The sequence below is a fragment of the Musca domestica genome, unplaced genomic scaffold (genome assembly GCF_030504385.1).
Source record: "Musca domestica strain aabys unplaced genomic scaffold, Musca_domestica.polishedcontigs.V.1.1 33, whole genome shotgun sequence".
Classification (NCBI taxonomy): Eukaryota; Metazoa; Arthropoda; class Insecta; order Diptera; family Muscidae; genus Musca; species Musca domestica.
In genome coordinates, this window is record NW_026712312.1 from 9,764,941 (window position 1) to 10,015,448 (window position 250,508).

The 250,508-nt window shown below is 34.2% G+C and overlaps 2 protein-coding genes and 2 long non-coding RNA genes across 4 annotated transcripts; 3 read left to right on the forward strand and 1 right to left on the reverse strand.

The window, feature by feature from the left end:
* Positions 1-25,815: 25,815 nt before the first annotated feature.
* On the forward strand, positions 25,816-26,304 carry LOC109614481 (uncharacterized). The gene is made up of 2 exons (XR_002195569.2): positions 25,816-25,983; positions 26,039-26,304. It is a non-coding gene; the product is annotated as an uncharacterized LOC109614481 (long non-coding RNA).
* Positions 25,942-26,612, reverse strand: LOC109614482 (uncharacterized). The gene is made up of 2 exons (XR_002195570.2): positions 26,328-26,612; positions 25,942-26,254 (listed from the first exon to the last, which is right to left on the reverse strand). It is a non-coding gene; the product is annotated as an uncharacterized LOC109614482 (long non-coding RNA).
* A 36,554-nt stretch (positions 26,613-63,166) lies between these two features.
* LOC101893062 (uncharacterized) lies at positions 63,167-212,315 on the forward strand. Its single transcript, XM_005176853.4, has 7 exons — positions 63,167-64,321; positions 145,656-145,741; positions 185,871-185,989; positions 191,663-191,754; positions 193,796-193,906; positions 210,422-210,691; positions 210,796-212,315. The coding sequence occupies exons 3-7, from the start codon at positions 185,905-185,907 to the stop codon at positions 211,237-211,239; spliced, it is 1,002 nt and encodes a 333-aa protein (XP_005176910.1). The 5' UTR covers positions 63,167-64,321; positions 145,656-145,741; positions 185,871-185,904; the 3' UTR covers positions 211,240-212,315.
* Positions 212,316-218,310: 5,995 nt separating this feature from the next.
* LOC101892543 (larval serum protein 2) lies at positions 218,311-220,511 on the forward strand. Its single transcript, XM_005176850.4, has one exon. It carries the CDS (start codon positions 218,333-218,335, stop codon positions 220,436-220,438), a length of 2,106 nt encoding a protein of 701 aa, XP_005176907.1. The 5' UTR covers positions 218,311-218,332; the 3' UTR covers positions 220,439-220,511.
* The last annotated feature ends 29,997 nt before the right edge of the window (positions 220,512-250,508 follow it).

Consider the following 250,508-nt stretch of genomic DNA (forward strand, 5'->3'; position numbering starts at 1 on the left):
GGTTTTTTAAAAATCTGGGTCCCAAAGATCTCCCGCCCTATTTTAAATAACCCAATTATGTAATAGGCGATTTCATAAGCATTCAAGTGATGCCTCTATTGTCCTTATCTGTTTAGTAGGTCCAGGTCTAACCCGGGTCTTTAACCCGGAATTTTTGGTCAAATATCCGGATATCGCAGAAAAAAAAGTTAAAAACCAGTAAGTTCGGCCGGGCAGAACTTTGAATACCCTCCACCATTTGGAACTAATTTGGAAAATTTCAAAAAATAAACTCCATTAAAAATTCTGTAAAAATCTTAAAAATGCCGAATATAGCCTTTATATTGGGGTCTATACGACGTGGACTTACATAGGCATTGTTTGTTGTAAGCCATTAGCATATTCAAATTCTAAACTTGAAATAAACATTGATAATGTAGCTAAAATCATCAAGATACCGAATATAGGGAGGTACCGTTATATGGGGGCTATACGAAGACGTGGTAAAATAAACATGTGTGCAAAATTCGTTTGAAAGATAGCGTGATTACAACAGACAGACGGACATCGCGAAATCGACTTCGCTGATAGCTGATCAATAATATATATACTTTGTTGGGTCTGACATGAGTATTTGGAGGAGTTACAGACGGAATGACAAAAAAAATTTTGGTAAAAATTCCTACCTCAGTAAAATTTTTAAAATCAGAGGAAGGCGGTCTGTCATATAATCGGCATCTATATTTTTAATAACAATTAATGAAAAAATATTTCAATGAATTACAAAAACTAAGATTAAAAATAAATAAGTTGCTCTAATCCCAACACCAAAAACAATATTTTTACCTCAACAATAAATATTTATTTTGGAAATATTTACAATAATAAAACCAAGATAAGCTTACTTCAATTGTGATACGTTAATGTGGCCTCCGTTACCCTAGACCCACAAGAAAATATATTAATCGCTTTAACTACTTTTCGAAGAAAACAAAAATCATTATACATACATACATATATACAACGTGATTTAAGTATGTCTCACAAAAGTGATACCTTTATATAAATCGAAACATGTATCTGTGAGTGTATCTTCACGTAACACATACGAATTCTGAGACATGCCAGAAGTATCCTTTTAGCTGTTGCCACATAAAACCTATAACTAAATCCAAATCCAGGACGTGTGTGTGCGTGCGAACTAATTGTAATAAAATTTCAATTAACAGAGGCCTAGACGAGGATTTCTTTTGGCCTCAAAACAAATCTTAAATACCAAAACAAAAAGAAACATTCAGTCCGACGTATAGTCTGTGCCAAAAGTGACCAAAATACAAATAAACTTGAGTGTATGTGCATGTATGTGTAATATGTCGGTCGTGTTCCTTGCAGTGGTATATGTTTAGGCAATCAGGCAAATATATCAGCTACATTAGCTGGTTTGGGGAAATAAATAAAATTAGGCTCGTAATTGAACAAATTTACCAGAATAATAAACATTTGTCAATCTGAGGCCATGCTGAATAGGAAATTAAAAACTACTACAAAATATTTTATTAGGTTATGTGACAGAATAAATAATAACCTGTAACTGGCATGTGGTAATTGTCACAGATATATGTACTGTTTAAACATCTTAAACAGACTAGTTCACAATTGAATATGAGCTTTCGGAAATATATCGATAATTTATAAACACGGGTCACGTGAGAGCTTAGTTATATTTTTTTGAATTTAGAATCACTTTGTTTTTATTTTTTAACCTATTTTTAATTAGTGTCTTCATTTCGAACATAAATATTTAATAAAAGAAAATAAATTACAGTTTTAACAAAGGCCTCCTTTATACATGCTTTAAGAATAAATGATGTTTGTTTAGCAGGGTATTGAATACTTCCTTCAATGCAAGCCGATGTGCATCGTATCGTATGCGTATTCAAAATAGTTTAGTGTTCGTTACTCGTGCTTTGTGTTGTTCGAACAAACAACTCTGCGTGTGTATGAAACATGATCGAAATAACGATCCAAATCAAGGCTAGGTAGAGTATCCCATAAGAAATCTGAGCGTTCGCCAACACAATTGTCAAAAATGCAATACAGCTTGAGAATAATATTATAAAAATAGTTTGTCATAACAATTTTTAACAATTTTTGAGAAACACTTATGTTGCACACACTTTTCTCAAGTCTGTCCTTTGTTGACAAATATTGTTTTGATTTTTTGTGAAAACTGTCAGTTACAATTTGTTTTCTTTTGGAAGAAACCAAAATCGCGGGAATTTAGGACCCATTTTCGGACCGAATTCTTAAGATAATGATGAATAATAAATCTGGGAATCTGTGGTATGTATTATTTCAATTGAATAGAAGTGTAGTATTTCTGGAGGAGATGCAGAAGCTCAAAAAAGGGAAAATAAAGCGTCTAGGTATCAAGCACTTTTGAGTATTTAATTTTGATTTCAGAAAAAGGTGTGGCAAAGATGGCCATGGACTATTTGTGCGTTTTGATTTGCTCATACAAAAAATATATATTTTCAGTTTAATTTTCAAAATGAATAGGAAAGGTTTCAAATATTCTCTTGTTATACACATATTTATAAAAAAATGGCTGATAAGTGGGGCCCACTTATTCATAATTTTTCCCTAAACCATTACCACAATAAACGTAGCTTCTATAATTTATTAAAACTTTGTGGAAACGTCAGCTTAAGTATTTTTGTACGTTATTCGTATTATCTCATCTAGGATTGGTGGCTCTTTCCCAAACCTAAGTATTCCCTGCCTAACCCCCTGGTAAAGATTACCATCTTTCTCCACCAATAAACAATCTTTGTTTTTATAAAAACCACTATAATGGGATTAAGCCTGACATTTTTGCAACAACAAAATACTACGGTATCCCAAACAAACATACCAACTTATGTAAATATAACACCTTTTTTCCTTTTTGTTTTGATTAAAATATAAATCTCTAACAAAAATTGAAGTAGTTATGAAAACAGACATAAAAATACAAAAGTATTTCTTACTGTGTATAGAGAGGCAAAGAAACACTTACAATACTTTTTATTTGATTTAATTTAGCCTTGATCTAATGAAATGATTTTCGATTCAAAGACATTATCCGATGACAGACTGCGACAATTTTCATTGGAAACTTTTGTCCATTTAATCTTAAAATGTCATTTTATTCCCAATTGAACAAAAAATGGATCTTAGACATAGAATAAAAAATAATGTGATTTCTAATGACAAAAAAAATGCGAATTTAACTAGATTTAAGCCAAAAATTATTCCTACAATAAAAGCCAAAATTACAACGTATCGTATGAACTGTATAGTTCGAACTCGCAGGAAAAATCTTCTTCGAACATTTTAAAAAAAATGTAAACATTATTTACTACCCTAGCCAAAATTATCAAAAATGTTACGATTGAGGAAAAACTAAAAATGAAAAGACCCAAAAACTACATGATCAGAAAATATTTAGGGATTGGAATGGCAAAAAACAGAAACAGTCCTGATTTTGCAGGGAATCGAAATTTAGCATGGGGCTAGAGTTTTGGATGTTATTGGATGGTTATCGGATAATATTTAGAGGACGAAATAGATCATAACTTTATGTAAAAAAATACGACTTGTCAGACTTAAAATTTTTTACATCGATGCTGATATCTAAGGCATCGCATATATAGCAAATAATATATAATCTCATGTATCAAAGAAGATTATATTAGTTAGACCATTTATAACTCAAGAACGACTGTAGAGATTTTCAAAATTATCAAAAATTCAAAATAGCTTATTGACAAAAAAAGGTAAAATCTAAAAAAAAAAATCGCATAAAAATATGCTATTAAAAAAGCGAATATTTATACTTTACAACACTATGTGTTTGGGGGTATTATAAGTTTGATTGGGCAAAAGTATGTAACACCTCGAAATATTGGTCACCGGCAGAGGAAACTGTATATGTACGTCCCTTCATCTGTCCGCCTGTCCATGTTACAGAAATTAATGTTAACATTTGTGCAGCACTGAATGGCATTATTTAAAAAAAATCGCCAAAAAAATTGGTTTTGACCTAAGGAGGTTTTCCGATGTATTGAAGTATTGTAGGGTATCACATGGTCGGCCCCGCACGACTATAGCCTTGGCTTACTTTTTTTCATTAAATTTTGTGTCATATGGTCGGCCTCGCACTGCTATAACCTTTCCCTTTTTTGTTCGTAGGGTAAGTGTACCAGTAGTCGGCACTTTTAGGATTTTCGCGTTTTTAATCGCTCACCATTCTGAGTGGAACTTTTCAATTATTACAAAGTTTATTTATTCAGATTCGAAATTTTGTATAGTTTTTCCAATAATAAATAAAGTTTTAATATTTTTTTATTAAATTTCATAAATTTGTAGTTTTATTAAAACAATGTTTTTTGCCAGTAGTCGGCACCATTTGCCAATTGTCGGTATGGCATGTTCCAACAGTCGGCATACCAATTTTTTGTAAGAATAATTAATAATAATAATAAATTAATTCATTAAAATATAATATTTTTCTTTAGTTAAACTGATTCGACGTCTGTATTGTACTTTTCTTAAGAATATGGATTGTTGAGGACCTTCACAGACAAAAATTTAATTTTTATTAGAATAAATCATCTTTTCTTAGCGAAATTGTACACAACGATAGCTGACAATATATCTGAAGTAAACAAAATACATTTAGTTATAAAAGTTTCATTTATTTGGGCTTAAAAATAAAAAGTGCCGACTACTGGGACATGCCGAACTTAGGCACACTTACCCTATATTAAAATATATGCCCTGCTTTTTCTATGTGAGAATTTATATATAAAATGTACAAAAATAAAAAAGTCTTAAAACAAAAATGTATATATTTTTTGTTTTTGCTTTGGCATAATTTAGGGAAAATATGAAAATTTTCGCTTTTTTGCCAAATCAAACACAAGTTACTGGTCCTTTGGTCTTTACGAACTGAGCATATCAAACGGTATCCTTTTAAACTAATAAACGTTGCTATCGTTCATTGACAATCTGGAGAGTGTGTTATATATGTCAAAATTGAAGCAACTACACTGAAACTAGTACAAAGTTTACCTACCTCCTATTGAAACACATAAAAAGAGCCCGCTACGATCTTCTTATTAAACTAAGTGGTAAACAAATGCAAAAAAGATGCAATTCTAAATATCGTTTCAAAACCTTTGATATTTCAAAACATTGTTGTGAGTTTTGCGAATGTTTACCATTTGGTACCCAAACAGGGACAAATGCTGAACAAATTTATTTCATTTACATGCAATGTAATAATTAGCGCTGTGCATTGATGACCTTAACCTATATGACGTTACCTTTGTCTTTGGCAAAATCTCTTTCAATTTCACGTTACGTACGTCCCACCTTTTACGGCTGCGAAACAATGGACCTAGTAACCCATTTTGAGACTCTGTAAATTCTTCGCAGCCAAAACAAAACCTTTTTTGTATGGATTTTAGTTGTTTTCATAACAACTTTTTTTGTTAGCAGCAGCTTTCGCGGTGATGTTGTTTTTGTTAAAAGCAATTTGCCATAATTGCTGTAATGCTGGTGATAATCAGGGCTGTCACTTATGTTATTCGCCTTGTTAAAACAAAAATACCCGCGCCCGCCCTTTTTGGATTATTCGTCGTAACATTTGTTCGTTCAGTTCTACGCTGGCGGTTCGCATACCGATGTTCACTTTCATGTACGAACATCTGTGCCCTGCACGAGTACCAAGAAATAATATTCCATGCAAGCATATTCGCAAAAATGAAGGACTGAATGACGTTCTTCAGGTCTTGTTGATGTTGTTCCTTTTGCTTTTGTGTGTGCTTTTTATTATTTTTCTGTTTCTCATAATACCGTTGTACACTTTAGCAATTTTGAGTACGTCCGGAGGGCGAAGATGGGCACATATAGTTGTAAGAAACCGTTTTTAGTACAGGGCAAAGATGAAAGCAGGCATTTTTGATGTTGGCATTGTTTTATGTTTTCTGGGTCAAAAAGTGGCACACAGCCATTAAGAGTTAGATTACCCAGCTTAACATTTAAAAATAACGCACAAGCACCACTCCACCCGCCCACCGAGATGCCATAAAAACAACACAACGTATGGGCACACACTCTCCTCTGCGGATGGATGTGAAAGAACAGGAGCACCCATTAACACTGACTCTATGAAAATGCTTAAGAATCAACCGTTCATACCCACATGGGGACACACACACACACATACATGGCTACATATGTACACGCGTCCACACACAATCATGTTCGGAATAATAAATACTTGGCAGGGTAAATGGGGGAAAACGTTAAACTTGAGTTTGTTTCTGGCTCCTGACGGTGACGGGGCTGTCTTTTGTTTATCCTCTGGTACTGCTACTGCTGTTGATGAAGATAATGATGATAGTGCTGCTCAGGTGAAGCTGATTCCTACGAAACGATAGTGAAAGGAAGGCATGAATGTAACGAAAGGAACAATCAGTAAAACAGTGCTGGTAAATTCAGCGAGAAACAAGTGCAACGAACTGAAAGTCAAACAAAAAAGTCTTTCCTTTGCCGTAGCAGAGAAACGCAATTTAACAGCACATGACAATTGTTATTGTATTCATTCACTCATTCATTCGCTCTTTCATTCATTTATTCAGTCGGAGGCGAAAGATCGGAGGGGACTTTTGGCTTATTTGGGAAATGCATTAAACACGTGATTCTCGAAATTCCAGCAAATTTGCCTAAATTATTTCGTAAAGATTAAATTAAAGTAATTTTAAAAATTGTAAGGCACATAATACCGAAGCGTTATTAACAAAAATCTCCGCCTTCAATTAAAACACATTACCTCGATAGATAAAACCATTGAATTTTCCTTAACAAACAGTAAGCATAGATAAAAAGTGATTTCATATTTTTTAACGGAAACCTTCCTATCGAAGACACTTTTCAGCATGGAAGGGGTTAGGAACCTCTACGACTGAATCGAAAAAAAAAATGAATATGAAAATCATATTGATTCAAATATGTGCACTGTTTTAAACTTTCTATTTATTTATTTAAGAAAATATTTAGCTTAAATATCAGGCGAGTCTTTGATTGATTTAAAACATTGTCATATGATCTATGTGTCTCTTGGCTGTTTTAGTTTTTATTTTAAATACTGCCTTTTTACATCTAATTCTACTTTAAGTCTTATTAGCGTACTTCCATCCCACACTTCCAACATGTTTTTGCAGGGGAATATTTTCTAACAGACAAAAGCATTTACCAACTTTAAAGTTAAAACCAATTTTTATTATGCATATGCCCTCAGCCGTATTGCTACAAAGGGGATATGTCATTTTATACGGCCCTAGGTCTCTTTGGGCCAAATCCGTTTCAGAACATTTGAAATCGATCTAGCAATGTCCGTCTGTCTAGCTGGTTAGATTTCGATTGTCTTCAAGTTCTGTCAACACAAGATCTGTTATAATGAGGGTAGAGATCGGATCATTCCTTCTGGTACCTACCCCACAAAGGGTAACAATTTTGATTATCCAAAGCGATAATAAAAACCGAATTAAGCATCCGGTCCTCTTCATATTTCACACATCCTATTATTTCTGCCAACACTAGACCTGCTGTGAAGATGGGATATATCGGCCCACTTCTTCTGGTACCTCATTTCAATATCCCTGAAGCTGATAAAACACAAAATCAATCAGACTTGGCAAATCTCAATATTTTTATCAACACAAGATCTGTAATAAAAATGGTAGAGATCGGACCATTTCTTCTGACAAAAAAAAAAAAAAAAAAAAAAAAAAAAAAAAAAAAAAAAACATCATAAAAACGGAAATAAGCACCCGGCTCTCTTCAAATTTCACACATGTCATTATTATTACAAACACTATATCTGCTGGGAAAATTGGATAGGGTTCAAAATTTTGAAAAACGAAACTCTCATAAAACGCGAAATAAACATCCGCAAAACGCTAAATTTGTTGTGAAGATGATAAATATCTGCCAACCCTCTGAAGTACGTCTACCAGAAGGGATCACAATTTCTATCTGTCATAATTGTGAAACAAGTCGGCGATTCTATACACCTTTCTATATGTAAATATTTCCCTTAGCCAGAAATCTGATATGAATATGTAATTAATTAGAATTTATGATTTCGCATAAAATTGGATGTAAATGTTTGATTTTCTTTAAATTTTGCACATACCAATATTTTTATCTGTATTAGATGAAGTAGAATATTTCGGTCCGCTATATCTGATACCTCACGCATATTTCCACATTTTCCAAACATTTTGACATATCTCATATAAAGTATAGGAAGTAGGCGATATAGTCCAAATATGGCACGTTTTAATATTTAAATCAGACTTAGGGCAGATTCGAATTGGACAATATTGGTCAACTGCTTCGGGATCTCCCCCATCAGATAGAATAATCATAGCTCAATGCTGGGTGTATACATCTGTCGGCAAAACCGACTAATGCTATTTATCTTGTTTCTATATGTTTTACTAGATTTCTACGCATGGGAAAAGTTAAAAATTAGCGCACTACGGCATTGTACTGAAGGTTTTGGAAATTTTACCTTAGGTGGGTGGTTGCGCTACTACATGCGAATTAGAATGCGACAAAGACACCCTTAGATTAAAATAGGTTTATATTAACTCTTACACTCTACTTCCACGAAATGCGGTCGATGGAAGCATGCATTCCGACAGTTCTTATTATTTAATTCATCAAAATTAGGGCTAAACTTATAATTTTGCATATTGACCATCAATTTATATATTGTTGTCATATTCAAATTTAAATTATTTACTTTATTACCATTATTTTATTACCACCAAATATTTTCAAAATTATTACATGTAAAAAATATTTGTTATAATCTGTGGAAGAAATTTAATCAAGTTGTCTGAATGGAACAAATTTGTTCGCTTGACTCAGCCCACTCATTTTTAAAAATCATAAATGGCATATCAAGCACTCATGCATTTAAACGACCTAATGTCTGTATTTAATATGACTATTTCATCGATTCTCCACCACTTCTCTATGTGCCTTCCAAATAAATCCAGGTGTGAAGATCACATTCCCATCGCAGAGAAAAAAATGGGAGGACAGAAGTTGTTGTTTGAGTTTATGATAAACTGTTAATTTGATTGCTTTTGCTATTGTTTCTACCAAGTTTTATGATCCTTTATAGTTTATGAGAGTTTTAATGGTCTTTGTTTGACCTTCCCCCTCAGCGGGTCCTTACCTTGGGTTTCGTCGTTTAATTGTTCGCCTGCCAGCCGAAGGACATAATTTATGATGAACTTTGTTTCAGACAAAAATAACAATTACTCATACGAATGTGTGGCCAAATGGTCCGTACGAAATAAAGACTAAATGTCTGAACGATGCTATTAATGGCATGCGAATAGACATGATTTTGCACCTAATGGCCCCTGAGAGGTAGGTTCACACTTCAAAGGGGGAATGTTGTATTGCGAGTGAGATAGTATTAATTTTATTTCAGATACTTATAATTTCTCTTCTTAGAGAAAGCTTTTAAAGCGTCATTAAAAGAATTCAAAGCAAATATTTAGTCAATCTGCTAAAAATAATTTAATCAATTTGTTTAAAGCAAAGCAAATATTTTGTATCAAACTATGTAACGAGTCTCCCTATATTTGGCTAATAACTCTTTTTTTCTATAAAAAATATTTTTTTTTAAATATTTAAACATAACATGTTAAATAATCAAGTCTAAACAAAAAAAACCTCATAATGAATTGTAATGATAACCTCCGTGGGTTTACACATTCACATGCATGCATGTTCGAATGAATGTTCATATAATTTCAAATCACAGCCCGGCAAACTAAGAGGAGGGAAGAGTGTGTGCGAGAGAGACGGCACATAAATTCATCGTTATGTCAAATGGCTTGTTATGCATGACAATGTACAACCACAAAAACCATTTGACAATGTCAATTAAGAAACCAAAAATGAGGTTTCTACTCATCATACATGACATTGAGGTTTTTGCAACAGAATGGAAATGATTCTTTTTTTGCGTTTCTGCTTCGTATCGGTTTTAGTTTCAATGCTTTTAGCATTTAGTTCCACCCCCCAAGTGGTGGAGAGAAGAAGGAAAATGAATGGATAGGAAAATGATATATTTGAAAAGAGATGAACTATTAGCTTAGCACTGATGGTGTTTTTGCCCAGACTTACGGTATTGCTTGAAGTCATACAATTCATGCTCAACATTTCCTAAATACTAAAGTAAGGCATTGAATTTACAGAGCAGTTTTCACATATAATATACAAAAAAAATATGATATTTATTTCATACTATTACTTGTCTGCGTGGATATATGCAATAATAAAAATAAAAATGAAATGTTTTACATAGAAATTAAACAAATAAAAAATAATTTTGAAACAATCTATCGAAAAATCACAATAACAAACCATTTTTTTTTTGATGGCTTGTCGAGACTTGTAATTTGAAACCCCAATCACAATGACGTCTTCTACAGACATTTGCTGCCGACATTGTTCAGTTGCATATGAAACGATTCAGGTTATTTTTCTGAATCTACGGTATCAGCAGACCTTGCACACACACACATGCATACATATGTTCATAAAACCAATGCTACATATGTATATCACAAATTGCTTCGCCTCTAGACGAAATCAAATTGCACATTTTTCTTGGGAAAATTCGTCTTTGGCGCCATGTGTTATTCGATTTTTAGCCTTTTTTGCTGGTGTTGTTGTCATTTTAAAAAATAAAATGGCTTTTAGTGGTTTTTCTTTGTTTTCTCATCGTTCGTTTTTTTCCGGAGTTAGTTCGAATTTGATTCTTTTATCTGCTCAGTTTTCGTTTTACGTGATTTCTGGGTGTGTTCTTTTTTCCTCGGTTCGATGTTTTAATATCCTTCAACTGTAAACGGCAGGTTGTTAAAGTGAATCCTACTCCTACGACGACTGCCACAAGGTTTGGTATAGTCGACAAAAAAACACGCGCTGAGACAGACTAAGAGAAAAACCGGATGGATTTCAGATGCGTTTTTGTAACGATTGATTGATTTGGCAGACTACCATCAAGGCTAGAGCTGCCATAGACACTAACTGGATGAGCAAATAACTTCCGGTTGGGAGTGGATTTTTCTCCAAGTCGTTATGTTTCAATCAATAAATGTTCCAAGAAGACAATGGAAAGAAGATGAACTTATATTGCATTCCAATGCGGCAATACTTTTTCAATGCACTGTGAGGGCGAAGAAGAGTTTGGAAAATGGCAAATATTTAATTTATTAATTGTAAATGTTGGCATAACTTTTCTGCAATGATTAAAAAACCTGATAATTATTAAGAATATTACAATAATTGATAGGGTAATTTAAATATGAGACATATACCTTTTATGTAACTGATTTACTACAAGTCAGGTCAAATTAGGTCAAAACATTTTTACGTATGACTGTATTAATCATGTGAGGTTATACACTAAGGTTATAACCTTTCATTCTCATAAATGCTTTTTTTGTAACGAGAATGAAAAAAAATTCGTTTAATAATGGCTTATATAACACTTATTCTATTTATAAACCAGGGAGAACGCAATTAGTTTTACAGGGTCGTTCTTTGAATATCCTCCATAATTTGCAAATTATCAAAAAAAAAAAAAATCATTTAAAAATAATGCGAAAATCATAAAATACTCCATAAAGGGAGTTACTGTTATATTGGGGCCCATACCGTATGCAAGCTACATATACAGGTGCTTAGACAATTTTCTACCACAGACTCTAGTATCCATTACGATCTTAAAATACCAAATTCGGATGGATAATGTAGCTAAAATCACAAAAGTACCGAATTAATGTAGGTACCGTTACATGGGAGCTATACGAAGACGTGGATCTGTGTAGACAATTTTGCGCCACAAGCAGTGAATGATGTCCCTAAAATAGAATATAGGGAGGTACCGTTTTGTAGGGTATATACGAAAACGTAGACCTACATGACCAATTTTCCGTCATAGGCTGTAGTACCCAATAGAAATTTAATATTCCAAATTTAAACCATTTTCGGTAAAAAGTTTGACACTAATCATCATAATAACGAATAATTGGAGGTACAGTTATATGGCGAACATAGCAAAATACAAGATTGTTTTTTATATAATGGGAACACACACACACACACACACCAATTTAATGCCAATTAGGTTTGAAATGGTGACTAAAACATCCAAAACCTTCGGCGGATATACCAAGATGTGGACATATATAGCCCAATTTCAATACGAAAATTCCTGCAGACCTAATACACATTTCAGTAGAATTGTGTCTACCTACTTCACATCATTCGGAATCTAGAGTGATTTCCACCGAACGACGGACAATGTTAATACACCCTCCATTCTATGGAGGAAGGTATAATAGAACCGCAACACTTAACAAAGTTTTTTTTATAAAAAAATTTCTCTTTTTTTTAAATTTTAATTCATAACGGAAAAGAGTGTCAAGTTTTAAAACTTTTACAAAAAGCCACACAACCACTTAACAAAATGTAAAATATATCAAATTAAGTTCAGAATCCTACTTTTGCGTTTTGTGGTGGTCACTTATCAGTTTAAAACGTAGAACATAAACGTAGAACAACAAATCTAAGTTTTTTTAAGATTTTGACCCTGCGGTAAGAAATATAGAAAATTTATTTTTGTCCATATTAATATGCTTCACTTTAATAAATTGACACAGGCTGGATATATATTTCTCTCGGCATATCAATAGTAATGTTTGTGTTTGTTTATTATGCAACTGAATTGGAATTATGTCAGATTTAATCGTGCATTTGCTTAGTTTCTTCGAATAAAAACCAGCTGAACGCCAATTGGTAGTAGCGCAAGCGAAAGTTTTGAATTAAAATTAGAACTTATTTCATTGGAGTGCGAAAAAATTATTTTTAATAATTAAAATTTATTTCTCAGACCGAAAGGGTACAACAAGGAAAAGAGCGGAAATTATAATAATTGTAACAAACAAATCCATGCGCATTCGTCGTCGAAATGTGAATTAAAATTCTGTTTAAACCGAAACCATAAATAAAATTTAATTCTCAACTTACACAATAAACTGGACAAGTTTTTCCCCCATAAAAATTTCATAACTATCTGCGGTTTCGGTCCGCAAAAACTATAGCAAACAACAACATCATAACACCACCAACACCAGCTAGCTAATACCACGAATATGCAGCATTTTTATGAATATGAATAGAATATTCACACACAGAGGGAGAGACAGAGAGATGCCGGAAACTTCAGAGTCGACACAACAAAATCCGGCACAACATGTCCTGACAATGGTTGTTGCACTCGCAGTAATAATTCAATTGTGTCAGTCATACCCTCTAACTAAGATTGATGGCGTTGGTGGCCGATTCCGCAATCAGCCACGCTAATGGCGAAACGACATCAATAGCAAATTTTTATTCTCTCTTTTTGTGCCTCATTTTTCGCCAGCATTTCAAAAGTCCTTGACAAAAATCCATGAAACGAAAGTTGCTACAAAGACCGAGCGATGTCAGTTGCATAATTGAATACGCGAATACATATAGATAGATTTGTTTAGTTTCATGTCAAATATCTACACAACAAAATATATTGACACAAAAATATGTTATGCATTGGATAAAAAAAAACTTATAAAAGTGAGGGAAGAAACAAATACGACATCGACCGATCATGAAATATTCTATACTAGTACTATTTGGAAATAAATTGTTATTATGGGTGCATCGTGTTAGATGGGATTAGGATATTTACATGGATGAGAAAATAAAAACATCATTAGAGCAACCATAAATAAAAAGCAGTAAGGAAAAGATAAAAGTCGGACGGGACGACTATATGATACCCTACACCACCATGTATATTTAGTAGAGCTCCCGTAACAAAAGAATTTATTTGAAGTAGATCGTACCACCTATAAACATTGGGCTTTTGACCAATTTAATATATGGCGGCATATCAAATTCTGAATCGATTTTAACTACATTTTATGAAGACATTTAAATCTTTTATATCAAATAACATTCCACAAAATGGGAAAAACTTCGACTAAGGCATTTTTGAGCTCTATAAGATATCTGGTGCCAAATATCATTGTTGTCGAATGCATATTACGAATGTGAGGAACTGAAACATAAAATTGGACGAAACATATATATGGTAGTTGTTGCTATATCTGAAACTATTTTCAACAAATTTGCTGTACTTGCTTCTAGACTGAACTCGGTCGGATGTACCAAAATTTAGGAATTTTTGACAGGCATTGGTCATTTGCAGAATTAACCTGAAATCGGTTGAATATATATATGCGAGCTTTATCTAAATCTGAACCAACATTGTTAAAATTTGGCAGATGTTTTTTCCGAGCTCTATAAGACATCTGGTACTAAATATCATTGTTGTCTAATGAATATTACGAATAAGAGGTACTTAAACAACGAATGGGATAAAACAAATAAATGGGAGCTGTTGCTATATCTGAAACGATTTTCACCAAATTTGATGCACCTGCTTCTAGACTGAATTCGGTCGGATGTGCCAAAATTCAGGTCATTTGGACTGATATTGGCCATTTGGTGCAAAATTAACCCGAAATTGGTTGAAGTTATATATGGGAGCTATATCAAAATCTGAACCGATCTTTAAAAAATCTGATGTCCTGTTATTCTTATGGAGTGCATATTATATATAATTACATAGGAACCGACTTTATCCAAGTTTGATGTACTTTCTTTTAGACAAAATACGGTGCGATGTACCAAAATTCAGGTCATTTGGACAGATATTGGCCATTTGGTGCACAATTAACCCGAAATCGGTTGAAGATAAGTGGGAGCTATATCTTAATCTGATCCGATTATCAGCAATTTCAATAAAGTTCGTCTTTGGGCCGAACGAATATTGTTTGGAAATTTCAGCTCATTCGGATAATAAATGTGACCTGCATTTTGTTCACAAGAATACATGGACAGACGGACTGACATGCATAAATCGGCCCAGAAATCGGCCCAGAAATAAATCGGACATGGCGAAAGTATTATTTCAGTAAAGACCTATCGATAAGGAACATGAACCTGCGTTTGTGGATAGAATTGTTCTTTGGGAAACGTATAACAATAACAACAAACAGTTTCGAAATACCGAAAGTAGGGAGATACGTATTGTGTCAATTGGATTACAAATGCGGCTTTAAATTTCTTTACAAACAGATGGACGAAAATTAATTTAAAGTAGATCATCAAAAGAACTTCCATCTGTCAGTCATTGCTGCTACAGGCAAATTGACAAGATCATCATAATCTTCTCCAATTTGTGGCACAACAGTAACAATGTAAAACAAGTAAAATTATTGTAACGCAACATCATTCATATGGCAAATAACGTATCATTTTAAAATACCTTACGGAATCAAAATACTAATTTACCTTGTCAGTGATGACATTCCAAAGTGACGTTGCTAGGAAAGTATTTTTAAATAGTAATTAGGAACTTGGATTGATTTCTTTATTTTTTCTCTTTCGGCATTTCATCACATGGAAAAGTCATTAAATTGACCTTCATGTTGTAAAGAAAAATTCATTTGTATCGCCGTTGCTTTGACATTTTATTTTTCTAATTTATGCTCAAAAGTTTTTATTTAAAATATTTTTTTTTTTTTTTTATATTCCTTTGCTTTGAAGCACTCGTTTAATTTTCTTTGGATAATTTCATCTTTATCGTTTTCCTTTGGACGTTTCGCCATAAATTATATTCAAAGCGGTAAAATGTTTTCAAGTTCCCGTTCTTAGTGAACACCAAACTGTGAGAGTTCGCTTCTCCTCGTCTTGTGAGTTGTTTTTGCCCTTCGAACTTTTTTTCTTTTGCCGAGGAAACCTGGCTGGTTTATGCGTTTTACTAACGTTTATTGTTTGGGGCATTTCTATTAGAAGAAATTGAAGGAAATGGAAAAGTTATCAAGAGGCCAAAAACTGAAATCTAATAATAAATGCTTTTTTGAAACTTGGCACTTGTTGACTTGATTTGCATTTAAGGCAGCTGTTTGGCCTTTCAACAAACATCCGGGCGCTTTGGAGTGGTTCTTTTTCAGTTTCCACTTTTCCACGTTGAAAAACAATGAATGGCAGAGTGTTTCCTCTGGTGTATGCATGGAGTACCGAAAAAACGCTCAAATGTATTTTGCAGGCTATTCTCTCAAGAGTGTCGACCAGTTGCGCAATCCGTGACAGGTGCTTTCCTTGAAGATAGCTAGCTGGGCTAGCAAATTTGTCCACCACCGATTTGTTATAAAAATTTAAAATAAAAACATGTATTTATTAAGTATTTAAATTGAGTAGGTGCAGTCGGTAGCTATAACTCATTATTTAAAAAAAAAAACAAGTTAATTAGAATCAGTCGGTTTGCCGGCAGATGTAGAGCATTTGCCTTACGTTATGATTATTCAACCTATTGACCTTTTATGGTGGAAATTCAGAAGAAATGGGCCAATTTCGTCCATTTCGAATCTGACCTACGTCTAATATAAATATCACAACCAGTCAGATTTGGACAATATCGACTACTTCCTTTACTCTATTTGAGATATGTGAGATATATTTTGAAAATGTTGAAATGTGTGTGAGGTAACAAATATGGTGGACCATAATATTTACTTTCCTCTAGTACTTATAAAAAATATTGAGATGAGTGAAATTTTAAGAGATTGAATACTTATTTTGAATTTTATGGGCGTTTTGTTACTCAAAATTTAGACTCCTTTCTGGTGGAGGTACTTGATAATATGGGCCGATATATCCCAACTTCATACAGCTCTTTTGTTGATAGAAATATTAGAATGTACGAATGAAAATGATCTGATGCTTATTTCACATTTTATAAGACTATAATTTTTTTCTTTGAAAATTTTGACATTTTATGGTGGAGCTACTAGAAGGGGTGGGCCGATTTTGCCCATCTCCGAACTCGCTCTAAGTTTGACAATAATATTATGTTATGACTATATGCACCAGCCAGCCAGACAGACGGCCGGCCACCCCTAGATCGACGGCAAGTGTCCTGAAGCAGATTTGGTCCAAAGATACCTAGGGTCGAAAACCGTTATTTCGAAGAGACACGTTTTGGCCGTATCAAATGATATATACCCTTTGTAGCCACATGACTTGGTATAAAAAATGGAACGCATCCGACGGCCTTAGTGGCAACTTTTCAGCCACAGCAGTGATACACAGACAGGTGATCATAACAACATCGACTCTTAAGTTAGCAAAATGGGTTTCAAAGAGATATGGAGTCTGAAACCGTTGAATTGTTGGAGAACATTTTATTCATATTAATTGGTGCATAATTTCTGTAGCCATAAGCCTTAGGATATAAAAACCTGCATCTTTTAATGCAGATATAGCTATATTTAATTCAATCATGCCTGACTTCCTACGACTAGTGAATTCCTTCAATACATAATTGAAAATTTGATTTAGTATACAGAAGCTCCCTAAACCAATTTGTTTCTTTCTCTGATTCTTTTGCTTCCAGCGATTCGTTCTCTGCTTTCCTAATCCCATTCCAATAGAAACCTTTTCCAATTTTTTTCCCTAACTACTTCGAATTAACAACTGCAACATAATTTTTTATATTTTTCCAATATGACATTCTACAACAATGTTTCTAAGTTTATTCCATTCTCTCGCTGCCATTGTTTAGTCTCAATGACTTGCTTTTACTACTTTCGAATGTATTTGAAAATCCATACAAAATCTTTGGCAAAGAACTGAAAACTAAATCAAGTATCTCGCTTTTTTACACCCAAATAGAAGTCAAATTGCCGTTTATACATTCAAACCCGGATGCAACTCGAACAAATTAGATTGAATGAATGTGATTTATGCCGCAATACATGGTAGTGGTTAGTTGCAGCAAATATACAATCATCTATTGTGTGAGTGAGTGTGTGTGTGTGAATGCTATTTGCGATAGAGGACCGGCAAATTGCCAAACAATATCCAATAATGGCAGTGACTGTGGAAAAGTAACAAACAAACATACACACACACACACACACCAACATTCATTTAAACACTTAAATCTGCATATGTGGCGTGAGATATTTTTTGTGAGAAGGTGTACTTTTATTTACATGTGTTTTTACTATCCATGATCGACTACGATAAACAGTATCCACATATTTTTTTTTTTTTTTTTTGAAAATTTAATGAATATAAAACACTAGCTAGCCCGGTTCGCGTTCCTGGCTCGCAGTTATGGTCTTTTAACAAAATAATTCACAGATCTGGCTCATATAAGTGAGATAATTTCTATTATAAAAAATAACTTGACTAAATAGAACAAATACCCATTGGAAAAATTTAAATATACCTTCACGTACCGGTCGATTTATAGCATTTATTGCCCTATCCAGATGAAATTTTGCACAAATCATTTGTTTGGCCCAAGACGAACTCTATTGAAATTGGAGGTAATCTGTCAAAATTTAGATATAGCCCCCATATATATCTTCGTCCGATTTGCCTCTTATTGTGCACCAAACATGTAATATCAGTCCGAATGGTATGGAATTTTGCACGTACGATCAGATTGGACCTGAAAATAAGTATGTCAAATTTGATCGAAATCCGTCCAGATATTGCTATAGCTATAGCTACCATATATATTGTTCATCCGATTTGTTATTTTTGTCCTCCGCAGCCGTAATATGCACTCTGTAACAACAATATTTGGGGAAATATATCAAATACAGCTCAGAAATACCTTTGCTAAATTTAATCGAGATCGGTTCGGATTTAGATATATATATCACATATATAACTTCATCCGATTTATTTTTATTGTGCACCAAAATGGACGAATTTTGGCACTTACGATCGAATTGAGTCTAGAAGCTAGTAAGCAAAATTTGGTGAAGATCGGTTCAGATATAGCTATAGCTCCCATATATACTGTTCATCCGATTTGTCACATTTGTTACCCACAGCCGTAATATGCACTCCGTAACAACGATATTCAGGGAAATATATTAAATACAGCTCTGAAATATCTTTGCGAAATTTTATCGAGATCAGTTCCGATTTGGATATAGTTCCATATATATATATTTATCCGATTTCAAATTAAGTGTGCACCAAATGGGCAATACAAGTCCGAATTTAAAAGATATAAATGCTTCGGCATATTTAGTTCTTTGAACTTTAAATTATAATTTACTCATAGCGTGTGTGATTGAATTCTCCCGTAAAAACTTTTAATTGTTATGCGCAGCTCTACTAAATTTGCAAAGTGGTGTAGGGTATCATAAAGTCGGCCGACTTTAAGACTTTCTTTGCTGGTTTTGTATATCCGCTTGTCCGCCTATTGGTAAACGTCACTATCGGTAGACCTGGGAGGTACTGTTATATGGGGACTATATCAAAGTATGTACAAAATATGTATATCAAAATATGTACAGGGTGAGATGAAAAAACTGCAACCAACTTCAGAATGCTGTCATTTCTAAGCCACTCGTCCGACAGCTGTTAAAATTATTCCAGTGATATATTGTTTACAAGCGCACAAAAGCATTGTGGTGAGAATTTTCCAGAAAAAAAGTTATTCGTGATGGAATTCAAGCGTGATAGTGTGATTTCTTTATATTTGGCTGGAAAACTACAAGTGGCTATCGTTAGAGCACCAGCATCCAGCATTTAAATGTGAGTAAATGTTTTGTGTCTCTTACCATCGCTCGTTACCGTGATACTGGTAGCGTAGTCCGACGTCAAGGAAGTGAACGCAAGAAAACAGCAACATCAGCAGAAATGGTCGAAACCCGCGTCACAGTGGCCGAAAAATGGTTCGTGAGCTGAACATATACCAATATTCCATTCGGCAAACATTAAAAAATGAGGTAAAGCCATTGAAATTCCAAAAAGTGCAAGAACTTACACCGCAGCGGAAAGAAAGAAAATAGACCCAAAAAAGAGCTAAAGAATTTCTTCGCTTGGCCGAATGTTGTGAACATCCGAATTTGGTGTTCTCCGATGAGAAAACATTCGTTGTCCAGCGGTTTGTAAACAAACAATATGTTCATGTTGAAAATATGCACCTTCGGTTGACCAACAGAACTCAAGCGCCGGCCATGGTGATGGTGTGGCCCTCCGCTCGTATTAATCGACCATGGCATCAGACTGAATGCCGAATATTATTGTGAAAATATTCTGGAGGTTGTATTAAAACCCTGGACACGCAAACATTTTGGCCGCAGACATTGGACATTCTAACAGGACTCATCACCATCGCACTCAGCACGCGCCACCCAATAATTGTTACAAAATTAGATTCCTCGCTTCATTTCCAGCGCACAATGGCCACCAAAATCTCCGGATACCAAATCCGTTGGACTATTGTATTTGGAGTATTTTGGAAAGCAAGGTTGGCACTAAAAAATACCAAAGTGTCGATCCCCTCAAGCGAGCGCTTTGCCGGGAATGGGCCAAAATACCGCAGAGCAACATTCGGGCAGCGTGTGATGGTTTCATTGGTAGTTTGAAAGCCATAATTTGTGCCAAAGGTGATCAATTCGAACAAATTTAAACTTATTCTAAAATGTGATGCTACATCCGAAATTTTTTGCTTTCATTCAATAAAATTTATAAAAAATGTAGAAATTATGATGTTTGAGTTTGTTGCAGTTTTTTTATCTCACCCTATATGGGTGCTACTTCGAAAATTTTCCAAAAATGTTCTGCGAACAAGGTTTCTATTCCTTTAGAAGCCAAGGTGGCAAATAAGGGCCAAGTCAATTGAAAACTGTTACCAAGACCCCGAAAATAGCTGAAATCATGGTATACCTTCGTAAGAGCGATATACCAAAACGTGGACCCGTATTTATATTTTTTCAAAAATACGTTTTCTGTTTGTTTACTTTTGTACAAATTATTCGACACATAACCCATATGACTGTATAAAATTTAAAAATGTAACGCAAATTTTTGGAAGTTTAGAAAAACAAATATTTCAGACCCTTTGTGTTGGGTTAGGGCTATATATAATGGGCTCTAAAAAGTTTGGCCTGGGAACCCAAAACCCTTTCGAGATTTGGATCTACTAACCGAGTACCATCCACATGGAATTTACCCCCAGATAGGGTGTTGCACAATGCCATTATTAGTGCGCACAGGCCCTCGTATAATGCTACCTGCGATTTAAATATCTTGAACGTATCAGACAATTTTTCGAAGGATATAAATTCTTTTCTCACTAAATTTTCAATCTACAATTTTGTAAAGTGCGCATATTGCAGTTCCTCATTATATTCGCCGTTTTACTGATTGCAGTCCCAATGAAATTGAATTTCGAGTTCTCATTGGGCGTATTACCGCCAAATGAAGGGATTAGATCCACGTTTTGATATGATCCTTATTCAGCTGTGTCGGCCATTTTTTGTTTGTTGGAAAAAATCTAATTTTCTTTAGCGTACAATAAGAAAAAAAAATGTTAAATTAAATAAAGCTTTCAAATTGTGTAAATTTCATAGAATATATAAATTTATGAAAAATTAAAAAATATACATCACAAAAAAATGTTAACTCAAATTTAGTTGGCGCATTTTTATACATTTTTTTGGATTTTATTCTTTTCTGCCAAGAGACAATTCCGAATATGTCTGAATCGTTAAAATCTTGAGTTATAAGCGTAGTAACTAACACAACTTTCTTTTATAGAATATATTTGGAATTTAAAAAGTCCGATTTTCTCACCTGGCATAATTTTCCTCTATCTGTTATATCAAATACATATATAAATGTATACAAAATCAAAATACAATAGTTCGAATAATTTCGTATAACTAATAGATCGAAGGCAACCAAGAATATTCGGTGTATCTCTGGCTCCCATTCACGGCTTCCATCCATTCAAAAAATCGTTTTTTCATACAATCTCCTTAACGGGTTTTTTGCTTCATTGGTGTTATTTGACACAAGCCTTGTAATATTAATGTTGAATGACCGACCTTTGCCTTTGTTATTTCCGATGAAATGTTTACCCACATTTCCAAGTCAGATTGTTTGTACATTTCATCGCTTTTCATAAGCCAAATCCAACAACATGTTTTTTTTTATTCGAAAACTTTTAACCATAACTCTGTCAATAATGATGTCTTAACAAAATCAACTTTTGATTCTGTTTAAAAGAGTTTTAAATGGTTTTTGTGCTTCTCCCCCCACCATTCTTCCGTCCCCACGCCCTCACATACACACCAGTCTTCTTTCGTCGTCTTCACCGAGCTCCTTATGCAATTTAACTTTTTGCTGTTTGCTATTGAAATTTCTTCTAAATCTCCATTAACTGCCGAATTTTGGGTTGATGATGCTGTTACCGTTGATGTTGCTATTTCCATTTACTTTCGTATTCATCCTTAGAGGAAGATTTGCCAAAGAAAAGTTTTTGGCGAAGGCTTTTTAATTGTAAGACAACAGTGGCGCAAGAGCGGTCGGGTGTGGAGGCAGAACTGAAGTCAGTTCCAAGGTAAACTTTAATATTCCAGTGTAAATAGATTTAATGCAACTAAATTGTTGTGCTAAAAGTTTAATTGAATCTTCTCTGTTTCAATGGTTGTTTTGTGTTCCACTCAAATGTTGAGAAAATTACAAAGTTTCACTTCTCATCCATTGTCCTCGGGATCATGGATGAAAAATAATTAACGGCGTAGTTTTTTTCCCTTTTTGCGAATTTCGCTATTTTTCGTTAATTTCAATTATGGATGGAACTTTGATTTTTTTGCTTCCGAGTACGAAATATGACATTAAGTGTTCAACCACATTGGGAAACAAACAGAACTACAAACTAAAACTCAAGTTTGAAACTACACTTAATTCCACACCCAGACACTTCATTTAAATCCATTCGCAAAATACGATCAATTTATTCGGATCGAAATAAGCAAAGTTGTTCTGCCGCCACCATATGTGTCACTCGCAATGACATTCCCAAGAATATTCCAAACATTACTTTTAGTTTAGTTTTACCATAAGCCAAAAATCCACATTGAATTCTTTGGGTTTTGTTCGAAAGGCTTTCTTTGCCGCTTTCCGTCGAGATGAGAGAACATCAAAAGTCACTTAACAACAACACCGAATGTCGTGCACACGGAAGATAAACAAATTGAAATTTATATAGGCAAAACCAACTCAAAGTCTAAAAATAATAAAGTCGACAGCACGAGTAGATGAAGAAGTGCAAGTTGAAGAGGAAGAAGAAGAGGAAGTTTTGAAAACTTTTCCTTAATTGGGGAAAATGTATTTTTGCTCGGCTTTAAATGACATGAGAATTTGAAAATTATTTCGCAAAATTTAACTACATTTTAACAAAAAATATTTGCGATTTTTGCTAGGCTGTTACCAAAGAAAAATTTGACTTACGATCAATGGAACGAAGTATATACTTTCGTTCTGAATAACAGAACTAAATATTTAGATAAACAATTAATATAATCTGGAAATTAAATTTTCTTAACTTTTTTTTATACCCTCCACCCTGGAAGATTATTTGTTATATCGATCCACGATATCGTATAACCCCCATACAACGGTACCCCCGATATTTGGTATTTTGATTATTTTAGCCATTTTTCAAGGGAATTGTCTTCAATTCTACTCAAGAAGTACTTTCTTAACACTTTACACCCTGTAAGATTATTATCCATATCATATAGTCCACATTCAACGGTACCCCACCCCCTATATTCGATATTTTGACGATTTTATGGACATTATTCACCGGAATTGTTTCAAACTTTGTATTTAAAATTCCTACTGTCTGTAACAGGTCCAGGTCTTCGTATAACCTCCATATATCAGGACCTCCGGATATTCGCTATTTGGATGATTTTAGCTACATTATTTACTGGAGTTTTTTATGACAAAAGTTGCCTATACAGGTCCACGTCTTCGTATAGAACCCAATATAATGGCTATATTCGGTATTCGGTATTTTTCAGATTTTAAGAGAATTTTTAATGGATTTTAATTTTTTTTTTTAATTTTCAAATTCGTCCCAAATGGTGGAGGTGGAGTATTAAAAGTTCGACTGGTCGAATTTGCTGCCTTTAAAGTCTATCTTTTTCTATCTATCTTTTTCAGATCTAATACAAAGCAATAAATTGTCGTTCTTTAAATTTCAATTGAAATTCGAGAATTCCATTTGTAATTCGAAACATTTCTACTTTGAAATTTTTATTTGGAATTCGAATCGAAAACGGTACGATAATTAAAATAGCGAAAAATAATTTAATGTCCTAAAATTGGTAAAACCATGGGCCATGCCATGTTAAAAACTAAATTTAAGTCAATTTATAGAATTGGATCAGAGCTTGTGTATGCCCATAATATGGAGACCTCTGCTCTGTTGGATCTTTTTCAATATGTCAACATATGCAAAGAAAGAAATTAGCTATCTATAACTATAAATATAAAATGTCATAACAATTCGTTCTCCGTTAAAAATTTGCGATGACAGAACTATCTTCGTATTATGGCGGAGAGCAAAAAATATATAAAATACATGCCCAGACGCTTGCAATAGTTTCCAAGCCTTTTACAGAATGGTTTTAAGACGGTAAATTAATATTTAAACTTAAATCTCGCATTCTTATTATCTTCACATTCTGTTTATAATTTGTTATTGGCATTGTTTCACTCGCACGTTGCTGTGCATATTTGTTCCATATTCAAAAAATTTCTTCCCGTTCTCATTTTCACAATCAATGTCACAACTACAAAGGCAAGCAAATTTGTTATAACTTACACATGCTTTCATCTGGATCTATGCCCTTTTTAAATACATGGCAATTATGAACTTTAATCGAAAAAGTTTCATTAAATTCCCTCTCTCTCACACACACTCTCCCTCTCTCTCGTTCTGTCATTCGTTTCCCCCATGTCATAGCTTATCACTGATATAGAGTATTACATTTGCAAAATGTCCATAATTAACATGTTTCATATTCATTCGCACATAAAACATAATGTGCATATGTATTCTAGTATACTGGCAGCATTTTGAATAGATTCGATATGGGGGTATTTCATCAACATAGGGGAAACAAATTTTCGCAAGAAACCATTCTTGTTGCATGAGGAGACTGCAATAAATCAAATCGGAGTTTCTTCTCTTCCGATCGATTTTAAAATTTGTCATATTTATTTTATCCACAGTGTGAGAGTTTTTTTGAATGCACGTCTCTTGGTCTGGATGTAGGATGAGCGAAATGCATGCAAATTACAGAGAGGATTTTGTTTTTGTGATAAATTTTAACGATAATGAAAAATCTCGACAAAAAATGCTAATTATAAGATTTATTTTGTACTAACAAACGGAAAAAATGGATTTTGCTGTATTTACCTCCACTCACATATTAAAGCTGTAAGTTAATTTAATGCTAATAAGCAACACACAATAAATGTGCAAGATAAAAAAGTGGTATTTACAGCCTGTTCCACGATCTCGAAAGAAAATTTGTGCGAACGAAGGCTACTCACTCACTTTCGTATAAGAATGCGTTCCACTAACTTTCGTTCTTTCTTTCGCATAGCCTTACGTGATTCAGTGTTGCTAAATATTTTTTTGTAAAAATTAATCGCGAAATAAAGCAAAAAAAGCGTCAAATGTCTAATTTAAACGCGAAAAAGCAGCAGTGGTGCTGTCTCAACTGACATTTCAGTTGTAAACAAACAAATTGTAAATAAACAAACAGAATAAAGATTGTGTTCAAACTATTTGTGCTCTTAGAAAATAAAAAAAAAGAATATTTCCGTAGCCCTATTTTTTATGGAGGAGGTTCGAAATGTGCCACGGAGGCATTTAAGAGATGCTTCGAATTTATTTGAAGTACCTAACAACCAGTAAGTATGATTGTATTTTTACATTTTTGAAATAATAAAAAATGATTTTTTCTAGGTTTGTGGCCAACTTTCGTGTGTCGAAGGAAGTTTTCGGGCTCTTTTGGATATGATGGAAGAGAAGTGGGTGCCCGGTTGCAGAACTACCCAAATCCGCCCGGATTTAAAACTTCTTCTGCTGCTTCCAAAAATTGGCATTCCTCTGGCGAACACAGGATTCTCCTCCATTTACTCAACTAGTGCCCGCAGCTGTGTAGTTGATGATTTTTTCGTGCTGGAATTGAGAAAATAAAAAAAATATATATTTGTTGTTCACATATTAAATTGCATTTATTATTTTTACTTACATTTTTGTTTCCATTTTCAATCAAGCAATGTTTATGTTAAAACAATTTTCCTTAATTGTTATCATTCGACAGCAAACACACAAGTGACTGATTTTGACATTTGTGTTCGCATGCGTACGAAAGAAAAAAGATAGTGGAACGCAAAATTACACTGAAATGCTTACGTTTTCGTTCGCTTTGATTTTCGTGCAAATTTTCGTTCTGATAGATTTTAGTGGAACGGAAATCAGCTGTTTGTCGTGTAAAAGTTGTGCGAACGTGTTCTTTCGATATCGTGGAACTGGCTGTTAAATAATTATTGTGGGAAGACAAATTGTTTTTTTTGTCTGTTCATTGACATAGCTAAAAAATATGCTCTAGTCCAATTGCATATTAAATATTTATTTTGATCTTTACTCATTCGATGCGGGATAATTAAATTGCAGTACGGCTTACATTATTCACAATGTGGAGAGGGTATTACAAATTTCTCAGATGAGAGTAGTTGTTAACGTAACTCAGACAACATGTTTCACAACAACTTCGTTAGTTCCAATTGGTTGGTTGCAATCGCCCTTAAAACTAGAGCTCGATATTCGTTATTTCGGAGGCTTTCATCTCATATTCGTTTTCATCAATATAAAATGATATGCTGACATTGTTCAACGGAATTATTTCATTCTCAAAAAAATATTTGGCTACTTAGGTCCACATTATATAAGCCCCCAATATAGCTATGCTGCGCGATACTCTGTAGCTGAGCAGATGGTTGGCATAAAAACAATATTGCAGTGTTCGCCATTGCTTTATATAATATCCTGGAAACGATATATAAGGCCTGTTTATATCGCTCATATATACCTCATCTCTGGAGAGATGTTACAGTGACTTATATACCTATAGCTGGAAACCCAAGTCACACAACACCGAATAACTAATGTCCAATTAGCCTATCATATTTTCTTTTAAATACGCGTGAAAGGCTTGTAGAACTGGATATATAAGATAATGGAGATGGACCACTCACTGGTGAGTGATTCGCAACACGCTTATATAAGAGGAAAGTCTTTTGAAACAGCTCATCATGAATAAATGGATTATACACGGAAGACTTTTCTTGAAATTGAAGGCTCCAACAATGTGGAACTGATATTCATACATGATACAAGCATAAAAGTCCATGATACCTTAATAAACTGGATTAGTGCATCAGAATCATCAACATTAATATTTTACGGGACTTCGGACGTTGTGATCTTAATTACGGGTAAGTTTCTATTCACTGTATCGGAGCTTTTGTACTTACAAAGCTGTCACGACCCCAAGGACAGGGTTGGTCCTGTCTACTCGTAAGCACAAGTCCACCAGTGCTGGATGGAGTATCCTTAGAACTCTCTTCGGAAGCCAAATATGGAGCAAACACTCCTGCAGGAATTGCATGTGAATGAACTGGTTACTTGATGTGGTGTGGCCCATGCTTTCTTAAGGTAACACGCATTAAATAGCGTGCGGCGAACAGCTTCAATTCTAATCACTGAAGCATCAAAAATTACGCTTCAGGTAGTCTTAAATGTAATTCTAAACATCGTTCCAGTCGAACTTAGTATATGTCAGAGTGGGACATGATGCGCACACAACACAACAGAGCCATGTTAGCGTATTGGGCTTTCTTAACCTTTAACTTCTGAGGTGGTGGTAAATTTTACCACCACGTTATAAAGTATGTCACCTCAGAATTTAAAGGTTAAATCAAAATTTAACTTCAACTCTCATGAAAGAAACAGCATTACATATCTTCAACCATGGGGTTCGACAAGAGCAGAACCAATCTGCCACTAATCGCTCTGCCGGTATACAAGGCCGGACCAAAGATGGAACAAGGCACGGGAGCCGGGGGTCTTGTGCGACTAGGAAAGGACTGCTCCTGCAATTTGGATGGAAAAAGCAGTATTTTTCAAGCAGAGATAATGAAAGCGGCAGAATATGGAGAATGAGATAAGCAGCTGTAAAAGCCATTGAAGATTCAATTCTGATGCAGTTCTGAGGTGTAGAACAGCCCAGGGAGATCCGGGCACTACTTTCCGGCTTTGTTGGGTACCTGGTCATTATATTATTAAAGGAAATGGGCTTGCAATTCACAAGCCTTGCTTATATTTAATCCCCCTTTTGTATACAGCATTAGAACTACTCTCTAAGGACAACGACAACGGCGCAAGGTCTCAAAACTCCACCTTGTCCTGCTCTATAAAAGTAAAAAGTACGAGCTACAGGGGAACATCCAACTCTTGATCTCAGTGGGCATTCAGACACTTTGTCATCTATGATCTCGAAAAAGTTTTTACTGGCTCCAGCGCCAGAGTTAAAACATAAATCATTTCGACGCTTTTCCTCCTTTCTTTGTATTTCTATCAACAAAGATCTATCGACCCCTACCCTTCTAAAATCTACTTTTCCTTCTTATACTCTACATCACATTGTGATCAGGGTATTATGCATTGGTTCATTTGTTTGTAATTTAGAGAAGAAATTAATTATGATCTGCATAGAATCACATTCCGAGTCGTTTGTTTTGGCCCAAGGACGAACCTTATTATACCCTACAACACTATGTGTTGGGGGTATTATAAGTTTGATTGGGCCAGAATTTATGTAACACCTCGAAATATTGGTTTCCCATATAGGAAAGTATATATGGATCTTCCTAGCTCGCTGAGCTGAGTCGATCTAGCTATGTATGTCCGTCCGTCCGTCTGTCCGTCTGTCCGTCTGTCCGTCTGTCCATGTTAATTTGTAATCACTCTACAGGTCGCAATTATGGCCCGATCTTCAAGAAATTTAAAATGTAGGTGGGGTTATTGTCAGAATAGAACCCTATTTCTTTTGGAGATGATCGCCAAATGTTTAGGGGTTGAAATGGACCAAATACTGAAAAAATTTCGGATTTTGCAGTAGCTGTACAGGTCGCAATTATAGACCAATCGACGCGGAATTTCGCATGTAGCTAGAGTTTAGGGCGGGGAAGAAGCCTACCAAATTGGGTGGTCATCGGATTATATTTAGCGGGTAAAATAGACCATATATTTTGTGTTGAAAAAATTCAAAATTTTTCATTAAACCGCGATTATTTTAAATCCCGGCGAAATCGCAAAGCCATGACAAGGTTACTTCTGACCTTTACATTGATGTTAACATCCAACAAATCGTATATATAGCAAAATATGTGCGATATATATGTCTATCAAAGAAGATATGCCTGAAAGATCTCTTATATGTCGAGAACGGCTGAACTGATTTCGACAGTTCTCATTAATTCAGAATGGCCTCTTGGCAGGAAAGAAACAACGTCTAAAAAAATCGCATAAAAATATCTCTCTAAAGATGAAAACATTGATTTTGTAAAATTTTCTCATATTTTTCAATTTTCTCATATTTTTTGGCATATTTTCATTTTGAATTAAACATTTGGTAATATTTCTACAGCTAACAAAACTAAGTAGCTAGGATATCAGGTTATCATATACAGATCGCATTTATGACCCGATCCTTACGAAATTTTGCATGGGGATAAGATGAGGGTCAGAATAGAAGCCTACTCTTTTTGGAGATGATCGCCATATATTTAGGGGTTGAAATGGACCAAAAAACTGCAAAATTGTCTGCAGGTCGTAATTATCGAATGAATGGGGGTTACCGGACATTGCAAAAGCCAAGCAGTTTTGGATGGCTATCCAAAAATATTCAATGTGTGAAATAGTTTGCCAACTTTTGTAGACAAAATACGAAAATGTCCATTACAGTAACTTCTTGGAGAATTCACAAATACAGGAAAGACGCACTTCTGACTATTTCGTTAACGCTTATTTAGTTGAAGAATATAGTCTAATATCTCATATAGATGCGTTTCAGTCAAAAACCAATAATAAATGTTAATCTTTTGCCACTTCTGAGAGATTATGGGTCTTTGGGAAATATTGGTTCCAGATCTAGGAAGTCCATTTACGTGCAACATCTACCATAAATTGGAAATGAGCAAATTAGCTCAAGTTGCTATTATTCGAAAATTAGAGAACGAAACCTGATGGTTTTCTTTTATTATTTGTCACAATATCTTGTGGAATTCATTCGAGTATCTCGCCTATATAAACTGTATGGTTTATTATAGTGTTGTAGGGTATTCAACGGTCGGCCCCGCTCGACTGTAGCCTTTGCTTACTTGTTTAAATTGGAGATAATAATTTAAATATTGCTCCCATATATATCCTCGTCCGGTTTGCCTTTTATTATGCACCACATGTATAATTTTAATCCGAAAAGAATGGAGGAAAGTTAAATTTGATGGACATCGGTTCAAATATAGCTTATATTAATCATCCGATTTGTCTTCCGCTGCCATAATATTCAATTCGTATCAACAATATTCGGGCAAATATATATCAAATAACTTTGACAAATTTTACCGAGATCGGCTTAGATATCGATACAACCCCCATATGTATCTTTATTCAATTTCAAGTTTATCGTGCTCCAAATGATTAATCAAAGCCCGAGTTGAATGGAACCTAGGTATTCCCTGCCTTACCCCCTGGTAAATATTACCATTTTTCTCCGCTAATAAACAAACGTTGCTTTTATAGAAATAACAATAATTTTTTTATAAATACAAAAGCAAAATCTGGAAAAAAAATATTAGCATTAAGAGCGAAGGAACTAACTCACGTAAAACCTCGACCTCATGTAAAATGAAAAGGAAAACATTTGAGAGACGATTGAACTTTGGTAGACAAATAATCTATCTATTGATTACTTTTCGGTGGCGCATTTTAAGCCACTGCATTATCTGTAAAAATATTTTATTTTCATGTTGAAAATAAATCATTCAAAACTTTAAAAATTCCTCATGTAATTTGAATCGAAAAAAATGTTTATGAACAATAGCCTTCATATGTGCAACAGATCGAGGAAAAGTGCCGGTGTATGCAACAGATTTCCTGCGCCCAGAATACTATTGATTTTTTTGTTTATTTATTATGGCGTAAATAAATAAGCGCACTGACATGTCTCCCTCTCTACAACATTTCGTTCTCATCTCTCATGTTCTCATCTATTTTTGTAGAGTATATTTTTGTTCTCGTATTTCAATCAAAAAGACAATTATATCATTATTTACTTTATTTACATTTCTCTTCGCCGCACAAAAACTCATCATAAAAACTGTTTCTATTCTGAGAAAGCTTAGTTGGTTTCCGTATTATTTTATCATCGTAAATTTTCATAAGTATTAATCCCCATCAACTCGAACGGCAACGGCAACATGCAAAAAAGAGGGAAAGCAAAAAAAAATCACAACTTTTCGATGAAAGCGCAACACCAACACGAACAGAAATGGGCTAAATCGACAAAGGACACAGCATTCTTTTACACGAATAAAAGGAAGTAGTCTTTTCGATGTTGACATTGAATCGCACACATACACGTGGCCTAGGGACAATCACTGGAAAAATAATTATTTTACTATACAAATTGTTAAAAGTTGCTTTATTTGATAGTGTGAGTTAAGCCATTTGGCACTGATGCCTGCGAAACCAGGATGTCGTTGTATTGGAGTGCTTAAATTCCGCCATATCTCAATTATGTCATATTTTCATTTACTCTCGTGGATATTGGGAAAAATAGAGAATAACGGGTGGCTTTGTTGTTGCTGTTGTTGTTTGCAATCGAGATGTGGGTGTATAATGAAACAACCACGAATGGTACAAGAGTGTCCGCAAATATGAATCGGTTGTGCCGATAGTGGATTGATTTAAATAAAACTTTTAAAATTTAAAAGAAATGTATTCCATATGTTCCAAAAAACCGTTCCAACTAATCTTTCAGGGTATTTTATGAAGAAAAAAAATCAAGTTAAAAAGTATATCTCGGTTTAGCCAACAGATCTATACCATCAGCCAATGTTCGATTATTAAAATACATTTTGGCTTGTGTTATGATTATTCAAATTGTTGACCTTCTATGCAGTAAGTTCTGAATTAATGAGCCAATATTGTTCATTTTGTATCAGACCTAAATACATATGATATAAATATTTCAACGTGCCAGGTTTGAACATTATTTACTATCAATTATAGTAGACCGAAGCATTCCATTTTTATGCTTTATGTAATACAGATAAATATATCTGAGTGAAAAAATACAAGTAAATCGAATCTTTGTATCCAATTTTATGTGAATTCATAAATTCCATATTCATCTCAGGTTTCTGGTTGAAAGCAATATTTAGATAAAAGTAATGAAAATTGCGGTCCTTTGTGGCACCAAAAAGGGTTCGCAGATACATGTCTTTTTTACAACAAATCTTTTGTTAACAAAAATTTTTGTATGTGTAAAAATTTCAAAATATTGAACACTATGTGGAGGAGGTACCAGAAGTAAACGTCCGATCTTTACCAAATTTATAATATATCTTGTGTTGATTGAAATATTGCGATGTACCAAATCTGAATGGAATCGGATGTTCATGTTGGCCCTTTGTGGATGAGGTACCAGAAGGAGAATTCCGATCTCTACCATCATTATAACACATCTTGTGTTGATGGAAATATTCCTCTCTTTGCATCTGACCTAGAACTTATGCCAATATGGATATGGAGCAAAATCGGATTATTATTTTTTAAATTTCGATCCATCTTAACACCAGACCTTGGGTCAATAAAACTATTGGGATGTGTGAAATTTGAAAACAATTCGTCACTTACATTACATTTTATAAGAGTTATAATTATTCAAAATTTCGACCCTTTGTGGGGGAGGTACCAGAAGGAATGGGCATTTTCACAACTGACCTAGTAGCATTGATGGAAATATTATGATTTGCAAAGTTGGAGCAAAACCGGATCATCCTTTCTTTTTATGTGCAATAAAATATTTTCTTTGAAAATTTCAGCATTTTGTGGGGGAGGTACCAGAAGGAGTGGACCGGTATTGCTATCTCCGAACTCGATCTAAGTTTGACAAAAATATTACGATGTACCACGTTTGGATCAAATCGGAAACTCTCTTCGAGAGTTGTCGTGCGCTCCAGCCAGCCAGACAGACGGACGGACATCTCTAGATCGACTCCAAATGTCCTGAAACGGATTTGGTCCAAAGAAACCTAGGGTCTAAGCCCGTTATTTGAATGAGGCACGTTTTAGCCATATCAAATGATATATACCCTCTCTAGCCATATGGCTGAGGATATAATTATCCCGTCCTTACAAAAAATGTGCAAATTTGGGGAAACTATACTACAATTATTTACCCTTGTATATTCTCTCATATTTTTTTCTGTGTATAAATATAAAGAAACCCTAAATCAGAAGTTTAATTCTTCGAATTATTTTTCCTTCTTAGTCAAGGTACCCATTTTATATTATTTCCTATAGTTTTATTCTTATCTGGGTCAAATGTCTTCGGAATGCTCCAATGTTAGTTAGATGCTACAGTAGTAGAGATTGCTACAGTAGTTACATGTTTTGAACCTTTCTAAATCTTGTTAAAATGCATTGCAGTAGAACGCATAGAGAACAGTTAACAGAACAATAAAAGACAATTACTAGAAATGTGCAGAGGAAAATAAAAAATCAAGTGTGTAGTGTTGACTTGAAGTGGCTCTTAAAAATGGTGTGATATGGAATATGTCTATAGAAATATTTAACAAGTCTGCTTATAGATGGACCTATACATACAATGTTTCGCCACGCGAAGTAGGACCCATTATGACCTACAAATACCAATTCTCATCAAAATACCGAATATCGGGAGGTAGCGTTATATGGGGATTATACCAAAACGTGGACCGATATATGTCATTTTCAATACCAACCATCCTAGACACAATACAAATTGTTCTGCTAAATTTTGACGCTCCACTTTAAATAATGTGGCCAGATGGATAGACAGACGGAAATCGTCAAATCAACTTAGAATTTTATGCTGATTATGAATATATATATATATATATATATATATATATATATATATATATATATATATATATATATATATAATATATATATATATATATATATATATATATATGTACATTATGGGGTCTACGACGTATATTTAGGGATGTTACAAACGGAATGACTAAGTGAACATAGCCTCCTTTCCAAGGTGGATGGTATAAAAATAAAAGGAATTAAGCCTGACAACTTTGCAACAACAAACTTGCCAACACTGTTCTATCAGTTTTAAGCCCTTTGCATAGGCGACCTTATATTGGTGCATTCCGATCTCAAATGTTAGTGGTTTTCATTTTCCTAGAAGACATAAAATACCGGTTTACATTTTTTTCTCTTGAAATATATTTAATTTGAGCTATGCTATGCTATGTTTGACGAGAAATGTGTGCCAACACAAAACACGCTCACGTAGAATGCATTCTGAATAAAAGAAATCATTTCCAGCAAACAGAGAATAGACTTTTTCACATTATATATTTTTTAAATAGAATATGTCGATCATTTTCCTCGTCTTCAAAAGCCTTTGTCAAGTGCAAAGGAAATAAAATGGAAGCCAGTGAGGTGAAAGTAGGAAACGGATGTAAAATTATCTCGAAATGTAAATACAATAACAAAAGATCTCATCGCCTGTGCAAGAATGTACATTTCGAATGCAAGCAAAATTATGTTTATACTCAATACGACAGATGTACATTTCAACAGTGACGTTCAATACTGATGTGTGGGAAAATGAAGAACATGTGTCCTGTCATACATTGGTAACCGGTCGGAAGAATTAATGGTAAATAAAACTTAAAAATGAAAGGAAATTAAAAAAAATAGGAGATGATTTAGTAGTTAGAAAATTCAATAATTGCTTTGAAAAAAATGGTATACTCTGAAACTGTCTTATCAGATTTATTCTACAGTGCATTTTTGAAGATTCATATAGACGAGAAAGTGTTTGTAGAAATATGAAATATTTAAACGTCAAGAGAAATCAAACGCATACACCATCGTGATGGATCCCATTGAGCGCAAATGAATAAGTTGTATACATTGCCATTTTTTTACATTGAGACATGACTAGGCAAATAAGAAAACTTGCTGCTTTTGAATATAGATTTGAATACGTATAGAATATTGACATTAAAATGAAATATGTAAGTAAATATTTTTTTGTAATTTAGAAAAACCAATACCATTGCAATTTTAAGTCTAACTATTGGTGGCTATTTTGAAAAGACCTTTATGAGTCTTAAAAAACTCCCACACGAGCATACAGTGAATTTCACATTTATTAATATAAAGATCAAGAATTTTGCCAACTATTAACTTACAATCCTATAAAGAGCAAGTGTCGTGACACTCGTCCATCTTTTGTTAGAGAGGCACTGAAGCACAAATGTTTGTTTACACATTTGTATAGCCCAATACTAATATCGGAGCCAAGTATAGTTTAAATATGACAATATCGCCCAATGCTCGTTTTTTTTTTTTTTTTGGAAATTTCATTACATTAGAACTACGATGTGGGGAGCAAACTCTTTGGATACTAAAATTCGAAAATAGTTTCAGTTTTTTATATATTTCCAAATGATCCAAACTCATCATAACCGGTCTTTTTTAATATTTTCGGTGCATTTTTAAACCAACTTCTTTGCAATTTGATATGTGAAGTCGAATATAAAAGTTCCTCTCGATACTTGATCTTATCCAACTTCAAACTGATCTCATTGGGATGGGACGTTTAACGACACTCAATTAGAAACCATTTATGCTCTGCCACCGCATATTTTAATGAGACTAAACATGTAATGTAAAATTTATTGCGAGCTGTAAACAAAATGGTTAATTTTTTTGCTATAAACCTCATATCAATATTCTACATCGGATTTAGTTTTAATTCAATATTTTAAATTCTTTGTAAATGCTAACATATCACATAAAAAGAGCATTATGTGTTTTGGCTTCGCTCGCAAGGGTTCACTCTTTTAGTAGGATTTTTAATGGGTTGGACAAATTTGGATAGAATATAAGATCATTGATAACAGAACGATAACAAGTTTTACATTGAACCTCCATTTATTTACATCCACTAAAATCCTAAAACTCATTTATTAATAATTTTTTAAACCTTTCCACGAAACATTCCATCGACAAGTTCTTTTTTAAAAGGCAAAGGTAAAGTCATATTATTTATTCAAGGAAGATCCTCATTCCTTGACCTCATTTTCTAATTGATTTTAATTCAATTTGAGCGCTTCTTGACTGCAAAATTGCAATGGCAGCAGGTAGGTCGTATACGTTTTTAAAACATTTCCAAAATGAATTACCAGTCATACGCTAGCTGGTACTCAACAACAATATGTGTATCTTTTTACTCGATATTGTGTAATAATTTTTAGAAAACTTTAGTGGGTGTTGCCTTTTACCAGTGTTGCCACATCATGAGTAAATACGCATATCGTGTGTAGTTTTTCGTTGCATGTGTGGCCCATTGCAATTATTGACATATTTAACGTTTAATAGCACTTTCTCAAATTTATTGCCTTCTCCAATGCTTCTGCAGGAAGAATATTCAGCAAATTAACTAATTGCAAAAATAGGAATTTTATCTATGAAAGAGGGCAAATATATTGAATATAGCGTGTATTCATGGGAATTATATTTTTATGTCCTCCATCACAGTATGTAAGATAACTACTTCTTTTAGTAGAATTATCACAAACTTGGTATTTGGAATTCAATTAACTTTACCACCAGATATTCGGTAGTTTGATGATTTGTGTTAAACTTTTTACGGGGAGTTGTTTCATATTTTTTTATTCGGAGTTCCCAATGGGTACTGCCTTTCATGACAGAAATTATCCTGCAAAGATCATTCCTTTATATACTGCCCATAAACGGTACCTCGCAGTACTATGTATTTGTTGATGTTAGCCACACAACTGTGTTTAAAACTTTGAATTAAGATTAACCAGAATCATTGCAAACGCTATCAATGCATCCAGAAACAGTCATATTTTGGTGCGGTTTATACGCTGGTAGCAACACTGGTCGTATTCCTTCAAAGATGCTATAAACGTAACTGGGGATGGTGAGCGCTACCGTGAGATGATATCCAATTTTTTCCCTCAAAAAATTCACTTTGTTAAAGTTCATGTCTATACAGACGTGCCCGCTTAAGTTGACGCATTGAAATACAACATTGAAACATTCATTTGTCAGATACCGGTCGAAAAGTGGGAGAAAGTCTACCAAAATTGGACCAAGCGGATGAACCATTTAAGTTGCTGTCGTGGTCACTATTGAAATTATATAGTCTTCGAATGTTATGGACCGTCCTAACTCATATAGAGATTTAATTATTTTTTTTAGAAATATTTTGTCAATGTTGGCAGAGAACTTCACACTCTGCAATTGTGTCTGAAAAAAGGCAAGTTTTGAAGTATTCAAGTCGATGTCTTCTTCATCTGAGAATATTCATGATATTGCATAACACCAACAATGAGAGAAATAGAATTGGAAAAATTAAATGGCTACAAGTGAAAATGTCTATTAAACTTCTTTGAAAAATGAGACCCTGCGATATAGGTATTACTGGTTCAATATCAGCTATATGGGTTAGGTAAATTTCTTACACAGTACACGATGGCCGCATCTAAAAAAATATAAAATTACTGTGATTCATCTCCTTTATAAAATAAAAAAAACATATATATATAAATGACCAGTTCCATTATGTGTATCCAGTTTCATTGTTCCCAAAATCCATAAAAAACAAATTGAATGCAAAAGCGATTTAATTTTTTTTTTGAGAATTATGCAAACTGCCCTAAATACAAGTCGAGACTTATTACCATTTTTTTTTTTTGCTATTCTTCGGCAAGTTGGTAATGACTTCATTCCACAAAAATAGTGTGAGACGATTTCCCCACCCTTGACAATGGAGGGTGTTGATAATTCGACGCGGTCGTAAATGACACACTTTGCCGTTTATAATGAGATTTCTATATTGTGTTGTTCCTCAAAACATAATGACAGCCTCAATAGGACATGACTTGTGTTCATAACAATTTATTTTTTAACAGGAGAATAACATGAAAGCGCAGAATGAACGACCATCGAACAGCGACTGATGTTGAAGCACAACCTGCTGCAGAGAGCAGAATGAGGATGATGAAGATAACACGATTGCTGTTGGGCCACAGCGATGTATTGAGGAGTGCTGGCAGCGGCATCAGCAGCAGTAGTGGCATTTCTATTAGAAGACTTTGTCATGGCAGTAATGACTCTGTTAAATTCTCATGGTAATGATGACAGTGATGGCGATGCCATGAATCTAAAGATTCCCGGCGTTCTTGTGTTGTGTTTTATTTCTTTGCTTTTTTCATTCCCAGCCATTTGCCCTTAGAAATGCATGAAAAAATGGGTGGATGGGTGGGTTTGTTATGCGAATGAGATGATTAAATAGGTGCAAATTTTATGTTTTCATGCAAATGAAACGCAAAACGAAAGCGGAACGCCAAATGAAAAGCTAAAAATATATTTCATCATAATGACCATTAGCAGGGGTCATTAACAAATAATAACAATTATAATACCTTGGGTGTTGAGGCATGAGCCGTTGATGCCTCCACTCCACTCCAGCGCAAGTATTTGTCTCCTCGCCCAATGTCTGTTGAGATCATTAGGAAAGTGTGACGATAATAATAAAGGACGACAGTTAATGATGTGTTTAATTAACGATTGTGTTAATGACCAACCGCCAACTAGCCAAAAATTTCTTTAAACAACGAAGACAACTTTTATCGTTTTGTTCTTCTTTTTTTCTATTTTTTTGGTGATGACTTTCACATGTTGTCTGTGTTTAGAATGAACACAAATCAAGAGCAAACATGAATTGCGGTAGTAGTTTGCAAGTCATTGTATAATGTTGATAATAATATGGAGATAATGATTAAAGTACTGGTCAAGTATTATTTTCATTACTTGGGAAAATAAAAAAGATAAGTGCTTTGAAAATTTTATGATGTCTTACATATATATGGGCAAAAATTGTTTAAGTCATTTAATTAGCATGTATTCTGGTTTTGTTCGCTATCTTGGTACTTGCTTCGATACAATTTACCTTAAGCTCTTACGTATTCACGAAATATATATGCAAGCCTTGCAGTTTAACTTCCAACACGAACTTAATTACATCCTCACCAGAAACAAATGTGATGTTATTGCTTCCCTTGCAACAAAAATAACAAACAACAAGAAAGGGAAACGGAGGCACACAAAACGAAATAAATGAAACCACTGAACGGAAATTATGAGCCAAACTTTCAAACCACAAAAAATCATCTTCCAATTGAATGTTTGTAAAATGCTGTGTGACCGGAAGCAATGACAGGATTACTTTGGACGAAGGTTAACACGAACGAATAATGTGATGAAATGTAGAAAACAAAAACATAATATTGTTCAACAAGGCGTATACACACACCGATATGTTTCTTGCAATTTCAACATGTTTTTTTCTGCCCCAAATTAAAACAAAAGTCAAGTTCCAGCCAGGAAAAAATTAAGGTCCAACAGAGGGTGCACTGATATTACACGTTTGGTGCACAATAAAAGGCAAATCGGACGAAGATATATATGGGAGCTTTATCTAATTTTTTACCGATCATCTCCAATTTCAATAGGGTTCGTCCTTGGGCCAAACAACTGTTTTTTGGAAAATTTCATCTCAATCGGATAATAAATGCGACCTGCATTTTGTTCACAAAAATACATGGACAGACGGACGGACGGACAGACGGACTGGCATGCATAAATCAACTCAGAAAGTGATTCTATGCAGATCATCAAAAGGAACTATGGGTCTATCTCGTTTCCTTTTGCCTGTTACAAACAAATGCACAAAGACATAATACCCTGACCACCTTGTGGTGTAGGGTATAAATACCATAAATAGTGAATGAATGCTAGGTCTGGCTTGTGATTGTTTTGAAATTTCCTTCTTTTTCTGCTGTAAACACAAATGATCGGTAAAAGCTATGAGAATGGACACCAGGTTGTCAGTAATACCAGAATTCAAAGTTATAAACTCTATGAATTCTAGACACGAATAAAGGTGCAAAATATGACACACAGAAAAATCTTTTATTATTCATTCTAAAAATAATATTGCGTTTCTAATGACATCTTAAAATTTCGTTATCTCCGTTACATGGACTAAAGTTTTGTCATAAACAAAACCTTATTTCTGGTCAATAAAAAAGTTAATCAACCTACGGTAAAGGAACACCAATGGAGGGACAGAGGGAAGACAAAGGAAACTTAAAGTTATTTGTCGCCACTATACCACAATACTGTTGTCTCTACTTTGGTACTTTTGTGGTAAAAGTCTTCAGGTTGGCTTTTTGCAGTTCCATTTTATTTTTTTTTTTTTTCGTTCCAAATAACTTAAAATTGTTATTGTTTTAGCAAGGATGTATTTCTGCATATGTGCTCCAGGTACAAAGAATGACAACACAAATGCAGGACAGACCAATGCTTGCATGCATGTTGGCGGGCATGCGGCGGGTGGCGTTAGGGGGAATGTGTTTTGGCAAATAGTCACAAAACAAAGGCAACGGAAAGATAGGGCAGAGAAGACAATCAAGCGAAGTCATCATTGTCATCATTGGGGTTTGGATGTGGTAAAATAGTACGTATGTATGTATGCAGGTGTGCATGTGTATTTGTAAATATGCAAGACATCTACGACAGAAACATACATATATTCGTGCTTGGCTATGCCATGTTTATGATTATATGTATATATGTATGTGAGTGTGTGTGTGTGTGTGCGAGAGTCTCTATAGTTGACTTGTCGTCGCAGCATCTGAGAAAAGTTCCAGGTATTTATGCTGCTGCACAAACTTTATGCGTTTTTCATGCCATGAAATCCTGTGTCATAAATTCCAACTTGCATCAGGCCATACCAAAAAACAAAAAAAAAAGTAACCAACACTGAAACTATGGCAGACAAAAAAGGTAACAACAGCTATAACGAAAAACAAAAAAATACATATTCTATTTAGTGTCTTCTATGTTCTCTAATAACGTTATTTTTTGTTTATGCCTTACATTCTGGTTAAGGTTTCGTTGGTAGTCGCCCAATTTGTACATTACATCCAATTTTGTGTCATATGCAGGAAAATACAAAAGAAAGAAACTGCAGATGTATATGGAAATCTACAATTCTTTTCAGGAAATATTAGTCCGAGGTCCACCTTTTGCTAAAACGGTCGTAATATATCCACAAGCTGAATATTAAGTTTTTTAAACCAATATCCACGAAACTTTTGTTAGTATGCGGTATATAGCTAGAGTGGTGAGGTTTGTTTCTAAGAGCTAAAAAAACACATGCCAAATTATGAAATAGCCACCCTTATTTTTTTCTTTGGTAGAGGCTGAATGTTGGAGGTCCAATATTCGACTAACTTTTCAAGCAGTTGAGGGCGTATTTTAACAATATTACATTGAATATTCATCTCCAAAATATCAATCGTTGCCAGTTTTTGAAATTTACTTTTATCTGGAGATATAGAATCAGAAACGGAGGGACCTCCCAAAAATTTAAATTTCATATGCAGAACCAAAGTTGTTCTGGATTTTCCGTCAAATATTGGAAAGGCTATTGATCTGACGAAATTGTCCAGATGTTGAAGATACTGACGATACGAGAGTCTTCGTGTTCCAATATTTTTTACAAAACCCATTATTATTCGAGAGACCACACAAATAAGAGAATTCTCACTATACATTGCAAGGCTTCTTGAGAGGCTCATTATCTTTATGCTGACGTATACACATTTTTAACGCACACTTTAAAAACCTCGGGCTTCGAAAATGCAATATAGAACATGTTGTCATAGTTGGCGATTAAAAAGTTTAAAGGTTTTTTAATAGAACAGTGTTGGCATGCTTGTTCGGGATACCGTAGTATTTTGTTGTTTCAAAATAGTCAGGCTTAATCCCACGTGGTTAAAAAATTTTTTTGTCATCAGAGTTTTTTTTTTTTTTTTTAAATAACTTCTGGGGAGAATATCCCAATCAAAAAACAAGGGAACTTATGAGGATTGGTGACTGTTTCCGAAACCTCCGTGTTTCTTGCCTTACCCCCTGGTAAATATTACCATATTTCTCATCTTATAAACAAATGTCGTTTTTATAAAAACAACAATAATGGGATGAAGACTGATTATATTGCAACAACTTTATTGTTAATAATATTTTTAGTCCTGGAATACCTCTGAGTACAATTGTAACTTCCACCAATAGCTGCTGTTATTTGTTATTTAAGTTCGATTAATGATAGTTTTAAATTCGCCAAATTACAACCCTTACCAGATTTTATATTGTCAAATCCAATATCTATTTTAATTATACTCCAGAGAGAAAATCTCCCTCAGAGAGGTTACCAGCAGTCTTTAACTAAACATGGCAATTTTATGTCATAGCTTATATTTATTTCTTTATTTTTGCCAAACGGATGCTAACACACACTCGCATACACACACATACGCACACTTCTCTTTGCCCATACTAAACGGATGTTCACTTATGACTAGCATTCTTCCAATTTGAAATATGTAACTTCTAGCAGCAGCAGAGCCAACCGAAGCAAAAGCTATTCGCATGAACACACCTACACACTTACTTACTGGCAAATGCACCCAGAAATGCAAAACAAAAATGTCATCAGCCATAAATATGGTGGTGACGACGATGACGACAACAACAACAACAGCATCAGCAGCAACTGGCCGGGCTACGCTCAACCGTACAAGGTCCTCAGTGCTGAGAATAGCGTGCGTATTTCGATGTGTCTCTCTGTGTGTGTATGTGTGCGTGCACACGTCCCCTCGTATTTACGTTTTACAGAATTTTCATTAAAGTGACATTTGAAAAGTTCTGTTGCCTTAACTGCTTCCGTGTTTCAGTGGCAGTGTCCGTCCTGCTGTTATTTTTCTGTTCACGCTGCCAACTAGCATAGCAAGGTTTTCTGGCTAAAAAATGAAACTACGAGAAAAAAGTTTCCTCTCTCTTTTTCCTGAGCAACTCTTGTTTTATGCCTTTTTTATGATTTCACTATGAGCCGCTTAAAACGAACTTATTTTAATGATTTAGTTGCAAAGTTTAGCATTCGCTAGAGACTATCAAAAGTAATGTTAACAGTTCTTTATCTCGGGAACTCAGCACAAAATTCGCACTTATAATTTTATATGAAAACATCATAAATTATGTTCAAAGTTGTAAAATACGAGTTGTGACGCAAGCAAAACAAGAGAGGCGCAACGTCTCGTGGCGGGCGGCCATCGAAATCGGAGGAGAGATTGGGATTGTCTCACAGAATTGGTTTCACATTGGGATATTAAATTGAAAGTTTTTATGGAGCATTTAAAGATTCGACGAAGATTTAAGGTGACGGTGGACGACAGATAACTTTTAAAATTATGTTTCTTCATCTTTGGATGGTTGCTTGGAATATTGGGAATGGTAGGTAGGTAGTTAGGCGGGCTATATATAAATTTAAGAAGACATAACCAAGCACTTGGATTTTTTCTGTAGAAAATCGTATTTAAAGACATATGAACTTAAAAAATAACTACATACTTATTTTAAAAATAATGAACGAATCATTGATTTTTACATTGTTAGATTATTATTAAATGCGGAAGAGTAGATCAAGAATTCTAAAAGATATGAATATTTTTTTTGACAGAGGATCATGGGGCGTTTTGACTAACTCGGTTACCTATATCTGTTGTGTTAATGACTAATACACTTTCACATTTAAGCCTTCTCAAATAATATATTATAACCAGCAAGATCCCGCTTCTTTGTCAGCGAAAAGTCCGCCTGAACATTTTTGATTAATTCCACCAGTTCATTATACCATACGGCTAGAGAGGGTATATATGATTTGATACGGCCAAAACGAGCTTCATCAAAATAACGATTTTAGTCCCTAGGTCTCTTTCCAAATGCGCTTCAGTACATTTGGTATCCGATTTGGCTAAACTTGGTACATCGTGGTATTATTAGCAAACTTAGATCGAGTTTGGAGACTGACAATCGGACCACTCCTTCTAGTACCTCCCCCACAAAATGTCAAAGAGAAAGGATAATCCAATATCGAATGTGGACAATATCGGCCCATACCATCATGTACCCCACAAAGGGTCAAAATTTTGAATAATTATAACTTTTATAAAATGTGATGTAAGAGTCGGATTGTCTTCAAATTACATACATCACAATATTTTTATTAACCTAAGGTCTGGTGTGAAGTTGGGATATATCGGTCTACTCCTTCTGGTACCTTCCCATAAAGGTCCGAAATGTTGAATATTCATGAAGCTCATAAAACCCAAAATTAATATCCGATTCCATTCAGACTTGGCACATCTCAATATCTCCATCAACACCAGATCTGTTATAAAGATGGTAGAGGTACCTCCCCCACATAAGCCTCAAGTTTTTGAAAAACAAAAAGCTCAAAGAATACGAAATAAGCATCACACTGTCTTCAAATTTCACAAATCCAAATATTTTTGCTAAGGCAAGATCTTTCAACCCCTTCTGGTACCTGGTACAAAGGGTCGCAATTTCCAATGCTTATATCTGTCATATTACATATTATTTACAACTTGCTAAATATAAATATTTCTTTAAACAAGGAATCTGATATGAATTTATCGAAATTTATGATTTCGCGTAAAATTAGATATAAATGTTCGATTTCCTTTAAATTTTGAGCATATTTTCACATTTTCCAAATACTTGCACATATCTCACATAAAGTTTAGAAAGTAGTCGATATGGTCCAAATATGACACATTGTAATATTTATATCAGACTAAGGAAAGATACGAATTGGTCAACATTGGCCAACTGCTTCGGAACCTCCAAAATAAAGGGTCAACAGTTTGAATAATCATAACTCAAGCCTGGGTGTATACATCTGTGGGCAAAATCGTCTGATACTATTTTAATTGTCTTGTTCACAGTTCCTCACTGAGCATTATACAAAGCTATTTCAACATCTTCACCAATATCTATTCACATAATACCGAATGGTACCATTTTAGAAATTTACTAACATTTTAGAATTTTTGTAACCTTAAAATTCGAATTTCGTACATCTATCCTGCACTCATTCAGTGACCCTCATTACAAATATCATAATTCTAGCTCATTCCGTTTTCCAACTCTTTATCCTACAACCAATAGTTTCCAAAATATAAAATTTCAAAATTCCAGCTCCATCCGTTAATACATATTTCCAAAACCATCTGCATATATCAAACTTACTTTCCAACGTTGATTTTTTTAGTTCAAAATATTTTCGTTCACGTAATACCAAATGGTACTTTTTTTTCGTAACCTTAAAGCTCGAATTTTCATTTTAGTGAGAATTCTCGAAAACGCAGCCCTATCACACGCCAAACCACCGAGACTGGCTGTCGTGGAAAATTTCAAGATTCTAGCTTCATCCGCTTCATCTGGTCGTTGATTCTACATCATTAAGTCAATCATTAATTACTCATTGCAACTCTTTTATATATGTAATATTTAGTAAAAGTTTTGTTTAACATGGATGGATACATCTTTGAGAGGTACTTTTATGCTGAAGTAACCTCTCGTAGAAGTGAGCAATAGACAATTCTAGTAGCACACGAATCAATCAAATACCATAATTTGAATACTTTGAAAATGAATGTTCCATCACATATTTCTTACACCGTCCTTTTCATTGCCCAAATATGAACTAATCAATTTCCTCAGACAATATCCTTAAGATGGCGATATTACACATGTTTTGCAAATAATATTACAAGGATATGTTCATTCATCCGTTCATACCCTTATGGACTATATTTTTATGAAATAAAAATTTAAGCTTCATGCTCACGTCATAGACGGCATCGATGTGTCTTCGACGCACTCTAACATTTGTATCTTGCGTTCCTTACGGCTGGGGCGATTGTTCCAGTCGAAGTGGAAAGGAGGAGCAAAACACACAAATGCCATGCCATAAATGTCTTTTAAAGGACACATCTAACGATAAACATTTGCTTTTAGTATGGCTCAATAACAAACAAACAAAATGGCAAATTTTATGGGACCAATGAAAGTAGGACAATTTTCATGATTTTATGTGACAGTAAATGAAACCATATTTCCAGTAGCGTTACTATTGCCAGCGTCTAGAAAACATATCAATGCATATAACATGCTAAAGCACTGAAGGAGCAGAATTTCAAGTGAAAGGAACTCTTTACAAGAATTTAAGAAAGAAAAAAAAATTGGCATAATTAACCAATCAAGTGTCCAAATAGAGCCATGGCTATTTTATTGTAATTAACAACTATTTAATTGGATTATAAGTAAATGGCAAAGGATGAGAAATGCCAGTTACGAATGCAAACATTAAACACAGCTATATATGAGAAACATATTTCGAAAAATATCTGGGATCAAATAAAGTATGAAATAATTTTTGATTTGTAGACATGATCCAAACCCGTTGGCTTTGTCATTCCGTTTGCAACACTTCGGAATATACATTTTTTCTTGATCAGCATAATATTCTATGTCGATTTAGCGATGTTCATCCCTATGTCCGTCTGTGGAAATCACTTTAACTTCCGAACGAAATGAAGTAAATTTATTAAACTTTACTCAGATTTGTGTTCGCTCTTCAGGACTTTTGGTATTGAAAATGGGCCATATAGGTCAACGTTTTGGTGTGACCCCCACATAACCCCCACTTTAGTCACAATTTGTTACCCAAATTTGCTGTAAATTGGCAGCATATGTTCTACATCCCTTGAGAGAAAATTGCTCAAACAGGTCTACGTCTTTGTATAGCCCCAATATAACTCTACTTCCCTATATTCGTTTTTTAGCGACATTATCCACCGGACTTGTTTCAAATTTGACAGAAAATTGCATATGCAGGTCGAGGTCTTCGTATAGCCCCCATATAATGCTACCCTCTATTTTCGGTATTTTGATGATTTTAGAGACATTTTTCATCGAAATTGTATTAAATTTTGTATTTGAAGTTTCTAATAGGTACTACTATAACCACGTAAGCCCTAATACAACGGTAGATATTTTTCAACCGATTTTTTTTTTTCTTTGAAAATTTGCATGTGCAAATGGTGGAGGGTATTAAAAGTTTAGCCCAACTCCTGATTTTTTTCATTTATATTCCTTTTTTATTAGTTACACTTTAACTAGATAAACATATATGGGGTTCTCAGTTCCTAACACATTTAAAATATTTTCTCTCATAATATTTATGTACATACTTCTAATTAGTAAAGATTTCGAAAATTGAAGTAACATCTTTTTCTGAATATTTTTACAAACAAACATTTACTTGTACGCACATCCAGCCATGTTGCTTTACATTTGCCAAATTTCTTTAAATTGACATATTTAGGGATGTCTTAATTTCATGGCCCAGTAAATTGCTGGACAATTATTTGACCAATGTGTAAGGCATAACAATTCTCTGCATTAATTAGCAGACAGAACCAGAAAAATATTTGCGGTTATTGGCTTTTACACATAATCAAACATTTACAATTCGATTTGAGATGACTTGCAATTGTCTTCGCACAATAATTTGCTTATAATAAAGTTATACAACAAACAACTGGTCCGGAAGACTTGGGCATAGCCGAGCATGAATGTCATTGTTCGCAAAATTGTTGCAAAGGATGATAACAAAGCCTGTTGTATTGGACACAACAATACAATAGGATTTAAGTCGATACAATCATCATCGTCATCAATTGCATTCGTTTGCCAGACCAAACAGAGGAGGGGGAAAGAGACGGCCAAAACACCTGATAAATGTCTGTTGCCCACAACTTCAGAAGTACATCGTTCGATGATATAAGAAACATTGCAGGAGCAATTGTGCAACCACAATTGATAATCAAATTCTGTGTGGTGAGAGGAGGACATCTAATGAAATAAGCCAATGGAATAATAATAATTTATAATTCAAAGATTGCATTGTGTAAGTTGCAAAATATTATTTCTTGTCCCAAAAATGTTTTTTTGATTGGAGTATTTGTGTTTGGATTTTGGAAAATATTTGTAAAAGCGAAGTATGATTTTCAATCGTAGATACGTCAACAGTAATTTCTCAACTATGCTATTTCTTAGTTGAACTGCCATTTATCCGATTTCGTCGATTCAGATATTCCACCATACATGCGAAGTTTGGTGAAAGATCTTCTATTAAATATAGAAAGGAAGGTCTGACTATATTATAGCCTACACCACTATGCGTTTTAAGTAGAGCTCACGTGACAAAAAAGTTTATATAATGGTCTTTATGTGTACAGCAATGCTATTTGATTGGATATGACTTCAATAAGGAATATATTAAAAAATATTTATTGGAGCAATATACCTACCGGACCGAGTCTCACCAAATGGTAAAATTCGGCTGAGCAATAACTGTAAAATCGGATGAAGAGGCATATCGGAGCTACATAAAAATCCGAACCGATCTCGATAAAATTTTGCAGAGGTATTTAGGAGCAGTATCTGATGCCTGGTATATTATGCATGTGAGGGACTTTAACATATAGCTAAATCTGAACCGATTTTCACCAAATATGAAGTACTTGATTCTAGGATGCATTCAGTCGGAATTACCGAAATTCAGGAAATGAGCCATTTTTTCCACAATAAACTTGATATCGGATAAAGATATATGCATGGAGATATATCCTAATCTAATCCGATCTCGATAAAATTTGACAGAGGTATTTTATAGATGCATAAATTATCTGTACCAAATATCATTCTTGTGGAGAGCTTATCACGTATGTGAGGGACTTAAAAACCCAAATCGAATGAAACAATAATAAAAGCTGTAGCTATATCTGAACCGATTTTCTCCAAATTTTATATTAGACTTATAAGCAAAGGCTATATTCGTGCGGGGCAAACCATGTGATACCCTACAACACTACAGCATGTTAGAAGCCCTCTTATGGCCAAATTCATTTTTGAAGATTTCGATTTTGAAATTATGTCATGGAGCCCTGCCCAGATATTACCATTAGCACTTTGACCAGGGATATTTGCCCAATATGCACTCCGTCGTGCCGTTAGTTGTTGTAGTCCATTTTACAGCTAAATATAATCCAATGGTCATCCAAAATGCTAGAATTCTTCCCTACGACATTTGGCAATATCAGCATAAAAAAACCAGAAGATCTCTTTTTGTGTATTTCGGATATCGCCTATAAATATTTCACACAAAAGTAATGGTCCATTCTACCCGCTCTCCTAAACTCTAACTACGAGATTTCGCGTCCTTTGGTTTCTATTTGTGACCTATATAAGGGCTGCCAAATCTGTAACATTTTCAGTTGTTAGTCCATTTCAACCCCTAAATGTATTGCGGACATCTTTAAAAACAATATGCCCTTCTGAACCTAACCCTACCCTTGTGAAAATTTTCGTGAGGATCGGACGATAATTGCAATCTGTATATAATATCCCCAACCTGTGTTGTAAGGTGAAAAAATATTCCAAAATATACACTTCAATATTATAAGTCTAATTGAAAAAATCGCATGCGATAAAAAATATGAAAAAAATAAAAAATGTCACAAAGTACTACAAAAACTATATAAACCTCATTAGTGGCATATTTTTTTTTTTTGTTATACAATAGGATGAGTTAAATATTTGAGGAGTTGTGACATTTTTTGACAAACCTATGTGCTATCTTTTTCCAGATCTACCAAGCCATTTATAACAACAAAATGCAAATGAGGTCAATGAACTTTCTAATTGATTAAGCCCCCCTACATTTTCTCCAGTGTCATATATCAATATTGTCATTTTAAAGTTTTTTTTTTTATCTTCGATCATGTTATCGTCATATCCGAATACATGCCCCCTCCCCCACTGCCGCACTTGTTATATGCCATGTATGACAACATTGTCTCCATGTTGGGGCTGACTGTGGGCGAGAGTGTGTCATGGAAATATTTAAGAAATTTACATATTTTATGTAAATATTTGATATTATTAGGCTTATACAGAGGAATTACTTTATACAGCTATTTAAAGAGCAAAGAGAAGAATGAAACTAAACGAGGCAAGAAATAACAAAAAAAGATCCCACAGCAAAGGCAAAAAATTTAGGTTATTTTTATGGCTTCAAATACAAAACTGAATTGCAAGTTGAGTAGGGGAGCAGGGAATCACGCTGTGTGAACTATATGCCATGATTGTATGCTATACCTTTTTAAGTGGGTACACACACACACTTCGTATGGTTAATGTCCAAATTTAGAGTATAGTTTCTATGGAAAAATGTCTTAAAATATATTTCCAGTGTAAAGTAAGCTATTAAAATCCATCTATATATTTGAGAGTAGAATGTCGTCATATTCCGTCTTTGTTGGTTCTTTGTTTTCATGCATTTGTTTTCTAAAAAACGACCTGGGCATAGTCCCAGAGCTCTGTGTACACTTTTGATTTAAATACCTACCACTGTACCTAGAACATACTTGCCTGTTTATAATAGAATTCTGCAATAAATTGCAAGTAAACCATTGGACAAATTTATGTTAAACAAGTGGTCACATTCGTCGTCATTCTATGGGGAGAGGACACTTTTGTTTAGTTTTTACATCTATTAACTTCCACAGCTATAAATGCCGTTAGAAATTTTGTAGAATATGAAGTTTTCAATGTGATAACATAATTTAGATGACAGTTTTGTTGTTGTAATAAATATGAGTCCGTTAAAAAGTAAAATCAACTAAATATACAGGGTGAGATGAAAAAACTGCTACCAACTTCACTCGTCCAACAGCTGTTAAAATTATTCCAGTGACAGCTCATAATATTGTTTACAAGCATACAAAAGCAATTTGGTGTGAATTTTCCGGGAAAAAAAATTATTCGTGATGGAGAGTACTCCAGTATTTAAATGTGAATAAATCTTCTGTGTCTTGTACCATCGCTCCTTACCGTGATACTGGTAGCTTAGCCCGACGTCCAGGAAGTGGACGGAAGAAAACAGCAACATCAGCAGAAATGGTTCGAAAAGTAAGGAAGTGACTTGATCAAAACTGGCATCACAGTGGCCGAAAAATGGCAAGTGAGCTGACAATATCGCAATATTCTATTCGGCAAATATTGAAAGATAAGCTAGGGGTAAAGCCATTGAAATTCCAAAAAGTGCAAGAACTTACACCGCAACAGAAAGAAACTAGACTCAAAAGAGCTAAAGAGTTGCTTCGGTTGGCTGAAAGTGGTGAACTGCCAAATTTGGTTTTCTCCTATGAGAAAACATTCGTTGTCCAGCAGTTTGCAAACAAAAAAAATGATCGGGTTTACTTGCCAAAGAGGTCAGCTGAAAGCAAGGTTGAGACAAAAAATACCAAAGTGTCGATCATCTCAAGCAAGCGCTTCGCCGGGAATGATCCAAAAAAAATACTAATCCCACCCCAATGCAAAAATTCTGTGAGGATCGGGTCATACTTGCAACCTGTAGCGTGATTTCAAATTAACTTGAGCCCCTGGACGGACGGACGCTCATTGCTGTATCGACTTAGCTCGGTGAAATAGGAATATCCATACATAAATTTCTATGTGCAGGACCAATATTTCGAGGTGTTACATAATGTAGGGTAATATTGGTTTTGGAATGGTATAATTTATATTCCCTCCGGTACTAATTGAAGAGTTTCATTGAGAACTTTGTAAAAATAAATTTTATAAAATTTCATTGAAAATTTAAACTAAAATCCTCAATCGTGAGTTTTTTTTTAGTGACATACAAAAAAGTGATTAATTTTTTACTTTTGTCTAAAGAAACTTCAAATACGTATATTGTTATAAAAACAGATTTAAGAATCTTTATAAAAAAAAACTTGGACTAATGTGATGAACTTTCTGCCAGAAGGATAACTACTCATTATGAGATTTGAGTATAAAATCCAATACAATTTAGAAATACGTATTATTATGGAAAACTGAGGTAGTCCATCTTCAAAACGCAGATAAAAAACAGTTCTGTGCGAGTTTTTGCTTCTAATCAAGTTTTTTGGGCGCAAGAATTGTTCGAACAAACAGACGGACATGGCCAAATCAACTAAGAATTTTACGTTCCGAAACATATGTCAGTACTTCTTCATATTTGATATTTTGATTATTCCAACAACATTTTCTGCGGAAATTGAGCCATAATCGATTCTAAATCGCTTTTCTTGTCTTAATAAAAGAAAAATGCAATATGCTTGGAGAAGTTATCAATTTTTCGGTCACGATGAGCCGATCTATTTGTTTACTTGTTTAGCGTTGATATATTTATTTATTTTCTTTGTCTTTTTCGAAAATTTATATTATTATACCTATATTGTATTTATATTGAAGCCAGAGATTCTGCAGCACATGAAATTTCAATCGAACTAGGCCCAGCAGGAATTCCATAGGATTCTGTAACTCGACTTGTATCTAACAAAAATTGTATATTGGAAATTGTTCATAGTTTTAGTTTTTATGGTGTGGGTGCTTCTAAAATATTTATCGATATTGAATTTCTCCGCATACCCGTTTACAATAATTATTTCTAAAATAAAAGTCATAATCTCCTACTGAAGTAACACAATATATTTTTTATACTACCAATTTTAATATCAATCATTTTGTTTAATATTCATTAAATTCGATAAACCTAACAAAATAATTGTATAAACAATGGAGTTAAATTTTTTTCTGTCTGGTTTACCATATTTTCAATAAATTCGATCAAAACATAGCAAAACTACTGACAAAATAATCACTCGCCAGAGAATCTAAATTAAAAAAAAGAGAAAAAAAGGGGAGAAAAAAATATCACACTTCCGTTGGTGGAATTGCTTTTCCACCAGAGCTCACTGCCGACCACCATCGGTGTGCACCAGCGTTGAATGGCAAAATAGTTGAGTGTTGGCGTTTCGTCTATATTTTTGTGAATAAATCCTTTTTAGTAGCAGAAAATACAATAATTCTCATAAATTTGTTAGTTTTCTAAGTGTTATTCGTTTTTTTTTTTTGTTTTTTACTTTTCGCAGAAAATAGTCAAAGTTTTTTCTTTTTGCATAACATGTGTAGATCTGCGAGCAAAATGTTGCGAGATTGCAGTTGTGCTATTTCAATTAAAATGAACTTTTTTTGCCACGAAGTGACCAAATTGGTTCCTATGTTGGCAGAAACATTATCAAATATTAATAAAAGTGAAAGATATAAAAAAACGATAAAGCGTTACGTGAATTGCTGAAGGGTTTTTATTAAGAATTTACAATATGTGGTCTGCGATGCAGTTATATTTGAAAAAGTATTCAAATGGAAATGTTCGTAATGACAGAATGAAAAAAGAAAGCAATGTTTAAAAAAAGAAATACTAAAAGGAAATGTTCACATATCGAGAATGCTGTGGGAGATCACGGCGTGGGGAAATTACACACATGTGTGTATGCGTGAAATAAGCCTACTAAGGATTTTATTAAAAAAAAGAGAGAAAACAAGAATCACAATTCAAGCATAATAATTTCTAAAGTTTAATGAGCTGTAAAGTAAAACACAATCTGCATAAATTTTGTCGGTTTTGGCCAATTTGCAAAATTTACTAAAAATATTTTTCCTTCGCATATGACGTCAATATTGTGCTAAACATTTTTATTTCATGACAAAGTGCCATTGTCATGTTGTTGTTAGTTTTGCTGTCTTCATATGACAATAAACAAATTATTTGGCTTTTGAAATGCGTGCAAACATCAATTTGACAAACAAAATAATGTTCATTGCTTGTTAACAAATTCAGCGCAGAGGGTGGTGGGGGTGGTGGAGGAACTCTTCGCTTATTTGTTTCATGCCTTCATCCCGCACAATAATAAATCAGCAAAAAATGCTTATGTTTGTAACCAACAACTCGCATCCACGAGCAATGTAAGCGTCTCGTGTATAAATTCGGTTTCCGTTCATTAAGTAAACCAATTTCATTAGCAATCGTTTCCACATCATTGATTTTTCATATCTTTATCCCGAAGGCCTTTATGGCCGACCCCACATACAATTTGAGACACTCAACGATATTAAGTCGAATTATCTGTGACTCATTTACAAATTTCCATTCTGTTAAGAAAACGCATTGGGTTTTCCCTGATTTTTTAAAGGAAAATATTCATGGTTAATATATTTTTTAAAAAATAAAATACCACTACCACGTCTGGCGTCTCATCTCATGTCATTTATACGCTTTGGCGCTACGCTCTTGACTTATCCAATGACATGGCAGATATGGACTTTTCACTAATAATAAGTGTACATATGTATGCATGTATGTATGTGTACTTTAAGCCAAATATGTGATGAGAAAACATTAGCACTCTTTGACATATGAGAAAATTATGCAACTTTCCGAGCATCTTGATGTGTGTGTGTGTGTGTAGATATGTTCATGTGTGCGTGAAAGATTGTATTGGGGATATGATATAACATCGGGAAATGGGAACATCGTGCAAACACGCGTGTTCTTGTCTCTCAATTTAAATCTGTGCAAAATGATAACTTCCGCATGTTAAACTGTTGAAAAATTAACTTGAACATACGCAATGGATACAAAAGCAATTACACTGTACACCATTTACATAGGGCTCGAAATTGGTCCTATGTTGTTTTTGACGTGAATCCAAAAAAAATGTCTTGTGTTTCTATTGAGCTTGCGATCATCCTTTGCGTAGGTTCTAAATATTCAAGATATCATAAAACTTTTCAAAAGAAGGAAGGAAATCAACATATTAATCAAATCGGTTATAGTTTTCAAGACACCTCTAGTTTTAACTATTCAGAACCCGTTATATGCAATAATATCTATGCTTGGACCGATGAAATCTATTACTAATTCCCAACATCCCAGAAAAAGTTTTTAAAGTTTTGTGCTAAATCTTCTGGGGACATATAGGCCAACATTAATATTTATAAGTTGATGGTATTACATATTTGATTGGGCCAAAAATTATGTAACACCTAGAAAGTGCTGAGTCGATCTAACTATATATGTCCGTCCATGTGTCGGACTGTCCATGTTAAATTGTATTCACGCTACAGGTCGCAATTATGGCCCGATACTCACAACATAGAAAATTTAGGTGGGGTTAGGGTCACAATAAAATCCTATTGTTTTTGGAGATGATCGCAAAATATATAGGGGTTGAAATGGACCAAAAACCAGCTGCTCTACATGTTGTAATTCTAGACCAATAGACGCGGAATTTAGCATGGGGGTAGAGTTTATTGCTGGGTAGAAGCCTACAATTTTTTTTAGTCATCGAAGAATATTGAAGGGAAAGGATTTTTGTCCATATTTTTTCCATATTTGACTTACAATTTTGAATTGTACATTTTCTAAATTGTTAACACCTAACAACACTATGTGTTGCATGAAATTGAAATTTTGCATTTTGGTTAGTTAAAATTTTTCTGACCTGCGGTCGGTTTACGGGTCACAATTAAAAACCAATCGACACAGAATTTAGTATGAGGAGACAGTTATGGACAGGTCAGAAGTTATTTTGGAAATTTAGTTTTTTGATGTGAAATTGTTTTGAATACCCATCAGCACGACAGAGAGGGATAAATATTGGACAAATTCCCCGGTCAATAGCCAAAGGTAATTTGTGCAGGACTGTCCGACATTATTTAAAAAAAAATGGTCTGAAATGGGTTTGGATCTAAGGAAGTGTTGTAGAGAATCACATGATCGGCCCCATCAGACTATAGCCTTTGCGTATTTGTTACAAGTGAAGTTGGTTGCAGCGTGCAGTTAAAGTATTAAAAATACAATGAAGTGGGTGGTATCTATAAATTTGGGCTATAGAGAAATGATGACCTTTACAGACAAAGTTCTGCCTAGGTGGTGTTGATTACAAACTACAAATATCAAATTTAATTACAATCCGTTAGAATTTGTGACTCAAAATACCGAATATTCGGAGATACCATTATGACGAGGCTATTGGAAAATGTGGACCCATGCGGATAATGTTATGCCATGGAACCTTTTACGAACTCTTAATATCGAAGAATACAGAAAATAGATCTGTTCGATTTATACTAGATCGGGAATACGCAAAGAGTCCTAGTTTTGTACGGGGTCTAGTCCCCACTGGGTTGTTTCGCGTGGAAACACTCGTGAGTTACTCCTATTTGAAAAATTACAGTCGAAGTCGAAAAGCTCGAAATCGAGTGAAAAAAATTATTTTGTTTCCTGGTTGTGTTTTTTTGTATGTATGTGGTGGAGAGTTGGGGTAGGGTGCCGTATGCAAAATCCAAGAAGAGGAAAACAGCAGAAACGATGGAACTGTGGATTTTGTGTGTGCAAAAGCAACAACACCAGAAACTAAGAGAGTTAAAAACAAGAGTAGAATATGCCCAATTTCGAGCGAATTTTACACCCACTCGAAAATGAGCAAGGCTTGATCGCTCTTATTGGAGTGACATCGAAAAATAGAGTATAGTAGACTTTTTTCTACTCCCTGATGTACTTCAACTTGAATTGAAGTAGAGAGAGAAACTCACTCTCCTCGCATTTCTGGAGTATGATTCTAAAAAAATATTCTACAGTGTAGCCTACATAACAACGGGTTTATTATGGCCCACATATCGCGATATTGTAAACATTCCTACACACATGCCTTGTCAAGCACACATATTTCTATGTTTGTGTGCCTATATGTGAAAGTGTGTGGAGTGAATTATGGCAATCATTTCTATGGCGCCACACAACAAATGACAATAAATAAACAAAATAGTTTCTTGTCATTGTTATAGGCATTTGTATGACAGAGAGATAGAGAGAAAGCAGAAGATGACACAAGGGGGGCCGAACAATCCAAGAATTAAGGAATTTCACCCTTTGCTATGTCGCTTTTATGGAATTGCTGTGATTAGATGTGAGTGTGTGTAAGGTTTTTTTCTCTATAATGTAATTCCAGTAACGAATTCCGTATACACTATTTGGAAAAATAAAAAACCTGAATCCCCCACACTTTCAGTTACCATGATATGATGTTTAAAATGGATAAAATAGTGATTTAAAACCTAGAACTCCCACAAAACTTGAAATAACAATATATTTTGAAAGTTTGACTCCAATATTCCCATTTTCGCGTTTAGGGGCAGAGGCTGCACTGGCGCATACAGCTAACTTCAAACGAATTTTCAAAAAATCATCAAAATTCCGAATATAGGGGGTTATATTCTAACATGGGGGTTATATGAACACGTGGACAATACCATCGACTTTGAATTCTATGCTGATCATGAATACATATATTTTATGGGGTCTACGATGCATATTTATAGGTTTACCAATGGAATAACAAATTTAAAATACGTGGGCAGCCGAATTGGTAATCGAATCGTAATTATAAATCGACCGAAAAAGAGATTCAATGTGATAGAAGTTGCGCTAGAGGTCTACTAATTATAGATATCTCTAAGATTGTCAATGGAAATAACACACAATCTGTGGAATTATTACTGAAGCAATCATTGGTTGAAAGGTTGAATGACGATAGAGGAACATTAATCCTTAACATTTATGAGAAAAGACATTTCAGGACTTCAATTCACAAACCTAGTTCGTCCACACTCTCACAAGTTACATACTTGTAGAATAGGCACATCTCGGCACGTGTAAAGGAATATTCACACATATTATCACGTTTTTCCAAGTCTTGACATCACGAACTTACTTCAACATTTTTCTGTCAATCGATGCTGATTTTTGTTACTCTCACTCGCTCGCTGTTCGCAACAAACATACATACGACCAGGAAGCCAAGTGTAATGGCAATGCACTCAGGCATGAGCCTTAAATTGTGTTGGTGTTCCTGGACACACATACCTATGCGAATATATTCCTGTGATTTTTGCAGCACTCTCTACTTCCTTGTGTTTGTTTCCTTTGGCGGCAGAGGTGTTAAATGTGTCACGTGCCAGAAAAGTAATTTCACTTTTATAAGCTCACATCTTGGTATGTGACAAAAGAGGACACACTTAAGTTTACACAAAGAAGTGGAACTGGAACTATAGCCCAAAAAGTGAAAAACAAGTTAGTAAATGATGAGCTATAGATGAGAGCCGTCACAAAAACAGTTTGATGGCCAGTCATAAACTTGAGTGTTTGTGCAAAATATCATGAAGAGATTTTAATTTATATGTCACACATCCTACTGTACAGATATATATATATATATATATATATATATATATATATATATATATATATATATATATTTAACACGGAATAACAAATTTGAAACCTGAACAGGACAGTTCAAACATTTGAGTTTCCACGATATTTTGTAATTTCTTCTACATTTCTTAAAGAAAGTTTGTCGTTGATATAAATCTTTATTTACTCAAGGAGTTTCATAACCCAGATACCGCATTTGTATATAGTATATTTTAAAAATATATAGTGTGCAATTTTATATTAAATTTCTTCACGAACTCAATAGTGGGCTTAACTCTTGTTTAGTAAAAATTCTTCAATTTTTTTAAATGTTTTCCAGTGATAGGTATTTTACCCTGATTTCGGAAAAATATTTTTTTCTTGGGGGTCGGACCCGGGACCCCAGATTCAAGACCCCGGACCCGGATATATTTCCCCGGATCCCGGACCAAATTTCCCGATATAGGCAATATAGGTTGGAAAGCTTATGAGAATACCTATCCAACAAGTGGTCACATAATTTTTAAGCGGTCGGAAGTTATAGTCAAATTATAGATTCTTTCAGGTTCAAAAATATCAAAACTTCATATTTATTTTTTGAAATATCTTTATAGGGGCGATAAATTGCTTAATTTAGGACAATGTTTAAAAATATATTTTTAAGCGCCCAAACTTTGACGATTGGATACATCAAATCATATTTGATTAAATACAGATAGTTTTCCCGAATGTCGCTTAATATCTAGGTAATATCTGAACTATGTCACTTTCATCCGATATTTTAAAAGAAGTTTTCTGCAAAATTACCTTTGAATTAAGGGGCTAGCATATTTTTGGGTAATTGGTAAAGATTTAATCAAAGAGTACGTAGGTAATGTGCGTCATAATATATTTTACCAAAATTTTTTTTATTATTTTTGCTTTTAAAGATCTAATAATTTTCCTTAATCTGCATTAAAAAAAAATATATATATTCTACACCACTCATTGTAATTGCCTTTCAAAGCACAGCTGCTTGCTAAACATTTATTTATTATAAAAAAATAATTAAATAGACATACATATATATATTCGCTTTGGTTAAACGTTCAATTTAATTCAAACCTAAAATTGCTATTCTCATATTTTGACTAGGAAAATCTCTTTTAATATAAACGCTAGATTCCATTACAAAGAGAGAAACTCATTTGCATTTATATGCAAATTGTTTTTCATATCCGGGTTTTCGGCTTTCTTTCATCCCTTAAGCTCAGCGCCAAGAACATGCTGCCCACTGCCTTTGTTTTGAAGCTGTAGCTGTTGTTGTTGTTGTTGCTTGCCTTGCAGACCAGACCCCGTCGCCTAAATGATTCATAGTCCAGTACTGTTTTGACCAAATAATTGTCCATAAATATATTCTAGTGGTTTTTGTGGGTGTATGAGCGTCTGCGTGTGTGTGTGTGTGTCCATGGTTGTGGATGATTAACGTCCGAAAACTAAAAACGCATTGGTGTGGGTTCTTAAAGCTATAACATTGAATTTTTAATTAAATAATAGACAATTTAAAAGCCGGATTTGATTGTAATAAAAATTGAATGAATTTAAATATTAAGAAGAGAAAAAAACGGAAAGTAGTCTGATCTTACATTGATATCAGCTGCTTCAAAAGAAAACGCTTTATTAGATTAGGAAGTAAGAAGCGGTAATAAGATGATATATCTTTGTTCTGAATTGCATGAATTACTATAAATGGATTAAGTCTAATTCCTGACATCATATCGCTCTTATGACGAACAAAGTTATAAATCCTCGTTTCCTGATCCTGGCTGAGAATTGTTATGCAATAACAATTCACACTCCTAGACCGAGAATATGTTGCTTTTAACTACTTACCTTATCGAATAACTTAACCAATAACTTAGAATCATTATTAAAGGCTGTAGCCGCAAATATCATTTTAGAAAGTAAAATTATTTACATCAGATCGGTTACCCCATTTTACATATGTTAGTATGTCTATATATTTTACTAGTCACAGCTCAGTTCGATTTATTTGACAAATTTGGCAGATTTTCAAGCTAAGGATGAAAGATATTAACATTTCCTTTGGTCTAATGATATTCGATCATCATTCGATCATTATCTGCAATTCCCAACTTACCGAAAGTTCCTTATATAAGTTGTAATCCCGTAAATTTGTGTTGTTTAAAAATATTCATATTTTGCAAATTTGCCTTATTTTATTTTTCTAATAAGCATACTGTGCCATTTTAGGTATAGCTTTCATATTATTCCACCAGCTAACACTAGTCATTTTTCACAATTTCCGACCAAATAATCTCTTATATTTAGCTTAAAGAAATATTTTCCGTCAATTATGCCAATTAGTGTATAATATAAAGTGTTAAGCTTTTGAGTATTTAAGCGTTTGGGGTTCTCAGATGATATAACTCAACTATTCAGCAGCAATTTACTTATTCCAATCCCGATTCCCAACCAAATGGACCACAATTCAGCATTTGGAATTCTTATCGAAGGAAAATTAAGATCCACGTTATTATATAGGATTTATGCAGCTATTTTGGTCAATTTAGGATTGAGACGCAACTACCATCGCATTATTTACTAATTTGATTTTTTTACTCTTTCAGTCCGAAATCAAAAAACAAAAAGATATTACAAAATACACAATTCTAATAGAAGTTAAACTGAAAAAATGCATGTGACAAACAAGTAAAAAATCACTTAAGGTCGATCGTGCCGAACTTTTAATACTCTCCATCATTTGGACGGAGTTTGAAAAATTTTAAAAAATTCCGCTTAAATTAAAACCGTTATATGGGGGGCTATACGAAGACGAGGGCAATTTGCTGTCATAGTTTGTAATTTTCCGTGAATAATGCCGCTAGAATCATGAAAACGCCAAATAAATGGAGGTATCGTTATGTAGGTGCTACACAATGGCGTGGACCTGCATACGAAATTTTTGTCATCGGCTGCAGTAACAATTACGAATTTAAGATACGAAATTTGAAACTATTCTTGCCTATAATGTCTTTTAAATCATAAAACTACCGAATATTGGAAGATAATACAATTCCGAAATTTAGTACAATTCCGAAAAATAATGACGCTAAAATCATAGAATGTCCAAATGTCTGGAGATACCGTTATATGAGGCGTATACGAAAAGATAGCGTGATGGCAGAGAGGGACAGATAGATAGACATCGCTAAATCGACTTAGAATTTTAAGCTGATCCGGAATATATTTTTCCTAAATACTAATTGTGAGCCAAATCATAATATCTACCCAAATAGAATAATTTTTGGATCAATCTTTGTATTTGTTGAATTGCAAGAGAGAAAATGCAGTCAACAGTCCTGGGGAAAAATAATAATAATAAAATTCCAATTAGCATTGCTGTACTTTTGCTAATAACTTTTTTAGCAAATAATTTGTGAAACATTAAAAAATTTAATTTGCTTTCTGAAGCTTTGTTTACATCGCATCGTGTATACTGTTGCGAGTTTTCACGTAAACAGTTCACTGAAACGATTCCATTCTACCTGTGTGCTTTTGCATTTGTTGTAGCTAAAATTAGCCAACCAAAACAATAAAATACAAAACACGAAACTCGGGACTTCCTCACTGGGTTTCGCCCAAACGAAAGTGCAACGTTAAATGTGGACAAGTGGAAGTATTTATGGGTCATACACCACCACTGCACACACACGCACGCACACATACATACACCGAATTCGATAAGCATCCATACGCATTGTTATAACAGAGCCCAGAGGACTAGAAATAAAGCCACGAACAGGCAAACAAGCGAACGACTAACAATGCCAAGCTCTCAATACAAAATAAATTGAGTTATACCCAGTGAGGGAAACACGACGGAACAATGGAAAACGATGTTTATCTTCGAAAAGAAAACGAAAGTGGAACAAAAAGGAACTGTGGAGAATGCTATCGAGTGGAGACAGGATAATTCGAAGTAGAAATATACAGTGTGAGAGAAAATTCGTGTGTTGGAAAACAGCTGATTGCGGCACAGCTAACGGTAAACGCTTGAAAATGAAACAAAACTTGAAAGAGAAACCATAAGAGTGTTTTCGAAGTAAATATTCAATGAGAGGCGGAAATGAAACATACGCAGTTTCAATACGTGAAGAGATGTATATTTCTCTCTGCCAGCGCCCATTTTTTATTGAGGAAACACAGCATCCGGCGTACAGATGTCGCTTCAACGACCATATAACACATCAAAGAACAAATTTTTTGGATGTTTACGTTATTGAGAGAGATAAAGAAAGAGAGAGAGAGAGTGAGCTGGAGCACGCAATATGTGATGGAATTTTTCAAACATCCTTTATTCGTCCATCCACTTTGTGAGTCAGTCAAAACATTGAAATGTGATTCTTGGTCTCCTCACTCGGACGGATTTTACGCAATTCGGTCGTTTCGCATTGCTCCTGGTGTCTCTGGCACTCGTTGTGTGGGCCACAGCTGAAAATGAAACACATTGAGCTCGTTTATTTTGTCAGATGTTAGTTTGAAAAGTACTTTCGTATGGATCGGTACAGTGAGGTAATTTTTTTCGTTACTAGCGCCAATGTTGAACATATAAAGCTTCACACACAAACACACACCCAGAGTTGAAGGAAAACAATCAAAACAACTGAAGATAATTTGCAAAAGTTGATATGTACAAGCAAAAAATAAAATCAAAAAATAATTCCAAAGTAAATCAAAGAAAAATAATTGTGAATAATAGTATTAAAAAAGGCTTATCGTTACATCCCGTATTATAAAGTTCGCGGTTTCGTTGTCTAATGTAAACAACGCCATAACCGTTTCCAACACAACTTTTTCTTTAGATCGAGTAATAAAATATCCTCTCGTTCGGTATTTGTGAAGTTCTGTGTCCAACTATGGTCGAATATTGTGCGTGTTCTTTGCTAAAAAGTGTTTAATCGAAAATATCCGGATTTAGCACGTTCCTTTCGTAAATTGTTGATGTACTGACAAGGGAGATGTCCGACATAACAATGAAACAATAGTACGGACACAGCCAAAATACCTCAAATCAAATGAACGTTTACATCGCTCCTCATATGTCTCGCCATTGGGGCATGGCATAGTAAGCGCCAATTTGTTGGTAAATATCAAACACCATCACACTGCCGTCAATAACTGCCACCTCTGCAAAAATTTTCCCCACCCCCAACCACCCATTCACGACAATGCTCGTGCGAAAATAAGTGTTACGTTGTAAAAAGCCAAAGAAAAACGTGCACACTAAGCAAAAATAAAATGTTAAGTAAAACAAAAGTACAGCGCGATTAACGAGAGTACAAAGTGAAACGAAATCAGAAGGCATCCCGAGCAAAACTAAGGAGGAGACGCATACAAAAAATTACGAAATAAAATTGTTATAGGTATTTTTCATAACGTGAATTGGATTAGTAATCATCTCTACGAGACGGAAATAGACACACACACATACGCGTAAACGTTAACGCGTAGGGACGAACAAGAATCAAGCCGACATAAGTGTGTTGGTAGGTGATAAAAAAAAAAATAAAAAACTCAACAACAACAACACAAAAGGAGGAACGGCAACTTAATCAACCAAAACGAAGCCGAGATACACGTTTTTGTTTGGCATTAACTTTGATAGCTGTTGCTGAATTCGGAGTTATCATCGCTGCCGAAGGAAGAAGGTAAACATATAGTATGAAATTATGAAAATACACACACACACATTCATATGCACATCCTTGATAATATCGTTTACTCGCTCAAACCCAACAACTGACATAACGCATAAAATATATATTATGGGTTGTTTGTTGGTAACTTAGTGGCATAAAGTTGATCCTTTATTGTACTTTGAATTCCCCCTCCATCCCCCCCAACACCAAGTTTGTCTTTGGAGAGCTCTTAACATTTTATTGACATTAACGTTATGAAATGGCAAACAAAATAAAAAACGTTTGCTCGTTTGCTTAGGCAAACACTTGTCTCATTCGAGTGTTGCTATTTTGAAAATTGAAAGATGAAAGAGTTAAGATTGGCGATAAAAATGTTTCATTCTTTGCGACTTCAATGGGACAAGGGGTTTCATTCGCATGCGAAATCAAATAAAGCACAATCGGTCACTGAAAATCATGCTGCTACCGCTTTGGTGCAGTGAAAATGTTTGCTAATTATTTCAACTAGCTACAGACACATCGCCATTGAAGAAATTAAATGCTTTGATGGACGTGGTAGCACTGCCCTCGTACTATGAAACACATTTAAAATATCCAATTAAGAAACAAAAATGAAAACAAAATTGGATAACAATATAATCAATAAAATAAACCCAACTCTTTTTTGTTGTTCTTTTTGGTAATTGGAAAGATCTATCAAAAGGCATATCATAAAATGTCTCGTTTGAAGTAATTCGAGATTGGTCTAAGCTCATTTTACTAAACAAAATGGCAGTGGAAGTCGAAAATGTTATTGACATTTTGTATACCAAAAGAAGTTTATCATAAACACTTCAATTCTGAGTCTCCAGTAGATCCAAACGAAGTTGGTGCCGAAATATATTTTATCTACTGTTTTCAATAGTCTCTTTGTGTAGGAAACATCTGCGCAAGTAGCTACATAGCTACGATTGAAAAAATATGGTTTTGGATCGTAAAATTTAGTATATGTATACAGATATACGATTTATGTTTAGATTCGCTGTAAAATAAAAGCTTGCTCGGTATAACAGAAAAAACCTGATCGATCGAGTTGTTTATTTAAACGTCATGGCTTCTAAGAGAATTCTTTATAAAAAAGTTGAAACTATTTTAAACGGCTGTAAATATTTAGTTTTGGACTTGGACTCGACGTTTTCTTTTTAAGAATAATAAATGTATGGGTTGTAGGTAAATAAATATTAGACTGTGAAAAATAGGGTTCTAAAAGAAAGTTGCTCTAAGAAGCGGATATTACCTTTTAAACGTCCAAATATATGGAAAAAAAAAATTCCAAAAATTGTTGTACATTTCAAAACCAAAAAAATTGCAATGATTTTTGGTACATAGATAAAAAATATGCTGATTTCAAGTATGTTCGCGTTATTAGGAGTTGTTACAACGCTTATTTTTCCTCTGTCTTCTACCATGAAATAATTGAGACATATGTTCGTTAGATGTTAACTAAATTACCGCTTAAATATCAAAATTTCGCGAGATATACAAAGAAATATGAAATTAACAAAGTTCCTTTCTTCTTGAAAACGAAAAAAATTAAAGTGAAATGCTTGAGTTCATCTTGTTTTTACAAAAGTTCATGCAATAATTGATATATATTTTGTGAAAAAACGATTTTATGACCACCGTAAAATTGGCACAATTTCCACAAAGTGAATTTACTTTTTATGCGCATTGAAATCCATTGATCACTATTAAGTAATACATGATTCTATGCCATTTCAGTGCAATATACCAAGAACCCTAGAAATGCTACCACGCTCAAATTTTAGAAAAAAATGCATTGTATCTCAATATGCGGTAGGGTTTTAAAACATTTAATAGAATTAACAATTAACGGCTCATGTAAATTTTGAATCCAAAAAAAACGTTTGCACGCAATTTTCATTTCGAGAGCAAATTTCCTATAACAATCATCTGCATGAATTATTTATTAAAATATGCGAAATCGCCAGTTAAATAATCATATAATAAGCATTTTAGCAATAAGCTTATTTTTTGGCTTCAAAATGTCTGTATCCGTTTTGGGCGGGAAGGATTATATATTAGTAACTTTATCTCCGAAATGTATTCTTGAATTTTGTCGTTGGTTATTTGGAAAATATAACATTTCGTCACATTTTACTTTTATATTTATACCCTCCACAATAGCATGGAAGGTATATTGGGCTTGTCATTTCGTTTGTAACACCTTAAAATATACATTTTAGATCCCACATGTTTGTGTTGGGTCTGCAGGACTTTTGGTATTGAAAATCAGCTACATATGTCAATATGGGTCTGTGTTTTGGTATGGTCCCCATATAACTGTACCGCCACATATTCGGTATTTTAGAGGCAATGTTTCCAATTTGAAGTAAATATCGTAATGGCTTTGACAAAAATAGTCCCCAATATAACAGCAACTCCCTATAATCGGTGTTCTTATGATTTTATAAATATTATCCAAGAATTTTTTTTTGGTTTTTAGAAAATTTGCCAATTCTTTCCAAATGGGGGGGGTTTGTATTCAAAATTCGGCCGAACTTACTGCTTTTCACTTGTTTACAATAATATGACCACATCTTTCTTCTTAGATATTTTTTATTTCAATACGAATATTCAGACGTATTGATTATAATATGATTTTGGATTAAAAATTTCAAAATAAGCACAAACATGGGTTCAAGTTATTTTAGTTATTTTTCCATTCAATGTGCTGTAATTGAACATTTAAAATTATAAAAGATAGTTGTGCAATTCTATAACTACACAACGAGAAAATATCAACTATTAGTGATGACCGCAAATTAAAAATTTAATATGAATCCGTATGTTTGCCGGTAGCATTAATTAATGTATACTTCTTTTGAGACATACCATAAAGATTGGACATACCATATATCTTATTTATACTTAATATAATGTAAGTACAACTATAACTAATTTACAAAAGAATTGAAATTTTTTTTCGATTTTTTTAGAGTAACAATTATTTAAATAAAATTTGCCCTTCAAAGGAATGGTCTGTCATATTCCAAATATTCGGATATGCGAAGTTTGAAGTTTAATACAAGATATGTATATTCCAAATTGTTATCCTTTTTGGGGGTGGTACTAGAACGATTGGGCCGATATTGTGCATCTTCACACCTGCCCTAGCACCCATGCATATTATAGAATATGCACAAAATCCGAAAACATTTTATTTTTCTATGAGGTAAATTATTTTCTTTGAAAATGTTGACCTTTTGTCAACATAGACCTACATGTCCATTGGAGTACACCGACAATAACATTACGATGTACAAGTTTGGACGAATTCCGATGCTCCCTTCGAAAGTTATCCTGCGTTCCATCTAGACATACGGATGGTCCGCTCTAGATCGACTACAAATGTCCAGAAACAGATTTGGCACAAAGAAACCTAGAGTCGAACCCCGATGATTCCATGAGGCCGTATCAAATGACATATGTCCTATTTAGCCATATGATTAAGTGTGCAAGATATGATTAGGATGTTTAGAAATTTTTAATACGTGGCATGATTTTCGAATGCTTCAGTATTTTTCCAGTAATAAATTGACATTATTCTTGAATAAGCATGACTGTTTTGAAAGAACTAAACATGTATCGAAATAAATTTAGTTGTTATTATTATTTTTCCCAACAATATCCACTTCGGATATAATTTCGCGCAATATACGTACATTATATTTGACACTAAGATCGAAAGTATATTTGTTCATATGAATAAATGTATAAAATGCATAAAATTAACTTTAAATTTATCCAAAGTTAATTTATATTTAAAAGGTGATATTTGTAGCGCTACCATTTTTAATAATTTCAAAATAATATATATTTGGAAATGTTATTCAGTTAAATGTGTTGCAAAACATTCGTACATAACTACATACGTACAGTATGTCGGTTACTTCTAATATTTGTATCAGCTCGATTTTGTATTTGTGCGAATCGAAAACATTTACATCTACATATGTATGTACATGTGCGACGCCCTCATAAATCATTGTCACTGGTGCTCCTGTCGATGTTATTCAATATCAATGGAAAGGACAAAGGAGAGTAACAACAAAAAACCCCAATATAACAATAACAAAAATACAACACACACACAAATAAATTGAAATAATATTACACGAGAACAACAGAACGTCTAATGACACATATGACACAGAAAGAAAAGAACACATGAAAAATAAAAGTAAAATGGAACATCAATACAACGTTATTTGGAATCCAAATGTCACAGGGAATCATCGATCTTTAATATGGCGACGACAAAATATGTAATTGAATATTTCAACGATAATATCTTTAGAATTGAAATCAATTTATTACGTTTTCTTTTTATCGTGCATTGTTCTTAATGAAATTGATCGAAGACAACGCCACTCAAAGGCGAAATGAAATTAAATGTGTTAATGAATGAACGTGGCGAACGATGTGCCAATTATTGAGGACTCTCTGTGAGTTTTTTGTATTTATTAATACAGTTGACTTGGGTGGCTAATGGTATGTTTTTTAAAAATCATACAACATTTGTTTGAGAAACAGAGAAAGTTTAGTTTTTAAATCCATAAGAAATTGTTAAGGTTGGACAAGGCCAATACAAGAAAATACAACAAAAAATAACTATTAGTTAGTAGTTATTTTCTGTGAAGTATGAATAAGTACTTAAACAACATTGTTTAGTGACCATAGTCAATAAAGAAGTTGTTTGCGTTAATTTTTCTTTCAAATGGTAATTTTTTCTTCGAATTTGGTCAATTGACCATAAGTGTTCCATTTACCATTTTAGACATTTTGAGTTATGAGAGATTTTAGTGTTTTTTTATGTTAGTTTTGCGTCATATGTTTTGAATATATATTAAATATTCTTTGTTTTTAAGTTCTGTTATGAATATTTTAATAACATAAGTACTACATAAATCATTTAAAAACCAGAAAGTTGATATAGAAATTTAAAACTTTATATATAAACTGGAACCAAATATTTGAATGTAGTGCACTATATTTTGCAATAGTTTCGTATGAGTAGATGTGGAAAAAATTTAATGAAGTCAATTTTTAAAAAGCCCTCCATATTTTTATATACTCAGTCATATTACCTACAGAGGGTAAATATCGTTTGATAGGCTAAATCGTGCCTCACCGAAATAACGGTCTTAGGTCTTTTTGGACCAAACCCATTTCAGGACATTTGGAGTCGATCTAGCGATCCAATCCTTCCGTCTGGTTGTTTCGCATGACAACTCTCGAGGGGAATATCTGATTTGCTCCAAACTTGATACATCGTAATATTATTATCAAACATAGATCGAGTTTGGAGATGGGCAATATCGGTCCACTCCTTCGGATACAAAAAAGGTCGAAATTTTCGAAAACAAAAAAAAAAAAAAAATATTTTACTGCACCGGAAGTGAAAAGAAAATTCAATTTTGCTCCAACTTTGCAAATCCTAATATTTGCATCAGTACTACGTAAAGTCCGAAAATGGACAATATCGGTTCACTTCATTAAGTACCTCTCCCACAAAGGGTAATTAAATTAATATTTCCATCAACAAAAGATCTGTTATAAAGATGGCAGAGATCGGACCATTCTTTTTGGTACCTCCCCAAATAAGGGTCAAAATTTTGAATATCCACGAAGCTAATAAAACGTGAAACTAGCATCCGATTCCTTTTGGCACATCTCAAATTTTCTACCATCATAAGATCTGTTAAACATATGTTAGAGATCGGAACATTCCTTCCGGTACCTTTCCACAAACTGTCAAAGTTTTGAATAACCAAAACGATTATAAAATCCGAAATAAACAACTTCATCTTCACTGTTGTGAAGATGGAATATATCGGTCCACTCCTTCTGGTACCTCCCTTACAAAGGGTCAACTTTTGGGCATCCATGGGCTCACTAAACACGAAATTAACATCCGATTCCAGCCAAACTTGGTACATCTCAATATTTCCATCCACACAAGATCTGTCATAAAGATGGTAGAGATCGGACAATTTCTTTATGGTACCTCCCACACATAGGGTTAAAGATTTTGAAAAACAAAACTCTCAAAGAAATTGAAATAAGCATCCAACTTTCTTTTAATTCATATACAAACATTTTTGCTCACACAAGATTTGTTGTGAAGATGATATATGTATATCTGCGAACCACTTGTGGTACCTCTCCCATAAAGGGTAATGACATGCGGTGATTCTTTACAACCTGAGATGAAAATGGAATTTATTATTTTGTTAAAATTGAATGTAAATTTTAGATTTGCTTGTAAATTTTTATATCTGGTAACTCACGTACATTTCAACATTTTCTCAAAATTATCACATATTTCATATAAAGTCAAGGAAGTAACCAATAGAGTCCAAACCTGTCACGTCGCAATATTTCTATCATACTTATTTAAGTCCGATACGAAATGGACATTATTGGCCCTTTCCTTGGCAACCTACTCCATAAAGGGTCTACAATTTGAATAATTATAACAGAAGTCAAAATATATTTAAATCATCGAACAATGGCTAAGGGTATACATCAATCGGCAAAACTCTTCTTCTACAGAAAATCAATAGAGCAGTGTTGGCTTGTTTGTTCGAGATACCATAGTATTTTGCTGGGGTATTCTCTTGAAATCTTGTGAAAATTCCATCCTTATTTTGAAAGAAATACATTTCATTTCTTCGACAAAATGCAATTATTGAAAAAAATTTGATTTCATAAATATCAAAAACTAGGCAGATTCCAAGTAATGCTATATTTCGATCGATATATTTCGATCTATATATTTCTTTATGGCATAGAGACTTTTAATTTGAAGCATTTAAATAAATTTACCCTGAAAGTCCAAAATTAGAAAAAAAACAAGTAAGCAAAGGCTACAGTCGAGCGGGGCCGACCGTTGAATACCCTACAACACTACAATAAACGATACAGTTTATATAGGCGAGATACTCGAAAGAATTCCACAAGATATTGTGACAAATAATAAAAGAAAACCATCAGGTTTCGTTCTCTAATTTTCGAATAAGAGCAACTTAAAATAATTTGCTCATTTCCAATTTATTTGTACATGTTGCACTTAAATGGTCTTCCTAGATCTGGAACCAATATTTCCCAAAGACCTATAATCTCTCAGAAGTGGCAAAAGATTAACATTTATTATTGGTTTTTGACTGAAACGCATCTATATGAGATACAGCCATTTGACTATATTCTTTAACTAAATCAGCGTTAACGAAATAGTCAGAAGTGCGTCTTTCCTGTATTTGTGAATTCTCCAAGAAGTCACCGTAATGGACATTTTCGTATTTTGTCGACAAAAGTTGGCAAACTATTTCACACATTGAATATTTTTGGATGGCCATCCAAAATTGCTTGGCTTTTGCAATGTCCCCCATTCAAATGTGCCTGAGGATTTGGCGATAATTACGACCTGCTGACAATTTTGCAGTTTTTTTGGTCCATTTCAACCCCTAAATATATGGCGATTATCCCAAAAAAGAGTAGGCTTCTATTCTGACCCTCATCTTATACCCATGCAAAATTTCGTAAGGATCGGGCCATAATGCGATCTGTATATGATATCCTGATATCCTAACTACTTAGTTTTGTTAGCTGTAGAAATATTACCAAATGTTTAATTCAAAATGAAAATATGCCAAAAATATGACAAAATTGAAAAAATATGAGAAAATTTACAAAATCAATATTTTCATCTTTAGAGAGATATTTTTATGCGATTTTTTAGGCGTTTTTTCTTTTCTGCCAAGAGGCCATTCTGAATTAATGAGAACTGTCGAAATCAGTTCAGCCGTTCTCGACATAAAATAGATCTTTCAAGCATATCTTCTTTGATAGACATATATATAGCACATATTTTGCTATATATTCGATTTGTTGGATCTTAACATCAATGTAAAGATCAAAAGTAACCTTGTCATGGCTTTGTGGTTTCGCCGCGATTTAAAATATTCGCGGTTTAATGAAAAATTTTGAATTTTTTCAACAAAAAATATATGGTCTATTTTAGCCGCTAATTATTATCCGATGACCATCCAAATTGGTAGGCTTCTTCCCCGCCCTAAACTCTAGCTACATGCGAAATTCCGCGTCAATTGGTCTATAATTGCGACCTGTATAGCTACTGCAAAATACGACATTTTTTCAGTATTTGGTCCATTTCAACCCCTAAACATTTGGCGATCATCTCCAAAAGAAATAGGGTTCTATTCTGACATTAACCCCACCTACATTTTAAATTTCGTGAAAATCGGGCCATAATTGCGACCTGTAGAGTGATTACAAATTAACATGGACAGACGGACAGACGGACGGACGGACATACATAGCTAGATCGACTCAGCTCGGCGAGCTAGGAAGATCCATATATACTTTCCTATATGGGAAACCAATATTTCGTGGTGTTACATAATTTTTGGCCCAATCAAACTTATAACAAAGACATAGAAGTGTAAAGATAGGACAAGACAGAGTCAAGATATGGTAACCCCGTGAAAATACCTCTGTTGTTACGATATCATAACAACATAATTACAAATGTTAACTGATTTAAACCGCCAAAGCAATGTGCAAATTTTCGGAAAGGTCCATGGAATAGAATTTTGAAACCAAAATTTTGGATTTTTCAAATTTTTATTTGATATCCGTTTCTGTAATAGTGGTTTTTATATTAACATGTCTCTGCCATGAGCTGTTACTCTATGTATTGTAGACACAAACTATTTGCTCAAAATGCATTTTGTCTAGTCTTTACCATTTTAGGTCTTTGCTTATAATACCCCCAACACATAGTGTTGTAGGGTATACAAAACAGAATTATGTTATGCAACTTTCAATAACTCTTCTGTCGACCTGCACATGAAAATGTTTTACTATCGTTGTACAAACATTCAGTCTTCCCAATTGTAGTAACTATAACTAAGAATTATTCAAAAGCAACAACTTCATTGCAACCATTTTGAAAATACAATGACTTTAAATGAAACATCTGAGAATTCCTGCTTATCCTAATAACGCTTTTGCGAAACATATTTTTTATTGAAACTAATTCATTTCAGAGGGTCATATATTTTTTAAAGAAGAATTAAGGAAATTCTTCCTTTTCCTCCCCCCACCCCTTGCGAACTGCTCCAACGATGCCCAACAAGGAATTTTTACGGTTGTCTCAGTGGCATTCATCTTCTCGGCTTATTGTATTTTGTGTTGGGAAAATCTTTTAAGGTGTATTTCGTTATTTATTCTGTTTTTATGAAATTTGTCACATTTTTTCTTTATTCCGGTTATTCGTTGCCATGCCTTTCGTGGCCATCTTACTTCACCTGAGTCTCGGAGGACAGTTTTTCGTCTTCCCTTTTCTGTATGAATGTCTGTCTGTTTGTCTGCCGGTCTACTTCTGTATCAACCTTGTTCTTGGGACCGATGTGCGCTCTCATCCGAACATTTGCAATTTTATGTTGTGCTTAACATCGAGCATGTTGGCTCGTAATTCACGCACTTGCCATGTGTGTTTACATTCGCAGCCAAGTGTGCACAAGTTTATGTGTACTTTTGAGCGTGGGATTGAACTCGTGGTTTTCTCTGGTATTTGGCGAAAATGGTAATTGTTCTTCGCTTAATGCCGTTGCGGTCTGTGAGGCATTAAATGCCATAAATTTTCCCAGCATATCTGCTAAACCGATCGTCCGACATGAGTCTTTTGATGCCTTAATTTTTGCCCCGGCTGCTGGTGTGGCTGCTGCTGCTGGCATTTTAGCCGTCTCTGTGGTTTCCGTTGTTGTGTTATTAACAAAATTCTTTGGCGAAATTAAAATATCTCATCTGTGGCGTTCAATTGGTTGTGCGTTTCTGTTCACTTTGCCTGCCAACATTTTGACATTTATAATTTTTCACTGAAAATTCTACGAAGAAGCCAACACAATTCCAATGACCATCGCGGCCGCCGCAATGTCTTTATTATCTTGAGAATTTCTTCGGTGATGGTTCGTAGGTATTGCCTGGCGTTTGCGTTTTTAAACGACAAAATATAATTAATGAAATTATTTGCAGCTTATAAAAGTGTACAAATTAATACGAAATGCCGCTTTGAGAGGAGGGAATGAAAAACAACTGACCGGACGTTGTGCGGTGAATTGTAAAAATTGACGATGATTCCGGTTTATACCTTGTAGCATAAAGTACACGAAGAAAATTGTCAAAATATGAAATGATTTTAATCTTGTAGATTAATTGCAAATTGTGGATACTCGAACAAAAATTCTAAATTTCAAAGCGAATTCTTCGAATCAGACATAATTTCTCATCCCGACTAAATGGAGTTGGAAATTTGTTATTTTTTAATAGTTTAAAGAGTTATCTTTAAAACATTTTATGAACTATTAGCAAATAAGCAATTCAAAAAAAAACTATTGATAAATACTTAGAAGGTTAATTATAACCTATATAAGACTAAATTTGATACCTCGTATCAAATGGAGATTTACAACTGAAATCAGTGGGAGTAATTGATGCCAAAATCACCAATGCAAAACTTGATTGAATTTTAAATATTACCAGCACTTTGAGTACAAATATAGAGGGTGAGATAAAAAAAAAACTGCAACAAAGTCAAACGCCATAATTTTTACTTTTTTTTTAAATTTTATAGAATGAAAGAAAATAATGTCGGAAATAGCATCAAATTTTAGAATAAGTTTAGATTTGTTCGAATTGGTCACCTTTGGCACGAATCATGGCCTTGAAACGGCCAATGAAACCGTCACACGCTGCGCGAATGTTGCTTTGCGGTATTTTGGCCCATTTCCGGCGAAGTACTTGCTTGAGGTGATCGATACTTTGGTATTTTTTAGTGCCAACTTTACTTTCCAAAATACTCCAGACACAATTGTCCAACAATCCGGAGGTTTTGGTGGCAATTGTGGGTGGCGCGTGCTGAGTGCGATGGTGCTGTTGGAATGTCCAAGGTCTGCGGCCAAAATGTTTGCATGCCCAAGGCTTAAATACACCCTCCAGAATATTTTCGCGATAATATTCGGTATTTATTCTGATGCCACGATCCATTAATACGAGCGGAGAGCGACCATCGGCTGTTATGGCGGCCAACACCATCAACATGGCCGCCGCTTGAGTTCTGGTGGTCAACGGAATATGCACATTTCCAGCTTACCTCTTTGGCAAGTAAACACGATCATTTTGTTGGTTTACAAACTGTTGGTCAACGAATGTTTTCTCATCGGAGAAAACCAAATTCGGCAGTTCACAAACCAAATTCGGCAGTTCACAAAGTTCGGCAAAGCGAAATAACTCGTTAGCTCTTTTGAGTCTTACGTCTATAGTCGTTGCTTACTTGTTATATGTATTTTTGTTTCAGCTGGGATGATAGACATTTCGCGAAATATTATCCAAATAGTGTAGCCCTTACTTCGACAATAAGAATTTTGAAAGATTTTGCCAAACTTTTTAGTAAATTTAAAGGTTTAGAATTTTTTTAATTTTTTTATTTTTTCTCTTAGGTCCTATATATTTACAACGCACGAACCGATTAACACACAGTTTTTTTTTTTTTTTTTTTTTTTTGAAATTCGACACGTTGATACGAAATCTTCTTGAAAAAAACTTTCTTTATAAAGATTGGATATAGATTTGGGGTAGACTCGGTACAAGAGTACAATGTAATAGACATTTTTTTAAGCTTATGGGCGAATTTAGACAGCTATAAAATCCAAAAAAATATTTGGTATTTAATAGGCAACGTCGTTGTTTAACACTTTAAGGAAATACATTTAACATATGGGTGTATAATTTGTTAATCTCCATATGAAATGTTTTTATAAATGAATTTTTTGAAGATATCAACAACATTTCGACATATAATTTTCAATAAAGTACTGACACCACTATGCATACCCAAGTACATTTTAAAATCAAAATTTTTAATTCAAATTGAATTTTAATGTTTTGTCACAATACAAGATTTTTTCCTGAAAACTAAAAAAAAAAACAAAAATAACATGGAACCAGATTTCTGTGCTGGTGAGGAATATAAACACATAATAATTTTATTTTCTACTCAATACACTTACGAAATGTGATTCCATCCAATTTGTTTACTATTATCAGTAAATAGAATCCCAACAAATCACAGGAACTAATAAAATTTTCTAATCATAATATTTTGTTAGAAAAGTTCGGATATATCGTCATTCTCTTATATATGTGACAGATACACATTTATTCATAGTTTTTCTGAAATATGTTTAATAATAAATTCGTTCAGGACAAATAGAGCATAACGATTCAAAATTATTAACAAATAATTCTAGTGATAAAAACTTAATTTCTAGTCGCACAAATCGATTCTGAATTGGAAAATGGGGATTATGTACAAAATAAGCACATTTTTTAACCTTTTACAAGCAACAACACATGCCTTTTGGCATTCAACCATATTCATGTTGACCCTACACGAAGTTAAAATGGTTATTTTTTCATTTTGTATTGGAATTGCCATCGTTACGATTGTTTTACCTGGATTATTAACTGGCCCATGGAAATTCATTCAGGGTCAAGAGCGATGCTGAATGTGTGTGCAAAACATTGAATCTTATAATACGAAACAACAATTTTATTAATAACTTTTTCCCCATCCTACAATATTCTACCTTGTTTTGGTTATTATATGAAATTATACTTGGCAACAACTTTATTTATTTCCCTTCTCACATATTGCTCTTTGGGGACCCGAAACGGGAACGAACGATTCTTGGTACAGAGAATTGGGTTTTAAGCAATAACATTATGGCAACATATTTTTCAAATTTGATTTATTCCGATTTGCTTAAGTGCCTGTTCTTGTTCTGTGCATTGGACGAGTGTATGTGTGTGTGTATGTATCAAGTGTTCTGTGTGTGTCCTCGGTAATTTCTATGTTTTCGAAGTTGTTGTGCGTGTAACATTTTTCCTGATTTAATATACACGCAGTCGAACAACCCAGAGCCACAAATTCATAACAATGTCAAGATTAGGGAGGGGTGGGGCGGTGAAGTGATGCTCTTGTCGTTGTTGTTGTTGTTTAGGACTCGCTCTTGAGCGTGGCGAATGTTGCATAGAATATTAAAGGAAACCAAATTCCTTTGGAGCAAAACAAAAACGCACACATTCAGTCCTCAAACCCTACAACAACAATACAAGCACATATTGCAGGAAACAAGTGACATACACACACACACACGCACAAACACACATACATGCACATGACAATTGTGTGAAATACGAGTGTACTTTCCTGCAAAAAACAATTTCAATTCGCAAGTGAACGGCGGCTGGGACGGCAACAGCGACGACAATGGCAATGACGACGACGACGAGTGTTGCATTCAGCCTTTTTTGCTCTTCTCCTGCCGCTGCTGCTGGTGGTTTTCTCCGCTCATTCTTTTCTTCATTTAATATTGTTTACACTGCCAGATGTTCAAATCGGATAAGTGGATGGGGGACTTTGTTAGAGTTGGGTGCTGGAAGATTTTTTCGCAGTACGATAAACATAGCTGCAGCGCGAGCACGATTAACACGCTTTAGCAATTACACGAATCTAAATTTAATTCGCACTGCTGCTGGCTGGTGTCGTTGTTTTTGTTGTCGCTATCGCTGTTTGCCATTTCTTCTAGAAGTGTACACATGCCATTCTTAATTATATTTGTAACGCAATGTTTTTGACGACAGTTTTAAGTGAAACGTTACTTTCGTTAAAAGCTGTATTGGTCGGATGCCTTTCTTATCTAAGGGCGAGGGGGGTGACAAATTTAAATGTTTTGCTTTATTATCGCAGTAACAGTTGACTGATTTTCACGGATGATGCAACACATACACGTTGACACACACACACACACACACATATATATATATATATATATATATATATATATATATATATATATATATATATATATATATATTTACATACATACATGTACACTTGCTGTGTATCGTTTTGCAAAGATGAACGAAACTTGTTCTTTCTATCAGTGAAAAGTGTTTGGGAATGCTAATGGACCATGTAGTTCCATATAGACAAGAACAACGGGCTAATCGGTGCACATCGCGACTCATGTAGTAGCAGTGTGTGTGTGTGTAAATTTTTAAATCTCCGACCCAGAACACCCAGAGGCACGTTAAGGATTGCCCATCATGTTTTGATAAGAAAATAATTCATTTTCACACACCCTGGATTCTAATTTTGCCCTCAGATAAGTTAGAAAGTTCAAGTGTCACTTTTACCTTATGCCGATGTTCGATAGTTGAGTACGACACACATTGTTTGTGCTAGTGGAGATAAGTGGCCATATTGCAAGTTTACATACGAATAAATGCATGTGCATTTATGTTCTTGACTGTGATTTCTGGCATGTATTAGGATACCTTAGGGACAGGCCAGAGACAAGCTAGTTTGAATGCGGTTTGTGCGTTAACAGATGTTACTATGAGTTACAGATTTTGATTGAGCATTTCTGCAAACAATTTGGAATCTCTAAATAATACGTCACAATATTTTATTTCATATAACTGCTGGCACATGTCTAAAGAGCTGATGTAATCACCCCATTTTTTCACAGATTTTTGAAAATATCGAACGTTATTAAAATAATAATAAAAAATGAATAAATTTTTCAAATTAACAAGTTGCGATACTATACATGTAATAATAAAACACTATTTTGAAATAACCTGTGATATTAATTGCATTTTTTAACTTGTTGCTTGAAAGTCATGTTAAATTTAGTTTCGCACAAACTACATATATAGGTATAGTTTTTTATGAAAACGTTCGACCTACATACGTAACAATTTTTGAATGAGTTATGAGTATCTTAGTACCACTTGAGCATTCTGCATTCTAACCATAGGCATGTGGAACACATAGGAGGCGGGGTCAAAACCAGTTATTATTTACTGCCACGGATGAAATTCAAGTTTCTAGACATTTAGGCACAATTCTTTGCTGCCAAAAAGCCATCAATATATTGGCGATATGCAAGCGGGACTTCTTGTAAAATCAGTCACGTTTACGCATAGCCCCCTATTATGGTGCCTCCCTGCATTCGGTATTTTGATGATTTTTAGAGACATTATTCACCGGAATTGTTTCAAATTTTGTATTTGCAGTTCGTAATGGGTACAACAGTCTATGACAGAAAATTAGCTATGCAGCTCCAATTCTTCGTATAGCCCCCATATTAGGGTACCTCCCAATATTCGGTATTTTGATGATTTTGCGACATTAGTCTGTGGGAATTATTTCAAGTTTCGTGTTCGAATAATATAATTGCCTATGACAAAAATTGTCTTTGCAGGTCCACGTCTTCGTCTAGACCCCAATATAACCGTGAATCCCTAAATTCGGTATTTTTAAGTCTTTAGAAAACTTTTAACGTTTTTTTAATGTTCAAATTCGTTCCAAATTGTGGAATGTATTTAAAATTCAGCCCGAACGAGCTTAACGTTTTTTTACTTGTTTTTCCTAATTTAAGGTGAACAAAATGTACCAGAGAGTCTCCGAGTGCAGTAGTTGTTACGAAACAACTGGACATCCTTTAACGGAACCTATCATTCTACTTAATTTTTGTATTAAAGAAACTGGTTACAGCCTTAAAAATATCTGCATTCTGCTGAATGAAGAACGTGTAGGAGGTATATATTATTTCTGAAAACAGAAAATCCCATCCCAAAATAAAACACGAAAAATGAACGAATGGAACGATATTTAATAAGTGAGACTCATACCAAAATTAATAATTGATATCATATCTTATGGTGGATTCCAAAAAAAAATATCTGCGTTTTGAAACTGTGTAATATCATACTTGTGTGCTTTCAAGGTCTAGTGATGTATATTATCTCTGGACCATAAATTACATTGTTTGTATGGCTCAGCAGATATATGTTATTCTTGTTTGAAAATGTAGCTGCAATTATCCCTCCAGAAATAAGTATGAAGGATCCACTTGTCCCTGCAAGGAAAGCCTTATGGAAACCGCACGTCTCGGAATTAGAGCTCCTCTGCTGAAGCTTCTTACAACACCTTGTTGCCTCACAACACTTTTTTTATAAATGTTCCTGTATCTAAGGCATGTCATAATGTGTGGTTTCAGCCCCTTGGACTTGCAGGAATATAATGCGCGATTAAAAATTTATTTTAGCTCTCTTCGCCATAGCTTACAAAATACTTTGCCTTTAAACGAATGATTAACTTCCAATCAATTTCTATGCACCTTTCATTAGTTCTGAAGTAGGATGCCGTACTTTTTAGGATGCTATTTATTCTTTAAGGACATAGACTGTTGACATAACGGACTGTCACTTCGCTATAAAAAATATTTACCGCTTATTTCAAGGACGAGTTTAAACTTCACCTCGATTCTCTAAAGTTTTTATAAATGCGCCTTTTGGCATCTATGTTTTTCCTAGTCCCCTATTTTTGTTTTTTCATTTCTGAAACCATGACTACGGATTATAAGATTATTCATATGTGAATGATAATAATATCATTGGGCGGTTTTCTTAAATTTAATTTTAAATTTCCAACACCTCTAATTTTCATACCAACATCCAGTGCCGGGCTGCGTGTCATTGAAGTGAAACGGCACGGGAAAACTGAGCAATGAATTTTTATTTGCCTTCTAAGAATTTTTGCCCTCCCAATGTTTATGTATAGTTCAATGCAGCAGCAGGTTAGTGTGTTCAACATTTGCACGTCTATGGGTAGCAAATGGGACGCCTGCTGTTAGTGTTTGTGTTGTTGTTGTTTGTATTCCCTTTTATTTTTTTCAGGAGCTCTTACGTTTGGCCACTGTTCACGTTTAACGTTTACAGTGTATTCCAAATGGCAAGCTCGTCCAAAAACGGGAAAAACGCAAAGGAAGCACACAAAAAACGGGGAAAACGGGGAAAAACTCTTTGCGACAAAAATCAAATTAGTGTCAAAACGTTGTGTTTACGTTTTTTCGAGTGCAGCTGAGCATAAAAAACGGAACACATTCTATAAACTTTCATAGCCAAATTATACTTATAGGAGGAGAATGAAACGAAAAAAAAAAAACCGATAGCATTCACCACATTTTGCGGGTTCCCTACCTGTGGAAGGAAGCAATAAGCATTAGTGGCTTGCAGTTGTTGGTATTCTTCGAAGAATGTTTAATACATTTATGGCAACCATCGAAAACATGCAAAGATGACATTCACGTCAGACATAAATACATAACTCGAAAGTGTTTTTTTTTGTTCTCCACCACATCAGGGGGGTTATTTCGAGAATTCCTTTTTTTCTCCGCGATTATCTTTGAAAGTGTGGTTTCTCCTCCTTTAATACCAATTTTTTGATGCATATAACATTGGAAGCTTACAAAGGTAATTACAGTTTATCTTTAATAAATTATACATCAGTTAAATAATTTATTTCCTTTATAAAATAAATCTTTGGATTGGGTGGGAACACTAGTTTCAGTTTCTGGGTGCAAGAATCTACCTTTCAAATACTACTAGATTTTCAAATCATAGTTTTCCCATTTATCTCTGCTTCGTGTCGTCCAATGCTCCGGGTAGGGTAACATCAACAGCCAAAAACAAAGAAAACTTCTGTTGTTAGAAATGAATAAATAACTGACGGATGACAAAGCCCGTCTTCGAGGCAAAAAGTGTTGAATGTTTTTGTCTTCTGAAGAGCAGAAACAGCAGACAATGACTTAAATGGAAATAAATGTTTAACGTTTATTTAATGGTGTTTTGAATATTTTGGTGCTGGAGTTTTTTTTTTTCCTGCATTGCTTTGGTTGATAGTTGAGACAGTGACGCCACAGAAAATGGTAATGGAAAATGAGTTGGATTAACAAATATTTATTAAACTTTTTTTGTGAGGATCAACTCTGTAAATTAATTTACATCACTTGTTGCCATTGTTTTCTAAACAGCCCTCGTTCGAAAGGAAAAAAGTCATTGACGGTGGCGAGAGTTCACAGCCCAAGGCATGTTGTTTGGTTATGTCGAAAAACTCAGGCAAAGTTGATGAAATTCAATTTCGGATAGGCGACTAATGTTTTGTTTGGTCTTGAACAAAAACTTTCGCATTGCGAAGCGAAGCGACTAAACTTTCGCACAGCCCGTTTATGCGAATGTCACTGCCTGGTTTTTGCCGAATTGAAATATTTGTTGTTATTTTTTGGCGAGGGGTTGAATTGGCCTTATAGACAATATTATGGACCTTTTGTGTAGGCATTAACAACGGAAAAAACAACAACCAAACAAAACAACATCAACAGCAGCAACAACAACAACAGAGGCATTGACTATAAAAAGCTGTCAGTTATTGTGTCAGTAAACACAAATTGAAATAAACTTTTTGTGACATAATGCTAAAATACCAAATGGAATTGTTGTTGTTTCTCTACGACAACATTCGAAAAAGTTTTGTGTTTAACCGTTTGAGTGTGTCTGTGTGTGTGTGAGTGGGTGTACGTACAAGAGTTTGTTGATACCATTCTACTAAAACCACTCGCTCCTCTCTCTCTCCCTCTGTCTATCTCTCACACAAACGTTGTTAAGCATACATACGCACACACATACACAAAAACGCATGCGACCATCATGACATGATGGCGGCATATAATGAATGACTGTTTGACTGACTGACAATGGATATTAGGCAAAATTACCATAACAATGTTAATAATGATCATTATGTTAAATGTGTCAACTTTGTGCCAGTTGTCGGTGTGTGTGTGCGTGTTAGTGAGTGGATAGATATGGATGTGTGTGTTTATTCTTCCTTTGTTTTGCCCGTCAAGTTATTGTTTCCGGTACAGTGGATTAGACGGTATTAGCGTTTTCAATAACAAACTCTTTAAAAAGTTTTGATGGTCAAGCTCATTATAGAAATCGATAAACAAAACTAGATATTTTTCATTATGAGATTGAGCTTTGAATATATTTATCAGATATGATATGAAGAAATGGAAAGCAATGTTATTTTCTTCCACGATTGTGTTTCAGTTGGCTGCAGTCATTCTACGATTTTCAAACGTATTAGAAAATCCTGAACTTTTGTGAAACAAAACTAATTACCTTCGAAACACTGTCTTCCAATGCCTCTCACATTGCCTGCAAATCTTTACTATTTCATGCCGCCATAGAGGGGTGTTGCCTCTGATTTAAGTGAATATTTACAATGACTGATGATGGCCGTTCAACATTTCAACAACGTTGCCATTAAGTAATTTTACTTGTTGGTATTTGCGACAAGTTTTCAATGGAGCGGAGAATTGACAACAACATTTATGTATTACCTTCGTGCTTAGCTAGAGTTAAACACTCAATCAATCTGTTGGCGGTTCACTTTTGCTTTGAAATACGACATGCCCATGTGGTGCTCCACCCACCTGCTTTTACCCATTTCCCCGCTAACATTCTTCAACAACAGCCATTAGAGCTAACATTCATTGATTTCTTTAGAAGAGAGTTGGCAACCTCAAAAAGTGTGCCCTTTGATGTAGCATCAATGCAAAATACTTCGTGCGCTAAGTTGTATTTCGAGCATGAATTATAGACTGAACTTTGCAACAGCAATCCTCTTTACTCTTAAAATGTTCCAATAACTTTTTTCTTTCTCTTTTAAGATTTCTACTTTCTTATTTGGGTTCGTAATGACATGGTGTGAATTTTTTATCGCCAAGATGTGCATGGGAAATAATGTATGATTAACAAATAGAAAAAAATACAAAGATTTTTTTGATGGTATTATATACTTGTTATATGAAGATAAAATACATTGCCCAAATAACGACTAATTCGCAAGATTTGCAAAATTAAATCATATTTGAACCGTAAATCCCAGGATGTTTAATATTTTAAGCCCGGGTGGAAGTTATTCTACTGTGTTGTCCCCTGTTAGGCACTGAAAATTGTATTCTTTCGAGGGAACCATATGGAGCACTGTTACATCTTTTTAACACAACACTGGTCATTAAAGTTAAGCTCACATAGGGGAAAAAGTACTTATGATAATTATAATTATTGGAGGATCTGAATGTGAAAAGAAATTCACTAATGCTATTTTTTTTTAATTTGTGTAAATTTTTATTTTCTTTTCACATAATTATGTATCTTATTATTTTCGTAGAAATTCGGCTTGGCTTCGTACAATCTAGCATCGATATGCAGGTTATTTTTGAGCCAGTAGTTTGTAAGACCTCAACACTTCGATCGTAGACCGACTATTAATATACCGTTCATCATATCTCAAAAAACTCAGTCATTAGACAACAAGTAAAAATCGACTAAGTTCAGGCGGGTCGAACTTTTTATACCCTCCACCAATTAACTTGAAAATAAACAAGTAAGGAAAGGCTATAGTCGTGCGGGACTGACCATGTGATACCCTACAACACTACAATATGTTAGAAGCCCCGTTATGTCCAAATCCATTTTGGAAGATTTCGCTTTTCAAATTATGTGACGGAGCACTGCCCAGATATTACCCTTAGCATTTTGATCAGGGACATTTGTCCAATATTTACGCACTCCGTCGTATTTTGCGATCATATCCAAAAGCAAGACGCTCCTCTGTATCTCCAAATTTAGACTCTTCTATACGATCTTCTTGTCTACGATATTTGGCTATATTCGTCAAAGAAATCAGCAAAAAAAGGCCGAAGTTCGCATTTTGTGTATTTCGGCTATCGCCTGTAAGTAATGTTGGTATTTTTCAGACAAAAGTAGTGGTCCATTCTACACGCTGTCCTAAACTCTCTTTATGACATTTATAACGTCTGCAAAATCAGGAGCATTTTTAGTTGTTGGTCCATTTCAACCCCTAAATATATTGCGGACATCTTTGAAAACAATAGGCCTAGCCCTTCTGAGCCTAACCCTACCCTTTTCGTGAGGATCGGACGATAATTGCAATCTGTATATAACCTGTGTTGTAAGGTGAAAAAATATTACAAAATGTACACCTTAATATTGTAAGTCAAATTGAAAAAATCGCATGCGATAAAAAAATATGGAAAAATAAAAAAATGTCACACAATACTAAAAAAATCTATATTAAGATCATTTTTGACTTATCTTTATGCGATTTTTTTAGATTTTATATTTTTATGTCAAGAGGGCATTCTGAATTGACAAAATTTGTGAAAATCGGTCCAGCCATTCTTGAGATATAAGCATTCCATCTAACATTCCTTACCTTTGTATATACACATTGTATATATTTCGCTTTACATATCCGATATATTTACTATCGGCATCTACGGTCAGAATTGACCTGTTCGTCTATTTATGATTTCGCCGGGACTAAAAATATTCGCGGTATAATGGAAATTTGACTTTTATTTATTACAAATATTATAGTCTTTTTCACCCACTAAATATTACCCGATGACCATCAAAATCGGAAGGTTTAGCCCCATGCTAATTTCCGCGTCGATTGGTCCATAATTGCGACCTGTACAGCAACTGTAAAATCAAGCAATTTTTCAGTTTTTGGTCCACTTCAACCCCTAAATATTATGCGATCATCTCCAAAAGAAATAGGGTTCTATTCTGACCTTACCCCCACCTCCATTGTAAATTTCGTGAAGATCGGGCCATAATTGCGACCTGTAGAGTGATTACAAATTAACATGGACAGACGGACAGACGGACGGACGGACATACATAGCTAGATCGACTCAACTCGGCGAGATAGGAAGATCCATATATACTTTCCTATGTGGGAAATCAATATTTCGAGGCGTTACATAATTGTTGGCCCAATCAAACCCCCAACACAAAGTGTTGTAGGGTATAAAAACGATCATAGAAAATACCGTTTTAACGATTATTAATTAATTTTTTCTCACAGGCTATCGTACCGATTTCGAACTTTAAATACGAAATTTTAAGCAATTCCTGTGAATATCGAAAAAATATAAAAAATGAGAATATCAGGAGAAATCGTTATATGAGTGCTATACGAAGAGGTGGACCTAAATATGCAACTTTTTGTCATATGCTGTAGCACCCACTACTAAATTTGAAGCAATTGCCGTCTATAATGTCTTTGAAATCATCAAATACCGAATATTGGGTGGTGCCGTTATATGAGGGCTATACGATTACGTGAACCAACACGGCCCATTTACGAACTTAACCTGCCCACTGGCAAAATACACATGTGTGCGAAATTTAAGCTTTCTGTCTCAATTCGTTCCCAAAATTGCGTGAGTACAACAGACGACCATGGACCAAGAATATATGTACTTTGTATTTTGAGTGGTTACAATCCGATTGACGAAGAATATATGGTATATTACCATTATTATATTACCAATTACACATAGTAGCTGCTTTAACCCCTAAGTTCTCAATCTCAAAAGTCTTTTATTTGCAAATAAAATTGAAGGCATAAATGTCAACCATCGAAGTCCGTATAATTTTAGTTTTGTATATATCTGCGCCAACAATGCAATCTGCGAAATTTGACGGTCGGTCAGAAAAAGTCGCTAATTGGCCTATTTTTCTATAGCTCGATAGTCACGAAGTTTTACACAAAGCGATCTGGGGTCAAAGTAGAGAAAATCCCAAATTGTTTGGGTGATGGAATGGACCAATCACACATTTGTTTCTTGGTTTTCCGCTCGCTCCAATGCTTACAATTGGTGTCTGACCTGTAGGATCGAGGTCAGAAAAGACGATAAAATATGACAACATTTTCCATACGACAGCGAATATTTTTTCATCATAAGAGTCAGGATTGAGTTACGTATATGTTTTTTCTATTGATATGTGTTTATATCTACATAATATGTATATAGTGGTGACATACATATATGTGTATAGTCAGAAACAGGATATATTGAGACTCTTGTATGTAGGCTCTAATTATAGAGTTGAAGAGTCTAATGCAATTATATCCTCCAGTGAATGTTTTTCCCCGAACCTATATTTAAAACTTTTTGGAGAATATTTTCGTATTTAATCATTCCCTTCATGAAATCACTGCTCAATCCTTAATTAACAAAATGTAAATATTATATATTTCGTTTTGCAACATAATCTACTCTCGTTGCTAAGTACAAAGCTGTTCTGGAAAATGACTTAAAACTAAATTAATTAACAGTAGCCACTCACAATTTTGCAGCGCACTCTAACTTTTTGCCCCTTTTTCGGTGGCATTCATAGGTAGCCCACAGAAGATAACAAATAAATAATAAATAAACAGAACAACAATGTATTGGTTGCTGTTGTTGTTGGTGTTATTGTTATTGTAAAACAACAATAACAACAACACAACTAAATGTTTTATTAATTAAAACTGGCCATTGTTGTCTTCGTGACACAATCACAGATTATCTTTGCAGTTTAATTTAATTTATTTGCTTCTATTTGCTCAGGTTTAATTCATTTTGTCAGCATTTGAATGCTGTTAGATCCATTCATTTCAGTTAGATAACACTTTTGAAATTATGAACAAATATTTGCACAATATGACGCACGATTGCCTGGGGCCATGTGGAAACAAACATAAATCTATTTATGATTTTTCTAATTTAATACGGCTGGTATAAACACGTTAGAATTGGAATGAGAATATCCTCACCTTTAGTTTACCATTCCAACTCTTTCGGCATTTTGTTGCCATGGTGTTTTTAGAGGGAATATGACTTTCAGCCATGGAAGGAATAAATATATATTTAACAAAATACATTGCGAGTTATAATTCGTTCTAATTCTATAACTCTAGAGGAAGAGGGAGGAAATTATCTTTAATCTTTAACATTTATTACAGGGGATTTAGAAAAATATCTTTTTTTTTTAGATTTGCAATCGATTTGCCTTTAACTGTCGAGGAAAATCTTAGGGACGTATTTTATGACGTGGTTGTAAATTTTACCTCTCCTAATTTTACGAAAAAATGTATTCAAAAAATATTTTTGCTCTTTAAGTAAAGATGTGTATTTTAGACTACAAAAAGTAAAGTAAGAACAGATTTCTATCATTTAATCTAAACAATGTACTTTTATACAACTAAATTTGAAGAGAGGGTAAAATTTACCAATAAATATAAAATAATATACTTTACAGTTGTGTTATTTTTGCTTTTATTGCAATATTCAAAAACATCAAAAATACAAAGCCAATATGCATATCACCACGCTGTCGTATACTTCATGATAGCCTTTTGATAAATAAATCATACGCCCAAATTTTTTTCCTCCACCTTGGAAAGGAGGGTACGTTAAATTTATCACTCCGTTTGTAACTTCTCGAAATACTCGTGATAGACCTTACAACGTATGCATATTATTTAACGATGTCCGTCTGTTGTAATCGTGCTATCTTTTGAAGGAAACGAGATAGAAGGCTACAATATTTCACACATGTGTATTTTTCGAATAGGAGTGTTTAGTTCGTAAATGGGCCATGTCGGTCCTCGTTTTTGTATAAAGACAGTATTCACGGGAATTTCTTCGATGTACGTGTTTGAAGTTCTTAATGGGTACTACAGCCTATGACGAACATTGCATATGCGATATATAACAACCTATGACAGGAAATTGTATAAGCAGCACCACGTATTCGTATAGCCCACATTAAACGATTTTTGTTAAGGCGGTATTTATACCCTACACTAGTGGTAAGGGTATTATGTATTTGTGCATTTTTTTGTAACACAGTTACTTCTGAGGATCTTCATAGAATCACTTTCTGTGTCGAATTATGCATGTCCGCCCGTCTGACCGACCGTCCATGTATTCTTGTGAACAAAATGCAGGTCGCATTTATTATCTCATTGAGATGAAATTTAATGAAACAATATTTGTTTGGCACAAGGACGAACCATATTCTAATTGGCAATAATCGGATCAGATTTAGGTATAGCTCCCATATATATCTCCAATCGATTACATGTTTATTGTGCACAAAAAGGCCAATATAAGTCCTGCATTTTGGCATATCTGACCGAAACCAGTCTAGAAGCAAGTACTTTAAATTTGGTGAAAAACGGTTCACAAGAAAGATATTTAGTACCGGACATCAGATACTGCTCGAAATTATTATTATTAGTATCAACATACCAACACCTTTTTTATTATCCTACCACTTTTATGCTTATGCTTTTATGCCAAAGACCAATGTCACATCTTCTTCTTCGGAAACACATATAATTTGAATTACCATTCAGCTGGGTTTAAATGCTGTCATTGCTTATGCTTGGGGGGATTATACGATCCAACATGAAGGGAAGCATTTGCCAAAAACCAAGTGGCGAACATCGTTCAGCTAAGTGAATTTATCATTTCCAATGTTGTCGTTTGGGTTCGCCAGTAACATGTGCTTAGGGTAAGTTTCTTTAATCCCAACAATAAAATTGAAAGCTTTTAGTGTTTAATAATAATGAGAAAAGTTTCTGTAAACATTTAACCCTAATTCGAAAACAATTTGGAATTAAAACTTCAAGTCGTGTGTGTGTTGAAAAGTCTCAACTGTGTACAGTAACAACGTACTGTTATATGTGCCATCGAAGTGACTGAATGACACATGACATTGACAAATATCGAAATACAAAGGAAGCTGAACAAATCTCAATCGAAAGACAAATGACATTTTGTTTGGCTGAAAAAAAAAACGTATTTTCGGTTCTCTTAAATTTTTCATTGCATGGGGAATTATTCAATTTAATAACTTGAAATTTAAAAAAAACTGATATTTGAAAACGCCAGGAACGGCGATAAATTCGTAGAATGTCATTGCACAGTCGAAATCAAATGTTTTGATTATTTTTTATCGGATTCCACTTAAGGAAAAACTTTTTGACCAAGAGCTTGACACACAAAAAAAACACATAAAGGTTAACACCTAAAGATAACCTTTTGTTCTACCAATTACCCCCGCTTCGGTTACATCACATAACAGGTGTTAACAACAGAGGTTTGTTGATGTTCATTTCTAGGTGTTGTTGTAACACAGCCTGCCAATCGAATACAGCAAAATTAACTTCTATCATGGGAATCAATAAATCTTTAACTAGTTATCATTTATTTATACAGCAAACAACAACAAAACATTCACCACCACCACAAGAACAACAACGAGAATGAGTTGGGTAAAACAAACCGAGGAGAAAATAAATCGAAATCCCTGAAGACTTTTTGGCTCCAGAGCAACCTTTTAGTCTGGCGACATTTTATATATTTTGCCTTTGGTGTCGTTTTACTTGCCGTAGGCAAATGCAGGGGGATGGCTTAAGAAGACGAAGAAGGACACCGGAGAAAAAAAGAAAATTCGCCCCGAAAAACAGGGTGTGATGGTAAAACCTTTGGTTTTACTGTTTTACACTCCACAGGATGTTTGATGTCGTGCGTATGTCATCAATCTTATTTAATAGTACTTTTATTCGAGCACACACATGCGTACATATGTATCCAGGGTATAGTATAGAATATGTATGTGTTCGTGTGGGCAGTTTTGGTACACAATATATATGTAATATACCAATATAAACAAAAGAATTATTTTTCGTGTCAGCTGCTGGAGACTTGATAGTTAGACCCAGCTTATTTGCTATGGTGTTTCTATAATATTTATATCATTACCCGCCATACTCAAGGTTGGAAAATAACTAAAATAAATCAAAAATTTGCTTAACAATTTAAGCATTCCTGAGACTTGATTTTCTGATGGTATTATTACGAGGTTATGTTAGAAGTCCCTTTATGTCCAAATCTATTTTGGAAGATTTCGCTTTTGAAATTAAGTCACGGAGCACTGACCAGGTATTACTTTTAGCATTTTGAACCGGGACATTTGCTCAATATTTACACACTTCTTGGTTTTGTTAGTTGTTGTGGTCAATTTTATAGCTAAATATAATCCAGTAGTCATCCAAAATGCTAAAATTCTTCCCTGTCCTTAACTTTCTTCTTAAACGGGTCGATTGGGTTCAATTGTGTGTTCAATATATAGCGGACGTATTTGTAAACTATCCCTTCTGAGCCTAACCCTACCCTTGTGAAAATGTTCGTGAGGATTGGTCGATAATTGCAATTGGGTTCAATTGTGTGTTCAATATATTGGGTTCAATTGTGTGTTCAATATATAGCGGGCGTATTTGTAAACAATAGTCCTATCCCTTCTGAGCCTAACCCTACCCTTGTGAAAATGTTCGTGAGGATCGGTCGATAATTGCAATATATATATATATATATATATATATATATATATATATATATATATATATATATATATATATATATATATATATATATATATATATATATATATATATATATATATATATATATATATATATACCCAACCTGTGTTGTAAAGTGAAAAAATATTACAAAACAAACACTTCAATATTATAAGTCAAATTGAAAATATCGCATGCGATAAAAAATATGAAAAAAAATAAAAAAAAAATGTCACAAAATATTACAAAATCTATATTAGCATCACTATTGGAATTTTTTTTTAGAATTTATACTTTTATGCCCAAAGGACATTCTAAATTGAACAAATTTGTCAAAATCGCTATTTGTGATTTCACCGAGATTAAAAATATTCGCGGTTTAATGGGAAATTTTACTTTTATTTATCACAAATGCTGTGGTATATTTCACCCACTAAATATAGCCCGATGACCATCAAATTTGGAAGGATTCTGCCCAGCCCTAAGCTCTAGCCCTATGCTAACTTCAGCTTCGATTGGTCTATAACTGCGACCTGTAGAGCAATTGCAAAAACAGGAAATTTTTCAGTTTTTGGTCCATTTCAACCCCTAAATATTATGCGACCCTATTCCCACCTCCATTCTAAATTTCGTGAATGTCGGACCATAATTGCGACCTGTAGAGTGATTACAATTTAACATTGTCAGGCGGACGGACGAACATACATAGCTAGATCGACTCACCTATAATAGTATCTCCATTATTCGGTATTTTTTGTTATTGCGTCATTATTAATCGGATTTTTTTCGTATTTGAATATTGTAATAGTTTATGAAAAAACTTGACCCACGCATTCGTATAAACCCAATAAAATATGCTTTTTTACATGTTGCACAGTTTTTATTTTTGCATTTATTTAGAATTTGGACTGTGTGTGTTGTTTGTAACACCATACACCATGCAATTAATAATGATCAGGGTGGAGGGCATTGAAAGTTCGACCGTCGATCTTAACGTTTTTCGGTTCTCTGTACTATCCCCAATCTTCTTAAATTTATTGATAGAATGATATACCATCATAAACGTCATACAAACGCTTGATCCAATATCCTCTTTTAAGGCTTAAGTCGTCGGCTTATTCGCTCAAGCCATCTACTTCAAAAAACTCCAAAGAAAAAATAAAGTTGGCTTTAAGTTCGGCGGTGCAAACTTTTTATACCTTTCACCACTATGTTTATTAAAGAAAAATGAAAAGAGTAGAATATGTTATCTTAGAATATCAATCCCATTTAATTAAAATAAAAAATAATCCAAATAGCGAACCCACATTATAAATTAGTGGACCTGTACCAAATATTTTTTGCGGGATCGAACAGGCCTGTTGAGAACCCCAGTTTCAGGTATTTTGATTTGACATTGTGGCAGAAACCGTCAAAATACCGAAAATCGTTTTTTGGGAGTCTATACGAATTAGTGGACCGAAATCGGGAAATTTTTCCAAGTAGAGAACAGTTCTATCGAGAACCGCAATTATCAAGTTTCAGATAATTTGCTTGCAAATCGTGGTAGAAATAAACAAACGAAATACCGAATGCCTAGAGGTGCCGTTATGTAGGGGCTATACCTTAACGTATATCAACGTACATGGTATTTTCATATCGCGTCACTGAAGGTGATTTTATCGTCAAAATCAGCATTTTCATGTTGTATCTCGAATACCCAATTAACGAATTCCCATCGCAGTCAATGGTCATCTGGACAGCTGGTCAAATTTGTGTGCATGAAGGGGACACAAATTTTCTTAGCTCTATGTCGAATTGAGGTGAATGGTGTATGAGCGACATCATAACATACTGCTGATGATATTTTCGTTCCATCGAGCTGGCCAAATTCATTCTCTTTTAGAATTGTTGTACCCTTTCAAAAGAAAACATTATACCCTGTGGTAGAATTCTCGTCAATCACGCATATTTCACGCATAATTATACTCATTACTCGGCTATTGTGATCCTGCAATTTTTTCTCATGCAATTTTGTATCTACAGTCATAATTTATCAGTGAGCAACTTACAACCAAGTATGTAGATTGTACCATAATCTATTTCAACAATACATTTCCACCATTTGAAAAATATTTTACGAAATCTCATGCGTATGACTAAGACAAGCGTTTTACGTGGCACAAAATTTTGCATATGGTATTTGTACTATTAAATAAATACAATGGTTTTTGTTGTCCCCATTTCTGTTGTACTTTCTCGCCAGAGGTACGCTAAAATACTTAACAATATTGCTTCCTTCCTATTAATACAATAAACTTGCCATCCTGAGCCAAGGAGTAAAACAAAACTTTTGGAGAAATGTGACTTTCCCCCAAAAAAAGATAGACAAAGTTACGGCAAACTCCAAGAAACAAAAAAAAAACTATGCAGCACAGAACAGGACAGGATGGAACTACTAAGCTTCTTTATCGTGATGTTAATAAATTCCAAACAGTTATTAAATTGTCCATAATGACCTCCATTTGTTTGGCTTGTATATGTCATTCGTTCCTTTTGCCTGGAATCAGCCAAGAAAAAGTTTTCCAAAGTAAATTAAACCGAAACAATTTCAAGGAATTTAAGTCTAGTTATTTGGATATCGGTTGTCATTTGTACTTTGCTGTTTTCCTTCGGGCGATAAACGAGAGAATAACAATAAATATTCTTCGAAGTTTACGTGTTAAATTCTCAAATTTTGTTAATTTCTACATAAAGGTCACTCGCATAGAACAGCAGGGGGAACAATGGTGCAAGGGGAGAGAAAGGGGTTCTGGCAAATCGTCTTGGCAATTATTGACCTTGTTCTGATTAGAAAACGAAGAAATACAATATTTTATTTTGCTCACAACCACACATGCACCTTCACGCGCATACATGCATGTGTATGTGAAAAGTTTGGTATTCGGTGTCGTGCTGTTACGTGAATTTGTTGCTGAAGCTATGTTTTAGATTTCCTTCGTATAAACTTTACCACCATTTCCCAATTTCCAGCCAGGACAAGTGCTCGGTTCCTTAACTATTTTATATTCATGGTATCCTCCAGTTATGATTATGTTGTCGTGCTCTGCTCTGTCACATCTACAATGATTTTGCTCTATGGTATTGTTATCGTAACTATGACAGGAGAGATTCTTCTTTTTTTTCATTTTCATTTCCGTTTCCATTTTTATTTGTCTTATTGATTCATACATATACATGTATATGTGTGTGTATGTACGAAGCAAAATTCAGTAGTAGTTGTGCACATAGCTCGGAGTATGCATCGTTAGCTTTATTTTATAATCATCACACCTTTTGGGAAAAGTTACAAAATTTGATTGCTAAAAGAAATACCATGATGGAAACTTAAGACAGATTGGAAATGGGGAGAGATGTAAGTTTAAGTCAAAAAAATGGGGGAAATATAAATTTGCAGAATGTCGAAAAAAAACAACAATGAAAACATTTTATGGTGTAGAGAAGTATGTGTTGGTATTTAAATTGTTGAAAACGTATAGAATGGAAGCAAAAAAAAGCAAGATGGAGATGACGATTTTCAATATATTTATATACACAGAAACACGAATGAAAAGTATTTTTGAAAGATTTCAGGTGTGTTTCCAATATCTAATTTGCCCGGTAAAAGTATTCAGTTGTAGAACTGATTGGCAGGTAACGCTTATGAAATGAAACCTGGAATATTCTTAGGAAATCGATTTAAAATTTGGGAATGTTATTTTTTACAACCTGGTTTATCAATCATCCCGGGAACCATTTCAACCAATATTCAAATCTTGGACATTTTTCCCAAATTTTTGTGAAAAATACCAGAATGATTGGGATGTCGACGTTGATACACCTCTATACTAAACTTTCAATTAAAGATTTTAAACGGTTCTTTAGCTCAGGTCAAAATGTATATCAGTTTATTTTATTTATTTTTTATGTTGAGAAATATTATTAAATTATATATAGCCTCTGTAGTCATCAAGCTGAGGCTACAAAAAAAGCAGCGAGGTAGAGCCCGGAATTGTGTGAAAATTCAACATAATTTATTTTCACTGGCACATGTTGTGTTCACGAATTTGTCAGGTGCGAAAATGGACAATATCGGCCAACTCAATTAAGTAAATCCCCCTCAACGGGTCAAAATTTGGAATAGCCATGAGTTCGTCAAACGCGATACATCAGCCACTCCTTTTGCTACCTCCCCCATAAAGGGTCAAATTTTTGAATAACCTAACCGATCGTAAAAAGCCAATTTGATCATCATCTTCTTTTAAAATTTCACACATCCTAATATTCCTACTAAAATAATATATGTTGTGAAACCGGAATATATGGGACCCCTCCTTCTGCTACTTTCCCCACAGAGGGTCAACATTTTGAATAGATATTATTATTGTCTTCAAATTTCGCACTAAATTTAACTTGTTTGTTGGGTACTGGGGCAGCGCTCTAGTATATAATTGTCAAACTTGTTCAATATAGTTATACATTACACGAACACAATAGACTCGCGATGATAAAAGTTTGAATTAAAGTGAATAATCTATACATATATTTTAGAGATGTGTAGTGTTTTACGTATCAAACCATCTACCCATATTTTTGCATTTATCTTTAACCTTTTATTCTTTTCCACATTTTTCGTTTTGTCAACTAATCGAAATGAAATAAATTGATTTTATCACCAACGGAACGGGAGGAATTCCACAGATACAATTTGAAGCACATTCGAGCTTCAACGAGCATAACAACAATGTGATGGCAATACAACAACTGTTGACAACTTTGGGTTTAAGCCCCACAGAGCAACTGTTGTATGTGGCTGCCACACCAACAACAACGACGACAAATGCCAGATAAAGTAATAGAAAATGTTAAAGAAGAAACAGCAACCATCCGTTTTCATTATGTATGACAAGGAGTAATGGTTTGATACAAAATACTACAAAATTCCCTTTTTACGTCAAGTTTTCATTGCACACACACACACACACACACATCTACGATGAAAATGAAAATGCGGAACACACACGCTCACGCACACTCTCCAACAGACATCGGCAACACCCATTGAACGCTCAAACACTTTTCAACAACAGCCAGCAATGTAAAGCAAATGAAGAAGATAAAGGCAAAATAAAGATGCATTAGCAACTCAACTGCACACAACCATGTCAGTGTGTATGGCCCATAGAACCTTCAAAGTTCACTATCACAATTTCACATTCACATGCCCATCCACATGCATACATACGTAGATGGCAACAGTGCGGTGTGTATTTGAAAATGCAAGGCACAGAGCAACGCACTGTCATGTTATTGGGGCACAATGGGAATGGTTGCATATAAACGATAGTGATGGCGATGACGATGATGGCGGAGCTGTGGATGCCAGAGCTGGTGCTGATAATGATGTTGATGATATGCATGTACGAATAGTTAAAGATTCCTGCCGTTACCTCATCTTTCCTTATAATTTCACTCGGCTGGCCCAGGCACTGTTGAGCCCGAATATGCAGTTGGCCAAATATCCGTGCAGACATGTACCCATCTTGAAATGTTTGTTCAAGTGTTGTTGTTCTTGTCCGTGTTGTTGCTTTTGATGCTGCCTTTCAATTTAAGTGTTGTTGCACGATGGCAAGTCAATCGTTAGTCGGTATTCTTTGCAGTAGATATTGTATGATTCGATTGTAGTCATCGAATATGGGCAAAAGAATTCAAAATCCATTCCGTTGCAACACTATCCCATCAGTGTTGTTGGGGATTGGTATGAAAATGCGTCGGGTCATTCGAAGAAGATATAATATCTGAATTTTATAATATATTAGGATAAGTAGATGTGAAACGAATTTCAAAGCTACAAAATTATTAATACATGTTCTTTGAGCTGAATTTGCAACATTTTGAGATACTCATCTGGGAGCCACGGAGAATTAAAAAATCTGACTAGGTTTTAACAGTACAGTAGACGATATAGAAAAGAAAATAAAAAATATTTATTTTGGCCGGACCGCACTTTAAATACTCTACACCATTGGAAAAAGAAAACATTTTTAAATAAAAATATCTGGATTTAAACCTGTGAACTTTTAATGAAATATACCACTGTGTTGGAGACCTCGGTTGGAGAATGAACTTAAAGTTTTTAAAAACAATAGCAAAATTGGGTACCTATGGAGACAATTTTCTACTACAACGATTGTTATCTATTGCGAGTCTTATATATCACATTTAAAACCATTCCGTAAAAAATGTGGGATCATCAAAATACCGAATATCGGTGGGCACTGTGATATGGAAACCATGGACCATTATGGACAATGTTCAACAAATTTTATTTTACAAAAAAAAAAAAAAAAAAAAAAAAAAACCTACAGAAAACGTGGCTAAATTTTCAAAATACCGAATATCCGCAGGTATTGTATATGGGCGCTATGAAAAAACGTAGACCTATAAAAGCAATACTCTGCCACCAAAGCGAGAACCCATTATGAACTAAAAATTTAAATATTTAGACAAATCCGTAAAAAATATGATTAAATGTATTAAAATACCGAATATCGGGAAATACCGTTATATTGGGGCTATAAGAAAAACGTAAACTCCTCTCTATGATGTTCTGAAAGAGAAAAGAACGGAGAAGGAACTCATTACGTGCTACAAATACAAAATTTTACACAAATCCGTTACAAAAATGTGACTTAAATCGTCTAAATACCGAATATCCGTAAAAAACGAAGGCAGAACCCCACCGAAGGCAGAACCCCTTACAAGGTCTCAATACCAAATTTGGTACAATTCCCTAGAAATGTGTGACTAACCAACAAAATACCGAATATCCGAAAACAATGGCCAAGAGAGAACAGACGGACAGAGAGATGGCGTGCATCGTTTTTTTAATTTTTTAGACTCTTCGCCGAATACTTAGAGATGCTATAAACGGTGTAAAACGGATGGATGCCACTTATTTTCAAAATAAACAATCTAGTTCTTTGTATCTCGACGTCTGTTAATTCTATGTATTGAAATCTTATGGCCATAATTATTGTCTGATCGTTACCAAACTGGGTATTGAGATCGACGTCCAACCAGATAGGACACATATTGTTTGATGGTGAACAAATTCAAAATTCTTAACCAATTTAAACAAGGAAGACATTTGTGTGGAACAATTCCTTTTTTCCGATTTTTTCCATGTCTATACTCATGACATCGGACTTCTTCAGATTAGAGACCGATAACCCCATTTATACATGAATCTCACTGTTTTAATTGATGGTGTCCGATTACCATCAGCCTAATAATAACTTTTTGGTCACCGAATGTACTTCTATTCTATTCTGTGTCTTCATATACCTGAGAATCGGAATTCAGTTGTCAAAACGAAAATGCGAAATAGCACTAGGTGGCAAACTGGGTATTTTATAGATGGGCAGAATATTATTAACGTTTTATAGGCTGTAAAATCCTTAAAAATGGAACAATCCAATAGGGGTACATCTAAGCTTATTTACCCCGAAAAAAGAGTGAATCTAGAATAAATATCTTGTGGAAATTTGTAATCTATGAAGCTCTCATCGGGCACATAAAATACTTTAGCGGATTTGCAACTTATTATAAAGAAATGTTTAGACATGACCGAATTTAAAATCTGGTTTTTATCTTTAATATTAAATACAATCAATTCTAATACTGTTGTTTTTGTCATAAAATACGAAATGATTCACGCACTTAAAACTGAATATTCAAATGTTCCTAAGACCTCCTTGTACCAACCATAAACATCTACAAAACTACACTTGTTCATACCATTCCAATGCTGCGCTTATGGTTAAAGAGCGATGCAAAAATTCCATTTTTACAATGTAAACATTGCAAAACATCCTTAGCATGTGATGTCCTTAGAAGTTTTGAATCATCCATCGACAAACAGAACATATAACAAGTTAATTATTATTGTTGTTGTATGCAGTTTCTCAAGTAAATTTTTCCATTTTGTTTTCGCCAGAATTGTCTACTCATTCTTCATCATCATTGCCACCGTTTCTGCTTCTACTCAGTATTTTGTATATCCTTATCCCTTTCGCATTCACAACTTGCAGAAAACTGCCAACTGTATTTTCTCTCTTAAATTCCCAAGTCACGCAAAAGCAAATTTGCTCGCATTATTGCGAAATTCTAAAAATAGAACATTGATAAAACATGCTTACGTTTCTTTTTGCAGTGCCTTTCGCTTCTCTTGCCGGCGTTGCTGCTATTTCTCATTTTGTAGATGCGTTTTCAAATGCAGCTTTAATTTAATAGAATATAAATATAGTTTGTGCCATGCACATGGCGAAGCGGAGCGAAAGCAAAAAGCAACTGAAAATGGGCTAATTGACTTTAGTTTTACATTTGGCCTGGATGAAGAATTGAATGTTGCCGAGTGAAACGGTTTAACATTTGTGGGGTCAGGCAGTGAAATTTAGTGTGGCCAGTTGTATTTCCATTGGATATTGCTGGTAGAGAATTAAATAACCAGGCTGGAATAGTTGAATTATTAGACTTTTTTCAGCTTAGCAAAAAACTTTGACATAAAATGTAATAAACATTCGTCTACTGAATAATCTGCATTTTGTCACAAAGGTAACATTTTTAACAATTTTAATTAAATTTACAAAAATCAAGTTAAAAAGTATCAGTCGGTTTTGCTGACAGATGTATACGTTCAGGTTTATTCAAACCCTATGTGGAGAAAATACCGACGGAGTGGACCAATATTATCCAGTTCTCATCTGAACCAACTCTGATATTTATATTACAAGGTATCCGATTTGGACAATGTAAACTACTTCCTTTACTTTATATGTGATTTGTGATATTTTTGGAAAATTAAGAGTTCCACTTCATCTAATACTCATAAAAATATGTGCACAATTTTAAAGAAAATCCGACATCTATAACAATATTTTTGGGAATAATCTGGTGCTTCACACATTATGAGAGATAAAAGTATTCCAAACTGTGAACCTTTGTGTGAACCCGAAGGGGTAGGCCGATGTATCTAATTGTCAGATCGAAACCTGTGTTAGTAAAAATATTGGGATTCATGAAATGTTAAGAGAATCCCGATGTTTTTTTTTTCTCATATTATGAGAGTATTTCAAATGTTGACCCTTTTTGGGGGAGGTACATTGTGTAGAGGGCTAATATTATCCATTTTCGCACCTAACATAGCACTGGCAAAAATATAGGGAAACGTTTGTACAAAATCTAATGATCCCTTCTCTTTCTATGAGTTACATTATTTTCATTGACAATTTTGACCTTTTGTGGGGGAGTGGACCGATGTTGCCCATCTCCGAACTCGATCTATGTTTGACAATATTATAAGGATGTACCAAGTTTGGATGGACGGACGGATGCAAACCTCAAGATCGACTCCGAATGTTGTGAAACGAATTTGGTCCGAAACCGTTATTTCGATGGGGCACGTTTTGGCCGTATCAAATGATATATACCTTCTATTGCTATATGGTTGAAGGTACAATAAAGTACTCTCCTCCTACAAAGTAGTAAATTATATTATGACATATCAGTTCCGCATATAGACCTTCCTAGGCCTGGGGGAGATTCGTTATTAAAGTTTATACAATTTTTGTCATATTACAATGAAAGAGTATTCTATTTTTTATTTATTTTTTTATACCCTCAACCATACATAGTATGAAGGGGGTATATTAAGTTCGTCATTCCGTTTGTAACTCATAATCGAAATAATCACTTTAGACCCAGCAAAGTATATATATATATATATATATATATATATATATATATATATATATATATATATATATATATATATATATATATATATATATATATATATATATATATATATATATATATATATATATATATATATATATCCTTGATCAGCGTAAAATTCTAAGACGATTTTGCACATATCTCTCTTTTGTCTGCAGACAGGTCAAGTTCGAAGATGGGCTATATCGTTCCACGATATCGTATAGCCCCCATATAACGGTAACCTCCTATATTCGGTATTTTGAAGATGTTAGCCACATTTTTCAATGGAATTGTCTGAAAATTCACAAAAGTAGTTTCTTGTGAATACTTTACCCCCTGAAGGAAATAGAGAATATCGTATATCCCCCATACAAAGGTACCCCCTATATATTGAGTAGTTTGATTAGTTTAGTAGTTTTTGACTTTTTCCAATGGAATTATCTGAAAGTCCACACAAGGAGTTCCTTGTGAGTACTTTACACCCAGGCATAGGTTTGTCTTAATAGGTCCACAATATCATATATACCCCCATATATCGGCACCTTCCTATATTAAATATTGTAAAGATTTAAAAAAAAATTAATGGATTTTATTATTTTGAAAATTTTCTAATTCATTCCAAATGGTGGAGGGTATTCAAAGTTTTTGTTTTTTAAAATACATTCACATTGAAACTGATTCGGTTCGATTTGGTGGTAAAACTGTAAAATAAAGCATATGGATTTTAAATAAAAGGGGTGGCACATTAAAAAATAAAAAAATCATGTAGATATGATTGTACTTAAAATCAGATCTTTGTAAAATCGGAGTTGGGTAAAACATAGATTTTTATCACATTATTGTTTTTCATGTGTTCACTACTGTTTTTATTTTTCTATGATTACATTAACACAGCGCTGACCCAAAAAATAATTATAACCAGTTTTCCTCTTTTATACTCCACAAAGACTATTTCCTTTGGTCTGTGTATAATTCGGCAAAATAATAAAACAATTCCACCATACACTTTGTTACCCTAGCAGTACCCTTGGTTGGATGCTTCACTACTTCACTATGACCAGTGTATGCGCCGTCCAGCCGTCTCTGTTACTGTCTGCCTTACTGGTTTTACCGTTGACTGTGATAAATTATCGAGTTGCTACACTGCTGGCATACAAATGGACACCTTCTCTCGCATGCCCCTTATTGGCTTGAATTGCACACTCTCTGTCCGCCAACCCAGTTTCTCTTACCGCCCATCAACACTTTGTGCTTCTGCTTCGTTCTTTACCAACATTTCTTTGTTTGGCAATTTCTTTCAATTTTTCCTGCTAGTTTGGTTGTTTGTTTGCTTACGCTGGTCCATAGCCATTCGGTGCTGTCGCTGTAGCCTTGGCCAATTGCGAAATTAAAAATTCATGTCGAGTCCACATTGTGTTCTCGATTTTTCAGCGTTTTCTATATTTGCGGCCAATGCAGAGAATGCGTATGGAATCCACAATTATGTATAATCATCAAATACCAGCTAGAGCAGCAGCAGCAGCACTTTTTCCCAGCAGCATTGAAAACTACAAAAAAAGTAACACAAATTTCAGAAAATTCAAAATGCTAATGCAAAGTTTAGAAAGGGGTGAGTCAACCAGTGTCGGAAGGGAGAACAAAACAAATAAAAACAAAAAAATGTCATGGCTTTCCTTAATACCAAAGGCTTATGGAATGACCTTCTTTGCTATTGAAAAAAAAAAAACACACACACACATCCACACTGCCAGAGCTTCGAAAAAGTAGTTTTAACAGTCATTGAGGAAATTGGATCAAAGGATATGCCAAAAAATAAGCTCGACGAAATATGAAAAATGAAAATGAGTTTCACTTTTCGGGCTAAGCGAATAAAAGTATTAAATTTAAAAAAAGGTCAGGGGTTTGAATCAATGAATGCTGCGTTCGCACTTTTTGAGGTAAAACGGGAAACGGGAAAGTGGCCAGACGAAATTCGATTGAGGTCAACTAATTTTTCAATTGATCGAATCGAAGGATAAAGGATAATTCAAGTAACTGCTTATCACAAAGATTGCCTCATAAAGAGAAAACCAAGTATGGATTTAATCGGAACCGTTTAGGCGTTGTTTGAATCTCCGGTGTAGAATGAAAATATTGGCAGCTTATCCAGTCTGCTAACAAAAAAGAAGAAATGTGAAATATGACAAAGCAAGAATACATTGTAATTATTTATATTTTCAACACAATATTTAAATGCTGATAGTAATTTCGATTTACTAGCATTATACTGCTCAATTCCGGCATTTATAAAATGAGTAGCATCATACCTAAAACGTAATTACCTTTTGCAATGATGCACAAAATAGTGATCGAATTAATATCTCTATTTTTTCTCCCTTCAAATACAGGCTGAGGTAAAACAATCTGCAATAAAGTCAAACGCCATAATTTTTACATTTTTTATTTTTAAAATTCTTATTTCTAAATGAAAGAAAGCAAAAACTGTCGGAAATTGCATCAAATTTTAGAATAAGTTTTGATTTGTTCGAATTTGTCACCTTTGGCACGAATTATGGCCTTTAAAAGGCCAATGAAACCGTCACACGCTGCCAGAATGTTGCTTTGAGGTACTTTGGCCCATTCCCGGGGAAGAGCTTGCTTGAGGTGATCGACGCTTTGGTATTTTTTAGTGCCAACCTTGCTTTCCAAAATACTCTAGACACAGTAGTCCAACGGATTGAGAAGAGAGAAACCTCATTTTGTAACCATTCTTGGGTGGCGCGTGCTGAGTCCTGTTGGAATATCCAAGGTCTGCGGCCAAAATGTTTGCGTGCCCAAGGCTTTAATGCACCCTCCAAAATATTTTCGCTGACCTCTTTGGCAAGTAAACACGATAATTTTGTTTGTATGCTTACAAACTGCTGGATAACGAATGTTTTCTCATCGGAGAAAACCAAATTCGGCAATTCACAATTTTCTGCCAAGCGAAGCATTCGTGTGACGGTTTCGTTAACCCTTTTGAAGCCTATAATTCGTGTCAAAGGTGACCAACCCGAACAAATCTAAAGTTATTCTAAAATTTGATGCTATTTCCGACATTTTTTGCTCTTCTCTGCCGAAGTATAAAGTACCAACAAGGAACTCCTTGTGTGGATTTTCAGACAATTCCGTTAAAAAATGTGGGTAAAATCATCAAAATACCGAATATCGGGGGTACCGTTATATGGGGGCTATACGATATTGTGGACCTATATAGATAATTCTCTGCCGAGGTATAAAGTACCCATAAGGAACTCCTTGTGTGGATTTTTAGACAATTCCATTGAAAAATGTGGGTAAAATCATCAAAATACCGAATATCGGGGGGTACCGTTATATGGAGGATGTACGATATCGTGGACCTGTATAGAAAATTCTCTGTCAGGGGGTAAATTACTCGCAAGGAACTACTTGTGTGGATTTTAAGACAATTCCATTGAAAAATATTGCTAAAATCATCAAAATGCCGAATACCTGGGGGTACCGTTATATGGAGGCTATACGATATTGTGAACCTATATAGATAATTCTCTGCCGAGGTATAAAGTACCCATAAGGAACTCCTTGTGTGGATTTTTAGACAATTCCATTGAAAAATGTGGGTAAAATCATCAAAATACCGAATATCGGGGGTACCGTTACATGGGGGCTATACGATATTGTGGACCTATATAGATAATTCTCTGCCGAGGTATAAAGTACCCATAAGGAACTCCTTGTGTGGATTTTTAGACAATTCCATTGAAAAATGTGGGTAAAATCATCAAAATACCGAATACCGGGGGGTACCGTTATATGGGGGCTATACGATATTGTGGACCTATATAGATAATTCTCTGCCGAGGTATAAAGTACCCACAAGGAACTACTTGTGTGGATTTTCAGACAACTCCATTGAAAAATGTGGCTAACATCATCAAAATACCGAATATCGGGGGTACCGTTATATGGGGGCTATACGATATCGTGGACCGATATAGCCCATCTTCGAACTTGACCTGCCTGCAGACAAAAGAGAGATCTGTGCAAAGTTTTAGCTTCCTATCTTAATTCGTTTAGACTGTAGCGTGATTACAACAGACGGACAGACGGACGGACAGGGCTAAATCGTCTTAGAATTTTACGCTGATCAAGAATATATATACTTTGTTGGGTCTAAAATGATTATTTCGATGAATTACAAACGGAATGACGAACTTAATATACCCTCCATACCTTTTTTGGTGGAGGGTATAAAAATATGATGTTTGACTATGTTGCATTTTTTTTATCTCACCCTGTATATGTTTCATTTGATTTGGGGTTTTAAGTCCCTCACATGCGTAATATGAACTCCACAAGAATGATATTTGATACCAGATATCAGATACAGCTCAGAAATAAGAATTTAAAATGCTGTCAAGATCTGTTCATATATATCTTTATCCGATTACGGTATTATTGTGCAACTAATGGCTTATGTCAGCCCAAATGGACTGAATTTCGGCTCTTCCGGAGGAATTTAACCTAAATTAAAGTGCTACTAATTTTGGTGAAAATCGGTTAAGATATAGTTATATTTTTCATCCGATTTGGTCTTAAAATCACTCACATGCGTTATATGCCCTCTACAACAGTAATATTTGATACCGGACATCAGATGCAGCTCGAAAAATGTCTCTTTTATTTTACCTCTTTAATGTTGATATTTAAACGTGCAGCTTTGTATCTGCATTCTTTAAAATTCAAAAATTTCAGTCAACTATTTTCATTTGTTTTTTGTTTTAATTGAACAATTTTAGAATTGCCACTGCAACAATTTGCTATTATAGCGGTCATTATTTGTTGTGATGCCACAAATATTTTGGACAATAATTAAAGTTTTAGGTTTCCATTTCTACCGCTGCCATTGTGACAATTGTCTAAATAATTAAATACAATTACAACAATAATTGTTGGACAATTGCATTACGTTGAATTGAAAGGCAAACCAGCAACAAAACCGACACTGCAATCATTCAAATTGAACTGTCAATCATACGCCGCAGTGCACTGGCTCGACTGAAATCTCGGGCACTTTTATCAGTCATCTGGCACATTCTTTCGTTACAATTTGTTATGTACAATAATCAATGAAATATGACGGACCGACCGGCAGTGTATAACATCAGCTCTCCCATTTTTCAAGCTAAAGTCAAAATTTTAATTTTAGACATTGACTTGTAGAGCACAATTTTAGAATATTTGAAATGTGCAATTAAATCGCCAGATTACATCCACACAAAATCCATGAAAATATTTCATCTGAACTATGGCAGGGCCAAGAACTACAAACATATATTTAAATTGAAAACAAAAAATGTCAATCATCTGTTCAAAACGTGATGGACAATTGTTACATTTGCATGCGGCATTTGATAGGTTGCAACAATTTCATAGGTAAACCAAGCTCGAAATTTTATTTTCTTTTTTCAAATATTTACATTTATTTTGAAAAATTTCAACATAAAATGAAATGAGAGCAAACCATCAATCATCGAAAATTATTAAATTGTCTTGTCATTGCAAAAAAAAAAAACGAACTGGAAAACAACAAACAATTCATTTTTTTTTTTTAAGTTGGGCAATAACTTTGTAGTAAAACTGATATTGTTACAACAAATGCAAAATGAGGCGATTTTATTGATTTTTAATTATTTTATATTGACAATTTTACAAATTTCATATTTGCATGCAACAACCATGTGGTGCACACAAGAGCACAGATATTCGTGTGCGTTGTGTTTGATATAAAAAAATAAGGAACAAATTAATCCATATTCAAATTATTCTAAAGATATCTAGGAACTTTAGGAATCCATAAAAAGTAGAGAAATTTTGTATGAAAAGAATCTTTTGAATTTAATTAATTGTTTTATATTTAATTTATAATATTGTTTTTTTTTTTTTTTTTGTATTTGCACGCGCAATCCTGCCAAACGATGTCGAATTTTGATACAGAGGGGTATTTAATTGATAAAAAAACGTGGTAGTTCCGAATTGTAAATTTCTCTATAAAAATGAACAAAAAGCAGCTGAGTTCAGGCAGACCAAACCTTAATACCATCTACCAATTTGGAGACACTTGAAATACCGAATTCTCGGTGATACCGTTATACAGAGTGAGATAAAAAAGTGCAACAAAATCAAACGCCATAATTTTTACATTTTTTTTTTTAATTCTATTGAATGAAAGCAAAAAATGTCGGAAAGAGTATCAATTTTTAGAATAAGTTTATAGTTGTTCGAATTGATCACCTTTGGCACCAATTATGGTCTTCAAACGGCCAATGAAACCGCACGAATGTTTCTCTGTGGTACTTTGGCCCATTCCCAGCGAAGCGCTTGCTTAAGGTGGTCGAGACTTTGGTACTTTTAACTGCCAACCTTGCTTTCCAAAATACTCCGGAGATTATGATGGCCATTGTGCGCTGGAAATGAACCGAGGAACCTCATTTTGTAACCATTCTTGCGATGGTGCTGAGTCCTCTTGAAATGTCCAAGGTCTGTGGCCAACATGTTTGCGTACCCAAGGCATTAATACACCCTCCAGAATACTTTCGCGATAATATTCGGCATTTATTCTGATGCCACGGTCGACCATCGGCTATTAGGCGGCCCATACCATATATCAAGAACAACTTTTTTTCTGGAAAATTCTCACCAAAATGCTATTGTACGCTTGTAAACAATATAATTAGCTGTCTCTGGAATAATTTTAACAGCTGTAGGACGAGTGGCTTGGAAATGAGAGCAGTCTGAAGTTGGTTGCTGTTTTTTATCTCACCCTGTATGGGATCATTTTCTATATGATTATCTTTTGTCAACACCAAATAGTAACATTAAAATAATTCCGCTAAAATAATCTAAATACCCAATATAAGGAGGACGTATAGAAGTTAGAACCCATCACAAACTCCAAAAAATGTGAAAAATGTGGTTAAAATCGTGAAAATGCCGAATAAATGGGGACTTTACAAATATTGAATCATTACATGCAGTTCACTGCAAGGATGTTCCCTACATACTGGGAACACAAACTACCAATTTACAGTAAATTAGGTTTAGAAACCTGACTTAAGCGCCCGTAAAACCTAAAATCTGCCGGAACAGTTAAAAACATATGAGAATTAGGTTGGTACAATACCTGTTTGGATTTAGCTCCAATATATGTCATTATCCGATTTCAGGTTTATTGTGCTCCAAATGGCTGATATCAGCCCAAATGGAGTGGCACTTCATCAAATTTGGAGAAAATTGGTAAAGATACAGCTATAGCTTCCATAAATCCGATTTGGTGTTAAAGTCCCTCCCATGCGTAATATGCACTCCACAAAAATGATATTTGATACCATACATTAGATGCAGCTCGAAAATACCTCTTCATCCGATTTTAGGATATTGTCGAGAGTATATGTTATATAAGCCCAAATTGGATAGATTCTTTCATAATCAACCGTTGTTTTTATTTGGTGAAACTCAGTCCGGTATATCTATTGCTCCAATAACTCTTCTTTAATATAATTTTTATTGAAGTCATATCATGTACAATATAGCACTATTATTTGATACTAGACGTACAAACACCTCCGTTAAATTTGTTGTAAATCAATTCAGAGTTGTACACAGTTCCCAAATTGTGACTACTCTAAAGTCATGATAGGCATTTAAATGAGGTTCATAGTTGGTATGACCTACTGCACATAAATACACAATATTAACTTTTTTTGTTATAGAAGATCTACTAAATACGCATAATGGTGTAGAGTATCATATAGTCCAGCCCGCCCGACTTTGGAGTTGGTCGAAACTCACAAGCATTTCACTGATGACCAGAATCCATATAAGGGGTGAGAGAACTGCCCCCTGCGGTGTCCTTCTGCTGACAATTTTCCCAAGCTCGAATTGATTAGCCAATTCAATATGGATAGAAGAAATACCAGAATCATAGAGAGCATTGCGGATCGACTTCGGTTTGACATTGTTAAAAGTTAAAATTGTTAAATTGATAAAAACAGCCAATGTCTGGAATCTTACATATTTTTTTCAATATATCCGACAAGTACACAGCTGTCTTCACTGTCTGACCTTGAAAATTACGTCTTAACTTTAAAACTTAATGACAGACATGTGTTCATTGCCGTAAAAAATAAACCTTTTACCCATACAATTTCTGACATATACAAAATTTGGAATTTCTTTAATATAATTTGTAATAAAATTTGTTCACTTAGTTATAATATTCATTTGTTACATTAATTAATTAAAATAAATTAAATATCAATTTTGTAACATATTCTAGAGATAACATATTCTAATAATGGGTTTCTAATGTTTTACTCATTATTTAATAATTTTTCATTAAAAACTTTTATGTGCAATTAACAAATTAAAATTATTTTCATTTTAGGTAAGGGCCGATGACCGTTGATTGTAAAATTCAAAATTGTCGATCTGTGCTGGCAGCTATACACGTAACTGGGCAGTGTCATTGACATTTTTCATCTAACACCAGTGGCCGGCACTGCAACATGCTGACACACATTTGTATGTATATTTTTACAAATATTCGAAATTGTTGTCGGCAAAACGTCGATAAGTTGCAATTGTTTACAATACACTCCAAATAGCGCAAAGCCCAACAGCAACGAAACTTTAATTTCTGATGTAGAAACATAAAAATATTTTTAATTAATGTAGACAGATGAATTTTGTTAACCATGAACGAGAGAGCGTTATTCTAAAAAGAGTTGCTAAAATTTCAAATCGAATTAATGTTTCAATATAATGTTCCTCAGCTATTTCCATTCTGATGAATACTTACTTTGACAATTATCCCATTGCCGGTGAATCCGTGACATTAAAATTAAATATTTTTGTTTTAGGTTGCATTAAAGAAAGCTTTGCAAAAATTTGATGAGACATGACATTTGTTTAAAATTTTGCACTCTGAAAATATTAAAAAATTAAGTTGTTATTCTTGGGATACCATTACACATCCCACGCATACACACACGCACTTAATTTGCTTCTTCTTAGCATTAGCAAAAAACCCAGCTAAAAGCTTTTATTTTGCAATGTTCAAAGTTCATTCACATGCCATATTTGCATAAATTTATATATTTTTGTATGTGTGTGTGCATGTTTGTGTAGTGAGTGTATGTGTGTGTGTGTGAATTCTCACAATATTTGCTTAATTTTAAATGAAAAGCAATGTTTGTCTCGTTTCAAAGAAGAAATTCTCAAACAAAGTTCCAGAAATTCCAAGCCTGTCTTTTGGCATTGTTTTGCCAAAACAAATACGACCGAACGAAAGTTTTCGAACAATCAACGAAAACAATAGACAACAATAATTTGTAACCATTATGCGTTGCAAAACTCTCCTACAAATATTTGATAAACAAAGGCAATCCGTTGTCGGATTGGGACACTATAAACGCAGAGCAGATCCACAAGCCAAAACTGAAATGGAGCAAAGCAAACAGGCCCACGCTCCACAAAGTTGGTGTGTTCTCCCTTTAAAATTTGTGACCGACCCTTGCATTGTTTTTGTCCATTTGCTTGAAAATGTTTGGTTCATTTGTTGGTGTGTCGGTGTGGAAGCGTTCGTTTTGTTTAGTTTGTAGTTAGGAATATTTATTCGTTCATTGTGTGCGTGAGTGTGTGGAAAAGGATAAATTTTTGTCTATATTAGGTAAATATTTGATACAACTGATTCTCTGGGTCCCATGGCTGTAAATGTAAATAACAAAAATTTAAATACATAACACACACACAAACGCACTTGTAAAACATTCGCACGTATAAACCGTATCATTAAAAAGATAAAGTTTGCCCATTCACACAGCGGCTCCCACCTTGGAGTTGCTGTGGTTTCTGTCCGTGTGACAGGGGAAGTTGCTCATGAGAGTCCCAATGAGGGTTTGTTATTGCAGCGGGAATTATGTGGTGACTGCCCTTTGTTTTCTTCTCGGCAATAGTAATGTTGAATTTGCGTGTGTTCGTCCAAAGGACGACAGCATGCTTTGTAACAAAATTTCCAACTAAACAAAACAATTAGAGGTTTCGAAAAGGTTTAACTATCCTAACCTCAATTGGGATTTTATTTAAACAAAAGAATACAATGTCTGAGTGTGTAGAACATACCTATACCACATTATAATAGAATGATAGCAATGGACACTAACAGAGGTAATCCATTTTAAATCTCCCCCATAATAAAGGGGATCATCATATAAATCAGAATTTTAATGAATTGAGAAAATCCTTATTAAACTTATTTCACATATTCAAAGCAGTTATGTCCGGAAATTAACACTGAACATCATAAAGGAATATGGGTAGATCTTCAAATTATATGCGGGTATATGGTTATGTATTGAGAAATAAATGAACAAATAGAATGTAATTAATGCTAACTGTTGCTAGTGAGTAAAGAGTTTTGGGTATTAATATTTCATCTGTCCTGACAACGATGCAACTAATATTGTATTCCTAACTGCACACAAATAGCATCTTGCAAAGTCAGTTATGTGGCTTATATTGAAAATATTTAAGAGGGAAGTGTCTAAATCTAAAATAATAAGATATCGATATCAATACTAATACAAAATCCGGAATTAAATCTTATATTTGGACATACTTCTTAAGTATGACAGAATATTTAGAGAAGAATAACAATGTCATAAAACAGAGAACTTTTGTTAAAATGGCGGCTCAGATCCTTGAGTGCGCATTTGTGTATATTATTTCACGCAGGAGGTAATTTGTTATTTGCTCTAAATTTTGTACCAATAAAAAAGGACAAGGGTTTTCAATCCCCAAATTAATTGTCACACCTCCATAAATGTATGATTTTGTGTTTGGACAAGGCCATGTTTATAGAGGGCCATAATATGGAAATTAATCTGGAAATTCAAAACCATTTTGGAATTTTGCTTTTCTGACCTAATACTAACACTTCAACTTAGAATTCTTCTCACCCGATGTCGAATCAGTTTTTAACACGGACTTGGAAACCACAAAAAAATAAATAAAATAAAATTACAAGTAAAAAGCTGCCAAGTGCGGCCGGGCCGAATTTTTAATATACTCCACCATGTTGAAGGAACTTGAAAAATTTCCAAAAAAAAAAATCCGTCGAAAAGTACCGCTCGAAGGAAACATTTATATAGGGGATATACAATCAGCATCGTGGACCTATATATGCTATTCTCTTCCAGGGGATAAAGTTCCCAGAAGGAACTCTATGTGTAGAATTTGAGATAATTCCATTTAAAAATGTGGCTAAAATCATCAGAAATACGGAATAAATGAGGCATCGTTATGTGGGGGATACACGATATCCCAATATAGAGCATCTTCGAAATAAAGATTGATATGTGCAAAATTTTAGCTTCCTATCTTTATTTGTTTTGACTCTAGCGTGATTACAACAGACGGACGGAAGGAAAGGCTAAATCGTCTTTGAATTTAAAGCTGATCAAGAATATATATACTTTATTAGGTCTAAAATTATTATTTCGATGATTTACACACGGAATGACGAACTTATCATTATATCATATTTATTTAGGTCCGATACGAAATGGACAATATGTGCCAACTCCTTCGGAATCTACTCCATAGAAGCTCAACAATTTGAATAATAACAGAAGTCAAAATATATTTGAGAGTATAAATCGGTTGGCAAAACCGACTGATACTTTTTAACATGTGATAAATCGATTCTACCTAAATATATTATTTATTTTGAGGCTTATAATCAAATTTTGCTTGGAACATTTCTACTTTCAACATTTAAGGTTTTATGTTGCGTTCATGACTCAACTCGAAAAAAATTAGAGAAAATTCCATACAAATAGGAAATATTATTTAGATCTTTCTAAAGGTGAATGTCACTTTTCCAAAATGAGCTAGATACAATACAACGATACAATTGGCTTCTCTATTGAGATGTACCTTCATAATCTATAGATTTTTTTCATGTAATTTAGAAAAATTAAATTTAAGTGCACAGTGTTATTTTAAGGCCAACAGCCACCTCCCGATGACAAAAACTATTTATGACAAATGGGCTCCTGCTCAATTTTCTTGATATATAATATGTGAGAAATCTTAAAATTTAGAATAAGATTATAACACATATTGGGAATACTCGTCTACATTTACATTTTGTCAGAGAACTCAATTATTTTTAAGGTTTTGATGTGTGCTGGTCCACTTGCTTTATAATTTTAGTTTTTCTGGCTTTTGTAAAGGTTGGTATTTGACCTTGAAAAATCGTGATCCCATTTGGGAATATAGACGTTGCATCCAACTAGTTGTTCATTTCGCCAATTTGTTGTAGGGCATCACACATTCTACCTTCACATACACTCGAATATGTTGAAAGCAACGACAAAAGGCAATGAAAAACAGAAACACTAAATAAACATTCTAGGCAAGGCAACAAAAAAAACCAAGCAAATAAATTCACAATTTGCCTAAATTTGTTTAGTTCACTTTGTATTGCGTACTATTCCCCACACACACTCATACACACACAGAAAGGAAAAAAACAACAAACATACAAAGGAATTGCCTGACTCGAATCAAAGGCTCACTGTCTGTCTATCTGCTTGTTTGTGTGTGTGTGTCAGTTAGCATGTTATCGCAGGCTCTTGTTCTGTGTCAGGTTTGGAGGAGTGCAATCCCTCACCCCAGCCCAATGAGAAAACAAAATGGTTACAAAACTCCTCTGCCAACATTTCATTTCCAATTGGTTTCAATTTCAAGAGAATTGAAAATGTTGTTGTTATTTCAATAAAATTGTTTCTAACTTGTTTTTGCGCCTTTTTTGGGATTTAGTTGTTACAAAGGATTCAAATTGATACATTTTTCCAATGCGATGATCAATTTAGTTGTACTATTTTGATAGAATTTCGGATAAAGTGATTCGGTGTTGGATAATGAAATGAAAAAATGCAATACACGAGTGTATGCATGTATGTGTGTATGTAGGTGTGTATGTAGGTGTGTATGTTGACCGTGTAATGATTTAGAAATGTAGCCTAATGAGATGTTTTGATAGAAGATACTTGGATAAAAAGTCCAGAATATCATTTGTTAAATGTGTTCTGCAATTAACAAATTGTAACAATTACTGTAATGCCAGAATGCGTTGATTTAATGCAAAAGAAGATAAAAGTCGATTGAAACAAACTATTAGCATTCCTAAAATTGTGTTAAAAATGCTGGACAAGTGGCAACAAAGTGTAGCCAACACATAGAACATTTTAATTGTTTAATATTATTGAGTTGTTTTATAATCCGAATTTAATAATCCCACACAGCTACAGGGAAACATTTCACTGAATTGAGGACAAGCCTTTTAAAAATAGAAATTCTACGAAAATATACTTCCATTTAATTGAGCAACCAGCGTGGATTTAAGTTAAAATATTTTTAAAGTGAATTTAAACTTAGCAACTCATATTCAGAATCTTTAATACAAAATATTCAAAGAGACCCAAAGCTGTGGCCTCCCATTACAATGAATGTAATAAATGGCTCGAGTTACTACCCCCAAAATAAGAACAAATATTTTCGTTGCTCCTTTGAAGAAATAAATGAAACTAACTGAAAATCTACTGCTTCCATTAAATAAAAACGATATTTTGTTATTGTTGTTATTGTTGTCGTTTTATATTTCGGTCTTCTACTCATGTCGTCAGTCTGCCGGAAGATTTAAGCAAATATATTTTCCCTTTGACCACAAACAAACATTGATAGCGAGTGTTTTTTGTTTTTTCTTTTTTTCTCTCCCCCTCTCTCTTTCTCTCCCCATCCGCTGTCCATGATTAAATGGATGTATTTTGTTAAAAGTAGTCAGAAACACAGAAAAATAAACGAACTCGTTCAAACAAACGCTTATGAACATAAATGAGATTGTGTCCAATTCGTTGGAATGGTTTCCTCATATGAATCTATTTAGGGGATTTTCGATAAATGACTATTTTCGGTAATTTATTTAGATTGAATAACATTTTACTCACTTCTGAACACGTTCTCTGTTAACACGTAAATACGGTGTTAGCTTTGACAAGACCGAAATTTTGATTCTGGGAAGCTAAATGCAAAAAACAAAACAATAAAGTAAAGTCAAAAGTCGGGCCTGGCCGACCATACGATACCCTACACCACTATGTATAACTAGTAGAGCAGTTATAATTTGGTTTCAGAGGGAACTAATATATTGCAGGCATATCCAATTCTGAATCGATTTTCACCAAATTTGGCGGAGAAATGTTTATCTTAAAATTGCTATAAAGTGCAGGAAATCACTTCTAGAAGGATTATATTAAATATATATACATCGGAGCCGAGTTCCACGTACGTCCCGAAATTTGGGATTTGGGCTGATATTAGCCATTATTTGCCCAATAAAATTGAAATCAGATTAAAGATATATATTGGAGCTATATCCAAATCATAGCCGATCTCCAGAAAATTTGGTAGAGGTATTTCTGAACCGTATCTGATATTTGGTAACAAATATCACTCATGAGGGGTGCATATTACAAATGTGAGGGACTAAAACATCAAATCGGATGAAACATATATATTTTGGAGCTATAGCTATGTCTGAACCTATTTTCACCAAATTTGATGAACTTGCTTCTAGACTGAATTCTGTCGGATGTACCAAATTTCATGTCAATTGGACTGATATTGGTCATTTGGTGTACAATTTTCCCAAAATCAGTTGAAGTTATATATTTGAGGTATATAAAAATCTGAACCGATCTTGATAACATTTTACGGAGGTATTTCCGTTCTGTTTCTGATGTCTGGTATCAAATATGTGCATACTACGAATGTGAGGGACTTAAACACCAAATCGGATGAAACATATGTGTGGGAGCTATATCTAAATCTGAACCGATTTTCACTAAATTTGATGTACTTGTTTTCAAACTGAATTAAGTAGGACTTGCCAAAATTCAGGTCATTTAGACTTTTTAAAAAAAAAAATATGGTTAAAAACTCCCTTTTAACGGCATCGTAGCAAATCAAAATATTTTACAAAATTATTTGTCATAAAATTCTACTAGTGGCCCTAGAAAACATCCAAAGTCTTCTTAAACTTTTTTATATTAAAAACACATTTGGTGCTTAAAACCGTACTTTGTATGAGTTTCTGCAAAATTCTCCAAAAAAAGTCTTTTATTTTTGAATCAATGTTCCGAAAACAAATTCGTGAATGTTTAAAATTTATTTTTTTTTATCAATTTTTCGATTTAATGCCTGAAAGTTTCATAAAATTCCGTTTTGGATGAAAGGTGTTCAAGGAAGAAATATTTTTCACAAAATTTCACTACAAATCTTAAAATAAATCAAATATCTAGATATAATAGTTTTTATGAAAAATACATTCAGAATTTATGTTCGAGAAGTGAAAATTATAGCTTTTCTTTTCTGTACTGTTAATTTACAACGTCAAAATCTCACTTTAAACTTCCTATTCTGGAAATAGTGTCAATTATTCTAAATTAAATCTCATTATTAGCCTCTGAGCAGCAGAAATTCCTATACTTAACATGAATTATAAAAAATGACATCAATTTATGTTAATGAAAAACCTAGTTTATTTTTGAGAAATTTTGCACTTTTCTCAAATTCGCTGCAAATTTTCTTATTATTTCACAGCATAATAGCCAGTCTGTTTTAAAATAAATGTCAAGTGGACTTGACTTCTTAATTCTGAGTTCTTTGGCCCAATGATGTAAATTTTTTTGTAGTTTTGGTCGTATATAATCGTTCCCTTATATTTTGACTTATATTTCGCAATATTTAGGATAGAGCTTTCAAATTTGATAAAGATCTCTGAATGAAAATGAGTCATATTGGTCTAATTTTTAGAAAAGTAGTCTTGTAAATTTATCTCCACATTCAAGAATTTTTAAGTCCTCAACATTTTTTCAATTAAATTTATTTACAAAAAATACATTTAATTACAAATAATACCCTATTTACATCAAATACCAATGAGATAAAAAACTGCAACAAAGTCAAACTCCATAATATTTGCCGAATTGAATATTGCGATATATTCAGCTCACGAGCCATTTTTCGGCCACTGCGACGCCTGTTTCGATCAAGTAGCTTCTTTACTTTTCGATTCTATATACTATTTTCACCCAATATTGTATAAATTGTGATTTCATATTTTTAGAATCCAACATTTTTTTCTAGACCTCAAAAGTCGCTGCATCCTGAACTTCTGCACAAACTTCGTGGCAAATTATGGCCACTAATGATCGTTTAAAAACTTAATGCATTTACCAACTATTACCCACGCTATTGGCCTCAGACTTTGCTCTCGCATTTGCATTTCCCCGAGGCCAGCCGTACTCTCGACCACGCTTCACTGAATCACTATTGCCAGAAGGCTGTTGCCAGTGATTACTTACAATATTTCAATTCACTTTTCTCCAACATTATCATGCCCTTCCCCCTACCCATCCCCCCTATCGCTTGGTTTGTGGCCTTCTGAGTATGTATGGCGTTCTTAACTCTGGGGTTTAAGTGTCAGAAACAATTTCACCTCTGTGTGTTAAAGTTTACATCGATTTTCTTAAGATGCTGTTGCTACAACATGAGCATGGCATGTGAGCTGAACTGTACAGTTCGTCGGTTAACAAGCAGCGCTTGCGTTTGCGGCAGCAGAAAATAACATAACCGGAAGAGATGCACATTATTTCCATTTTTGCATTACTTTTTGGTAGAAACCAAACGAGTCAAGCAGGCGAAAAGCAATTAAAACTTTGAAACCCACAGATAGACAAAAGCTGTGCAACCTGCGAAGCAGATCGACGGACACACCGAGTTGTCCATTTCGAAGCAGAATCCTCCCTCCTCGCCTTCTTTTCGCAAAAGCGACGTCGGCAGCTGTTGCCTCGAATTTAGTTTTATGCTAACAAGTGAAACTTTGCCTTAACGATGTTCCTACCACAAGGACTTTGTCATCGCTTTCGTTCTTCGTTTCGTCGTCATCGCCTTCGCTGTGCTTCATTCCATGGTTTTGCTATTCATTATAGGTGTTTGCTGGCTGTCGTCCTTCGTCCTTTATTTTCTCTCGTTCCTTCTATAACTGTGGCATGCCACTAATAACTCTCCATCTAAGCCGGGATCTTAATGTAAAATGTGGCAAGGAAAAAAAACGCTCTAAACTAACGTTCTTTAAGGAAACAACTAAGCGATAATTGCTTACTGATGGTTCAGTTCACCTCAGGCTTTTATAGCCGGCGAACAGAGAAGGAAACAAAAAAAGAAGAAAATAAAATAAACGAAGTACATTGTCATGAATTTGTTTGTCTCTGAGAATAGTCGTTAACCATCCCAGGTGTATGAAATTCATTTGAATGGCATTTTTAAATATGTCTAAAATACCTTAGATTCTCCAGGTTTGAATAACGTCTAAAATATCGATGAAGATACATAGACACTTCTATTTTTTTTCATCTGCGAAGTTTAATTAAATGTCTCACACATCCATCTACGTCACTTTCGTAGAAAAAAGTGGGGCGTTTTTCACTTCAATTTAATTAATTCCACAATTTCTATATTTTGTAATTATAACTGAAGGCACTATTTGTTTTGTATTTTCTAGACTTTTTTTCTGTCATTACATTGACGATTCCCCATTTTCCTCATTTGAAGACATAATTAATGGTTGCTAGTGTTGTTGTTTTTATCCATTTGCGGCTGTAGCTACAACAACGAAGCAAAAGCCAAAGAAATGCAACACAGTTTAAGTATTTGCGGTACGTTGTCTTCAGTCGATTCATAGACACAATCTAATGACGTTGTTAACGACAATGACAGCCATAATAGCGGCAGCTGCCAATGGCAATTAAAAGCGTTTGTGAGGCGACGGCGGCAGCAACAACAGCAGCCGGGGCTCTACTTTGCTCGTCACCACATCCATACACACAGTGTGCTAGGCCCATTATCTTTGGTACGTCGTCATTTAGCACCACTAATGTCATACCTCAACCGCTACCATGACTTATTTACTGCCTCCGGCAAGTACCCACCAGAACTTCACCCTGCTGTGGCGAGTCATCTGCGTAGAGGCAAAATTCTTCATTACCTGGAGTATCCTTTTCATCACTCACTCTGCACGGCGCTGAGCGTCTTAGCGATGACGGTGGTGCGACAAGGATTTTGGGTTTTATGCATTTCCGTTTCCTTTGCACACGGAGCTGAGCAGAGCTGTGCGGTTTACATATTTTAGACCTCCATTCGCTCTGCTCCCTTTTTAAAGTTAATGAAGACATTCAGCTCTCGTTTGGTGCTGGGGAAAAAAGACAGGAAAAACTTTTCGCAATTCTCTCCCAGCCAGGAGGCAAGGAGAAACTTTAACAATTTACTTAGTGATTATGCGGCATACTAATTTCTGTGTCCCTAATCTTCACCAAACTTAATATAGCGGGAAACCTTGCAAGTTGCTGGCTTCGGTGGAGGTTGGCTGATAACATAATTTTGAGCATTGGGTAAACAGATGGCTGGCTAATGTTCCTAAAACGGCAAAATCCAAATGCATTTAATAATGTAAACTGATTATGTGGTAAATAATTTTCTAGTTTGTGATAGACAGTGTTGGGTAAAGTTCGGTGAAGACTTCAACGCCACAAAACTTACTATTCATCAACTGGAATGGAAATTAATTAGACATTTTTGTGATTACTCGAGAAAAATTGAATGGGAAGAAAGGATTTTGAAAGGAGTTTCCCTTGAATCAGAAATATTAGGAGAGGTTTATTACATATTAACGAATGAAGAGACGGTAAGTGCCGCCATCATTAAAAAACCTTTAAATTAAGACATATCGGATGGGAAATACAAAAATGCTTTTTTCTATATTGAAATACTAGTACCCTAATATCGTCCACACTCTTGCATTTTTGAAACAGCAAAAATTGGATCAATCGTTATATGACTACCGCACAATATCTGGTGATATCTAAGTATGAGCTATATTCCAAAATCTAGACTTATATCGTATTATTATATTTTTGGAAGTTCTATTATATGGGACAACATAAAAGTGTTTAAGGATATGCCCCTTTCGAAAATTAGCCATATTTTTTTTTAATAAAAATAAATATTTATATTCTCACGCGCCTTCCACAAATATTCAGATGTGTTTCGGACATAGTAATGGGTATTAAAATATTAACATAATTATCCTCTCCAATATGAGATGGAATGTGTGTTCTTTCATCATGAAATGAAACGTACGTTTTTTTTTTTCATTGTTTTCATAAAGCACCCTACCCACATATTCGGGAATGACTTCCCAAAAATTCTTTCTGGTCGAACAGATAATTTAAAAATTTTGAAATAAAATTGAAAGATAATGTTCAAATATTTACCATTTCGAAAGGAATCAAATTAACAGCAATTTAGCGATGCAGATTCTTTTGGCAGAGCATTTTCAATGCGGAACCATTACATAACTTACAACAGTGCATCCCTGTTTTGGGGATTTTGAAGTTTTAATTCAATATTAAACTAGTATAAAAACAAATAAAAGGGCAAAAAAGAAAAACTTTGAAAAATACTTTTAAAATCATAAAAATACCGAAAAAGGGAGTTACCGTTTTATTGGGGTCTAGACGAAGATGAGGACCTGCATAGGCAAAATTTGTCATAGGCCATTACAATATTCGAAACTTGAAAAATTCCAGTAAATAATGTATCAAAAATATCAAAATACCGAATATAAGGATGTACCATTATATGGGGGCTTTACGGATACCTGGAAAATCATCAAAATTACCGAATATAGGGTGGTACCGTTATATGGGGGCTATACGAAGACGTGGACCTATGTAGCTCATTTTCAAAACCAAAGGAGCAAACACATATCTGTGTAAAATTTTATTGATCTAATTCGTTTCGTTCGGAAGCTGAGTGATTTCCACAGACGGACGGACATCTGCAAATCGACAGAGAATTTTATGCTGATCAAGAATATATATACTCTGTAGCGTCCAAAATGTATATTTCGAGGTTTTAATAGCAGAATGACAAACTTAATATACCCTGCATACTATTGTGGAGGTTCTAATAATAGCGTCCACATCGATTTGAAACAATCTTGTCAATTTTTCCAATTTTTATACCCTCCACCATACTATGGAGGGTATATTAACATTGTCATTCCGTTTGCAACTCCTCGAAATACTCATGTCAGACCAAACAAAGTATGTATATTCTTGATCAGCGTAAAATTCTAGGTCGATTTAGCGATGTCCGTCTGTATGACTGTCCATCTGTCTGCCTGTTGTAATCACGCTATCATTCGAGCGAATTGAGAATGTAGGTCCACGTATTCATATAGCCCCCATAAAACGGTACCTCCCTATATTCGGTATTTTGATGATTTAAGCCACTTTTTCGCCCGAATTGTTTCAAGTTTCGAATTATAAGTTCCTAATGGGTATTTGCAGTTCGTAATGGATACTACAGTCTAAGACAGAAAATTGTCTGTGCAGGTCCACGTCTTCGTATAGCCCCCATATAACGGTACTTCCATATATTCGGTATTTTGGTGATTTTAGCATCATTGTTCACCGGAATTGTTTCAAATTACCTATTTAGAGTTCGTAATGGGAACTACAGCCTATGACAGAAAATTGTCTATGCTGGTCCAGATCTTCGCACAGCTCCGATATAACGGTACCTTCCTAATATACGATATTTTGATGATTTTAGCTACATTATTCACCATTTATTTCAAGTTTTGAATTTGAATATGGTAATGACTCATGACAAACAATGCCTATGTAGGCCCATGTCGTATATACACCAATATAACGGTTATATTCGGTATTTTTTAAATTTTAACCGGGTATTCAAAGTTCGGACGAACTTACTGCTTTTTAACTTGTTCTTAACTTTATTTGATACATCATCAATATAACTTTACCTTTTAATTTTCGGTATTGCATTCTAGCTGCACGACCTTTCCCGATTCTATCGTATATAATTTTATTTATTTTTCTATTGAAAGAGTTATCTCTGCAAAAATCTGTAAGCCAATTTTTTGGAGTTGACATTTAAAACGACTCATGAGCCTGTTTCCTTGACACAGCACAAACAAATATCCCTCTCTTTCTTACAAAGTCTTAATTTACATCTTCATTACATCGTGTAACTACCCCACCCCCACTGAGTACACGAAATATATATTTTTATTATATCATCTGGTATGGTTGTTTTCATAATTACTCCTCTCTTGAGGCAGTAATTACATAATTTCCTTATAAACCCCACGCGGGTGTCTTTGTGTGTGTGTGTGTGTGTGTGTGTGAGTTTAATACTTAATTTTGCAAAAAAAAACTCATACGACACGAAGGCCAGATTGGGTTTCATACTTGATTAAGGCAACAAAAATAAGTATCACATAATGGATCAATTACAACCTTGAATTCTTTCCAAATGAGGGTGGACTAACAAAAGAGTTCTCGTCCACAACGAGATTTTTTCTTGAAAAAAGTATACATTAATATTTATAATCACCTCAATTAATATTAGCATAAATGGAAGCGAACTTTGGATCAAGGTTGTTACCACAAATTGCATCATCATATGTGTCAGGGAAAGCAACAAAAAATAAACCTATTCCGAAACGAGTCCTTAATGGCTAAAATTGTGAATGGATTCAAGGGAAACATGTAAATAAATAATGACAAGAAAATGGGATGTTCTAGAATATTGCAATGCGCTTGATGCATTTTTGTGAACGCCCTTGCGCACAGAAGACAAGAAAAATTGCCACGAAAAATGCACAGAGAATAGCAAATGCACTCATCCTCTTTGCCAGGATATGAACATTGTTTTATTGGGGTACAGATGTAGCACCCACTTATTTATATTTTATCCATTAACGGTAGTTTGGGTGTAACAAGGAATTGTGGAAACATGTAGTTAGTCTTTCTCGTTTCGTATGGGGGATTTTTTCTCCATTAACATGGTATTGTTCAGTCGAAGGATCATTTTACACATATGTACGTATACACATATGTTGTAAACAATTTTCATTTTAGTTGACATGTAATTCAGTACTCAAGGTCAACAAAGACATTAAGAGGATAGAAGTTACACAATTGTTGTCATACATTCTAAAGTACCATTGATTTATTAGCAAATGTAATTTGTCGGAGGCCCTAACTCACATAACATAAGGAATATACACCGGCAGTCTTGTCAAATTTAAACAGTCTATGGCTATATGTCGAAAGAAAAACAATAAATATAAGGAATTTTTAACAAATTCTTAGTTTTCTTTTTTGAAATCGTTGTTTTTGTCCAAATGAAGGAGGTTAATAAAATTTTACTTATAGATGTGTAAGGTCTGCAGTACTTTTGGTATTGAAAATGGGCGATACCGTCCACGTTTTGAGGGTTCAGGGTAATTTTGTCTAAATTGGCAGCATGTGTTTCCATTTTGAAAGAAAAATCCTTGAATCTCTGTTTTGGTATGGTCCCCATATAACTGTACCTCCAGATATTAGGAATTCTGATGATTTGTGTCACACTTTTAACCGTTAAAGTTTTCAAATTTCGAATTTGAAGTTCCTAATGGGTATTACATCCTATTACAGAAAATTGTCCAAAGAGGTACACGTCGTCGTATAGCCCCCATATAATGAGACCTCCCTATATTCCGTATTTTGAGGATTTTAGCGACATTATCTACTGGAATTGTTTTAAATTTCATATTTGAATATTCAAATCGGTACTGCCGTCTGTGACCGAAACTCAACTTTGACAGAACCTTTTTCTGTGTAACAAAAAAAAAAAAAAAAAAAATAAACTAATATTTGTGAATTTGTGTGAAAATGTTTCATTTTTTATAGGGAGAAGGGGGAACTATTTTTATGGGTCCAAGAAGAATGAATTTTAACATCGTAGCATTTTTACCATTTTTAAGGACAAGCAATACGATAAAATATATTTCAAAATAAGAAAGCAAGGGCTAAATTTGTGTGATATAACCCTATTATAAATTAGAAAACCTCCTTAATTAAAACCCATTTTTGTCGATTTTTTTAATGCAATCCGGCAAAAGCATTACCTTCGTTTTTTGACCGGAAGCATTTGCCCTATATTTAAGCTATATGCCGTGCTGATAAAAAGTTGCCTTGACTTCTGCCTTGACCCTAACCTCATGCGAGATTGCGTGTCGATATCTTTATAATTGTGGCCTGTAGACCGACAGCAAAATCTTGCTAAATTCGGCGTCGATGGGTCAATAATTGCGACCCGTGGAGCAACTGGAATAGTATACTTTTTCGGCTTTTTGTCCAATTCAACCCCTAATTTTTTGTCCAAAAACAATAGGCTTCTATTCTGACCCTAACACCACCTCCATGGTCTCGAGGGGATCGATCTATAATTACGACCTGCAGCGTGATTACAAATTAACACGGACTGGTATGAAGATCCATTATACATTCCTATATGCAGGACCAATTTTTCCAGGTGTTACATAATTGTAAGCCCCAACGAACTTATAAACCCCCAGGGTATAAATATGATCATTGGGTCACAACAGAATTTAGACTAATTCTGTTTTAGACTACGCTTGGTACTATGGTAGAATCCGGAACAAAATATGTATATTTGCATTTACATATTTTACTAGAATCAATTTACTTCGTCCTCCAACCAAGTTCTCTTTCTTAGTTTTCTTTTACTTCTCTCTCTCTCTCTCTCTGCTCTAGTTCAACATTTACTTGAGCCGCAACAGTAATGCTTAAAAATGCACATCGACGAACGCCAGCATTGACTTGCAGTTGATGCAAAATCATGACTGACCTAAATTTTTGTCAAATTGGTGAGTGCTCCCGTTTCGCCTTTTGTCCAAAATTATTTTGCTGCTGTTCCGAACGCTGCGGTTGTTCATTCCGCATTTATTGCTCCCGAAGCCGTTCATAATTTTTTGTGGTGTGGTTATTATTCTTCTTTTGCCAAGGATACGTTGTTTGGGCATTAGTGCTTTTCAATTTCTCGCCACGTCTTTTTTTAAATTTATTCTGTGCAGTTTCTAAACTCTAGAAATAAGTTTTTTTGTCTCGAACATCACAGTGTTTACCGACAGACATTGAGAAATAATAAATTAATATAAATTCTTTAGATATTTAATTGTTTATGTTATTCGAAAACTACTAACTTGTTAAATTCGGTTTCAACTAAATTGAATTTCTGCGGCCTATCGAAGGACAGGATTGACATAAAATACAACTTGACTGGCACCCAAATTTGTTTTGTAGGAGAATATAAATAAACTTTTTAGAAAGAAGAAGGAGGAAGTTCTTGGAAGTACAATGTTATGGTATTCCTTTAAGGTCATTACAAAGACAAACACCAATGGGATTGAGCCCAACAATTTCGCAAAAACACCTTATGAAATTACTATTAGAATTACATTTGAAATAGTTCGAAATACAAAGAAATTCTCCAATATCAAAATAAATGCTACGGATTATAAATTGAATACCAAACTATTTGTAACTACATTTGAGAAAAGTGTACTCCTCACTTCATATCAATATTTTCCTCCCATGACCACTGTAACATCCTGCGAGCAGGCAATAATTGTGATTGTGTTTTTCTTTTAGCTGGATGGCACTGGCTTTGATGCTGGCAGTAAACAGCGAAACATGAATGGTGACTAATATTTTTTCTTTGCTGTTCTGTTTGTCTGCCGAAACGAAAACGAAAAATACGAGAGAAACACTGAGCGTAAAGGAAAAATAGTGGCAGTAAAATGGCTAAAATGTTGTTTGTATTGGATAAGCGTATATAGTTTCTCTACGTGAGTGTGTGTGAGTGTATATTTCCGTTTGGGTCTGGTTCTGCTATTTCCTTTATTGTTGTAAGAAGATATCTTCTAAATTGAATCATTCATTTCTGTGCTTCTTTTTTCTCTTTCTCTCTTACCGCATCTCTCGTTCGCGTTCATTCATCTTCCGCTTTTTTCGCAGCCAAATTACTTATGTTCCATGTATGTAGAGGAGGAAGACACACTAGTTTTTTATCCTCCATTGCCAACGTTGTCCTTCTTCCAAGCCACGGAATAGTTCTTTTGGACCGTTATATTCCCACTTTGCTAGCGCAGCCATTTTGGTCTGACAGGAGTCATGTCGCCTTTAGCTTTAAGTCATGATTTACGATCAAAGACAAGTGGTAATTTTAAATGTTTTTTTTCTCCTTGGCATTCCATATTTTTGTGTGGGGAATATTTCCAGTAGCTAGCTCATGGTTTTTTTTTCAGAATTTTTCGCATTCGCTGTGGTAGGTTTTATTTGGAAATCAGATTTTTTTGCTTTTATAATTTAAGCCAAAGAAAAGCGAAGACACCCAAATCAAAAACAAAATGTTGAACTTCAAACACAAGCAATCTAAGTAATCAGATTTAATTAAGTTTGTTTTTTGCGTCGCTTTGCCGCTTCAATTTTCAAGTAAATATTTTGTCTCTATTAACTGTCGCAGAGATAATCTGAAGGATGTTTATGATGGGACATATTATCAATGGAAAAGCCAAAAAATCACAAATTAGCTTTGGGAGGAAGAATATTGCGAAATGGAATGTAATTAGCCAGATTTTAAAGTGGGGAGACGCTGAAATAGAAATTATAATCGAAAAGACATTTCGATGATAATTTAATTTAAAAATTTAACATCACCAATGGCCGAAATGTTCCAATAATCGAAGTAAGACCTTCATAAAATCGAAATAAGTTGATATTATATTTTTAAACCAAACATAGGGAACTTAATATTTAAAAAACCAAATTTGTTACTTACACATTAGTTCGAAGTAGTGCAGGCTTGTCAAATTTAAAAAACGCCTCTCTGAAGCTAGAGTCCTGTAACTTTTAATTAGCTATATTTAAAACCTTTTCCTTGGGTCTCTGAAGAGGTCACACAGGAACCAGTTTTCTGTCAAAATACCATTATCTGATTAGATTTCATATTGGCAAATTAAGAATTCGGTCCGACTTTTTAATTAATTTTTGCATACAAAAAGTATGAATTTTAATAATATCGAGTTTTTTAAGATAATAAAAATATACACTACAATTAAAAGTTAAAAGGGCACCGCAAGAAAAAAAAACAAGTAAGCAAAGGCTATAGACGTGCGGGCCGACCATGTGATACCCTACAACACTACAATAGGTTAGAAGTCCCTTTATATCCAAATCCATTTTGGAAGATTTCGATTTTGAAATTGTGTCACGGAGCACTGCTTAGATATTACTATTAGCATTTTGACAAAGAACATTTGCACAATATTTACGCACTTCGTCGTACTGTTAGTTTTTGTGGTCCATTTTACAGCTAAATATAATCCAATGGTCATCCAAAATGCTAGAATTCATCCCTGTCCTCTCAGGCGTGTCGATTGGCTTCAAGGAAATTTTATTTATTTTTTTTTTTTATTTTTCTCTTTCTCTTTTTTCTGTTTTTGAAAAAATTATTATAAAAATTATTGCCATCTTTTTATGCGATTTTTTAGATTTTATTCTTTTATGCCAAGAGGGCATTCTGAATTGACAAAATTTGTCCAAATCCGTCCAGCCATTCTTGAGATTTAAGCATTCTAGCTAACATACCCTTCCTTTGAGTATACACATTTTATATATTTACTATCGGCATCTACGTAACGGTTAGAATTGACCTGTTTTTGATTTCGCCGGGATTAAAAATATTCGCGGTTTAATGGGAAATTTGACTTTTATTTAACACAAATGTTATGGTCTATTTCACCCACTAAATATTACCCGATAACCATCCAAATTGGAAGCTAACTTCCGCTTCGATTGGGTTATAATTGCGGCCTGTAGAGCAACTGCAAAATCAGGAAAATTTTTCAGTTGTTGGTCCATTTCAACCGATTATCTCGAAAAGCAATATGCTTCTATTCCGACCCTAGCCCCACCTCCTAAATTTCATAAATATTGAACCATAATTGCGACCTGTAGAGTGATTTCAAATTACCATGGACCGACGGACGGAAGATCCATACATACTTTCATATATGGGAAACCAATATTTCGAGGTGTTACATAATTTTTGGTCCAATTAAACTTATATTGCCCTCAACACATAGTGTTGTAGGGTATAACTATATGTAGGTGTTTTATATGGGCCGTCTTTAGAATTATTGTACCACTGAACCTAGTGGAAAGTAAAACATACCTAAAAATTAATGTTGCCAGCACTGCTGCTATCGTTAGGACTGAGCGACTACTTTATTTTGGTCGCTAATTTGCCGAAAATTTTCATTAATTACCGAAATTATAAGCATTTTAATTTACCGATTTTTGTCGGTAATTCAAAAACTGAGTTACAGAATCCCACTACAGCCAGCCCTACCCTGTTGCCTTGTAAATACACCTTGATAACAATGAACGATATGCATCAAATAATAATATCGCAAATCATATTCATGAAAATTCACATTAATTTATATTTTATTCAAAATTGCATTGCAACACCACAAACGAAATTAAAGAACGCCGAATTACAATCTGTTGGAGGGCTTTTAAGACACGCATTGCTTCTTCGTGACGTCGTCGTGACGCCTCTCAATTTTTAGCTTATTAAAATTTCATTTTCACTAATACCACCATTGGAAAATTGCCTTCGGAGAAACCATTTTGCTGCTGCCCAAGAATTGTCAAGCCCCATTCAGCGACATCTTATGCCATTACTTTCCATCTCATCCAGGCATTTAGTCATGCCTGATGACTTCAGGTGTCTCGGCACTCCGCCTATTCTTTTGACCATTTTAATGGAAACATCACGTTTTGTGTTTTTGCCTTTTTGTAGTTGGCCAAAAGCTTTCGAATGTCGTCTTTGACGTTTGCATGTTCGAAACAGAATGCTAAGAGGGGAAAAATAACTTATCAGGTATGTTTTGTTTGGCATTCGCATTTCAGTGGAACGGATTGCTTGTCACGTGTGAAGCCAAATCTTTTGTTCTATTTTTTTGACGACGGTGGAGGGATGTTTCATATCTAAGATTTGGCTTTAGAAAAATGTTTTTAGTCAGCATTTATGTAAGTAAACAATTTGTGAAGGGAGATATGCAAAGTAGAAGGGAAATGCGTGGTGGCTTAAAGAGGCTGTGTAAGATATTTTAATCTTAGAAACTTTAAATGGAATTTAAAGAGATTTAAATCGTGTCATACAATTTTGCACAAAAGTCGATCTTCATCTAATCCAAGAATTGTGATTAACCACCTACATTGCTAAAAAGAAGTTTTATAGGACATTAGAGATTAAACAGATTGTATTAGAGGTATGTGCAAAACTTTTATCCATGATCCTAATAATACTAATCAAAAAAAGTTTTTATTTTGATCAACTGATTTCATTTAAAGTGGATTACAAAGGCGTTCTGATTTTTTTAAAGAACAAACATATTCTGCTTAAATCACCTTTGTGACACTTTCAACCTTTATCATTAGCATAGCTGTAACATCATTTACAAACCAATAAACAACGTTGAGTTCCTTTTAAATCCATTTTCAAAATACCATAAGACGTTTTACAGGGATTTGGAATCTACAGCGAGTAACTAGTGCCAATTTTGAAACAATTCCGTTGAAAACTGTTGTTAAAGCCATAAAAATAGCGAATATCAGAAAGTACTGTGATATGGGGCCATATGAAAAAGTGAACAATGTTCTGCAAGCAGTAATAGATACAGATAAATACAGATTTATAAACAAATCCAAAATAATCCGAACAAAATATTCAAACATGTGGTTTAAATTGTCAAAATACCGAAAATGGAATATCCGGTACCATTTTATGGGGCTCATAGAAAAACCTACATCTATACAGGCAATGTCCCGTCGCAGGAAATAGACTGCGTTGCAAATCTTAAATGTTAAAAATCCGTTGAAAATTTTGCCTAAGTTATAAAATTAACGAATATAGAGAGGTACCGCTATATGGAGGCTATGGGATAACATGGACCTATGTGGAAAGTTATTTGCTACAGTGCTAGGTATAATTTAGGAACATCAAAAAATGCATATCAAACAATTTCCGTATCTGGCTGAAATTTTCGTATTCACGAATATTCGGGGGCTATACGAACTTAGCCTGCCTACTAGCAAAATACACATATGGAGACAATTGTAACTCACTTGGCGTCATTATTATAGACAGAAGGAAAAATGACAGATGTTGATAAGGAACAAATATAGTTTTTAGGGTCCAATATGATTATTCCGAGTATGTAGTATGGGTCAAGTGTGTTTTCATTTTTATACGCCGCTTTGGACCAAATCCGTTTCAGAATATTTGGAGTAAATCTAGGTATCTCCATCCGTCTGTCTTTATGACTAGTGCGCACGATAACTCTCGAAAAAATATCCGATTTGATCCGAACTTGGTGCATCTTAATATTTTTTTTCAAACCGAGATCGAGTTTGGAGATGGGCAATATCGATTCACTCCTTCTGGTACCTCCCCCACAATTTTCGGAATTTTCAAATAAAATATCTTGCTCCTTAGAAAGAGAAAGGATAATCCGATTTTGCCTCAACTTTGCAAGTCCCAATATGTTCATTTGTCCTAGATCAGGTGGACAATATCGGACCACTCCAGCAAGTACCTCCCCATAGAGGGAGTTATTTTATAAAGTAGATTACCTCTGTCCACTATATGTCGTACCTCACGCATATTTCAAATTTTCGGAAAATTATCAAATATCCTAAATAAAGTAAAGCCGATACAGTCCAAATCTGACGCGTTTTAATATGTATTTGAAACTCCCACTCCCTCGGAACCTCTTCAATTAAGGGTTAACAGTTTAAATATAACGCAAGTCGAAACATATTTTAATAGCCAAAGATTGGCTGAGGGTATGCAGCTGTCGGCATCACCGACTGATTCTATTTAACTTGTTTATGATATATTCTAGCACACATATTTAGGAGGGTCCTGGGAAACCCAATCTACAATATTTGGCCATTTTTAAAAAAGTTCGTTTTTTTTTTCAAAATTTGACCCCATTTATGTCATTTTTATACATCCATTACATTTTACAAGGCTTATTAGGATGTAACGTTTGCGTTTGTGAATCAATTTGATTTACTTTATCCTTTTAGGATACCAATGTCCATTCATCCTCTACTGACCACAATTATGTACGCCCTTGCTCTGTGGAATTTATTATTTTACATTTATAACATTTTTTTCTTTTGTGTTCCAACTGGTGAACAACCTCTCAAACTGATATGAACACACAATTTACATCACACACACACACGTACTCACACACACACACACACGGACGGACATGAAAAACTATGTGGAAATATGTAATTGGCAACATTTATTATAAAACCTCAAATGGGCGTTGACCCAATATTATAATAGTAATTGTTTAACATAATACTTGTTTATAATCGCCTTTTCCAGACTCATGTGTAAGTATGTGTGTGTGTGTGTTCATGTTTTGAAGAGGTAATACAAAACGTCGGGGCAAAATCTATAAATTTATGTGCATTTAAAACAATGCGGATATAAAGAAAACCACACGGATGCCCAACAAAAAGTCAAAGTCAGTCAGATAATGTAAATAAGTGTACAGATATAGCAAGTAAGTAAGGAAGAGATTTCATCCTACGCCTTTTAAACACATACTTCAAATGGGAACTTGCAAAAAACTGCATGTAAATACTGTTAGCAAGGAAGACCCACCGCTTTCTTAAACAATAATTATGCAGCGGAAACCAAACAGCACCTAGGACATTAAAATGGGAGGCTATAGCGGAAAAATTTACATACGTATGTAAAAGAAAAAAAAAACAGTAAGGAAAAGTCAAAAGTCAGGCGGGGCCGACAATATGATACCCTACAAACTATGCCTATTTTTTAGAGCTCCCACAACAAATGAATTTATTTGAAGTAGATCATACAACCTATCAACATTTGGCTTTAGAGCAGCTATAATTTGATTTCCGAAGGAACTTATATATGGAAATTCACTCCATTTAGGCTGATTATACCTATTATTTGCACAATAAACGTGAAATCGAATTTAGGATATATATGGGAGCTATACCCAAACCTTAGCCGATCCCGATAAAATTTGGCAAAACACATTTCCATGTTCTATAAGATAGTCAAATAATAGTACGAATATGTTGGACTGATATCGTCCATTTGGTGCAAAATTAACTCGAAATGGGTTGAAGATATATATATGGGAGCTATATCTAAATATGAACCCATTCTCACCAATTTCAATAGGACAGACCGACGGACAGACATGCATAATTGAGTCAGAAAGTGATTCTATGATGATCCTCAAAAGTAACTATGGGTCTATCTCGCTTCCTTTTCTATGTTACAAGCGAATGTACAAGGACATAATACCCACTATGTGGTGTTGAAATGTCTGCATCCTTGATTCATTAACATTTATGTTGTTTTTTATGACGATCAAGAATAAAAACGGGGGATAGTCTATCACACCAATTCCATAGCTTTTATGGATGTGAATGAGAATCGAATGAGAATGCTGAAAAATCAATCCAGAACTGACATATTCGGCAGCAAGACGAGGCTTGCTAATTTACGTAAACTTTTATCGTTCTTAAAACAAAAACCCTTTTTCTACATTTTCAGTAATCCAAGTTTTGTTTTGTAATTTTTTTGTGTAATAATCAAGGAGATTAAATGTCCGAGGAGAATTTTTTCAAATTAATCATATCTAAATACTGATAAATGAAATCGTACATCATGATCTAGGTACCTACCTTTTCTTTAAAAAAATTATATTTTTTAAAATTTTTGTTACTCGTATAAAAGATACTAAAAAATAAGTTATCTAGATTTTTACATAATTGGAAGTAGTTTGACGTACATCTGCCAGCGGCTATATACGCAGAATAGGGTTCTGTATTAACAAATTCTTATTCGATGTTGCCGGTTTTGGAAGTTGTAGCGTTCTTTGTTTTTAAACATACTAGGACATTTATTTTTATACCCTTAGCCATAGGCTACCGAGGGTATATAATTTGATAGGCTAAAATGTGCCTCATAAAAATAACGTTTTAGAACCTTGGTCTCTTGGGACCAAATTCATTTCAGGACATTGGGATTCGATCTAAGAGGTTTCCGTCCGTACGTCCGCTGTCTGTCTGTCTCTGTCTGCCTGGTGCGCACGATAAACTCTTGAAGGGAGTATCCGATTTGGGTCAAACTTGGTACATTGTAATGTTGTTGTCAAACCTAGATCGAGTTCGGCGATAGTCAACATCGACTCACTCCATTTGGTACCTCCTCCACAAAAGGTCAAAATTTTCAAAGAACATAATTTACCTCATAGAAAGAGATAATATCATTCCATTTTGCGCAAACTTTGCAATTCCCAATATTTTTGTTAGTGCTAGGTCAAGTGACAAAATTGACAATATAGGCTCACTCCATCAAGTTTCTCTGCAAAAAAGGGTCAACAATACGAATAATTAAAACTCTTATAAAATGTGGAATAAAAGTCCGATTGTTCAAAAATTTCGGCTCACTCCCTCTGGTACCTCCCCCAATACGGGTCAACATTTTGAATAGCAGTACAGCTCGTAAAACGCGAAATGATTATCAGATTCCATTTAGGCTTGAAATATCTATACATTTCTATCAACACAGGATATGTAGTGCAGATGACAGATATCGGCCCACTCCTTCTCGTGTCTCCCGCTATATATCTCATAATATGGATATGATTTACGACATGATTGTTATCGGTCCGCTAATATTGGTACCTGGTTTTTTCGAATGGGTAGAGAATAGCGTTATGAATAATTGGACATTAGTTTTATTTCATCACTATCGCTATTTTGCTGTCGAATACTTTATTTGATTTGAATTTGAAATAACAACGATTTTATGGTCCCAAAAAATATTTTTTTGTTAAAGAAAAATATCTGACAGTTTTATTTTGAACCACGGCGAACAGTTTGTCAGCTGCAGGAATGCCTTTGACGCTTAAATCGATAACATTTTTACTAAGTCGCCTTCCAGCTAGCCGGTTCATAGACCATGAGCTGAAGATTTGCCATTACACAAATCCACACATGTACATAAATATCAGTAAATTTATTATTATGTCACAAATGACAAATTAAAATAAACTGGATATTGAATGTGTAGTTCTAGTGTCATTCGACGCCATCTCTTCTTGTAAAGAAATTCATGAAGTAGTGTGTCACTAAACGTCACCGTTTAAATGCATATTTGCATTTCAAATATTTTGCAGTACATTGCCACAGCAGCCGTACAACTGGTGCCGGTTGCTGTGGTTTAAAATTCAAATTCAGTTTATAATAAGAGCCAGTTCACTCCTAGTCTCTTTGCTAGTCGAGGCAGGTCTCCTTGCTTTCTAGCTCTTGGTTTATCCGCTGTGCCGTTTTTAGATTCCGCTTCTGGTTTTATGCATTTACAACATGTTAGCTTCATTTTACTACGTTCACATAGTACACAGCATATGTGATTGCATGTGAGTTTGTGATTTATGCAATCGCAATATCAGAGTGTGTCGGCGTCCATACGGGACATTTGGGGAACCGTTTGTTATACATATGTATGTGTGCATGTAGGCGTGATTGTGTCTGAAGAAGTGCATGGCCATAACATATGCGAAATTATGAATTACATACAATATTAGGAGTTACTCCGAAGTTATTTCCATGTTCTCAACGTTCAGTGTCTGTGAGTTTGAGAGAGAGAGAAATAGAGGAAGAACCGTCTATGCTGAAACAAGTTGCCTCCGACTTAGACGATGTCAAATGTGTGGCGAAGATATTGTTCAGGGATGCGGAAATGCAAATTTGCTTGAATATGCTGGCGGCTATTTGCCAAAGAAGCCGCAGTTAGATTGCATTATAAATTTACGTTTTAATAAGTTTTCGGTAGAGACCATCGGTAGATGATAAGAACGATAGCAGAACATCCATACGTACATGCATACGAGTGTGTACATGTGTATGCCCAGCTGAAATCGGTTGAAATAAACTGCAACAACGTAGCTTTTTAAATCGTCATAAATACTGCATGTCGTAGTGGCCTGTGGGACAGTGAAACAATTTAAATTCTACCATTTGTTCATAGAAGAAGAAAGCTTAAAAAAAAACTCATATTTTTAGGGATTTGGCTTTAATAATTAAATATTTGCGAATTGAAAACCCATATACAGTAGTTGGATGGATTTATCCACACATCTGGGTGCGGAGTAGTCATGTTCAGTATATATCCGTTATTTTTTAAGCAGGTATTTGTAGAAAACTCTTTATATAAGGATTTTCAACAATGTTGTTGACCTTGTCGTGATATTTGACTGAAATTTGTAATTTTGAAACCATGAAGTTGCCCCGATTTTAAATATTTTGAAGACCCTACAGACATTTTTAGCTGAATGGAGTATATTCGATAGATAGATACAGTTTTTCTGTCAAAGCATTTGCACGTTTTTGTATGTAATTTTTTGTAATCTAAGCCAATTGTCCGACAGCTGTTCAAATTATTCTAGTGACAGCTCATTATACTGTTTACAAGCGTACGAAAGCATTTTGGTGAGAATTTTCCAGAAGAAAAGTTTTTCGTGATGGAATTAAAGCGTGATAGTGTGAGTTATTTATATTTGGCTAGAAAACAACAAGTAGCTATCGTTAGAGCCCTTCAGATTTAAATGTGAATAACTCTTTTGTGTCTCGTACCATCGCTCGTTACCGCGATACTGCTAGCGTCAAGCAAGTGGACGGAAGAAAACAGCAACATCAACAGAAATGGGCCGAAAAGTAAAGAAGCGTGGCTCGTGAGCTGAACATATCGCAATATTCCAGTGAAAATCCAAAAAGTGCACGAACTTACACCTCTACCGAAAGAAAATAGACTCAAAAGAAATAGAGAGTTGTTTCGCTTGGCCGAAAATGGTGAACTGCCGAATTTAGTTTTCTCCGACGGGAAAACATTCGTTGTCCAGCAATTTGTAAACATACAAAATGGTCCTGTTTACTTGCCAAAGAGCTCAACTGAAAATGTGCACATTCGGTTGACCACCAGAACTCAAGCGCAGGAATGGTGATGGTGTGGGCTACCATAACAGCCGATGGTCGCTCTCCGCTCGTATTAATCGACCGTGGCATCAGAAAACATGCCGAATATTATCTCGAAAATATTCTGGAGGGTGTAACTTTTATTTTGACACTTTTTTTCCAATATTTTTATATAATCGAAGATCGCGAAGAAAAAGTGGAACGCAGTAGATTTCTTACAATATTGAGTTCCCAATACAATTGCAATTGTTTTTCATCCAAAAACGGAAAAATGTCTTCTCCCAAAACTTGAAGCATGAACTTAAATTTCCACAGAATTTTAATTTTTTTTTTTTAAATTGTTTTGTTTATTATTCAAAAGTAATTAAAAATTACATTGCGAGACTACCAAAAGAAAAAAAATATATTTATGTGATTGCTATGCCCTACCTTAGTATTAATCTAAAACTCCAATTGAAAATAAATAAATAAGATTAAAATTGACCATATCACAAAAAGAAATATACGAGATGTATTTTAAAAAATCTCTGAATATTATGTTCTTTCAAATTTCAAACGCTAGTATTCAATGGCATTTTCTCTAAAATACAAATATGGAAAAATGCATAACTACTACCACTCCAAAAGGTCATATGTGGAATGATTGAGAATTTGAAAGTCCCACAAAATTGGCCTTATTTAATTTTCGTTTAATTTGTCATTTGTAATTGTTTTGCATTAATCTCGCTCCGCAGCATTTCTCATTACCAAGCCACACATGAATATTCTTTGAGGTTTCGTTTTGACATGGCCTCATAAGTGTAAAACTCTTGTAAATCTTTAACAATAATTTTTCATAATTAATTTAAATTTGCCCCATTACCAACCAAACTGACACCCATTCATTACAAGGCGGTTGTTTTTACGAACAAAGAATGACTCCAGTCTCCTTGCGGAAGTAGTGATTCGCAAACGAAATCGACGACAACAAAAACAAATGAAGATGAACGCAAACATGAAACAAAAAAAAACCGAACAGGAAAAAACACGCAGAAGGAAATAAAACAAATTATGAGATGTAATTAACAGCCATAAACAACAGACACGCCAAGTGTTTCAGCAACGAGAAGTGATTCCCCAACATCCTCATGCAGGAACGAACAAAAACAAGTGTACGAGGTATGGTTTGGGAAAAATAAGAAATTCTTTTGTAACTAGGAAATGGGAGGCGGAATGTTGGAATTCCGAGTGGAATAAAGTTCGTAGAACAAGTTCCAATAGGGTGAAGAGTTCTCAGGTCCGTTGTATGTGTAAAAATTGATTTTAGATTATTGTTATGAAGGTACTTATCCCTGCAAAAGTTTGGCAAATTCGCCGTGATCATTAAATCAGATTTCTTTCTTTCTTTTTGTTGTTTTACACTCAAATTTCTTAGATGAAGAAATATGTAAAGACGTGGTCTTAAAATGTATAAATGTTGAATGAACTATAAAATGCATTTGGAATTATTCTTTCCTAAGGTCTTCGAGTCGAAATACAATATATGATCAACATTTTTGAATACTACAACTTAATTTTGCTTTATATCATTTGTTATGGGCTATGAATTTTGGAATTATAAAATATAAAAAATGGAGTTCATGCGTATTTAGTGATAGTGTGTCAATCTAGTATGTACTTCACTTCGCCATTTCCTAGACGTATGAGTTATTTTATAAATTGCATATCACTCATACGCAGTAGATCTCAAAAGTTTGTTGTGGTGAATTGTTCACTATTGGGAAAAGGGATACTTAAATATATCTTTGATTTAATTAAATTTGTTTGCGTTAACACCGGACAACGCATTAATGTTTTCTTTTAATTTGATCTAATAACCCATTAAATAATACACAAATGTCTATATTAATTAAATTGAATTCTAATCTGCTTCAACTGCTTCACTTAGCAAAATATTTACTCAAAATAGATATTTTCACAATAAATAACAATTTTTTGAAACAAGAGTGCTTAACATAAATACCAACAGGTCATATTTTTTGTTAGATTAATAAATTGACTTCCTGAGAATTGCCCATAGCCCGGATGTAATATTAGTTGTGTCTTATGTCGAAAACAAAAGTTCAAAATGTTGCCACAGAAACCAACTTTTCATATTTCCCTACCTATTTCTTCTATACAACCCTCTTACAGTTACCGACAAACATGAAAGGAAAACAAATGTGTTATAAAAACAGAAAAAAAAACTTTATAACAAATTTGAAAATGATGCCAGTTCTGGGGAATATTCCCCACTAGAACGACATAGACAAGTGCAAAACCCTCCCAAATAAGATACAGGCTGATGATAAATAATTTGTTGTACAAGTATGTTTTATTACCATACACAAGTCGGTATTCTTGTGTGTACCTGGACAACAGGAAGCAGGACACAAATACACAGCAAATTCAGTCTTAAATAAATAAACACTTCACAGACTATGCGTTTCAATCTCATTCCTTACAAAGGCAACTTTCCCATTACACACACACTCACACTCAGAAAGTCGACGAAAAAAGAGCCCATCAGTTATACAGCAAATGATTTTCACATTTGTATGTTTTATTCAGAATTACACCGTTGGCATTCATGCTCGTCGGCCATCGCAGTTAGCCAACATTTGCAAATATGCTTCGTAATTGCAATTTGTCAGGTGATTAAAATCCCAATAATTGTTTTTGTGTCGGACGTGAAGCGTTCCGTCCGTTTGAACAATGTGTTGCCACTGGAATTGTTGCTGTCTGCCATAATGAGAGGTAATTACCAGAATTTCGGCCATTACTCGAACGACCAGTGTCCACTCATACACAAACACACTCGGTTGAATAAATATAAGTGCCAAATGTGCATCAAAATCACCTTCAGCCACTTTGGTAATATTGTTTTGAAAACAAAAGCATGCATTAAAGAGCATAAGCATTTGAGGAATTGTTTTGGATCCATTAAAATTTGATTGGGAGAATCTATGACAATATGACGACCGTAATTGTGTATGATTGGGACTAGTTACATATATTAGTAGGAGAATAAAAAGATTATCACAAAACTGACAAAGAAAGGATAACCCGTTTTGTTGAATTATATCTTAACATATAAAACGAATAAAGGGATGACAGATTTATCGACTGAAACTGGAATAGTGAAATACAACATGGGAGGGATGCTCAAAGAGGTTTCAAACTAGAAAAATACAAGAATTGCCAAAATGTACGAAACTTTATAACAGTGGTATAGAAAGATCGTTATGAACTAGAGACGTGAATGAAAAAATTGCGTGGCATACATACTTTGAAAATCTGAAAGTGTACGAATATACTGCTCAAAGTTTGGTAAGAATCGGGGAATTCGATTTTTGGTACAAAAAAGGAGAGATACAAAAATTACTTAATATTTATTGCTATGGCGAGCTAGAACTCTGAATTTTAATATATTAATATTTATATATATTTTTAATATAATTAAGAGGCAAAGTTCCTCAAAGTTATCAATTTCTATTTTTATTCCCTCCACCATACATAGTATGGATGGTATATTTAGTTTATCATTCTGTTTGTAACTCATCGACAAAATAATTATTAGACCCTACAAAGTATATATATTCTAGTTCAGCGTAAACTTCTAAGATACTATAGCCCTGTTCGTCCGTCTAACAGGGTAATCCCGCTAGCGTTGAAATTAATTAAGATAGGAAGATAACATTTTGTCTTTAGCCTGCAGGCAGGTCCGGTTCGAAGATGGGCTATATCGGTTTACGATATCGTATAGTCAACAGTACACACTATGCTATACACACAGTATAGTACACACTCAAATATTCAATAGTTTAGAAATACTGCACATGAAAGTAATTTCGGGTACCCCCTGAAACAGAATGGTATATATCCACGGTCCACGATATCGTATAGCCTATATATTCGGTATTTTGATGATTTACAGCCACATTTTTCAATGGATTGGTCTGGAATCCCTTAATGTCACGTTTTTAATAGGTACCTACAGCTCTGACAAAAAGTTGTATAAATAGGCCTACGATTGCATAAAGCCCCCATATAAAATTAACACCAGATATTCGATATTTTCATGATTTTGGTCAAATTTGCATTATGGAATTTATTGTAATTTTTTAAGTATAGGTAAATATATTATGTCAACTCTATGTTATGGTACCCTTCGATATTCCATATTTTGATAAATTTAGTCAGATATGGTATTCTGGTATCTTAATGGGTTTTTTCATTAGGCTTGGTAAACAACAATCATCTTGGAATAGTGAAATTTTCATTTTAAATGGATATCATACCAAAAATAGGTAAAGAGCAGCTAAATTCGAGCGGGCCGAACTTTTAATATCGTCCAACATTTGGAAGGAACTAGAAAGATTTCAAACAAAAAAAAAATCGTCGAATAATACGGCTCAAATGAAAACCGTTATATGGGGGGTCTACGAAGTCGTGGTCCTGCATAAGTAATTTTTTGTCATCGGCTGTAGTACCGTTTCCGAAGTTCAAATTCTATTTATTTTCATTTATTTTCATTTATTTATTTATATGTTGCAATGAAAAAGCCATTAGGCCAATAAGTATCACAACTATCAAAACTACAAAAGTGTACTCCAAAATAAAAAAAAACATCTTAAAAATATTACATAGTGTATCTTAAAGTAACCTAAGAAATCATATGTAAAATATGGACAAAAAGGCTCCCCAGCCAATGAAAATAAATTTAAGTCTATTGCTGGTAATAAAAAAAAACAATATTTAATCAAACGATACAGTATCGTCAATATCATTAAAAAAACAAATTGTTAACCTCCATTTGCCTCTACAAAGTTTTCAAACATGCGGCGAAAAACACCGCGGGAAAACGAGAATTGTCGTAGCTCAGCTGGAAGCTGATTCCAGATTCGTGCGGAACGAACTATGAAAGATCTTTCATATAGAGACGTAGAAAAATGAGGGAAAATTATTTGCGTATTCCTAGTAGACCGAGAGAACACTAGCCGATCTCGCTGAAAACCAGGAAGATTTAAACAGATACATTTATATAGAAATGAAACCACGCGTTGTTTAACAAAAGTAGAGAATGACACTCCTAAAAAGAGGACTGCATGCGCAGAAATATGGTCAAAACGACGCAAATTATAAACATATCTTACAATGATGTTAAAAAGTTTTTCTAATTTCATTAAATACTCATGTGTTGTACCAGAAATCACTTCAATACAGTAGGAAATTACCGAAAATAACATAGAATGAGCAAGATTTCTCTTTACAAATAAGGGCAAATAGAAATCAGTTGAGTGTAATTTTCGGAGCATATTTATAACTTTGGGGTACAGTGCATCAATATGCAAAGAAAAATCAAGCTTGGCATCAAGAACAACACCTAAACAATTTATGCGGTCAACAAAATCCACCGCTACACCATTAACCTGTATATTAATACCGCTATTCAGTCGGCAAGGTGAACCAAATGTCATTGCTTTTGTCTTAGAAACATTTACTACTAGATTATTATTTCTCAACCAACGTGAAATATTACCTAATGTTGTATTTATGGTATTCTCTAGTTGAAAGTCTGATTGACCTTTAAAAAATAAATGAATGTCGTCCGCATACATAAACGGATGACAGTCGCAATTAGTTAGAATGCTACTAATGTCATTGACATATAAAACAAAAAGAAGCGGACCTAAAATTGAACCTTGAGGTACCCCGCTGTAAATATTACGTAAGCTGGATGCCTCGCCATTATATGAAACATATTGAGAACGTCGAGATAAATATGAAGCAATTAATTTACAAGAATTACTGTCAAATGCATATAATGAGAACAGTTTCTCAATCAGCATTGAATGATCCACACAATCGAATGCTTTCGAAATATCCAGCGCAACAAGAACACCACTATCACGTCCATCAATTGTCTCTCTAATCAAGTCAGTTAAGTCTACTAAAAGTGAAGTAGTGCTGAGACCGCGCCTAAATCCATATTGATAATTAATCAAAAATTTATTGTCATCTATAAATGATTGAATCTGCAGCCTTATGAGATGTTCGGCAACTTTAGAAAGCGACGGTAGTATACTTATAGGTCTCAAATTCTCAATAGTGTTCCTTCCTTTATTTTTGGAAATAGGGAAAACCCTAGCAATTTTCCAGTCATTCGGGAAGGTCGATGTTGTAAACATTGTATTAAAAATATAGGTGAAATGTCTAGAAATATATGGATAGATTAATTTCAAAAATTTAATGGGTACTCCATCAACACCTACAGACTTCGATTTGACCTGCTGAAAGGCTTCAAATACATCTATCTCGAAAACACAATTAAAAGAAAATGTATGACATTGTCTATCAATATCTGGAAAATCAACAATAACATTGCCAACACCATTTTCTTGAGTAAAATATTCATTCAAAACATTAACATCAAAGTCAGTTGAGAGGTTGACGTCATTGTCAACGATACCACCGGCATGAAGTTGTCTCCAGAGATGAGTAGCATTTAGTCCATTGAAAATTTGTTCATAATATTTTTTACGTTCCTTTCTAAGAATAGACTTAGCTTTGTTTCTGAGGGTTCGATACACCGCCATATTTTGCAGCGTAGGAAATTTTAAATAATTTTTGTACGCCATATCACGCAAAGAGATCGCCAGTATTATAGATTTACATTTCAGCCACGGATCCAAGGAATGTACAACACGCTTTCTAACGATAGGAACATATGAAAAAAGATTAGCAATAAGCAACTGGAGACACGAAAGCTGTAAATTAATATCAGATGTACTATATAAACTACTAAAGTCAACATTGACGAGATAATCAAGCAGACCGTCCCAATTTATATCATTATAGTTCCGAAATTCAAAAAAATGTTCTGCTGATGTCAAATTTATATTAGTGATACCAAAAATTAAAGAATGGTGAGAAATAGAAGGACATTGGACTTGATCAGAGGAGATAAGAGAACAGAGGTGACTGCAGGCAAAAAAATCAATAAGAGAAACAGAATCAGTAGCAATATTAAAATGGGTAGGCAACGAGTTATGAGTAATTGATATACCAAGACGAAGACAAACATTCCTCATTTCAGACGATTTTGAAATGTCGAACAAGTTACAATTAAAGTCGCCAACAACAATTATAGATTCGTATCTGGACAAAATATCTTCATGTATCTCCTCAAAGTTATGAATATTACCATGTGGCAAATAAACAACACCAAAAAGGACTTTACTTAAACCAAAAATAAGTTCTATAAACAAAGACTCGCAAACTCCAGGATTTTCAGAGCGAAAAACCACCTTATACTTAATATTTTTTAAAATATAAATACCTACACCTCCTCCACGAGCGCTAGGTCGGTCATTGCGGACAAATGAGTAGCCCGGAATCGCAACAGTTTTCGACGAAACGTAAGGTTTCAACCAAGTCTCGGAAACAGCGAACAACCCAAAACCACTATCACAAATAAGATTTTTAAGCTCACAAAGGGTGGTATTATAAATGGACGGACGCAAACTATGACAATTTAGATGACCAATGGACATACAATTTGAATATTGACTCAATCTGTTTTTGAAAAAAGACGAATTACCAACAATAGGACCGAGGTTATTTGAAATCATTGGAAATAAAAATAAATATTATGCTGGGGAACTTAATTGAAACCGAAATTGAGATCAAAATGAGATTATATATTAAAATAATTATAAAACAAAAGAAAAATAGAAAGAAATCAAGGCAAAAAACATATTCAAAGAAAAAAAAAATAAGATAATGAAAACTAATTCAAAACAAGAATATTAATATAACATTTGACTCAGGAAGAATCCTTAAGAACTACTCATACATTAGTCTTATTTAAAACAAACTGCGTTAAAAAAATAGTTAAAATCATTAATATACCGAATATTTGGGGGTATTATTATATGTGGGCTATACGAAGACGTGGACCGACATGGCCCATTTACAAATTTTACATTCCCAAGGGCAAAACAGACATGTTTGCACATACATATAATGCAGTATTAACTTTAAAATTCCTAATTAAGCGTATAAGAGGTACAAAAAATGTATGAAATACATAATTTATTGGTTGTTGAAATTCGTCCCGTACGTTAAGGACATTTAACTCTTTATTTTCGGTGCCATAAGAAAAAATTGATTGCTTTTAAAAATAGTTAAATCTTAAATTTTTGATAATAAAATTTTAGGAAAATGCAGATGTGGAAAATTTAAATTTTAACACTACATGAAATGCAAGTTTTTCGGACGAAGTATATACCCCTTTGATATGGTTACTTTTGGTCTGAAAATTGATAAATAGTGCAAAAAAGTGCAGCATGAGCTCAATTGTGAGAAGTTACAATATGAATTTTTTTTTTTTTTTTTTTTTTTTTTTTTTTTTTTTTGTCTATATATATTTGTAAAGTAAAATACTTGCGAAATATTTCTTGTATTTTCTTACTTATTTGTGGATTCCAGACACAAACAATTTGACAGCAAGAAAATACTTGGACTAGAACGCCTTTGTGTGACCTCTTTAAACTGGCCTTGGTCCTTCAAGTAATTCAAGTTATTTGTCTTAGGATCTCATTAGTCTTAGACCTTTGTGTTTTCTTGTGGTCAAAACATTTTTTTTTCGGAGAAGCTCAGCAAAAACATAATACCCATGTTTCACAAACTTTACATTATAGAAACGTAACTATTTGTTATATAATCTTTTGGCAGCAAACAAGACACCACTGCCTATATACCTTGATGTTAACCCTACATTTGTCTATTACAGATAAAGCTCATGCTTTGATAGCTGAAAAGTAAGAAAAAAAAACATTTTCTTACCCACGATATTTCTTTCCGTTTTTCTTTATCTCCACTCGTTCTAATTAAGCATTTGTCCATCTGTTTATGCAGAACACTCCGACATACTTGCAAATTTACATATTAGCAATCAATTTCTTAAATCTACACTCCTCTTTTTGTTATTGTACAATTATTCTGGCTTTCATGTTTATTTTCATTATTAATTAGTTTGTCTATTGTGTTACAGATCTGGCTTTTCGTACTCTGCTGACGTTTTCACATCACCTGTCGGCAACATTTTAAATTAAATTAAAATCAATATCAAATATTGAGGTAAGTTTTAAGCAATCCATTTAATCGAATATGAAAAGCATATTTGCATATCGTTGTACCAACCGCATCAATATGTTCTTTTAGATTACTCTTTGCATTACTTACACATATGTATGTAACGAAGTGTGTGTCTATTATTAACCACTCGCCTTGGCCACATAAATGCATACATATGTGTATAAATACAAGAGGGTATGTGTGTTTGTACAAATGTTAAATTTGTCCCCAGCAAACATTTACATATGTTGCTTTTTATCTAAACATCGATCGAAATGTCCATTTGAGTCTGTGTTTCTGACACAATAAACCTAAAGATGGGATAGGAATTTCACTTATACTGATGTGAGTGTGTGTGTGTGTGTGTGTGTGTGTGTGTGTTTTCGGTATTTGATGATATGACAACAACCGATGTATATGTAAATACTGTCGCCTGTGTCGCCTAGAAAGCCACAGAAACATTACCCACATCAATAAATCAAAGTCAAAAGGGCACAAAACCAAATACCAACTTTTTGCCTATCCCTGTCCTTGCAATTCCTTGGCTCCCTTTTTACGATGCCATCACCGGCAGACAGGCAGACAGAAAGGCAGATACAGCGACAACATTAACGACAACACCTATCAGACGCACACGTACATACGCAGAGATACGAAAACAACTAACTACCGAGTATGCATGGATACAATGTCTTGCCTCTATGACTTCTTTAAATGAAACTTTTGTATCGTCTCTGTGAGTTTGTTATGCACAACACTCTCGAACTTCGCTCCAACCCGTGCCACTGAGTTTGCACTTCATACACCATTGCTTGCGAAGAGCCTGTTTACATACACACGTATGTGTATGTGTGTGTGTGTCGTAGTGTGATTGAAAGTGTGTTTACCGGTGCACACTAGGTCAAATGACCACTTTTTCTGGGCGAAAGTCGAATTTCGTAAGGGCGATTTTACACTGATCATTGATGCCACCATGTAGAGAATAGTCCAAAATAACATAAACTTCACTTTGTTTTTGTAAAATGTCAAACACCGTTTGACAGCAATCCATCAAAGTTACACATGTAACACGTTATTGAAAGACTGTTTGCGCAGCCTATTATTTTCTAAAGTTTCAAATGCTTGTTTTTCATCCAGTTGAAATAAATGACGGAAATTTTGAATTGGAAGACAAAATTATTAGTGAGTACTTATGTCCCAGGTATTAAAAAGTGTAGATATCGTTTATTTACAAAAATAAATGCTGACTTATTTACATAACCTCAAATTTGTTTTAGTGATTTTAAATTACGAGTTCATGTAAGCTTTACAAATTTCGGCGAATTTCGGCAGACAAAAAGTAAATAGAAATGATTCAATTAAGATGTAGTTAATTGATTCTACTTTACTATAAACCGCACCTTTTAGCGCTTTTCAAGAAAAATCGTTTTTTCTAGGTTACCATGCTATAACAAAATGAGAGTTGTTTGAAGTTTGACTGCATGAATGTTCGTAAAAGGACAAGCTTAGCAAGCTGTTGTCAACTTTGTCGTGAACAAAATTGGTGCTGACGATATTTCCGAAGATTCAATGAAATTCTGGAAAGAAAAAACGCGTTTGTTCTGCAAATCTTTAACATCAAAAAACGAAAAATATGGAAAAATATTGGGTAGAATGCTGACAAATTTAGATTGGAAAACTGTGTTTGGCTTACGGATAAAATTAATTTCGAAATTAAAAAGCAAACTGCAAAAGTCAATTCTTCGGCTGTTGGTCACCCAAAAGCTCAATTTTGCAACAAAAGTGAATATGGAAAAATAAAAGAAGCATTCGAGCTTTCAAACTCAATAAACAACGAAAGAAACTTACTAGTACGTGCAGCAGCAACATCGTTCTAAAAGAAAGTTTAGCATGCCCAACTAGGCCCTCAAAAATAAGAAAGATATGTGCTGAAACCAATACAAAGCCAATTTTATTTTCTGCAGATGAGACATTAGCTTTTTTTTTGGAAAATAATTTTACAAAGGACCAATATAATGCATTACGCCGCGAAAGTAGATTAAGAAACTGAAATTATAGTACTTTTCTCATTACTTACTCAAGATGGTGATTATGTGACTAATTTTAAGGAGGAGGGGGAGATGACTGCTGGTATTTTAAAATGCAGTTGTGGTAGAAAAAATCGGTTAATAACTAATGTCAAAAATCAAGCTGATTGCACAATGTATTCTAAAACCACTCGAGCACCTACATTTATCACTAGGACTATTTAAAAAATTGGCGGAAAAGTCTGGTTTATGTATGCTAAATCATGTATTTTTTGTTTAATTTACTTATTTTACACTTTCTTTAACGCTTGCATTCATTTTAGTTTGAAATAGTACAATATTTTAGTTGTAATTAATTTCGCACAGAAAAAGTGGTCATTTGACCTAGTGTGCGGTGGCGTGTTCATGTAAATAATGTTTGTGTTGCCTGCGTTCATTCGTTTGTTCCACATCATCGTTGTCTACTCTCACTGCCTCTCTCACTCCCATCTGTTGTTGTTGTTGCTGCATGTCTCTTAGCCGATGCTTCAACTTTTGTTGTAATAGTTTTGTTGGCTGGTGTGTTTGTGCTGTTGCATTAAAATCACTTGTGGCCCCATTTTCTCTTCGTCGCCACCCCCTCCCGCATAAGTGCTGGTACGCGTGGGTTCACATGAAAGTTTACGCTTTGATACTGTGTGTGCTGGTGTATCACAATCATTTCTGATATTCCATGCGGTACAATAACACACTTCAATAAAACGTGCCCGAGAGCTGACAATGGGGAATTCGAACGGACAATTGTTGGAGCTGCTACTGGCGCTTGTAGCTAGCTGTTGCTAGCATCTGATATTACTGTAGCCAGATAGGGAAAGCGAGCTGAGCAAAATAATTTGCAGCCTTGTTTGTTAGCCAATATTGATGTTGCCGTTGGTCTACTTTCGTTTCTTATCGAACGAAAATAGATTGTTTATGATTGACAGAACGGGCAAGCGTGTGAGCGTGCTGAGAGCAAATTAACTTGTGTCCACATGAAGGAAGCTTCAAACGTTTGGATGTTGCAGAAATTGGCTCGAATGAAAACTATTCGAAAATCTGCTTATGATTTTAGTGTAATGAGATTATATTGGGGTAATTAAATGCATTTTTGGAAATCACTTGTGTAAATATGGGTCGAATTGGAATTGACCAATTTTGGTGCACATAAAAGGCAATGTATTTGCTGTATTCTTTAGAGATATATATTTGGGTGCAAAAGACTGATCATAAACATAACCAAGTGGTAACCAGGAGCTCCAAGTACCGATTATATAGCGCCTATAGGAAAACCTGCATATGCATATATAAGCCCAAATAGAAAATTTATGTAAGGGTGAAACCGCGAAATTTCCGCCTAATAGGAATTACAGCGAAATTCAAGACGTAAAGCTTTATGGGCCTTTATAAAAAAATATCAAATACATGAAATCAGAAAAAAAATATATGGGAGCTATATAAAATCTTAGCCGATTTCTTTATAAACTGGTAACTTTTTTTTTGAGTTTTTGCTGCTCTCTTTGGCAGTCCATGTAAAAAAATTGCGAAATTCACTAATTGAAACTATTATTGGGAAATAAGATTTTGTTCGGTGTTAAATAACAATTACTATTCCTATTCAATCATGTTATTTACAGTAATAAAATTAATTAATAGTTCCATAAAGTGGATGTGCCTGATGCGGGATGGGAAAATAGCACTACCGCGTCGTTTTCTTATAATATTTATTTATTTATTTAGTCGTGCATACTAAAGTTGTGCCTATCTAGTCAGATCGAATGAACTAGTTCCTCATATGCATATCTCTGCGTATGAGTGATATAACATTTATGAAATAACTCATACGTTTAGGTACTGGTGTACCGAACTATGAACTAGATTAACACAACTCTGCATACAAACACTGAATTATATTCTATACATTTAAAAAACGGTTTCTTATGCATTCTATTAATATTCTTATTATTTAATAAGCTCAAATATATTTTATATAATGATCGAGAATGTTCTCCGACTTCTGACCATTGTTTCCATAAATTACCTAAAAAATATATCTTAAATGCGTTATATTTAAAACAAAATGTTTGTGTACGAAAGCCCTAAATGTTAAACAAAATAGTTGTTTGGCATGTGTAGAACACAGATACAGGCGCTCTCACATATATGGGCACAAAACCAACCAGATTTTCATCTAATCTAACCGTGATTGACAGTGAATGACCCAAAGACCTAAAATGACAAGAGCAGACACCACAGCCACAACAGAGACAAGAAGATGATGATAGAATTTTGCAAGGGTTTGTTGGTGGTGAGGGTTTCTGAGCTACGACATTATTTTTGTGAATTCAACCGCATAGTCAAAAATTAAATAAATATATAAAACTTCTATACATTCACGTACACAAACACACAAATTGTACATAAATATACATAAATAAAGAGTGCGGTCAAAAAAGTCTGCAGCAATTGTATGTTTGATGCCATAAATTAATTTCCCTGACTAAGGATTTGTCTCTAGCTTTTCAAATTGCAATTGCAAAGTCAAAAGAGCCAGACACAGTATTAAAAATACCTTACGATACACTAACAATCGATTAGTCAGCAACATTTTTGAAGTTTCAAAGAATATATTCTATAATTATTGATTAATACTTATTCGTTTCATGCAACAACATTCTCAACATACCTTTATCCTTTTTTAGTTATTTGGTAAAAATTGAATTAATAACTTGTCGTAAATTTGCCTATAAGCAATACAAAAATATATACGAATACATAGATTTCCTCACGTACATATAATTTCAGCATTACCTCCTATTTTCTTTTTTCAATTATTAAATTCCTATTATATGAATATTTTTCCAGTTTTTTTCCTAGACTATTTACCATAAGTCGAAGAAAGGCAAAATAAATTTATCGCAACGTAAAAGGTAAACTTGCTGCAAATCCATGTAAATAAGAGATAATAAAAATCAATGAAGTAGAAGTTTATTTACATTGTATTGACCCAGAACGCACAGCTCCAACCTCAAGTCTTGGGTGTTGCCAATGGTATGATTAGACCCCCACTCGGCTCAACAATCAAAATCTTGGTAAAAATATATAATACATATGTATACGTTCACATACACATCACCTGTACACATACACACAAGTGCGTCTACGTGCATTAGTGTTTGTAAACATTTATACACATAATTGAAAAAGGATCAAAAGTGATTTGTTCCTACGAACAACGATTGCAGAGAGGTGTTGACGAGGAAAATCCTTCCAACAAATACGAGTATTCCAACGTTATTTGTTGTTGGCCAGACATGTTTTACCTTTCATCCCTGGCTTTCGGCTGGTTGTGTCTGATTTATTTTTGCTATTTGAATTGATTCATGAAAAAGAATTTAAACTGGTTTCGCCCTTTCACTCCACCACTCGAATTTAATCAAGTGATTCAGACTCGACTAGGGACCAAAACAATTGTTGTACCTCTGTCGATGAGCATTGGTAGTGAATTTATTGAACACACTACACATTCTCGAAATGCTTTATTCGAAGGCATAAATGTCTGGCAACAAGTTCTGCTTTGATAAAGACACCCTTTGGCTGCCGAATTCCATGGCCATACATCGACATAAACCTTTTCTTATTTTCATAGGAAATCACAATCGACCTTGAAATGGGTCAAGTGAAATCTTCAAAGGAATATTTTGTTTTTGCTACTGAAATTTGATTTGAAAATCATTGATTTTCTTGGCAAACGTTTTGATTGGCAATTGAAAATTGTGATTTAACCCAAAGTAAATTAAAGGGCCAAAAACTTCATTTTTCATTCGCAATTTCTACATTTATATTTTTGAGTAAGGGGTTGATTCTTATGATGACATACGTCAGTTATTTTTTAGGTATTTCATAGATATTCGAAATAAATTCAAATAACATATTTATGTTGAACAAAGTTCGTACCTATACCTGTATATCATCTGTTCGATCATTCAAAAAGGAAAAAAAACACCCTTCTTCAAAAAATATTTATTTTATATATTTATGAAATTAAATATAAAAGCTATACACTCACAGTTATCCTAATACAAAAATGTATATTTACAGCTCTATTCTTAAACTCGCTATCGAATTTAGTACTTTTCGAATTTCTAAGAACTGTGAAGAATTCAGAAATTCAGCTCTATTTCTACACATGTATGAAATCTAGTAGCGTTTAGTACTTTTCGTATATGTTATATTACCGGTTCCTTTGGTGTCATTCAATAAATATGTTTCACAGACGTTACAATAGGAATTTCCAAACACGACTCCTTATCCAAACGCATCACCTTCGCAGTTGCCTTAATACCAAAATTCAAAATACCACTTCTATTGCCATGCTTAATTTAGTACCTTTTAGTACCATTCGTACACTTGTACACATTTCCACAAAAACCCTCTTTCTATACTGAATTGTAACATTTAATATTTTTCCATTCACTCAAGAACAATTTGTGCCTTAGTTCTCGCACTTAATACACATTTCCTCCTTTTACTAGCCCTACTTCTAAAACTTGGTTTTCATGTCAAATTTCTTATCTTGCCTTCATCCGAGTTTAGTGCATTTTAGTACTTATGCTAAAAACATTATTCGAAATTCTATAAAACCTTTGGGTTATCAATTATATACAATGTCAAAGACCCTCATTTCAACTTTTAGATTTCAGCTCTATACCTTCCCTAAATATCATATAGTTCTTTTTCTTCTTTTTGGAATGGTTTCCAAAATTCATCTCAAAATGTCAACCGCATGACACATAAAGTAACCCTAATACCAAATTTTACATATCCAACTATATCCCCTCCTTATATACCAAATTTAGAGATAGAGATCTTTTTTCCATAAACACCTTTAAATCCCAACCCTTCGCACCAACAGTAACCCAAATATCAACATTACAAAATTTAGTACCATTTAATACAGTTCGTACACATAGTACATATTTCAAAAACCAACCTCCCTATATTAACCCTAGTTTTTCAACTTAGTTCGCATACCAAATGTCTACATTATAGTTCCATCCGTTCACATAATACCAAATGGTACCAAATATAGTGCTTCTTAGTACTTTTAGGGCACATTTAGTTCGGATTAAAAATAACGCAAATGACGCCCAATCAGCAACCTTCATCCAAAATTAGAAATAATTTGTAATGAGCATGTGCAATTAATATTTAAACCAGTTAAAACAGCAAATACCAGTAAACTCGGTTAGAGTTATATTCTTAAAAATACCATTAAGTGGTCTTCAGCATCATAGACAATTACTTTGTCATATAATTGCTAAAAATTTCTCTGTTTAGATATTTGAAGCAACTCAGTCGTAAATGCGGTTAACCATCAAAAGATCGAGTATCAAGAGGTACATATGAGAGCTATTGAGAAACCTGGACCAACATAACTCATTTTTCATACCAATACCAAGTATTAATCTTACACAATGCAAATTATTATATCAACTTTCAAAGCTCTATATCACAAAATCTGTATCTTAATTTCAATAGACAAACATACGGAAACACATTCAATCGACTTGTCTTTATATATTGATCACGAATATCGACAAACATTTAGAGGTATCACAGACAGAAATCCACTACTTTCCCTGATGGAGGGTATAAAAAAACATTTTTTGAGGAAATGTTGACAGTGCCAGTCTTATGACTTTTGACTGAAAAAAATGTAATTTCCAATCCGAGTTGCTTTTTCCAATATGAATTTTGACAGGTCTTCTGACTTTTCGTGACCCCTTTTCACTTTGAAGCTGAATGGTAACACCACAGTTCATTTGTATTGATTCTATACGGATTTCACCAATTTTATATTGGCTTTAACCTAACAATAATCAAGACATAATCATGGCTTGACATTTATTCCCCTCTGGCTATTTTCGGTATGCAATTTTAGTTTTGGCCTTCTTGATTGATAGCACATGATATGTGCTTCCATGACATGAAATAAATAACCACATTGTAGTAGTATTAATAAACACAAGCTATTTACGAAACAAGTCCAATTTGAACTATATAACATGTACAAATTTAAAAAAGTAACCAAAATCACAACACACTTTTTAAATTTTATAACGACATAGCAAATACATCTATAATTCAAAAGAATTTGTTTTTCACAAAAAAAATATATATATATTTTTAGCACAAAACTACGAACTTACGAAGAATACAATTCCAGTGCTGTCTCAAGATGAAGAAAAAAATTAAATATTGTAAATAGCCATTGTTTGTGTAATACAAAGAGTGTTGTGTCTCTTTACAAAGACAAATGCATATTTTTATTTATCAAAGTGACAACAATAAATAAAATATTATCCTTGCAATGAAATGAAACAAAGTGTTGATAAAACCTTAGAAACACCTTCACCTACAAACACCTTGTCCAACAAAGCTATCCCAAGCAGATGAAACAAAGAGAGAAAAGGCCAAAAGAAATGCTGGTCTGCCAGCATCAGCATCTCAAAAAGAACAGCATGAAGTACTTTCGTATTTACCATTTACAAATATTTTGTGGCATTTTATGTTTATCTTTCAATCCTGTATCTCCGGCTTCGGCCTCGCTCGCTTTAAAGCCAAAAACAAACAAAAACAACAAAGCAAACAACTTAAACAAACACCAGTCCACCGCAGAGAGCAAAAAAGTCCTGAGAAATGTACTCCCTTTATTTCCATTTTTGTTTTATGGATTCTTTATGAATTCCGTTTTTACGAAATTTGACAGTTATTAGGTTGTCTAAATACATAGTAGATTTCGAATCTGACCACATTTGCCGCGACATGCCTATGCCACTTCGAAGCATCAAAAATGGAGCAGCGAATTTACTATTATTTACTTTTGTTCTTATTCCCGCAATTATGTTTAGTTTGATATTTGAACATCATTTGGCCTAAAATACGGCCACAAAAAGCCGGATTCCCTAATGGAACGACAACCGTAATGTCTCAATAATAAACATCAATGTTGAAAGTTTGTCTTTTTTTGAAAGCATGTGAGCGCTAGCGAGTTGCTGCGAAAAATACAGTGGAGCGAAGCATTCATGAAGCTGTCCTATAATAACTTAAAAAATATTAATTCATAAAATACGATTTCATTGAAGACTATCAGAAGCCCAACAAAAAATCCTTGCAAAATTAATACAAAAATTACTATTAAATATGGGTAGTAACTCGACGTTATAAAAATTATTATAAAATATAAAAAATTATTATTAAATATCAGTACTAACTGGGCGTAAAAGTATTAGAAAATCGTATTTGGGTTAAATTCTATTAAATGATTTGAATGTGAGAGAATTTAATCAGTGTTTATAAAATAAAAAGTCGGCCAGCTTGCTCTTGCTCTGGAATAAATTTCACAAAACGAACATGGCGTAAACAAAAGTGTTTTTTTTACTTATTTATGATATGATCAAAACGTAATAAAACAGAATTCAAACAATATAAATTTTATTTCCATTTGCTGTCTAAAGGAGCTTTAAACTAAGAACTGGAAAATTCTTGCCATAAATTCTAATCAAAAAATAATTTAAAGTTGCAATTGCGGATATTATTGTTCAACATTATTTGAATATTTCTCTAGACACTATTACATCGACGTACCTACATATATTTTTGGAACATAAAAATTATTACTTTATAAACCTACCAAAACTACGACACAAAGCGAAACACAACATTGACAGGAGGAATTAAAATGAATTTCTGACAACAACAATAAAACTAGCACGATGACGGAAATCCATAGTGAAGCAACAAAAACAAAAAAAGAAACAACACGAAGAAGCTAGGACGTTGCCCACAGTCGAATGACAATAAGTGTAGTCATTGTCGGGAAGACAGAATCAAATCATAGAGTACAACAAACCAACAACACCGCCATCAACGACAACAACACTAGGAGGACAATGATAACAATAAACATTTTTACTGTCCTAATAAAAACCAAACAAAGGACACTTCACTCGCATACTAAGCTGCCTCGGCTGACGGGGTGACTGTCTGCTGTTGGCCCTCTGATTGCCTCAATTCAACAGTCATCAATAAGATGGAGTACGGCTACGGCTAAAATGGCTGGCAACGAGAATCCCCTCGAAGGGCCATCGTTGCCAGCGACATCGCCAGCAGGGGTCAGGGTTTACTGACAACTCCCAGTGTTCCTGTTGTCGTTGTCCCTTATTGTGATTTGGCAATTTTCATTATTTTATTTGCCCATAAAGTCAAACATATTTTCCGGAGAAGACACAAAGACAACTGTCGTCCCGGAGAATAAGGAAACCGGCCATGGCAAGAAAATCAAGAGGGTGGTCGCTAAAAAGCCGTCCAAAGCAAATAAAACTAAGGCCTACTTATGTAGCATTTTAGCATGCAGGCCACAGGACATCTTAATATTACTTTTAGCATATTGTTAAACTGTCCTCAAACAAAAAAGCCTACCGGGGGCAAAGGAAAATAAAGGAATGTTTTAATAAGCATATGAGCCAAGTTGTCATGACATCCCAGCGCACAAAATTTAATAAGTTTCCAAAAACTATGACATGGGTTACGACTTATTTTTATGCGGAAAATGAAATGTGAAACGGAAATTTTGACGGCCAAATGGAAAATGGAGCTTCTATCTGACATCCTGGCTCTATGCCTCGCCTGAAGCGTCACAAGACTTCCATAAATATTTATCGTTTGAACAGGTTTAGTGATCTTAATGAGGTTGAGGCTTATTTTAAATATCAAATATTGTCGATTTATCTACCTGCTTAATTTTGCATATCCCCATGTGCGAAATAAAAACATTATGTAAACATTATGTAACACATCGCGCTTCCAGAACCGTCTGGAAACATGTATAACATTTTTGATTTTTTGAAAAATTGTTATTTTATACCCTTAGTTCCGTTTACAACTCCTCGAAATACTCATGTCGGTTACAACAATAAATATATATTCTTGATCAGCATACAATTCTAAGTCGATCTATTTTTCGAACGAACTGCGATAGAAGGCTAACATTTTGCACGGTATTTTAATGATTTCAGCAATATTTTTTACCGGAATTATTTCAAATTACGTATTTAAAGTTCCTAACAGCCTATGACAAAATCTCGTATACAAGTCCAAGTCTCCGTATAGCCCCCATATAACGATATCTCTCGATTTTCAGTATGCCGATTGATTTCAGCGACAATATTTCAATATTTGTTTAAAGTTTCATTTCAAGTTTTGTATTTAAAGTTCGTGATGGTTACTACGACCTACAACAAAAAGTCTCGTATGCAGGTTCTCATTCGTATAGCCCCTATATAACGATACCTCCCTTTATTCGATATTTTGATGATTTTTCACCAGAATTGTTCCAATTTTTGAAGTACCTAAATGGTTCTACAGATATTATTACGGTAGCGTAATCTAATACCTTCTATAGAAAACAGTTCTTAATGTCGACCACAATTGTTACTTCATATTTTTAGATACTGTTTTTAATATAGAATTTGGAGCTTAAAGGAATATAAAGTTTCATTGTTAAGAACAGCCAAAGGAATTTCGGTTTCTTCCCTACATCAGCATAAACTGGCCTACACTTTAATAATTCCGAATTCCCAAGAAATGACAATTCGTTGCTGAAACGAAAATCTTGATTAGTGGTATATACTTTTGTTTGGTTGACAATAACTTGATATTAATTTTACTTTGTTCATCAGTGTTAAACCGCCTTTTATTGACATTTCAAGGAGATGTGGTCATAAAATTTTCCCAAGAAACAGACATAGAAAAGAAAAAGTTAAATGGAAAACAAAGATTTTCTCTGAGGAAGAAGGCAGTCCATTTCCATTTCGTTTTTTTTTTTTTTCGTTACTACGTCTGACCTTGTCTTTTATTTACTTGTATTTGCATAGCGCATTTCATTATCGCCCACCACTGAGAAGTGCAGAAATTGACTATCAAATCACCGTTTTATGACCTCCAAGTTTATTGAGCGATGCGGAATGACTTTCACATCGCCATGGCTATTGTCGCTAAGTTGCCGCTCTTTTTTCTATTATTTTGTTGCTTACTTTAATGTACTCTGGTGCTGGCCCCATTGGAAGACCTCGGTTGGGGGAAGGAGATACATTTTATGTCAGTAATTATTTGTAAATTTGGTTTTTTCGTTTTGTGGGGCGTCACGAGTGTAGTTAAGGTCGCGAAATGTGGAGATTTGATTACCATCTGCCGGCTTTGATAATAGCAAAATGAAGTGATAATATTAAAATTTAAAATAAACAAAATGCTCCTTCGATGGTTTAAACAACAATATTTCATTCCTTTATCCGAATGCTAGGGTTCAGAACGTAACTTTGGAGAAGAAATCGTTTCTACATGCATTCCATGCACATACATATATTGTCTACCTTATGACTTTGCACCTAAATTTGTTAAATGCTATGAAATAACATTTTATTAAATAATATTTTTTTTTCATGTTTAATACAACAAGTTGCATAAAGAAACTAGAACTTGTTAAGTACAAAAATATGAAAGAAAATAAAATGAGGGCGAATATTTAGTGGTGGAAGCAGAACAAGTGTCTACTCATAGAAATAGGTTAGGCAGTGAAGTTATTAAAAATGCATAGCATTGAAAGCAGCAAATGGAAGTCATTAATGAATTAAAAAACATGGATGCATTCAGCATCTGACTAAAACGCCAGTGTTTAAGTGCAGGTAAAACTAATTAATTATTTACAATATTATTATTCTTAGAAGAATATTTCATTATTTTTGCAGAATAACTTCTAATTCAATAATAAATTAAAATAGAAGTTATTAACTGGCCGGAAAACTGAATCAGCATTATTGAATTGGCATCAGTAAATTGTATTTTATTATTTCACAAAAAAAAAGAAAACTTAATAAATGACATAACAACATATCGAGAATACGCCAACAGAGTGTTGAAATCCTTCAAAAATTATAGGTTAACACATATTAATTAACCATATAGGGGTGATTCTGAAGTCAACAACCAATTTCATTTATATTCAACTTTTTCAGTCTTATTTTTGGGGTTCCGAAAACCAAAAATACACTTTTGTTAGTCACTAACATAAAAGCTTTTGGAAAAATGCATTCGTTCTTCAAATTTACGGCAAATTAATGGTAAGAATGCGGTTACAAAAAGTGTTAAAAACTTGTTTTTAAATTCGAATTTTTGGTTCTAACAAGGTACTCAACACTACTGAGTACCATGTTAGAACCAAAACAAACCTTATTAGAACTAACTTAAATCATTAAACATGAAATTCCAGTCACTGGCTTATTGAGGATATATTAAATTTGTTATTTTGTCCGTAATAAGCATTTTAGACTCCACACTTATCCATGTCTCCCGTCTGTAGAATCACTCATCTTCTAAAAAGCATGACATAAATAGTCTGTAGAAATGAAAAGAGAAACCAACCGCTCGGTTCGGATTCAGCTTCAAATCTGATTTTATTGATAAATATTAAAATGTTCACCAAAATTATGTACAAAGTATTTGGTACAAAATTTATTGAAATGTATTCCAGGTCCGTAGAATTATTGGTATTGAACACATAGGTTCACGATAAGTCCACGTTTGCGTATGGCCTCCTCGTGATGGTACCACCCGTTATTCGGGATTAGACACATTTTTCAACGTAAGGGACAGTAGTATTTTTTTAAAAATTAACAATCCTTCGAAATCAAAAAAAAAATGCTAGAGCTACCAAAAATACGTTCAATTGCCTTTCATTTCGTACCAACGGCACAAATACCACCTACTTCAAGATGATACAATTGGAAAAAAGTTTAATGCAAATCACTGATATCCAGTAAACAAATCAATAAGCAAATAATCTGTAAGTTCGGCTCGGCCGAATACCCTCCACCATTTGGTACAAATTTGCAAATTTTCAAAAGAAAGAAAAAATCCGTTAAAAATTCTGCTAGAATCTTAAAAATATCGAATGTAGCAGTAAATTAGGTCCTATACGATGACTTGGACCTACATATGCAACTTTTGTCATAAGCTATTACAATTTTCAAATGCGAAACTTAAAAAAAATCTGTTTATAATATAGCTAAAATCATCAAAATACCGAATATAGGGAGGTACCGTCGGGGTTATAAAACATGGACCTGCACAGACAATTTTGTGTCATAGGCTGTAGTATCCACTGCGAACTTCAAATACGAAATTTGAAAAAAAAAATCTAGTGAAAAATGTCGCTAAAATCATCAAAATATCGCATATCGGTAGGTACCGTTATATGGGGGCTATAGGAAGACGTGGACCTGCACTGACAATTTTCTGTCGTAGGCTGTAGTATTCATTACGAACTTCAAATATTAAATTTGAAGCAAGACGTGGACCTACATCTCCCATTTTCAACACCAAAAGTCCTGTAGACATAAGTAAAAATTTTATCAACTTACTTCATTTCGTTCGGAAGCTGGAGTGATTTCTACAGACGGACAGACGGACGGACATTGCTAAATCGACATAGAATTTTATGCTGATCAAGAATATATGTACTTAGTGGGGTCTAAAATGCATACTTCGAGGTGTTACAAAAGGAATGACAAACTTAATATACCCTTCATGCTATGGTGGAGGGTATAAACAAATCGGGCGGGCCGACAATATGATACCCTACGACGCCATGCAAATTTAGTGGAGCAACCCGTAACAAATAAACAATTACATATGGAATTTGCTTTTGGACTGATTATCACTAGTTTCGATAGGGCCTGGCATGGCATCTACTTCAAACCTAAATTGTCAAATTGCAATTAATACAGTGGTTCTAAACTTCAATATACCTAAAGTAAGAAGGTAGGCAAGAATGATTTATGTATAAAGGCAACGATATGACCCGGTTTCAAAACCGAACAACCTGAACGGTTGTTCAATATAATTTAAGCTCTTGCATTGTAAAAACCGACCTATATTTTGTTCTACATCTAAGTAGAATCTTCCAGAAAACTTTTAAAATATTGGGATAGCAATAAAAAAAATATTATTCATATTACATGCCAAAAATATAGCACAGTTCGATCAATTCACAGTTTTTATCTAACAGGAAGAATAGATCGCGATCATATTGATGAGAGCTATAACGTATTCCTTTAAATAATGAGTTTGGTAATGACACGTGCATGTTCGTTTTAAGCTAATTTGGGTTTTCATTTTTGGAGAAAACAAACAAGGATAAATGCCAGGAGATTATGCACGAGCCGTTTATCATCATCAACCCCTCGTCCGCTTTCACGACCAGATATAGCAAAGCAAACATTTATGAATACAAATGAAAGTCGTATAATTTGTTGATGTGTTTCAGCAGAATTTTTAACAGGAATTCATTACGAATTATTTCGTGTGTTATGTAATTCCATATGTGTGCTCACTCGGCAGCAGCAGGAGCAACTCGAACACCGGAAACGATTTGCCCTATACCCCCGCAACGGAAAACACACACAAAATTGCCAAAATGATCGTTATGTGTCAAAGAAACAAACGACCCTTCATTAGCAAAAACTCAACATCGGAATCGTTGTGCCGCCATCAACAGTGAGCGGTGGCTGTAAACGAGCTACCTTAAATTTGCCATACGTCTGCACATTTGTGGGGGAGGGTTGAACGATTCCATCAGCACCGTGCCGCTGGAAATGAAGACAAGTAACAAGTCAAAGGACAAAGTTTGTTTTGTGTTCACTTTTTCCTCGTGTTTTGTTTGTTTGCATAAAAAATTCTTTTACTGGTACTTAAAAAAAATCACACTTGTTTGCATTTGTTTTATTTCAACTCCCAAAAGAAAATGTTTCCAAATTCCACAGACAGTGGAGGAATTGATTGAAAATGGTGAATCCTATAAACAACTTTGAAAGACCAAATGTCACATTAAGGTAAAATCTGTGTTATTTGACGACGTTTTCGAATTATCATAGCCCTGACGTTGTACTTCAGCATCTTCCGACCACTGATATTGCAAGAATACACCTGTTTCTCAACTAAACACCACTGTGCCTTAACCCCATGTACATCCATCTATATAAGTTTATATGTATGCATGTTGGTGTTCGCTTTGTTGAAATATGTTCTTTTAAAAGAATTTACCTTCACTTGTTTTTGTGGGACTAAAAGTGTAAGAATGCAAGTAATGTATCTACGGAATACACAATATATGTATGTAAATATAGCTGTCTGTCGGTGTGTGTGTGTGTGTCATTATAAAGTTAATCAAGTACTTTGAGAGAAAAAGAGGACAATTTCAGTGCAAACACATTTGCGAGTGTTTCCACAAGCTACACAAATACATACAAAACACACACACACCGACCGACACTACTACTCCAATTCACATACCAACAAGCGAAATAAATGGTAACTCATTTGAAAATGATTTTCAACATCATCAGTGAAAATGGTGGGGATCCGAAACAGAATAAAATAAAAAAAAAATGAAGGGGAAAAAACAAAAATATGTCGAGCAGTGAAAATCAGTGAACAAATGCAAAGAAAACAAACTTTTCCCCCTTAATCTGCTCAAAAAGAATTTTGTTGAAATTAAGTTCCTACAGCTAATGCTCAAAGGCAATTTGGCTTATTCAATGTACGAAGAGAAAGATTTGGAAGGAAACCCTTACGAATTAATGTCCTTGCTTTGAGTTGTGTGTATGCAAAGGCAAATATTGTACGCTTTGTGGGAAAAGATTCGGGAAGGAAACAATTAAGAAGTGCTTACATGTAGTGATTTAAAAGAAAGTTTTTTGTTCTGTTTTTACCATTTAGGTAGAACAGCAATGTGCAAAATGTGTCTCAAAAAATCTAAATTAACCCAAACCAAAGCTGTTTAGAACTGAGAAAAGAAATATTGATACTTTTTTATATTTTTTGCCAGATAAATTTATTTTATCAAACATCAAAGGGGGACATGTCCAACATACCTATGAATGTATTTGACGTACTAAGTGGGGTCCAATCAGGTTTTCCTTTTATTGTTCCAAATGATGTTCTCGTTAACACGATCCCGAAGCTATTTTTACAACATTTTTTCACTCTTAGTTAAATTTTTATATCGTATAGTCAATTTCTGTGATAGATCAGAAAATATCATAATATGATTTTTCGTCTTATTCCCTTACGCCTACTCTTCCTTATTCAGTTCGGCTCTTGTACAGATTTCTTTTTCTTTTTAAAATACTGAACATTGTCTTGATATCTATACCCTGCAACACTATGTGTTGGGGGTCTTATAAGTTTGATTGGGCAAAAAATTATGTTTCACCTCGAAATATTGGTTTCCCACATAGGAAAGTATATATAGATCTTCCTATCACGCCGAGCGGAGTCGATCTAGCTATGTATGTCCGTCCGTTCGTCTGTCGTCACCTTACAGGTCGCAATTATGGTCCGATCTTCACGAAATTTAGAATGGAGGTGGGGCTAGGGTCATATTTATATATAAAGGAAGGGGATGTTAGCTAGAATGCTTATATCTCAAGAAAGCATTCTTGGCATAAAAGGTTAAAGTCTAAAAAAAATCTCATAATAAGATGCCAGTAATGATGTTAGTACAGAAAAAATTTTCACAAGGGTAGGTTTAGGCCTATCTGTTTCAAAAATGTCCGCGATATATTTAGGGGTTGACATGGACCAACAACTAAAAAATGTTCCTGATTTTGCAGCAGTTATAAAGGTCACAAATAGAAACCAAATGACCCGAAATCTCGCATGAAGTAAGAGTTTAGGACAGCGAGTAGAATTTCCATGCTCTTATAAATAACTTATATACAAATCCGAAATACACAAAAGTCGAACTTTTGACTTTTTTATGCTGATTTCGTTGCCGAACATAGCCAAATATCGTAGACAAGCAAATCACATATATGAGTCTAAATTAGAAGATACAGAGGGTCACTTGCATTTGGAGATGGTCGCAAAATATTTAAAGGTTCACAAACAGGGGTTCCTGATCAAACAATTGACCCTAATCGACACGGAAATTTGCATAAGAAGAGAGTTAAGGACAGGGAAGAATTCTAGTATTTTGAATGACCATTGGATTATATTTAGCTGTAACTAACAGCACAACGGAGTCCGAAAGTAAAATATCTGGGTAGTGCTCTATGTCGTAATTTCGAAAGCGAAATCTTCCAAAATGTATTTTGTCATAAGGTGACTTCTACCATATTGTAGTATCCTTAGCTTAATTTTTATTATTTAATTCTACATATATAATAGAACTATCCATAACAAATAAACGCTTTTATCGTGAATTTATGAGAATTAAATAATGCCGACTATGATCGGTTTTTAATGAGTATAATATCCAAATCTGAACCGATTTCGGTAAAATTTGACAGAGTTATTTCTAAGCTGTATTTGATATTTTTTCCCAAATATCGTTGTTACCTAGTACACACTACGTCTGTGGAGGACAAAAAAAAAACAAATCGGATAAACAATATATATGGGAGCTATAGCTATATCTGAACCGGTTTTCACCAAATTTTACATAAATAAAAGGTAAAGCGGACGAAGATATATATGGCACCTATATAGATGATTGATTATCTCCATTTGTACAAAATGTCATCTAGTTCGGCAATAAATGCGTCCTGGACTTTGTTTAAAAAATATATGGACAGACGTACGGATGCACATACAGAATGTGATCATTGAAAGGAACCATGGGTCTATCTTGTATCCTTGCCTATATTACAAACAGATCCACAAAGACACAATACCCCGACCACATTGTGATGTAGGGTATGGAAAGTATTGACAGTTTATTTGCCAAAGTAGCAATATTGTAAAATAATTACATGCAGTAATTTAATACAAAATATTAACATTTATTTTCCTCCTTCAACATGTATGTGTAGGCCATAGTTGGGCTATCCGCCCAAGGGATGTTCTTCAATACTACTGAAACCCTTTGGACTGGACTTAACGAATCGCTCAAGATATTCAAATTTATAATTGAAAAACTTAAAATATCATTCTAAACTGAGGATCTGGTTCTTAAAGTAAATAATGTAAAATTACTCTCTTAAGTTCAGTTTTGTCGTTATTTCATTATTCCGTGCGAATATGACCCTAGCCACAAGACAATGCAAAATTCCACAACAATTGCATCATACATATACCTTTTGTCGTGCTTATGAGAATTTGAATAACATTTGAAAACTTAGATTCATGCTATATACATTAGATTTTACACAATAAATCAGCATCAATTTAAAGGTCAGATGTGCTCATTCATTTTCTCATGATTTCGCCAAGAAGGGACTTTTAAAAATATTCGCGGTTGAACGGACAATTTGGACCATCCAAAATGGCAGACTTTTGTTCTGTTCTAAACTCTAAATTTCACGTCCGCCCAACAGACAGACACACATAGCTATATCGATTCAGCTCGGCGAGATAGGAAGATAGATATCTATCGCTAAGCCCTTCGATTGGACTTCCTTTGCTATTCGATCACTGTCAAATTTTTATATCATAATTTAATTATTACCTTAAAAAAATACGTTCTAATCTAGTACATTATTTTTTATTCCACATCAATTTGCCAAATATAAAATTTCAAATGGAGTTCGTGTTTCACTACTACAGCATTCAAATATCAAAAAAAAAAAACTCATCGGTCTTTTAGAGACTAAAGCATACTCGAGTTGTTTTAGAAACGCATCTGTGTTAAATGCAATGCAGCCTTATTTCAGAAATATTTTAGGTCATGGTTGGTTTCAACATGAATCGATACATTTTTGGGGCAATTTTTCGTATGGGTCTTAACCCAGTTTAAACTATATTTTGCTCTTAAAAGCACCCTCTCCATCCACTCATTGCTGTGAGAAAGTGCCGAGTGGGAATGTGGACGGCATTCATAAATCATTGTTGGTGTTTGTTGTATTTGTATTTGGATGTAGAAATTAAATGTAATGGTCTTTATGAGCAGCACACACTTGTGTGGGTTTGTGCACTGGCTATTTGTGTGTGTGTGTGTGTAGATAGAGCTGTGTACTCTTCTCTATGGGACCAGTCAAGAGCTCCGTTTTCATTTTACCTTCTTTAGTATTTGCATTATATCATTCTTTTTTGCGCTTACGCTCTGCTTCTTCTGCATCTCTCTCAAACTATTCGGTCTATGGCAAACGAGTGGAAAATACTCATAAATATAAATGAAAACGTTTCACCGAATAGAATGACTGCCATACCTACATACATACATTGTTAGATGTATACACAACCACAAGCAGAAAACAGCATCAGCGTCCATGTCCGCTTCGTTACCGTACAACAGTACATTTGCATTCTCTGTCGTATGAATATATTTCGAAAGTAGCAGTTTTAATTCGTATTGCCTAGTCTGTTGTAGATTTTCCACTGATGTTGATTTTAAATGCATATCCATCCAATTCTGCTTGGACCTCTAGACGAAAAAAAATTTTCCAGTTTTTTTTATCAATTTCTAAAATTTTACATAAATTAAATACTTGCAGTATTGTTAAGATCGCATATATATATAAACATTCGTTTCCGAGAAGTATCAACGATTTTTGAATCAGGGAATTTTTATATCAATGAACTTGCTACAGCTATATCACTTGATAAAAGTTTAGGTATCATAGTTTATATAACTCCGCTGCCATTCAACAAATTGAGATTTAAAGGTTTAAAAAATGACTCAATTTTCTCAATTTCGTACCCCTTTAGCTTAAACCAACTTATTTCCTATTCCAAATGATTATCTCTTGGCTTTAAACACTCATTTACGAAACCCCTTTGTGTATATTCCATTTAAACTCCCCATTCGAATTATAATGATGGTTTTTTTATTTTTTGTTGCTGACACTTTGCATTCACAGCTTTTGGCCCAAAACCATGTTAGAAATTTGCACTTGTTTATAACTCATCAAAAATGCATTAATCACCATAAAAATCCACCCCAAAACACAAACTACCAGTGCAGTCAACCATCTAAAATATTCAGAAACATCATCTTTGCCGTGAGTGATTTGATTTTGTGTGAAACCCAACTGAATGACAGCAAGTGGTAATACCGGAAAAATGAATTTCCCCATGAAAAGATAGAGACAGCAAAAAAAGAAGCATTTGCCAAATACAGGTCACCATCATGAGCATCACCGGCTCGTCACCGTCGCCAGTTCATCACAAACGGCTGTAAACAAAATAAATAAATTAAAACATGGAGAGTTAAACAAAGCGAGTGGCCTACAGCCAAAAACTACACCATTTGCGGACATTTCTCTAGTAAACACTTTAAAACTATCGCTGCATCTAAAGTAGTTCAACAAACATTTGGTTAAGATTCCAATCTTTTGATGTTGACGCTTATGTGGAGAGGAGAAAGACGATTTTTGAATTGAGAGGAGGACACAAATGACTTGGGTGTGCATGTTATGAGCTTGGAATATTTTGTACTGGGAGCTTGGGCTTGAATTACTATTGTGTGTTTGATATATGATGTAAATGTAATTTGTTTCATTCAAATATTAGAACTAATTCAACATATAATTACAATTATAAATTAATTATCAGTTATTGAAAAATACAAATACCAAAATAAAATATTTTCTGTACCCCCAGCCATATGTCTAGAGGATTTATATATCTTTTGATACTGCCAAAACGTGCCTCATGGAAATAACGGTTATAGACCCTAGGTCTCTTTGGAGCAAACCAGATATTTTTAAGGTATATTTATTTTGAATTTTGTGAGGGTTACAGTTATTCAAAATGTTAAACCTTTGTGATGGAGGTGATAGAAGAAGTAGTCCGATCTACACCATCTTCATATCACATACTGAGTTGGTGTAATTATTGAGATGTGCTATATTTTATTATTTCTATTATTTCACATTTTATAAGAGCTGTGATTATCAATATGTTGACCATTTACCAAAAATAATGAGCCCAGAATATCACCTAGAAATGATGCTGATATTAAGTTTTGCAAAGCTTAAAAAATCTGAAGATCCTTTCCCTATCTATGAGACAAATTATTTTCTTCAACAAAGTGGAAGGTATCAGACCCATCTCCGAACTCGATCTATCTTTGACAATGATATAACGATGTATCAAATTTCAATCGCATCGGATACTACCTTCGAGAGTTATTGTGCGCACCAGCCAGCCAGATAGACAGACGGACGAAAACCCCCAGATTGCCTCCAAATGTCCTGAATTGTTTATTTGGTGTAAAGAGACTTAGGGTCTTATACCGTTAATTTCATGAGGCATTGATATATACCACCATCTAATATGATACATACCCTCTGTAACCATATGGCAGAGGGAATAAAAATTAAAAGAGAGAAACTAGAGAATTATCAATACAAATTTTTAAATCCCAATTGGCAAATCGATTAATATATTCAGAAATTTCCCAAATTCCGAATTTCAACAGGCGAGTGCTGAATTTAAAATATAACTGATATATGTCAAATAATGGAACCATATTGAATTCCTATATATCAATTTATATATTTTTTATATTCGTTCCCTTCGGTATGAAAATTTTTGTTCACTACATGAACCGGTTCTGAAAATCTTCGTATATGCGAAATGGAACTTTGTCTACATACTTAAAGTCGAGACATTTATTCGAAACTGCAAAAATACAACAAGTATGATTTACTTCAACTTTGTTGATTTCGTGCCGCTCGCTACCGGCGCTGTATTATATGTGAGGCACGTACAATGCTGGAAGTTGCCGCAGGAGCCTATTCCAAAGGTACTCGAACAAGTTTTAAGAGTGTACTTTTATAAAAGGAATCCTACAAAAGGGTTGTTGCATTGGTTTGATGACGTCGAAATTATTTTGACTTTGTACGTCCTTGTCGTTGTTAACTTCACTTTCTTGTGTGTGAGTGTGTGTGTGTGTTTATACGTGTTTTAAACATGACTAACATAATATTTCTTTTATAAGTCTAAAATCATTAAATTTAGTCCTAAACGCCCTAATTTCCTCTCGTGAATCCCTGACTTAAACGTTTATCTAGCATACAGGATATGAACTAAGATAAATAGTTTTTCCATCGATTTCACTTTACTTTACGCGATAACTTTTATCTTACAGTTTTTTTTTTTTAATAAAGTGGATATTTTTAGAAACATATTTTTATTATTTCCTAAAATGTTGTTTTTCCTTCAACCATAGCTTAATATATTTTAAAATAAGACACAACCATTAAATCTGAAAAATATTCTGTATCGAAAATTCCAACGAATTCCTTAATCACAAAAGCATCAGGGTATTTTTTTCTAATTTGAGGTTTCTTAACCACACAAAAAATGATTTTGGTTGAAATTATTATGTCAAAATTTTCATCACGTCAATGTTGCCAACCAACTTCATTAAACTTCACTTAAGTTTTCCTTTCATCTGTTCATGGTTTTCATAGAATAAAAACCAAAAATAAGAACAACAGCAACGGTAACAAGGAGAACGTCATCTGAAACAAGCAGCTGAAATTTATGACAGGATTTCATGTTATGAAATACTCATAAAGTTATTGTTGCATAAATACTTTGAACGCATTCTTGCACACGCACCCACAACACAATGACACATGAAATAACACATACACACACACACACACATCTCTTCCTGCGACAGGACAATGACGAATATGGGGATTGTGAAGCCACTCCACCTGAGACTCTGTTTTTGTCTTTGTTATGGCAGCCAACCTTTTCGTCTCTTATTTTGCGGTTTCATTTCATTTTTGTCTTTTTTTATTTTCGTAGTTTGCTTTCATTTTTATGTTGTTGTCAGCAAAATGGTAAAGTTGGAAAGTGGAGAACAACATCACACTGTATGTGTATGTACGCCTATTCTTTTAAATTCTCATCCATTTCATTTCCTTTTATCAACTATCACAATCATAATTCCATGAAAAGCCTTATGTAACTGTAATGGAGAAGAAGTTGCTCATATACAGATGTCGATGACGAGCCGGGCATATCTTGCTCTATAACTTTTGTTCTAAAACCTGAAAAGAAGAATTGATTTTATATAAAAGTATTAAATTTTATTTAAATGACCCGAGAAAAAAAATAAGTTCAGTATTTCTTTATACCATCCACCATGCATAGAATGGAGGGTATATTGAGTTTGTCATTTAATTTGTAACTCATCGAAAATGTAATTTTAGACCCATCAATTCTAGATCAGCGTAAAGTTCAAAGGCGATTTAGCGCTTCACGCTTTAGTCAAAACGAAATGAGATATGAAGTTAAAAATTTGCACAGGTCAGTCTTTTGTCAGCAGGCAGGTCAAATTCGAAGATGGACTATATCGGTCCAAAATATCGTACAGCCCCCATGATGATTTTAGCCACCTTTTTCAATGTAATTATCTTAAAATTCATTCAAAGGTTCTTCTTTTACCTTACCCCTCGTTGAAGGTATAAATAAATGAATGTTGATCATAACCCTTTAATTTTTTTCTATTATTTATTAAAAAAGGCTTTTAAAAAAATATATTTCAAAAAACAATATTTCAAAAATATTATTTTTTACCTATTACAATTTACCAACACATCTCTATAAATAGAATAAAAATAAAAAAATAAATATGATGTATATTATTTGCTTTCAATTTTCTACATTCCTAACAAGATGGAGTTGAGGACGCAATTGATCACTTATCCCAAAAACGAAAAAAACCATGCGACCGGTAATGCGAAAAGAAACTACGAAAAAAGAAAACAAAAGAACACTTTCCTTTATATTGCTGCAAATGTCCTCTTTTATTATTTTTTAGAGAACCAATGTGTCCTTTCAATAATGCCATTTCTCCAAGGATTTGTGTCCCTTCGCAAAACTACGCAAAGGATTTATTTAAGTCACATACAAACGCTTTCCTTCAATGACCGAGCGCACTCGTGAAATATTGCTGTTTGCAAGTTGAGACTGTGGTCATATCGGGGTTTCTTATTTAGGACACCCGTCCGCCACCCCTTTCTTCCTCTATCTTTCGGTCAATGACTGCAACAAAAGAAATCGACCAAATGATCTGGCCATGGCAAATGGAATGGGAACATTCAATGATTGTTCCTTTGTGTACAAATATTCCGGCGCAAACTTAAAAACTCATAGCGCCAATGGTGTGGGAGTTATCAAAAGGATTTTTGTGTTCTTTCTCCTCTTTTTTTTCTCAAACACACTTTACTTGAAGAAAAGAAAACTATTTTTATGCTTCATTTGTTGTCGAAAGAAATAACCGGGTGGCCATTCATATATTTCCCGAAAACGCACACACACACACACACAACACGCATAAATTTGCTGTAGAAAAACTTCCGCCCTTTGTGAAAGGAGAAAGAAGTTAAGTCCTTACTTATGGGTCAAACTTTTGCGTAAAATGTTCTTTGCCAAAGATTACTTTGCCCTGCTCTGGTTTCGATTGTGTTGCTATTAATCATCGTCTGTTTTTAAAATTGGAGATTTCCGTAATGTGACAATGCTTTATTTGGCGAAATGAATGAGAATTACAAATTCCCTTGAAGGGTTGAGGAATAAAAAATTAATTAAAAAAAGAGATTTATAAATTGAATAATCGAAAATAAGTTTCCACAGTCGGAAAGGTATTATGTGCAACAATGTTTCAAAGCATGAACTTAAGAAAATTAAAAAAAAAAAACTTAATTTAATACTTCTATTTGCTACTATATTGGTACGTTTTTAATTGGAGAGAGTAAGAGAGCAAAATGAGAAAACTACTTTACCCAGAGAGTACGGCAACGAGCAATTTTGTGAATAAAAAGGATTTTAAAGAAAACTTAATGTGTGAAAAAAAACGCAATTCCTAAATATGCTTGTGTCTACAATACATAGAGTAACAGCTATGACAAAGGCATGTTAATATAAAAACCACAATTACAGAAACCAATAACAAATAAAAGTTTTAAAAATCCAAAAATGCGGTTCCAAAATTCTATTTCATAGACCTTTCCAAAATCATGCACAGCAGTTTAAATCAGTTAACTATGTTTTTATGGTATTACAGAGGTAAATTGTACACAGAGATAAAGCCATATATTGATTGTATCTTATGCTATCATTATACTTATACTAGCTGGCCCGGTCCGCGTTGCCGGCCCGTAGTTTTTGTCTATTATGCATATATTCCCAAGCATAATTATTCACAGATATGACTGATATAAGTGTTCACGTACATGTCGATTTAAAGTGTTTTAAAATACCTGTACCCATTTTTAACCAGTGGGCTTCAATATTTAAACCGTGGGCTTCAACTGTGTGGATGTGCTATGAAAATCTATTAAAAATATATATCAATCTTATCGCCATATAAGGGATCAAATTAATTTTTAATATGGTAAAAATCGTAGCAAAATCTTCCAGTCAAATGAGCAGTAATTTGGAATTTGCTGTATTTTGTATACTACATAATTGAGGGCTGAATGATTTAAGAATAGCCAAAGTTAATTACTTTTTTAAACCCATTAGCAACTTAGATTGTGCATTAGAGTCCTCATAAGTCCCCCTAACCATGTCAGTCTGTTTGTCCGCCAAAAGGTGGACTTGAGAGGGTATTATAACATGGATAAAAATTCTAAAATTTGTAGATATGTTGAAATTTTAGTGTAAGATTTTCACCCCCCTAATACGCATTATTAGCCAAATTCTTTGAAATGTGGTTAAATTAGGAGGTACCTTCTTTATATGGGCACTACTCCGAAACATCGACCTACATTGAAAACTTTCTTCTACCCCTTATAATCCAAGATGACAAATAGAGGCCAAATCAAAAATATAGCAGAACAATATAGCATGTCATAGCATTTCGCGTGATTTAAATAAGTAAAAATAGTTTTATCCACCTCATAATTGAGGGCAGAATGATAAGATGGGAATTAATTTTATTTGCCATTTAAATTGTAAGTTGGAGACCCCTTAAAGTCCATATTTTCATCATAGGATAATTCAATGATGATTAAACAAATATTCGGTCCCGTGCTACTTTCTTATATTTGTAATTTCTTCATGATTCCACAATTTATTTCATATGGATGCACATCCCAAATCTACGTTCCCAACCAATATTCTCTTGGGGGTTAAAAATTCAATAGAATACAAAATTTTCTTTTCTGACCACACATTAGATGTGAAAGTGGACTTGGGGATACTCCAATGTGGGGACTTTACTTAAATAAATTCCTATGTGGCAATTATCTGTATGATGGTTCCCTACCCCAGGGTGGCATAAATAAAATTTTTTAGCCAAATCAATTGATGAATTTGGTCAATACCAATATGGGCCCCACTCTGAAAATTTCAAATTTTATGCGAAGAGGTTATCTACCCCCTTAGAAACAAAAATGTCAAATAAGGGCCAAAAAATGAGAAAAGTGGCCGGCCAAGACCCCAAAAATAACTTAAATCATAGATGGTTATATAAATATGAAATCGGGTTGTTCCCTTATCCATGAGTTATGATCGATATAAAGACCTGCAAAAGTGATTTTAGGTATTTTGAATGTTTGGGAAGAATTTCTGGAAGGATATAAAACCTTTTCTTACTAAAAGTCCCATTCGCTCTACTATTTTGCACCTTTTATTTCAATATTGGTATATTACTTATTATTCTCCCAAAGAATTTTGCATTTTGAGCTCTCATTGGACGGATCATTGTCACGCTTTGAAATGAGCCCCATTAAGCTTTTTCGGTCATTTTTGTTTGTTTAAATGTGTTCGCATCTTTCAGCTAACCCACGATGTAGGCCCTGGAGTTGAAAGGTAGATGTCAGTTAACATCCTATTTCGCACTTATTTAATTTTTTTAGTGAAAAATTATTCTTTATTTTGTTCACAAAAAATCCACTGAATTCAATATGATAATACAAATTGAAAAAAAAAATTGACAAAAAAAGGAATAACAAATTGAAAAAGTCTTCAACGTTTTCGCTGATTTTTTACAGCAAATGTTTTAAGATCCTTCCTTACAAAGTTTGTCAATAGAATGTACTATTACTTTAAAATTCGATTCCATTGAAAATGTTTTTTTGATTTTTTCAATGAGATCTCTTTTTCATGATTTTTCAGCGATTTAGAAAAAGTAATTATCTTTTAACTTTGGTGTGACCGCGTTAAATTATTTCGATATCATCTATTCCGTTTCGCCACCACATAATTCGCTACTACACTTCCATGTAACCCGCCATCAATTTCAGTTCTCAAGAAATCAAGTCAATTAAATAAATTGGTATAAATATTCGAATTCAAAAATAAAATATAAAAAAACACTACAAATGTACATTAGAAAAAAGTAAGTCAAAATGGAAAAAAATCATGCAAAATAAAACATTACTATTGTACATTTGAAAAGTCAAAATGAAAATGTTAATATATCACATTTTTACGCGATTTTTTTGGATATTATCCTTTTCGGAGAGTAGACAACTCCGAATTTGTGTGAATCGTTAAAATTAATCCAGCGGTTCTTAAGTTACTACGCTTATAACTTAAGAACCGCTGGACTAATTTTAACGATTCATACAAATTCGGAATTGTCTCCTCTCCGAAAAGGATAATATCCAAAAAAATCGCGTAAAAATGTGTTATATTAACATTTTCATTTTGACTTTTGAAATGTACAATAGTAATGTTTTATTTTGCATAATGTTTTTCCATTTTGACTTACTTTTTTCTAATGTACATTTGTAGTGTTTTTTTTTTATTTTTTTTTTTTTTTTTGAATTCAAATATTAATACCAATTTATTTAATTGACTTGATTTCTTGAGAAATGAAATTGATGTCGAGTTACATGGAAGTGTAGTACCGAATTATGTGGTGGCGAAACGGAATAGATGATGTCGAAATAATTTAATGGAATCGAATTTTAAAATAGAAGTACATTCTATTGACAAACTATATAAGGATCTTTAAACATTTTCTGTAAAAAATCAGCGAACAAGTTGAAGATTTTTTCAATGTGTTATTCTTCTTTTGTCAATTTTTTTTTCAATTTGTATTATCTAATTGAATTCAGTAAATTTTTTGTGAACAAAATAAAGAATAATTTTTCACTATATACAAATTTTCACCAAAAAATTAAATAAGTGGGAAATACGATGTTAACTGACATCTACCTTTCAACTCCAGGGCCGACATCGTGGTTCAGCTGGAAGATGCGAACACATTTGAACAAACGAAAATTACCGAAAAACCCTAATGGGGCTCATTTCAAAGCGTGGAACTACTTCTTTCCTGTCTCAATAATCCGTCCAATGTACAATCAGAAAAATACCAAATATAAAGGGTGGAAAATAGTAGAGCGAATGGGACTCTTAGTAAGAAAAGAATTTCTATCCTTCCAGAAATTCTTCCCAAACATTCGAGATACCTTTAATCGCTTTTGCAGGTCATGATATCGATCATAACTCACGGATAAGGGTACAACCCGATTTCATATTTATATAACCATCGTATGATTTAAGTTTTTTTGGTGTCTTGGTCACTTTTTTAATATTTTGGACATTATTTGGCATATTTGTTTCTAAGGAGGTAGAAAACCTCTTCGCATAAAGTTTGAAATTTTCAGAGTAGGGCCCATTTTGGTTTTGACCATATTCATTAATAGATTTGGCTAAAAATTGTATTTATGCTACCCTGGGGTAGGGAACCATCATACAGATAATTGCCACACAGGAATTTATTTAAGTAAAGTCCCTACATTGGAGTATCTCCAAGTCCACTTTCACATCTAATTGGTGGTCAGAAAAGAAAATTTTGTTTTTTATTGAATTTGTAACCCCCAAGAGAATATTGGTTGGGCCACGTTTTGTTATAACCCTTATATAAATGTATCCCTGATTTCAGCTGTGACCGTGGTCTTGGCCACGTTTTTCAACTGATTTGGCCATTATTTGCTGTATTTAGGCTACTTTGTGAGTAGAGAACCGTCTTACAGAAAAATGTCAACATACGTAAATATTTTGGTACAGTCCCCATATAGTCCCCAGGCCCGCCGATCTATAGTGATGTTTACCGATTGGCGGACAACAACGCGGGTATTGTTTAATCGTCATTGAATTTTACTATGAACAAGAACATAGACTTTTTGGGGACTCTAATGCGCAATTTGAGGTGCTATGGTAATGGGTGTAAAAGCGTAATTAACTTTGACTATTCAGAAATTATTTTGATTAGTCGAATCAATATTTATATTAAAATTTGTTCACCTTTATGACCTAGATTTGTGAAATATTATGCTATGCTAAATTTGCATTAAAGACTAAAACTACGGGCCGGCAACGCGGACAAATCCGAGGAGAAATGTGACAAAAATCGTCAAAATAACGAATTTCGAGAGGTACCGTTATATGGGGACTATACCAAAACGTGGACCATTTTCAATACCAACCATCCTATACACAGTACAAATTGTTCTGTTAAATTTTGAAGCTGTACGTCAAATAATGTGGGCTGTATCGTAATTTAAATAAACAGACATACAGACGGAGTCTATGACGAACATTTAGGGATGTTACAAACGGAATGAAAAAGTTAATATACCCTCCTTTCCAAGGTGGGGGATATAATAAGCATTAAAGACTAAAATTACGGGCCGGCAACGCGGACCGGGCCAGCTAGTATTCAATACATACATGTAATTATCATACGCAGCATAGTACTACAAATGTGATCATGTCGACGAAAATGTGTGTTTTTTATAAAAGTTGATCGGACAACGAAAATTCTCTAGGACAAGATTTTTAAGAAGAGATAAAACCTACTAAAGACCACGGTTGTTGACATGAAAATTCTAAAAACATAAAGCAAACTACCAACTACGAAAATGTACCTGTGATCTAATTAAACAACAGTCTAGAGAGTATTATTCTTTCAAGAACAGCTCTTAAATATCTAAAACGTTATAAAACGTTTAACCTCTCTTTCCTCGGTTTTGGTCCATCGATAAAAATCGTTGGAACAAATGGAACAAAAATCTAAAAATTGTCATTATAAAGTCCGCCTTCATTTCTCAACTAAAGCCTATAGACATGTAATATTTTCAGGTTAGAGTTTAGAACAGCGCTTAAGCATAGCATTTTGGATAATCTTCGGATAGTATTTCAAGTGAAATGGGCCACAATTTTGTGTGAAAATACAAAAATTACCAGAACAACTTGAATGTGAAATTTCCAAAAGATCGAATTAGGTATTTGAGGTAGTAGGATCATCTGCTTTGTAAAACACTGATGTTTTCTTAGAGTCCTATGTTTTTGGAAAGTATTGGTTCCAGATCCTTGATGATTATTCGAAAAGAGGAGCAATTAGGTTCAACAATTAATTTTATTATGTAGTCGATATGCGGATATTTCTTAAGGGAATCTTCATTCTAGTTAAATGTGTTTCTGATCTGTAGAAAGCATACAGAATATTGTAGTGCTGTAGGGTATCAAAAATTATTTTATTTTCCTTAAAAATTCGGTTAGAGGTTTGTGTAGGTTTTTGTTATTTTGACCTTTAAGAATCGATCTTAGAAAAATTATATTTTCTGGGAAATATTTTATTGAGACAAAAGTGTGTGTTTCGTATTTGGTCATTTCTTTCAGAGAGAGAGAGAGAGAGAGAGAGAGAAACGAAATTTTAAACGGTTGCAAAATATGACGCCCAGGAAAAATTTGGTCCCCTACAGTAGTTCGTTAACTGGTAACCGTAAATCTATGTAAGAGCTGAGATTATCTTCCTTGATTGGGGGTGTGCTATCAGAATCCATGACAAATTAGACTCAATTTATAGAAGGATATGAGAAAACGGATATTATGCTTTTGTTCCTGGATGCTTTGACAAGTTTTTGATGTGAAAACATAGGATCAGAGTAGGGATTATTGATATGTCTTCTGGAATTCCTTATGATATCCTTATGAACAAACTTAGAAGTGTGATATATTATCAATAACCTAGACCTAGACCGATTACAAGACTTAGCTATACGGGGTCACAAATTCTTATTACTTCATTTTTATTTATTTATTTTTTTTTTTGTATATATATATATATATATATATTTTTTTTTTTTTTTTTTTTTTTTGTTTTGATTTTATGATTATTTTCAAAGGAATAAGTATTTTCTGTTTTAGGTTTTCTCTAGTTTGTTACCTACGACGCATGACGAGGGGGCTAGATATGGTTCCATCCCAACAGGCTACCGTACAAAATATTTTATTTTAATGGCAGTGTGCTAATTTCAATAATGATGTAAAAACAAATTAAAACTGTATACAAAAAATAATGAAACAAATAACTAATATTTTGATGTATAATGTATGTCATGGGAAAATATTTCAAAAAAAAAAATAAATAATAAAACAAAAAATTAACACGAAATAGCAGTAATGTCGAAATTATAAATTTTGTTCTAAAACATAACTGCAAGGCAATTTAAAACATAATATGAAATAAAATCATTAAAATATCACCGATTCCCGTTGGCATTGACCATTTGGAGTCTTGTAAATTTGAACGATTTTTTTAACAATTTTCAATATATTGTGAAATATTTTTTTTTATTTTACAAAACAAGTAAAATTAAATTTTCTCTGAAAACTTAATAAAAATTTCTCTGAAAAATTTAAATTTTTAACAAATGATGAGTTTAACAATTCTAATCTTTTTTTTTTTTTTCTAAATAACTCAATATCAGAAACAGTAAATAATTACCATTATTAAATTCCATAGGAGATGACCACACATCCTTGTGGATAAACATTGTGTCCTTCTATGGCCACGTTAAAAGATTAATGTTTAATTTTTTGCAGCTTTAACTTCAAATATTTGTTTTAATTCTTTTTATTGTTCTTTGCTCATTCCTCAGAGCGATACGAAGCATTTGTCTTAATTAACTGCTACACTTTTCTACAAATTGTCCACATATGCAACGGAGGACACGACAGGACATTATGGCGCACACACATACACACAGAGCAATAGACGTCGTCTGTATAATGTACAGTCACTGCTGCAAAATTTGCCAAGAAAATAAGCTTTGTGAACACATGAGCCATATACATATACATGTATGTATGTATGTATGTATGTATACACACACGGATTTCAGTATTTTCCTATAAAGCCACCTCTCATCCAATCATTCCTGGTGCAAAAACTGCCAGCCAACCAAGCAGCTAGCCAGTCAGCCAACCAAACATCCCAAATGACGAGGATACTAAGTGGTGAACAGAAAACTTTCCAACATTTGCCGTGTGTAGAAACATTTATTGCCGCTTCCTTGGCTCGGGCATTTGACGATGGAAGGGAGATGCGGAGAACTTCTCTCACAGCATCGAGCTGCATTTGACCAATTACCACTGGTGATTGGAGTGTTTTGGTGCTGCTGCACTCAACTGCACTTGGCGACATCGACACCAAAATAGACTCTGACAGTCCTGCGGTAACAGTGACAGCCATGTCACCCCCTCTCCCCCCACTAGGTTGGGATCCATAAAAAACATCAAATACCAAATTTAAATTTTTTTTAAGCATATATTAAGCAAATCAAATAGATATACTCTGCGGCGAAAAATTATTTTTTATAAGAAATATTTTAATGAACCATATATGCTTGTCTGGAGAACTGATATTTACATATTCGAAAATCTTCAAATGTGGTTTTCATAAAAACTTTGAAAATATTAGTAAGTAAAAAATCAGTGAGTTCCGCACGGTCGATCTCTGAATACCCTCCACCATTTAGAAGGAATGTGCAAATTTCAAAAAAAAAACTACATTGAAAAACACTACTACAATCATAACAAGTAAAAAACAGTTAGTTCCGCCAGCATAGGCATCTTTTGTCATACGCCATTACAATACATATTCAAATACCAAAATTTAAAAAAAGAATCTGGGTACTAATATAGCTAAAATCATCAAAATATCGAGTAAAGGGGGGTACCGTTATATCGGGGCTATACGAAGTCGTGGACCACCGTAAGCAATTTTCTGAAATCGTCAAAATACAGAATATAGGGATGTACAAATATAGAGAGGCTGTACGAAGACGGATGGATAAGATGGAGGCTGTAGTACCCATTACAAATTCTAAATAGGAAATTTGAAACAACTCCAGAATAATGTCCCCAAAATCATCAAAATATCGAATATTGGCGGAACCGTTATATGTGTGCTATACCAAAAACGTAGACTTATATTGACTGTTCATGTAAGGATGTTTCCTACATAGTGGGAATACATACTGCCAATTTACCACAAATCCGGGTCAAAATAGTGGCTGAAATATCCGAAATACCTAAAATCTGTCGGTACAGTTATATGGGACTATACCAAAACGAAAAGTCCATTTTGAATACGAAAAGTCCTACAAACCTAACACACATCTGAATAAAATTTTATTAACCTACTGCATTTCGTTCGGAAGCTAGAGTTATTATCACAGACGGACAGACAGACGGACGGCCACCGCTGAATCGACATAGAATTTTTTGCTGATCAAGAATTTATATACTTAGTTAGGTGCACATTTTTTTCTAGGTGTTATAAACGGAATGACAACCATAATATGCACAACATACAATGATGTAGGGTATAAAAAAATCAATGACTACTCTAAAAGCAGACGATTGATAGACACCGATTTAGATTGAGATATTGCTCCCGTAGACATATATGTTCTATTCGTTTTCACACATATATTTTCCATCCGATTGGGTATAATTAACTTTATAAAATAAACGGCAATATTAACATACCCCGGGAAGCTACACTGAATTCGCAGAGTGGTATAGGATATATAGGATGTCATTTAGTAACCCGCCTGAAATTCGTCGTCTTTTGAGTCATTGCATTTTTATCACTAAATCTCATCGAAAATCATTAGGAGCATGTTGATGCCAATTTCTGACTTTGCTTGTGAATTTAAGTGTTATAAATGATACTCTTCTTAGAAAATGCTGACTTCCATCAATAAACATTCTTTGTCAAGGGCCGAGACGTTTTTTTTAATGATGATCGTGTGTGCTAATGTATGTTCCAAAAAAGTTGAGAACTTACAACTACAGTTACAAAGTAATGCATTTCACTCAATTATCCTATGTTGAATTAACGATTTTCTATATAAGTTCATAAATAAATTAAGCTGTGGAAATTTGATTTATTAATTTATAATATATAAAAGTAGTTGTTTAACAGTTTTCGAAGGGCATCTTCCACTTCATGCTTAACTAAACAGTAAGGTCACATTAAAATAAAACCTTGACACAATTAATCTTCCCTTGCGTGTAATTATGAGGCCTGCTTTGAGGCTTCCGTTAGCACCCACTAATTCCTCCCCCAGTACTTTGTGACCTGTTGTGTCTGAGATCATCTCAATTAAATGTTGTTATCTGTGGTCGGTGTTATGGCCAACATTGACAGCCAAAAGGATATGTTCATCTTCTCCACACGGACAAATGAGTGCGACGACGCCCTTCACCAAGAACTCTCCAAATGATATTTACTTTCCATTTGGCCCTCTTATGATTGATAAACAAGCCAGCCCAGTTTGCCAGTATATAAATGGAACTTAATCAAAAATCCATTTAAATATCCGTTCACGATGCCAAATGAATGAATGAGCGAATGAAAGAAAGAAATAAATAAAACCAAATTACAACATTTGAAATGTTTTTAAGTGTGTTTTTATTGCCTAGCAAATACACAGAAATACACATGTGTTGTCTGTTGTCTTCGTTGTGTGACATGCCCGTCGTAGGCATAGTCGTTGGAGGCGTATCCGGGTCCTTTAATCAATAAACACTTACTTATTCAAAGATAAGACGTAAACATCCTCCAAATGTGAAACATTTTCGAGAAGATAGACAAGTAAAAAAAAAAACAAAATCTGGAAACAATAAAGAGATATTCGTAATGGGTATGGAGTGAGTTGGAGGCAAAATGCCGAAATATTCAGTCACCAGACATGGAGTGACACAGCAGATGTGCACAGAAAGAAAAATGACTTGTCGGATGACGTGGCGTTTGAAATGTTAATGACGAAATCATTACGCCACTGCAAACAGTGGAAACATGTTTCTTTTACCGAAACACTCAGAAATAGGCTAGAAAATAGGTGTCTTCAATACATGGGGAACACTTTTAGTTTAGATTTTTACCACTTACTAACTGCTCCTCTATGTCCGATTTTATGAAAGTGGTTTCAATCATGTAGGGTACTTTGGATAATAACAAATATGCATACCAATATATATTATTCTTTTGCATCACTGTACTTTATCTCACCGATCCTATAAGTACACACACATACGCATTATGTTAATAAAAAATGACAGATGACGTCACGCCCGCTCTGTGAGTCTATCGAATAAAATGGATGATAGGCTTTACGATACAGCAATAGGAAAAACAAAAAATACAAGTAATACTCCAGTAAGACAATACAATGACAGTGGCCTAAGGCCTTGAAAATCCAAAGTATCATCTACACGCTTCTTTTTGTCCTTTTTTTTTTGCTTTTGCTTTCCGTACGAACACACGTAGCACAGAACACAAACACTCACACAGCAAAACATAATTTGTTTCACTTTAAAATGATTGTCATCTCTCGAGGCATCAAGTGCAATTCAAATTGATTGAGTATCAAGTGCAAGAAGACCGAACAAAGCAGGAAAGCCAGGGAGTACAAATCTGACTTTAGTAATTTGAACAAAGGAAATACCAAAAGAAGGAGAAGAAGAAGAAAATACCGACAAAAATGGGAAACCAACATCCGACTCCAAATCACTTAAAACGGAAGTCTAAAGTAATGATTCAAAGGTTTCCGCATTGTTTGATGAATACTCCATCTCTTTGTTGATCTCACACGCACTTTTCAATTCTCTATTTTCCCAATTTGTGATTTTCTTTTTTTCGCAATGATTTTCATTGTATTTTGTCTTGTTATGCAGTTGTTTAAGTACGAATGTCGACAAACAAAAAAATTGGAAATAAAGGAAACAGGAACAATCGTGAGTTCTTTCAATTGCAATCTTTATTTCTGGCATGTGTGCGAGTGGGTTCTGCTTTTGGCAATATAACCAACATTTGAGATTCACAAAAACTGCAGTTAGCCACCGTGGCTTGTTGGTTTTTTGGAATTCTCATTGTTTGTTGGCAATTCGTTAGATTGTAGCGATGGCATAGATTTTGATGAATATACAAAAAAAGCACACAAGAAATGTTGACAATGTCCCAGCATGTGGTATTGATTCTTTGACATTCATAAGGTTTTGTGTTCTTTTTTTCATCTCCTCAATTGGAAGGTAGGCCTTCCTACTTTATATTAAATTCCTTTAAAAACAACTTAAAAAGTATCAGCCTGTTTTGCCGACAGACGTATACCCTCCGTCAATGTTCGATTATTTAAATACATTTTGAATTGAGTTATGATTATTCAAACCGTTAACCCTTTATGGTGGGGGGAGGTTCCGAAGCAGTTGACCAATTCGTATCTAACCTATGGTTGATATAAATATTACAACATGCCAGATATGGACTATATGGACAACTTCCTATACTTTATATGAGATATGTGCAAATTTTTGGAAAATGTGGAAATATGCGTGAGGTAACAGATATAGCGGACCGGAGTATTTAAATTTCATACTTCATCTGATACAGATAAAAATATTGGTATTTGCAAAATTTGAGGTAAATCGAAAATTTATATCCAATTTTATACGAAATCATAAATGTCGATAAAAATCTATTTCATATCGGATTTCTGGTTAGGATAATTTTTTTAGATGTAGCAAGTTGTAAAGAATCGCAGTTTTGTTTCGCAAATTATGATAGATATAAGTATTTTGACCCCTTGTGGGTAAGGTACCAGAAGGAGTTGCAGATATATATCATATGCACAACCGATCTTTTGTTAGCAAAAATATTTTGATGTGTGAAATTTGAAGAGAGTTGGATGCTTATTTTTTTGGTTTTTCAAATCTTGAACCCTATGTGGGGGAGGTACCAGAAGGAATGGTCAGATCTCTACCATCTTTATAACAGATCTTGTGTCGATAAAAATATTGAGATGTCTCAAGTCTGAATGGAATCGAATTTTAACTTCGCGTTTTTTGAGCTTAATGTATGGTCAAAATCATAACCCTTTGTGGTACCCGAAAAGGTGGGCCCATATATTCTTTCTTCACACCAGACCTTGACTTTATAAAAATATTGTGATGCGATGTTACATCACATGTTTATAGAGTTATAATTATTAAAAATTGTGACCCATTGTGAGGAAGGAACTTGGTGGAGTGGACCGATATTGTTCATTTTCACAACTGACGAAGCGCGTATGGAAATATTAGGATTTGCAGAGTTGGATCATAATCGGAATATGCTTTCTCTTTCTGTGAGTAAATTATTGTTTCAAAAATTTCCTTCCAAATTTGTTGAAAATTTCAGCTGAAAACTTGAAAATACCGACCAACACCAATCATCATATAGATGTTGCATATGAAATGACAAAACTAGTATTTTCCTAAAAATTATTCAAGACTTACGAAATTACTTAACTCGCCTTTTAACCAAAATAAGGGTGTGGATCTTATGGATAGAAAGTTCAAGTTGTAACCTGTCGAGCAGAATTAATATGACTATGTTCAATTTGCATTAAAAGTGACAACATTTTCTGAGGATTTTAGTATTTATAATAATTATAAAATAGCATGTAATTTAAAAAAAAATGATTTCATTATATAGCATTGGGATCTGACTTTAAGATACTTAAGATTATGGTAATATTGATTCTGTTTTATATTCTTATTTAAAAAAAAACAAAGTTAAGGCCCTCACTAGTTCCTGAAATTAAGAAACGTAGATTAGCTTAGTAACTTGCGAACAATTAAAGGAAGTGAAATAATAAATTTACATAAAAAACTTCCATTATTAAAAAAATCCCAGGTAAATTGTAAATCTTATTGGTCATAAATAAAATGTTCAATTTTCACAATATTGATAACGCATAAAGAATTATGTTCTGTAATGACAATCTCCTGCTGAGAGTAATATTGAGAAAGCATGTGAAAACATTCGTAGGTGTATGCGAAGCCAGTTGGCAATAGTATATCCTTTATGGGGTTGCACATGCCTCGCTACGTCACTCACTTCATGTTAGTCCGCTGCAGTACGTTTTGTTTCTCAGACCAGAACCAACTGGCCATAAAAAAAAAACCCGACCATTGCCGGTCGTTTCCTCTGATGCTTCTCTTTTATGGATTCACTTTTGTAGTTATTATTATTGTTATGTTTCTGAAAAGATAATTAAAAAAGTTGTTTAAACATCATCATAAAAATTTCAACAGAATACGAAAGTCGGTAGCAAAAGAAATGCACCAACTTTTGAATTTATAAAAATAAGAGTCGAACAGAAAAAAAATGTCGCACGCTGTCATCGCTTTTGTGCGTGAAAATTACGTGCAATCTTATGAAAATAAATTAAAGAAAATCGAAAGTTCATATTAACAAAGACAAATCAAATCACCCACGTATGTTGTACATCTTTAACTAAATTAATAGTTTCCGATATGAACGAGTTCACAACGCACCTCAATTTTTAGTCTTAATTTGGAATTAAAAATTCAATATAAATTTCCAAAATTCCGACTCATGAACAAGAAGTACAAAAATAATGGAGTTTGTTTATTCATATTTTCAATTTTGCGGAATATCCCCAACATTTCATTCATGTTGTGTAATTCTTTTCCCAATATAAAAATTTTGTGACAAAAATGTAAAATAAATAAAACCAATTGTTGTAAATGCTTATTTGACACTATAAGACTCTGGTATAGAATTGAATTTTTCCTAGTTTTTTGAAATTGAGCTCCTTTTTTAACTGGGACATACTGAGAACCAAAATAATATATATTGTAAAATACATAATTATGATAAAATCCTTTACCTGTTTTTTCACACAGTTTTCTTTTTTTCATCTTGAAAATATATCCACAAATTTAACGATTTCTTTATTAAAATTCTCCCTTTGCAGATTTGAAATTAAATAAAAAAAATAAATTTTAGCCATGATTGGAAAAAGGAAATTCCTGCATCAGTGGTTCAACTGGCTGTTTGGAATCTGTCTAATCATATCTGATATCAGCATATGTGGTAAGTATTTTGGTTGAGAGATATTAATTTTATGTATGAGGATATAATTTTATAAAATTGCTATATTTGACTGAACAAAGTTTTCAAAGGCCACCCCGAAAAAGGCGGCAAAATATTGAATTAATGTCGGATGTATTTTTTATCCAATGATTACCCAAAATCATTTTCGGGGAAATAGTACAAGAAATGCTTTTACATTTGATATATATTTGTATATTTACAATTTCCTTAATTAATAGCTATTTAAGGCTGCGTCAGTAGCTTGGCTAGTATAACCTCAGTCTATCCTTCATGTTAAAACTCATCCATAATTGAGCGAAATAACTCATTACAATGTGTCACAAAGTTTTTAGGACAACCTGTAATGCTACTTAGCAGCTTATTTCATTACAAATCAGAAGATCGTTCACTCCCAACAACTTAAAGTCTTTAGAATTTACTACAAACTCGAATCAAATGTTTTTAAAGAAAAGGAGATATATTTTGATCATTTGTTTTCTTTAAATGGCTACAAGAAAGCTACTTACTTTCAGTGACAAGTCTGCATAAAAGTAATGGGTTAGTGACTTAATAAGGTAGGAAAGTCATTATTTGGCATGGGTTTATCTGCTGGGAAATTATAATTAATTTGATTAATAAATCGTGTTTCTCCCATATAAAATTCGCCCAAAAACTTTAACATTCATACATGTTTAATACTATATATTGCGAAACTTAAGAAAACCCTTCGAACAATTGGTTATGAAACACATTATTTGGTAATGACTTTCGTAGCTCAGAAATCTAATTTATTTTCTTTGTATATTATGATAATTTAACATACGAAAATTTCAATTTCGAAAGGTCTGTATTTATTTGACTCACACTGTTTCTGTCATCTGTAAAACGTTACAAAATCGTCAGCACAAATGCACACCGACCTACCATCTTCCTTTTCCCGGTTCATATACATACAAGCATATTTCGGTTTTACGGCAACAAGAAATGCAGGGCTTACGATGCTGACAAAGATGTCAATAATTCTACTTTGAGAAAATTAAACTATAAATCTTTAATATAAAAGCCTCTCCACATTTCTTTTAAATGTACATGCACGTGAACACAATTCTCCAGCCCCAGTTTCATTTTGGCCACGCGTACACACCATTAACAGGAATTGCCATGACAATGGTAATAACTGAATTTTCAATTAAAAATATCCTGCACGAAAGAAAAACGACTCAAACCGAGTTAATTGTTTTTGAGTACGGGAAAAAAGAACGCTCGACTATATGAAACAAAATGAATGGGCAGGTTATTTTTGTATTTTGCAAGTGGGGGGGTGGGGGGTGATGAAAGTAACCCAATGCGTATTCAGCTGTAAATTATGGTTGGACGATATAATAATTTTATTTCGATATATAACACTAGATTATAATCATTACCTCTTGCAGACAAACAATAAGATTATTTATTTCAATCATAAAAAAATTCATAATATTGAATTGTATGGACTGTATACAACACTTTCGCGTGGATGGATTACCAGGAAATAATTTAAATTCAATTTAAAATTAATTGTTATATGTACATATATATGCACGTGTCTATATGAATATGTCATACAAATGCAAAATATGTTCATCGTTTAAGTAGCTAAATTGAAGGGCAGCAGCAAAAAAAAGTTTTCCACACTTACTAAGCATCTGGTTGCAATGTTTTTACTTAACATCGAACCGAAGCTCTGTTTTTTTGCATAGTTGCTGCCGTTGTATTGCTAAGCCAGACGTTAATACCACGGTAGAGTCGTCAAAATATAAAGTTCCGAAAAAATTCATAAAATAAATTATTTACGATAGAAGAGAATGGAAAAATTACGCAAAGGCAGCTATGTATTGTAAATTAATCCACCGAATAATTGCAACAGCACAGTGATGGTGTTAATGCCCAGTCGGCAGTATTTAATATCTGCACTACCCGAGGGTAAAATAATGTGCATACATATATACAATTAAAAGATAAAAATAAATGTGGCATATATTTGGGCAAATAATGGTTATCGGTATATGTAGTTATTTTAAAAAGGTGTTTTGAATTGAAACAAAACAAGTTAGAGAATATCAGCCGGTTTTGCTAACAAACGTATACGCTTCGCCAATGTCCGTTTGTTGTAATAAATTTTGACTTTCGTTACGATTATTTAAATCTCGACCATTTGTTCAGATGGTACTGAAGGAGTGTGTCAAATTATTTCCATTTCGCAGCAGACCTAAGTCAGATATAAATATTACAGCGTGCCAGATTTGGACTATATTAACTACTTCCATCACATGAAATAGTTGATAATTTTTGTAAAATTTTAAATATGTGAGGTTCCACATATGATATAATAATGTATTAATTTACTCTAATACTGATAAAAATATGGGAATGTACAAAATTTAAAGAAAATCGAACAATTATTTCTAATTTTTTGCGAATATATGTTAAATAAAATTTTAACCTCTTCTGGGAAAGAACAGACGGTGACCGATATGTTCTACATTCATCATAATTTATATTCTATTTCACATCAAATCTCTGGTTGAGAAATAAAAAATTAAACATGTGTGGAGGAGGTACCAGAAGGAGTATCCCGATTTGTATCATTCATTGGTAAAAATATTGGGATATGTAAAATTTGAAGATAATCGGGGTCTTATTTCGTATTATATGAGCGTTTTGTTATTTAAATTCTCACCCCTGTGTCAAGGCGATACTAGGAGTGGTCTGGTATCTACCATCTTACAACAGATCTTGTGTTGGTAGAGGTATAGAGATGTGTGAATGTTGATCAGAATGAGAAGAATGAATTGGATCCTTATTTTACATTTTATAAGCGTTTTGGTTATTGAAAATGTTAACCCTTTTTGAAAGAGGTGCCAGAAAGAGTGAATCGTCTTTAAGTCAAATCTTCTGTAGCAATATGGCTATTGATATATGAAGTTTGATAAGAGTCACTTGCTTATTTCGCATTTTACGAACTTCATGGCTATTAAAAATGTTGGCCCATTGTGACAAGGATACCTGAAGAAGAATACCGATATATCCCACCTACACACCAGATCTCTTGTTAATAAAAAAAAGAAACAAGTAAAAAAGCTGTAAGTTCGGCCAGGCCGAACTTTGAATACCCTCCACCTTTGGAAACGAATTTGACAATTCTCAAAAACAATAACATCCGTTAAAATCTTAAAAATAATGCATGTAGCTGTTATATTCGTACCTATACGACGACATAGACCTGCATATGTAACTTTTGTCATAAGCCATTACAATATTCAAACTCGAACACAAAAAAAAAGATAGTGAATAATGTAGCTAAAGTCATCAAAATACCGAATAAAGGTAGGTACCATACCAAAACGTGGACCTGCATTGACAATTTTCTGTCATAGGCTCTAATATCCATTGCGAACTTCAAATATCACATTTGAAACAATTCCGATGAATAATGCTACTAAAATCACCAAAATACCGAAAAAAGGGAGGTACCATTATATAAGGGCTATACCAAAACGTGGACATACATGGCCCATTTTCAATACTAAAAGTCTTGCAGACATATATACATTTGGGTAAAATTTTATCAACCGATTTCATTTCGTTTGGAATCTACCGTGATTTCCACAGGCGAACGGCGAATATATACTTTGTGGGGTCTAAAATGTATATCTCGAGGTGTCATAAACGGAATGAGAAACTTAATATACCCTCCAATACAAATATGGGGATGTGTGAAATGTTAAGACTATCCGACTCTTATTTCACATTTTATAAGAGTCATAATTATTCCAAATTTTGACCCTTTGATTGAATGGTTTGATATTGTCCATTTTCGCAAGTTTTTTTCCAAAGTTGAAAATTTTATAACATTTCATATGCGATCTTTATTTCACTTGGTAAATAAATATAATTTAAGGTGAAATAAATATTATTTTACAGCTCTTTTATTAATTGTTTTTAATGCTTTTATTTGGGATGTTTGGATTAAAACTTCCGGTTTTTTTTTTTATAATTGTGCTATAATGTTTGTGGAGACACCAACACATGTAAATGCCTGGAAATGGAAAATCCTCTGATAAGAATCACTCTAGAATCGGTGGTAGGAGAGTGTATCAAAAATGTCGATGTACATGCGTGCGTCAGTCAAGTCAATTGTTTGGTAAATGACTACTTTATTTTCAATACATCCAACACTTATCGCAATTTTGATAAATTTACGTTTGTTAATGAGGTGTCAAACGCAGTCGTGAAATTTACGTACGCCATGTGTCTAGTGTGACATGTGAGGACTGCCTTCAATGACGCTTTATCTAGCCTATTGGCAGGTCTACACTCAAGAAATATTCGTGTCAAATGGGAAATTCACTTTTAATTCACTTTCACATTTAATTCACTATTTAAATATCATTTAAAAATTTCGATTTATAAAGTGTTCAAAAAAAGATTAAAACATTTATGCAATGAAAATTTAGTTCCACTTTTTCTTTTTTTTTTATAAAAATGCTATACGGTGACAAAAGTGTTTTGAAAACTTAACATACTTCTACAGTCTACCTTAACCCCTGGTAAACATTTCCACTAATAAACAAACGTAATTTTTATAAAAAAAAAAAAAAAAAAAACAATAATGGGATGGAGCCTGACAATTTGGCAACAACCAAAAATACAATTTGAATGCATTTTGTCAAGTTTTCATAGTTTTATATCTTTGCATAAATTGATTTGCATTTTCAGTTAGAAATACCTAATTTGTATTTAGTTATAATAATTTAATTTATTTTTTGTCAATAGTCCATCATTTTTATCGCAATTAATTCGACCATTTCTTTTGGTGTGTATGTGCGTGTCTCTCGCCCCGTTTAATGTTACATCATTAATCCGGTATTTGTCAGCTTACTTATGTCATCCACAACATATGTTTGGAGCTGTTACCTCCATCTCCATCCGTCCACCATCATGAGTGTGCATTATTATCTGTCTGCTCTTATGACAATGCCAATTGGGAGAGAGAGAGCTGTAACATTACACAATGCCAAGCAATAATGAAATTTGTCAATTTGCGCGTCATTCATTAACGTTTACGATTAAATAATTAAACGCTTTAATGAATTCACATTTAATTTATCATGTAACAGCGAGTGGGAGATTATCATTTTTATTTCATTTTTTTATTCCGCGATTTTAAATTGTGGCCATGTTTGTGCCCGAGTGAAATTGAATCAAAAAGCACACCTATCATGTGGGAGCGTATGAGTTACACAATAACAGAAATAAAATTAATTATACGTCAGTGGTTCTTTATAGTCTTTGTTAATAAAAAGGCATCTAAACAAAAGAAGTGTTAATCATTACCAATTGAAATTGGAAGAAAAATATATTTCACATTTATTGCGATTTGTGAAGCAACATACATTTTAAAAAATTTAAAGAGACACTTAACATTTCAGAGGGTTCCCAAAAATAACTTTTTTAAATAAACTGCAATTATTTGATTTTTTTCTCAAAAATTGTCAACAGTTGAGATTAATCTCTAATATATTTTTTCCTACAAACATTGCAAATTCCTAGAAGTGTTTTTAATAAAATATGTCAGCCATACTTTCATATCTGCCATAAATTTAATCTGGTGTCATTCTATTTATTTTGCAGTTGATTGTCTGAAAGATTTAAAAATATTCGTACCAGATGCTGTTATTATGGGCAATGCAGCGACGCTGTCGTGTCAGTACGACCTGGAACAGGTAAGTGTGTAGTCCAACCATCCACTGCTCACTCTGCCAGCGAGCGTGTAGAACATGCCTGTTAAATACAATTTCTACTTGCAAAGAACTTTATTAAATATTTGACTCAAGACATCGGTGGTATCGAAACTAACAACAACAAAAACAGCAACACAAACGACAAGAAATTAATGCCAGGGAAGTTGACTATCAAAGAAAAGTTGGCCCTGAGCCCAATGCGCTGACTGCCAGCCACCTTAGTTTTATGTTTCACGTTCCGTCTTAAAACAATGTTGCAAGATTTAAAAAGGTGAATTCTGAAAATTTGGCATGATAGGAATTAAACTATCTATAGTTTTTAGTAAATGCTATGTTAAATGAGAGTAGGCTATTTGTGATTAGTTATATAGAAAGGAATATTTCCTCTATCCTTTGATTTATATATTTTAAACTGGACATTTTAACTATATGTGGAATTTAATATGAGCTTAAGAAACCTAATAATATTAAATTACAAGAAATTTAAAGCGTTTAAAAGTATGATTCCTATTAATTGTTGAAAACAGTTTTTTGCTTGAACAAAGAAAAGTCCATTGAGTAGTGGAGATTATAAACAGGAATATAATACTTAAAAAAAAATCCTAATTGTACTTGCTTCAATTTTTCATGTCAAATAAAAATTTAGTTAAAAAGATCAATGCCACAGGTGAACTTTTCACTATCTATTTCGGCTTCTATTGATTATATATTTTAAGACCTGAACTTTAATATTTCCCTATTTCCGCATAGAAAATGCATTTAATTTCCACAAATTAAATTTTATATGTTACTATAAAAACAAGTATGCGAAAGCTTTAGTTGTGAGCACTATAATATATTGAAAAAAAATCCTTAGGTCCAAACTCATTCTAGTCGCACAAATGTTACCTTTTGTTTTTGAGGGGGCATTTGCCCCATATATACCTTCTCCGTTGAGTTGATAGGTCTTCAAAACAATTTCACAGAAAAGTTGTGGTTCATTTTATCCGCTAAATATAATGCAATTGCTTTCCAAAATTCTTGGCGTCTGCCATAAAATCTAACCCTATTAAAAAATCCATGTACATTGGTTTTTAATTGTGACCAGTAGAGCACCTGTAAAATCAGGAAAAATATTCGATTTTTTATAAATTTGAACTCCTAAATATACATCTTCAATAACAATAGGATTCTGTCACTAATCCTACACCCGTGCAAAATTTCGGCAGGGTCGGATGATATTTGCGACATGTATATAATACCCCCAACACGGTGTTTAAAGATAAAAGATATTACAACATGAGACAATTTACTCTTTTTGGCCCATTTCAAACCATACATACTTTGAGATTATCTCCAAAAACAATAGGTTTCTACTCTGACCCCAACTCCACCCCATGCTAAATTTCGTGAGGATTGGGCCATAAATATCGTGATAAGAAATTAACACATAGCTAGATGACGGTAGTATGAAAACTTCATTACATTTAATTGAAATCGAATTACATGATCTCTCAAAAAATGTATTTGTTCAGGATCATGCATAGCCCAATACAATATTAATTTCCTCAGTGGCTTGAATACATGTATGTGGATCTAGCTCTAAAAATTAAATACATAATTTCCACTGAGGATGGAAGTTCATTCGATATTCTCATGCACTAATTTCAATATTCAACTAAATTGAGAAAGTCAGTCAGTCAAAAATGATTTACGTTAGAAAAAAGTAATTTTAAATTATCGTTTTTATTTTCTTCACTTATTTATTATTTAATATATATATATATTTTTTTAATTCAAAGTATGTTCAACTTACAAAAAATTGTCATTCAAAAATACCATAATATTTTACATTGCGCCCCTTCTCGTACAAAATATTACTTTGGAGCAAGAAAATGTGGAACAAAAAAAAGATTCCTAATTAAATTAATTGCAAGTGAAATTGTTTCTAAAACTGATGTTGTTCATCTTCATTTTTCTTCCATATCTAGCCATCTATCGGTGTAATAATGAGTGTTTGTGTTTTCTCTCTCTTTCTTTGCAGGCGGCGTTATATTCGGTGCGTTGGTATTTCGGTACCGAGGAATTCTATCGCTACGTGCCAAAAGAGTCACCTCCGACACTGGTCTTTCCGGTGTCTGGCATCAATGTCGATGTAAGTTTTGCCGTAACATCATTTCATGGTATCTATGTTTTTTCACCACCCATACTACATACACACACAATACACTGACATGCACACCAACCAGTAGCACATTCCAATGATGTGCTCCACCCATACCTGAAAATGCGCTCCTGCGCATCCGTAATATATTTAGTAGCACTGAATCCACTTTAGGCGATGTTTGGCTCACTTTAGCAACGAAACGGCCAAACAAACACAAATATCTGGCCGAACATGTCGTCCGGGAATAGTAGATTGACGTGATGCTACTGGTGCCGGAGTATTGCATCGTAAGCTTATAAATCATGAACACGCACAGGCACTTCAAGCATTCCTAGGTATCATCGGTATATCAAGGAGGGGAAGGGAGGACGAGGATGAGGGGGCGTTATGCCATGAATATCAGTGAAAAGTGCCCGCACAAAGACACCAAGAGGCTCTTAAAGTGTTTAAAACATGTCTGTTGGCATTCTCATAAGCTGAACGTGTTGGTATGCAAAATACACAAGGTCTTTGGTGCTACTCGCGAACACACCGCCAGTGTTTTCCATGTTTAAGTGTGGGGCAACAACTTTAGTGAAATGTCAAACAAATAATTAAAAATACAACAACAATGATAGCACACAAATCCAATCAAACAATGCAAGAGATTTTCAAACGCACAAAAACAAAAGAAGACAAACAAAAACAACACAACGTTGTATATGAAATTACATGCAAAGGCAATGAGAAAGAGAAATGCGGGAAAGTTTATGTGGGCACAACAAAAAGAATGCTTGGTGTAAGAATAGGAGAACATCAAAATGATATCAATAAAGGATTAGCAAAAACAGCACTGTCACAACACACAACGGAGAGTGGCCACACAGCTGATCTAACAAATGTCAAAATTTTAGATAGGGAAAATAAAGAGGACAAAAGATATACATTGGAAAGCCTACGAATACAGCAAAGGATTGCCAGATCAATAAATACCAAAGAAGACAAAGATAATACTAAACTACAGTATTCTATTGCGATTATTTAGAAACGGTTCTGTGATTTAGCTTAAGTTTAACTGTGATTCTTATTTTATTGATTATTTATTTTTACTTTATATTAATTAAATGTTGTGGAGTCCCGTTTTATTAATATTAATAAGAAATAAATAATGCATAATTATTGATGTAAGTTAAATTTAAAGTGCAATATGTCACAAAACAAAATTCTAATAATGAAATATGTTTCTCATTTATAAACAGAATTCAATAAAAAACGCTCTTGAAAAAGTTGGAAACAAGCCAACGAAACGTTGAGCAAAATATGAAATAAATTCGTTTATTGTCATTTGATTAACTTGACCATAAAAGCCCAATAAAACCCATATTGAAAGTAAAACAGTTGAACATTATTTTTGGGAAACCATATTGAGAATGATAATGTACAACTTTTCGCGGAATTTACAATTTTTCAAAAGTGATAATCTATTGAATAAATTTTGTAATTTCCATGGATTTAGATGTCAATTTACATGTGGCTTAATTACTCAACGACTGGCATATTCGCGTTTTAATGCATTTACATTGATGTGAATATGGAATTGATCAGTCAACTTCGCCACATAACTCCCTAACAAAAGAATAAAATGTTCATTAATAATTATTCGCATAAAATTGGAAATATATTTTAGTTTTTCTTTACATTTTGCCCACTCCATTTTTTTTTCATTATTAGAAGAAGCGGAATACTTCGCTACCTCATGCACATTTCAACATTTTCCAAAAATGATCTCAAATTATCACATGTAAAATTAATGCAGGCTTAGGTCAGATTCGAAATTTACAACATTGGCAACATTTTTAATAATGATAACACAAATCAAAATACATTAAAATAAACAAATTGATACTTTTTATCTTGTTATATAAAAATACTAGCTGGCCCGGTCCGCGTTGCCGGCCCGTAGTTTTTGTCTATTATGCATATATTCCCAAGCATAATTATTCACAGATATGACTGATATAAGTGTTCACGTACATGTCGATTTAAAGTGTTTTAAAATACCTGTACCCATTTTTAACCAGTGGGCTTCAATATTTAAACCGTGGGCTTCAACTGTGTGGATGTGCTATAAAAATCTATTAAAAATATATATCAATCTTATCGCCATATAAGGGATCAAATTAATTTTTAATATGGTAAAAATCGTAGCAAAATCTTCCAGTCAAATGAGCAGTAATTTGGAATTTGCTGTATTTTGTATACTACATAATTGAGGGCTGAATGATTTAAGAATAGCCAAAGTTAATTACTTTTTTAAACCCATTAGCAACTTAGATTGTGCATTAGAGTCCTCATAAGTCCCCCTAACCATGTCAGTCTGTTTGTCCGCCAAAAGGTGGACTTGAGAGGGTATTATAACATGGATAAAAATTCTAAAATTTGTAGATATGTTGAAATTTTAGTGTAAGATTTTCACCCCCCTAATACGCATTATTAGCCAAATTCTTTGAAATGTGGTTAAATTAGGAGGTACCTTCCATTACTTTTACTTCAAATAAATCCTCTCAAAGTAGGTTAACCCTACAAAAAGTTCTAACGTAAACATGGCATAAAGTCCATATTTTCATCATAGGATAATTCAATGATGATTAAACAAATATTCGGTCCCGTGCTACTTTCTTATATTTGTAATTTGTTCATGTTTCCACAATTTATTTCATATGGATGCACATCCCAAATCTACGTTCCCAACCAATATTCTCTTGGGGGTTAAAAATTCAATAGAATACAAAATTTTCTTTTCTGACCACACATTAGATGTGAAAGTGGACTTGGGGATACTCCAATGTGGGGACTTTACTTAAATAAATTCCTATGTGGCAATTATCTGTATGATGGTTCCCTACCCCAGGGTGGCATAAATAAAATTTTTTAGCCAAATCAATTGATGAATGTGGTCAATACCAATATGGACCCTACTCTGAAAATTTCAAATTTTATGTGAAGAGGTTATCTACCCCCTTAGAAACAAAAATGTCAAATAAGGGCCAAAAAATGAAAAAAGTGGCCGGCCAAGACCCCAAAAATAACTTAAATCATAGATGGTTATATAAATATGAAATCGGGTTGTTCCCTTATCCGTGAGTTATGATCGATATCAAGACCTGCAAAAGTGATTTTAGGTATTTTGAATGTTTGGGACGAATTTCTGGAAGGATATAAAACCTTTTCTTACTAAAAGTCCCATTCGCTCTACTATTTTGCACCTTTTATTTCAATATTGGTATATTACTTATTATTCTCCCAAAGAATTTTGCATTTTGAGCTCTCATTGGACGGATCATTGTCACGCTTTGAAATGAGCCCCATTAAGCTTTTTCGGTCATTTTTGTTTGTTTAAATGTGTTCGCATCTTCCAGCTAACCCACGATGTAGGCCCTGGAGTTGAAAGGTAGATGCCAGTTAACATCCTATTTCGCACTTATTTAATTTTTTAGTGAAAAATTATTCTTTATTTTGTTCACAAAAAATCCACTGAATTCAATATGATAATACAAATTGAAAAAAAAATTGACAAAAAAAAGAATAACAAATTGAAAAAGTCTTCAACTTTTTCGCTGATTTTTTACAGCAAATGTTTTAAGATCCTTCCTTACAAAGTTTGCCAATAGAATGTACTATTATTTTAGAATTCGATTCCATTGAAAATGTTTTTTTGATTTTTGCAATGAGATCTCTTTTTCATGATTTTTCAGCGATTTAGAAAAAGTAATTATCTTTTAACTTTGGTGTGACCGCGTTAAATTATTTCGATATCATCTATTCCGTTTCGCCACCACATAATTCGCTACTACACTTCCATGTAACCCGCCATCAATTTCAGTTCTCAAGAAATCAAGTCAATTAAATAAATTGGTATAAATATTCGAATTCAAAAATAAAATATAAAAAAACACTACAAATGTACATTAGAAAAAAGTAAGTCAAAATGGAAAAAAATCATGCAAAATAAAACATTACTATTGTACATTTGAAAAGTCAAAATGAAAATGTTAATATATCACATTTTTACGCGATTTTTTTGGATATTATCCTTTTCGGAGAGTAGACAACTCCGAATTTGTGTGAATCGTTAAAATTAATCCAGCGGTTCTTAAGTTATAAGCGTAGTAACTAACACAACTTACATTTATATATATAGATTAATTCTTCTCATTTCTGCCCCATAATTGTACTCAACACTTTAAATCTCTTTTTCGAGAAGTAGATCTTTTTTGGGAAGGCTCTACTTTTATTTAATTTAAATCACTAAGACAATCAACATTTTTTTTTTACTAAATTTTAACAAAATATAGCTTTCGACTTTGAACAGCTCCAAATATTCAATTTATTATTTTAAGGCCAATGAATTCCACCGAAGATACGTTCATAATTTCTTCTGCAAAATGTGTAAATATTTTTAGGTTAATCCTAAACTGGAACACAGGAAATGTTGGACACGTGTTCCTTCAAGTTTAAATACCTTACATTTTTAGAATACACACATCCAATTGTAGAGAAAATGGTTTTAAAATAACGAATGCATTTAAACAAATGAAATTGAATAAACACTTTTTTGCTATTCCCTAAAATTCTTTTGACAACAGACGAGATGTGCAACTCTCTCATTTTCAAATCTGAACTGCCACATGCATGGCAACGACATTTTTGTAAAATTAATTCATAAAAAATGCAAAGCAAAAAACGTTGAATAAATAACAAAGCCTGGAATTAACTTCAGTGTCCTTGCTTCCGACAAAAAAAAAATAAAACATGGAACTCATTCTGTTGCGGACCCATATGAAACGACATGCAAGTATATTCACCACAAATAGACAGTGTGTTGAGCGAACACATAAAGAGGTCCGGAAGCCACTCATTTACTTAAATCGTTTCCGCCAACTTCAACGCACACTCACACCCACACACACATGTACCCATCTGAGGGTGTAGTTTGTATTTACGGTGCTACGGTCGTTTGTTGTCGTCCCATTTCTCTTTTTCAAAATACCACATTACATGACCATTGCTGACAGCCAGAGTTTTGTTTTAAAGTGTGATTACATTTGCATGTCCTTTTACAACTCCTTCCCGTTTCGAACGAAAAAAAAAATTAGTGACTAACAAATATAGGGAACGGAAGTTTTGCAAATGTCTTGTCACATTATTCTTTCTATACACAAAATTAAATGCTGGTGAATACATGTTTATGTTTGCATGTATGTAAGTATGTAAAACCTGAAATTTTTAGAGTATTAAACTTCAAAACTTTATGTGAAAATGGTATTTTGAATTTACTGAAATCCAAATCGATATTGGATCGATAACAATAAGAATTGGATATAAGCGGATATAAACTAAGTGTGCGATAATATCTTCAAAAGCCACAAAAAAAAAAAAAAAGAATCAAGAAAATCAATTCAGATACTGCTATAGCATACATATATATGTTTCATCCGATTTGATGTTTAATTTTGACTAGAATCAAGAAAATATGTTAAGATATTGCTATAGCTCCTATATATATGTTTCATCAGATTTAGCGTTTAAGTCCCTCACATTCGTAAAATGCACTCCACAAGAATGATATTTGGTACCAGATCTCAGACCCAGCCCAGAAATACCTCTGTTAAACTTTATCAAGATCGGTTCAGATTTGGATATAGTTTCCATATGTATCTTCATCGGATTTCGGGTTAATTGTGCACCAAATTGCCAATATCGGTCCAAATAACCTGCATTTTAGCGCATCAGACCAAATTCAGTCTAAAAGCAAATACATCAAATTTGTACGAAATCGTTTTGGACATAGCTATAGCTCCCATACATATACTTAATCCCTCGTAAAATGCATTCGAAAGCAATGATATTTGGTAGCAGATATCTTATCGAAAATACCTTTGCCAAATTTTGTCGAGATCGGCTAAAATTTGGATATAGCTTCCACATATATCCTTAATCCGATTTCAGATTTATTGTGCAAATAATGGTTAATATCAACCCAAATAGAGTGAATTTCGGGATGTATGTTTCCATTTGGTAGAACTCGGGTCCAGTATATATTTTTTAATGTAATTCTTCTCGAAGTGAAGAAAGATAACAATGTCTCCGTCAAATTTAGTGAAAATCGATTCAGAATTGGATATGCCTCCCATATATTAGTTCCCTGCGAAACCAAATTATAACTGTTCTAAAGCCAAATGAAGATAGGTGGAATGATTTATTTTAAATAAATTCTTTTGTAACGAGAGCTCTACTAAAAATGCATAGTGGTGTAGGGTGTAGGGTATCATATAGTCGGCCCTTCCCGATTTTTGTTTTTCCTTGCTGGTTTTAGGATATTTTCGACCCTAACTGTAAGGCATTTGGCTAAGACAGAATGGCTTAACCTTCCTACAATATTGTTCGTATTACGATTTTCCCTCCTCTTCATGTCTTTTGGAGTCGGCATCATTTTTCTCCGATTCCAAAATCTCTTCTCATTTCCAATTAAATATTGGCAAAGTTAAAATCTCCAACCTCTGTGGCCTAAAAGTTTTGAGTTTTATATTCAAAATTTACCATTTCATTCCGCATCAGCCTCATTGAAATTCTCTCTATGCACTGGATATCCAACATATATACTTATAAACACATGACTGTATATATATTTGTACATATGTGTCAATCTTGACATGGCTAAATGAATGAGTTTAAATGCGAGTGGATGGGTCTTTGTGTGTGCGCCAACGGACAAACTGTGTTTATTGAACGGATAGTCAGGCTTATGCCCCTGTTGCTTACTTTATTGCCGTTGCCGCTGCTGCAGCTGGTTAGGGTGCCTTAACGAATGTTTTCAAAGCCATCCTAAATGGATGGATGGATGTGGCTACCACATTTGTGTTGTGCTTCCAATATTTGCCTTTTCAATGATGTTCTCCACATAAAAATGTTAAATTTATTTACATTAGGATGTTTCGATTTTATTGCGGATTTCTTAATTTACTCCCGTGGGAACTGTATCATATGACACATGTCGATTTCAGACAAAATTACATAAAATCAACATTTAATGCTGACCTAATAAATATTCATACATCTCAGAAGTTTTACAAAAGATTCCAAATGAAATCAGAATTTTAATTACCCGGGCAAAATATATTGTTCGATATACAGCACAATTTACAACAACCGATCCACCCCAATGCCCACATTATTGTATAAGCCGTAGTTGCCGGTATTGATCAGGTGCGGATAGTATATTTGGCAGGCTGAAGCAAACAAACCAATCACATGTATTTGGCCAAATTGCGGTTAAGCAATGTTGATTGCAGCAACAGCAGCAACACGGCAAAATATCGCAATTGGCAGCGGTAACAGCATCCGCTTCCAGCGGTAATAACAACAAAAAATCACAAATCACCAACATTTTGTTAGGCCAACGAAAAAAAAGTAGCAGCGTTTGAAGGCATTGTCCCGAATGGATGTAGAAAATAAACCATAAAATCATTTGCAAAAATTCATTTTGTCTACCAAAACAACAACAAGACCAACAACGAATGGCAATGCATTGGTGGTGGCAGTGAGGTTGAGTTCAGTGTAAGTGGTTGGAATGCATCAGTGGTCATTCGTGGCTAGTAATGATTAATGTCAATATTGAACACCCACCTGGACACATCGAAAGCCACAGAACACCGACTACAAATACATATGAAGATGGTCTAACACGGATACGGGCAATGTTATGTCAAATTGATAAATATGAATTTTGGATAAATTCGATAGTGGGTGGGTGTGAGTGTGTGTTAATAGATAAGGGATGACTTATAAATTTAGCAACAGTAACAATAACATTGCTAACAAATTATAATAATTCGGTTCTATCAGATTTCTTTATAAAATCATTAAATACTTCGAGTGAATACTAAGAAAATAAAAAAAGTAAAAACAGCAGCTAAGTTTTCAGACAATTCCACTGAAAAATTTAGCCCAATTCATTAAAATACCGAATATCGAGAGATCGTGAATCCATATAGGCAATACTCTTCCAGCGGTGCAAACTACCCAAAAAGGACTCCTTGTCTAGAATTTCAGAAAATCCGATTGAAAAATGTTTCTAAAATCACCAAAATACCGAATATAGTGAGGTACCGTTATATGGGATATATATACTATATCGTGGACCTATAAACACAATTCTCTTACGGTCGATAAAGTACCCACCAAGGGCTCCTAGTGTAGAATTTCAGCATTTAAAAGTGAATAAATCTTTTGTGTCTCGTACCATTGCTTGTTGCGGTGCTACTGGTAGCGTAGCCCGACGTCAAGGAAGTGGACGGAAGAAAACAGCAACATCAGCAGGTATGGTTCGAAAAGTAAAGAAGCGACTTAATCGAAACCCGCGTCGCAGTGACCGAAAAATGGCTCGTGTGCTGAACATATCGCAATATTACATTCGGCAAATATTGAAAAATGAGCTCGCAATTGAAATTCCAAAAAGGCAAGAAATTACACCGCAACAGAAAGAAAATAAACTCAAAAGAGCTAAAGAGTTGCTTCGCTTGGCCGAAAGTGGTGATCTGCCGAATTTGGTTTTCTCCGATGAGAAAACATTCCTTGTCCAGCTGTTTGTAAACAAACAAAATGATCGTGTTTACTTGCCAAAGAGGTCAGCTGAAAATGTGCACCTTAGGTTGGCCACCAGAATTCAAGCGCCGGCCATGGTGACGTCGTTGGCCGCCATAAAAGCCCATGGTCGCTCTCCGCTCGTATTAATCGACAGTGGCGTCAGACTGAATGCCGAATATTATTGCGAAAATATTCAGGAGGGTGTATAAAAGCCTTGGGCACGCAAACATTTTGGCCGCAGACCTTGAACATGGCTCAGCACGCGCCACCCAGAATGGTTACAAAATGGGGTTCCTCGCTTCATTTCCATGGCCACCAAAATCTACGGATACGAATCCGTTGAACTATTGTGTCTGGAGTATTTTGGAAAGCAAGGTTGGCACAAAAAAAATAACAAAGTGTCGATCACCTCAAGCAAGCGCTTCGCCGGGAATGGGCCAGAATATCGCAGAGCAACATTCGGACAGCGTGTGAAGGTTTCATTCGTGCCACAGGTGACCAATTGGAACAAATCTAAACTTATGCTAAAATGTGATGCTATTACCGACATTTCTAGCTTTCATTCAATAAAATTAAAAAAATATAAAAATTATGGCGTTTGACTTTGTTAAAGTTTTTTATCTCACCCTGTATATTGGACTAATATAGTGGACTAATGTAACCCAACTTGATTATTAAATATGTTGACCCTTTTCTTCTCTTCAACGTTATTTCGATGATGCCAGTTTTGGATGGTAATGGTGAATTTATAAAAATAAACTAAATTATTATATTCTGTGTTTGGATCTAAGGCAAAGTAAATTTAAATTATGTTTTACAAAACTTATCGATCTAATATTATGAATGTATTTTTATTCGCTTTGCCGAATGTCTTACAAAATTGTGACAACAAAGAGATTAAAAAATAATCTGCCAAATTTGATTTTGATCATCAAAACTGCCCCATAAGGAATAAAGGCACCCCTTTCAAATACCGAATATCATGATAATATCGTGCCATGAAACTGTATCGAATACTTTGCTAAATATTCATTGGTAAGACGAAATAACAACAAATCGCGAAGTGTTTCTAAAATACATAAAATCGGCCGATACCCATTTTGATACTTTTATTCAATGTTAACATACTCTTTGGAAAAACTAAGTAATACCTGATTCCATTAGGGCATGTGGTCAATGCCTTCAAAAAAAAACCTGAATGATTATTTCGATGAATTTGACCACGGAACGGAATACTTACAGGTGTAAAGATTACTTTATGTGCTTTAAAATACCTAAAAAGGAGTCATTCATTGATATTGATCTTTGGAAGGAAAGTGGTTTTGTGAAAATCGCATAATTATTATTAGATTCTCCATGTTTTAAAAGGTTCTGAATTTTATATTGCTTAAGTATGCCCACACATAGCTTACATAAATTCCGTTTGAATCCTAATGTAATTTCTACGACTCAGCAACATTTTCCGTTGAGTGTGAACCGATGATTTCTATTTCTTTTTTCTTTGTTTTATTTTTTTTCACAAAAACAAATTCAAATGGCGTTAATGGTGGGGGCTTGCAATATATTTTTTCCACCACCATCTCACGGCTCATTATAATTAATTTACTTGGAAAAATGTCTCCGAAATGTCAGAATAATCCACAAGTTCCCTAGCAGAATGGAAAATGAAATAAAAAATGTATTTACAAATCACAGTAATCAACACTTCAACATGAAATGGCGTTGGTTGGCAACAGGACAACAAGGACTTATCCACAATAACAAGAACCGGGGCAGCGACAGTGACACCAACGACAACGGCAACAGCAACAGCAACGACAACGACATTAAACGTCTCCCATACCAACACCAGCGGCTGTGAGAGCCTGCGACTGAACTCGGCTGCCAACGTAGCATACAGTCATTGCACGTTTAGGGATTTGGCATTGCTGTGAAAATGGAATCATTAAAATTAATTAAAAAAAGTCATAGCAGTTGACAAAATCTTTTGAAGTATGTTTAAAATTCAAATGAAAAGCTCAGACACGACCCCAACCACCGACTAACATCCAGTAGAATGGTTGCATATTACTGGAGACAGAAATAAATGAAAGCCAGTGACACTGACATCGTTAGATAGCTGGTGAGTGGGGAGGCATTGCATCAGCATCTATACCCCATTACATCTTCAATGACCCCAAAGGGGGAGGGGGAGCGACACGGCAACGCCAGGCAGTGTAAAATATCATAACCCCGAACCACGACAACCAACACTTGAAGTCACAGATATCATTCTACTTGAAGTTCTTGAGAGTTGAAAGGACTATTGTGGGTTAAAATGGTTAGAAATTTACCCATATTGAAATCGATGATAGAAACGTTTGACACGCACTCATTGCAGTTAAATGAGAAGTGCTATGTGAAATTGTTAACAGACATCATTGCATTTGGCCATTTATGTATAACCTTTTCGGAGCTACATATTCCATTTCTACACTAGATCGGCGCATATTTTTTTGGTTTATAAGAGTTATATTGATTAACTCCTTTGACTATTTGAGGAAGTAGTATCAGATAAAAAATGCCTTCTTAGGATGTTCGAATTTTAAAAAAAGTCGAACACTGATTTTACATTTGACGTTAGTATTCAAAATATTATTGTTTCGTTTGGGAGGTATAAGAAGGAGTTGGCCAATACTGCGTATTTCAGCACCTGACCTAAGACTTATATAATATTTCGATGTGTCAAATTTGAACGACATATAAAACTCCCTTTGCTTCACATTATTGTTATTATTATTATTATTTGTCATTCCGTTTGTAACATCTCGAAATTCTTGTGCAGAATAAAATTCTATGTCGATTTAACGATGGTCGTCCCTATGTCCGTCAGTGGAAATCACTTTAGCTTCTGCAATATTCGGTATTTTGATGATTATTGAAGAAAAATGTTTCAATGTACGTATTTAAAGTTCCTACTAGGTACTACAGCCTGTGACAGAAAATTGGATATGCAGGTCCAGGTCTTCGTATACCTTCTATCTATCAGTATATTCGGTATTTTGATTATTTTTGCGACTCTTTGTATTCGGTATTTTTAAGATTTTAAATATTTTTTTTGACAATTTGAACCGAAAGGAGACGGCCAATATTGGTCATCTTCAAACTTAATTTAACCTTGAGAAAAATATTACCATTTACAAGTAAAAGTATTCTACCTATGTGTCTTCCATCCGCATGTAGATAAGAACTAATAAGAACATCTGGTGCTGTAGATAAGAACTGATAAGAACGCCTGGTGCCAAATAATGCCTAATGAAACATTTGCTGGCAAAAGTCGAAACACTACAAATGGTCACCTAATGTTTCTGCAAACAATTTATAGGATATCTCTCGATTTCGTATATCGATCTACGTGGGCATTATTGTGTCATCAAACACAACTATATCGACACTTTTAAATGTGCGTGCTGTTAATGACTTTTTCATAATTTGCATTTTCCAATATGTGGAGTTAAGCGGCAGACTACTCGCCTTGATGCAACTTCTTCACTCATGGCTGACATTCCATACCCACTTGAAATCACATCAAATGTCTCTTGACACAGGGACACACCACGAAACAGATATCAGTTGCAGATGCGAAAGCCGACGGAGACATACGACATTTGCAACAAAATGTAAATTTTCTCATTTGCCCTCAAGAACAACGACGGCAGCAACAGCTGGGCCTTCGGATGATGGCTCGCATCAGTCGATGTGGACGAGCTTTGCCGGAATGTGCACCGAGTCCATTAGGCAGCTGTCAGCAGGCACATCTCAAGTACGAGAAAATGTCGGATATGGTAATGCTCTGCTACATACAATGAAATCATCTTAAAGTCCTGCTTCGTCTCATTTAATATGCATAGAGATGTCACTCTGAAAAATCGATATCAAGTGCAGAAAATGTTGTAAATTCAGAGTGCAATGATAAATGGCCGACCTAATACTTGAAGCTGCTGAGGACATTCCAATCATAATTGCAGAATACTAAATAAGGGCAAAACTGAATTTGTGCTTCTTAAAATCCAGTCTCCTTGTATTCATAAGATGCATTCGCATCATCCGCATTTAAAAAGTGTCTAGTGGAAAAGTCCCTCAGAAAAGAGGGAGAGAGAGACAGGCCGGCAGATAGATTTTCTGCTACTTCCGCGATGTTAAAATTTTAACCAAAATCGCCATTTGAACGGTCGATTTTCATTCAATAAATGAAACATCGGAAAAATTGCTTTTCATTTCAGTAATTTTTCCACCAATTTTTAGGTTCATTGTTAAATTTTTCGAATCATTCATTTCATTTTTTTTTTTTTCAAAAGACCTGTACTATCCATTTCATCTCCGCATACACCCATTTCAATCGATAGTTTTGCCTAATGGACTTTTGTTTGATGGTGCTCAAGGGTCTCTTTCCGTTTATGATTCCATGTGTATCAATAATATTCGTTCGCAAAAAAAAACCAACAGATATGGCCATTGGGTGGCGTACGATGGATAGATGCACTTTGCATGTGTTCCCATTGTGGCTCACACAAATATCCATGATTGCAGCTGACATCCCATCACCCTGAGGTTCATTCACTGATTACGGATTAGAAGAAACCAAAGGAATTCAGTTTAGTTTTTCCAATTCGTGGAAACCCAAACAAAAAATGAATTGATATACATAGATTATAGTTTATTTCGAGTCCGGTCTCACATCGATATTGTAAAATCTGGCAATTCGTCCACACAACAGTTTGAGCTTTCATTGCATCCAGTTGCGAACCATTGCGAAGCGATGAAAACACTGAGAACAAGTGTCCATCTAGCACTTGTGCGGTACGTTCTCGCCAACGCCAACCCATACTTCGACTGGGTTGGAACACTGTTTATGAGTTAAGTTCAAAAATATATTCCATGTCACGACACACCCCCTTGTCGCCGTCGAACATAACGTAACAGGACGTAACCACGACGAACTCAAAGCAAAACCAACGTTGTTGACCAAATTTCAATTTGTTTTAATTAAGTTATCGAAAATTGATAAAGGGTTTGTTTGTGGTCGAAACACATTTACAGCTGGTGCATGGCGATGTCATTGATTGTTCTTCGTAGATTGTACATCGTAGCAGCCATTGTATGCCGTTGTTGTTCTGAATATGGAGCACTCTAGCATTTTAAAAATAATTTCACACAGATCAAATGACAAAATATGTAATTTTGATAAGTAAAATTATTAAATAAATATTTGCATAAATTAGTGCTTAAAATATTTTTCATAAATATTTGAATCCTACTCTGATTTTGGCAAAGAATAGTTAGCTGGCGGCAAATATTTTACAAACACAAACCTAAATATGACACCATTTATTTTTTTTTTTAATTGTAAATACGATTCTTTAAAAAAAAAATAACTGAATTGAGCTTCTCCCTTTTTTCACATTGTTTAATAAATTAAATAAATATTTTCTTACCGAAGAAATTTGTAAACAATTAAAAAAGTTGATTTTTTCAAAACATTTCCGGAGCACACTGTACACTATATATAGATGTGCGTGTGTGCATAATTCGGCCTGACACACGGTGTGCCAGTGCCATGGCACACCACCGCAAAGGTGGCAGGCAAATTGAAAATTTGCGGTAACAAAATTTTTACAACATAAATTTTCAATTTAGACCATCAACTTGCGAAGTGTTCGTGTGTCGACACTTGATTCCGAAAGGTAATGGAGTTGAGCCGAACGACAAACAAGCAAATAATATTAATTCCTCTGTCAACATTAGCACCTCTGTCCCTGCGGAAAATGTCGCAGACACGGCAGCCAAAACCCAATATCGCATTAACAACAAAAGGCCCCAGGCTTAAATTTACCCAAATTCTATTAAATTTGTAGACAATCATTTGGTCGCACCTTAAATTGAAATTTAACAATTTATGTTCAATTTTAATTTCTGTCCTTGGCAGTGCCTGCTACAACACATCGGCCCCGAATGCTATTCATAAATTATGTTGTCAGAATTTGGCAACATGTCGATGGAGCGAGCGGTGGCAGGAGTCGACAACGTTCGCCCTGGGCAGTCAGGTAGTTAAACTGGTAGTTTATTATGTTAACATGGCTTCCAGCGTTGGTACTTAATAAGGTGTATATGTCACTACAAGCCCGACACAGTTGCATGCAATCAAAAACAATAAAATAATATAACAAAATTTTAATTACATATTAAATACAGAGCCGATGGATGCTCTCTCTCTCTCTCCGCCCATTGAGAGTGGAGCGAACACACACTCACACACAATGGGATTTCATTTTATGGCTGCTGTGTGTGTGTGGATCGAGGCGAAAGGTTACGCCAGTGGGGCGTTCAATACACAACAATATTTTGTGTCAAAATATTTCATGTCTTGGAAGGGGTGGTGGGAGCTAGGCCCACAAGCGGAAAATATCAAAGAATAAAAAACGAATGAAAGAATAAAAGCAGAAATAATTATTATCCAAAAAATAGCATTCCAGCAAAACAATATTTGATTGTTTCAACAAGAAATAGTAAAACAATGTTTTATTGGTAAAATAGCTTCTCTGAAATAAAACGAGGATTACAAGAAATAAAACACGGAAAATATGAATAGAATAATTCATCATGGTTATATTTGTGACTCTTTATTTCAAAACAACCAATTTACCTTCAGTGGTTGTTGATAGGAAAGTTGCCGAGGAGATGCCTGTGGTGTCTATCTGCATCCGCGAGTGACTGGGTTCGGGAAGTTGTGGTGGAACGCGTCAAACTTTTACAGCATGGCAAATTAATTTTTATACCTTACACCATACATAGTATGTAGGGAATATTAAGTTCGACATTCCGTTTCTAACTGATCGAATAATTCTAAGACGATTTTGCACCGATCTGTCTTTTATCTGCAGGCAGGTCAAGTTCGAAGATGGGCTATATCGGTCCACTATATCGTATATACCCCATATAACTTGCCTCCCGACTTTCGGCATTTTAATGATTTTAGTCACATTTTTCAATGGCATTGTCTAAAATTCTACACAAGGAGTTCTCTGTGAGTATTTGACACAATGAAAGATATTTTTTATATGAGTCCACGATTTCGTATAGGCTCCATACAATGGGTATTTTGATGATATTAGCCACATTTTTCAATGGGTCAGTTCGTTACTACAGCCTATCATAAAAAAATTACTTATCCAGCACCACGTCTGCGAAAAGCCCCCATATAAAGGTTTTCATTTGAGTGGTATTTTTTGACGAATTTTTTTTAATTTTTTAAGTTCCTTCCAAATGGTAGAGGGTATAAAAATTTCGACCCGGCCAAACATAAATACTTTTTTACTTGTTTCTTATTGGTTTTCCGATATAGTTCAAAATTTAATTTTTAATTTTTTAAGTTCGGGAATTTTCGAAATTTCGCATTAAGAGTTTTGGAAGTTCACAAAATTTTACAATTAAAGTATGTGCAACATGCTATCTCGATAACCAATTCTAAAAATTCATTCATTAAAAAACCCTTATGTATTCTCGCCTTTAGCATTCGGTATACTTAGCTATCCTGTCCTAAATGAATAACTTTTAAATTTAAACCAATTTTAAGTTGTTTTTCCAATTTATTACCTTTAGGATAATGCGACACTGTTCTACTTATGCCTAACCATGATTAGAATTTACCAATCTTAAACAACAACATTACCTTATTCCTTATCTCTGATGAGCTATTTTTAGCAACATATGTCGTTTGTTACTTTAACACAATATTTTTTATTTTATTATTTTTTTTATTCATATCATCGTCAGTCGATCTGTTATCGTTCATATGCCCGTACTAATATTGTTGTTCTGCTCTCTATTCTACAATTTCAGCTCTCGAATTCAGATGCCACATCGGTCACATTGAAGGGCGTTACCCGCGAACTAACGGGCAGCTATCAGTGTGAAGTGTCCGAGGATGCCCCGCTCTTTCACACAGATATCCGGTCGGCTCACATGCAAGTCATTGAATTGCCGAAAGATGATCCTACGATGCAGGTGGAGAAGAAAATCATAACCGCCAATGACTATTTTAAGGCAGTCTGCACAATTGGACCCTCATATCCGGCGGCAAACATAACGTGGTACATAAACGGCAGAAAGGTGTGTATCTATCAGTAGGATGGAATCCGTTTAGCAATATTTTGAGATTCAACCACTTGACCTTGAGTATTGACTTATCTTTTCTGTTTTTTGCATGTGTTCAGGTCTACAAAACACCCTTTCAACGCATTACACAAACAACCAGTGAAGGTTCCGGTACTGTGTCGTCCCTAGATATCTATCCACACAGTCAAGTGCTGCAGGGATTCTTCCAAGCCATGCCAAAATACCAGACCAGTATACTGCTGCTTTGTGAAGTCTCTATTCTGCACGTCTTTCACAAAAATGTCCAACAGCGTATCTTCCTGAGCATTGGACCACCTACGACTATATCGCCAAATCTTTTGGGGCTGGAGGGTTCGAAACGCATGAACGGCGACCCAGACAATTCTGCGCTGACCGGCAGGGGGTCGAAACAGGCATCAACGTTCTTGCCACTGGCACTGATCGTGGGATTTGTTGCGAGTAATATTCTGCTGAGCAGAGGGAGAACGGCCGTTCTCGGTGTGGCGCCAGTGGTAACGGCACAACGCTCTCTTCAACTGTGACCAAATGACAATTATTTATAAATGCTGAAATCACATAAATAAAATTTATAGAATTTTCTGTTAAAATAAGTAACACGTTTACTCACACACATACACACTGTCACACAAATAAACTCAATAAAAACAATTTAATAATTATAATAAAATTATTGCATTTTGCAAAAAAAAAGACAGAAAACAAAATAAAATAACAGCAACAAAAACTATATGATAAGTAAACAATAACATGACAAAAACAAAAAATAACAATCCATAGATAATAGGCAACCGTAAACACACACACACCTACATACATACACACAAACACACAGAAAACACTCATACAAACACTCAAGCATATGCAAAGCATTGTTAAAACTCGAATTCGATCTGGGCAAATCGATTGGGAAATAGCAACAACAACAACAAAACGAGTCAGGTGCCAGAAGTCCGACGTGGTAAATAAACAATCGCCAGATAAACTTTTTGTTTATGTTTAATAAATAAAACGTACAATACTGGACAAAAAAATAAAAACTGTTTATTATTATTATTTTATTAAAATGTTGAAATTGTTTAATTAAATTTTATACGGCCAAGGAAAAAAAGCGCAAAAGCAAATAAAATTATGATAATTTTGACATATGAATATTGGTTTAACATAAAAAATCGCACACATTTACACACACACGCGTACATCCGTACCAAAACATAAAATCAACAAACACCAGAGAGCTACAACTGTCACAAGCATAAGTAAATAATTGAAACTAAAGTGCCCTACTTAAAGTTGGTTTAGTGAAAAAAAAAATCGAAGAGAATAAAAGTCGAATTGTATCGACATCGAAAAAAGAATCTCAGATTAATGTCAATTTCGAGTGTTACAAAATATATTTCTGCATTTTAAATTCTGAATTCTATAGAATATGTAGAGTCTTTAAGTCTTTAGCTCGGATGATGTATAGTTCATTTTAAATATACATTTACTTTAAACACTTTAAAATATACATTAAATAATTTTGAGTACAAATGACGAAGATGATAGATTAATTCCTTGTGAAGTTATCTCGTTTCATATGAGACCATCCGGACGCTGTCTATACAAAGTTTTTATTGTTATTATTATTGTTATTATTATTATTATTATTATTATTATTATTATTATTATTATTATTATTATTATTATTATTATTATTATTATTATTATTATTATTATTATTATTATTATTATTATTATTATTATTATTATTATTATTATTATTATTATTATTATTATTATTATTATTATTATTATTATTATTATTATTATTATTATTATTATTATTATTATTATTATTATTATTATTATTGTTGTTATTATTATTATTATTATTATTATTATTATTATTATTATTATTATTATTATTATTATTATTATTATTATTATTATTATTATTTTTAAATTTTGTGCAATCGTTGCTTCAAAGATTCTACCATTCGATTATAAGATGCTACCATGCGATTTAACCGAAATAGGGCACTTGCATTTTCAATTATTCGCTTATGACGGCTGTTAAATAAAACTCATCTGTCACAAATGACTTTTTTATGTTAATTACATTTTTACTAATATTTAAAGTAAATAATAAAAATGAAAAATGGTGTTCAAATGTAAAAAAAAAAACTGCAAAACAATTTAAGAGTGAAAATGTGGAAAACAATGTAAAAGAAAAATGGAAACTAATTATAAGCATAATTACACTCAAAAAGGAAAAAACTATAGAAAAATAAATAAATAAATATAGCAAAAAAATAATAATAAAGTAAAATGAGTATTTTATTACATAAGATAATGTATATAAACAAAAAATTGTAAAAAAAGACAAGCCACAAAATTATGACATCAATTTAATGAATAACTTAATTGGCTACATACACACACATCTCTATCCTACATCTCTATCTACACATCTCTAGCTACATACTCACAAACAGTTACATAACAACTGCCTCATAGTTTACCTAACAATTGCCATGCAAGCAGATACAATCGATGGCCATATATTATTAAATGCAATTCGAATTCATTCATTTGCATTTTGTTGTGAACCCCAAAATCTATCCCATTTTTTGGGTGATGTTTAAACATTAATGTCGTTGTCCTTCTACGACCAATGTAAATTTATAATAATTTCAATATTTATCACATGCCACGGAAAAGATACTCTTCAACTTCTGACCTCAAATTAAAAAAAATATTTTTGAATCAAAAAATTTTTTTATACTTGATCAAAAAGAAATGACTGGGTTTGGAAGTAAATTTGTCCACAAAACTCACCTATATTTGGAAAAATTTATTGCCAGCTAAGTTTTAATAATATTTTCAAAAAATTCTCACCCGAATGACTTCGAAAGTCTAGTTTGTTTCAATTTTCAAAACGCTCCTGCTATTAGGTGTCTTTATATGTCTATGGCCATCTTTGGAAAATAAAATCTCAAATTAATTTAATTTGCAACACCGCCGTCACATTACATTTCCACACACACACACTCCAGAATCGATCTTCCAGAAGATCCCTCAGCCATTTTGTAAAAACCTCCACCTCCACGATATTGTAAAAAAAAGTCCAACAAGTAGACATAATAAATCACTAAGTGTTGTTATATGTTTTTGTGTACAAAGTATTACCGATTAAGTCATTTGTAGGGAACGTTCCGTTCGAAGCCATTAGTTTAATTATACATGTTATTCAAATGTGTGTATATTTAGGAGAACCAAAACAAAAACCATAAACGAACAAACACACACGGACATTGAACATTAAGAGATTTATAAAAATAAAAAAAATTGCATTTAATTTTTAGCTTTTATGTTTCTACCGAACAATGTTAACTATAGACCGTATTTCGTATAAAACATAAAAATCAATTACTATATAAAACTTACATATACAGATATATAGCAAATAACTTAAGGCATTTAATTATACGTAATTTTACCTAGACACAAACGTGGTAAAATAAAAACTAACCCAAAGCAAAAACAAAAAAAGGAAAACGGAAAACAAAATCAAATTGTTGTAAACTTAAAAATCAAACAGAATTCAGTACCGAGGAAGAGATTCTGTCGGTAAATGTAAATTAAAAAAAAAAACACATTAAAACAAAAACTATACTAAAGAGCTACAGGTAACATTAAAAATATTAACAATAAATTAGACAAAAAAATACTTAATTATGGAAATTTAGAATAATAAGAGGTAAACATGAATGAATGTGTCTCGCTGGAGACGAATTTCGGCCACGCAATACAATGTAACGAAATTCAAATAAAAAAGGGCAAGGCACACCTCCCTGTGCAGAGCGAAAACCAAAAACGCAAATCAATTACTACATTTACGTCAGGCGCAAAGACAAGACAAACAATGAAGTGACAAAACCTCCCACATTACACGTAAAGAGAATTAAAAATAAAGAAAATAAATTAAAAAAATAAATAAATTTTATATTTGACTTTTTGTTATTAAAAAGCAATGATTTTGTTCTGTTATTTTTTAGTTTAGCTGCTTAAAGTGGTTCGAAAGTAAATACCTAAAAAAATGGCATGTTTAATTTCGAGATTTGTCAATGATAATGTGCAAATAATATTTAATAAAACTAAACAAAAAAGTGAAAACAATTTATATGTTAAACGGAAAATACAATAAAATCAAAAGTAAATAAAAGTATAATTATATACAAATAATTTGAAGTTATATTGTTTTATTTTCCATGAAGGTCCTTTACAACTCGAAGGTTGTTTGATTGTCTCAACGGGTAATTTCTGTGTGTTTGTCCAACTGCTGTGAGACGACATAATACATGTTGTGGAACGAGTACTTCAACGGCTTTAGAAAACTTAAAATATCCAAATGCCAAGTGTGCTAATAAAGGAAACATATTTTTATACCCTCCACCTTGGAAAGGAGGGTATATTAAATTTGTCCTTCCGTTTGTAACATCCCTAAATATTCGTCATAGACCCCGTAAAGTATATATATTCATGATCGGTACAAAATTGTATGTCGATTGAACGATGTCCGTCGGTTGAACCCACGATACAGCACACATTATTTGAAGTAGAGATTTAAGATTCGGCACAGTTGTTGGTATTATTATGATGATAATCAGATATCGGTCCACGTTTTCTTATATAAATGTACCACCTCATATTTAATGATTTTTAATACATTCTTTCACGGATTTTTCTAAAAAATGGATTTGTCTAAAAATTTGTTCTTCGAAATGGGTTTTAGCTCCGTTGGCGAAACATTGTACAAATAATTTTCGGTATTTTGGTGGTTTTATCCACATTTTCCACGGATTTGTCTAAACGCTCCAATGGCAGAACATTGAATATTTAGGGCCACGTTCTCTTCTTCTCCCACCAATCTTATTGGCGTCTGTAGTTTAACGTGGATTCAGATATGTTTTTATATTAACTAATGGTGGAGGGCATTCAATGTTCGGCCCGGGCGAACTTAATGTCTTTTTACTTAATCAGTTAGTTTAATTCAATCACACCCTTTCATTTCACCATATCCGCCATAAGATGAATGTTGTACTAGATTTATTGCAAATCGGGATCTATGGAGAAAACGCGTTTTTCTCTATTGTGCGGTTGTAATGCACTAATTTATTATTAAAATTACCCACGATAATATGGTCAAAAACACGCATATAAGGTAAGTAAACATGCTTATCAGTTTACAGTCTATGCTACATCTCATTGTCTAACACACCGCATGTAGCAACGAGAAATTCTATATTTTGTATTTCTAATGATTCGTAGCCCTGCTCGCCACACATATTTGAAGTTGCCTGTATTAAAGAGAACCCTGTTTAACAAAAACCTCACTCTACTAAACTAAGTGGCCCGCTATTTTTAAACCCTCAGCCATATGGCTAGAGAGGGTATATATCATTTGATACGGCCAAAACGTGCCTCATCGGAAAGAAACGTGCCTAACGGTTTTACACCCTAGGTCTCTTTGGACCAAATCCGTTGCAGGATATTTGAAGTCGATGTAAGGGTATCCGTTCGTCTGTCAGGCTGGATGGTACAAACGATAACTTTCAAAGGGAGTATCCGACTTGGACCAAAAAATCGGAAATCATAATTCGACTAAAGTCGAATTCGGAGATGGGCAATATCAGACCACTCCTTCTGGTACCTCCCTCACAAATCGACCGAAAATATTAGAGGCAAAACAAGTAAAAAAGCAGTTAAGTAATTTTGGAAAGTAACTCAGGGTTATTCGTCATTTCTGTTATAGGGAACATCCAATCCAACCATGGTGCAAAAACGGTGTCTACAATTATCAATAGGGGATATAGGATAATGCTGCTTATAAAGAAAGTGTTATATATCAGCAGAAAACCCCATTACGGAATACAAATACCTAGTTTTTACTATTCCAGAAGAAAATGTGGCTGAAATCGTCAAAATGCCGAGTATGGCGTGGTACAATTATATGGGGGCTATACGAAAACGTTGACCGATATGGCTCATCTTCGAACTTGAACTGACTGCAGACAAAAGACAACTTTATGCAAAATTTTACCTTCGTAATACATGTCGTTTGGACTCTAGCGTGATTAGAATAGACGGAAATCGTCTTAGAATTTTAAGCCGATAACGAATATAATATATTTTTTCGATGAGTTAAAAACGAAATGGCAAACTTATTATACACTCCGTACTATATATGTAGAAGGTACAAACATGGTATTCTGTGAACGATGAAATACAAAGAATACAAGAAAATAGACATAAATTATTTGAAAGGACAAAAAGCAAGACATTAGGAAAAGCAATTTGTACGACCAGGCTTATCGAGTGGAAACCTTAAAATACCAAAAACAAAGATCGGGATACACCGTTATATAGATCGATCTAGATACCTAAAACTTTGGTAATGTCCACATTATGATTGATGGAGTTAAAATGGGGTATGGGGTCTCTACTCATCTAAATGATGATGATGACTAATAAAATAATCAAAATCGGACCTAACACTGCCCTTAGCGACTTGATTGGAACATTCTTTTTAATAACATCCTCAAATAATAAGAAGACCGTGCAAATATATTTTGGTTGGTAGTAGATAATCTATTAGACCTAACTACATTGCTCGAAATGTAGAGTCTTTATTTCGTGGAGATTTTGCATATCTCTTTTAATATTGAATAAGTCAGTAAATTTAATTGGAATATAGAATCCATTTATATTCAATTTTTTTTCAATTGTAATATGAGATTGTGCACATTGACATTTTAAGTGTGTATGCATTTTGCATATTTTTTGAAAAAAAATATGCCTTATACCTATATTGTCCTTCGATCGAAACAATTTACAAACAAATTAAGATTTTTAGCATAATTTCATTCAATTTCTTAAACATTCCCAATTCAAAAAAAAAAAATAAAAAAAATTATGAACTTTTTTGAAATGACATTTTTTTTTTTTTGCTTTTGACAAAAAAAGACAGGTTCTGAGTCTGTGTGCTGAATTTTGTTCTGGATGATCACAAAGTTCACTCAATCTCTCCGTAATTATTTAATATTCGAATTTTGCGATAAAAATTTAAATTTATTATTGAAAACAAAAGCAATTTTCGATTAGCAAATATTGAATAACTACATGCCGTGCTATTTTAGGATTTTAATTATATTTCCGACAGAATTCATCGAACTTTTGTCTTTGATGTTTACTTGCGAACACATGTCCATAATTGTAATGGAATTTTTTTAATGTAGTTAATGTTGTTTTTTATGCTTCATGGCTTCACGGACTACTGCCATCTGTCTAGACGACAGTTCATTTGAATGTGCTTCAGTGCATAAATAAAAGAAGAAGAAGAATTGCAAGACGCTCTGTGCATCACGTCCGATAATGTATGACTCAAAGGTGAACGAAGAACGAAAACATCCACACATTATCTTACCATATGACAGTCATTGTTGCGCTCTGTCTTGTGACTGCTGCCTCGATTAGGTGTGTTCTGAAGGTTACAGGGCGATAACGTTGTCGCTCAAGAACAGCCCACGGTATAAATAGACGATTTGATGCTGCATCCCAGCATGAGTTCTCAGCATGAAGTCAATCGCTGCGGTCGTTTTCCTTGGAGTGGCTCTGGTCTCATTCGGCAGTTCCAGGCACCTGGAGTCAAAGGTAGCTGATAGGGATTTCTTGGTGAAGCAAACATTTTTCTTGGACATCCTTCAGCATATCTATCAGGACGATGTATTTGTGAAAAAGTATGGGGATACCTATGTCGACTACAAACCTTGGGACCATCTGAGCGATTTTAAACATTCCGAGGAGTTGGCGAGTTTCTTCAGTCTTTGGCAACACCATCCGGTGCACGACGATGAAGTGTTCTCTCCCCTGGATCAGCGCTATGTAGATTATGCCCACGGTTTGGCCAAGGTCTTCTACTATGCCAAGGACTGGTTGGCGTTTACGCACGCTGTCTACTGGGCTCGCATGCATGTGAACAAGCAACTCTTTGTCTACTCCTTGACGATTGCAAGTCTCCATCGGGACGATCTGTATGGCATATCGTTCCCATCGATCTATGAAATTTTCCCTTGGCACTTCTTCGGCGCAGAAACACTGGAAGTTGCAGAACGTTACAAGTTGCATGGTTTCCACAATGTCAAAAAACTTGACAACGTCTTCAATGTCGTGGTCAAGTCCAACTACAGCAATGTCTTTGGAGATGTCAACTACGCCCACTCGCTGGCCTATTTTACAGAAGACATTGGATTCAATGCATTCTATTACTACTACAACATCGATTATCCCTATTGGATGAGGGGTGTCCCTGGCAAGGAACTTGTTAAGGACAAACGCGGTGAGTTGTATCTGTATCTGCATCAACAGCTCTTGGCCCGCTACTACCTGGAACGTTTGTCCAATGATCTGGGTGAAATTCCGCCATTTAATATGTACGAAGAATATGAGCACGGCTACTTCAGCAATCTGCGGTATTATCAAGGTGTCGGTTTCCCCGATCGGGCCAACAATTATAATTTTTATCATCGCGAGAACTATGACATTGTCAGAGATATTCACTTCTATACCACCCGTATTGCCGAGTACATCGACACCACCAGCGATGATTACCGCACGGCTGTGGAGAAATTGGGCAACATGTTGCAGGGCAATGCCGCCTCTGTTGACCACAAAAAGTACGGCAGTCTGGACATTCTGTACCGTGATTTGGTTAATGAGGGCCGTCCATATGGCAGACATGGCGAAAATTTGCCGGCAATTCTGATGCAGTACGAAACTTCATTGCGCGATCCAATCTTCTACTCCATCTATAAGGACATAATCAGCTATTACTGGCGTCTGGCAGCAACATTCCCTGAATATAAATACGACGATTTTGTCTTCAACGAAGTGTCCATCAAAGACGTTCATGTTCCCGAGAGCCTTTTTACATACTTCGATTATTTCGATGCTGACATCAGCAATGCTGTCAATGTGGAGGGCGTTACGGGTGATGTGTCGTCCGACTATCTGTACCAATTTGGTCGTAACAGTGTTCACAATGGTCAAAGTTTTGTCATTAAGGCCCGTCAATTGCGCTTGAATCACAAACCCTTCGAATACACATTAGATGTCATATCGGACAAAGACCAAAAAGCCGTTGTTAAGATCTTCATAGGTCCGAAATATGACGAAAATGGTCGGAAATTGCACTTGGAGAACAACTACATGAATTTCTTTGAATTGGATCACTATGTTGTGGACTTGGTGTCAGGTGTGAATCAGCTAAAACGTAAGTCCGAAGATTTTGGATACTGGATTGAGGACCACACCACCTACGTCGAACTGTACAGAAAGGTGTTGAGTGCCAGCACGTCGGATTATAAATTCCATCTCAATCAACAAGAGGCCCATTGTGGTGTTCCGAAACGCATGATGTTGCCCAAGGGCAAAAAGGGCGGCCTAGCCTTCCAATTCTTTTTCATGGTATTCCCCTATCATGCCCCCGAAGTGGAACAGTACTCCACCTTTGATCCCATCGCCAGCTGCGGCATTGGTTCTGGAAGCCGGTATGTGGATGCATTACCATTTGGATTCCCATTCAACCGCCCTGTTGTCCATGACTATCACTTCGATGTTCCAAACTTTAAATTCCACGACATTAAAATCTATCATAAAGAAGATCCCGTCAATGTGGTCTAGGAGTGGTGTAAGGTGTGCAATTATTTAAAAAAATGCAGCATAAATGTTTTCAATAAAGCAATCATAAAATGTTTTTGGCTCAGATTTTATTTACGTAATTTGTAACATAGAGACCTGTATATGTACGAACATTGATGTAACATTATTCTTGGTATTTTGAACGAATACATATGTTATCTAAGGACAAACCCTATTGAAATTGGTGGTGGTCTTCGCACGATTTCGCAGGAGTTTATAGAGCGCCATAAGATCGAAATCAGCCTAGATGTTACATCTATAACTCCTACAAATACCTTTCATCCGGTTGAATATATAAGTTACCCAAAGTCGTAATAGGTATGCACAATGGGGTTTGATACATGATACAACCTATAAATATATCTGTCAAATTTTTTCGAATTTTGTTTTTTTAGGCAAGTAAAATGGGCTATAGTCGAGCAGGGTAAACTATGTCACACTCTACAACACTAGAATTTCTATAGATCAATATTGGAATTCATAAGTGGACTACTCAAAAAATCAAGGGTCGCTCCCTGAATAGAACCAAAACGGTATAGGCAACCGTTTTTATACTTTCAAACATATAGCTATCATCATTCGTTACGACCAAAACGTGCCTCATCGAAATAATGGTTATAAACCCTAGGTCTCTTTGGACCAAATCCATTTCAAGACATTTGGAGTAGGTCCGTCTGTCTGGTGCCCGCGATAACTCTGGAAGAGAGCATCCTATTTGATTCAAACTTGTGCATCGTAATATTATTGTCAAACTTAGACCCCCGTAAAGGGTCAAAGGTTGGATAATCATAACGCAAGTCAAAATATATTTAAATAAACGAACAGTGGCTGAGGGTATATATCTGTGGAAAAAATCGACAGATACTTTTTAACTTGTCCATAGTATGGAGTGTATGTTAAGTTTGCCATTCCGTTTGTAACACCTCGAATTATACATTTTAAACCACCACAAGGTACTTTTGGTATTTATAACCTTCATACATTCGGCATTTTGAAGATTTAGGTAACAATTTTCATAGGAATTGTTCCAAATTTGGTATTTCACCTGGATTGTTTCCTAGGATCAAAATTCAGATTTTATTTTTGGCCCCACGTATATCGGTGCCTTCCTATATTCGGAATTTTGATGATTTAGATATATTTTTTAGATATATTTTAAACTTGGTGTTTGATGTTCGTAAATGGCACCACCACTTTTAGTAAACGACACTATTTTTTACATTATGCAAGATCCTTTCAAATGGTGGAGCATGACCGGCCGGCTACTTTTTTTTCGTGTTGTGTATAATAATCTCCACGTGATAAACATATTAATTTTATTCCAACTTAATCTAAAATAATTAAAACAAGTAAGCAAAGGCTATAGTCGTGCGGGGCCGACCATGTGATATCCTACAACACTCCAATATGTTCGAAGCCCCCTTATGTCCAAATCCATTTTGGAAGATTTCGTTTTTGAAATAATGTCAAAAATAATGTCCCTGTCCTTAACTCTCTCCTGATACGATATTCCGTTTTCAATTGTGGCTTGTACAGCGGCTACAAAATTGGAAAAAATTTTAATTTGTTAGTCCATTTGAATTTAGAGCAGTAGGCATTAATTCTGACCCTAACCTTACCCCAATGAAAAATTTTGTGAGGATCGGACGATAATTGCGATATTGGAGATATATACTCTCAAAACTTAGTGTCGCGGGGTGTAAAAATTTAGAAAAATTACAATTCAAAATTGTAAGTCAAATTGAAAAAATCGCATGCGATAAAAAATATGACAAAAATTGAAAAAATGGAACAAAAGATATTGGTATACTTTTCCGAGTTTTTTTTTTTAGATTTTATCCATTTCTGGCAAGAAACCATTCCGAATTGATGGGAATTGTGAAAATGGGCCCAGCGGTTCTTATCTTATAAGCAGAATAAATAAGATCTATTCTTTTAAATATATATTGTAACTTTTTTGCTATATCTGCGATTTCTTGGCTATCAGCATCACTTATATGGTCAGAAGTGACCTTTTATTGTATTTGTGATTTGGCTGGGACTAAAAATATTCGCGGTTTAGTTGAAATTTTCCTATTTTCTTACATAAAAGTTAGGGTCTATTTTACCAGCTAAATATTGTCCAATGGCCCAATTGGTACGCTTCTGCCCAGACCTAAACTCAAACTCTATGTAAATTTCCGCGTCGATTGGTTTATAATTGCAAAATCAGGAAAATGTTCTGTTTTTTGGTCCATTTCAACCCCTTAACATTTTGCCATCATCTCAAAAAACATAATTGCGACTTGTAGAGTGATTAAAAATTAACATGGACATAGCTAGATCGACTCAGCTTTGCGAAATAGGAAGATCCATATATGCTATCCTATGTAGGAAACCAATTTTTCGTGGTGTTACATAATTTGTGGCCCAATCAAACTTATAATACTACCTAAAATATAAATTAAAAGTCAAATACAAGACAAATATAGTTTTGGATAGATTTGAATAATAATAATTTACTTCACATGAAATTGTCCTAACTTTAAATTTATACAAAAAGGATCTCAGAACGAAACACAAAATTAAGTTTTGAGTTTGCTAAGATTGTCTTCTATCCTTCCAGAATGTCATAATTATTTTTCCTGAAAATGGCATTTACAAAAATTTTGCATATGTGTATTTTGCATTTGCAACTCTTACCCGAAATTTTCTATAAACTATCAATCACTCACATGCGAATTTTCACAAGCATACCTACAGACATACCAACGAAAATTGATGGCCCAATTAATAGCCGTATAACTGATAGCATTATTTTTGACAGCTTTTCGCGTTCATACTTTACAATTCTGTTTATTTGCATTACTAAAATTTCTTGTAATCGGATTTGATTTGGGTTTTGGATTTCGGACAAATCACATAACATTATGCGGCAATGTGCGTGTTTCAAATTATTGCCTTGTTGATGATGCTTGCAACATTCTGTGGGGATTTATGATATGACATTGTTTCAATAAAAATAACATTATTTGAACAGTGGTCAGAGATAGCTGACGATGATGATGATTCCCTCCGCTTTTTGCATTCATAGGCATTACGATTATAGATAAATTCAGATTAAATCAGGGCACAAATGGCGATTCTTTTCTAATATATGCTAGCCCAATTGATAATATCTCTTATACCAGAAAAATAGGAATGAGGCTTGTAAAAAATCCTTAACAAGATGTACATCTTAACTTCAATGGTTATTTTTTTAAGCTTTTCAATTCACCAATTGTAAGATGTTTTAACTCAAAGAGGATCCAGATAGAAAATTAATAAATAAATTAATATTTTTTTATCTACTCTCAATAATAACCACTTCTGTCACACTGTGCTCCTGACTCACTTTAATATAAAATGCAAATGTTTATTGTCTAACCAAATTCCCGAAAACAACACAAAATGTTAATGCCAAAGCAGGGCTGATTGTTGCCAGAAAGCCAAAGAAAACGCAACGTCGAACAAACGTCACAGAACAATAAAATGCTTAAACTGCATAAAATCGGCAGCAACGTTTGCACCCGGCTTAGTGAGAGACTCCAAGAGCTGCTTCCAACAGCCAGGAAACGGAAATCAGGAGGAGATTTTAACTGCATTGCAAATGTTCCATTTAGGATGTTAGCCATAAACGCAGGCACGGCATTGAGGAAACAAAACGAAACGAAACATCAGCAGGGTAGAAGAATTCGTGTTACTTGTGCTCTGTGAGCTTCAATTGATGTCTTAAATATTTATGGCCATTTCATGGCTGCCACTGTCGGCGGGCTACCACGGGCGTTGTGGCAACTCGGCTGTGGCATGAAAATGATATGGCGTCATCTAATTTGGCGACATATTTCCCATTTCCCCCCCCAAATGCTGTTGTGAGCAGCACTGTGTGCCCAAATGCTGGCGGGCCAAGACAAGACAACGAACGAATTAAGAAAATTTGTTTAGTATGTGGACAAATAAGAAGAAACAAAAGAACAACAACTACAACAAACCCCTTCCAAGATATGGTGTGTGTGTGTGTGTGTGGAAATTTATATCCAATGGAGACTTATATAAGAGACAGTGTAGATAAAGGATGTTGTAATCTTGGGAAGACATTGCCAAGATGAACGCCCCCTCGATTTATGTTCTGGCCGAGGATGTTTCGACAGTTTTTATATCCGTGTTATTTTTGTATTGAATTTTTGCAACATTGCCGCATACGCCTACGAATGATACAACATTTGTAGCAAATAAATTATTATGACATTAATAAATTTTGCTGTCCCCTATCCGCCAAGCCCACTTGGCTGTGTGGGGGCAAGTAGGTTTTCTAAAGCTTGTATTGTTTTTTTGCTCTTTTCTTGTATATTTTTGAGACAAATCATTATACAGGATTCTACAAATTGTTCTCATATACCACAGGAAAAAGGCTATTTTTCCAATATATAAGTATACAATTTATAAATATTCGTAAAATAGGGAATATCGCTCAATTAACCGGTACCGTTTAGCCTTTTAATGCTTTTATTGCCGAATTAATTTTATAGAATTAACAATTTTTAGAAATCATTTAAAATCAATAAGTTGTTGTAAACTTTTTTTGTCGTACTCCTAAGATGATTGATAGTATTGAAATTTCCCCATATAGTAGTCCACATCTTTAAAAGTCAACAAAGATCTCCGTTTGGACATAGGTGCTATAAAACGTCATCCTGTTGATTTTAGTTATATTATCATTAAGGGAATTTTAAATGGTTCAAGCTTTAACATTGCTTTTGTACCGATCGTATTTATTAATTGACAGATATATACCCTCAGCCAATGTTCGATTATTTGATAAATTTTTACTTATAGAGGGTCATCAATTTGAATGATCATAACATTCAAATTGATGACCCTCTATGTAGTAGGTTCCGAAGGAATGTGCCAATATTTTTCATTTCGTATCGGATCTGAATAAATGTGATATAAATACTGCCTTCATATCTAAGGTACCAGATATAGTCGACGGAAGTATTCCATTTGCACACAATTACAAGAAAATCGAACATTTATAACCAAATTTATGCGAAATCAAACACTCCATAGGTTTCTGACTGAGAGAAATATTTGGTTGCAAAGAATCGCTGACTTGTTTGAAAAGTTATGACAAATAAAAGTATTGCAAATTGTGGTCCTTTGTGGGTGAGGTATCAGAAGGGGTTCGCAGATACATATCATCATCACAAAAGAATATATGTTAGCAAATAAGTTGTATGTGTGAAATTTGGATATTACTTTCGCTTCTTTCGAGCGGTTGTTTTTTTTTTTTTCAAAACACTGAACCATATGAGGGGGTGGGGGTGTTGTTTCCAGAAGAAATGGTCCAATCTCTACCATCTTTATAATAGATCCTGTGTTGATGGAAATATTGAGATGTGCCAAGTCTGAATGGAATCGGATGTTAATTCCGCGTTTAATGAGCTTCAAGGATACTCAAAATTTTGACCTGTGAGGGGCGATACCCGAAGGAGTGGAATCATCTTCAGAGCAGATCTTATATTAGTACACATTTCCAAAACCACCTCCTCATATTCAAACTATTTCCCAAAGTTAAGTCTTATAATTAATTTTAGGTCAATCCAATAACATAATATCAACTGGTACCAAATTCATTGCACAGTACTTTTAGTACACTTTCAGTTCGAAGTTCCAAAAAAGTAACCTTGTCTTAACCATACAAACATGCTTACTTTAATGGCCTTAACTCATAAATCAGGCCAATTTGCTTTTTTTTTTTTTTTTTGAATTGTCGTAACATTTTGATTTTTCCATTCGAAAAGCTATTTCGGAACTGTTCCCCATAAAATTCTATATCAAATAACATATTTAACTTTTTTCCAATTTTTCAACTTTTTTGGTTATTTTTCTCAAAATTTTCTTTCGAAACTTTAAATACCTTTCGACATTTGGAAGAACTATGGTAATTTTCCAAAAAAAAAAAAAAAAAATTGAAAACGCTGTTTTTAAAATCATACAAATTCCGTGTATAGGGAACTGAAAATACGAAATTTGAGACAATTCCGCCGTTAAAATCATCAAAATACCGAATATAAGGAGGTACAGTTATATGGGGGCCATAACTTAACATGGACCTTTATAGCTAATTTTCAATATTAAAAGTTCTGCAGACCAAACGCACATCTGATTAAAATTGTATCAACCTACTTCAATTCATTCGGAAGCCAGAGTGATTTCCACAGACGGACATACAGACATGTGGACGGACATTGCTTATTCAACATAACAAGAATATATTTACTATGTAGGGTCTAAAGTGCATATTTCGCGGTGTTACGAATGGAATGACAAACTTAATATACCCTTTATACCTTTAGGGGGTTATAAAAACCTTCCAATTGTAATTACAAACAACCGAAATAAAGTGTAAGTCAAATCGGTCCAGCCGTTTTCAATGAATGAATTCATAGACATTGATAGATTTAAAAAGTAGGCTAGTTCTTGGGGTTGGAGAGATTTTAGAGGGTTGGAGATATTACCGATTTTGGACAAATTGAAAAAAATCTTTCCACAAAAACCTACTGTAACTTCGTGCGGACCAAACTTTGAATACCCTCCACCATTTGGAACGAATTTGGCAATTCTCAAAAACAATAATATCCGTTAAAAATTCTGTTAAAATCTTAAAAATACGGGATATAGCTGTTAAATTAGGGTCTATACGACGACATGTACCTCCATCGGTAACTTTTGGCATAAGCCATAACAATATTCTAATGCTAAACTTAACAACAAAAATCGGTGAATAATGTATCTAAAATCATCAAAATACCGAATATCGGGGGTACCGTTATATGGGGGCTATACGAAGACCTGGACCTACATGGCCCAAAAAAGTCCCGCAGACATAATATACATTTGAGTTAAATTTTATCAATCTACTTCAATTTGTTCGGAAGCTATAGTGATTTCCACAGACGGACGGACATCGCTAAATCGACATAGAATTTTATGCTGATCAGGAATATATATACTTTGTGGGGTCCAAAATGTATATTTCGAGGTGTTACAATCGGAATGATAAACTTAATATACCCTCCATAATATGCTGGAGGGTATAAAAATAATCCAAATCGGTCCAGCCGTTATCAACTGATTCAATTTCCAATCCAATTTTTGTATTTATTAATTTGTATGGACAACAACATAAACTAGTATGATAATAAACCAAACCATTATCAGATAGATTTTTTTTCTGAAACACTTAAATATTAAATTCATTATTTTAACAAATTACTTTGCTAATAGGAAGCCACCGCCACCACCACCACCGGCGATGGCAATCAAGTTTGTTGAGTACACGAATGTTTGCTCATTCGAATTTCTAATCTGAATAAATGGAATAACGACCTCTTGAACTGTTAATGATTGCATTGTTCGGAAAATAAACAAGCAAAAATCAGATTAAAATGTTGTTCAATTAGGCAATCGGTTGGTCTTTTGATTTTCGATTCGTTCCCCTTCAAGTCAAGCGAAAATTAATTATGAATTGAAGCAAGTGCCTGGCTTGGGCAAACTCGCTAAACAATTAATGTACAATTGAGCGATAAGCACTGTGAGTGAGTGTGTGTGTGTGTATATATGTATGTATATATATTTGAAGTGAATATTATATTTCGGGTGGCTTTGGCTTTCTTTAAAGATTCGCCAGTTATTCGTTGGTGGTAATTTGTTAATTTGTGGCTATTAATTGAGATAAAAATCTTATGGGTTGACTTAAGCAAGCCAAACTATGCCTTGTGCCAATAAAGAGTATAAAAACACTTTGCTTTTTTTTTGCCTCAGCAAGGCGGTGTTGAGGTTATCGCTGTTCTGAATGCCGATTACTGTTGAGACACTGTCGATAGAGAACATGTATGCGGAAAATTTGAAACAACATTAAAAATTTACCAATTACCAATGTAGTTGACAATTTTACTATTGACTTTATGAAAATATAGAAAATAAAGTATCCCAATTTTGAAGTGTTTTATTGATAATTTATTTTTTATAAAAATTGTATAAAAATGTCAGTAGTTGTAGTTCGGGAATATAACTCACAAATCATGCCTTGGTACAAATAAATGCAATTTAAACGTTATATGAGGCATAAGAAAAAAACCCATCTTTTAATTAATTCGTTTAGATTAGATATCGCCATTCAGAACATTAAAGGATCTAGTACTCGACAAATCATACAACTTGACTGAATAAGCAGATATGAAATTAATTCACTCGACATGACAATACTGTGCACCAGCAACGTCTCCTCCACTAGAATGAGTCGAAGGCAATGTTTAGAAGGCACTAGGCACTTCGTCCTTTCGACGCTATAAGAAAATACTAAAATTATAATATTGTGGTTATGATGTAATGGGCGTTGCAAACGAAGCGGCTGGATTTTGTCGGATCTTCTATTTTCTTTGCCACTACCCACTTCAAGGATACGATGTATGCGAACCATGTTCTTAGAAATTTCTCGTCTGGAATTTAAGGTTTTTTGTTTTTTTTTTTGTTTTTATTTTATTAAGCGGTTTATTGGATTGGTTTGAGGGTTGCCCTTTTGTTAGCTTAATATTGTTGTATATACTTCTTTTTTTGAGTCCTGGTGAAGGAATTTGCCTGTGGGAATTTCATAAGGCATGCTACATGGCGGTTTTCAGTGAAATGAAGTTGATTATTTTTGCAACCACAAGTTCGAAACACATCAATGCCATCATAAGCATTAACCAAACAAGTTTGTTAAGTTGATTTTTCTATTAATTTTCAAATTTTTTTAAATTGAAAACTACGATATTCGCTTATGAAGAAGGGAATATCTTTAAATTCAGTCTCAATCATAACTGAGGGCATTTAGCCAGGAAATATTTGGTAAGCACTTGTGTCATAAACCATTACTAGTAATGACAGCTATATAACATCTACATTACCAATGAAAGGATGGGTACGAGCTGATACTTATTTTAATTAGAACACATTAACATGTTAAAACCCTCAAAAAAAAGCTAAAAACCCCGAATTGTTAATATTTAATAAGTTATGGCCATTTTAAAATATTTATTTTTTCATTGCCAAAAAACTCAACAGAAAAAAACATGCTGAAAACCCAAACATGTTAATGTTTAAGGAGTTGTGGCCATCTTTTTTTCGCCGACGATTCATGAAACCCTACATCACATATTTAGTAGAGCTCCCGTAACAAAATAATTTATTTGAAGTAGTTTATAATTTGGCATATCCAATTCTGAATCGATTATCACCAAATTTGACGGAGACTTTTTTATGTTTTATAACAAATAACATTGGTGTAGAGTGCATGATATCACTTCGAGAAGGGCTGTTTTAAAAAAAATATATATCGGAGCCGAGTTCCACCAAATGGGAACGTGCGTTTCCAAATTCACTCCATTTGGGCTGATATTAACCTTTATTTGCACATTAAAACTTGAAATCGGATTAAGGATATATATTGGAGCTGTATCGAAATTTTAGGCGATCTCGTCTAAATGTATTTCCGAGCATTCGACACCAATGATATTTGGTAGCAGATATCTTATATCTGCTACCAAATATCATTGGTGTCGAATGCATATTACGAATGTGAGGGACTTAAAGACCAAATGAGATAAACATAAATATGGGAGCTAAAGCTATATCTGAACCGATTTCCACTAAATTGGATGTACTTGTTTCTAGACTGAATTCGGTAGGATGTGCCAAAATTCAGGTCATTTGGATTTTTTGGCCATTTTGTGCACATTTAACCCGAAATCTGTTGAATATATGTATGGAAGCTATATTGAAATCTGGAGAGCATATTACGAATGTGAGAAACTTAAACACCAAATCTGATGAAACCCGAAATTGGTTGAAGATATATATGGGAGCTATATCTAAATTTGAACCGATTCTTACCATTTTCAATAGGGCTCGTCCCTGAGCCAAACAAATATTGTTTGCTAATTTTCATCGGATAATAAATGCGACCTGCGACACAGACGGACGGACTGGAATGCATAAATCGGCTCAGAAAGTTATTCTTTGAAGTTCCTCAAAAGTAACTGTGGGTCTATTTAGCACGAAATGCACAAAGACATAATAGGTGTAGGTTATAAATAGTGAAACTTTATTGTATCGAAGAGTTGACAGAATGAGGCTACGACCGAGAAATGATGGAGGAACCGAATTATTTATCTGGCTGTATATTATGTCGCGCCACCTTCTTGATACCACATGCCCTCCATAATCATTACTGCAATTCCAAGCAAGAACAAATTAAATACCAGCTAAGGTCGGCCCTGCCTCCACCATTTGGAAAGAACTTGCTAAATGTGAAGACAGTTTTGTCGAAAAATACCATCTGAATGAAAATCGTTTTATTGGGGCTCTACGAAAACGAGGACCTACACACGCTTTAGTTCATATTACGAACTTTAAATACGAATTTTGAAACAACCCCAGTCTAAAATGAACCTAATGCCATAAAATTACCGAATATTAGAAGGTACCGTTATATAGGGGATATGCGAAGGCTTAGACCTGCATTATTAATTTTTTTTCATAGATTGTAGTACCCATTGACATCTTCCAATACGAAATTTCAAATTTCGGTCTATAATGTCGCTAAAATTATCAAAATACTAAATATTTAGAGGTACCGTTATATAGGAAAACGGCCTATACGAAAACGTGGATCGACATGACCCATTTTCAAACTTAACCTGCTTACTGGAAAAGTACACATGTGTGCAAAATTTAAGCCTTCTCTCTTAATTGGTTTGAAATAGAGCGTAATTACAACAGACAGTCAGATATATGCAGGAACAGACGACTTAGAATTTTGTGCTGATGAATAATATATATACATTGTTGGGTCTGACATATTTGGAGGAGTTACAGACGGAATGACAAAGTCAATATACATAGAGTAGTGGCGAGTAAAAAAATTGGTTGTCATTTCTCGATACCGATTTCTGATTTCACAATCGAATTCTAGTTTTAACGCCCTTTACAAAAAAAAGAGAAAATAAAGTATATTTGAAAATCTCAAACATATGGTCAACATTTTTAAAATCAACTAGTCTTACAGAATCTTCAGAAATCTCTATATATTTATTTGGATGTGGTAGAAATGCGGACCATATTGGTGAACCCCGTCTGATATATCCTCAGTCCCCAGTTTTTTCATGAGATTTATAATATGTGAAAAAAGTACCCAATTGAATAACTCATTGTATATTCTTCAGCAATATTAAATTGCAGGTCAAGAAAAAAAAAATAAATTCACTAATGATTGACCCCTCATTCAAATTGTTCTTTTGTTAAAAAAAAATTGGAAGAAGCTACTACAATTTTAATTCACCGAGTATCGGTGTCAAGCATATCATCTCTCAATTATTACTAATACATTTTTCCAACCTTATGAAACCGTTACTATTTGATTGGTCAATTTTCTTAATGTTTTTAAATAATTAAAATATATTCTTCCCTTACTACCGGTTCTAGAATTTCAAACATTTTCTCTTATACATTTAGTATTTAATGCAAGCATGTTAATGCATGACAATGTCTAGGTGCCAGCGAGCAAGGAGTCTTGTTTAATTATAAAATAATGGCAGTTATGCTGATGCTGTTGTTGAGTGTAGCATTTGGCCACATAACGTTTTGACCACAAAACTTGTAATTTTACCAAATACAAATTAAACGCTGCCAACGAATACATGGTCCTGTCGTAAAATCCATTTACGATGTGGCTGTGGCTGCTACAAAGGAGGACACAGTCGTACAAGCAGCACCTGCTGAATTTCCTGTTAATTTGTGTTTAATAATGATTTAGTGATACTTTCGGGGGGCGGGGTGGCAAATGTTTGTTGTGGGCTCAACGAAAAGTACAAAACAAGTAAGGCCGGAAGAATATGCATATACCTATGCAACGTATGTATAGGGATTTTGGATAAAGTATTCAAAATTCTCTCATCATTTAACATTTATCTTTTGATTATAAAAAAATAACTTCAAGTAAAATATATAAAAAATAAATGTAAACGATCCCTAATTACACCTTGACAAATATAGATCAAAACAATAGATATTTGACACATGTTATATGATCGATACTGTCATTCGTGGTACGCGCATGCGCAGAGTAATCATTTAAGTCATTTTAAGTACTCTAGAAATATGGACAGTTCTCACAAAGTCAGACAGTAGTTGTTAACCAACGGAATTTCGGCGTTTTGAAGACTCTATCCTCATTATCAAACATGAGTCACATCTGCACACACTACTCTATGTTCCATGTTTTGAAATAGCCCCTGTTATGAAATAACCCCATTTTTAATCACATTTTTTAAGTTCATCTTAGATGATTGAAAGCAGTCCAACTATTGAAAATAAATAAAATGTTCTTTTTTTCAATAATTACATCTCAATGTGTAGCTACGGACAAAATTTAACTAGTAATTAATGGCCAACGCAATTGCCATCTCTTTATGTCAGTGGCATGAAAATTATAATATCGCCCCCGGAATATTCCATTAAAAAGAGATCGCATGTAATAAAAACAGTACCAATGAACTGAAGGACCAACTGGAAATTTTATTAATTCTTTTTTAATGCAAATTGTACATCCACAACAATAACGACTCGAAATTAAACACAACGTTCGTATTTGCGGACAGGCGGACAAGTGAGCAGGTAAGCAGCTGGTAGCTGATGACGATGACGATGATGATAGCTGCAAGGAATGAACTTAACGATAATTAATTGCCATAATGATGGTAATTGTGAGTGTGCACTAACAAGGTTCACTATTAATGTCAACTACTTTGTAGCAATGACGACTTCCGACCCAAACGTTAATTGGAAAAGTTAATATAGAATGTGTATGGGACTGTTGGTGATGAGTATCAGAAAAAATTCATTCATATGGAATCTTTTAAATTCACGAAAGCAAAGCGCTATAAAGACATTTTTTTATTGAATAATCCTAAAATGTTTATTTATTTCTTTTTAAAGAATTGTTTTTTTTTTTTAAACGGAATACATGAGCGAACTTCTGTAATTTGTATATCCTACGTCACATTGGGTTCAGGTTATTATGTCATAGTGCATTCGTTTGTAACATGTAGAATAAAACAAAATCGACCCAAAGTTCCGTTTGATGATACGATTGCTGTATGTCCGCCATTCAATTTATTTTTTTTAAACAAAATACGGGTAGCATATATTTTTCCCTTATATACCTTGGTCCGATTTCAATTTTTTTTTGTGCGCCATTTGTATAATATTCGTCCAAATAGGAGGGATTTCGGCACATCCGACGAAATTCAGCCTAGAAGCAAATAATCCAAGCTGGGAGGAAATCGGTTCGGATATTGCTTAATCTGACACATTCGTAACATGCACTCTATAACAATATATACATATTCACAGGGTGAGATGAAAAAACTGCAACCAACTTCAGACTGCTGTCATTTCTAAGCCAATCGTCCCGCATTAGAATAAATGCCGAATATTATCGCGAAAATATTTTGGAGGGTGTATTAAAGCATTGGACACGCAAGTATTTTAGCCGCAGAGCTTGGACATTCCAACAGGACTCAGCACCATCGCACTTACCACGCACCACACAAGAATGGTTACAAAATAAAGTTCCTCTCTTCATTTCCAGCGCACAATGGCTACCAAAATCTTCCGAATACCAATCTGTTGGATTATTGTGTCTCGAATGTTTTCCATAATTCGTGCCAATTCGAACAAATTGAACTTATTCTAAAATTTGATGCTATTTCCGACATTCTTTGCTTTCATTCAATAAAATTAAAAAAAAACAACAACATACAGTGTTTGGTTTGGGAGCTATAGTCAAATCTGAACCGATTTCAATATAACTCGGCAATTTTATTTTTGTACCGATTGCCGTTACACATTCTAAATTTGGAGACTATATCTACAACCGATCAATATGTATATGTGCATTCAAAACTAAATTTTCTGGAGATCCCTCCGATTCTGATGCCATATCTCCAGTTATTTAAATTTATATAGCCTATGTTACATTCTGGTGATGCTGTATTATAAATGGAGATTTTCAAGAACATACACAGATATTTCAGTTTTGAGTCTATAAATTACAAAAAAAAAACATTCTATTCTTTTATATACACAGATTTTATTTTAACTGTTTTTTTTTTAAGTTTTCTAATTCTTGTCTGTCTTGACAGGAATAGATGAATATTTCGTCTTATGCCATGTTTACGTTAGAACTTTTTGTAGGGTTAACCTACTTTGAGAGGATTTATTTGAAGTAAAAGTAATGGATATGACAATTTAAATCCAAATCCAGTGGGTTAACCCTCATATATATAAACGTACTATTATTTAGAGCCCAAACTATTCCTAAAATCTGCACACAATTCACACCCACACAATTTACTTTTCCGATCTACTCTTCGAGATTAAACAATGCTTCTTGTTTAAGCATCCTGTAGCTGCGAAGAAACAAAACCTTGAGTTGTATATTTGTCCTCCATCTTCAATCGGGTTCAACGTTTAAGTCACTCGAACAGAGTGTTATTTGTGGACTGGTTTGTCTTCCCTCAGCAAATGGATTCATGGTATTCAGTGTTGGCAAAAATTGTATATTCTTATTCGATTATATTAATTATACACAACAATTTTGCGGTCTCGTTCCTTCCTCGTCACACTCCTGACGGCTGACAGCGGAAATACTTCATTGATGTGTTACAGCAACGGAGTGGTGTAAAACGTCCTTGTCATGGCTTTCCCTCTCTATGCTGTGTTCGTCGAAACGTGTTGGCGAATATGGAAATATCTTTTATTAAATAAAAACATACAAAAATCCATCATTCCAGTTAAAGACTTGATTACACATGGGAAACGCGTCAGTGCGAGTGGGTGGCAGTCTTTCGTTGCGTTGAGGACACTGTGGAACAAAAAGATCATTGTCTGGAATTTTCAGATTTTGCTAAGTTGTATATTATTCTCTAATCTATACGAATGAGCATATGGATGTCACCAATACCAAAATGATTAGCTTTTTTAAATAGAGCAAGATGACACACATGGGAGGATCGATATTAACAGGTAATTACCCATAATTTGAGTCAAGATTTTGTTACTTTTTACTGTTCGTTACACCATTCTTTTCACCGTTTCAGGAAACCCATTTTACCCTACCCTACCCGCATCACCTTCCAGTCACACTGTGGCCATCAATCTACAGATATGACCACGATGACAAAAGTGTAGTATAAACATCGACCAACTTAAATGAAAACCGGCAGTGGGTTTCGTCCGGAGCATATCACCCTGCAGAAAATGTTTAATGTTTAACATTGAAATGCAGATGCCATGCACGATGTCCTCGAATAAATGGCTGTCAATGGAAGACCTGTCCATCCACGGTGCCCGGCATCCAGCGCATCCCGTCAACACTGCGAGCATACGTGCATGCATCCATTCTCTAGCCCCGTCCATGTTTCGCCAGATATGATGTATTTTTTGTTAATTAACAACATTTTAAATAATAAAAGGAAAATATTATTTTTGGCTGCAACAGAAGGACAACACAGGAATGGGCGGACGAAACGTGCGGAGTGAAAAATGTGTGTGTGTGTATGTGTGTGAGTAGGAATGCATATGCCCGTGCGAATGCGAATGATGTGGATCTTAATTGCTTTATCACTGGTAGCTGTGGTGTCAACTTTTTTCGATGCATCAACAAAATAGTTTCAAAATATTTTAATAATAACTTTAAAAAGGAATTTCTAGGGTGAGAATTTAATTGGAAGTTAGAGGGAGTAAAATTCGATATGTACTAAATACAATGTGTTGGTCTACTGTTGTAGGTACCTAAATTAGAGCACGTAAATATTTCGAAGGGTACCTTAATATCATATCGACTTGAAAAGAAGCCACACCTTTGTATACCCACGAATATAACCCAAACTCTTAATCTTTGTTTTAACTGTTTTCGGGGTTAACTGCTGCCCTCCTTTTATGTTGTATTGAATACTGATACTCATGATATGCATTCAGAAATGTTCGAATGCCCTACAAACCTGTAAGGAAAGGCAAAAAGTCAGACGGGTCCGACTATATTATAACCTACACCACTATACGTATTTAGTAACAAACAAGTAAGCAAAAGCTATAGTCATGCGGGCCGACCATGTGATGCCCTACAATACTACAATATGTTAGAAGCCCCCTTATGCCCAAATCCATTTTGGACGATTTCGCTTTTGAAATTATGTCACGGAGCACTACCCAGATATTACACTTAGCATTTTGCCCGGACATTTTCCCAATATTTACGCACTCCGTCGTGCTGTTGGTTTTTGTGGTCCATTTTACGGTTAAATATAATCCAATGGCCATACATAATGCTAGACTTCTTCCCTATCCCTAACTTTCTTCTCAGGCGTGTCGATTGGTTTCAATTGTGTGATCAGGAAATTTCCCCTAAAAAAGCAGAAGTTCGCATTTTGTGTATTTCAGCTATCGCCTGTAAGTAATGTTGGTATTTTTCAGACAAAAGTAGTGATTCATTCTACCCGCTGTCCTAAACTCTAACTTCATGCAAGATTTCGTGTTCATTAGTTTCTATTTGTGACCTTTATAACGGCTGCAAAATCGGGAACATTTTAGTTGTTGGTCCATTTTAACCCCTAAATATATTGCGGACATCTTTGAAAACAATAGGCCTAGCCCTTCTGAGCCTAACCCTACCCTTTTTGTGAGGATCGGACGATAATTGCAATCTGTATATAATATCCCAAACCTGTGTTGTAAGGTGGAAAAATATTACAAAATGTACACCTTAATATTATAAGTCAAATTGAAAAAATCCCATGCGATAAAAAAATATGAAAAAATTAAAAAATGTCACAAAATACTACAAAATCTATATTAAAATTATTTTAGACTTATTTTTATGCGATTTTTTTAGATTTTTTACTTTTATGTCAAGAGCGCGTTCTGAATTGGCAAAATTTGTCAAAATCGGTCCAGCCATTCTTGAGATATAAGCATTCCATCTAACATTCCTTTTCTTTGTATATACACATTGTATATATTTACTATCGGCATCTACGTAACGGTCAGAATTGACCTGTTCCTCTATTTATGATTTCGCCGGGACTAAAAATATTCGCGGTTTAATGGAAATTTGACTTTTATTTAACACAAATGTATAGTCTTTTTCACCCACTAAATATTACCCGATGACCATCAAAATTGGAAGGCTTCTGCCCAGCCCGAAGCTCTAGCCCCATGCTAATTTCCGCGTCGATTGGTCCATAATTGCAACCTGTAGAGCAACTGCAAAATCAAGAAATTTTTAAGTTTTTGGTCCATTTCGACCCCTAAATATTATGCGATCATCTCCAAAAGAAATAGGGTTCTATTCTGACCTTAACCCTACCTCCATTCTAAATTTCGTGAAGATCGGGCCATAATTGCGACCTGTAGAGTGATTACAAATTAACATGGACAGACGGACAGACGCACGGACCGACATACATATCTAGATCGACTCAGCTCGGCGAGATAGGGAGATCCATATATACTTTCCTATGTGGGAAATCAATATTTCGAGGTGTTACATAATTTTTTGCCCAATCAAACTTATAAGACCCCCTACACATAGTGTTGTAGGGTATACAAAGTTTATATTGGGAATTTATGTGAAGTAGATAATACCAACTAAGAACTTTATTAGAATGCGTATCATGGCTTTAGAGTAGTCACAATCTGGGAACTATATCCAACTCTGAATCGATTTTCAACAAATTTGACGGAAGCTTTTGTACCACTAGTACCAAATAACATTGCTTTATATTGCATACGAATTATATTAAAAAATATTTATTGGAGCAAGAGATATACCGGACCGAGTCTCACCAAATGGAAAAATTTGGTTGAACATGAAGAAATCTATCCAATTCGGGCTGATATTGCATATAAGGTGAACAAATGGAGCAAGAGATATAACGGAACGAGTCTCACCAAATGGAAAAATTCGGTTGAATATGAAAAAATCTATCCCAAATGGATGTATATCGAAGTTACATAAAAATCTGAACCGTTCTCGATAAAATTTAGCAGTGGTATTTTCGAGCTGCATCTGATGTCCGGTATTAAATATCATTGTTGTAGAGTGCATATTAGGCATGTAAGGGACTTTAAATCCATATTGGATGAAACATATATACTATAGCTATATCTGAACCGATGTTCTCCAAATTCGAATTTCTTGCCTCTAGGCTGAATTCGGTCGGATATGCTGAAACACATCCAATTTACAAATTTGGCGCAGAATAAAATTAAAATTATATGAAGATCATCAAAGAGAACTATAGGTCTATCTCTCACAAAACAAATGCACCACAGTGTGGTGTAGGGTATAAAAATTGAGCACAGTTATACACTCCGCCATAAAATGTAGGGAACATGTAAAAAAAATAACAACAACCACCTTTATATAAAATGAACCACCACCTGTCTACTGAAACCCGATGTGTAACTGAAATATAATTTGAAAATGTGCGTTAAAGAAACTGTTGCAGATGTTCCTACATCGTAAAATTTTAGATATTTTTAAGCCATTTATCGACTGCTTTCAAAACCATATTTAGCAGTTTTCTAATAAAATACAAAAATAAATACTACCCAACAGCTTATAATTAATGATAACAAATAACGCAATTCGAATTTGTAACCTTAAACCAGACACTGGAGTTCCGAAGGTTTTTGAATCCACTGAAACCGGAAATATCAAATAACTCTAAAATTTTTTTTCAAAATGTCCTTTCGTAATTTATCAGATAATGAAAACAACAACCACATTGACAACACTTCGCAGAACAAAAACTGCTGGCCACACAAACACAACCGTATTTATGGCCTAGAAAATTGTGTGCAACTGTGCATGTTCATCCTGCATGCAATGTGTGCGCATATATTGACGTTTATGTTTGTGTGGACGTAATTGATTTTTTCCATCTTAATTTTATATTTACCAGCCGTGTGACGTTATAAAATTGTCCAAATGTGTAGCCGCGAGTGTCCATGTACTTTTTTGTCGCGAGCGACAATACAAGCCATGGAAGTTGGTTCGTCTGTATCCCATGGTCTTAAAATATTTGCGGGACATTGAAAAAGAAATGAAAGCATGAAATGTACGTTGTTTGTTTATCATTTTGTGCAATCAATCCCGCTGCCTTGGTTGTCTTTTATTCTCAAACATTTAAACGTCCGGCTTTTTTCTATGCCTTAAAATGAGGCAACAGAAGGAGTTTTCCAATTGCATTTTTTGTTTTCGTCTAAATGTTACAGTCACGAGATGGGTTAAATGTTTTTACATAATTATGCCATTAATGGGATGCGGTGTTAATGAACAGAAGAAACAATAAAGAAGCTACGGTTTAAAAGTCGGGGAAATAATAAATGTACATACTGTACAAATGCACCTAATTTCAGACACAAACAAACATACATAGAATGCATATGCACAGGAATCTGTTGAGCAAACTCAAAGAGACTAAGACATGAAGTCATGTGTAATTGTGTGTTACAGTCGAATCTCACTACAGCATACTTTAAGAATTGTAAAATTGTATCTAAGTAAGGGACAGTCTACTGTCGATTTTGGAATGTTCTCAAAGTATTATTGTCAAACTCGCTGGGTTTCTACTGTTCTTTTTAACAGCCATTGCAGCATAGCTTCGGGTACATTTAGACATTTTGTTCAATGCATTCACATTCCGTTTACTTTTGCCCTTGTAATTGCAATAGCAATGTCATGTCATTGGTGAGGCATTTCATGCACTGCGACACTAATTGAAATAAATGTCGCTACGCTGCGCTGGCACATACACGCACACACACACAAATCTTTCCCCCAGTAGAAGTGTGTGGATGTGCGTAAGTGTATGTGTGTGTGTGTGTGTACGCAATCAAACTGTTAAACTCTTGAACAATCTGACTATTGTCTATTCGACTTTGAGGGCTTTGGCGGTGCCAATGTTGATGTTGCTCACACAAATACGCACGCACACACACACACACACACCAAATTAAATACACTCGCACATATTTACACTCGTCCAAAACAAACAAACTCGCAGGAGCGTATACACGCATATGGTGGGATCTTCTGAAAACAATGGCATTCATGGCACGAGAAGACAGTACACATACATACATACGTGCATAGCTATGTGCATACATACACTTTCAACATTTTCATTTTAAAGATTAAACAGGAGTTGGAGATTTGAATATTTTGATGTACCACCGATGATGGTAGACTGAGACGTATTACAGTTGATGTTGAAAATATTTTAGTTCGTATGTCGCTTTCTGTATTGATATTGGTCTTGACAGTGTGTATTAGTATTAGTTTGGAACAAAATGCCTTCCCATGGTATATAGATTTTAAAGCATAATAAAAAATTTATATCTATCTTATAATAAATTTAAACTATAAATTGCAAGTCCGAAACTTTGCAATTTATAGCTCTCGTTAAGTAGAATATCTTCGTAGACTGCAGTATAAATAGAGACTCATTATTTGTAGAGCCTTTTTAAAAAGGACGATTCCCGATCTCGGAACGATCCATGAACATTATTTTGAACACCTACAATATAACGCAATTTTTATTCAAATTTCCATTCCGTTCCCCAAATAATCATTGAAGATCGCAAAGAGAATAGTTATTCTTGACTTAACCATATTCGTCTATCAGTCTGTTATGAGCACCGTATGTTTGTAAAAAAGTTGAAAAATTAAAAAAACTAAATTTATTTATTGACTTACTAGCTGGCCCGTTCCGCGTTGCCGGCCAGTAGTTTTTGTCTATTATGCATATTTGTCAAAGCATAATTATTCACAGATATGACTGATATAAGTGTTCCCGTACTGGTCGATTAAAAGTGTTTTAAAATACCTGTACCCATATTTAAGCCGTGGTCTTCAAAGGTGTGGATGTGCTATACAAATCTATTAAAAAGTATATATCAATCTTATACCCATGGATCTTATCTTATAAAGGATCAAATTAATTTTTAGTATGATAAAAATCGTAGCAAAATTTTCCAGTCAAATGAGCAGTAATTTGGAATTTGCTGTATTTTGTACACCTCATAATTGAGCGCTGAATGAATTAAGAATAGCCAAAGTTAAATAGAGACCAAATCAAAAATTTAACAGAACAACATAGCATGTCAAACTGAAAAAAATTTCGCGTGATTTAAATGAGTAAAAATAGTTTTATCCACCATATTATCATATAGATGTATATCCCAAATCTACGTTTCCAACCAATATTCTCTTGAGATTTACAAATTCAATAGAATACAAAATTTTCTTTTCTGACCACACATTATATGTGAAAGTGGACTTGGGGATACTCCAATGTGGGGACTTTACTTAAATAAATTCCTATGTGGCAATTATCTGTATAATGGTTCCCTAACTCCTTAGAGACAAAGATGCCAAATAAGGGCCAAGCAATGAAAAAAGTGGCCAAGACCCCAAAAATAGCTTAAATCATATGATGATTATATAAATATGAAATCGGGATGTACCCTTATCGTGAGTTATGATCGATATCATGACCTGCAAAAGTGATTTAAGGTATCTTGAATGTTTGTGAAGAATTTCTGGAAGGATAGAAATCCTTTTCTTACTAAGAGTCTCATTCGCTCTACTATTTTCCGTCCTTTATATTTGGTATTTTACTGATTGTACTCCCAAAGAATTTTGCATTTTGAGCTCTCATTGGACGGATTATTGTCACATGAAAGAAGTAGGTCCACGCTTTGAAATGAGCTCCATTAGGCTTTTTCTGTCATTTTTGGTTGTTTAAATGTGTTCGCATCTTCCATATGAACCACGATGTCGGCCCTATAGTTGAAAGGTAGATGTCAGTTAACATCGTATTTCGCACTTATTTCAGTTTTTTGTTGAAAAATTGTATATAGTGAAAAATTATTCTTTATTTTGTTCACAAAAAAATCCACTGGCTCTAGAAAGCCACTTCCCGACAAAATCACTAGTACTGAAAATAGACCATTACAAGGCTGAATTCGGACATATAACAATATATAAAAGTGAATCTGAATCTTTTTGAAAGAACTTAAAAAATTTCAAAATAAAATATACGTCGAAAAATACCGCTCAATGAAAAATCGTTATATGGGGGCTATACGAAGAACAGCATTCGTAATTTTGTCATAAGCTTTAAATACGAAATTTGAAACAATTCCGGTAACAAATGTCGCTAATATCATCAAAATAACTAATAAATGGTGGTGTCATTATACGGGTGAGATGAAAAAATTGCAACCAACTTCAGACTGCTGTCATTTCAAAACCACTCGTCCAACAGCTGCTAAAATTATTCCAGTGAAAGCTCATTATATTGCTTACAAGCGTACATAAGCATTTTGGTGAGAATTTTCAAGAAAAAAACTTATTCGTGATGAAATTTAAGCGTGATAGTATGATTTCTTTATATTTGGTTGAAAAACCTCAAGTGGCTATCGTTAGAGCACTCCAGCATTAAAATGTGAATAAATCTTTTGTGCCTCGTATCATCGTAAAGAAGCAACTTGATCGAAACCCGCGTCGCAGTGGCCGAAAAATTGCTCGTGAACATATCGCAATATACCATCCGGCAAATATTGAAAAATGAGCTCGGGGAAAAGCCATTGAAATTCCAAAAAGTGCAAGAATTTACACCGCAACAGAAAGAAAATAGACTCAAAAGAGCTAAAGAGTTGATTCGCTTGGCCGAAAGAGGTGAACTGACGAATTTGGTTTTCTCCGATGAGAAAACATTCGTTGTCCAGCAGTTTGTAAACAAACAAAATGATCGTATATACTTTCGAAAGAGGTCAGCTGAAAATGTGCACCTTCGAATGGCCACCAGAACTCAAGCGCCGGCCATGGTGATGGTGTGGGCCGCCATTACAGCCGATGGTCGCTCTCCGCTCGTATTAATCGACCGTGGCATTAGAATAAGTGACAAATATTATCGTGAAAATATTCTGGAGGGTATATTAAAGCCTTGGGCACGCAAACATTTTGGCCGCAGACCTTGGACATGGCCCAGCACGCGCCACCCAAGAATGGTTACAAAATGAGGTTCCTCGCTCCATTTCCATGGCCACCAAAATCTCCGGATACCAATCCGTTGGACTATTGTGTCTGGAGTATTTTGGAAAGCAAGGTTGGTACTAAAAATTACCAATGTATCGATCACCTCAAGCAAGCGCTTCGCCAAAGTACCGCAGAACAACATTCGGGCCGCGTGTGACGGTTTCATTGACCATAAGGTGTTTAATTCGAACAAATCTAAACTTATTTTAAAATTTGATGCTATTTCAATAAAATTTAAAGAAAAATTTTAAAATTATGGCGTTTGACTTTGTTGCAGTTTTTTTTCTCACCCTGTATATGGGCTATATGAAGACTTGGACCTACATAGATAATTTTCCGTCATAGTTTGTAGTAGTCATTATGAGGAAGTTCTCCAAATTTATCATTATCGCGAGGTATTGTATGGGGGATATACAAAGACGTGACCTTCACACGCAATTTTTTGTTTTGTTCGTTGTTTTGTAGTCCAATTCCATATATGCACTTTGTTGGGTCTTGTATTGTATTTCGATGAGTTACAAACGGAATGACGAAATTAATATACCCTCCATACTATGTATTATGAAGGGTAAAAAATGTCATTCCGAATTCCCATAAGCACGATGGGAGAGAGAGTTTCTGATTTAAAGAGACATTACCGTTAGTTTTTGGTGTTGTAGGGTATTACATGTTCGGCCACGAGCGACTGTAGCCTTCGCTTACTTCTTAAAAATTTATAACGTGGCATATGGTTTTATGTCTACAGACATTACATTTAAAAACATTTCACACATACTAATGCACTACATATGAGTATATGATACATATGTAAATATATACAAATGGGTATTTACTGGCTATTTAAAAGAAAATAAATTCGTCTAATGTTTACACACAAAGATCTACTACAACTTACATTCAATTTAATTATATTGTTAATAATGCCAACTATTTATGGTTATATAGAATTGCAATACAATTTCTCGGGAATTGAAAATCCTGCGTTAACGAAATATTTACTCGAGCTGTTCACACAGCCTAACCTCATTGTCTCCAAAACAAATTCTCCATCGAAACATCTTTATTCTTAACATATCTCTAACTAAATGCATTAATGTGGATAGATGAATTAAGCGAAACTTAATTAAGGCGGCGACAGCGATCAAATAAATGCTTGAGAACCCCTGAATAGCCCAATATACGGAATCTTCGAAATGCAATTTGACAAAGTCTTGAATCGACACTTAAACGCAAAATCCTATTGAAACGATACTATACCCTCTATGTAGACATCAGCCTATATTTGATGTGGCCACACGCACTCCGACCGACAGATAAGAGCTGCTGACGAAGCCAATATGCTACGAATTCAACTACATATGTTCGAATTCACCCAGGCATTATTCAATGGAGGGAAATGAGCATTGCTGTAATCACCAGACACACCATTACCTTCCGACTAACGTACATATGCACACGCAAACACACACATGCATATTTACATTGCCAATCCAAAAAGTCATGGTGGGTGGTAGTTGGAAATTAATGTAGATAGGGGGATAATGCACATTAACATGGCCGGCAAGAAACTGTGATGCTAACTAAATATTAGTTTGGATAGTTCATACCTATATTCTAAATTCAGATAATGAACCTGATTGCTTAAACATATGCTAACACACAACATGGCATCCATGTTGTATCGAAAATGTAGCCATAGGCCCATCTTTACTAGAGTGCCTAGCTTACACCCCTTCTAATGATATTGGGTCACAATTTTCATCGAAACGTCGTTAATTTTTTATAAATTTTGAATTTCGAGCAATTATGAAATGATTATGAAGATTCTGCATTACAAAAATCGGTATTCGGCAAAATAATTAATACGATTCTACTCATTGTTCGTGCGGCGTCAATGCGTAGCGACCATATATTTTCGATTTATCGGATACAGAATGTACCTGTGTGTGCGTGCCCCAAGAAGCACGATTAGTCCATAAGTTTTATAGAGATCATGTTTCAGATATGCATATACATCCAAATGTTTTCGAAATTCAAAATGGCATCCTTTGATCATCACAATTTTACCAACTTCAATATTTCATTAATTGCGAAGCTGAGGTAGGAAAAATCATACGTTCTGTTTCTATATCTCCAGTTCCAAGTGGAATTTTAAAAATGTATATAGCATACGCTACTTTCAAGCGATGCTGCAGTGTATTTGGAAATTTGCAGGTAAATCTGTTCAGCGGTTTTTGAATCTAAAAATTACAAACAATTTTTTTTTCTTAGATATAGATAACTTCAGCACTGCACGAAGTTATGTTAGAGTTTGAATCGTTTGTTCCCAAATATTATAATTTATTTGAGCCCCACTTCTGTTCTTCTCCTCGAGAGTAAAGTGCCTGAATTCGGTTTTGTAGATTTTTTAGTATATTTATTTAGTAGATTTTTTTTTTTATTTGTTGGTATATTTTGTGAAGTATTTTCGCATACATTAGTTTAAAAATGGACATATTGACACCACTGTAAATTCGAAAATCAAAACCCTTAACGTAAAATGGGCACAGAACAAATACAGCATCATGTTACTCATCCAAATTCATGTTGTTGTGTTGTGGCTGATCCAATTGTTGCTGTAGCTTTCAGTTTTAGTTGTTAGCCAGCTCAACGTTTTTACATTAAAGTCACTAATTAGGCAATCGACATAAATAAGCATACACATACGTATGTATATGTGTAGATAAGTATGTATGTGTGCTTCAATATTAAATCTGCTGACCGTACGATCTTTCGGGGGATGTATGATAAAAAAGGCTAGATATGGGGCCGGCGGATCGTCCGTGTAACACCCTACAACACAATAATTTACGGTAATGTTTCTTTAAATCGGAAAGCCTTTCTACTGAAGTGATGTAGATTGGGATTCATAATTGGACTTATCAGCTTGTTTACAAAGTCAATGAAAAGGTCAGATGTTCCACTTTTAAGAAAATATTTGTAGATGAATGGACATTTTGGCACTTTTCATACAAAAATTATAGTAATTTGACTTGGCATGCATTACCCGATGACCATCCAAAACGGTGGGGTTTTGTCGTGTCCGAAACAGTAACCTAACGCAAAAGTAAGCTTCGATCAGTCTATAATTTGGACCTATAGAGCGACAGAATATTTTGCCATTATCTCCATCTCCCTTTAGGCTTTTATTCTGACCCTAGTTCCATGCAAAATTACATGAACTTATTAGCCCAATCAAATATATTACTCTGAAGCAACCACGGCTTTGTGTTTTTTTTTTTTTTTTTTTTTTTTTTCAAATAATAACAGACCTTAACAATCCGACCTCATCGCATCCACTATTATTGAGGGCGTTAAGTGAAATGCTGTCGAAACAAGCCCAGATGCAATGCACCAACATCGCACCCATCGATGTATCGCCATGCATAGATGTAGTGCCGGAATGCAACATGAATGCTTAAGTGGCAGCAACTGACGGCGGACAAAACAATAAATGACCAAAAATCCTGCCACTGCTCCTCCAGCGAATTTTTGCTAATTTACCAAACAGTCATTAGGAAATTGTTAATAGTGTTTAGGCCATATACAAATGCGTACTGTTATTCGTTAACTTTTCGAAATCATAGCTACGGCTAATGGATTTTTACGATTTTCGCATTTCCAGTGGTTGCATTAGACTGCAAAAACAGGCTGGCGCTTGCAGAGAATCCACAGGTTAGGATTGAGTGCACTATTGGATGAACATTAGGGTTTTGTTGTGCAGAGAATTTCCATGGAATGTAATTTTGTGGCAATGATGCAGGCGATTATGTTGGGTTTGCAGGAATAAAAAAATACTTTAAATTACCCACATTTGATTAAACTACTTTGGTAGCTAATTTTTTGTAATTTAAGATTTAAATGTAATTGGGGCCTAAGGCCACCACGACAATTTAGCATAAAGGTCATCCTGGAGGTCCAATTTTCAACTACCTTTTCAAACATTTGAGAATATTGGTTTCCAAGGCGTCAATTGTTGCTGGTTGTCAGAAAAAGTGGGGTCAAATTACACGAACGCGGAGACCAATCCACCGGTCCGGTTTCTCGAGTTCATCGTTTCGACCGCAGTATGACAAGTGGCATCATTCTGTTGAAACCGCATTTCGTTTAGCTCCATATCTTAAAGTTTTGGCAACATAAATTCATTGTTTATGATTCTGTATTGATTTCCATTCACGGTAACACGTCGCCCTTCCTCATTTTTAAAGAAACAGGATCGATAATTCCGTCAGCCCATAGACCAACGCTTTAACGGCTTGTCGATAATCTTTGCACCGGATATCGCAATTTTGTTTCTTGACATATCCATTTAACCAAAAATACTCCTCATAACATTTTAATTTTAAAACATTTAAATATTTTTTTTAAATCATTAAAATACCGAATATATGGGGGCTATACAAACACCTATGCCGGTCCTATGCCGGGGGCTATACAAACACCTGGACCGGCATAGACAATTTTCTGTCACAGACTGTAGTATACATAACGAACTACAAATGCGAAATTTAAAATAATTCCGGTGAATAATGTCGCTAAAATCATAAAAATATCGAAAATAGGAAGGTACCGTTATATGGGGGCTGTACCAAAACGTGAACTTATATGGTCCATTTTTAAGACCAAAGGACCTACAGAACAAACACACATCTGAGTTAAATTTTATCAACCTACTTCAATTCGGAAAGACAGACGGACGAACATCGCTAAATCTACATAAAATTTTATGGTGATCAAGAATATACATATACACTCTATCGGGCCAAAAATGTATATTTCGAGGTGTTAAAAACTTAATATACCCTGAATACTATGGTGCAGGCTATAATATTACAATATACCATGTTTTGACGAAATCGGATACTTTTTTTCGAGAGTTATCGTGCGAACCAACCGGCCAGTTAGACGCACGACACACATGGCTAAATCGGCTTCAATAGTTGTGAAACGGATTTTGGAATGGTTCAAAACTGTTATTTCAATAACTCAAATTTTGACCGTGTCAAATGATATGTAGCCAAACGTTTATGACTTAGTTAATGAATCAAATAGAACCAGTTAAACAACTTGTATCCATGGTACTGTATATACTGAGCCTTGAATTGGATTGTTACAACCATGGTACAATAAAATGGTAAGGTAGAGCTACCAGCTGATTACAATTCTTTTCTAAGTATGGCCGACTTCTGTCAATTTTGTGTATACATTTATTATTACAGATATTAACCAGTTTTGCCATGGAATTGAAGGATTGAACCCTTTCGATAATAGCCTCAGGGCTGTACTTCTGTAGTTTAATGAAGCTGTTCTACCTCCTTATTGTACCATGGTTACAACTAATTTTGAAAATGGGTAGTAATTATTTTTTAAAACTGAAAATCGCACACAACATATTAACACTACTTTGCCAAAATCAACAAAGTTTAAAAAGGGACATCGATTTACCCTTCTAAATAAAGCAGGAAAAACAAATACTTCCCTATGGCAATGGAAACATACATGCATAATTCAGACTCAGTTCAACACCATACATTTTGCACAGCCCCAGCATGTAACATTAAGCGTTTATTTTCTTACAAGAGATTTTTATGCCAAACTGACTATTGGAATATTTAATATCACATCTAAGAAACCCAAATGTATCTATACAGTGCAAGCAACTTATGGTCATTTTATTCATTAACAAATGTCAAACATAAACATTTAAGGTCATAATGGATTCGTTGAAATATTAACGACACATAACAACTTGGAGAAAATTATCACTTGTTAGAAGTAAAGTTTCCAGACCACCAAAGTCATCTGGAAATAGTAATGGGAAAATAGTTAAATTTCTTAAGGATTGTCGCTTGGTTACTCAAATTCTTCTTATTTCAATTAGTTGTTTTAAAAGCTGCTAGCCAGAACATCCACAAATACAAAATTAAGGGAAATGAAGATGATCAGTAGAATGATCCGAAACTACAAAGCATACATTATTTCCCCCGCAAATGACCTTGTGAAATCCCACAAGGACTTGACATGACGTATGAATAGTAAATAATGATCGTGCACAGAACTTATTCGACTGCATTAAATTTGTAATCGCCGGAGGCTATACTGTGTGCAAATGTTTACTTCAAAGTCGTTTTTTTTTTTTTGTGAAAACTATGTATGTATGTGTAAAGAAACATAAGAGCAATCATAGACACTCACATTATTACGGCTGCATCAAAAGTGGTTACAGGAAACCGGAAATACAACAACATTGTATGTTCAGTGTAGATGGATTTAAGTGCAAATGCATATGTGTGAGTGTGTGTTTAAACACATGTAAGACTGTTTGGCTTCGTGCATGTGTGTGTATGTGTGGATTTGAATTTTAGTGCGTTTGTCTGGTTATTATCTTGATGTTTTGTGTTTTGAACATCCTCTGCTTAAATGTCTGTGGTACTGCCAGTCTACCTCGAATTTACGGAAAATTGCTTAACAAATGATTGCATTGTTTGGTAACTTTGTTGTTTTTCGGTTGTTTATGCAATTTTAAATTGCTTTGGTAGGAGCAAGGGGTATTGTGATTTTCTCTTTTTTTGGGGTGGGGGGTTCATGTATTTTGAACTAAACATTAACATTGTAGCTCTTGTCGAAGAGGTATACAAATGTTAATGAAACTTGTTCAGTTGCCGTTTTTGTAGTTGTTTTTTTATTATTGCTGTTAATGTTGAGCAATCGTTTCGTTTCGTTGGTAGTCTAATAAATGTCGAAATATGGTCCCCATTGCCAATTATCATATAATTTCTCGAA

What these genes read in the sequence shown, in the direction of transcription:
- LOC101893062 (XM_005176853.4), top strand. Translation starts at nt 185,905, where the DNA reads ATGATTGGAAAAAGGAAATTCCTGCATCAGTGGTTCAACTGGCTGTTT. An exon ending in ATCTGATATCAGCATATGTG is followed by an intron (nt 185,990 to 191,662) that starts GTAAGTATTTTG and finishes TTTATTTTGCAG; the next exon opens with TTGATTGTCTGAAAGATTTA. An exon ending in GGTACATAAACGGCAGAAAG is followed by an intron (nt 210,692 to 210,795) that starts GTGTGTATCTAT and finishes GCATGTGTTCAG; the next exon opens with GTCTACAAAACACCCTTTCA.
- LOC101892543 (XM_005176850.4), top strand. Translation starts at nt 218,333, where the DNA reads ATGAAGTCAATCGCTGCGGTCGTTTTCCTTGGAGTGGCTCTGGTCTCA.